The sequence below is a fragment of the Pristiophorus japonicus genome, chromosome 1 (genome assembly GCF_044704955.1).
Source record: "Pristiophorus japonicus isolate sPriJap1 chromosome 1, sPriJap1.hap1, whole genome shotgun sequence".
Taxonomy (NCBI): Eukaryota; Metazoa; Chordata; class Chondrichthyes; family Pristiophoridae; genus Pristiophorus; species Pristiophorus japonicus.
Window position 1 is genome coordinate 160,752,440 of NC_091977.1, and position 288,358 is coordinate 161,040,797.

The 288,358-nt window shown below is 46.4% G+C and overlaps 1 protein-coding gene across 5 annotated transcripts; it reads left to right on the forward strand.

Annotated features, from left to right (window-relative positions):
- Positions 1-24,898: 24,898 nt before the first annotated feature.
- On the forward strand, positions 24,899-227,870 carry LOC139266719 (solute carrier organic anion transporter family member 4C1-like). 5 transcript variants are annotated; one of them, XM_070884320.1, is made up of 14 exons: positions 24,899-25,051; positions 26,779-27,035; positions 78,442-78,705; positions 98,743-98,937; positions 104,843-104,939; positions 111,974-112,095; positions 126,260-126,375; positions 181,327-181,471; positions 188,484-188,679; positions 192,558-192,711; positions 203,822-203,988; positions 211,377-211,441; positions 213,718-213,855; positions 225,500-227,870. In XM_070884320.1, the coding sequence occupies exons 2-14, from the start codon at positions 26,807-26,809 to the stop codon at positions 225,685-225,687; spliced, it is 2,076 nt and encodes a 691-aa protein (XP_070740421.1). In that variant the 5' UTR covers positions 24,899-25,051; positions 26,779-26,806; the 3' UTR covers positions 225,688-227,870. The 5 variants fall into 5 exon arrangements, with proteins under 5 accessions (XP_070740421.1, XP_070740430.1, XP_070740416.1 ...); XM_070884329.1 differs by lacking the exon at positions 24,899-25,051 and adding an exon at positions 25,134-26,035; XM_070884315.1 differs by lacking the exon at positions 24,899-25,051 and adding an exon at positions 25,134-26,025.
- The last annotated feature ends 60,488 nt before the right edge of the window (positions 227,871-288,358 follow it).

The following is a 288,358-nucleotide window of genomic DNA, read 5'->3' on the forward strand; positions in this document are numbered from 1 at the left end:
GACAACAACATGAAAGAACAGGAAACAGAAAATAGAGTTAAACAAAACAAACTGAAAGGGAAAGCCAAAAATGTAAAGAAAAGTGGTTACAGAATTTGGGGTGCATGGTTGCTTTATTAAAGATTTGGGGCTAGACTCCCCCGAACCAGACTTTGGTTGACCAGCCACAGTGCATGCTGCTGGAAACACGATTGTCTAGGCAGGAGGCCTAGTTTATTTTCCTGTCCAAGCATCATTAGCATTTGGCCAGCAGGCTACAGGCGGAAAACTAGTGGTCTCAAGCAGCCAGCCAACATCAGGTCAGCATAAAATTGGCCGGCCCAGCTGGACTCCAGCACACACTCTATCCAGTACCATCCTAAAATGGCAAACATGGTCCTATGTATGTCATAAGACCCCGATTGGTATTTTAAATGGGCCTACTGCTCGACTCAGGTGGGCGCTGCAACCATCTAGCATTAGGCCCAAGGGAATTTTGTGGGAATGGGACGGTATATATTCCCACCATTTTTGGAGCACTTCCTTTTTCCGCCAAGCAGGTGGTCTTAGAATCATAGAATGGTTACAGTAATGAAGGAGGCCATTTGGCCTGTCGAGCCCGTGCCGGCTCTTTGCAAGAGCACTTCAGCTAGTCCCGCTCCCCGGCTCTTTCCCTGTAGCCTTGCAATTTTTTTCTTTCAGGTACTTATGCAACTCCCTTTTGAAAGCCGTTATTGCGTCTGCCTCTACCACCCTTCCAGGCAGTGCAATCCAGATCCTAACCGCTGTGTAACAAGGTTTTTTTTTTATGTTGCCTTTGGTTCTTTTGGCCAATCACCTTAAATTGCTGTCCTCTGGTTCTCAACCCTTCTGCCAATGGGAACAGTTTCTCTCTATCTACTTTGTCCAAATCCCTCATGATTTTGAACACATCTATTCTCTCAATCTTCTCTGCTCTAAGGAGAACAACCCCAGTTTTCGAATCTCTCCACATAACTGAAGTCCTTCATCCCTAGAATCATTCACGCTTTTGTACCCTATACCTCTCTTCATGAAGCCCAGGATCCTATAAGCATTCTTAAGTGCTTTCTCAACCTACCCTGCCACCTCCACGATTTGTGCACATATACCCCTATGTTCATGAACCTCTTTAGGATTGTATCCCTTTGTTTATATTTCCTCTCCTCATTCTTTCTACCAAAATGTATCACTTCACACTTTTCTGCATTAAATTTCATCTGCCATGTGTCCACCGATTCCACCAGCCTATCTATGTCCTCTTGAAGTCTATCACTATCCTCCTCACTCTTCACTATATTTCCAAGTTTTGTGTCATCTGAAAATGATCAAATTGTGCCCTGTACGCCCAAGTCCATGTCATCAATCTATATCAAGAAAAGCAGTGGTTCTAGTACCGACCACTATATACCTTCCTCCAGTCCAAAAAATAACTGTTCACCACTACTCTCTGTTTTCTGTCACTTAGCCAATTTTGAAGCTATGCTACCATTGTCCCTTTTATTCCATGGATTTCAATTTTGCTGGCAAGCCTATTATGTGGCACTTTGTTGAAAATCCATGCACACCATGTCAACCACATTGCCCTCATCAATCTCTCTGTTTCCTCATCAAAAACTTGATCAAGTTGGTTAAATACAATTTGCCTTTAAGAAATACGTGCTGGTTTTCCTTAATTAATCCACACTTGTCCAAATGACTGTTAATTTTATCCCTGATTATTGTTTTTAAAAGCTTCCCCACTATCGAGGTTAAACTGTGTGGGTTTTAGTTGCTGGGTTTATCTTTACACGCTTTTTTAAACAAAGGTATAACATTTGCAATTCTCCAGTCCTCTGGCACCACCCCCGTTTCATAGGAGGATTGGAAGATTATGGCCAGTACCTCCGCGATTTCTACCTTCACTTCCCTCAGCATCCTAGGATGCATCCCATCTGGTCCTGGTGACTTATCTACTTTAAGTACAGCCATCCTTTCTAGTACCTCATCTTTATCAATTCTTATCCCATCCAGTTTCTCCTCTACCTCCTCCTTTACTATGTCTATGGCAACATCCTCTTACTTGGTGAAGACAGATGCACAGTACTCATTTAGTACCTCAGCCATACCCTCTGCCTTCATGCATAGCTTTCATTTTTTGTCCCTAGTTGGCCCCACTCCTCCTCTTACTACCCATTTACTATTTATATGCCAATAGAAGAATTTTGGATTACCTTTTATGTTAGCTGCCATTCTATTCTCATACCCTTTCTTTGCCCCTCTTATTTTCTTTTCCACTTCTCCTATGAACTTTCTATATCTAGCCTGAAAACTACCCCATTATGTCTACGCTTACACCCTGTCTGCACAACTTGATTTTCTGTTGTCTTTATTTGCTACATTTTTGTGTCAACATTTTCCTTTTAAAAAATTCTAATATCTGCATTGATAATAGTGTTTTTACTGTGCATACTTGGCAGACCCTCTCCTACTAGTTGCTCTCCCCATCATTGGTATCCCTGCAACATTTTCTGTCCTGTCATCCAAATCGAGTGCCAGTAGTGGTAGCTTCTTATGAGCTGCTTCTAACAAATTGTAACCTTTTGATTACTTTACTTTTGAGGACTTTATAATAAATATATATTTAATATTGTTATTTATTCACTTGTTGAATAAACTTAACTGATATTGTGGCCCACCACCACTTAGTGTAGTCAGGTGAAGACTCCCTGTAGAGGCACTGATTAATTCCAGTAGTCAAAATAATTATCAGAAGTAATTTCCTGTCTGTTATCCGAGGCAAATTACTTAAAGCCAACTCAGATATCAAGATTAATGAAGGCATCATAGGGAGTTCTGCCTCACCAAAATATAGATACCATAAAATCTAGAAAATAAATGGCAGAAAAGCCCCAAAAATGTAACAGAGGAGGCTTTTAAGCAGAGTATAACAAGGCAGCGGGATTTATGCAGGGAGTTTTAGAAGGCTGGGAGAGTGGGAGAGCTATAGTGGGAGGGGATTCTATTGTAAGGGGAATAGATAGACGTTTCTGTGGCCGCAACCGAGACTCCAGGATGGTATGTTGCCTCCCTGGTGCAAGGGTCAGGATGTCTTGGAGCGGGTGCAGGATATTTTGAAAAGGGAAGGTGAACAGCCAGTTGTCGTGATGCATATAGGTACCAACGATATAGGTAAAAAAAACGGGATGAGGTCCTACGAGACGAATTTAGGGACCTAGGGGCTAAATTAAAAAGTAGGACCTCAAACGTAGTAATCTCGGGATTGCTACCAGTGCCACGTGCTAGTCAGAGTAGGAATCGCAGGATAGCTCAGATGAATACGTGACTTGAGCAGTGGTGCAGCAGGGAGGGATTCAAATTCCTGGGGCATTGGAACCGGTTCTGGGGGAGGTGGGATCAGTACAAACCGGACGGTCTACACCTGGGCAGGACCGGAACCAATGTCCGAGGGGGAGTGTTTTCCAGTGCTGTTGGGGAGGAGTTAGACTAATATGGCAGGGGAATGGGAACCTATGCAGGGAGACAGAGGGAAGTAGAATGGGGGCAGAAGCAAAAGATAGAAAGAAGAAAAGTAAAAGTAGAGGGCAGAGAAACCTAAGGCAAACAGCAAAAAAGGGCCATATTACAGCAAAATTCTAAAGGGGCAAAGTGTGTTAGAAAGACAAGCCTGAAGGCTCTGTGCCTCAATGCGAAGAATATTCGGAATAAGGTGGACGAATTAACTGCGCAGATAGCAGTTAACGGGTACGATGTAATTGGCATCACGAAGACATGGCTCCAGGGTGACCAAGGCTGGGAACTCAACATCCAGGGGTATTCAACATTTAGGAAGGATAGACAGAAAGGAAAAGGAAGCGGGATGGCATTGGTGGTTAAAGAGGAAATTAATGCAATAGTAAGGAAGGACATTAGCCTGGATGATGTGGAATCGGTATGGGTGGAGCTACGGAATACCCCAGGGCAGAAAACGCTAGTGGGAGTTGTGTACAGACCACCAAACAGTAGTAGTGAGGTTGGGGACAGCATCAAACAAGAAATAAGGGATCCGTGCAATAAAGGTACAGCAGTTATCATGGGCAACTTTAATCTACATATTGATTGGGCTAACCAAACTGGTAGCAATGCGGTGCAGGAGGATTTCTTGGAGTGTATTAGGGATGGTTTTCTGGACCAATATGTCGAAGAACCAACTAGAGAGCTGGCCATCCTAGGCTGGGTGATGTGTAATGAGAAAGGACTAATTAGCAATCTTGTTGTGCCAGACCCCTTGGGGAAGAGTGAACATAATATGGTAGAATTCTTTATTAAGATGGAGAGTGACACAGTTAATTCAGAAACGAGGGTCCTGAACTTAAGGAAAGGTATCTTTGATGGTATGAGGCGTGAATTGGCTAGAATTGACTGACAAATGATACTTAAAACATAAAAGGTTGACGGTGGATAGGCAATGGCAAACATTTAAAGATCACATGGATGAACTTCAACAATTGTACATCCCTGTCCAGTGTAAAAATAAAATGGGGAAGGTGGCTCAAACGCGGCTGACAAGGGAAATTAAGGATGGTGTTAAATCCAAGGAAGAGGCATATAAATTGGCCAGAAAAAGCAGCAAACCTGAGGACTGGGAGAAATTTAGAATTCAACAGAGGAGGACAAAGAGTTAATTAAGAGGGGGAAAATAGAGTACGAGAGAAAGCTTGCCGGGAACATAAAAACGAACTGCAAAAGCTTGTATAAATATGTGAAGAGAAAACGATTAGTGAAGACAAACGTAGACCCCCTGCAGTCGGATTCAGGTGAATTTATAATGGGGAACAAAGAAATGGCAGACCAACTGAACAAATACTTTGGTTCTGTCTTCACGAAGGAAGACACAAATAATCTTCCAGAAATACTAGGGGACCGAGGGTCTAGTGAGAAGGAAGAACTGAAGGATATCCTTATTAGGCGGGAAATTGTGTTCGGGAAATTGATGGGATTGAAGGCCGATAAATCCCCGGGGCCTGATAGTCTGCATCCCAGAGTACTTAAGGAAGTGGCCATAGAAATAGTGGATGCATTGGTGATCATTTTCCAACAGTCTATTGACTCTGAATCAGTTCCTATGGACTGGAGGGTAGCTAATGTAACACTACTTTTTAAAAAGGGAGGGAGAGAGAAAACGGGTCATTATAGACCGGTTAGCCTGACATCAGTAGTGGGGAAAATGTTGGAATCAATTATTAAGGATGAAATAGCAGCGCATTTGGAAAGCAGTGACAGGATTGGTCCAAGTCAGCATGGATTTATAAAAGGGAAACCATGCTTGACAAGTCTTCTAGAATTTTTTGAGGATGTAACTAGTAGAGTGGACAAGAGAGAACCAGTGGATGTGGTGTATTTGGACTTTCAAAAAGCTTTTGACAAGATCCCACACAAGAGATTGGTGTGCAAAATCAAAGCACATGGTATTGGGGGTAATGTACTGACGTGGATAGAGAACTGGTTGGCAGACAGGAAGCAGAGAGTAGGGATAAACGGGTCCTTTTCAGAATGGCAGGCAGTGACTAATGGAGTGCCGCAAGGCTCAGTGCTGAGACCCCAGCTCTTTACAATATACATTAATGATTTAGATGAAGGAATTGAGTGTAATATCTCCAAGTTTGCAGATGACACTAAACTGGGTGGCGGTGTGAGCTGTAAGGAGGATGCTAAGAGGCTGCAGGGTGACTTGGATAGGTTAGGTGAGTGGCAACTGCATGGCAGATGCAGTATAATGTGGATAAATGTGAGGTTATCCAATTTGGGGGCAAAAACACGAAGACAGAACATTATCTGAATGGCGACAGATTAAGAAAAGGGGAGGTGCAACGAAACCCGGGTGTCATGGTTCATCAATCATTGAAAGTTGGCATGCAGGTACAGCAGGCGGTGAAGAATGCAAATGGTATATTAGCCTTCACAGCTAGGGGATTTGAGTATACGAGCAGGGAGGTCTTACTGCAGTTTGTACAGGGCCTTGGTGAGGCCTCACCTGGAATATTGTATCAGTTTTGGTCTCCTTATCTGAGGAAGGGCGTTCTTGCTATTGAGGGAGTGCAGCGAAGGTTCACCAGACTGATTCCAGGGATGGCTGGACTGACATATGAGGAGAGACTGGATCAACTGGGCCTTTATACACTGGAGTTTAGAAGGATGAGAGGGGATCTCACAAAAACATACAAGTTTCTGACGGGACTGGACAACTTAGACGCGGGAAGAATGTTCCCGATGTTGGGGAAGTCCAGAACCAGGGGACCACCTCTTAGGTAAGGGGTAGGCCATTTATGACTGAGATGAGGGGAAACTTCCTCACTCAGAACGTTGTTAACCTGTGGAATTCCTGCCGCAGAGAGTTGTTGATGCCAGTTCATTGGATATATTCAAGAGGGAGTTAGATATGGCCCTTACGTCTAAAGGAATCAAGGGTTATGGAGAGAAAGCAGGAAAGGGAAACTTAGGGAACGATCAGCCATGATCTTATTGAATGATGGTGCAGGCTCAAAGGGCCGAATGGCCTACTCCTGCATCTATTTTCTATGTTTCTATGATGTAATGGCATGAAAGAGCAACCACCAATGGTGAAATAGAGGATAAGATCAGTGTTTGCGTGGGGATGTCCATCTGGAGCGTGGAGATATTTAGTGAAGGCAGGATCTTAATATCAATCAATCACAGGAGCCAGTGATAATTGATGAAGACAAAGATCAAGGTAATGTGGGGCTTTGATAATGAATTTGAGAACACACCCTGCAGAATTATGGATGTTGTAATTTGTCAATGGTGGCAATGGGAAGGTCAAAGGCTGAAGAATCCAATATAAAGACAATAAAAATGTGGATTAGGGTTTTGGCAACAATGGAGAAGAGGTAGGGGGTAATTGGTCATGTATCCTGGTGATGGAACAAATGTCGGAATGAAACTCATCTGTCATCACGAAGATTCTACGACTGTGGTGGCAGCCAGGGATGTTGATGTCGTAAAATCTAGAGGTACATACATGCTAGTACGATAGAAAGAGAATTTGTTTGGTTTTTCTGTCAATGAGCAAGAAAAAATTCATCAATGGCTTGATCAGTAATCTAGCACAGGTTGGGGGAAGGAGGGAGGAATTTCAAGAGTAAATTACAGGATCCTCTAAATATTCTTCTACAAAAGGAATAATCAGCATAGATTTCGAAGAAATAGGATTTGTTTCATTCACTGGGATTTTGAGCAGGAAACTAAATTGGTTGACAAAGGAAATCCAGTGTATAGACTGTATTTGGATTTTCAAAATCTGAGGCTCTTGAGACATAAAGAAGATGATGGAATTCATATGAAATCAACTACTTGAATTGAAGATTAGCTTGGCAATAAAAAGTAAATTATAAAGTGCTGGATTTAGGAATCTATTGAAGTTTTGCAGAAATCTGTTCTGCTGTTGGTACTATTCAAAAATGATACAGGAGTGACGATGACTATAAGAGAAATTATTGGACTGTTCAATCATCTAAGAACTCACTTTTAGAGTGGAAGCAAGTCTTCCTCGATTTTGACGGACTGCCTATGATGATGAAGAGAAATTGGTAACATTTAAATGGATTTTAATGTTGATAAAAGTAAAGTTATGCACATAGGAAGAAAAACGTGTACATACTGATAGATGTACATTCGTAAAGGTGGAAAAGCAAAAATGTTTGGGGCTGATTACTATTAAAATTACAAAACTGTGAAGGATACAAAATTCACGAGAACCCCCGCAGTGTTTGGGCTCATTCAAAAGGAAATTTAATTTGGGACTATCTATCAGAAAGTTTGAAATCCTAAAGTGCTTATGGAAGAAACTACAAACTTTAATTGAATTTTGGACTTTTAAAAGACAAATTCAAGGCTGTGGGCGGGCCTAAAGTACTAACAGGAGACAACTTGATTACTGAGGCTGTCTGGGTGTTGGGACTAACGTAACTCGTCTGGAGAAATGGGTATTCGAGAATCCTTCTCCACTAGAGACATTAACATTACAACAAATAACCCAGAGATAGCCAACCATCAACCTGAATCTGGAAAACTGTTTCAGCTCATACATCACAAAGAGGCCCAATCCAGCCTGTATGTAAAAAACCAAGCACAAAAGGACATTGTGATTACCAAGCTAATATTTCCATCAGGGAACAGTTTTCGAAGATCAACCCACCCAAAACATATTAGCTTTTAACGAGCCCGCCAAAATATTACAAAGGGAAGTCAAGCCTGCCAAATTTAAACAAAGAATCCTGGACTGATTTGGCGTGAAGATTTGAACAACTCAAACCGTATAACTGCCCCCCTGTTCTAACAGAGGGTATGACATACTATGCCATACTACACCAGGTGATATACTGAGAGTATGCCATCAAGACAAGGAGAGAAACCAACGCGACAGTTGTAAACTAACTTCTCCAGCCTCGAAGTCCTGAAGGAAGGAAGAACATCACCATCGTGGCAGCAACCGACCACAGCCAATGTGGTCCCAAAGAAAAACCACCGCGATCGACCAAACTTGAAACAAAACACCAATAGGAAGAAACCGAAGAATTGAAAGTTTCCACTCTACACTCTAAGGCCTGACTACCAACAGGTGAAAACATTACCTAAAAAGACTTTGAACCTATTTCTAACGAAGAAAACTGGGTACTTACCCCATAGATCCAAAACGCGTCTTACTGCATCAGCGGACTCAACCCAACTGAAGATTGCGCAGTAAGAAGTCTTCTCCAACGCTCGGGGTACGGCAAGCAGAACCTACAGAATTCAACGAACACTGAAATCGTGAACTACCGCTAACTGACCAGAAAGGATTGGTAAGCATAGTCCCTGCCTGCCCTGGAGTCTAACCTAGCTAGGATTAGGTATTGGGAGATGAGAGGTATAATTTTTACTGTAACCCCATTTGAATGTGTAATGTATTGTTCTTTATTAGAGTGATAAGAAGTTTGACATTGTATTTTCTTGACTGTAATAAAATCAAAGTTCTTTTGCATCAAACCAGTTGTCCTCTGCACTTTGTCACATCCCCCAAATAAATCCAAAGTCCAGAACCCAAGGGATTGGAGCGATTTGAACCGTTCAAGTTGGTCAGAGGTGAACCTGACCCCCGGGACCACCCCCCTTACAACTATAATGTGCAAGATTAATTGCATCCCAAGGGCAATTGCATAGAAATTATAACAGGGAAATAGGCTGTTTGGTTCAATCAGTCATTGTTAGTGTTTATCCTCTGCACGAGCAGTAGTCCTAATCCCATATGGCTGCATCTTGTACAGATCACTCATGAAGTCACATTGGAATACATTGTATTGTGATGGATTAAAGATCTTTCTTGTTTTCATATCATAAGAAAATCTAGCCCAAAAATCCATGGGCGTAATCCCAGCAGTTACATAGAAATATAGAAACATAGAAAATAGGTGCAGGAGTAGGCCATTCGGCCCTTCGAGCCTGCACCACCATTCAATATGATCATGTCTGATCATTCAACCTCAGTACCTCACCCCAGCCTTCTCTCCATACCCACTGATTGACTTTAGTCGTAAGGGCCACATCTAACTCCCTTTTGAATATGTCCAACGAACTGGACTCAACAACTTTCTGTGGCAGAGAATTCCACAGGTTCACGGGCCCAAGTTTCGTTTTTTTCACGCTCGAAAGTGTGCTGAAAAAAAACTCCGATATTCTCCGGCTGCTCGCAGGTCTTGAGCAGCTTGGTGCGGCGCGCACAGAACAGCGGGGGGCGGAGCCAGACACTTGCGACGATTCTACAAGCAGTGGGAGGTGGGCCGAATTTAAATAAGGCAACGTCGTGCCGGCAAACCTGCGCGTGCGCGTTGGAGCGCGTGCGCACGCGCAGTGGGAAATAAACATTGGCACTCGGCCATTTTTAAAGGGACGAGAGGAAAAGTGAAGATTTGTCTCGTGGATCCCTGGAAAGGCTTGTGATTTAATTTTAGTGATTTTTTTTGTGTTTGAAGGAGTGCTTTTTGCAGCACTGTTGTATAAATCACCTGCTGAAATCAGTGAGTGCAGCTTTTCGCTGCTAAACTTGCAGAACAGGTGCTGCATTGGTGCATGCAAATTAAGGACTGTGTGTTTGGAGAAATAAGAGTGTCAATTCAACTTTGCAATGGATCAACATCCACCAAGAACAAAGAATTTCTTGCATGAGGAAGTGGAGATATTAGTCAATGTAATTGAGCAGAGATGGCAGGAGCTAGATACCAGCAACAGAGATCGCATAAAAGTGCCACCAAAAGAAATGAAGAAACGCTGGAACCAAGTTGCAGAAGATTACTGCGCAGTGGTGCATACCATGAGATCTGGAAGCCAGTGTAAAAAGAAATGGCACGACCTTGGTCAAGTAGTTAATGAAAGTAATATTTTCCATTTTTAATGTAATCGTAATTGTAACATGACTATCTGTATGTCCCACCCTGCAGAAAGACATACTCTGTAAAAAGTTATATTTTACTCTTTGCAGAATAAATTGGCCCACAACAAAAGGGAAGCAACTCGAACAGGAGGAGGCGTGCCCAATCTGCATCCACTGACACCCTTGGAACAGTCATACATGGAGAAAAGCAATCAGTACAGCACAAGCTGTACGCGAGGAAGAGGGTAAGTCCTGAAAATGCATTGTGGCCCTTTAAATCAACCTGCTGCCTGGCCTGCTATGTGTGAGAGTACTCATGCCACCCACCCGGCCCCCTCCCTTGCTGTTAAACATTTGACTGTTCTGATGTATTTTGCAGAACATGATGATGATGATGATGATGTTGATGATGATGATGATGCTGCTGCTGCCAACCCTGAGGATCCTGAGGGTACAGAACAAGAACCAGTACAACCAGCTGCGGACGATCCAGACTGGATGATGGCAGCAATTACTGAAATGTCTGCAGGGGAGAGCTTCCAAATTAATGTTTATGAGCCCCCATCAAGGGGCATCAGAGTTTCAACCCCTAGCATATGTTTTGGTTCCACCTTCCATTGTTTTGATTCCGATGTTGTGGGTCCCAGTGGTGCTGCTGGTGTAATGCAGCAGTCTACAGTCAGTGCACTACCGTCCGAGCCTGCGCCTCCCACTCGCATAGGTTCTGGTTCCACCTTCTATGGTTTTGATTCCGACGTTGCGAGTCCCAGTGCTGCTGGTGATATCATGGAGCAGTTTACACCCATTCACCCACCATCCCAGCCCACAGCTCGCACTCGAGTGTTGTCGTCTGGAAAACCGAGCGTCCCACCTTCCCAGCCCGCGCCTCGCTCTCTCGTACTGCCGTCTGCAACACAGAGCATCCCACCGTCCCAGCCCGAGCCTCTCTCTCCAGTTCTGCCATCTGGAACACAGAGCGTCCCACAGTCTCAGCCCATGCCTCTCTGTGTAGTGGTGCCGCTTGTAACACCGAGTGTCCCACCGTCCGTGCCCGCGCCTCCCAGTGCAGTGGTGCCACAAGGCAGACCCAGGCAGAGGAGAAGGAGATTGGAGACACGCTCTCCTGAGATTCAGCGTGCAACAGATGTGGCTCAGGTTGTGGCATTGGGTATGGAGACCAATGAGCTTACCCGATCACTCATCGGTGACGTCAGTGCAGTGGGTGAAGAGTTGGCGGTCCCGACGGGAGAAATAGCAGTAATGACACAGGAAGTTAGGGAGGGAATGTCCGAGGGAGTGCAATCGATGGCACATGCTGTCAGGGAGGGCATGCAAGTGTCGGCACAGGCCATCAGGGAGGGCCTGGGTGAGGTAGCTGCTGCAATAATAAGGGCACACAGCCCGGCCAATCAAATGACACCCCCATGAAGAAGTGAACATTCACTGAGATGTGGATGAGACATGGTTGCAGCCTTTCTTTGCTGCTTTTGTTCTTGTTCTTGATGTAGCTGTAGTAGCGTTTTTCAAATTGAAATTGTTTTGTAAGTTTTGTAACTTTACAACTTATAAGTGATCTCAGGGTTTTTAAGTGATCTTATAGTCCCTTGCGCAGCTCGAAGGCTGCTTGTTGTTTCTTCAGCTGCCGTCCAGCCACTGACGCCACCCCTATCGCGTGGCCGAATGGCCTTAGTCCCCTTCGCAGCTCGAAGGCTGCTTGCTGTATCTTCGGCTGCCGTTCAGCCACTGATGCCGCCCCTATCCCGTGGCCGAATGGCCTTAGTCCCCTTCACAGCTTGAAGGCTGCTTGTTGTTTCTTCGGCTGCCGTCCAGCCACTGATGGAAGGAAGGCCTGCCTGAAGCACCGCAGCTCGAAGGCTGCTTGCTGCTGCTGTTGGGCTGCCATCGAGACACTGACGCCACCCCTGTCTCCAACATGGAAGGCTTGCCTGAAGCACCGCAGCTCGAAGGCTGCTGCTGGTTCACACAGGGAGAAACATGGATTATTTAATCTTTTCTTTGTTTATAAATTTTTATTCAGGTTGGATCTTTATTTGTATAAGTATGACTGTTGAATGATTGTAGAATTTAATTACTTCCCTTCCCCCCCTCCCTCTCTCCCCCCCTCGTTCCCTGCGCCTAATTTGTAACCTACGCCTGATTTGTAAAGTGTAGGCAAGGTTTTTTCGAGCGTACAAAAATCTACACTTACTCCATTCTAAGTTAGTTTGGAGTAAGTTTTCATTGCCGAAACTTTGAAAACAGGCGTAAGTGGCTGGACATGCCCCCTTTTGAAAGAAAAATTCTGTTCCAAAGTGAAACTGTTCTAACTGACTAGAACTGGAGCAAATTAAATGCCGAGAATTGCAATTTCTAAGATATTCCATTCTAAACCAGTTGCTCCAAAAATACAGGAGCAACTCAGGCCGAAACTTGGGCCCCACAACTCACTGGGTGAAAAAGTTTCTCCTCATCTTGGTCCTAAATGGCTTACCCCTTATCCTTAGACTGTGCCCCCTGGTTCTGGACTTCCCCAACATCTGGAACATTCTTCCTGCATCTAACCTGTCCAGTCCCATCAGAATTTTATATGTTTCTATGAGATCCCCTCTCATTCTTCTAAATTTCAGTGAATATAAGCCTACTCGATCCAGTCTTTCTTCATATGTCAGTCCTGCCATCCCGGAAATCAGTCTGGTGAACCTTCGCTGCACTCCCTCAATAGCAAGAACGTCCTTCCTCAGATTAGGAGACCAAAACTGCACACAATACTCAAGGTGTGGTCTCAGCAATGCCCCGTATAACTGCAGCAAGACCTCCCTGCTCCTATGCTCAAATCCCCTCGCTATGAAGGCCAGCATGCCATTTGCTTTCTTTACCACCTGCTGTACCTGCATGCCTACCTTCAATGACTGATGTACCATGACACCCAGGTCTCGTTGCACCTCCCCTCTTACTAATCTTACCATTCAGATAATAATCTGCCTTCCTATTTTTGCCACCAAAGTGAATAACCTCACATTTATCCACATTATGCTGCATCTGCCATGCATTTGCCCATTCACCTAACCTGTCCAAGTCACCCTGCAGCCTCTTAGCATCCTCCTCGCAGCTCGCACTGCCACCCAGCTTAGTGTCATCTGCAAACTTGGAGATATTACATCAATTCCTTCATCTAAATCATTAATGTATATTGTAAATAGCTGGAGTCCCAGCACTGAACCCTGCGGCACCCCACTTGTCACTGCCTGCCATTCTGAAAAGGACCTGTTTATTCCTACTCTGCAGGGCATCAGCGGGTGAGATACTAGGGGTATGGTAGCATAGTGGTTATGTTACTGGACTAGTAATCCAGATGTCTGGACTAATGATCCAGAGACATGAGTTCAAATCCCACCAGCTGGGGAATTTAAATTCAATTAACTAAATCTGAATAAATAGCTAGTATCAGTAATGGTGACCATGAAACTACCGAATTGTTGTAAAATAACTATCTGGTTCACTAGTGTCCTCTATGGATATCAATCATCAGCAAAGTGATAAAAGGTGTTGTCGACAGTGCTATCGGGCACCACTTACTCACCAATGACCTGCTCATCGAACTAGCCGCACCTCTAGCCCAGCTGTTCCAGTACAGCTACAACACTGGCATCTATCCGACAATGTGGAAAATTGCCCAGGTATGTCCTGTCCACAAAAAGCAGGACAAATCCAATCCAGCCAATTACCACCCCATCATTCTACTCTCATTCATCAGCAAAGTAATGGAGGGTACCATTGACAGTGCTATCAAGTGGCACTTACTCACCAATAACCTGCTCACCGAGGCCCAGTTTGGGTTTCGCCAGGACCACTCAGCTCCAGACCACATTGCAGCTTTGGTCCAAGCATGGGCGCAAGAGCTGAATTCCACAGGTGAGGTGAGAGTGACTGCCCTTGATATCAAGGCAGAATTTGACCGAGTGTAGCATCAAGGAGCCCTAGTAAAACTGAAGTCAAAGGGAATCAAGGGGAAAGCTCTCCACTGGCTGGAGTCATACCTAGCACAAAGGAAGATGGTTGCTGTTGGAAGCCAATCATTTCAGCCCCAGGACATCGCTGCAAGAGTTCCTCAGGGCAGTGTCCTAGACCCAATCATCTTCAGCTGCTTCATCAATGGCCTTCCCTCCATCATAAGGTCAGAAGTGGGGATGTTTGCTGATGATTGCACTGTGTTCAGTGCCATTGTCAAATTTCTCCATTATGATAAATATTACTAGATTTATAAAAAGATATATATTTTAAATGAAAACACAAAATGTTGGAAATGCTCAGCAGGTCAGGCATCATCTGTGGAGAGAGAAACAAAGTTAATGTTTCAGATCGAAGACTCTGTTCCATTCTCCCAGTTTCTCCGTCTCATCTGCTCTGACGATGTCACCTTCCATACTAATGCTTCCGATATGTCTTCCCTTTTCCTCAACCGAGGATTCCCCTCTACTGTGGTTGACATGGCCCTCGACCGTGTCCATTCTATTTCCTGCACTTCTGTTCTCACCCCTTCCCCTCTCTCCCAGAACCACGATAGGGTTTCCCTTGTCCTCACCTTTCACCCCACCAGTATTTATTCGCAACTATGTTGTATTTATGGCCCCTAGTTTTGGATTCTTCCACAAGTGGAAACATTCTCTCCATATCAATCCTGCCCAACTCATTCATAATTTTAAAGACATCTATCCGGTTACCTCTAAATCTTCACTTTTCTAAAGAAAAAAGCCCTAATTTGTCCAATCTTTCCCGATAGCTGTAATGTCTCAGATCTAGTACCATCCTGTAAATTGTGTTTGTACTTTCTCCACTGCTTTTATGTCCTTTTTATAGCATGGAGACCAGAACTGAGCACAGGGCAGCTTGACCAGGGTCCTAAAAAAGTTTTACATAACTTCACTACTTTTGAATTCTCTACCCCTAGAAATTCTTTGCAAACCTGCGATTCTGCTTTAATGATTACTTCACCTGTATTCCTAGAGCCCTTTGCTCTTCTACCCCATTCAGTTTCTTATTTTTTATTTTTTATACCAAAATGATTCACCTCACATTGATCTAAAGTTCATTTGCCACTTAACTGCCCAGTCTGCAAGTTTTCCAATGGCCCTGAAATTCGGGTCGGAGGCTTCCTTCGGATGAATGCCTCCGACCTGAGAATATTTTAAGAAAGTACCTGGTAGTCCCGGAGGCGCCCGAGATTTCAGTGGAAAGCCTTCTCTTCCTGCACTTCGGAGCGCGCCCCCGTCCTCCAGGTTCGCACGTAGAAGGTGGAGTCACGTGTGACTGGACAACCAATCACGGTACAGTATTCTCATTGATAGCGATGAGAACCCCGTATCTCCGAGTTCTTATTGCTATTAATGAGAAAAAAAACCACATTAAACACAACATAAAAAATAAAAAAAACACCTCACATATTTAAAATTAATTGAAATTAGTTAACTAAATGTTTAAGAGAAAAAATATATTTTGGGGATTTTTTTGGGTACCGATTTTCAGCAAGCCTGCCCAAAGTGCCGCCGAGGTACCGGACGGTACTTTCGACGGGATATTCATGAAGAAGGTCCCTCGAAGGTCAGCGGGTGACAAATGGAAGACGTACGCTGCCAATCTGGGCGGCAGCGGGCGGGAGGTTGCATTGTGCCGCCGAGGATGGAGTCGGACCCATGGAGGGTCGAAGACCTGAAAAAAAATATCACAACTAAAAAATATAAAAACTTGACAGATCGGGAAAGCCGGTTTTCAGCGCATGAGCATTGCGCGCCGAAAACTGGATTTTGCGGGGCCTCGCCGGGTCCATACGTATTCCGTACGGACCCGGTGAGGCCGGAATTTTAGCCCCAATGTCTTGTTGCATTCTTCCTCAGTGAATCTATTTGAATCGAGTTTGGCCAGTCTCTACCTAAGCATGCCAGTGACCAAAATGCCTGCGAGCATGATTGGAGCAGGCCGGGGAGCAGAAGGAGCAGCGAGCGGCCTGGCCCAGCAGGCTGAGCGGCCCCCGGCCTGCGAGCACCATCGGAGCAGGCCGGGGAGCGGAAGGAGCAGCGTGGTGGCATACCACTCCAGGGAGCAGCACGTGCTGGAGCAGGAGAGCAACGGCAGTGAAAAGTGATGTCACCAAGATCCAGGTCAGTGATTGGAGCGTGGGCAGGTACTGCAGGAGCGGTGAGGCCAAGGCGAAGAAGCGGTGAGAAATTGTAGAGGGACGTGATCGGGGCCCAGGAGAGGCGTGCGTTCGGGGCCCAGAAGAGGCGAGGGCCCAGGGTCAGCACAGGCCAGCCCACACTGCGATATGTGTGCGCACTAGATCCGTGCAGCAGAGCTGGTCTCCAGTCGTCTTGGTTAGTCCTTGCCACTGGACCAAGACCTAGCTCTGTCAAGCCTGTATGGTGGCTGGTGTGCAATGGTCACCACATGTTCAAAAAATCCAAGCACAGGCATCTTCCACCCTTCAAGATTTAGTTCGGGACCTGGAATGTCAGGTCCTTCATTGAAACACCTGTGAACTTTTTGACGTGGAAGCAAGTCATCCTCGATTCGAGGGACTGCCTATGATGATGATGACTCAGCTGAATATAAATATTTGTTTGGCTAAGAGGGCTGGTGAATAGCATGTTGATAGCAAGACTCACGTTTATACCTGGAAGTTTCATCATAGGCAGAGAAGGAAAATCAAAGCGCAAGTTACCCTGGGCTACTGTTCCACATTTCTGGTACCAATTTACAAAGCGGCATTGGCAGTGACCTTCTCGCAGATTTCTACTGAATAATGAGAAGTGAACTGGAAAAAAATTTAAAAATCGTAAAATGTATCAAAAACTGGGAGAATAATAAAATATTGTTGTCATACTGGCTGTGAGAATGCTCCTTTAAAAACTTATCATTATACGCAGTCCCTCAGAATCGAGGAAGACTTGCTTCCACTCCTAAAGTGAGTTCTTTGGTGGCTGAACAGTCCAACACGAGAGCTACAGATCCTGTCACAGGTGGGACAGAAATTCTTTGGGGGAAGGTGGGACTGATTTACCACACGCTCCTTCCGCTGCCTGCGCCTGACCTCTTCACGTGCGCAGCGTTGAGGTTCGAGGAGCTCAACGCCCTCCCGGATGCACTTTCTCCACCTAGGACGGTCTTCGGCCAGGGTCTCCCAGGTGTCAGTGGTGATGTTGCACTTCACCAGGGAGGCTTTGAGGGTGTCCTTGCAACATTTACATTGCCCACCTTTGGTTCGTTTGCCATGAAGGAGCTCCGCGTAGAGCAATTGCTTAGGGAGTCTCGTGTCTGGCATGCGAACTTAGTGGCCTGCCCAGCGAAGCTGATCGAGTGTGATTAGTGCTTTAATGCTGGGGATGTGAGCCTGGGGCGAGGACACTGATGTTGTTGCGTCTATCCTCCCAGGGGATTTGCAGGATCTTACGGAGACATCGTTGGTGATGTATCTCCAGCAACTTGATGTGTCTTCTGTACATCGTCCATGCCTCTGATCCATACAGGAGGGTGGGTATTACTACAGCCCTGTAGACCATGAGCTTGGTGGTAGGTTTGAGGGCCTGGTCTTTGAACACTCTTTTCCTCAGGCGGCCGAAGGCTGCACTGGCATACTGGAGGCGATGTTGAATCTCCGCATCAATGTCTGCCTTTGTTGACAAGAGGCTCCCGAGGTACGGGAAGTGGTCCACGTTGTCGTGGGCCACGCCGTGAATCTTGATGACTGGGGGGCAATGCTGTGTGACAAGGACAGGCTGGTGGAGGACCTTTGTCTTACGGATGTTAAGCGTAAGGCCCATGCTTTCATATGCTGCGGTGAATACATTGACTATGTCCTGGAGTTCAGCCTCAGAATGTGCTCAGATGCAAGCGTCATCCGCATACTGCAGTTCAACGACAGCGGTTTGGGTGATCTCCGACCTGGCCTGGAGGCGGCGTAGGTTAAACAGCTTCCCACTGGTTCTGTAGTTTAGTTCCACTCCAGCGGGGAGCTTGTTGAGAGTGAGGTGTAGCACGGCAGTGAGCAATATTGAAAAGAGTTTTAAAAACTATTCTACATCCAACAACAGGTTGTATTTATAAGGCACCTTTAATGTAGAAAAATGTCCCACGACGCTTCACAGATGGTGACAGATTAGGAAAAGGGGAGGTGCAACGAGACCTGGGTGTCATGGTACATCAGTCATTGAAAGTTGGCATGCAGGTACAGCAGGTGGTGAAGAAGGCAAATGACATGTTGGCCTTCATAGTGAGAGGATTTGAGTATAGGAGCAGGGAGGTCTTACTGCAGTTGTACAGAACCTTGGTGAGGCCACACCTTAAATATTGTGTACAGTTTTGGTCTCGTAATCTAAGGAAGGACATTCTTGCTATTGAGGGAGTGCAGCGAAGGTTCACCGGAATAATTCCCGGAATGCAGGACTGACATATGAAGAAAGCAGCTATTAACGAATATGATATAATTGGGATTACGGAGACATGGCTCCAGGGTGACCAAGGCTGGGAACTCAACATCCAGGGGTATTCAACATTCAGGAAGGATAGACAGAAAGGAAAAGGAGGTGGGGTAGCGTTGCTGGTTAAAGAGGAAATTAACGCAATAGTAAGGAAGGACATTAGCCTGGATGATGTGGAATCTGTATGGGTATAGCTGCAGAATACAAAAGGGCAGAAAACACTCGTGGGAGTTGTGTGCAGACCACCAAACAGTAGTAGTGAGGTTGGGGACAGCATCAGACAAGAAATTAGGGATGTGTGCAATAAAGGTATAGCAGTTACTATGGGCGACTTTAATCTACATATAAATTGGGCTAACCAAACTGGTAGCAATGCGGTGGAGGAGGATTTCCTGGAGTGTATTAGGGATGGTTTTCTAGATCAATATGTCGAGGAACCAACTGGAGGGCTGGCCATCCTAGACTGGGTGACATGTAATGAGAAAGGACTAATTAGAAATCTTGTTGCGCGAGGCCCCTTGGGGAAGAAAGACCATAATATGGTAGACTTCTTTATTAAGATGGAGAGTGACACAGTTCATTCAGAAACTAGGGTCCTGAACTTAAGGAAAGGTAACCGATGGTATGAGGCGTGAATTGGCTAGGATAGACTGGCGAATGATAATTAAAGGGTTGATGGTGGATAGGCAATGGCAAACATTTAAAGATCACATGGATGAACTTCAACAATTGTACATCTCTGTCTGGAGTAAAAACAAAACAGGGAAGGTGGCTCAACTGTGGCTAACAAGGGAAATTAGGGATAGTGTTAAATCCAAGGAAGAGGCATATAAATTGGCCAGAAAAAGCAGCAAACCTGAGGACTGGGAGAAATTTAGAATTCAGCAGAGGAGGACAAAGGGTTTAATTAGGATGGGGAAAATAGAGTATGAGAGGAAGCTTGCTGGGAACATAAAAACTGACTGCATAAGCTTCTATAGATATGTGAAGAGAAAAAGATTGGTGAAGACAAACATAGGTCCCTTGCAGTCAGAATCAGGTGAATTTATAATGGGGAACAAAGAAATGGCAGACCAATTGAACAAATACTTTGGTTCTGACTTCACGAAGGAAGACACATATAACCTTCCGGAAATACTAGGGGACCAAGGGTCTAGCGAGAAGGAGAAACTGAAGGAAATCCTTATTAGTCAGGAAATTGTGTTAGGGAAATTGATGGGATTAACGGCCGATAATTCCCCAGGGCCTGATAGTCTGCATCCCAGAGTACTTAAGGAAGTGGCTCTTGAAATAGTGGATGCATTGGTGATCATTTTCCAATAGTCTATTGACTCTGGATCAGTTCCTATGGACTGGAGCGTAGCTAAAAAAGGAGGGAGAGAGAAAATGGGGAATTATAGACCGGTTAGCCTGACATCAATAGTGGGGAAAATGTTGGAATCAATTATTAAAGATGAAATAGCAGCGCATTTGGAAAGCAGTGACAGGATCGGTCCAAGTCAGCATGGATTTATGAAAGGGAAATCATGCTTGACAAATCTTCTAGAATTTTTTGAGGATGTAATGCTTTTGACAAGGTCCCACACAAGAGATTAGTGTGCAAAATTAAAGCACATGTTATTGGGGGTAATGTATTGACGTGGATAGAGAACTGGTTGGCAGACAGGAAGCAGAGAGTAGGGATAAATGGGTCCTTCTCATAATGGCAAGCAGTGACTAGTGGGGTGCTGCAGGGCTCAGTGCTGGGACCCCAGCTATTTACAATATACATCAATGATTTAGATGAAGGAATTGAGTGTAATATCTTCAAGTTTGCAGACGACACTAAGCTGGGTGGCAGTGTGAGCTGTGAGCAGGATGCTAAAAGGCTGCAGGGTGACTTGGACAGGTCAGGTGAGTGGGCAAATGCATGGCAGATGCAGTATAATGTGGATAAATATGAGGTTATCCACTTTGGTAGCAAAAACATGAAGGCAGAATATTATCTGAATGACGGCAGCTTAGGAAAAGGGGAGGTGCAACGAGACATGGGTGTCATGGTACATCAGTCATTGAAAGTTGGCATGCAGGTACAGCAGGCGGTGAAGGTGGCAAATGGCATGTTGGCCTTCATAGCTAGGGGATTTGAGTATAGGAGCAGGGAGGTCTTACTGCAGTTGTACAGGGCCTTGGTGAGGCCTCATCTGGAATATTATGTTCAGTTTTGGTCTCCTAATCTGAGGAAGGACATTCTTGCTATTGAGAAGATTCACCAGGCTGATTCCCGGGATGGCAGGACTGACATATGAGGAGAGATTGGATCGACTGGGCCCCTAGTCACTGGAGTCTGGAAGAATGAGCGGGGATCTCATAGAAACATGTAAAATTCTGACGGAACTGGACAGGTTAGATGTGGGAAGAATGTTCCCGATGTTGGGAAGGCCAGAACCAGGGGTCACAGTCTAAGGATAAGGGGTGGGCCATTTAGGTCCAAGATGAGGAGAAACTTCTTCACTCAGAGAGTTGTTAACCTCTGTAATTCTCTACCGCAGAGAGTTGTTGATGCCAGTTCATTAGATATATTCAAGAGGGAGTTAGATATGGCCCTGAAGGCTAAAGGAATGAAGGGGTATGGAGAGAAAGCAGGAAACGGGTACTGAAGTGAATGATCAACCATGATCTTATTGAATGGTGGTGCAGGCTCGAACAGCCGAATGGCCTACTCCTGCACCTATTTTCTATATTTGTATGTAAATTGGCTAAGCTTATATTCACTCGAATTTAGAAGAATGAGAGGGGATCTCATCGAAGGATATAAAATTCTGACGGGATTGGACAGGTTAGATGCAGGAAGAATGTTCCCGATGTTGGGGAAGTCCAGAACCAGAGGTCACAGTCTAAGGATAAGGGGTAAGCCATTTAGGACCGAGATGAGGAGAAACTTCTTCACTCAGAGAATTGTGAATCTGTGGAATTCTCTACCACAGAAAGTTGTTGAGGCCAGTTCATTAGATATATTCAAAAGGGAGTTAGATGTGGTCCTTATGGCTAAAGGGATCAAGAGGTATGGAGAGAAAGCAGGAATGGGGTACTGAAGTTGCATGATCAGCCATGATCTTATTGAATGGTGGTGCAGGTTCGAAGGGCTGAATGGCCTACTGCTGCACCTATTTTCTATGTTTCTTTGTTTCTTTAATTTAAAAAAAAGACATTGAGCCAAAGAGGAGATATAGGAGAGGTGACTGAAAGTTTGGTCAGAGACATGGGTTTTAAGGAGGGTTTTAAAGGAGAAGGTGGTGACAGAGGGGTTTAGTGAGGGAATTCTAGAACCTGAAGTCTAGGTGGCTGAAGGCACGGCCGCCAATCATGGGCCGAAAAGAATGGAAGATGCGTAAGAGGCCAGAGTTAAAACCTACAGCTCTGACCAAACTTTTTGTGATCTCCACCCCTCCCCTCCAATATCACCTTCTTTGCCTCTGTGACAATTTTTGTCTTTTGTTTGGTAGTGCAGCCACGTTGTCACCACAGTGCTGTTGGCATTAACTCTATCAGCCACCTTCTCTTCCAACTACAGCCTTGGGCACCTTCTAACCCTGGCGAGGAGGTAAGACTTTTCCTCTTCGTCCTGAACTTCCAGCAGCAACATGTCTTATCGCCTACTCATCAATACATGGCGCCATGCATCTTCCTGTAATGATGCCAGTTATAATGGGTTTTTGAAACAAAAATATAGTTTATTACAGTATGTCCAGGGAGGAAAATAGGTCTTTATATTTATAAACTATTGAACCGCCTACAACACTGCTCGCAGGCTGAGCATGAATAGAATAAGCCAGCGAGTTAGTTCAAATCTGTAATATGACATTGGTAATAAACTTCTCATGGTTTTTGACATTAGTTGAATTCCTCAGATTATTTCTTATAATCATTCCTAGATATCCACTGTCCTTTATCTCAGTACATGCATGTTATTTGGCAAAGAATGGTTGTAATAATGTGAGCAACGAATAAAACATTAATTTGAAAAAGTTGCACAAATAACATTCCTTAACCAGGGCTAAGGTGTACATTGAAGAAAAAGTAAAGGAATTTGGGAGTGGAAGAGATTGGAAAGAATAGATTTTCTGGAGGCTTTTAAGGCCAGGGAAATTTTAAGGAGGCTATTAAGGCCAGGAAATAGGTAGTAAGGCAAAGAAGTTTTGGAAGAGAGTTCCAGAGGATATAATGGCCTGAAGATCAGTCTCTGATGGTGGAATGGAGCCCAGCACTAATCTGGATGCAGAGGAATGGAGAATGTGGGCTGTACACATGACTGAAGAAGATTAAAAAGAAAAAATTACACCAAAAGGTGGAAACAAAGTCTTAGGGCTAGAATTTCGCCACCCTAACGTGCATTTTAACACGATTTTTTCGCATTAAAACAATTTTTTTGTCCTTAAAATAAAGTGCTTAAAATTCCACAAATCTTAAGGATGGCGTTGTCAAAATATCGCCATTTTCAGTAACGCCATATCTAAAAAGACATACTGCCTAAGTTTGATCGTTTTGCACCGCCATACTCACTTCACAAAACACCGTTTTGAAAACCTTGCATCGCAGCTTCAAGAACATCGGTAAGTAAGAAGTCCTACAAAAAAGGTAAGTTGAATTAAAAAAATTTTTTTTTTCAGCGATTCTATTGTTAATGCTTTTGTGAATGTTTTCTCAATTTTTATTTTTGAATTTTTTTGGTGTTTTTTCCCCTGTATTTTTCGTGATATTGGCCTTGCCGTAAAGTTGGAGAGGACGGTGTTTTCCAACATGATTCCTCCAGCAATGCCGTTTTTTAACGACGGGTGTATTTTTTGGCCAAACTTATCCCATTAAAAATTGTCAACATTTTTCTTCTTATTTTTTCACGAAAATGGCGTTATTTGTCAAACAACGATAGTCTGCCGAAATTCTAGCCCTTAGAGTGTGCTGAAAAGTATGAGGATTTTGAATTAAATTCGCTCGGATCCAGTGAAGTTGAGGAAGGACAGGGATGATAGAAACATAGAGAATAGGAGCAGTAGTAGGGCATTCGGCCCTTCGAGTCTGCACCGCCATTCAATATGATCATGGCTGATCCTCTATCTCAACACCATATTCCCGCTTTTTCCCCATACCCCTTGATGCCTTTTGTTTCTAGAAATCTATCCATCTCCCTCTTAAATATATTCAGTGACTTGGCCTCCACTACCTTCTGTAGTAGAGTATTCCACAGGTTCACCATCCTCATCTCGGTCCTAAATTTCTTACCCCGTATCCTGAGACTGTGCCCTCTTGTTCTAGGCTTTCCAGCCAGGGGAAACATCCTCCCTGCATCCAGTCTATCCAACCCAGTCAGAATTTTATACATTTCAATGAGATCCCCTCTCATTCTTCTAAACTCTCGTGAATACAGGCCTAGTCAACCCAATCTCTCCTCATACGACAGTCCTGCCATAACTGGTAAGATTGACAATGTCAGTGAAGATAGAGACAGGACGGGAAAACTGCACTTGGGAACTGGTTGAGGAAGTAGGCAATGGATTTCATGGAAGAAATTAGTTTGATGAAGGCTAAGTTAGGTAGATTGGCAGGGAAACTGCAATTTGGGAGTTTCGGGATTGACTTGGGGTGCACAGATGGGTAGGAGCGATGAGGAAGATTTGGAGTAGGAGAGACAGGGGAGGAATCTGAGGTTACCAAGAAGTCCATAAGTTTCTTTTTTCTAAATTTAAGAGTGAGGACAGAGAGCGTGGAAGAGTGGAACACGCAGTTTGTGATGTAGAAAAGGAGTGTGGAGACATCCTTTCCTTCTGGATGATCCTGGATTAACTAGAAGGAATTATTTTTGAAACTGGATTTTCTGTAATTGACAACTATTTCACTTCTCCTGTAAAAAATAAAGTTGAATTTACAAACGTACAATTTAGGCCAATTTTGAATTTGCTAATTCAGTGTTGATGCTTGGTGATAGCTAACCACGCTACAAACTTAGCCCTTCCCTTCATTTCCTGTCCCTTGTTCTGAATTGTGTTCTTTATGTGGCTGCTCCCTGACCTTCCTGAGCTGGCAGAAGGTAACATTAAGAATTGAATTTCACGATTAGAAGACAGCAGCAGAAATCATTGCCCGATTCTGCAACAATAACATCGGGGCTCGTGTTTACGAGGCGTGAGCAGCGCTGCTGCGGGTGAGTCTGCCGCCACTCCCGGCACAGGGCCACGCCCCCGGCTTGCTGTTCCTCCCTCTCTCCTTCACCGGCCCGACGGCGCTGGGCGTTGCCTCACTCCGCTTGTATCCTGTCAGCTTCCTCCAGGCCCCCCGCCCTGTACTCCTCACCCTGGGCCCCTCGCCCTGTGCCTCCTTATCCTGTGCCTCCTCATCCTGGGCCCCCAGCCCCCAGCCCTGTGCCCCCCTCGCCCATTCCTGTACCCCCTCACCCTGGGCCCCCAGCCCTGTGCCCCCTCGCCCATTGCCCCCTCACCCTGTACCTCTCGCCCTGTGCCCCTCGACCTGTGTCCCCTCACCCCGTGCCCCTTCACTCTGTGCCCCCTCGCCCATTGCCCCCTCACCTCGTGCCCCCTCACCCTGTGCCCTCTCGCCCTGTGCCCCCTCGCCCATTGCCCCCTCACCCTGTGCCCCCTCACCTTGTACCCTTCGCCCTGTGCCCCCTCACCCTGTGCCCCATCACCCTGTACCCCTCGCCCTGTGCCCCCTCACCCTGTACCCCTCACCCTGTGCCCCATCACCCTGTACCCCTTGCCCTGTGCCCCCTCACCTTGTACCCCTCGCCTTGTGTCCCCTCACCCTGTACCCCTCACCCTGTTCCCCCTCTCCCTGTGCCCCTCACCCTCTGCCCCACCATTCTGTGCTCCCTCACCCTCTCTCCAGCCAGGCCCGCTGTTGCTGCCCTTGGACCTCAGCTTGGCTGACTCGGTTTCTTCAATAGCTGAAAGCCTAACTCGACAACTTAGTTTTATTTCATTATTTCAGTTTTTAGTTCCTTTTCTTTCTCTCGCTCCCGTACCTCTCACTAAATTCTGAGATTATTTATGATTAGCCCCTTCTTTCATATAGTTGGTAACTCAATGAAGTGTGAATTTTCCAATATATGTCTCATGCGGGTTAGGGGACGATTAATCCTTTGAAACAGATAATATGTATGTAAGTACAGGTATATATTTTTTCTTTTGTAATTTTCCTATTATTTTGTCCTGCTCACCATCCTGCATCTGCTGTTTCCTTCCCTCACTAGCACCAATCCATATTTTTGATTTTCTACCACTTAATTTCGCTATGATGCCAGTGAATTTTTGAATGCTGCAAAGCTCTTTCAGTGCTGAATGGGTTAAACGAAAGTAGCAGGACTTCAAGTTAGCAATGCACAATGGACTTCCTGCTTTTGTCGAGGTTTAAGTGCAAAAATGCATGAACCTGAGCTCAGAATTTGACATTCGGTTGGAATATCAGATCCCATTTGTATGAAAATGGATGTACAGTGAACGATTTATTGGAAAAATACCTCTCATATACAGAACATTTTGTAAAACAGATATTAGCTGGCACGTGTATTATTTAGATAAATGCAAATATCGGCATGCTGATTGGGTTAACTTGAACTCTTGTTCTGCCTCGAGTTAATAGAAATGCAATAGAGTACTGCTTGTCACTTCTGGGCAGAGATGAACTGAATTTACAACTGGATGGTTTGCAAACAAGCCAACTTCTATGTCAGGTATAGAAAATAATTTTTATTCTGCATTCAGCTGGCAGACCTGGAATTTAGTGTTTTGAAATAAAGCAATGTCCTGAAACAGGAATCAATGATATGACAGAATTATGTTATATGAGAGGACTTTAGGTTATAAAACTTGTTCACCGTGCTCTGACTGCTGTGAATTTTTAACTGCCTGACAGTATTGCTTTAACAAAGCCGATTAAGAAAATGGACAAAGGCTTGGATAACCCAGCGTTCATCGTTGATGGCACGCTAAATGGAGAACAAAACTCAAAATCTATAAGGGAAAACCTTGAGATCAGAGAAGTGAAAACATCTGAGCAAGAATTTGAGGAAGGACCGTGTGGCTGGGGATTATTTACACCAAACTTCATTCAGTGCTGCAACAACCCAAAAGGATATTTAGCCTTTTACAGTCTGCTAGGTATCACGCAAGGTAATTTTAACAATTTTCTTTCATATTTTATGTTACTTTTTACTTCCTGTTAGATTCTCGCTAAATCATTATTCAGTCTATCATTGGGAAAAAAGAAAAGGATTTATATAGCGCCTTTCACGACCACTGGACATCTCAAAGCGCTTTACAATCAATTAAGTACTTTTGGAGTGTTGTCACTGTTGTAATGTGGGAAATACAGCAGCCAATTTATGCACAAGCAAGCTCCCACAAACAGCAATGTGATAATGACCAGATAATCTTTTTTTGTTATGTTGAGGGTTAATATTGGCAAGGACACTGGGGATAACTCCCCTGCTCTTCTTTGAAATAGTGCCATGCGATCTTTTGATCTTTTACATTCACTTGAGAGAGCAGACAGGGCCTTGGTCTGAAAGATAATACCTCTGACAGTGCAGCGCTCCCTCAGCACTGCACTGGAATGTCAGCCTAGATTTTATTCATGTGCTCAAATCCCTGGAGTGGGACGTGATCCCACAACCTTCTGACTCTGAGGTGAGAGTGCTTCCCACTGAGCCAATGCTGACCCGAGAGGGAGACAAGCAGACAAATCTTATTCTTAAATACTCTTGAACCAGCAGAAAGTCATCATCATCATAGGCAGTACCTCGAAGTGAGGATGACTTGCTTCCACTCCAAAAAGGGATGAGTTCACAGGTGTTTCAATGAAGGACCTAATACTTGAGATCCCGAACTACATCTTGAAGGGTGGAAGATGCCTGTGCATAGAATTTTTAACGTGTGGTGGCCGATACACACCAGCCACCACACGGGCTTGACAGAGCTAGGTCTTGGTCCAGTGGCAAGGATTACCCAAGGCGACCGGAGACCAGCTCTGCTGCACGGACCTAGTGTGCACACATATCACAGTGTGGGCTGGCCCATGCTGCCCCTAGGCCCTTGCCTCTTCTGGGCCCCGAACTCACGCCTCTCCTGGGCCCCGGTCACTTCCCTCTACAAACACTTGCCGCTCCTTCACCCCTCCTGCTGTGCCTGCCCGCACTGCAATCAGAGACCTGGCTTCGCAGCCGACGCCCTCCTGCAGCAGCACTTGCTGCTCCCTGCAGTGGTATGCCGCCGCACGCTGATCCCTCCAATGGCCCCGGCCTACTGATGGTCTTGCAGGCTGGGACCTCGCCGATTTTCGGGTCAGGCCGCCGCACGCTGCCCCCTCCAATGGCCCCCGCCTGCTGATGGAATAGCACATGTTGACGATGCTTCAGCAAATCCCTTCATACCGGAGGAGGCAGTTTGGATTGTATCAAAGCAAGCTATTGTGGAAGCTAGAGATCTGAAATAAAAAAAGAGAAAATGCTTGAAATACAGCAGAATTTGTTTGGCGAGAAACAAAGTTAACATTTCAGGTCAATGACCTTGCCTCAGAACTGGAACAAGTTAGAGATATAACAGGTTTTAAGCAAATGCAGAGGCAGAGAAAAGGGGGAGGGGAGGAAAGAACAAAAAGGAAGGTCTGTGATCACCCTTTCCCCCCCCCTTTCCCTGCCTCCACACTTGCATAAAACCTGTTATATCTCTTACTTCTTCCAGTTCTGACGAAAGATCATCGACCTGAAATGTTAACTCTGTTTCTTTCTTCACTGATGCTGCCTGACCTGCTGAGTATTTACAGCATTTTCTGTTTTTATTTTGGATTGGATTGTACATGTTTCTACAGTTAGGATCAGCGATATGGCATAATTTAAGTGGGTGTGTTGAAATCACCTAGTTTTTCGCTTTACCAAGATCATTGCCACAGCCCAACCACCCCACTTACTCAACCAAAGCAAATGCATTGAAGTGACCTGAATCTGAAGCTACTTTTATTTAGTATGAATTAACTATGAATCAATGGGTCAAATAAATTCAGGTGTAAAATAGGATTCACATTTGATATGTGATCTGAGTATTATCACTTATTTTGCAGACCTGAATAACACATTTTAAAATTGTGCTAAGAAGATTAAGAAGTTGTTTTAAAAAAGGTGGCAAAATGCGATTTAGATTTTGCTACTGTAATAGTTCTTTCCCTCTGGCACTTAGGTGTTAGGAATTAGAATCTCTGGGGTGGTGGGATTTTAACGTGGGTGAGCATGTGGGGTTGGAGGTGGGTGGTATAAAGTCCTGTCCCCTCAGTACAGATTCACACGAGGCATGTAGTGAAGTCAAGGTCACTCTGGACCTGCACCTTTCTTTCACAGCTCTGGAATGCTGCACTTGCCTGAGTCCTGTCCTTATATACGTGTCTCTTGCAAGTGCACCCCTGGTGGTAAGATATGTTGGTGGTTACAGGTCATATCTTATTACAGTCATGTATAGCATGTTAGGATACAGTTATATATAATAATGTAAGATACATGACATCACCCTCCCCCAAGGTCTTATTGTCTTTATAGGTTCAGTCTCTCAGGTGGTTTACGCTCTCGCGTGGAGCGTCTGAGTTGTGGTTCAGTTGTTTGCCTTGGTGTCTGTTTTTCTTTGGGTGTGGTTGCTGGTATCTCGCCTGGGCTGTCTGTTTTGATTGGTGTGATTGTTGTTGACTCGCCTGGGCTGTCTGTTGGGATTGCCCTTTCCTCAGGTTGTTCTCTCTGTCTGTCCACCAGGTGTGGTGCGAGTTCCACATTGTAGTCTGCCTCTGGTTCCGCAGTGTTGTTGGTAAATCTGCTTTTGACTTGGTCTACATGCCTCCGGCAGGTTTTGCCATTGTCCATTTGTACTACCAGTAGCCTGTTTCCTTCCTTGCCCGTTACTGTCCCTGCAAGCCATTTGGGACCCCTGCCATAGTTTAGTACAAACACTTTGTCCGCTATCTCATTCCATCTCCCCCTCGAATTTCTGTCATGGTACTCAGTCAGCTTACGGCGCTTTGCCTCAACGATTTCATGCATGTCTGGGAGGATTAATAAGAGCCTTGTTTTTAAAGTCCTTTTCATCAACAGTTGCGCAGGGGGGGATCCCAGTCAGTGAGTGCAGACGAGCTCTGTATGCCAGCAGCAGTCGCGACAGGCGACCCTGCAGCGTGGGACCTTGGATTTTAAGTATGCCTTGTTTAATGATTTGCACTGCTCTCTCTGCCTGGCTGTTGGAGGCCGACTTGAACGGTGCCGTCTTGACGTGATTTATCCGTGGTCAATTATAAAGAACTGGAATTCTGCGCTGGTGAAGCACGGACCATTGTCACTGACCAATATGTCAGGGATTCCGTGCGTTGCAAACATGGTTGCGAGGCTCTCCACAGTGGTGGAGGTTGTGCTCGAGTTTAAAATGGTGCATTTGATCCACTTTGAAAATGCATCTACAACAACGAGGAACATTTTGCCCATGAATGGGCCCGCATAGTCTATGTGCACCCGCGACCACGGTTTGGTAGGCCAGGGCCAGGGGCTTAGTGGAGCCTTCCTGGGGGCATTGCTGAGTTGGGCACAAATGGTGCACCTTCGAACGCAGAGCTCCAAGTCCGCGTCAATACCAGGCCACCAGACGTGGGATCTGGCTATGGCCTTCATGAGAACGATCCCCGGGTGCTCGCGATGGAGCTCCCGGACAAATGCCTCTCTGCCTCACAGAGGCATGACTACTCGACTGCCCCACATCAGGCAGTCTGCTTGTAGTGATAGCTCATGCATGCGCCTGTGAAAGGGTTTTATTTCCTTGGGGCAGGCATCGCGAGCCTCTGCCCAGTCACCGGTGTTAGGACACATCTTTTTATTAAAGATAACGTGGTGTCGCTGTCCGTCCCAGCTGCAAACACCATTCCCTAGCCAATGACTCCACTCTCCCTGGCCACTGTCTGAAACTGAACCAGACTGTTAGCAATCTCGGTGTCGTGATTTACCCCGAGGTAAGCTTCCAAACACATTATCTACTCTGCCTACTTCCACCTCCGTAACATAGCCTGTCTCCGCCTCTGCTTCAGATCACCCACTTCTGATTCCCTCATCCATACCTTTGATACTTCTAGACTTGACTATTCCAATGCTCTCCTGACTGGCCTCCCATCTTTCACTTTCCATAAACTTAAGCTCATCCAAAACTTCTCATCCATGCTTCCTGTATCCTAATGCGCACCAAGTCCCATTCACCTATCATCCCTGTGCTCGCTAACTACTTTGGCTCCTGGTCCGGCAACGCCGCAATTTTAAAATTCTCATCCTTGGTTTCAAATCCCTCTGTAGGGTGTTTGTTTTCCACTCGACAGTACTTTGATTCATAGACCTCGGGAATTACAGGAAGGACTCTACATAACGTAAAGTTTAGGCTTAAACCCAACTGTTAGTTTATTATACACAAAACAACTAAAAATTACAGAACAAGACTTCTTAGAGATTGATCGAAGACATACAATCACCCATCCAGCCAGTTGCTGCTGTTGTCGATTGTAGGCTTGTGGAGCTGGGGAAGATGTTGGGTCCCGGCTGCTTGCTTCGTGGTCGTTGTTCCTTTTGACTTGTTGTTCTGAGGTGTTTCTTCGACCTGTTGGTCTACGCTGTTGTTCTGCACTGTTCCTCTGAGTTGTTGTTCCTATATCCATTTGATTATACAAATCTGTTCCTGGGCTGCTTTCAGTTAATGCGTCTGGATGAGTCTCGATGGCTGTGATCATGGGTCTGGATATGTTTGGAAGGCCACAATTTGCACTATGTTCTGTGCACAGAATCGACAGGGCAAAAGTCTTTTGCGCCCTGTTATCCAAAAATGCCTGCCTTGTGGGATCCTTTGTTGTCCTGGGTTTTCGCAGACTTGTAGTCTCCATAGGGAACTGTTTTTTCCCCTCCGGCCAATTAATCCACCTGCTTGATTGTATCAAAACCCTTCGTCTCGATGTTAATCGGGTCTTGCTCCTGATCGCAAACATTGCACTAATCAGTTATGAGTCACCCTCTGCCTCAGGCTGGCGCTCTTTTTCCCTCTCAACAGTCCCACAGGTTTTATTTTAAACCATTTTAGTACGTGGCCTCTTGCTGTGCCTTGATCGCGAAATGTGTAACCCTAACACCTCCATGACCTCGCCCTTTCCTACCTCTGTAACCTCCTCCAGCCCTTAATCGTCTGCGATCTCTCCATTCCTCCCATTTTGGTCTCTTGTACAGTCCAGCCTTGGCAGCCATGCCTTAAGCTGCCTCAGTCTTAAGCTCTAGAATTACCTCCCTGTGCCTCTCCATCTCTCTTTCCCCCTTTAAGACGCTTCTTAAATATTAGCTCTTTGAGCAAGCTGTTGGTTATCTGTCCCACGATATCCTTATGGGACTTGGTGTCAAATTTTGTTTGCTAACGCTCCAGTGAAGTGCCTTGGGACATTTTACCATGTTAAAGGCACTATATAAGTGCAAGTTGCTTTAGTTGGTGCTGTCTTTACTTCTTTTGGGGTTCTTTTCCTTCCCTCACATCAATATACTGTCTACATTTTGTGGAACACAACTACACAAATAGAAGGCTGACATTTTTCACACAGGCACCACTTTTTAAAAAAGGAGGGAGAGAGAAGACGGGTAATTATAGACCGGTTAGCCTGACATCAGTAGTGGGGAAAATGTTGGAATCAATTATTAAAGATGAAATAGCAACGCATTTGGAAAGCAGTGACAGGATCGGTCCAAGTCAGCATGGATTTATGAAAGGGAAATCATGCTTGACAAATCTTCTGGAATTTTTTGAGGATGTAACTGGTAGAGTGGACAAGGGAGAACCAGTGGATGTGGTGTATTTGGACTTTCAAAAGGCTTTTGACAAGGTCCCACACAAGAGATTGGTGTGCAAAATCAAAGCGCATGGTATTGGGGGTAATGTACTGACGTGGATAGAGAGCTGGTTGGCAGACAGGAAGCAGAGAGTCGGGATAAACGGGTCCTTTTCAGAATGGCAGGCAGTGACTAGTGGAGTGCCGCAGGGCTCAGTGCTGGGACCCCAGCTCTTTACAATATACATTAATGATTTAGATGAAGGAATTGAGTGCAATATCTCCAATTTTGCAGATGACACTAAACTGGGTGGCGGTGTGAGCTGTGAGGAGGACTCTTATGAGGCTGCAGGGTGACTTGGACAGGTTAGGTGAGTGGGCAACTGCATGGCAGATGCAGTATAATGTGGATAAATGTGAGGTTATCCATTTTGGGGGCAAAAACACGAAGGCAGAATATTATCTGAATGGCGGCAGATTAGGAAAAGGGGAGGTGCAACGAGATCTGGGTGTCATGGTTCATCAGTCATTGAAAGTTGGCATGCAGGTGCAGCAGGCGGTGAAGAAGGCAAATGGTATGTTGGCCTTCATAGCTAGTGGATTTGAGTATAGGAGCAGGGAGGTCTTACTGCAGTTGTACAGGGCCTTAGTGAGGCCTCAGCTGAAATATTGTGTTCAGTTTTGGTCTCCTAATCTGAGGAAAGACATTCTTGCTATTGAGAGAGTGCAGCAAAGGTTCGCCAGACTGATTCCAGGGATGGCTGGACTGTCATATGAGGAGAGACTGGGTCAACTGGGCCTTTATTCACTGGAGTTTAGAAGGATGAGAGGTGATCTCATAGAAACGCACAAGATTCTGACGGGACTGGACAGGTTAGATGCAGGAAGAATGTTCCCGATGTTGGGGAAGTCCAGAACCAGCGGACCTGAGGCCACACCTGGAGTATTGTGTACAGTTTTGGTCTCCTGACTTGAGGAAGGACATTCTTGCTATTGAGAGAGTGCAGCGAAGATTCACCAGACTGATTCCTGGGATGATGGGACTGACCTATCAAGAAAGACTGGATCAACTGGGCTTGTATTCACTGGAGTTCAGAAGAATGAGAGGGGACCTCATAGAAACGTTTAAAATTCTGACGGGTTTAGACAGGTTAGATGCAGGAAGAATGTTCCCAATGTTGGGGAAGTCCAGAACCAGGGGTCACAGTCTAAGGATAAGGGGTAAGCCATTTAGGACCGAGATAAGGAGAAACTTCTTCACCCAGAGAGTGGTGAACCTGTGGAATTCTCTACCACAGAAAGTAGTTGAGGCCAATTCACTAAATATATTCAAAAGGGAGTTAGATGAAGTCCTTACTACTCGGGGGATCAAGGGGTATGGCGAGAAAGCAGGAAGGGGATACTGAAGTTTCATGTTCAGCCATGAACTCATTGAATGGCGGTGCAGGCTAGAAGGGCTGAATGGCCTGCTCCTGCACCTATTTTCTATGTTCTACATAGTCTTAGGATAAGGGGTAGGCTATTTAAGATTAGATGAGGAGAAACTTCTTCACTCAGAGAGTTGTGAACCTCTGGCCCGAGGGGCGGCAAACCCGTCAAAAGGTTGGTAAAATTGTAAGTGCTGCTTTTAACCCTTTTACCTAGCATTTAAGCACCTTTTAATGATGTTAATTACCTTTCCCGCCGCTTGCTATTGGGTCTGCTATCCGAACGCATTTATGACAGCTGAGAAAATCACATGGAGGCGGTTCAGAGCGGGATCCCAACTCGCTCCCCGCGGGCCCACTTCCAAACCTGTACTCACAAGGGCAGTCCTGTTTGTGCATCTTGGGAAGGAGGTAGAAGTGGGCTGTGCAGGGTTGGGAGACTATGAGGTTGGGGGCTGTGGAGGGAAGATCTCTTGAGGAGATGAGGTCAGTGACAGTCTGGGAAACAACGGTTTGATGTTCGGTGGTGAGGTCATGGTCCAGGGGATGTTAGGAGGAGGTCTCGGAGAGTTAGCGTTGCCCCTCTGCAAGGTAGGGATCGGGTTTACCAAACAACAAATTAGTCAAAAGGTGGTTTGAGTTGTACGTGCACAAAATTTTTTGAATAAAATTGGTGAAGTCGAGGCAAAAATTGCTTTGAGGTAATGATGTAATAGGGGATATTTTCCTGTGTCGGTGCCCAGACACACTGCAGTTTGACTGAAGCCACTGAATCTGCGATTCTACAGAAGATCAAATTTGGAACAAAAGGATGAATGAGGAAATCTTATGCAGAATGAAGAAATGGCAGAGTACTCATTATCCTTGGTTTTCGTGACCCTGCCAGACTTGTGGAGGGAGTCTGGCGGAATGGCTGCACCATTTGGGGGCCTTTGTTTATTGAGATTTCTCTGATGTCTCCTTTTCAGTTGGGGTTGGGGTTGTGTGGAAAATATAGCCCTCAGCAGTTCCCTTCCCTTCTCCTCCCCCAAATATTGGTGCTTCCCCACCTCCTCCCTCCCACCATGTCCCTCACCCCTTCACCTTCCCATTCCCCTTCCTGCTGACCCCTCTCTCCCTCGCTACCTCTACACATTCCCCTTTGAAGCATCCATGCAACCCCTGTATCTTCTCTCCCATTTGCTCTTCTGTCGTTCACCTAACCTTGAACCCTCATCCACTCGTCCCATTCCCGTTCACTTCACCCAGGGGCCATTTCACACTCAATTTGTTTTACTCCTCTTCCTCCCCTTTGAAGGGCAAAAGCTCAAGTTAAAGGAGCGTAAGTCCCTCAAGGCAATGAAAACATTTGGCTGAAATGGCTTGGTAGATGCTCAAATTAAGGCAGCTGGCATGTGAATTGCTTTGGAGAAAAATAGGTGGCCAAAGGCATGTCCTCTTCCTACTTCAGCGCATGAAGTGATCTTCTCATCACTCCATGTACAAGTTTCACATACTCTATTCAGTCCTTACATGGAGTCAGCAGTACAGTGGCGGGATGACAGGTTCCCTAGTCCAGCTCGCGGATTTTATTTAAATACAAATAGGTGGTCAAGTGGCAGATGGCTCTCTGCTTGAGGGGTGGAGAAAAATTTCCAATTGTATTTTCAGGATTGGGGATCCTGCTGTAGGCTTCTTCACTGGTGCTGAAAACAGTCCTTTGTCAGCCTGCAGTGAGGACAACTGTCGAAGCGGTTTAATTGAAGATCACTTTAGCATATCTATATACTGTGTTATCTGGAGAAGGACGAGGGAGTTAGCATGGTCTTTTTTGGATGCTAGGGTAGTAAGGCAGCATCAGAGGAGGAGAGACGTGCTTGCAAGGTGACCAAGATTTGGAACTAAGTGTTCCAGGGTACTTGAATTTTCAAAAAGACAGGCTGAAAGGTAAAGGATGTGGGGTAGTCCTGATAATAAAGGATGACATAAAGACAGTAGAGAGAAAGGATCCTGGCTCGGAAGATCAGGAAGTAGAATCAGCATAGGTGGAGATAGGAATAACAAGGGGCATAAAACACTGGTGGGAGTAGTATATAGCCCCCTAACAGTGGCTATACCATTGGATAGAATATTAATCAAGAAATAGTAGGAGCTTATAACAAAGGTAATGCAACAATTGTGGGGGACTTTAATCTTCATATAGACTGGACAAATCAAATTGGTAAAGGTAGTCTGGAGGACGAGTTCATGGAATGAATTCGGGACAGTTTCCTGGAACAATATGTCATGGCATTTAAAGAAATATTTCATAATTCTCAACAAAGATACATTGCATTGAGAAACAAAAACTCCACAGGAAAAGCGATCCATCCATGGCTAACTAAAGAAGTTAAGGATAGCATTAATTTGAAAGAAGCTTATACTATTGCAAAGAATAGTAGTAAGCCTGATGATTGGGAGAGTTTCAGAAACCAGCAAAGGATGACCAAAAAATTGATCAAAAGGGAAAAAATAGACTGAGGGGAAACTAGCAAGAAATATAAAAACAGATTCGAAGAGTTTCTACAAGTTTGTAAAAAGGAAGAGAGCAGCAAAAGTAAAGTAAACCTTAGAGACGGAGGCAGGAGAAATTATTATGGCGATTAAAGAAATGGCAGAAATGTTAAACACATATTTTGTATCTGTCTTCACAGTCGAAGTCACAAAAAGCATACCTCAAATGGTGGGGAACTAAGGGTCTAATGAGGGTGAGGAACTTAAAGTAATTCATGTAAATAGAGAAAAAGTACTAGAGAAACTAATGCGACGGAAAATTGACAAATCCCCTGGACCTGACGGCCTACACCCTAGGGTTCTAAAAGAGGTGGCTGCAGAGATCGTGAATGTCGTGTATGGAGAAAGATTCAGACTGAACACTGTGAGCTCAAAGTAAAGTGTGACCTTCGTCTTTTGTTGCAGGTCTCTAGAGTGCCTGTGAAGCCTTCTTAAATACCTATGCTCCCAAGGGATTATGGGATCCCTTGGGACTCCGGGGAATGAGCCCTCTGCTGTACAGAGTAAATACAAGTCCACATATATAACAACATTCCTCCCCAAAGTCAGTAGTGTAACTAATTACAATGTGAGTCGATCTGGGGCCCTTCTTACCCTGTTTGATCGTCTCGGTGTGAAAGCTGGTGTTGTTGAATCATTTGTTGGGCCCTCGCTGGGCTGCTGTGCAGCTGGTCTTGCTGAGCTGCCTGGTGTGTTGGGCCCTGCAGGGCTGCTGTGGATGATGGGTTCTGCTCCGTGGTCAACCGTGGTGTCGGTTGCCACTGGTGTGTGTGTTGGGGGATCAAAAAAGGTAGGGTCCAAGGTGGGTTGCTCAGGGTTGTCCATGAATCTGAGTTTGACTTGGTCCAAGTGTTTCCGGTGAATTAATCCATTTGAAAGTTTGACCCGAAACACCCTGCTCCCCTCTTTGGCCACAGCAGTGCCGGGAAGCCACTTGGGACCTTGTCCATAATTTAATACAAATACAGGATCATTGACTTCAATCTTGCGTGATATATTTGCGCTATCATGGTATGCACTTTGTTGAAGCCGCCTGCTCTCTATCTGTTTATGTAGATCAGGGTGAACTAACGAGAGCCTTGTCTTAAGTGCTCTTTTCATGAGCAGTTCAGCAGGTGGGATCCCAGTGAGTGACTGTGGTCGTGTGCGGTAGCTAGGCAGGACTCGGGATAAGCGAGTCTGCAGTGAGCCTTCAAGCCTTGCTCGATGGTTTGCACTGCTCTCTCTGCCTGACCATTGGACGCTGGTTTAAATGGGGCAGATGTGACATGTTTGATCCCATTACGGGTCATGAATTCTTTGAACTCAGCACTGGTAAAACATGGTCCGTTGTCGCTCACCAGGGCATCGGGTAAGCCGCGTGTGGCAAACATGGCCTGCAGGCTTTCAGTAGTGGCAGCGGACGTGCTAGCCAATATTATCTCACATTCAATCCACTTGAAGTACACGTCTACAACGACAAGGAACATTTTACCCAAGAACGGGCCTGCATAGTTGACGTGTACCCTAGACCATAGGGCCAAGACCATAAACTTAGCGGCGCCTCCCTGGGTACATTGCTTAACTGTGAGCATGTATTACATCTGTGAACGCAGGATTCTAAGTCCGCATCGATACCGGGCCACCACACATGAGATCTGGCTATTGCTTTCATCATTACGATGCCTTTCATCATTATGGGTACTGTGGAGGTCATTGATGAAAGTGTCTCTGCCCTTCTTGGGGACCACTATTCGATTGCCCCACAGAAGGCAGTCTGCCTGTATAGTCATTTCATCTTTGCGCCACTGGAACGGCTTTATCTCTTTCCTGCATTTCCAGTGGGACACTGGACCAGCTCCCGTGAAGCACACAGCTTTTGACTAGAGATAATAAGGGGTCCTGGCTTGTCCAGGTTTTGATCTGTTGGGCAGTGACGGGTGATTGCTCACGCTCAAATGCTTCCATAACTATGGCTAGATCTGCGGGCTGCGCCATTTCCACCCCCGTGGTGGGCAATGGCAGCCGACGGAGAGCATCGGCGCAGTTTTCTGTGCCTGGCCTGTGGCGGATGGTGTAGTTGTATGCGGACAACGTGAGCGCCCATCTCTCGATGCGTTGATATTTATCTCTTTACTCTCGGAAAACAGGGATATAAGTGGCTTATGATCAGTTTCCAATTCGAATTTTAGCCCAAACGGGTATTGATGCATTTTCTTTATCCCATAGACACATGCTAACGCTTCTTTTTCAATCATGCTGTAGGCTCTCTCGGCCTGAGACAGACTCCTGGATGCATAAGCAACCGGTTGCAGTTTCCCGAAATCAATAGATTGTTGCAATACACACCCTTCGCCATATGACGACGCATCACATGCTAGTACCAAACGCTTACATAGATCATATGACACAAGCAATTTGTTTGAGCATAACAATTTTCTCACTTTTACAAAGGCATTTTCTTGGCTTTTGCCCCAAACCCATTTGCCCCTTTTCGTAGTAAGACATCTAGTGGTTCTAGCAGGGTGCTGAGGCCTGGTAAGAAGTTACCAAAGTAATTCAAGAGTCCCAGAAACAACCGCAGTTCCGTCATGTTCTGTGGCCTCGGTGCGTTCTCGATTACCTCTGTCTTCGCGTTGGTGGGCCTGATGTCATCCGCCGTAATCCTCCTCCCCAGGAACTCCACTTCAGGCACCAGGAAAACGCACTTCGAATGTTTTAACCTGAGCCCCACGCGGTTGAGTCGACTAAGAAACTCCTCCAGGTTCTGCAGGTGCTCGACTGCGTTCCGACCTGTGACCAAGATGTCGTCACAGTGTGCGGGACCGACTTCAGTAAACTTTCCATGTTTCTCTGGAATATCGCTGCCGCTGATCGGATTCCAAACGGGCATCTGTTATAAACAAAAAGACCTTTGTGCGTGTTGATGCAGGTGAGGGCGTTCGATGACTCCTCCAGTTCCTGTGTCATGAAGGCTGAAGTCAGATCCAGCTTCGTGAACGTCTTTCCTCCCGCCACGTTGCAAAGAGGTCGTCAGCTTTTGGTAGTGGATATTGGTCCTGCAGGGAGAAACGATTTATAGTTACTTTGTAATCACCACAGTTACTGACGGTGCCATCTCCCTTGAGGACTGGGACAATAGGACTGGCCCACTCGCTGAACTCAATCGGTGAGGTGATGCCCTCTCTTTGCAGCCGGTCTAGCTCGATCTCTACCCTTTCATCATGTATGGTACTGCTCTCGACTTGTGATGGATGGGTCGCGCCCCCGGAATTAGGTGGATCTGCACTTTTGCTCTTTGGAATTTCCCGATGCCTGGTTCGAACAGCGAAGGAAATTTGTTTAAGACCTGGGCACACGAAGTGTCATCAGAGTGCGATAGCGCTCGGACGTCGTCCCAGTTCCAGCATATCTTTCCCAGCCAGCTCCTGCCGAGCAGTGTGGGACCATCGCCCGGTACCACCCAGAGTGGTAGCTTGTACACTGCTCCATCATAGGAGACCTTTACGGTAGCACTGCCAATTACAGGAATCAGTTCTTTAGTGTAAGTTCTTAGCCTCGTGCAAATTGGAGTTAAGATTGGCCTTGAGGCCTTGTTGCACCACAACCTTTCGAAAGTCTTTTTACCCATGGTGGACTGGCTCGCACCCATGTCCAGCTCCATTGATACCGGGACTCCAGTTAGTTTAACATTCAGCATTATCGGGGACAATTTGTGGTGAATGTGTGCACCCATGTACCTCTACCTCCTCTATCTGAGGCTCTGGTTCGTAGTGATCCTCCGTGGATCTGTCATCCTCTGCACCATGGTGGTTTGCAGATTTAACAGGCTTAGCAGCTTGCCTGCACACGCGTTGGAGGTGTCCCATTATTCCACAGCCCTTGCAAACGTACTCTTTGAATCGGCATGAATGAAAAGTATGATCACCCCCGCAGTGCCAAAAAGATGTTAATGGCCTTTCATTCATCACCCTTGATGGTGGACTCTGAGACATCTATGGACGTGTAACTGCAGGTATGTGTGACGATTCGTAAACAACATCACTTTGTTCACAGTACTTGTAGCAGCACTTGTGTGCTGAGAGATTTGCTTCGTATTGTTACTGGTGGCAATGAATGCCTGGGCTATCGCTGTGGCCTTACTCAAGGTTGGGGTCTCTACAGTGTAAAGCTTGCGAAGTATGGTTTTGTGGCCAATGCCAAGTACGAAAATGTCTCTGAGCATGTGCTCCAAACGTCCTTCAAATTCACAATGTCCTGCAAGGCGTCTCTGCTTGGCGACATAACTCGCCACTTCATGGCCTTCAGACCTTTTTGTAGGTGTAGAACTGGTACCTAGCCATCAGAATGCTTTCCTTCGGGTTCAAATGCTCTCGGACCAGTGTGCAGAAATCGTCGTACGATTTCTCCGTGGGTTTCGCTGGAGTGAGCAGATTCTTCATGAGGCCATACGTTGGTGCCCCACAGACTGTGAGGAGGATCGCTCTATGTTTGGCAGCGCTCTCTTCCCCATCTAGCTTGTTGGCCATGAAGTATTGGTCGAGTTGCTCCACAAAAGTTTCCCAATCATCTCCCTCTGAAAATTTCTCCTGGATGCCCACTGTTCTCTGCATCTTTGGGTTCGCTATCTGTATCTCGTCGCCAGTTGTAGTGTATGGAGAAAGAGTCAGACTGAACACTGTGAGCGCAAAGTAAAGTGTTGTAGTCTATGGAGAAAGAGTCAGACTGAACACTCTGAGCTCAAAGTAAAGTGTGACCTTAGTATTTTATTGCAGGTCTCCAGAGTGCCTCTCCAACCTGTGAAGCCTTCTTAAATACCTGTGCTCCCAAGCGATTATGGGATCCCTTGGGACTCTGGGGAATGAGCCCTCTGATGTCTGTACAGAGTAAATACAAGTCCACAAATATAACAGTGGATGTATTGGTTTTGATCTTTCAAAATTGCCTAGATTGTAGAACGGTCCCAGCGGATTGGAAACAAATGTAACTGCTATTCAAGAAAGGAGGGAGAGAGAAAACAGCGAACTATAGGCCAGTAAGCCTCACATCAGTTGTCGGGAAAATGCTGGAATCCATTGTTAAGGAAGTGGTATCTGGGCACTTATATGATCATAACATGATTAGGCAGAGTCAACATGGTTTTATGAAAGGGAAATCGTGTTTAACAAATTTATTAGAGTTTTTTGAGAATGTGACTAGCAGGATGGATAAAAGGAAAACAGTGGATGTAGTATACTTGGATTTCCAAAAGGCATTCAATAAGGTGCCACATGAAAGGTTATTACACAAGATAAGGGTTCATGGGATTGGAGGTAATGTATTAGCATGGTTAGAGAATTAGTTAACAGAGAGAAAACAAAGAACAGGGATAAATGGGTCTTTTTCAGGTTAGCAGGTTGTAACCAGTGGGGTGCCGCAAGAGTCAGTGCTGGGGCCTCAGTTGTTTACAATCTATATTAATGACCTAGATGAAGGGACCGAGTGTAACGTATCCAAGTTTGCTGACAATACAAAGCTAGGTGCGACAATATGATGTGAGGAGAACACAAAGCATCTGCAAAGGGATATAGATAGACTAAGTGTGTGGACAGTAAGGTGACTGATGGAGCATAATGTGGGGAAATGTGAGGTCATTCACTTTGTTGGAAGAATAGAAAAACAGAATATTTTTTAAATGGTGAGAAATTTTTAAAAGGTTGGTGTTTCTGTGAGATGTGGGTGTCCTTGTGTAAGAAACACACAAAGCTAGCATGCAGGTACAGCAAGCAATAAGGAAGGCAAATGGCATGTTTTCCTTTATTGCAAGGGGGTTGGAGTATAAGAGTAAGGAAGTCTTGCTACAATTGTACAGAGCCTTGGTGAGACCACACCTGGAGTACTGTGCACAGTTTTGGTCTCTTTATCTAAGGAAGGATATACTTGCCTTGGAGACGGTACAACGAAGGTTCACTAGATTGATTCCTGGGATAAGAGGGCTATCTTATGATGAGAGATTGTGTAGAATGGGCCTATACTCTCTGGAGTTTAGAAGAATGAAAGGTGATCTCATTGAAACATACAAGATTCTGAAGGGGATTGACAGGGTAGATGCTGAGAGGTTGTTTCCCCTGGATGGAGTGTCTAGAACTAGGGGGCATAGTCTCAAGATACGGGGTAGGCCATTTAAGACTAGAGATGAAGAGTAATTTCTTCACTGAGGGTTGTGAATCTTTGGAATTCTCTGCCCCAGAGGGCTGTGGATGCTGAGTCTCTGAATATATTTAAGGCTGAGATAGATTTTTGGAGTCCAGGGGAATCAAGGGATATGGAGATTGAGCAGGAAAGTGGAGTTGAGGTCGATGATCAACCACAATCTTATTGAATGGTGGAGCAGGCTCAAGGGGCAGTAGGGCCTACTCCTGCTCCTATTTCTTATGTTCTTATGAGAGCATTAACTCGGAGGTACCCAGTCAATTGGGTTTATAGACCCCAATGGACATTGTGGAGCTTATAGAAGTGATGACTCTGGAGGAACAGGTTTAATAGGGAGGCATCAGAGAGTTGTGTCACCTGCTGGGAGAGGACCTTGAAAAATTATCCCCAATCTTCACAGCACTCTCTGTGCCAGTGAAGATCACCATGGCACTCAATTGCTATATCATTGGGAATGTAACTTAAATAAGCCAGTTTGTAGTGCAAAGTTGCATGGATGCCTTGTTTGCCAGTGCTAATCAGTATATTATGTTCTCCATTGATGCCAAGGAGCAGCAAACATATTCACTGGCTTCTTCTGCCATGATAGCTTGACCAGAATGCATCATCATCATCATCATAGGCAGTCCCTCGGAATCGAGGAAGACTTGCTTCTACTCTCAGTCCTTTGGTGGCTGAATAGTCCAACACCAGAGCTACAGACCCTGTCACAGGTGGGACAGACATTCATCGGGGGAAGTGGGGGGGGGGTTGGACTGATTTTCCGCACGCTCCTTCCGCTGCCTGCGCTTGGCCTCTTCATGCTCGCAGCGTTGAGATTCGAAGAGCTCAACACCCTCCCGGATGCACTTTCTCCACCACGGGCGGTCTTCAGCCAGGGTCTCCCAGGTGTCAGTGGTGATGTTGCACTTTACCAGGGAGGCTTTGAGGGTGTCCTTGTAACGTTTCCGCTGACCGCCTTTGGCTCATTTACTGTGAAGGAGCTTCGCGGAGAGCAATTGCTTAGGGAGCCTCATGTCTGACATGCGAACTATGTGGCCTGCCCAGCGAAGCTGATCGAGTGTGGTCAGTGCTTCAATGCTGTGGATGTTAGCCTGGTCGAGGACACTGATGTTGGTGCGCCTGTCCTCCCAGGGGATTTGCAGGATCCTGTGGAGATATCGTTGGTGATATATCTCCAGCGACTTGAGGTGTCTTCTGTACACCATCCATGCCTCTGATCCATACAGGAGGACGGGTATTACTACAGCCCTGTAGATCATGAGCTTGGTGGTAGATTTGAGGGCCTGGTCTTCAAACACTGTTTTCCTCAGACGGCCAAAGGCTGTACTGGCGCACTGGAGGCGATGTTGTATCTCCGCATCAATGTCTGCCTTTGTTGATAAAAGGCTCCCAAGGTGTGGGAAGTGGTCCAGGTTGTCGAGGGCCACACCGTGAATCTTGATGACTGGGGGGCAGTGCTGTGCGGCAAGGTACAGGCTAGTGGAGGACCTTTGTCATACGGATGTTAAGCGTAAGGCCCATGCTTTCATATGCCTCGATGAATACATCGTCTATATCCTGGAGTTCAGCCTCAGAATGTGCACAAACACAGGCATCGTCCGCGTACTGCAGCTCAACGACAGAGGTTGGATGATCTTGGATCTGGCCTGGAGGCGGCGTAGGTTAAACAGCTTCCCACTGGTTCTGTAGTTTAGTTCCACTCCAGCGGGAAGCTTGTTGATTGTGAGGTGGAGCATGGCAGCGAGGAAGATTGAGAAGAGGGTTGGAGCGATGACGCAGCCCTGTTTGACCCCGGTCCGGATGTGGAATGGATCTGTAACGGAACCGCTGGTAAGGATCACGGCCTGAATGTCGTCGTGGAGCAGGCGAAGGATGTTGACAAACTTTTGGGGGGATCCAAAATAACAGAGGAGGACGCTCCATAAGCCCTCACGGTTGACAGTGTTAAAGGCCTTTGTAAGATCGAAAAAGGCCATGTATAAGGGCTGGCGCTGCTCCCTGCATTTTTCCTGCAGCTGTCGCGCTGCAAAGATCATGTCTGTTGTGCCTCATCGGGGACAAAATCCGCACTGTGATTCCGGGAGGAGCTCCTCGGCCACAGGGAGAAGACGGTTGAGGAGAACTCTAGCAACAATCTTCCCAGTGGCTGATAGCAGGGAGATTCCCCTCTAGTTGCCGCAGTCGGACTTGTCCCCCTTTTTAAAGATGGTCACAATCACTGCATCTCTGAGATCTCCCGGCATGCTCTCCTCCCTCCAGATGAGAGAGATGAGGTCATGTATTCGTGCCAACAGCGCCTCTCTGCCATACTTTAGCACCTCAGCAGGAATTCCATCTACACCTGTAGCCTTGTTATTTTTGAGCTGTTTTATGGCTTTGCCTACCTCGTGCAGGGTTAGGGTTTCACTGAGGTGGTGGCAGATTGCATGCTGCGGGATGGAGTCAAGAACATTCGAGTCAAAGGCAGAGTCTCGATTAAGGATGTTAAGTCTTTAATATGCTTATGAATGACTCCACGAGGTCTAGTATTGTACTTGAGCTGTTGTGACCTTAGTCCCATTTATTGTAACTCCAGAATGAGGTACAAGCATGGTGGGCAGCCTTTTATTCTGGGCCCTGCACATCTATGCAGGTGACCCTCAGGTGGCACACCTTATGTGACTATGCAGTTAGTATACATGGTCTACATACATGACATCACTTCCCCCCAAGTATTTAATGCAAATTGACTCGTACATTGACGGTGACCTGGGCTTTGCTCTTCCTGGTTGACCATTGGAGCGTCGCTTCTAGCTTGGGTGGGTTGGTAGTGAGATTTGTTGCCAGTGGTTTCTGGTTGTGTGTCCATGACTACTCCATTCTCCCCCCACACAGAGACCATGTTAATGGCCCGTTACATGCATGTTGCATTCAAGTTCATCACATGGGTTTTACATTTACATCTTGGTATATTTATTGGATGGATTACAGTTGCGTTTCTTTTTGTGTGGTATATTTACATGATCAGTACAGGTATATCAGTATAGGTACACAAGGACAGTTTAGTTCCAGCACGGCCGGATGAGATCCGCGTCTTCTGGTGGCGGCGCAGCGCCCCATGCTAGTGGCTCTGTGGGCGAGGTGAGCTCATTTTGCTCGAGTTGCCGGAGCTCAGGGCTCCTGCCGTTACTCCTAGTGTCAGGCAGGCCCAAAGACAGCTGATATGTTTGTGACCTCCCTGTCCTTTTCGTTTGCATAGTGTCGCTGCTGCTCCCTGGTAAGCGGTCTGAACAAGTGAGCGTTTCGTCTAAGCAATGGTGGGGCTGCCTCGTCTTGTCTAGCAGTTCACAGGGAACTGCTGACTCGCTTTCCTTGAGGGCACCGTTGTGAGCATTCTCTAGTTTGGGATCCTGGCTGGTCCAGATCCCGTTCGGAGGAGACGTTTCGGGTGACCCTTCGCTCTTGGACATTGCCGTGGTGGTAAGTGGGTTTGTGGGCTGTGCCTTTTCCACCCGGGTGGTGGGCAACGGTAGCCGACTGTGACATAGGCACAGTTTACTGTTTCTGGCCCGTGGCGGTTCATGTCATCGGGTGCCTGCAATGTTAAACCGATCTGAGTCAGGGTATCGCGACCCGTGCCTCTGCTCTCCCGGGATCATTTACTCCGCGGCTCGTCTACTTCTGTCAGCTGTGGGGACACTTTATGATACATCGTTCTTATTGTGTTCCTAACACAGATGAGACTGCACACAGGGAGGTTAAAGTAACAGTGACCTCAGTCTTTATTAAGACACTCCAGAGTGAGGAACCGGCCTTAGGGGCCGGCTTATATACAGTGCTCCCAAGGGATGCTGGGATCCCTTGGGACTTCAGGGGATGCACTCCCTGGTGGCGGAACATGGGAGTGCATGCTTTACAGATACACAACATCACTCCCCACCCCACGAAAGTCAAAGTGAAAACTATTGACAAGGTGAGGCGGTCGGGAGCCTTTCTTTCCCTGGTGGACCACCTCGGTACAAATGTCTGTTCTGGTGTGTTGGCTATGCCCTCGCTGGGCTGGCGTGTTGTTGGCCCTGCAGGGCTGCTGGGTGAGCCTGGCCTTCAGGGGCTGTTAGGCGTGATGGGTTCGATTTCCTGGTCCGGGGTGGTGTCATTGATCCTTTGGGTGTGTGTTGTGGGCTCGAAAAAGGTGGTGTCTGCTGTGGGTTGTTCAGGGCAGTCTGTGAACCGCAGCCTCGTTTGATCCAGGTGCTTTCTGCAAACTTGTCCATTGTCTAGTTTGACTACAAACACCCTACTCCCTTCTTTAGCTATCACCGTGCCCGCGATCCACTTGGGACCATGTCCATAGTTTAGCACATACACAGGGTCATTCAGATCAATTTCCCGTGACACAGTGGTGCGACATTTTGTTGCTGCCGCCTGCTCTCTACGAGATCATGCAGGTTGGTGTGAACCAGCGAGAGTCTGGTTTTAAGTGTCCTTTTCATGAGTAGCTCAGCCGGGGGCACCCCTGTGAGCAAGTGGGGTCTCATGCGGTAGCTGAGCAGTACTTGGGACAGGCGGGTTTGGAGTGAGCCTTCTGTGACTCGTTTAAGGCTCTGTTTGATTGTTTGTATTGCCCGCTCTGCCTGCCCATTGGAGGCTGGTTTAAATGGGGCCGAGGTGACATGTTTGATCCCATTGCGGGTCATGAGTTCTTTAAATTCGGCACTGGTGAAACATGGCCCGTTGTCACTGACCAGTATGTCAGGCAGGCCGTGGGTGGCAAACATGGCCCTCAGGCTTTCAATGGTGGCGGTGGCGGTGCTTCCCGACATTATTTCACATTCAATCCATTTTGAAAAAGCATCCACCAACACCAGGAACATTTTACCGAGAAATGGTTGAGGGGCAGGCATCAGGAAGGTCAGCTGCCCACTGGGGTAGTTGTTTTAAAAGTTTAAGAGTTTAAAAGTATTTCCAAATTATTTTTTAAAAAAGTTACGCAGGTTGATTGAAGGTTTAATAAATAGATTAAGAGTTGATTAAAAGTTATAGAAAAAAAAAGTTCTCCAAGTTGATTAAAAATTGAAGTTTTCCCGAATTGTTTAAGAAGTTTAGAAGTTGATAAGTTTAAAAATTGAGTCTCTTCGGACGGTTCAGCGCTGGCCCCGGAGTCCCTTCGGCCTGTTTGATGCCGGCCCCGGAGTCCCTTCATGATTGATGAGACCCATGTAGACTCCTTCAGAGAGGAGTGCCTCTTACATAAATGGGTTCTACTGCATTAATGTCCAGCTTGTGTACACTAACAGGCACAAGTTATGTAGGCGAATGCTAGATTTCCTGGCAGCTTGCACAATGTCTTCATCCAAAGATAATCCACCATTCCACCCTTGTTTGAAAGAAGGCAAGGACTGAATGCTAGGCTGCTCGAGAGCCTTGGTTACCATTGTTGCAATGTTAGTGATGTGGAGCAGATGTACATGAAGTCTATGCTTCCACTAGAATGACCATTGAGACATTCTGATGCCTGGATTGTTCTAAGGATATCCTGCAATATAATCGAGGAAAGATCTCAAGTGTCATAATGTGCGCTCCATACCTGACCATTGACAGGGATACCCACCTGGAGCAGCAAGAAGTGAAGCAGGCAGAGTAGAAGCAGGAGGATTCAGCAGATGAGAAAGGCAAGGCTCTACACGTACAGCAGGACAGGCAGGCTGGTCCTGACTGAAGCATGTGGAGAAATCTCATCCTGAAAACCTTCTCCTGATCATGTTATTCAGTACGTTCCTTATTTACATTCCTTCCTTTTGCCCTTCCTCTGCGCTATAGATATCCCTGGAAAACCTACTCTGAATCCTTCCATCGTCACTCTTGTCATCATCTAACTTGCTACAAAAAGCTCTATACCTAGTAACATCAAGAGGACTTTGCCTGCAGCAAATACATTTATTGCATAAACATCTAATTGCGATTGCCAACCTAATTCTTTCCTCCATGGCACTGCTCCTTTCTCACAGTGGCTACCTTTGTGCACAGTTGGCTCATCTTGTGCTTCATCTCAATGGCTCCCATGAGATAGTAACAGGGCAGGAGAATAGGACCGTGTGTATCACTGTGAGGTCCTCGATCCCACGATAGCTCTTGAACTTTGCGAGATTGCACACCGATGGGTCACCTGCTGCTGCAGGGATGGCTTGGATCTTCCTACTTTCAGGGTCCTGTGTAGTCAATGGGGGTAGACCGAGACCAATGAAAATGGAGCCTTCTGGAGAGAGAGCAGCAAAATCCAGTCTATTTCAACCTTCCCCTTCCAGTCTTTCTGCCACTCTGCCTGTAGGTCTGAGAGTTGTCAGATCCAATGTCAGGACTGGCAGGGTGCATGCCGGACACTATTTCCCTCCTTGTTTCAGCTACCTCTTCTGCGAGCCTGTCACTGTCACACTACAGCTGTGGGCCTGTACTGCAACAGGCTGAACATTTATGAAGGAACCCAAGACTGGCACCAAGGCCTCAACTGTGGCTTTCCCACCAGGCCAACCTACTGGGAAGAGGCCCAAAACAGTAAGTATTTTTTTCTTATTATTTAAACTTTCCTTTTGGGGCCAGGAGAAGCAGGAGTAGGTGTCAGGTTGACGAAGTCAGGATGGTTTTCTCCCTGCCTCAGTCTACGCCCAATTCCGGCCCCCAGTTAAAATGGGGGCTGTTATGTTACAGATATCTTTGGGGAGCGCAAGATGGAAGGGAAGGTGTGATGACATTTCCACCTTGGTGGATTAGCCATTCCCAAGCTGTGTGACTGTGAAGATGGTTCTTTTAGTGTTTAAATATGCTCAGAGTTACATCATCATAATATTATTTATATTTCCTTTCTGCTGTTGAAACCATACCATAGCTAAAACAATGTAAGACAGTCATTGTGACCTTGCAACTTTTTAGAACGATGTAACAGAGAGATATATGGCTTGTATTTGGTGACACTTTTGTTAATCAAAACTTGCAGAACCACTCATTGTATGTGTGTAACCCTAGGCAACCTGTATCATACCACCACCATCAGAGGGCCTACCTGTTGGAGTCCCAAGGGATCCTGGGATCCCTTGGGAGCACTGTATATAAGCAGGCCTTCCATGCTGTACCAGCACTCTGGAGTTTAAATAAAGGAGCTAAGGTCACACTTACACATTGTCTACAGTACTCAGTTACATTACTTTATTATGAGCAGAACACATGGAATATAAACAGCAAAGAAACAGGTCATTCAGTCCAACCATGCCACGTTTATGCTCCACGCGAGCCTCCTCCCATCTTTCCTCATCTAATTTCAGCATAACCCTCTGTTCTTTTCTCACTCGTGCTTATGTAGCTCCCTCTTAAATGCATCGATACTATTTGCTTCAACCACTCCCTGTGGGAGCGAGTTCCACATTCTAATCACTCCCTGGATAAAGACATTTCTTCTGAATTAATGATCAAACAACCTATCTGTTACTGAGTTTCCTAGCTCAGATTTTTTTTGAATATATTTTAAAGATAAATAAACTTCTATGAACATATATTTTTCCCAGTAGGTGCCCAATCTCTCTCTTATTTTACGCAGTTTGATTTTCTGAGTTTTGGACTGCTCCTTAGCTATCACCAGTGCTGCAGTAGTATTTTTCATCTTTTTCTCAACTTAACCATTTCTTCACCCAACTGAAAATCAGCAACTGCCCATCTCTAATTGTCCTTGAGTAGGTGGTGGTGAGCCACTTTCTTGAACCGCTGCAGTTGTTATGAAGGTACTCCCACAGTGCTGTTACGGGGGGTATTCCAGGACTTTGACCCAGTGACGATGAAGGAACGGCGATATATTTCCAAGTCAGGATGGTGTGTAACTTAGAAGGGAACTTGAGGTGATGCTCCCATGCACCTGCTGCCCTTGTCCTTCTAGGTGGTAGAGGTCGCAGGTTTGAGAGGTGCTGCCGAAGAAGCCTTGGCGAGTTGCTGCAGTGCATCTTGTACATGGTACACACTGCAGTGATGGTGCGCAGTGGAGGGAGTGAATGTTTGTGGTGGATGCGGTGCCAATCAAGTGGGCTGCTTTATCCTGGATGGTGTCGAGTTTCATGAGTGTTGTTGGAGCTGCACTTATCCAGGCAAGTGGAGAGTATTCCATCACACTCCTGACTTGTGCCTTGTAGATGGTGGAAAGGCTTTGGGGAGTCAGGAGATGAGACACTAGCCACAGAATACCCAGCCTCTGACCTGCACTTGTTACCACAGTATTTATGGTCCAGTTAAGTTTCTGGTCAGTGGTGACCCCCAGGATGTTGATGGAGGGGGATTTGAAGATGGTAATGCCGTTGAATATCAAAGGGAGGTGGCTAGACTCTTGCTTGTTGGAGATGGTCAATGCCTGGCACTTGTGTGCCCAAATGGTACTTGCCACTTATCAGCCCAAACCTGAATGCCATCCAGGTCCCCACTTCTGACCTTATGATGGAGGGAAGGCCATTGATGAAGCAGCTGATGATGGTTGGGCCTAGGACACTGCCCTGAGGATCTCTTGCAGCGATGTCCTGGGGCTGAGATGATTGACCTCCAACAACCCCAACTCATTTGTGTTAGGTATGACTCCAGCCAGTGGAGAGTTTTCCCCCACACCAGTTAGAGTGTTGTATCAGGGATTAAGGGCTGAACAAATCTCGTTGGATAATTTGAATTTAGAATGTGGAATTTTCTGCTGCAAACAGTTATTGAAAAAAGGAATATTGAAGGGAACAAACAAGAAGTTGGGAGTATATGGCTCACGTTGCTGCAGACTTCATGGACCAAATGGTCAGTTTCTGTGCTGTAATATTTTACTATTCCATAATAATTTGTCTCTTGCTTTCCTCACCTGCAATTATGTTAACTGCTGTGCATTTAATAACATTGCTGAATACACCAAATCCTGCTCACCCATCACTGCTGTGCTCGCTGATCTATGTTGGATCAACACCAACAGCAACTTGTGAATAATCTCAGGATTGCTACCAGTGCCATGTGCTAGTCAGAGTAGGAATCGCAGGATAGCTCAGATGAATACATGGCTTGAGGAGTGGTGCAGAAGGGAGGGATTCAAATTCCTGGGACATTGGAATCGGTTCTGGGGGAGGTGGGACCAGTACAAACTGGACGGTCTGCACCTGGGCAGGACTGGAACCAATGTCCGAGGGGGAGTGTTTGCTAGTGCTGTTGGGGAGGGGTTAAACTAATATGGAAGGGGAATGGGAACCTATGCAGGGAGACAGAGGGAAGTAGAATGGGGGCAGAAGCAAAAGATAGAAAGAAAAAGAGTAAACGTGGAGGGCAGAGAAACCTAAGGCAAACAGCAAAAAGGGCCACATTACAGCAAAATTCTAAAGGGGCAAAGTGAGTTAAAAAGACAAGCCTGAAGGCTCTGTGCCTCAATGCGAGGAGTATTCAGAATAAGGTGGACGAATTAATTGCGCAGATAGCAGTTAACGGATATGAAGTAGTTGGCATCATGGAGACATGGCTCCAGGGTGACGAAGGCTGGGAATTCAACATCCAGGGGTATTCAACATTTAGGAAGGATAGACAGAAAGGAAAAGGAGGTGGGGGTAAAGAGGAAATTAACGCAATAGTAAGGAAGGACATTAGCTTGGATAATGTGGAATCGGTATGTGTGAAGGTACAGAATATCAAAGGGCAGAAAACGCTAGTGGGAGTTGTGTACAGACCACAAAACAGTAGTAGTGAGGTTGGGGACAGCATCAAACAAGAAATTAGGGATGTGTGCAATAAAGGTACAGCAGTTATCATGGACGACTTTAATCTACATATTGATTGGGCTAACCAAACTGGTAGCAATGCGCTGAAGGAGGATTTCCTGGAGTGTATTAGGGATGGTTTTCTAGACCAATATGTCAAGGAATCAACTAGAGGGCTGGCCCTCCTAGACTGGGTGATATGTAATGAGAAAGGACTAATTAGCAATCTTGTTGTCTGAGACCCCTTAGGGAAGAGTGACCATAATATGGCAGAATTCTTTATGAAGATGGAGAGTGACACAGTTAATTCAGAGACTAGGGTCCTGAACTTAAGGAAAGGTAACTTCGATGGTGTGAGATGTTAATTGGCTAGAATAGACTGGCGAGTGATACTTAAAGGATTGACGGTGTATAGGCAATGGCAAACATTTAAAGATCACATGGATGAACTTCAACAATTGTACATCTCTGTCTGGAGTAAAAACAAAATGGGGAAGGCGGCTCAACCGTGGCTAACAAGGGAAATTAAGGATAGTGTTAAATCCAAGGAAGAGGCATATGAATTGGACAGGAAAAGCAGCAAATCTGAGGACTGGGAGAATTTTATCATACTGCAGAGGAGGACAAAAGTTTTAATTAGGAGGAGGAAAATAGAGTACGAGAGGAAGCTTGCTGGGAAAAAAACTGACTGCAAAAGCTTCTATAGCTATGTGAAGAGAAAAAGATTAGTGAAGACAAACGTAGGTCCCTTGCAGTCAGATTCAGGTGAATTTATAATGGGGGACAAAGAAATGGCGGACCAGTTAAACAAATACTTTGGTTCTGTCTTCACGAAGGAAGACACAAATAACCTTCTGGAAATATTAGGGGACCGAGGGTCTAGTGAGAAGTAGGAACTGAAGGAAATCCTTATTAGGTGGAAATTGTATTAGGGAAATTGATGGGATTGAAGACCGATAAATCCCTGGGGCCTGATAGTCTGCATCCCAGAGTTCGTAATGAAGTAGCCCTAGAAATATTGGATGCATTGGTGATCATTTTCCAACAGTCTATCGACTCTGGATCAGTTCCTATGGACTGGAGGGTAGCTAATGTAACACCACTTTTTAAGAAAGGAGGGAGAGAGAAAACGGGTAATTATAGACCGGTTAGCCTGACATCAGTAGTGGGGAAAATGTTGGAATCAATTATTAAAGATGAAATAGCAGCGCATTTGGAAAGTAGTGACAGGATCAGTCCAAGTCAGCATGGATTTATGAAAGGGAAATCATGCTTGACAAATTTTCTAGAATTGTTTGAGGATGTAACTGGTAGAGTGGACAAGGGAGAACCAGTGGATGTGGTGTATTTGGACTTTCAAAAGGCTTTTGACAAGGTCCCACACAAGAGATTGGTGTGCAAAATTAAAGCACATGGTATTGGGGGTAATGTACTGATGTGGATCGAGAACTGGTTGGCAGATAGGAAGCAGAGAGTCAGGATAAATGGGCCTTTTTCAGAATGGCAGGCAGTGACTAGTGGGGTGCCGCAGGGCTCAATGGCGGGATCCCAGCTATTTACAATATACGTTAATGATTTAGATGAAGGAATTGAGTGTAATATCTCCAAGTTTGCAGATGATACTAAGCTGGGTGGCGGTGTGAGCTGTGAGGAGGACGCTAAGAGGCTGCAGGGTGACTTGGACAGGTTAGGTGAGTGTGCAAAAGCATGGCAGATGCAGTATTATGTGGATAAATGTGAGGTTATCCACTTTGGTGGCAAAAACACGAAGGCAGAATATTATCTGAATGGCGGTAGATTAGGAAAAGGGGAGGTGCAACGAGATCTGGGTGTCATGGAACATCAGTCATTGAAAGTTAGCATGCAGGTACAGCAAGCGGTGAAGAAGCAAATGGTATGTTGCCCTTCATAGCTAGGGGATTTGAGTTTCGGAGCAGGGAGGTCTTACTGCAGTTGTACAGGGCCTTAGTGAGGCCTCACCTTGAATATTGTGTTCTGTTTTGGTCTCCTAATCTGAGAAAGGACATCTTGCTATTGAGGGAGTGCAGCGAAGGTTCACCAGACTGATTCCAGGGATGGCAGGACTGACATATGAGGAGAGACTGGATTGACTGGGCCTGTATTCACTGGAGTTTAGAAGGATGCGAGGGGATCTCATAGAAACATATAAAATTCTGACGGGATTGGACAGGTTAGATGCAGGAAAAATGTTCCCGATGTTAGTGAAGTCCAGAACCAGGGGACATAGTCTAAGGATAAGGGGTAACATAGAAACATAGAAAATAGGTTCAGGAGTAGGCCATTCGGCCCTTCGAGCCTGCACCGCCATTCAATGAGTTCATGGCTGAACATGCAACCTCAGTACCCCATTCCTGCTTTCTCGCCATACCCCTTGACCCCCCCTAGTAGTAAGGACTACATCTAACTCCTTTTTGAATATATTTAGTGAATTGGCCTCAACAACTTTTCTGTGGTAGAGAATTCCACAGATTCACCACTCTCTGGGTGAAGAAGTTTATCCTCATCTCGGTCCTAAATGGCTTACCCCTTATCCTTAGACTGTGACCCCTGGTTCTGGACTTCCCCAACATTGGGAACATTCTTCTTGCATCTAACCTGTCTAAACCCGTCAGATCCTCAGGGCAGTGTCCTAGGCCCAACCATCATCAGCTGCTTCATCAATGGCCTTCCCTCCATCATAAGGTCAGAAGTGGGGACCTGGCTGACATTCCGGTTTGGGCTGATAAGTGGCAAGTACCATTTGGGCACACAAGTGCTAGGCATTGACCATCTCCAACAAGCAAGAGTCTAACCACCTCCCCTTGATATTCAATGGCATTCTGTCCCCATTCTACTTCCCTCTGTCTCCCTGCATAGGTTCCCATTCCCCTTCCATATTAGTTTAACCCCTCCCCAACAGCACTAGCAAACACTCCCCCTCGGACATTGGTTCCAGTCCTGCCCAGGTGCCGACCGTCCAGTTTGTACTGGTCCCACCTCCCCCAGAACCGATTCCAATGTCCCAGGAATTTGAATCCCTCCCTTCTGCACCACTCCTCAAGCCATGTATTCATCTGAGCTATCCTGCGATTCCTACTCTGACTAGCACATGGCACTGGTAGCAATCCTGAGATTATTCACAAGTTGCTGTTGGTGTTGATCCAACATAGATCAGCGAGCACAGCAGTGATGGGTGAGCAGGATTTGGTGTATTCAGCAATGTTATTAAATGCACAGCAGTTAACATAATTGCAGGTGAGGAAAGCAAGAGACAAATTATTATGGAATAGTAAAATATTACAGCACAGAAACTGACCATTTGGTCCATGAAGTCTGTAGCAACGTGAGCCATATACTCCCAACTTCTTGTTTGTTCCCTTCAATATTCCTTTTTTCAATAACTGTTTGCAGCAGAAAATTCCACATTCTAAATTCAAATTATCCAACGAGATTTGTTCAGCCCTTAATCCCTGATACAACACTCTAACTGGTGTGGGGGAAAACTCTCCACTGGCTGGAGTCATACCTAGCACAAATGAGTTGGGGTTGTTGGAGGTCAATCATCTCAGCCCCAGGACATCGCTGCAAGAACACCGTGTACTTCTGTACCAGGTTATCTCAACTTGATTCATTATATGAGCAAAGATCATACTGTTGGGAGGAATGGCCACACCTCCCTATATAAGTATTTCAAGGAGCTAAATCACTCCTCTCTCTCTAATCTAGAAAATTATACATAGATGGAAAATACATTGGGAGTCCTGAAAATGCCACAGTAGCTAATCAGACTCCTCCATGGAGATAGAAATCCTCTGGATGTTTATTTTAATATTATCAACAAATTTTGCAGACATTAGGATCACCAGTAAGTTAGAATTGACAATATTGCTAGGCTTAATTCCTTACAATGCTAAAGTGAAACTGAATGCAATTGAATATATTGCATTAATGTAGATTTCACTATCCTTTCCCCTTGTGTTTCCCCTAACTCTCGCCATTTGTGCATCCCTCATTCTCCATCTCACTATTGCCAGTCTGCCTTTAGCCATTGAGGCCAATCTGGAAGTCCCTCCCTAAACCTGGCTTTGCACCTCACTTTTCCTTTAAGATCCTACTTGAAACGTTCCTCTTTGACGAAGATATCTCATTTTATGGCTTGGCATCCATTTTTGCCTAATTACACAGCTGTGAAGCATTTTGCGAATTTTTCCTACATTAAAGGTGCTATATAAATGCAATTTGCTGCTGTTGAGTGCTTCCAGACCAGTAGCAGCCAATGTAAATTACAGAGTACTGCGTTAGCACTGTGAATGCGACATTCTGAATTATCAATGCACTTCGTGTCGACTGCAATTTTGCTATAGTAACTTGCAAGCAAATAGAGCTCTTGGTTATTTTGTTCAAAGGATGAAAACAGGCGCTAATTGGGTGTTGTGCTAATAAGGCACAACTGTTTGAAAGTCTGGTTTTAGCACGCAATTTTGGTCCTAATTGCTGATTATCATAATTTGAACTTGCCTGGAGATGCTAAACCAGAAACCTGCAGGTTTAGCACTCAAGCGCTGATTTCCGTGGAGCAGCATATATGGATTCCACACACCCACTTCCATTGAAGCTGTGGAGTGTGCTGGCTGACACACAGCAACAGGTTTCAAGATGGTTCAGGGACTGATTGAGAGGGTGCACAGGTTCTCACGTGCACAACTCAAGGTCCGAGTGGAGGAGATCCATAGCAGGAGGGATGTCCTGTACCTGCAGTGGGAGTAAGGAGCCCACCTCGCCCTCCTGTCCCTCTCTCCTACAGCAGCTGCTGCTGCTCTGCCTGGCCTCATGTCTTCCTCTTCATGCAGACCAAGGGGGACCCCTAGCAAGATGCCCATGATCAAGCACTCCCTTTCTCCTGGTGACTCCTAAAAGGTGTCCAATAAGGTAAAGTAGCACAGCACTCTCACTTTTTAGGTGAACTCCTCAGAAAATTTCTGGAATAAATGTTTATGTTGGTGAAGTCTTGACAAAGTATCCCAGAAAGTCTCCCGATGTCTTTCAAAGTCCTCTTCAAGCCTCCAGCAGCAAGTGAATAGTAAAAGGTGATATACATTTAACTCGCGCTTGAAATCTCTGCAACGACTAGTTTACTCCTGATCAGCTGGTCACCGTTAGCAGAGGGCGCTGGGTCAAGTGCCAGCCACCAAATGCCGTACAGCCTCGTTAATGAGCGCTAGCAGATAATTTAATTGTCAATCAGCTACTTAACGATCCTCTGGATAACTGTTCCTAGCGCGCACATCAACGCGTATACCAAGATGGCATTTCGCTCTAAACACGGGCTAAACCAGCGTTGCAGCTTAAGACCTCATCTTGGTCACCTCGGATGTCTTTTAGTGCCCAAAATATCCGGGGATAACCGTCCCCTTGTGTTTTTTCTGCAACAGAATAAACATTGTAGAAGTACAGAGGTGTTTCTGTCTTAAATCTATCTCTGTACAGCTCTAACCAGGCTGCTAACTGGTTAAACACTGAGCTGTACACTGTCTTTCTGCAAGCATTAACATTTTTAAAAACATATTTTTTTTAACCATATCCACTCCCTCCACCACTGACGTATTGTGGCTGCAGTGTGTACTAGCTACAGGATACAATACAGCAAGTTGCTATGGCTTTTTTGGCAGCACCTCCCAAATGATGACAGACTAGGAAAAGGGGAGGTGCAACGAGACCTGGGTGTCATGGTACATCAGTCATTGAAGTTTGGTATGCAGGTACAGCAGGCGGTGAAGAAGGCAAATGGCGTGTTGGCCTTCATAGCTAGAGGATTAGAGTATAGGAGCAGGAAGGTCTTACTGTAATTGTACAGAGCCTTGGTGAGGCCACACCTGGAATATTGTGTTCAGTTTTGGTCTCCTAATCTGAGGAAGGACGTTCTTGCTATTGAGGGAGTACAGCTGGGCTTGTATCCACTGGAGCTTAGAAGAATGAGAGGGGATCTTATAGAAACGTATAAAATTCTGACGGGATTGGACAGGTTAGAGGCAGGAAGAATGTTCCCGTTGCTGGGGAGTTCCAGAACCAGGGGTCACAGTCTAAGAATAAGGGGTAAGCCATTTAGGACTGAGATGAGGAGAAATCTCTTCACTCAGAGAGTGGTTAACCTGTGGAATTCTCTACCGCAGAAAGTTGTTGAGGACAGTTCGTTAGATATATTCAAAAGGGAGTTAGATATGGCCCTTATGGCCAAAGGGATCAATGGGGTATGGAGATAAAGCAGGAAAGGGGTACGGAGGTTGAATGATCAGCCGTGATCTTATTGAATGGCGGTGCAGGCTCGAAGGGCCAAATGGCCTGCTCCTGCACCTAATTTCCATATTTCCATGTTTCTAAACCCATGACCTCCACCACCTTGAAGGACAAGGGCAGCAGGTGCATAGGAGCATTATTACTTCCAAGTTCTCTTCCTAGTCACACACCATCCTGACTTGAACGTGTAACGCCGTTCCTTCATCATTGTTGGGTCAAATTCCTAGAATTCCTTATCTAACAGCATTCACTACATGGACTGCAGCGGTTCAAGAAGCAGCCTCACCATCACCTTCTCAAGGCCAACTAGGGATGGGTATTAAATGCCAAATTTGCCAGTGACGTCCATATCCTGAAAATGATTTTTTTTTAAAGAATCTAACTTCTGTAGAAAGTTCGGCTTCTGTTTCGCAATTTACACATGTATGCCTTCAGGAATTTTCTAAATTATATTCAACAATGTGCATTTATTAGCACCTTTAATGTAGTAAAACATCCCAAAGTGCTTCACAGGAGCGTAATCAAACAAAATTGACACCAAGCCACAAAAGGAAGTATGAGGACAGATGACCAAAAGACTTCATTTTCTGTGGGAAATCATTTGGAACATGCACATTTGTTACCTGGCAAAAAAGATACATTTCTTTCTGTGGGACTGTTAGGGGGCAATTTTAAATGCGTGGATTGGGAACAGGTGGGGGTAAATATTTTTGATTTTTAGAGCAGGAGTGTAACCTGGCTCCAATGAGCCCCACTTCCAGGAGGTGCCTGGATGTTGATGAGAAACCTACTTGCCAGAGTCAGGGATTTCTTCATTGGATGCAGGCAGGTACTTATTGGCACAATTAATGTCCTGAGGTATTTTTTTATTGTTTTTAAGTTAGCTCCAATCTTTACTTGAGAAGTGCGGGGTTCCTGGGGCTTGGGAAACTGACCAGGGAAATGGAGGCGAGTTTCAGCAGCAGTTCAGGTGGGTATTTAAACTTCTCATTGTCCAATTCGAATAAAATCTCATTTATTGCAACTGTTGTCTCAGTTCCCTCTGGCAAATGTTTGGCAGAGAATAGTTGTGTGGATACAGCCTTTTTCAACCTTTGAGGATTTCAAATTGACAAGATCAAGATGGGAGGTGCCTTGGATATGTTTGACAGCACATCAGAAAAGGAAGACCATCACCATCCACGGCAGCAACAACGTGCTGTGTTGGGATCAGCACGTCCACAGGAGAGAGGTACACAAACGGGAGGTGCACAGGAGCGAGTTACACAGGAGTGAGATCCACAGGAGAGGGGGGAGGTCGCAGGAGACGCTACCCATGTCACCGGGTTTAGAAATAAAGGCTCGGTTTTCTTGACCTCTCAGAAGCGCAGTGCTTCCTTAGGCTGAGGTAGTCACATCAGGTGGTGGTAGACATCTCCAGCTTCCTACAGGATGACCTGCTGCTCACACATCACCAGTGGCTGTGAAAGTGATCACTGCCCTCAACTTTTTCTCCTGCTTATCCTTCCCGAGCACTACCGATGACATATCCAGGATCCAGTCAGCTGCACATAAATGTGGCAGGCCACTGATGGCTTGTTTGCCAGGGCCGACAATAATACCAATTTCCCGTGATTGACAATAGCCTGAATGAGAGGGCACTTGGATTTGCCTCCCTGGCTAGATTCCCCCAGGTATAGGGTGCCATCGACTGTGCACACTTGGCAATCTGAGCACCACTACAGCAACCAGGAATTTATTTTATAAACACAAGGGATATTTTTTAAGTATCGAATAACTCCACGAGGCTAAGTACGGTGAGCTAGTTCAGGCATGATCTTAATCCAGTTTATTTAGTCTCAAAGTGAGGATTCAACATGGCTGCCAACATTATATACACGGCTTGCACGTGTCTGCCAGTGATCATTAGGACTCCGACAGTCGCGCCCTCCGGTGGTAGGTAAAACCCAGTTAACATATATAACATCATTTCCCCCAAAGTCCTTGGTACAGGTTGTATTTACAAGTTAAGATGGTCCGGGGCCTTCCGCTCCCTGGTTGATCTTCTCAGTTCGAACCCAAGCTTGGGTGAGTTAGTAGGACCATTGCTGCATTGCAGAGCAGTCGGTCTGACAGGACTGACGGGGATGGTAGGTTTGTCTTCAAGAATGACACAAGAGTCAACTGATGGTTGGATGTGTGTTGGTTGGTCGATGATGATGTAATCTTCAATTTGTTCTGGGTTGTCTGTGAATCGCAGTTTGGTTTGGTCGATGTGCCTCTTGCACGTTTGGCCATTTAACAGTTTGACTACAAACACCCTGTTCCCCTCCTTGGCCAAAACTGTACCAGCAACCCACTTTGGACCATGACCATAATTCAGGACAAACATAGGGTCATGAACAGCAATGTCACGTGATACGACCGCACGATCGTCGTACCATTGCTGCCATTGCCTTCTGGTTTCGACATGATCATTGAGATCCGGGTGTACAAGGGAGAGCTTGGTTTTGAGGCCTCTCTTCATTAACAGCTCAGCAGGAGGGACCCTGGTGAGTGAGTGGGGTCTTGGTCTTGTCCAGTAACTGAGCAGAATGCAGGACAAGTGGGTCTGTAGGGAGCCGTGAGTCATGCATTTTAGGCTCTGCTTAATGGTTTGGACAGCCCGCTCCGCTTGACCGTTAGACGCGTGTTTGAAAGGGGCAGACCTGACATGCTTGATGCCATTACGGGTCATAAACTCGTGGAACTCCGAACTGGTGAAACACGGTCCGTTGTCGCTGACAAGGACGTCGGGCAGGCCATGGGTGGCGAACATGGCCTGGAGACTTTCAATAGTGGCTGTGGACGTGCTGGATGACATGATTACGCATTCAATCCATTTGGAGTAAGCGTCCACTACCACTAAAAACATTTTGCCGCAAAGGGGCCGGCAAAGTCTAATGTGGATCCTTGATCATGGTTTGCATGGCCATGACCACAGACTCAGCGAAGCCTCCACAGGTGCGTTACTCAATTGCATGCAAGTGTTGCACTGATGCACGCATAACTCCAAGTCCGAGTCAATGCCGGGCCACTAAACATGAGACTTGGCAATGGCATTCATCATGACAATGCCTGGGTGGGTACTGTGTAAATCTCGCACAAAAGGTTCCCTGCCTTTTTTTTGGCATAACAACACGATTACCCCATAACAGACAATCAGACTGAATGGACAATTCATCATTGCGGCGGCTATAAGGCTTAATTTCATCCTGCATTTCCCTGGGGATGGCAGACCAATTTCCATTTAGGACACACCTTTTTACGCTTGACAGCACAGGATCCTGGCTGATCCAGGTTCTAATTTGGCGAGATGACACGGGTGACCCCTCGCTTTCGAAGGCATCCATGACCAGCAGCAAGTCTGCGGGTTGCAGCATTTCCACCCCGGTTGTGGGCAATAGTAGCCGGCTAAGCGCTTCAGTACAGTTTTCAGTGCCTGGTCTGTGGTGGATGACATAATCATAAGTGGATAATGTCACTGCCCATCTTTGGATGCGGGACGAGGCATTGGTGTTTATACCTTTGCTCTCAGAAAACAATGAAATGAGCGGCTTGTGGTTTGTTTCAAGCTCAAACTGAAGTCCAAATAGGTATAGGTGTATTTTCCTAACCCCATATATGCATGCTAAAGCCTCTTTCTCTACCATACTATCGGCTCTTTCAGCCTTAGACAGAATTGTGGATGCGTATGCAACTGGTTGGAGTTTGCCTGATACATTGGCTTGCTGGAGCACACAACCGACCCCATATGATGAGGCGTTGCAGGCCAACACTAACCGCTTACACGGGTCATAGTGTACCAGTAATTTATTGGAACATAGCAGGTTCCTGGCCTTCTCAAAGGCTCTGTCTTGAGATTTACCCCAAACCCAGTCGTTACCCTTTCTCTGCAGCATGTGCAAGGGCTCTAGCAATGTGCTCAAACTAGGTAGAAAGTTACCAAAATAGTTGAGAAGACCCAGGAACGAACACAGCTCCGTCACCCTCTGGGGTCTGGGTGCATTCTTGATGGCCTCTGTCTTCGACTCCGCAGGCCTGATGCCGTCTGCTGCAATCTTTCTCCCCAGGAATTCGACTTCTGGTGCCATGAAAACGCACTTGGAGCGTTTTAGCCTGAGTCTCACTCTGTCCATATGATGTAGCACCTCTTCCAGGTTGTGCAGGTGTTCACGATGGGGTCGCGACCGTTGGTCAGGATGTCATCTTGGAACACGACGGTTCTCGGGACGGACTTCTGCAAACTCTCCATGTTTCTCTGAAATATGGCTGCCGCCGAGCGAATTCTGAAAGGGTATCTGTGGTATATAAACAGCCCTTTGTGCGTGTTGATGCACGTCAGTTTTTTTTAAGATTCGACCAGCTCCTGTGTCATGAAAGTGGAGCTCAGGTCCAATTTGGTGAACGACTAACCCCCCCGCCCCGCTAGCGTTGCAAACAGGTCGGCCTTCGTAGCGAGGGGATTTGAGTATAGCAGCAGGGAGGTCTTACTGCAGTTGTACAAGGCCTTGGTGAGACCATACCTTGAATATTGTGTACAGTTTTGGTCTCCTAATCTGAGGAAGGACATTCTTACTATTGAGGAAGTGCAGCGAAGGTTCACCAGACTGATTCCCGGGATGGCAGGACTGACATATGAAGAAAGACTGGATCGACTAGGCTTATATTCACTGGAATTTAGAAGAATGAGAGGGGATCTCATAGAAACGTATCAAATTCTGACGGGATTGGACAGGTTAGATGCAGGAAGAATGTTCCCGATGTTGGGGAAATCCAGAACCAGGAGTCACAGTCTCAGTATAAGGGGTAAGCCATTTAGGACAAAAGGCAGGTAACTATAGGCCGGTTAGTTTAACATCTGTAGTGGGGAAAATGCTTGAAGCTATCATTAAGGAAGAAATAGCAGGACATCTAGATAGGAATAGTGCAATCAAGCAGACACAACATGGATTCATGAAGGGGAAATCATGTTTAACTAATTTACTGGAATTCTTTGAGGATACAACGAGCATGGTGGATAGAGGTGTACCGATGGATGCCTTTTGTCTGCCTTTTGTCTGCCCCCTTTTTTTAAACAGAGGCGTTACATTGGCTGCTTTCCAATCCAAAAGGGAGGGGAGGCAGTCAGTGGGAGTGGATCGCAGGGTTTCATTTATTATGTTTCACAGTAAGGGCTGCCAGGGATGCCTTTACACTATTAGGGCATCCCTGGTAGCAATGTAAGCGGCTGGTCTGGCGATGGTTGCACCATCTTCATCCCCCTCCTCCTACATGCACTCCTCATTCAAAGATGAAACATAGAAACATAGAAATTTAGGTGCAGGAGCAGGTCATTCGGCCCTTCGAGCCTGCACCACCATTCAATATGATCATGGCTGATCATGCAACTTCAGTACCCCATTCCTGCTTTCTCTCCATACCTCTTGATCCCTTTAGCCGTAAGGGCCACATCTAACTCCCTTTTGAATATATCGAACGAACTGGCCTCAACAACTTTCTGTGTTAGAGAATTCCACAGATTTCCAAAAGGCATTTGATAAGGTGCCACACAAAAGGTTACTGCAGAAGATAAAGGTACGCAGAATCATAGGAAATGTATTAGCATGGATCGAGAATTGGCTGGCTAACAGAAAGCAGAGAGTCGAGATAAATGGATCCTTTTCGGGTTGGAAATCGGTGGTTAGTGGTGTGCTACAGGGATCGGTGTTGGGACCACAACTGTTTACAATATACATAGATGACCTGGAAGAGGGGACAGAGTGCAGTGTAACAAAATTTACAGATGATACAAAGGTTAGTGGGAAAGCGGGTTATGTAGAGGACACAGAGAGGCTGCAAAGAGATTTAGATAGGTTAAGCGAATGGGCTAAGGTTTGGCAGATGGAATACAATGTCGGAAAATGTGAGGTCATCCACCTTGGAAAAAAAAACAGTAAAAGGGAATATTATTTGAATGGGGAGAAATTACAACATGCTGAGGTACAGAGGGACCTGGGGGTCCTTGTGCATGAATCCCAAAAAGTTAGTTTGCAGGTGCAGCAGGTAATCAGGAAGGCGAATGGAATGTTGGCCTTCATTGCGAGAGGGATGGAGTACAAAAGCAGGGAGGTCCTGCTGCAACTGTACAGGGTATTGGTGAGGCCGCACCTGGAGTACTGCGTGCAGTTTTGGTCACCTTACTTAAGGAAGGATATACTAGCCTTGGAGGGGGTACAGAGACGATTCACTAGGCTGATTCCGGAGATGAGAGGGTTACCTTATGATGATAGATTGAGTAGACTGGGTCTTTACTCGTTGGAGTTCAGAAGGATGAGGGGTGATCTTATAGAAACATTTAAAATCATGAAAGGGATAGACAAGATAGAGGCAGAGAGGTTGTTTCCATTGGTCGGGGAGACTAGAACTAGGGGGCACAGCCTCAAAATATGGGGGAGCCAATTTAAAACAGAGTTGAGAAGGAATTTCTTCTCCCAGAGGGTTGTGAATCTGTGGAATTCTCTGCCCAGGGAAGCAGTTGAGGCTAGCTCATTGAATGTATTCAAATCACAGATAGATAGATTTTTAACCAATAAGGGAATTAAGGGTTATGGGGAGCGGGCGGGTAAGTGGAGCTGAGTCCACGGCCAGATCAGCCATGATCTTGTTGAATGGCGGAGCAGGCACGAGGGGCTAGATGGCCTACTCCTGTTCCTAATTCTTATGTTCTTTTCACTAAACAATCCTTCAATCGCTCATCCACCCAATGGGTCCCATCATGTATTGACATTTATCTTTACATAGGGCTAAACTTTCCTATCATTTTCGGCACGTTCTCGGCGATTTTCTCGGTGGTACAGCCCGGCGAAAGTTTCTCCCTAGTTTTTTAATGGTATCGCCTACATCTGAATACACCTGCCGGGACCAAACCGTTGACATGCAACGCCGATAAAATCGGCAGGGCATAAGTTTAACCTCAACGGAAGCCTGTCTAGATCGCCGAGGGAACCGCCCTGTAAAAGCTGCTTAAATAGGGCGGTAGGTGAGTACTCTGCAAAGAAAGTGCGTCTGCTTGATTGCACTGTTCCTATCTAGATGTCCCGCTATTTCTTCCTTAATGATAGCTTCAAGCATTTTCCCCACTACAGATGAGATCGACGATCTCATCTGAGTCCTGTGCAGCCCACTCATGCCCGGTGCATCACCCAGTGCAGATCCCGCCTCTACTCTAGCCTCTAAAATTCACATAATGCCATTTTCTGAGCTGATGTCTGTGAGTGAGAGACGCGGTGTCTTCTTCCTTCTCCACCTCTTCTCCCCATCGCTCTTAACAGTGGACAGGCTACTTGGCTGCTTGTTGCTTATCTGAAAGTACAAAGAGGGCGGGGCATGTGGAGGTCTGGGCGGAGATGGAGGAGGGGGGGCGGTGGGGTGGCGGGGAGCCAGAAATGCATGCATACAGCATGAGTAGCTTGAAAGTGGGAAAAAATTATGGGCTGTTGGAAAAGTGGGATGTAAGAAGAAGGATTAGGAATAACCATAACGTTGTTGTCCCCGACGGTTTGAACCTCGCTGGTGGCCAGGATCTCTACCACGTGGCTCCCAATGATCTCAAACATTCGCTCCTCAAGCTGGCTTAGGTGTTAAAGGTCCACCTGGATCCCTCTTGTCTGCTCCTGATCCGGCTGCTATGTACGATCTTAGCCTGCAAGGGAAAGAAAAGTGTTGAGTGAGTATTGTGCAATGTTGTTGGGTGCAAGATGCAAGCAGTTAAGTTTGTGGAAGCAGATGGTGGTATGTGGCATTTTGCTGAAGACTTCACTCACCGTGACTGCACGTGAGGTCATTAAACTTCTTCCTACATTGGGTGTGGGTTCTGGGGACAACAGTGATGGCCGTGATGTGGTCCACTATATCATGCCATATTGACCTGGATGTGTGTGGCGAGGGCCCCCTGCCAGTTTGAGGGTATAGCATCACTGCGGAGACCAATGCCTCGAGAGCTTGGTTGGATAACCTTCGAGTTCTCTCCCTCTGTCTCTGTTCTGCCATTACTACTTGTAAGTGTTGCTTCTCCACTCACCTTTTTACTATGCTGTTGGGGCAGCTGAACAGTCAAGCAGACTGACAATGCGGTGCTGCAGCATTAGTGGAAAAAGCCGATGGCAATCATGACTGTGAATTAGACCGTCCCCAATATTGGTCCACCTGTTCAGAGAACACCAATGAGCAGCAGTTTTAGCGCTGAAATCATGACTAAAATCACATTAATGAAGAGTGAGGGCGCATTTTGCATCTTAACGAGACCATTTTCAGGTGGTGTTGCTTAACCTCATTTAGACTTAACACTGCCATTTTCTTGGCTGTGTCCAATTTTAAGCCCATAGATTTAACTGATCTCATCGAGGTTTATAAGATGATTAAGAGAGTAGATTGTGTTTGAGTTGACAGTTTGTGCCAAATAAATAGATAAGGGAGGACCAGTGGTCACAATTTTTATTTGTATAAGGTCAGATCTAGGTTAGATGTCAGGAAGTGGTTCTTTTCCCAGGGAATAGTGGACCTCTGGAGCAGGCTGCTGACTCGTGTGGTGGACCCCGATTCGCTGAATTCCATCAAGCAAAAGCTGGACTTGTTTCTGGCTGAGGTAGAGATCACTGCTTACAAAAGATAGGTACTGCATAAAATGATCAGGGCCGGATTGATCTCCTAGATTAGTTTCGATCACCTGGGGCAATCGGAGAAGAATCTCCCACATTTTTATTCTCCCAAAATTGCCTGGATTTTAATGTTTTTTTTCACTTCTCCTAGGAGATCACATGGTTTTGGGTGGGGTAGTGAGTATATATTGTGATACACAGGTATCACAATTGTGTAGGACAGGTTGGATGGAGAAGAGGGTCTTTTTCTGTCCATCATTGTTCGTTTATACACCCACCTTAATCCTACCAACAGATTCATTCAAACAAGCTGTAGTTGGGGAGTCAGAATGCTAGGCTACAAGGACTTCTCTGTGACAGATAATATCAGTGTGACAGTCACCCTAAGCTCAGTTGACAGGGAGTATGTTTTGAAATGGATAGCACAGTATGAAAAACCTCAAATGTCAGTTAGCTGAGTATCTTACATACTATTTAATGATCTGAAATCTTGAACCAATCATCAAGTGTTGAAGCAATGATGTTATTCTTGCACAATAAGTTGGAAAAGTAGAAAGCTTACAGTTGAGTTTGCCTTTGAGGCAAAAATAAATGTTCCTTTTTTACAATATTAAAACAATACAATTTGTAGGATATTATAAAATAATATTATTCAAAAAATTGTTTGCAATTTGGTAAAATGCAAATGAAGATGTGTGAAGTCCAGAAAGTTGTCTTTTTTAATGTGGATAATTAATATTGTAATCTCACTTAATAACCATATTACTGAAAGTTGAACGCGGTATCATGCCATGGACTGGTAGTTGTTTAATAACTAAGCATTCATTTATTTTTTTAAATGCTAATTATATTTGAAATTTGAAAATATTTAACTTTTTGTTGAATATTTCTGCATTTACCAAGTGAGGGACTTCAGTGCTCAGAATCTATACTAAGCTCTTCCACATTGTATAAATGTTTCCATTTCTCGCACCAGTTCGTCATTTGTTTGTCCTGAGTGAGATTGCCAATTTGGGCAGAATTCTGGACAGTTGTTATGCAGTGGCCTCTATACACTATGAACTGTGTGGAGACTGCAAGTTAATTCCGTGTAAAATCCTTACAGCCCCAGGGAAAAGAGAAGACTGTCATTTCATCAGTATGGGCTGGATTAGAATTCAGTTCAGAGGTGAAAGGCTAGTGCCAACTCATTGTGCCACTTGGGCACTATAATCCAATTTCCCTTTAAGATTCTTTTCTTACCTTTCCTATTCTGAAGGTGAAATATAATCTTGTTGTCCCTTCCATGATATAATTGGGTGGAACTTCATGATATTACAAGAGGGTGGAGGCACTCTTTGGTTCCAAGTTTCGGGCTGCGGCTAGAACGGCGCAGCCCCGACCTGGACGCCCGTTTTTCGCGCCACAAAGTGCGCCTAAAAAAAACTTCCGTATTCTCCGGCTCCCTGCGGGTCCTCTTGGGCCGGGCGCGGCGCAGCATGAGCAGTTGGGGGCGGAGCTAGGTCCCTGCGCTGAAAACAGTGCCGGGACCTCTGCACATGCACGCTACAATGGGCGCGCATGTGCAGTAGCTCTAGGCGCCCAAAACTGTGTGGGAGGGGCCCGAAGCACGCAGCCCCTAGCCCTGGCCGAATGGCCTCACTGGGGCTGCGTGCATAAGGCTCCTCCCACGCCCAGCTCCTGCTTCCTCCCGACCCGACTCGACTCCTCCTCCCCCCCGCCCCAGGACCGGACCAGACCCCGACACCGACCCGACCCTCGCTTCCCCCCCCACCCCCGGACCGGACCCGACCCCGACCCGCGCTCTCCCCGACCCCGACCCGTGCTCCCGACCTCGGACCCCGGGCCCGACCCGACCCAACGTCACCTACCTGTAAATCTGGTGCTGGGGACGGGCCCTGCCCGAAGTCTTGGGCCCGGCCCGTTCAGCCTCCCCCCCGCCTTCTCCTTCCCCCCCCTTCCCCCCCCCTTTCCCCCCCCCTTCCCCCCCCCCTCCCCCCCCCCTTCCCCCCCCCCCTTCCCCCCCCCCCTTCCCCCCTTCCCCCCCTTCCCCCTTTCTCCTCCCCCTCCCCCCCTTCTCCTCCCCCTCCCCCCCTACTCCTCCCCCTCCCCCCCTACTCCTCCCCCTCCCCCCCTTCTCCTCCCCCCTTCTCCTCCCCCCTTCTCCTCCCCCCTTCTCCTCCCCCCTTCTCCTCCCCCCTCCTCCCCCCCTCTTCTCCCTTCTTCTCCCTCCCTTCCCTTTCTTCTCCCCCCTTCCCCTTCTCCTCCCCCTTCTCTCCCTCTTTCCCCTTCTCTCCCCCCTTCCCTTTCTCTCCCCCCTTCTCTCCCCCCTTCTCTCCCCCCCTTCCCCTTCTCCCCTTCCCTCCCCCTTCTCCCCCATCCCTCCCTCCCCATCCCTCCCCCTTCCCCCCCCCTCTCCCTCTATCCCCCTCCTCCCCCTCCCCTCGCTGTCAGAAACACACACACTGACAGGCAGAGAGTGAGAGACACACACAGACAGACAGACAGAGAGATAGAGACACTGACAGAGACACACTGGGGGGCATCCCAGCACACTGTTGGAGGGCTCCCAGTGCTGCAGTCAGTAAGTAGAAAATGATTTAAAAAAAAATTATTTTTATTAATTTTTTTTGATTGATTTATTGGTTAATTTATTTTTATCATTTATTATTGATGATGGCTCTTTATTTAATAAAACTGAAGTGTTTAATGTTTGTAAACTTCCCTTTAAACCCCCCTCCCACCTATTCCCTATGCCTGATTTGTAACCTACGCCTGATTTTCTAAAGTGTAGACAAGGTTTTCTCGAGTGTACAAAAATCTTCACTTACTCCATTCTAAGTTAGTTTGGAGTAAATTTTCACTGCTGAAACTTTGAAAATAGGTGGAAGTGGCCGGACACGCCCCCTTTTGAAAAAAAATTCTGTTCCAAAGTGAAACTGTTCTAACTGACTAGAACTGGAGCAAACTAAATGCCGAGAATTTGAATTTCTAAGATACTCTGTTCTACACCAGTTGCTCCAAAAAATCAGGAGCAACTGAGGCCGAAACTTGGGCCCTTTGTGTTTTCAACTTGTCTCTAAGCAATAGTTCTAAAGCTTAAAATAGGGTAAGAAGTAACTGTGAGATGCCAAGGAGTGTGCAGATATAGGCCGTGAAATTGGAGCCTTTAGCGCAGGCCATTAAGGCCGGTTTGCAAGAAAAGATGGCAGCTGCCTCGCTTCCGTCCACTAGCGGGTCCTGCAGCAGCCACCATTTTGAGTAGGTCAGCAGCACTGCCATTGCCTGCGCTCGCTGCAGATTGTGATGCTAATTTGATGCCGATCTGCCATTTGTGACGTTGCCACTCCATTTAACGCCCTCTTCTAATCACGACCAGCTGTCCAGGCGTTCAGCAGCAGGAAAGACTGCCCAGAACTCTGCCTTTTCCTGCAACCAGAGCTGCAGCCTCATCATCATCATAGGCAGTCCCTCAGAATCGAGGTGGACTTGATGCCACTTCCAAAGTGAGTTCTTTGATGGCTGAACAGTCCGAGAGCCACAGACCCTATTACAGGTGGGACAGACATTCGTCGAGGGAAGGGGTCGGTGGGGCTGGTTTGCTGTGCGCTCCTTCCGCTGTCTGCGCCTGGCCTCTTCATGCTCTTTGCGTTGTGACTCGAAGAGCTCATTGACCTCCTGGATGTACTTTCTCCACCTCGGGCGGTCTTCGGCCAGGTGTCAGTGGTGATGTCACACTTCACCAGAGAGGCTTTGAGGGTGTCCTTATAACGTTTCCGCTGTCCTCTTTTGGCTCGTTTACCAGGAAGGAGCTCCGCATAAAGCATTTGCTTCGGGAGTCTTGTATCTGGCATGCGAACTATGTGGCCTGCCCAGTGAAGCTGATCGAGTGTGGTCAGTGCTTCAATACTGGGGATGTTAGCCTGGTCGAGGACACTGATGTTGGTACGCCTGTCCTCCCAGGGGATTTGCAGGATCTTGCGGAGACATTGTTGGTGATATATCTCCAGCGACTTGAGGTGCCTTCTATACATCGTCCATGCCTCAGATCCATACAGGAGGGCAGGTATTACTACAGCCCTGTAGACCATGAGCTTGGCGGTAGATTTGAGGGCCTGGTCTTCAAACACTCTTTTCCTCAGACGGCCGAAGGCTGTGCTGGTGCACTGGAGGCGATGCTGAATCTCCGCATCAATGTCTGCCTTTGTTGATAGGAGGCTCCCGAGATATGGGAAATGATCCATGTTGTCCAGGGCCACGCCGTGGATCTTGATGATTGGAGGGCAGTGCTGTGCGGCGGGGACAGGCTGGTGGAGGACCTTTGTCTTACGGATGTTATGTGTAAGGCCCATGCTTTCATATGCTTCAGTGAATACATTGACTATATCCTGGAGTTCAGCCTCTGAATGTGCACAGACGCAGTCGTCCGCATACTGCAGCTCAATGAAGAGGTTGGGGTGATCTTGGACCTGGCCTGGAGGTGACATAGGTTAAACAGTTTCCCACTGGTTCTGTAGTTTAGTTTCACTCCAGCGGGGAGCTTGTTGATTGTGAGGTGGAGCATGACAACGAGAAAGATTGAGAAGAGGGTGAGAGCGATGACGCAGCCCTGTTTGACCCCGGTCCAGACGTGGATTGGGTCTGTAATAGATCTGTTGATAAGGATCACGGCCTGCATGTCATCATGAAGCAGGAGAAGGATGTTGACAAACTTTTGGTGGCATCCAAAACGGTGGAGGACACTCCATAGACTCTCACGGTTGACAGTGTCAAAGGTCTTTGTAAGATCGAAAAAGGCCATGTATAAGGGCTGGCGCCGCTCCCTGCATTTTTCCTGCAACTGTCGTGCTGCAAAGATCATGTCTGTTGTGCACCGTAGAGGATGAAATCCACATTGTGATTCCGGGAGGAGCTCTTCGGCCACAGGGAGAAGACGATTGAGGAGAACTCGAGCGACAACTTTCCCAGTGGCTGATAGCAGGGAGATTCCCCTGTAGTTGCCACAGTTGGACTTATCCCCTTTTTAAAAATGGTCACAATCACTGCATCTCTCAGATCTCCCAGCATGCTCTCCTCCCTCCAAATGAGAGAGATGAGGTCATGTATCCATACAAACAGCGCCTCTCCGCCATACTTTAGTGCCTCAGCAGGGATTCCATCTGCACCCGTAGCTTTGTTATTCTTGAGCTGTTTTATGGCTTTGCCTACTGAGCTACAGCCTCAGAGCAGGGCGACAGTGCCTCTCCCAGTGGCCCTCAAGGTCACCATTCCCCTCAATTTTTTCGCCACTGGATCTTTCCAGTCTGGAACAGGCAATATAACTAACATTTCCCAGTTTGCCATCCATCGCTGCATCTGGGAGGTCACAGAGGCTCTGAACTCCAGGTGAAGGAACATCATTGTCTTCTCAGAAAGAAGCAGGAGGAGCGCGCATGTGACTTTCCAGGATAATCGGGCTTCCCCATAGCGCAGGGCACCATCGACTGCACACAAGTGGCTTTGCAGGTGCTGCATAGCAATCCTGAGATGTTGTGTGACCGCAACGGCTACCACTCTCTTAATGTGCAGTTGTTGTGTTACCATGCCCAATGCGTCATGATGTAAATGCCCGCTATCCTGACAACAGTCATGGAGCCTTCATCCTGCTCCAGTCTGGTGTGCCAGCAATCTTCCAGTCATCATATCAAACCCAGGTTTGGCTGTTTGGTACCAAGGGCTATCTGCTCTACCCCTGGCTGATGACTCCCCTCCACAACCCCACCACTCGTGGCCAGTAATAATCTAATGACAGCCATGCCACCACGAGGAATGTCATCAAGCAGATCATCGGGATGCTAAAGCAGCTTTGACCGCTCGGGAAGAGCCCTACAGTACACGCCCGAACGGGTATTCCATTTAATGGTGGTCTGTTGCATGCTCCACAACTTGGCCATAATGAGGGTGCAGCCCTTGCCACCACTGGTTCCGGGATCACCTCAGGAGGAGGGGGAGGAATAGGAGGAGGAAAAAGGAAGAAGACAAGCAGCAGTACCCGGTTCTGGACGGACTGTCCATAAGCGCCTCATCAGACTCTGGTTCCAGTGAATGAAACCCCAGATCCCGTTGCTTACCACTTCCCCATCTTACCATCCCTCTGTCAAAGAACATCACAGTGTCCTCCTGGGCACAAGGCTGAAATGAAAGCCACCACAAAACAAATGTTCGAAACATAATTCATAAATATATCAAATTTAAATCAAAAGAACAAAATCAACTAATCACCCTTGTGCATTCCGTTAGTGTCTGTCTTTTGTGTGCCTTTTCTTACTCCAGTGTTTCCCCATTGGCTGAAGCATGGCTGGTGATTTTTTAGTGGGGGAGACTTCAGATGGCCTTGCAGGATGACCTCAAACAGTTCTGGGCCGAGAATGCCCGACTATAGACTCCATCGCTTTGGCACAGGCAGCAGCAGCAAAGGCACTGGCGGAGTGGCAATGGTGGGAGTAGGAATGCTGTAATTCTGCAGGAGCAGGTTCTTGCTCCATGGAGCCACTGCCATTCTCCTGGAGCAGCACCTCAGCATTCCGAGCCATCTGTTGGGGACAGATTGCTGGAATGCTGTGAGACCCTGCCAGCCCCTTTCCACACTTGTAAACCCAGCCATGATGTCAGCAATCTGAACTTGTGTGGCAGCAAGCTGAGCCTGCAGGAGAGCAATCTGCGATTCCTCTGCAGCACTGAGGCATTGGGACGCACCTGCCTGTGCTGCAATGGGAGCTGCGACATGCCCCATCCCCTTCAGCATCATGGTTGGATCCACAAGGTCTCTTGTGGAGTTGCCCATCATTTCCATCCTGGAAATCACAGGCTCCAAGCTCCGCACAAAGGGTTCACCACAGCTTCTTCGGCAGCACCTCCAAAACCCGTGACCTTTACCACGTAGAAGGACAAGGGCAGCAGGTGCATAGGAACACCACCACCTGCAAGTTCCCCTCCAAGATACGCACCATCCTGAATTGGAAATATATCGGCATTCCTTCATCGTCGCTGGGTCAAAACCCTGGAACGCCCCCCGCTAACAGCACTGTCAGAGTTCCTTCACCACAAGGACTGCAGTGGTTCAAGAAGGCGATTCATCACCACCTTCTCAAGAACAATTTGTGATAGGCAATAAATGCTGGCCTTGCCAGCGATGCCCACATCCCGGAATGAATAAAAAGAAGCTCCGTGTATTGTTAGAGCCAGACTCCTCCATGCTCCTTGATACTGACAAGAGGCTCTCTGGTAGCTTTGCACAAAGCAGTTCTTTGTGCGCTGCCCATCACCTTTCTTCTGAAGGCCGCCCCATTGAGGTCAACATCTGAGTCCTCTGCAGCAGAACGTGTGCACAAACTCATCCTCCAGGGAGCTGGCACCAAAGTCACCTTTCCCCCTGGCCTGGCTGCAGCCCATTCGTGCCCGGTGACTCACCACATGCAGATCCTGCCTCTATACTACCCTCATAAGTTCACGCAGTGCCATTGTCAGGAGTGTCAGATGCAGTGACGGTATGTCTTCTCCTCTATCACTGTCCTCCTCAATTACTTCGGGGACTGGCTGGCCAGATTGGAGCTCTTGTGTATTTGAAAGGAGAAAGACACAAGAGTCGGGTTGTGGTGAGGAGAGGGGTCGGGGGGAAAACAAGATATCCATGCATCAGCAACTTGTAAGTGAGAAGAGAATGTGGGATGTGCGAAGAAGGATCAGGTATGAGCATACAGTCACCATCAGCAATGTTTTCACTTGCTCCACTTGCCACGAACTCTGTGACTGACCCTCCAACTATGTTGAGGATTGCTTCCTCCAGCTCCATCAGGTTCTGAAGTCCGGCTTCCCCTCCACTCTGGTGCTCCTGGCAGTTGTGTGCCACCTTTGGCTGCAAGAGAAAGGAAAGTGTGTCATACGTTTGGACCATGTGCCTGCAATGTTTGAATAGCTGACAGTGTGCAAGGTATGAGATGTGGGTGTGAGTTTTGCAGCAGTGGTAAGTGTGTGAGGGTGAAGTGAAGCTATGACTGTGAGGGATTGTTGGTAGGTGAGTGATGGGGGCGTGGTGCATTGAGCACGGTGTGAGGCTTGTAGTGCAAATAGTGGGATATGACATTTGATGATGCATTTACTCACCTTGAACACTTGTGTGAGGTCATTAAACTTTTTGCGGCATTGGATCCAGGTACTAGGAACAACACTCGTTACAATGATGGCTTGAGTGATCTCCTTCCATAGCCTCTTGGTGTTCAGCCTTAAAGGCCTCTTGTCCCCTGTGGGTAGAGGAACTCCACAGCTGGGACCCCAGCTATTTACCATATATATTAATGATTTAGACAAAAGAATTGAATGTAATATCTCCAAGTTTGCAGATGACACTAAGCTGGGTGGCAGTGTGAGCTGTGAGGGGGATACTAAGAGGCTGCAGGGTGACTTGAACAGGTTAGGTGAGTGGGCAAATGCATGGCAGATGCAGTATAATGTAGATAAATGTGAGGTTATCCACTTTGGTGGTAAAAACAGGAAGGTAGATTATTATCTGAATGGTGACAAATTAGGAAAAGGGGAGGTGCAACGAGACCTGGGTGTCATGGTACATCAGTAATTGAAAGTTGGCATACAGGTACAGCAGGCGGTGAAGAAGGCAAATAGCATGTTGGCCTTCATAGCGAGAGGATTTGAGTATAGGAGCAGGGAGGTCTTACTACAGTTGTACAGGGCCTTGGTGAGGCCACACCTTGAATATTGTGTACAGTTTTGGTCTCCTAATCTGGGGAAGGACATTCTTGCTATTGAGGGAGTGCAGCGAACGTTCACCAGATTGGCACCCTGGATGACAGGACTGACATATGAAGAAAGACTGGATCGACTGGGCTTATATTCAATGGAATTTAGAAGAATGTGAGAGGATCTCATAGAAACATATAAAATTCTGACGGGATTGGACAGGTTAGACGCAGGAAGAATGTTCCCAATGTTGGGGAAGTCCAGAACCAGGGGTCACAGTCTAAGGATAAGGGGTAAGCCATTTAGGACCGAGATGAGGAGAAACTTCTTCACTCAGAGAATTGTGAACCTATGGAATTCTCTACCACAGAAAGTTGTTGAGGCCAGTTCGTTAGATATATTCAAAAGGGAGTTAGATGTGGCCCTTATGGCTAAAGGGACCAAGGGGTATGGAGAGAAAGCAGGAATGGGGTACTGAAGTTGCATGATCAGCCATGATCATATTGAATGGTGGTGCAGGCTCGAAGGGCCGAATGGCCTACTCCTGCACCTATTTTCTATGTTTCTATACTTGTACCCCCAGAACCAAGACCACCATTGCTGCGTCAGCCGCGTCCGTAAACCTTCTTGCCCTTTCCCTTGGGAGGCTGTTGGGCCGTGTCTCTGCTCCTAATGATAATGAGGTCCTTCTGCAACAAAACCTAAGCCAACCTTTATTGGTTAGTAGACTGCAGCCAATATTAGCCGCCGTGTTGAGTGTTAAGCCAATCAGCAGTGTGCTGAGATCAGCACTGCAATAATTATAATGAGCAGGCAGTACGGATTTTGCGTGTTGCCTGCACCACTTTGAATGGGCGCAGGCACATTGTGCTGCATGATGCCCGCACATATTTTTGAGACGTATCCAATTTCTATGCCACCGTTTTTTTTATAAAACTTGGATTTAGGCAGTTCAGTAAATATGTTCCCCTTCAGTGTTGCACATATTTCCTAGTGGTCATCAACAGGATCAAATTTCAACTCTCAGTAATTTTCAGAATGAAATTGATGCGATAGGAAATCTCATTTTGATTGTAGAGGTAGCAGCAAAAATAGTGATTGAACCGTTGTTAACTTGCATTCTTATTGCTATGGTCCACAAGCAATGTAATGGCCCGGATTTTGCAGGACCAATGATGGCGTATGCACTGCGTACGCGTTGTAAGCCTTGTAAAAGGCCCCACAAGTTCCAGATTCCCAAATGCACTTTGCATTCGTAAACCCGGAACTTGTGGATCTGCCGAACCGACCCAAAATTCACTTTCGCTGGCGCAGAGTTGTGCTATTTGCCCAACTACTGCCCGGCAAATGCCCACAAAACCCTCACGACTAGTAAAGGTTAATATAAATGTTAAATTAAAAATGTAAAAATAAAAAATCATCCACAAACATTTAAAACTAGTTTATGTAAATTTTTGCCCGGATTAACATGTTTAAAATGATTTTACAAAAATTTTAATTTGTATTGTAAATGCTTCATTAAAGGGATTTTTTTAGTTAAATTTGAAAATTGAAGCCTTTGTTTTTATTCCAGTTGTGTGAATTAGTTAAGTATTTGGGGATTGGGTTTATGCTTATGGGGATTCTGTTCGTAAATGGAATCCCCACAGTGTATGAGGAATTCTCCTTTCTGATTGGAGGACCTGGCTCACCTGATCTCAGGGATGCATCCGAACCACCTGTATCCCTGGGATCCGTGGCCCTTTACGCAGGCATACACCTGCAGGCCCAGGAGCCAAAGTCTCTAAAACCCTGGAGCCAGCAGGTAGGTGCATCTTTTTTTTTCGTGTTGACCACAAATTCCAGCCCATTATATCTTTCTTTTGTTTTTTATTTGTTTTGGGGATATGGATGATGTTAACAATGCAGTGCTGATTACTTATTCTTGAACTACTGTAGTCATTGTGATGATGGTGCTGTCATGAAGATGTTATATTAGGAATTCCAGGATTTTGACCCAGAAAAGATGAAGAAATAACAATCTATTTACAATGTGCGTGACATGGAGGAGAAGTTGAGGTGATAATGTTCTTTTGATGATGCTGCTCTTGTCATGCTCGGTACTATTATTGTTGGGATATAGTCCCTGCTTTTATATCTTTAAAATAACAAACATTCTTTATGTTGCAGGTGCTTTGGTGAATGGTTTGGTGAACATCAACATATCTACGATTGAGAAGCGATACAATTTGAGCAGTGTAATCGCAGGAGTGATTTCTACAGGCTATGATATGTCCTTCTGTGCCTTATCCCTCTTTGTCTCTTACTATGGACAAAAGGGACACAAGCCACGGTGGCTGGCTTTCTCAGCTTTTATGCTTGGATTGGGATCCCTTGTGTTTTGTCTTCCTCATTTCACCGGTGGCTTGTATAATTATGGTGCTGAAATAAGTGGTAAGCTTTTTTATCTTTTGTTTAGAAAAATACTGGACCAGAATTTGCGGTGTTTGCCATTACTACTCCTTTGAAATTGACCGCAACTTCAGGATGTAGCGCATGTGCATCTAAACGTACAAATCCTGGTGTTGCGGTCAATCATTCACTGTTCCAACAATGGCTGCACTGTGCCCACCCCCCCCATAGCCGACAATCAGTGAAACTGGTGAAAACGTGGGCTTTTCACGGTAATATTGCTGTTAATTACCCCTTTAAATCTTAAACCTTGTTGGATTAGGTGCAGCTGGGGTTTTAACAGTGTATTGACTGCTAAACAAATGTTGTGGAGATGAAAAACTAATTTTAATTATGTGGAGCGTCAAATTTTTCCATTATGATAAAAATTACAATTTTTAAGAAACTTAAATACATTTTTCTTGTATTTTTTAGAAGTTTGCTCATGATATTTCAGGTTCTACATTAACCCCATGTGATAACGCCAATCTTTGTTTTGCTGTCTGTAACAGTTTTTAAAATGTCAGGATAAAAGCAGGTTCTCATTTACTGCTTAGAATCATAGAATCATAGAATGGTTACAGCATGGAAGAAGGCAATTCGGCCCGTCGAACCCGTGCCGGCTCTCTGCAAGAGCACCTCAGCTAGACCCACTCTCCCACCCTTTTCCCATAGCCCGACAGGTTTTTTCCTTTCAGGTACTTATCCAGCTCCCTTTTGAAAGCTAGGATTGAGTCTGCTTCCACCACCCTTTCAGGCAGTGCATTCCAGATCCTAACCACTCACTGTGTAAAAAAGATTTCCTTATGTCGCCTTTGGTTTTTTTACCAATCACCTTACATCTTTGTCCTCTGGTTCTTGACCCTTCTGCCAATGGGAACTGTTTCTCTCTATCTACTCTGTCCAGACTCCCCATGATTTTGAACACCTCTATCAAATCTGCTCGCAATCTTCTTTGCTCTAAGGAGAACAATCCCAGCTTCTCCAGTCTATCCACGTAACTGAAATTCCTCATCCCTGGAATCATTCTCGTAAATCTTTTCTGCATCCTCTCTAAAGCCTTCACATCTTTCCTCAAGTGCGGTGCACAGACTTGGACACAATACTCCAGTTGAGGCCGAACCAGTGTTTTATACAGGTGCCTCATAATATCCACGCGCTTGTACTCTATACCTCTATTTATGAAGCCCAGGATCCCGCAAACTTTTTTAACTGTTTTCTCAACCTGTCCTGCCACCTTCAACGATTTATGCACACATACCCATATGTCTGTCTGTAAATGCACACCCTTTAGGATGGTACTCTTTAGTTTAGATTTCCTCTTCTCATTCTACCAAAATGTATCACTTCTCACTTTTCTGCATTAAATTTCATCTGTCACGTATCTGCCCATTCCACCAGCCTGTCTATGTCCTCTTGAAGTCTATCACTTTCCTCTTCACTGTTCACTATACTTCCAAGTTTTATGTCATCTGCAAATTTTGAAATTGTGCCCTGTACACCCAAGTCCAAGTCATTAATATATATTTCCCTGTCTGCGGGAATTCTGCAATGTGATTGGCTGCTTAGCCAGCTTGTTGACGTCACAGCAGATAGTGTTAGGGATTCCCCATTATATTGCACTGAATTCACTTATGCATCGAAAAAGGCAAACTTCTCGTGATCTCTGTGAGCAGCTTTCTTCGGGGCCAATGCCGAAATGCCTTTGCTTCACCGTTGACTGCAAATTCTGGGCCATTATTTTGTTCACTATTCTGTTGAATTCCGTTTTGTACATTACGGTAGTTTCAAGAAGATAATGCAACCTAGTTTCAAGTTTGGGTCTTAGAAATGAAAATGAAGTCTGCTTCAGTCGGTGAACGTATCACATAGTGTGGCACTGAGCTATACAAACCAAGATGTCATAAGTTTGATCCTTAGTCAATATTTATGGCCCGGATTTTGCAGTAAAAAAAATGGTGATGTTATTAGCACTCACCGTTATTAAAGAGTAAATCAGATAGCAACTTCCGGTGACCGCACATGCACAGTTAAATGTGGAAATTGGGAAGTTGCTGTCTAAGTTGACCTGCCCGTCGGAACCTTCGCTATAACAGTATCTCGCGCAGAGACTTGGCATTGAAACACATGGAAAGGAGTGAAGTTGGGGTATTTACTCACCAGTTACACACTAAACACACCAGAAAAGTGAAGCTTGTCCAAATATAAATGATTTGTTAATGGCATGTGAAGTTTTAATTACTGCCAAGCAACCGTTCTGGCACTAAAAAATAACTTTTACAAGTGCGAAGTCTCATTCCTTCAGATTTAATTGTTGGCGATTTAAATTTTTTTTTAAATTAAATAATTTTTAAAACTTTCTTTCTGTCTCATCTCTTTTTTAATCCCATCTTTCTTTCCCTCTGTTTCACTTTCTGTACATGATTTGGCATTGAATTAACTATTCTAACTCACATTTCCTGGTTTAGACTCTTTGGTTAAGAAGATACACAGTTGCGGTGCTGAAATGGATTTCTAATCACTGCAAGTTCCAGTGCAGAAGCCCATAGAAAGTCTGTGGGCAAGTATAAGTGTAATGAATGGCTAGTGCTGTTCGTTTGTTAAACTCATCGCAGCCGGATTTGTGATGGCAGTACGAATATTGGTGTCAGTATCCATGAATTTGTGAAGCAGAAAATCAGCTGATAATGTTCCTTCTCCTGATCGCTATTCGGTGACCTACACTGGAGAGACTCAATACATAGGCTCATACATAAAGACTGGCTGAGGTAATAGATGCTGCCAAATCCATGGAACTCTGTGCTCAGGTGAGTCAACGCCTTCACAAAAGGAGCAAGAAAATTAAGTGGGGGGGGGAGAACAACTGAAACTTTTTTGAAAAAAAGTTATTTATGTATACTCTACTCTATTTTGCATCATATTAGATTTATTAATGCCAAAAGTATTCTTAGCTGGCATGGACTTAAAATGGCAGCACAACCAAGCCTCAGTATATTGAACACAATTGGATATGAATGTTAATGTGAATATCTTCTGACCATGCCTATGCTAGCACACCAATAACACACTATTGAGTTGACACTTCACATTTGTTCCTTGAAAATATTGCTAATTTCTCTAAATACCAATATGTAGGTTATTTTGTTAGAATATTTCATTTACTCTTGTGAAAATAGCATTATTTTGTTCTTGAAAGAAGTCCAAAGAAAACATTTAGGGCTAGAAATTGCGTAGTGCCCCGTTTGCTGCGATAACTTTTGCGGGAGTGCAAAAGTATCGCTGAGCGCTAAAGATTTGAATCTGCCGGGAACTTCTGCTTTAGCGCTCCAAGAGGGAAGTAAGTGCTAAATCAAGCGCTACCATCTCCCTTAGAGATAGAGGGCGGTATCAGCAGAGCGCTGCACAATGTTCTGTGCAACGCTGCCAATTCCCTCGCTTAAAGGGAAGGGCCAATGCTGGGGTGACTGAGTTTTACTGCTGTCTATGTTGGGCCACGGCACCTGCGCTATGTCCATAGCAGCCCCAAGCAGTCTAAAAGAGTGCAGGGCTGAGCAATTGCGGGCTTGAAAAAAATCAAAATACAGCTCACTGGGGACCTAATTAAATTTTGGCCTACCTGACCACCATTGTCTTTAATTAGCACTCCCCAAATGACCAGCCAAGTGACAACGCCTCCTGCAGCTGCCGTTGTTGACACCTGGCGATGCTGCAAGGGACGGAAGCAAATTTTACATCCGGGGCAATTAGGGGGCTCTGCGCACCGGATGACATCACGATCTCAGGGGTACAATAGATCGCGGCGGCAAGTTTTCGCGCCACGCAAACCTGCCAGGGAGATCACCGATGCCTGGTCGGTAACCCCTTAATGCCTCGCTATCGCCCCCCGGAAATGCTAACGGGAGATGCAAACCAGGCCAATTTCTCCCCTTCAATATGTTAAGGATATTCAAGAAGGGACATAGAAAATTCCAACCTTTCTCTAATGTTAGCGCCTGGTTAATAAATGGATCAATGATAAAAAAGGCTCCGCTATACTAGAAACCTTCCTCCAGATGCAGCTACAGATACATGTAACTTTGCCGCAGGCCCTACATGAAATGATTAGCAGGCAGCTTCAACAAACTGATTTACTGGGACTTACTGAAAACTTCTTCATTTTTATATTTTTGTAACTTTAAGGTTTTCAAGTACATCATTGAAGTAAGCTAGTAAATTGAGCAAAATACTACGATGGTTATTATGATTCCAAAGGTTTCAATAGCTTACATAATATTTACAGCACAGCTTACTACTCTAATAATCTGAAGACTCAAAGTTCGACATCTGTAATGATTTGTCTTGATTCATTGGAAATGAGAAAGCAGTGTAAGTGGGAAATAAAAACAGAAGATGCTGGAAACCTCAGCAGGTCAGGCAGCATCTGTGGGGAGGAAGCAGAGTTAAAGTTTCGGGTCAATGACCCTTCGTAAGTGGGGAACTGTGCAGGTTCACCAAACTCATGTCCACAAGGGAGGTTTGACATATAGCTCACCAATCTTTCAAGGATGTAAACTTAATAGATGGTCAAGAAAGTGGAGGAGGCATGGAATGGTTTGAGAAGTATAAGAAAGGATGCCAATTCAGTTGTTTGTGACGAGATAAAATTTTGTGAACTATGAACAAGCTATATATTAATTTATGAATATCTCTCTGCCTGGTACTGCTGTAATTATCATTGAGTGTTGGCTTAGGTACGAGATAAATGGGAAGAGTTATCGCATTTTGGGTGCAAGGTCAGTTAAGTTTCATCTAACAGGAAATAGAATATGCTAATGGCTGTGTATAAGCTTGAACGCTTATCTGTATGATGAGTGAGTGAGTTTTCAAGAGGGTTATTACAAGGACTGGAGGCTGTGGCAAAACAGCTTGGGCTTATCAGCATTATAATGCTGGCAATTGGCACGTGCCAGTCTTGTGTGCTTATTTAGATTGTTAATTAGTCATGAAATTTTTTTGATTTGTGTATAGCAATTGCTCTGTATATTCAGGAAGGTGATTTTGATATTCAAGGGGGGAGGAATTAACCCCTTTATTGCCATGGTCTCTGGGAATAGGCAGTCCACTGCCGTCTATTACAATCCCACTGACTCCGAGAACTACTTGGAATATACTACTTTCCGCCTGCCTCATGTAAAGACTCTATTACCTTCTCCCAGTTTCTATGTCTCCGTGCATCTTGGGGGTTGGTTGGGCAGGGGGGGGGTCGGTCGGATCACCAGAGGTCGGGCTGCAGGAAGTCGGGAGGGGAGGTTGGGCTGCCGGAGGTTGGGGGAGGAGGTCGGTCAGAGGCGGGGGAAGGTCGGGGGGAAGTCAGGCCGAGGTCGGGGGGAGGTCGGGCTGAGACGGGGGGGATGTCGGGCCGAGGCTGGGGGATGTCGGGCCGAGGCTGGGGGATGTCGGGCCGAGGCTGGGGGATGTCGGGCCGAGGCGGGGGGATGTCGGGCCGAGGCTGGGGGATGTCGGGCCGAGGCGGGGGGGATGTCGGGCCGAGGCTGGGGGATGTCGGGCCGAGGCTGGGGGATGTCGGGCCGAGGCTGGGGGATGTCGGGCCGAGGCGGGGGGAGGTCTGGGGGATGTCGGGCCGAGGTGGGGGGATTTCGGGCCGAGGCGGGGGTGATGTCGGGCCGAGGCGGGGGGAGGTCTGGGGGATGTCGGGCCGAGGCGGGGGGAGGTCTGGGGGATGTCGGGCCGAGGCGGGGGGGATGTCGGGCCGAGACGGGAGGGATGTCGGGCCGAGGTGGGGGGAGGTCTGGGGGATGTCGGGCCGAGGCGGGGGGGATGTCGGGCCGAGGCGGGAGGGATGTCGGGCCGAGGCGGGAGGGATGTCGGGCCGAGGTGGGGGGAGGTCTGGGGGAGGTCATGCCAAGACGGGAGGAGGTCTGGGGGAGGTTGGGGCGAGGCGGGGGGTGGTCTGGGGGAGGTCATGCCAAGACGGAAGGAGGTCTGGGGGAGGTTGGGGCGAGGCGGGGGGTGGTCTGGGGGATGTTGGGCCGAGGTGGGGGATGTCGGGCCGAGGCGGGGGGATGTCGGGCTGAGGCGGGGGGAGGTCGTGCCGAGGTGTGGGGAGGTCATGCCGAGGTGGGGCGAGGTCGGGCTGAGGCGGGGAGAGGTCGGGCTGAGGTGGGGGGGATGTCGGGCCGAGGCGAGGGGGATGTCGGGCCGAGGCAGGAGGGATGTCGGGCCGAGGCGGGGGGGGATGTCGGGCCGAGGCGAGGGGGATGTCGGGCCGAGGCAGGAGGGATGTCGGGCCGAGGCGGGGGGAGGTCTGGGGGATGTCGGGCCGAGGCGGGGGGCTGTCGGGCCGAGGCGGGGGGAGGTCTGAGGGATGTCGGGCCGAGGCGGGGGGCTGTCGGGCCGAGGCGGGGGGAGGTCTGAGGGATGTCGGGCCGAGGTGGGGGGGATGTCGGGCCGAGGCTGGGGGATGTCGGGCCGAGGTGGGGGGTTGTCGGGCCGAGGCGGGGGGAGGTCTGGGGGAGGTCGTGCCAAGATGGGAGGAGGTCTGGGGGAGGTCGGGCCGAGGCTGGGGGATGTCGGGCCGAGGTGGGGGGTTGTCGGGCCGAGGCGGGGGTGATGCCGGGCCGAGGCGGGAGGCTGTCGGGCCGAGGCGGGGGGAGGTCTGAGGGATGTCGGGCCGAGGCTGGGGGATGTCGGGCCGAGGTGGGGGGTTGTCGGGCCGAGGCGGGGGGAGGTCTGGGGGAGGTAGTGCCAAGATGGGAGGAGGTCTGGGGGAGGTCGGGCCGAGGCGGTGGATGTCGGGCCGAGGCGGGGGGATGTCGGGCTGAGGCGGGGGGAGGTCGGGGGGAGGTAGTGCCGAGGTGTGGGGAGGTCATGCCGAGGCGGGGGGAGGTCGGGCTGAGGCGGGGGGAGGTCGGGCCGAGGCGGGGGGATGTCGGGCCGAGGCGGGGGGATGTCGGGCCGAGGCGTGGGGAGGTCGGGCCGAGGCGGGGGGAGGTCGGGGGGAGGTAGTGCCGAGGTGTGGGGAGGTCATGCCGAGGCGGGGGGAGGTCGGGCTGAGGCGGGGGGAGGTCGGGCCGAGGCGGGGGGATGTCGGGCCGAGGCGGGGGGATGTCGGGCCGAGGCGTGGGGAGGTCGGGCCGAGGCGGTGGATGTCGGGCCGAGGCGGGGGGATGTCGGGCCGAGGCGGGGGGATGTCGGGCTGAGGCGTGGGGAGGTCGGGCTGAGGCGGGGGGAGGTCGGGCCGAGGCGGGGGGGATGTCGGGGGGAGGTCGGGCCGAGGCGGTGGATGTCGGGCCGAGGCGGGGGGATGTCGGGCCGAGGCGGGGGGATGTCGGGCTGAGGCGGGGGGAGGTCGGGGGGAGGTAGTGCCAAGGTGTGGGGAGGTCATGCCGAGGCGGGGGGGAGGTCGGGCTGAGGCGGGGGGAGGTCGGGCCGAGGCGGGGGGATGTCGGGGGGAGGTCGTGCCGAGGCGGGGGGGATGTCGGGGGGAGGTCGGGCCGAGGCGGGGGGGATGTCGGGGGGAGGTCGGGCCGAGACGGGGGGTGGTCGGGCTGAGGCGTGGGGAGGTCGGGCCGAGGCGGGGGGATGTCGGGGGGAGGTCGTGCTGAAGCGGGGGGAGGTCTGGGGGAGGTCGGGCCGAGGCGGGGGGATGTCGGGCCGAGGCGGGGGGATGTCGGGCCGAGGCGGGGGGATGTCGGGCCGAGGCGGGGGGATGTCGGGCCGAGGCGGGGGGATGTCGGGCTGAGGCGTGGGGAGGTCGGGCTGAGGCGGGGGGAGGTCGGGCTGAGGCGTGGGGAGGTCGGGCCGAGGCGGGGGGGATGTCGGGCTGAGGCGGGGGGGATGTCTGGGGGAGGTCGGGCTGAGGCGGGGGGATGTCTGGGGGAGGTCGGGCTGAGGCGGGGGGAGGTCGGGCTGAGGCGTGGGGAGGTCGGGCCGAGGCGGGGGGGATGTTGGGCCGAGGCGGGGGGATGTTGGGCCGAGGCGGGGGGAAATCAGGGGGAGGTCGTGCCGAAGCGGGGGGAGGTCTGGGGGAGGTCGGGCCGAGGCGGGGGGAGGTCGGGGGGGAAGTTGGGCCCGTTGTACATGCATGCCTGTTTACTGTATGATGTCTGTAACGCTGTTATGCAACACTGAACGTACCCTTACACTGTACACACCTTAACGGTACACCAGAGGATGCTGTTGTTGGAGACCTAAGGGTTACCTGCACAGGTAACCCTCTATATAAAGGAGCTCACAGCTTGGTGTCCTCACTCGAGGAGCTGCAAATAAAGGACTACAGGTCTACACAGTTTCAGTATCATATCCTCCCTCGTGGAGTCATTTGCTAAAGGTATCTACATACATTACAATTGGCGACGAGGATACGAGGTCATGAACTACACGCTCAACATGTCTAACCTCAGCAACTTTCAGCAATTTACAGAGGGGGAAGATTGGAACGCTTTTGTGGAAAGATTGGAACATTTCTTTATCGCCAACGACCTGGGTGGGAACACACCGGCTACACGACCGAACAAGCGCAGGGCCATCCTGCTTAGCAGTTGTGGGCCCACCATCCATTGTCTCGTCAGGGACTTGCTAGCCCCAGCGAAGACAACCACCAAAAGCTATGAGGAACTTGTAACACTCATACAGGAACAACTAAAACCGAAAGAAAGCAACCTCACAGCTCGGCACCGGTTCGACACTTACTGGCGACCTGAGGGTCAAGAAATTGCTAAGTATGCTGCACACCTAAGAAGACGAGCTGCTCCGTGTGATTTTGGAGACCGCCTAAATGAAGCCCTAAGGGACATATTCATCATTGGAATCGGCCACAAGGGCCTCCTGCACAAGTTGCTCTCTGCTGACATCACGGTCACCCTGCAGAAAGCAATCCAAGTGAGCCAGGTCTCCATGGTTTCGGCCGGCAGCTCCAAGTGAATACTGACCAGGACTCTAAACCGGCGAGCGCAGTGCACCGCATGGATACTTCGAAAGGCAGGAAGACTGCCCCGAGTCCAGCAACGCTGAGTCCGCCACATGGGGCAAAGCGGATGGCCCCGTGCTGGCGCTGTGGAGGAAACCACAGGGTCCACCAGTGCCGCTACAAAGATTATGCATACAAAGGCTGCAAAGAGAAAGGGCACCTCCAAAGAATGTGCAGTAAAAGCTGTACTCACCGCATCTCTGATGAGTTGGCTGATCACCCGGGTTCCAACACAGATGAAGGTCAAGTTGCTCAAACCCTGGAAGAAGAGTATGGAATCGATACCTGCTCCACCCGAAAGTTCTCCATGGATGAAGGAAGTGGACATCGACGGGGTCCCAGTCTCCATGGACATCGACACAGGGCCGAGCCAGTATGTGATGAGCCAAACGACCTTTGGAAAACTTTGGATAAGTCTTGCCACTCGACTGAAACTGTCTCCTGTCCAGGCACAGCTCCTCACCTACAACAAAGGTAAAATCTAAATCGTTGGCAGTGCGGACGTCCAGGTCTCCCAGGGCGGCGTGTTGAACAAACTCCCCCTGTGGATTGTAGCTGGCGATTGTCCCACGCTGCTGGGCAGGAATTGGATGAACCCGGTCCACATCAGGGGAAGTGGCGACGGCCTCTGGTCCCCGGGAAATCGACCTCAAACATGGATCCATTGCTGCATCCGGAGGTTCCACTGTCCAGCCCGACAGCGCAGCGACAACTCCACAGCATCCCGGCGAAATCTCCAGGACCGAGGATCCAAACTCCACTTTCCGGGCTGGGGCAGCACTCCAAGAGGTGAACATCGATGAAAGAAATGGAATCCCGATGTCCAGGGCCGAACCTGTGGAGGAAAAGACCACCACAGCCTACCTGAGGGAGAGCCAGAAGATAGCAGCTGAACCACGAGGAGCAGAACCTGTAATCAAAATGGCCACGGCCATACCACGAGGGGTAGCGTTGGAGGAGCGACACGTGGCACCAAGCGGCCAATCAGATTGGAAGGCTCCCTTAAAGGAGACCGGCAATCAAAGAAATTTAAAGGGTTAGTTTCAACTATTTGAGTACAAGGACTTTAAAGCTAAAGATGCAATTAAAGGGTGCAATTATGAAAATGAGGGTGCAAGTATGAAAATGTATGCAATGTAACCATGAATTGTGATGCTGTTTAACTAATGTGACTAATGAGATGAATGCAGGTGTCAGTAAGGTTAAGAACAAGTTTGATACGCTTAACAATAATGATAGAGAATGTGAAATGCCTAATGTAACCATGTCTGTTGAAATGAGAACACCCAAAAGTGATGCAAATGATAGAATGTACAATTCAGGCTCAACTGTGATCAGAGCCAAGGTGTCATGTATGCTGGTAGGACACTGCCAAAGGACATTGGGTCCTACAGGGACCATGCTGATGCCAGTGGAATCCCCCTGTGGGAGACCCACGGGTCCAGCAGGTTACCTGACCATGTAGCCTGGACCTTTGGAACAAATGTGATGCCCCTTGCAGGACACACACACACACACCCAGTGGGAGCAGACCCACTACAGGGACAGTGGTCAGTGGGCAGCCCAGCCAGACCAGCTCTACAACCCCTGGCCACCAGGGCCAACACCAGGAGCATGAGGCCAATACCCTCCAGCTTCCCTGGCAAACCCTGGGATGACCTGACCCTCATCCCAATTGGTGGACAAGGAGCCCACTTAGTCCTGTGGCCCCTGCCCACCACCACACAATTACCCACATCACAGTGCATACACACCACCCACTGTTGCCATGGTTACCCCCCTGAGGGATCTCACAACAGTGACACCCACTTGGTCTGTATGTGAGGGAGAGGAAACGTATGAGGCCAGCCTCAAGCACAGGGGTTACACCTGGCAACCACACAACCCTCACCACAACCTCCCATAGCCCACCACTGATCACCTCTCCAAGTCATGACAATAAGGAGATAAAAAATGCTTAGGGGGGAGTGTTGTTGTATATGCATGCCTGTTTACTGTGATGTCTGCAACACTGTTATGCAACACTGAATGTACCCTTACACTGTACACACCTTACCTGTACACCAGAGGGTGCTGCTGTTGGAGACCTAACAGCTCTCCAACAGCAGCTTGGTGTCCTCACTCAAGGAGCTGCAAATAAAGGACTACAGGTCTACACAGTTTCAATATCATACCCTGTCTCGTGGAGTCATTTGCTAAAGGTATCTACATATACTACAGGGCCGAGGCCGGGGGGAGGTCGGGCCGAGGCAGGGGGAGGTCGGGCGGCTGAGGAAGGGGGCTGAGGTGGAGGAGTCAGGATTTTGGAACATTTTCCGGTTTCCGGACGACCCCACCACGGTGTCCGGATTCCGGAACATTCTAGCAGCTCAAAACAGTTCAGAACAGATCTAGCAGTTCAAAGCTAGGCATCCATGAGGCACTGTGGGCCATCAGCAGCATCAGAATTATATCCCACCACTAACGATAACCTCATGGCCTGGTGTTTCCCTCACTCTACCATTACCATCAAGCCAGGGGACCAACCCTGGTTCAATGAGGAGTGTAGAAGAGCATGCTAGGAGCAGCACCAGGTGTACCTAAAAATGAGGTGCCAACCTGGGGAAGCTGCAGCACAGGACTACAATAGGGTGACCATGTTTCCTCATTTCCTGGGAACAGTCCCCGGCTGAAGTACTGTGTTCCCATGCAAACAATGTCCCCGGAATAGTCATTGGTTCACAAAACTCATCCCGAAGTGTTACCTCTGGGTAGTGAGTGTACCCCCCTGAGCTCTTAGTTTGCAATTCCAAGGCTAAATAAACAACAATTTATATAATGGCCAGTGTGACTCACTGCGCATGCACGACTGGGTAGTTTTTCTGCGCATGTGCCGGTGGTTGTTTCTGAGTTGCCAGCTGGGCTCGTGCTATTGTATTGTCAGCGCTGGAAATGCCCGGTAGCACGGCAATTGGAGCGGATGAGGGACGGCTCAGTATAAGTCACCAGGGGAAAGGGGCAGGCTAATCCTAGACATTGTGGAGCCGTCAGTTGTGACCTCAATCACGGAGGGGCGGTCAGGTGTGACTGAAAATTTTGCCATGCTACACTATGCAACCTACATTTTCTGTCCTGGCTACTTTGCTGTGCTCCCACCCTGTGTATCTCTGGATTTGGTTTAGAAAATGTAACCACAGCCTACATACATACGAAACAGCGGAAGCAGCATGCTATAGACAGAGCTAAGCGATTTCACAACCAATGGATCAGATCAAAGCTCTGTAGTCCTGTCAAATCCAGTCATGAATGGTGGTGGACAATTAAAACAACTACTATGTACGCGAGTGCAAAAGACAAGACTGAAGCATCTGTAATTATCTTCAGCCAGAAGTGCTGAGTGGATGATTCATATTGGCATCCTCCTGAGATCTCCATCATCATAGAAGCTATTCTTCAGTCAATTCGAATTCCACGTGATATCAAGAAACGGCTGAGCGCACTGAATACAGCAAAGGTTATGGGCCTCAATAATATCCCGGCTGTTGTGCTGAAGACTTGTGCTCCAGAAATAGCCATGCCTCTAGCCAAGCTGTTTCAGTACAGCTACAACACTGGCATTTACCCAACAAAGTGGAAAATTGCCTAGTTATGTCTGTCCACAAAAAGCAGGACAAATCCAATCTGGCCGATTACCGCCTCATCAATTTACTCTCAATCATCAGCAAAGTGATGGAAGGTTTCGTCGACAGTGCTATCAAGCGGCACTTACTCACCAATAACCTGCTCACTGATGTTCAGTTTGGATTCCGCCAGGACGACTCAGGTCCAGACATCATTACAGCCTTGGTCCAAACATGGACAGAAGAGCTAAATTCCAGAGGTGAAATGAGAGTGACTGCCCTTGACATCAAGGCAGCATTTGTTTGAGTGTACCTAGCACAAAGGAAGAGGGTTGTGGTTGTTGGAGGCCAATCATCTCAGCCGCAGGGCATCGCTGCAGGAGTTCCTCAGGTCAGTATCCTAGGCCCAACCATCTTCAGCTGCTTCATCAATGACCCTCCCTCAATCATAAGGTCAGAAGTGAGTATGTTCGCTGATGATTGCATAGTATTCAGTTCCATTTTCAATTCCTCAGCTAATGAAGCAGTCCGTGCCTGCATGCAGCAAGACTTGGACAATATTCAGGTTTGGGCTGATAAGTGGCAAGTAACATTTGATTGGGAACACCACCACATCCAAGTTCCCATCCAAGTCATACACCATCCTGACTTGGATACATTGCCGTTCCATTATCATCTCTTGGATGAAATTCTGGAACAGCACTATGGGAGTACCTTCACCACACGCCATACAATGGTTCAAGAAGGTATCCCAACACCACATTCTCAAGGGCAATAAATGCTGGCCTTGTCAGAGATGCCCACATCCCATGAATGCAAATAAAATATCTTCTTCCACCATATTTTCACATCAAAATCACAAATGACATTCTTTGTTATTGTGACAAAGGTAAACTATCACTCCTTGTCCTTCACGACCTGTCTACAACCTTTGACATGGTTGACCACTCCATCCTGCTTCAACACTCCAATCGTTCAGCTGGGTGGGACTGCACTTGCCTGGTTCCATTCTTACCTATCTAATCGTAGTCAGAAAATCACCTGCAATGGCTTCTCTTCCCACTCCCATATCGTTACCTCTGGGGTCCCCCAAGGAGCTATCCTTGGCCCCCTCCCATTTTTCATCTACAAGCTGCCCCTTGGCGGCATCATCCGAAATGACTGCACCAGTTTCCACATGTACGCTGGTGACACCCAGCTCTACTTCACCGCCACTTCTCTTGACCCCTCCATGGTCTCTGAATTGTCAGACTGCTTGTCCTAACTGCCGTGTCCTAACTCACGCCAAGTCCCGCTCACCCATCACCCCTGTGCTCGCTCACCTCCATTGGCTCCTGTTTAAGCAATGCCTCAATTTCAAAATTCTCATCCTTGTTTTCAATCCCTCCATGGCCTCATCCCTCCCTATCTCTGTAATCTCCTTCAACCACACAACCCCCGAGATATCTGCGCTCCTCTAATTCTGCCCTCTTGAGCATCCCTGACTAATCGCTCAACCATTGATGGCCGTGCCTTCAGTTGCCTAGGCCCTAAACTCTGGTATTCCCTCCCTAAACCTCTCCGCCTCGCTTTCCTCCTTTAAGACTCTCCTTAAATCCTACCTCTTTGGCCAAGATTTTGGTTATCTGCCTTAATTTCTTCTAATGTTGCTCGGTGGCAATTTTTGTCTCGTAACACTCCAGTGAAGTGCCTTGGGACGTTTTACTACGGTAAAGGCGCTATATAAATACAAGTAGTTGTTATTGTTGGAACACAATCCCACCACCAAACTTATCTTCCCCTCCCCTTCCCTCTCAGCATTCTGAAGGAACGGATCCTCTCGTCACAACATGGTTCACTCTTTTATCACTCCTACTCCATTCAAATACTGGAGATGCAACCCCAGCCCATTCACCTCCTCGCACATCATTATCCAGCGGTTCAAATTCTCCTGCTTTCGGTGCACATGGTGTGACCTCCTCCATGTCGTGGAAGTCACATGCAGCTTATGCTCTGAAGAGGGGGTGGAGGATAAGGACATCGAAGCGGCTCTTAAAATCAGGCATCACAGAAGGTGTCTCTTACATATCTCTTCACAGACCTTTTTGTAGAATTGCTTTTTTGTGTTGAAATCAATGAATTTTTTCAATTAAGATGTTGGGTCTGGTCTTTTTAACTGGGTGAAATATTTTAATGCATTTCAACCTGACAGTTTCAGCTCTTGCTAATATCTTGTCTAATCGCTAGAGAATAGGTAAAATGGGCTTCTGGAAAGTATTTTGTTTTTTTCCTGTATTACCCTCTGGGAAATCATCAAAACAAAAGATAATTTGCATGTGATCTATTTTCAAGATCCTCATTGCTGACCTCTAGTCTTTGATCTTTCTTCCTATCTGAAAGACAGCTTTTCAAAAACAGCATTACTACTTTTTTTTCAGTGAGCTGGTCCTCTACAGCAGCTACATTCTGGTGTCTTTGATGTCAATTTCCAATGTCAAGGGATTTAGAGAGCAGTAAATTTCAAAAGACAGGAGCTCAGCAGAAGCATGCATGCAAGATAATGTATCAGATGACACATGTTGGTTATATTATATATATTTTATATATACTAGCGTACATCTAGTATTCAATATTTTCTATCATCCATCCTTTTGTTATTTGTAGTTTTATCCATTTGTGGGGCTGGCGGATTTCTGTGCAGATGATTGCTTGCCCAGAACCATTGATTTTTATTCTTTATGAATTATTGTATTTATTATTTATTCTGTTTACCTCCTGTTTTTGTTTTATGCCATCCCGATAGTACAGAACTATAGACCCGATAATAACTACAGGGCGCAAAGGGAGTGGGGCTTGGGTGGAGATTTTGCGGCCAGAGGTCCTGCCGAATTTAACATCAGGGCCTGATTCAAGTTTCCCGACTGCAGCAAGCCAGATTGAGAAGCAGTCGCGTGGGTGGGCAGAGGGGGAGCGAAGGTGAGTTGATATGGGGTGGGTGGGAGTTTGACATTGGAGGTCGGGAGGTGAGTTGGACATTGGAGATTGGACATCAGGGGTCAAGTATTAGGAAGGGCAGATATCAGGTATCCGATCGTGGGATGGGGGTGGGGCAGTGACGGCTGATTGAGGGGTGATTCACAGAGTAGCTTGGGACGACGGGGTAGCATTTCTGCTCCTCGCCATAAGCAGTGTTGGAAAAGCCAGTTCTCACCTCCCTTCAGCTGCCGGGTTTCTTGAGACCCGAAAAACCCAGGCCCCAGGAGTTCAATGTGAAACAGAGGTTGAGTTTGTGACAAGCAGCCTTATTAAAATATCCGGAGAGCAGGCTAGTTGTCCACTCCCTAACCCATTTCCGATATAAATGGAAGCAGGTTGGGGTCGGGTTAGCCATTTCTTTTATTTTTAACATCCCAACTACCTTCCCTCTGCCCATCCTGAGGTTTAAATTCCCCCATAGTGTCCCTTGTTGTTACAGGAAACAATTTCTGATTTTCTTTCCATCTATTTTTATAAAATCCTTCATGGTTAGAGAGTCAGAAGCAGTTTACCCTGGGAGGACATGCGTACCAACATCAGCATCCTCATCTAGGCCAACGTCCCCAGCACTGAAGCATTGAACACTCGATCAGCTCCGCTGGACAAGCCACGTTGCTCGCATGCCAGAGACTCCCAAAGCAAGTGCTCTACTCGGAGCTCCTTCACGGCAAACGAGCCAAAGGTGGGCAGCGGAAATGTTATAAGGACACCCTCAAAGCCTCCCTGATAAAGTGCAACATCCCTACTGACACCTGGGAGTCCCTGGCCCAAGACCGCCCTAAGTGGAGGAAGTGCATCCGAGAGGGCGTTGAGCACCTCGAGTCTCAATGCCGAGAGCATGCAGAAATAAAGCACCAGTCCCACCCACCCCTTCCCTCAACGACTATCTGTCCCACCTGTGACAGAGTCTATGGCTCTCGTATTGGATGGAGCAGCCATCTAAGAACTCACTTCAGGAGTGGAAGCAAATCTTCCTCGATTCCGAGGGACTACCTATGATGATGATGAGATTATTCAAGTTTTCTGCCAGGCACCCAGCCACACTGTGCCAGAACCATCTGGTTGCAAAGAATCAGTACTTGTCCATGCTGAATACCATTTGGACGAAGCACTGAGGGAAGCAAGGCACAGAGCAGCATTGTAGTACTACTACTGATTGAGATGGTTGAATCCTGAGGGACATAGCTGCTAGGCTTGGCTTGCTTCAGGTAGTGAAGGAATAAACATGGGGAATTAAACCTACTTGGACTCCTGCCAATTATATCATAACATAGTCTGTCCATGATAGCATTAGCAGAGGTCGCCACCACACTGTCCTTGTGAAGTCAAAGTCTCAACTTCACCTGGAGCACAGCCTCCATTGTGGAGCGCGACAGTACCACAGTGCTAACTGGGACAGACTAAGGACAGATTTATCACCCCAGGAGCAACAGTAGACAAACCTCAGAATGAGGCACCAATCTAGTGAAGCTACAACGGCTACCTGTATGCTAAATACAAGAAGCAGCAGACAACAATCAGAGCTAAGTGAATCGAAAACCTCTCAGTTTAAAGTACTGTAGCCCTGCCACTTCCAGTTGAGAATGTTGATGGACTTTCAGACAACTTACAGGAAGAAGAGACTCATGAATATGAATGGCGGCAGATTAGGAAAAGGGGAGGTGCAGCGAGACCTGGGTGCCATGGTTCATCAGTCATTGAAAGCTGGCATACAGGTACAGCAGGCGGTGAAGAAGGCAAATGGTATGTTGGCCTTAATAGTAAGGGGATTTGAGTATAGGAGCAGGGAAGTCTTACTGCAGTTGTACAGGGCCTTGGTGAGGCCCCACCAGGAATATTGTGTTCAGTTTTGGTCTCCTAATCTGAGGAAGGACATTCTTGCTATTGAGGGAGTGCAGCGAAGGTTCACCAGACTGATTCCAGGGATGGCTGGACTGACATATGAGGAGAGACTGGATCGACTGGGCCTGTATTCACTGGAGTTTAGAAGGATGAGAGGGAATCTCATAGAAATCTATAAAATTCTGACGGGACTGGACAGGTTAGATGCAGGAAGAATGTTCCCGATGTTAGGGAAGTCCAGAACCAGGGGACATAGTATTAGGATAAGGGGTAAGCCATTTAGGACTGAGATGTGGAGGAACTTCTTCACTCAGAGAGTTGTTAACCTGTGGAATTCTCTACCGCAGAGAGTTGTTGATGCCAGTTCATTGGATATATTCAAGAGGGAGTTAGATATGGCCCTTGCAGCTTAAGGGATCAAGGGGTATGGAGAGAAAGCAGGAATGGGGTACTGAAGGAATGATTAGCCATGATCTTATTGAATGGTGGTGCAGGCTCGAAGGGCCAAATGGCCTACTCCTGCACCTATTTTCTATGTTTCTATGTTTCTATCACCATTCTAAACCATGGCAAAGCCTGACACGTGAATGCAAGGAGCAAAGCTGAAATGTTTTCAAACATCTTCAGCGAAAAGTGCCAATTAGACAATTCCACCCGGCTTCCTCCCAAAGTTCCCATCATCATAGACAATATTCTCGCTGTAGTGCTGAACACCTATGTACCAGAATTATCTGCTCCCCTAGCTATGACACTGGCATCTACCTGACAATGTGGAAAATTGCCCAGGTATGTCCTATCCACAAAAAGCAGGACAAATCTATCCAAGCAAATTATTGCCTTATCAGCTACCTCCAAATCATTCGCAAAGTGATAGAATAAGTCATCAATCGGTCATCAGCAACACCTACTCACAAATAACCTGCTGATGCTCAGTTCAGGTTCTGTCAGAACTATTCAGCTCCAGACTTCACACAACCTTGACAAAGCATAGCACCAAGGACCCAAGCAACACTGATTTTAGGGGAGTGAAGGGAGAACCCTCCAAAGGCTGAAGTCATACCTGATAGAAAGTAGGCTGTTTGTTGTTCAAGGCCAATCATCATAGCCCCAGGACATCACTGCAGAAGTTCCTCAGGGAAATGTCCTTAGCCTAACCATCTACAGCTGCTTCATCAATGACCTTTCCTCTATAATAAGGTCAGGATTAGGACTTTTCCTAGTCTTCAAGTCCATTCACAACTTTTCTGAAAATGAAGCACCCGACAGCAGGACCTGGATAATATCCAGGCTTGAGTTGACAAGTGACAGTACCCTTAAAATATAAATATAAATACCAAGTCATTGTCACCTCCAATAAGAGAAAGGTCAACCAGCTCTCCCAATTTTCAAATTGCCCACCATCAGCTTCCTGAGCATCAGCATAAGATTAACTGGATAAGCCATAGCAACAATGTGGTACTTTGCGATGAGTGGCACACCTCCTGACTCTTCAAAGCTTCTTCACCATCTATAAGATTTAAATCAGGAATGCGATGGAATACTCACCATTTGCCCGGATGTGTCCAGCTGCGATAACACTCAAATAATTCAACACTATCCAAGACAGAACAATCTGTTTTATTGTCATCCCTGCCACTGGACTCAGTATCCACCTCTTCATCACTGACGCTCTGTGGCTGTAATATGCAATATCTACAGGGTGCACAACAACAACTCGGTTGGCTTTCTTTGGGAGAACTTTCCAGCACTGCGACCTCTAATGACACTGAAAAGGACAAGAAGAACTAGATCATGGGAACACCATCAACCCCAATATTTGACATGTGACGTTGATTTTCACTGTGCATTTTACAGCAATACAGAGTGTTGAATTGTGTTGGATCCACAAGCATCTGGTTTTGTAGTTGGGAGGGAGACTTGTTAATAAAAAAATAACACAATTAAACATCGACAGATAATAGAAATTAGATCAAATAAGGAATGCAAAATGCATTTTAATTTGTGCCCAAACATATAGGGACAAATTGCAATTCTAACAATTCATTGTGGATCATAAATTGGTGAAAATATTGTAAATGTTCAATGAGTGTAAGTACAGCAACTTCACGCTGTATTTGAATGCCGAGTATCTTGAGATACCTGTACAGCACAGATTCTGGAGGAGTGGGGCAACTCTGATAGCAACTTCCTGATTTCCGCATTAGCTGCGCATTTGTGGTCATCGAAAGTTGCTGTCCCATTTTATGCTTTAATAACAATGAGATAGATAGCTTCACCATTATTTCTACCGCAAAATCCAGGCTGAAGTTTTCATATTGTCAGATCATCTGCAGCCTCCGAGGAAATTATTTATTTCATCTAACATTGATCTCCTGATGACTCATATTCCATCTATGCTCAGTCGCTCTTTTTCACTCCACTATTGTGCTGCACCAAATAAGCTTCACCTATGTGGCGAAGTATGGGTGAAAACTAATGGCATTATGACTTACACAGCATCATCCGCACTGGGATCAACAAGACCAAAAAAAAAACACGATCAGTATTAAAAAGGTAAGGAATTCTCCTGAGAGCTAGCTTTCAAAATATTCTAACAGTTTTCCCTTTTTTTTCCAGAGACCTGCACTCTTCCTAACAGTAATTCCAGCACACCGGAATGCAATCCTTCCACTATGCTTACATCCTCCAATTTTATATTTGTGTTTCTTCTGGGCCAGTTGCTACATGGGGTTGGAGGAACGCCTTTGTACACACTGGGGATGGTCTACATCGATGACTCTGTCTCTACTGTTAAAAGTTCCCTCTATATAGGTATGCTTATATGATGGCTTGACCTTTCACCTGGAATTGTGTTACATTACTGTCTAAGTGTAGATTACCAATTTTTAGAAAAAATGTAGTATTCTGGAATAGGGATGTTATGATAATCCTGTATGTATATCACATTAATTGTTGAAAAACAAAATCACAGTTATTCGACATTATTATTAAATAGCCAGTTGAAGGGGTGCCTTATTCTGGTTGGCAGGGGGTAATTTTCACCATGATCACAGTGAGTAATGTGATGGTGCATTGTCATACAATTGTGTTTCTAATCTGATAAAGAAAAACATTTTGGCAAGAACTTTTTTTTTGAAGACCATATGGGGCTAGAAATTCCGTTGCACCCCTTTTGGGGCGATAACTTTTGAGAAGTGAGAAAAGTATCGCCAGATGATAATCCTTTTTTCATCCTGGGAATTTCAGCTTTAGCACTGCAAGAGGGAAGTGGAGTGCTAAATCAGGCACTACCACTTCTCTTGGAGCGCTAAAGTGTGTGAGAGCGGCGGTAGTGGCAGAGCACTGAAATATGCTTGCTTAAATGGAAGAGCCAGTGCTGGGTTGTAAGGTTCTTCCTCTTATTTCTGTGGGACCACGGGACCTGTGCGACTTCCATTACAGCCCCAAGCACTGTAAGAGAATGGAGGGCTGAGGAATCGCGCAGCAATGCACCATCAGAAACAATCCGTAGGCACCAGACTGGTGCGAAGAATAACGTTTTCCCTACCTGACCACCACTACCATTAAATATTGCTCTCCAGGCAGCCAGCCGAGACACCAGGCGACAACACCTCTTGTTGCTGCATTGTTGATGGCTGGCGATGCAGCAGGGGGCGGGAGCAAATATCACATCCGGGGCGGTAACGGGGCGCTGCGCACCGGATGACGACACGATCTACGGGGCGCAAGAGAGCGAGGTGGTAAGTGTTAGCGCCAGCGCAAAACTGCCAGGAAAGCTCGCGGGCATCGGTGAATTTGCCGTGCCCGATCAGTAACCCCTTTAGTGCCCCGTTACCACCTCCCGCAGGAGGCACAAAGCAGCCAAATTTCTCCCACCCTCCCCATGTCTTTTGAAATAGTTATGTTTTCTCCTGAAGTAGCAGTGGCTGAAGATTTATTCTGTGCACCATGTGAAGCAATATTGTAAATGTGCTTATAAAGAATTAAATACAATCTTGTTACACCTCACGCACAGAGGAAATCATCATCTATGACTCTAAGGGACCGAAATTGCCCCTTCCCTTAAGGCCTGTTACCGCTGGAAATCGGTGGTCACGCTACGGATTGCAATGACCACCGATTTTTCGTGTAGTGGCCGCCATTTTGAAAATACCGCTCCTGTGGTATCCCGGCGGTGACTCGCTCCCCCCACTACCGCTCCACTGCTGCCGATCCGTCCTAAGTGCATCATCAGTGCACGCATTGCAGATGTTCCCCCCACCAATGGCGAAATTCCGCCGAAAAAAATCTTGCTCCTGACGCTTGGTGCCACGAGCAGCTTTTTCTGCCCGTGCACTGAGCTTGAAGTCCTTCTAAAATGCGGCTGCCATTAAAGGGGAGGGCGCACTGTCGCTGGCACCATGCTTTTTTTTTAATAAGAATGGTGGCTTTTGGGAAGCACATCTCAGTCACTGGAAATATCACTGGAATGAAGGTTCATGTTGTCACCTCTAAGGGGAATTTTGCACATTATGGGCTGGATTTTAGGCTTTTCTGTTTTTGGGGTGAATACAGAGGTGGAGCGGGAAAGTTACTGGCCGGGAATAGTCTGCACTTTGGTAAGGAATTTTCGCCATCTGCGCCCTGCGTCAGGGGACGCAGAATGAAGGGAGACGTTGTACACTTTGAGGTGCAAAAATGGGAAATTCACAAACTAAAGTGCCGGGCCATTAGCGCTCCGAGAGAGACCTGGGGAGGGTGGAAAACCTTTTAAAAAAACCCCACAAAAACATTCCCAAAACAATTGCCCACGCCATCACAACACAAATCGCTGAAAAATTAAAAGGACAGACACTCGAACTTGCCTTCAGAGTACTTTACCGTCCTCACTGTCACCGGCATGGTTGGACCGTACTGATTTCCCAGGTGGTCATTGTGGGAGTACTTCCGGGCGGACGGATCGGGCAAGTGGCCAAACTACTGCTGGTGTTACAACTTGAGGCGATACACACCCGGCGCAGCTCTTCCCGGCGGTGCTGCTGAACGCCGCCGCAAAAACGGACCGGAGGATCGCGAAGAGGCGCAGGAGACCTGTACGCCACCTTTCATGCCGCTCTGGGGTGAAACCTGCAGCACAAAGAGCCGGAAAATCCAGCATAATATCTGTTCCCGGTTGCCTCAAATGAGCAGACTTGCATTAAAATATGATTGGGGAGCTGAAAGATATCGACAAGTGTTTAGGATTTTGACCCTTTGAGCACCACTCCCCTACAGAATCATCTCCGACAGGCTTGATTTCCCAAGTTGTCGGTGAGGTGTCTCGCCCATGACCGTGCAATAATGTACTGTCCATGAATTTCCACCCATTAACTTTAGTGGACAGAAAATTAAGGGCATGCTATTACGATTTTCTGTTTTGGCGGCTGGTGTACAAGGCTGGTGGCTGGTGCGAACAGCACAAGCTTGGAAAATCAAGTCCTGTATCTTAACACACAGCAATCATTTCTGTTTAGACTCCAGCACCTTGTTTGGCTGTTCTCATTATTTCTCAGCATTCAAAAAAGTATTTTCTTGCTGGTGGAAATCAAGCATTAGGTTAAAATGGTTCTTTAGTTTATTTCTGCATGTTAACATAAGAACATAAGAATTAGGAACAGGAGTAGGCCATCCAGCCCCTCGAGCCTGCTCTGCCATTCAACAAGATCATGGCTGATCTGGCCGTGGACTCAGTTCCACTTACCCGCCCGCTCCCCATAACCCTTAATTCCCTTATTGGTTAAAAATCTGTCGATCTGTGATTTGAATACATTCAATGAGCTAGCCTCAACTGATTCCTTGGGCAGAGAATTCCACAGATTCACAACTCTCTGGGAGAAGAAATTCCTTCTCAACTCGGTTTTAAATTGGCTCCCCCGTATTTTGAAGCTGTACCCCCTAGTTCTAGTCTCTCCGACCAGTGGAAACAACCTCTCTGCCTCTATCTTGTCTATCCCTTTCATTATTTAAAATGTTTCTATAAGATCACCCCTCATCCTTCTGAACTCCAACGAGTAAAGACCCAGTCTACTCAATCTATCATCATAAGGTAACCCCCTCATCTCTGGTATCAGCCTAGTGAATCGTCTCTGTACCCCCTCCAAAGCTAGTATATCCTTCCTTAAGTAAGGTGACCAAAACTGCACACAGTACTCCAGGTGCGGCCTCACCAATACCCTGTACAGTTGCAGCAGGACCTCCCTGCTTCTGTACTCCATCCCTCTCGCAATGAAGGCCAACATTCCATTCGCCTTCCTGATTATCTGCTGCACCTGCAAACTAACTTTTTGGGATTCATGCACAAGGACCTCCAGGTCCCTCTGCACCGCAGCATGTTGTAATTTCTCCCCATTCAAATAATATTCCCTTTTACTGTTTTTTTTCCCAAGGTGGATGACCTCATATTTTCCGACATTGTATTCCCTCTGCCAAATCTTAGTCCATTCGCTTAACCTATCTAAATCTCTTTGCAGCCTCTCTGTGTCCTCTACACAACCCGCTTTCCCACTAATCTTTGTATCATCTGCAAATTTTGTTGCACTACACTCTGTCCCCTCTTCCTGGTCATCTATGTATATTGTAAACAGTTGTGGTCCCAGCACTGATCCCTGTGGCACACCACTAACCACCGGTTTCCAATCCGAAAAGGACCTATTTATCCCGACTCTCTGCTTTCTGTTAGCCAGCCAATTCTCTATCCATGCTAATACATTTCCTCTGACTCAGCGTACCTTTATCTTCTGCAGTAACCTTTTATGTGGCACCTTATCGAATGCCTTTTGGAAATCTAAATACACCACATCCATCGGTACACCTCTATCCACCATGCGCGTTATATCCTCAAAGAATTCCAGTAAATGAGTTGAACATGATTTCCCCTTCATGAATCCATGTTGCGTCTGCTTGATTGCACTATTCCTATCTAGATGTCCCGCTATTTCTTCCTTAATGATAGCTTCAAGCATTTTCCCCACTATAGATGTTAAACTAACCGGCCTATAGTTACCTGCCTTTTGTCTTTTTTAAACAGAGGCGTTACTTTAGCTGCTTACCAATCCGCTGGTACCTCCCCAGAGTCCAGAGAATTTTGGTAGATTATAACGAATGCATCTGCTATAACTTCCGTCATCTATTTTAATTCCCTGGGATGCATTTCATCAGGACCAGGGGACTTGTCTACCTTGAGTCCCATTAGCCTGTCCAGCACTACCCCCCTAGTGATAGTGATTATCTCAAGGTCCTCCCTTCCCACATTCCTGTGACCAGCAATTTTTGGCATGGTTTTTGTGTCTTCCACTGTGAAGACTGAAGCAAAATAATTGTTTAAGGTCTCAGCCATTTCCACATTTCCCATTATTAAATCCCCCTTCTCATCTTCTAAGGGACCAACATTTACTTTAGTCACTCTTTTCCGTTTTATATATCGATAAAAGCTTTTACTATCTGTTTTTATGTTTTGTGCAAGTTTACTTTTGTAATCTATCTTTCCTTTCTTTATTGCTTTCTTAGTCATTCTTTGCTGTCGTTTAAAATTTTCCCAATCTTCTAGTTTCCCACTAACCTTGGCCACCTTATACGCATTGGTTTTTAATTTGATACTCTCCTTTATTTCCTTGGTTATCCACGGCTGGTTTTCCCTTCTCTTACCGCCTTTCTTTTTCACTGGAATATATTTTTGTTGAGCACTATGAAAGAGCTCCTTAAAAGTCCTCCACTGTTCCTCAATTGTGCCACCGTTTAGTCTGTGTTCCCAGTCTACTTCAGCCAACTCTGCCCTCATCCCACTGTAGTCCCCTTTGTTTAAGCATAGTGCGCTCGTTTGAGACACTACTTCCTCACCCTCAATCAGTATTACAAATTCAGCAATACTGTGATCACTCATTCCGAGAGGATCTTTTATTAGGAGATCGTTTATTATTCCTGACTCATTACACAGAACCAGATCTAAGATAGCTTGCTCCCTTGTAGGTTCTGTAACCTGCTGTTCTAAGAAACAATCCCGATGAGTTCTATGAATTCCTCCTCAAGGCTACCCCGTGTGATTTGATTTGACCAATCGATATGTAGGTTAAAATTCCCCATGATTACTGCCGTTCCTTCTTCACATGCCTCCATTATTCCCTTGATTATTGTCCCCCCCACCATCAAGTTATTATTTGGGGGCCTATAAACTACGCCCACCAGTGACTTTTTCCCCTTACTATCTCTAATCTCCACCCACAATGATTCAACATTTTGTTCATGAGAGCCAATATCGTTACAATGGAACTTTGAACAATACCTGCTTATATATCATTTAAAAATTTTAATTTTCAGATTTAGATGTGGACCACGTTTGCACTCAAACCAATCAAAATGCAAGTTGTAATTACATCCACAATAAGAACAACTTGCATTTATAAAATGCTTTTAATGTCAAAAAATACTCAAGGGTGCTTCAAGGGAGCGTTATCGAACCCTGAGCCACATAAGAGGATATTAAGACAGGTGTAGTAGGTTTTAAGGAGCGTCCTCAAGGTGGAGTGAAAGGTAGAGAGGTGGAGAGGTTTAGGGAGGGAAGTCCAGTGCTTAGGGTCAAGGCAGCTCAAGGCAGGTCTGCCAATGGTGGAGCAATTCAAATTCCAACTATCATAAGACATTTTTAACTTATTATTGTATCTTCAATCCTAATTAAATAAACACCTGCTCTGATAATCCACAGGTATTGGAAATGGTATGTCAGTTCTGGGCCCTGCCGTTGGATATATTTTAGGTGGTCAGCTGCTTGACATTTATATTGATGTCAATGAAGTTTCCACGTAAGTTGTTTTTAATCCTTCGATTCTTCTGTGCTATGTTTTCTCAGTCTAATTGGTAATATTCATGTTGAGCCAGATGACTGATAAATGCTTAATAAAAGAAATCAGCAGCCAAGATATTCCCTGTAATATCCCTATAGTTATATTCACAAAAGCCCCAGGGGCTGAAATTGGTGGACATACCACCACATACCGCCTGCGGACCGCTGACATACCGCCCAAAATCGCAAAATTGATCAAAAAATACCGACATACCGCCCACATACCGCCCGGCGGGAAATTCATCAGTGCCATACCGGCGGGCGGTATGCATACCGTCTACCCACACGGAGGACCCTACAGACTGCCCAAAAGTCCGACATTGGTAGCATACTGCCGATGTACCACCAGAGCTGCACACCATCTGAAAAAATGTGGTTTTATGCCGATGGTGTGTCGGCAGTATGTAAACTGCAATGTTCCTCCTCCCCAGCGATCTATTCCTCCCCTCAGCAATCTATTTCTCTCCCTCCCCCTCCCCCTCCCCCCAGCAGTCTAGTCCTCCACCAGCCCCCCCCCCCCCGCCAGAGATCTAATCCCCCCCAGAGAGATCTAATCCCCCACCCCCCCGGAGAGCTAATCCCCTTCCCGGAGATCTAATCCCCTTCCCAGAGATCTAATCTCCCCAGAGAGCTAATCCCCCCCCAGAGATCTCATTTCCCCCCCCCACCAGAGATCTAATCCCCTCCCAAAGATCTAATATCCTCCCCAAAGATCTAATATCCTCCCCAAAGATCTAATATCCTCCCCAAAGATCTAATCCCTTCCCCAGAGATCTAATCCCCTCCTCAGAGATCTAATCCCCCCCACCCCCCCCCGAGATCTATTCCGCCCCCCCCAAAAAAACCGCGAAATAAATAAATAATTAAATAACAATATATTATAAATAAATCAAAAACACTGCACAAAACAATTAAAAATCTAAACTTAAATGGAGACACTTACCTGCGATCCGACGTCGGTAGCCTCTGGCCTCCGGACTGCTCTTCTCGGGCCGAGAGGGGATGACAGCAGTCAATGGAAGAGCGCGCGTGCGCAGAACTTAGGACCCGACGAGTCCCGAGTCCCAGACAACTTACCCTGCACCGTCGGAGCAGACCGTCCGTCGTACTCCGCTGACGCACTGCTCAGGACTGCCCGGACCAATGTTGCCAGCACTCTACCCCAGCAGTACCGGGCGGTGAAAATTGACCGACCACCACGAGACCACCGAGAATTCGGCATTCCACCAAAATCGGGCCCTTAGACTCAGCTTTTTTGAAGTAAATAACATAAATAAGTTGATCTCCTGTGATATTGCTCAGCGAAAAAAGATATCTCTCTCTCTCACTGTAACTATCTCTCATTGATTCCCACTCTTAAATCATTTGTCTCCCTCCTTATTTCTCTTCTATTTTATCCCCCTCCCCTGTTTTCTCTGGGCTAGAATTCCCATCCATTTGGGCATTGTAATAAATTTGCTTCATTGCTTAAGAGTTCTTTGCTTAAGAGTTCATAGCAATGCAGTACTATTAAGATCTAGTTGGTTTATTAGCAAAAGGTTTAACAATCATGCTACACAACCAGTTCATCCACCAGGCTCACAAGCACATGCTACATCGTAGATTCCCTGAACCCAACTGGCTGGGTTTTTATTGAGTCTTGTGAACATCACATGACTGGCTAAGCCACTCCCAACTCAACAGCTCTACAACTATTTTAATTAAACGATAAAGCTGAGTGCCCCCTTATTAAAGGGGTACTAGAACTGACAAATTAACAAATAAAACTTTGTGAATCTTAAATGGTCAAATTAAAATTTGGTTGCCGGGGTGATGATGCACTCCAGTCCCTCCGGCGCCCACCTCATGCGGAAGGCCGTGAGCGTACCAGTAGACACCGCGTGCTCCATTTCCAGGGACATCCTGGCGCGAATGTAGTCGTGGAAGAGAGGCAGGCAGTCAGGCTGAAGGTCCCCCTCGATCGCCCGCTGCCTGGACCTGTTAATGGCCATCTTAGCCAGGCCCAGGAGCAGTCCTATGAGGAGGCCCTCCAACCTGCCCGCTCCCCTCCACACCGGATGCCCAAAGATCAGAAGCATGGGACTGAAGTGCAGCCAAAAATTGAGGAGCAGCCACTTCAAATAATGGAAGAGGTGCTGCAACCTCACAGAACGTACATACACATGGAACACGGACTCCTCCAGATTGCAGAAATTGCAGGAGCCTGGGAGTCCGTGAACCGACTTAAAAATTTATTGCACGGGACTTCCCCGTGTCTTCCATTGGCGACCCCCGCCTCCTCCGGACGGCAAGATGATGCGCTATGGCGTGTCCGGGCGGCAGACGAGGATGGCAAAATGGAGAGTGTGCAGGAGCAGCCCATACAGTGAACCCCTCTGCGCAGAACTGGAAGGCACGGAGGGGATTTCCCGGAGGTGGCTCAAGTTGTAAGGCGCCGGCTCCCGAGGGAGGTTTCGGGGCTTGGCATCGATGAAGAATTCCGTCTGGACGGGGGTCAGTTCGGATGGGATCGCCCCACGTGCTTGAGCATCCTCGACACACCTAACGGAGTCAGGGCCCTGTGCCATTTTTAGCGACTCGATGACTTTGGCCGTGTGCCGGACGTCGGTCCAGGATAGGCGCCGTGCCAGCTCCTCTGGCTCCATCCAACCCGCTCCTCCGCCATCCAGTAGGTACCTGACCCTGGTCACCTCGCCAGACACAGCCCTCTTCTCCGCCTGCCACTTAAAATCGCGCTCGTGGAGGAATGGATTCCTGAGCAGCGGTTCCCGAAGGGCAGCCGCCACTCCAGATGGGGGAGAACTGCATTTGCAGGCGACCTTGTTCCAGACCCTTATGAGTTCCTGGAAAAAGACAGGCAGCCCCCGCATGGAGGCCTGGACGCCTCCCAGGTTCAATAGCTCTGCAACTATTTTATAGTTGAAACATTAATACAAGTGCCCCCTTATTAAAGGGGGAGCACTAAAACCGACACAATAAACAAATTAAACTTTTGACAGTAAACTAATTCAAATTAAAACTTAGTTGCCGGGGGTGATGATGCACTCAATCACTCCAGCGTCCACCTCTCGCAGAAGGCCGCAAGTGTACCGGTGGACACTGCGTGCTCCATCTCCAGGGGCACCCTGTAACCACGGAAGAGAGGCAGTCAGTCGGGCTGAACGACCCCTTCAACCGTCCACTGTCTGGATCGGTTGATGGCCCCCTTGGCCATGCCCAGGAGCAGTCCTATGAGGAAGCTTTCCGACCTGCCTGCTCCCCTCTGCACAGGGTGCTCAAAGATCAGGAGTGTGGGACTGAAGTGCAACCAGAATTTGAGGAGCAGCCCCTTCAAATATTGGAAGATGGGCTGCAATCTCACACATACAACATAGATGTGGAACACGGACTCTTCCAGACTGCAGAAATTACAGGTGGCCAGGGAGTCCGTGAACCGACTTAAAAACTTATTGCATGGGACTGCTCCGTGCAACACTCTCCAGGCCAAATCCACAATAAATAAAGGGAGGACTCCCACGTAGAGAGCACTCCATTGGGGACTCTCGCCTCCTTCATACGGCAAGATGGTGCGCCATGGCGTTTCCGAACAGCAGGCGAGGATGGCAAAATGGAGAGTATGCAAGAGCAGCCCGTACAGGAATACCCTTCATGCACAACTGAAAGGCAAGGAGGGGATTTCCCGGAGGAGGCTCAAGTTGTGAGGCACCACCTCCCGAGGGAGGTTTCGGGGCTGCGCGCTGATGAGGAATTCCGTCCGGATGGGGGTCAGTTCGGACGAGATCGCCCCACGTGCTTGAGCATCCTCGACACACCTAATGGAGTCAGGGCCCAGTGCTGTTTTTAGCGACTTGATGGCATTGGCAGTGTGCCGGACATCAGCCCAGGATAGGCGCCGTGCCAGCTCCTCAGGCGCCATCCAGCCCGCTCCTCCGCCATCCAGTAGGTCCCTGACCCTGGTCACCTTGCCAAACACAGCCCTCTTGTCCGCCTGCCACTTAAAACCGCGCTCGTGGAGGTACGGATTCCTGAGCAGCGGCTCCCGAAGGACATTTGCAGGCGACCTTGTTCCAGACCTTGATGAGTTCCTGGCAAAAGACAGACAGCCTCCGCATGGAGGCCCGGACGCCTCCCAGGTTCAATAGCTCTAGAAACCTATGAGCATCCTGACAGATGCATACATTACAGGCATGAAAAGGCAGAAAACCTATCTTTCTTTATGCCTCTCACACATTTCTCTTGTTATGATCTCTGTATCTCTCTGACTCTACACTGCCTACCATGCTTTCTATCTTTGTGTCATCGTTTAATTTGGATATATGACTTTCTATGCCATCATCTAAGTCGTTAATAAATATTGTGAATAGTTGAGGCCCTACCACAGAAGCCTGCGGGACACCAGTAGTCACAACCTGCCATCTTGAGTTTCTTCCTATTATCCCTACTCTCTGTCTCCTGCTGCTCAGCCAATTTCCTTTCCTGGTCAATAATTTGCCCTCAATTCCATGGGCTTCTACCTTGGATAACAGTCTCTTATGTGGGACTTTGTCAAATGCCTTCTGGAAGTCCATATAAATAACATGCGTAGACATTCCCCTGTCCAATACTTAGTCACCTCTTCAAAAAATTCAGTCAGGTTTGTCAGGCATGACCTACCTTTAACCAATCCATGCTGGCTCTCTCTGATCAACTGAAAAATTTCAAGGAGTTCAGTCAGCCTATCCTTAATTATAGACTCGCAATTTCCCAACTACAGATGTTAGGCTAACTGGTCTATAATTCCCTAGTTTCCCTCTCTCGCCATTCTTAAATAGCGGAGTGATAAGGCGCTATTTTGCAATCTAAAGGAATGGTTCCTGAATCTAGAGAACTTTGGAAGGTTATAATTGGGGCATCTGAAATGTGCTCACCTACTTCCTTTAAAACCCTGCGATGGAAACCATTTGTTCTTGGAGATTTGTCACTCTTTAGTGCCATTATTTTTTTTATTACTGTTATTTTACTTACGTTAATTTTATTGAGCCCCTGTCCCAGATTCAATATTAGTTTCCTTGGGATTTTCAGCATACTATCCTCTTCTTCTACTGTAAATACTGACACAAAGTAATTGTTCAACATGTCCGCCATTTCCTTTTTATCATTGATAATATCACCGCTTTCAGTTTTTAAGGGGCTAACATTGATCCTGACTACGCTCTTTTTCCTAATATAATTTTAAATATTCTTCGTATTGATTTTGATATCCCTTGCAAGTTTTATTTATACTCCCTTTTTGTAACTCTTACTATCTGTTTTGTGACCCTTTGCTGTTCTTTGTATCTTTCCCATTCGCCAGGATCTGTGATATTTTTTTCATTTTTGTGTGATTTTTCTTTTAGTTTTATGCTGTCCTTTACCTCTTTAGTCGTCCATGGCTGTATTTTTGGCAAGTAGTACTCTTGACCCTCATGGGTATGAACTGTCTCACTTTAAATTATTTTTTAAACATCTCCCACTGGTCTCCTGTCATTTTACCCCTTAACAGATTTGTCCAGTTTACTGTGGTCAGTCTCTATCTCGTCCGGTTGAAGTCGGCCTTACCTAAATCTAGAACCTTAGTAGCTGTTTTGTATTTCTCTCTTTCAAACGCTACGTTGAAGTTGATCATGTTATGCACAGTCAAGGGCAATGAGGATTGGGCAATAAATGCTGGCCTTGTCAGTGACGCCCACACCTGTGAATGAATAAAAAGAAATGATGATCTATTGATGATGCTAACCTTTGTTTTTCTAAAATATAAAATGCTGGAAATGCTCAGCAGGTCAGGCAGCATTTGTGGAGAGTTAACGTTTCAAGTCGATGACCTTTTGTCAGAACTGAAAAAGTTAGAGATATAACAGGTTTACAGCAAGTGTAGAAGTCAGGAAAAGTAGGAGGGGAAGAAAGAACAAAAGGGAAGGCCTTTGATGGAGCAGAAGGCAGGAGAGATTAAATGACAAAAGGGATGATGATGTAAGGCAAAAGGAGATGATAATGGGACAAGGAAAGAAACAAAAGATGGGTCTAGATGAGGTGTAAATGGGAATAGCAAAATCACCAACAGCTGCCGTCCGAAAATATGGGGGTAGAGGTTATGACCTGAAATTGTTGAACTCAGTTTTGAGTCTGGACTCAATTATGCTTTTTTAAGGATGATTTTAGTAATTATTGTCCAAATTATACCTAACATTGACATTAATCCCAGTGCAACTGCTGAAATGAAGTATTGACCACAGTCATTAAGTAAACTGGATTTTCGGCTTTGATGTTTTTGGGGCAATAATGGCGGCGGGGCGGGAAAGTTAGGGCCTGGGAATAGTTTGCTCCTCAGTAAGTACGTTTGGGCAGCTGGGCCCTGTGTCAGGGAGCGCAGCGCTAAAGGAGGCGTTGTACACCTCTCGTAGGGTGTTTGGATGGGAAACTCCCGAGCTAAGGAGCTGGGCCGGGAGCTGAGAGACTCCGAGAGACACCTAGCGGGGGAGGGGGGGAACTTTAAAAAATACCACAAAAACATTCCTAAAACATTGCCCATGCCACCAAAGCACAAATTGCAAAAAAAAATTAAAAGAAAAAACAATCACACTTACCTTAGAGTCCATTATTTACCTCGTCGCTATAGGGATCATTGGAACGCCTGATTTCGTTGCACACCTGGCGCAGCCCCTCCGGGCGGTGCTGCTCAGCGTCACCGCTAAACTGGACCAGAGGATCACTGCGGGGCGTTGGAGGCTGACCGCCCGGCCAAAACACCTCACTGCTGCCATTGCTGCCGCTCCAGGGTGAAAAATGGAGAGGAGAAGACCTGAAGCTCCAGCCCTAAAATCCCTCAGCAGGACAAGAGAAAGCTAATGTAACCAGAATTTGAAAAAAATAGCTGATATTGAAAATGACACGGTTTTGGTTTTGTGTGGTTCTAGGATGTAAGTATGTGATATTGTAAAGAAGTTGTGACGTTAAGATATTATTTTTACTTTTTAGAATTCCTTTGCTGCAAAAAGACCCTCGATGGCTTGGTGCCTGGTGGATTGGGTTTATTTTGTGCTGGATACTGGCTTGGTGTCTGATTCTTCCTCTGACTTGCTTTCCAAAACATCTACCAGGTAAATCACATGACTAATTTGATTCAGATATGAAAAAGACTTGTTGATTTCAAGATAAACCAATTCTAACGTTCTGCCCTCCTAATATCCAGAGCTATAATATGAGGGACGTTTAGGTAGGTAATTGAAATAGCATAAAAGAACATTTATGGAAAAAGTAATCAAAATGATCTGAAACCTGAGTAATTTTGAGTTTAAAACGATATTATTCCCTTACATGAGTCACTGAAAGTTAACATGCAGGTACATCAAGCAATTAAGAAAGCAAATGGTATGTTGGCCTTAATTATAAGAGGTATTGAGTATAAGAGTAAAGACATCTTACTGCAATTATATAGGGTCCTGGTGAGACCGCACCTGGAATATTGTGTACAGTTTTGGTCCCCTTACCTAAGAAAGGATCTACTTGCCATAGAGGGAGTGCAATGAAGGTTCACCAGACTGATTCCTGGGAAGGGGGATCTGTCCTATGAGGAGAAATTGAGTAGACTAGGCTTATATTCTCTAGAGTTTAGAAGAATGAGAGGTGATCTCATTGAAACATACAAAATTCTTACAGGGCTTGACAGGGTAGATGCAGAGAGGATGTTTCCTTTGGCTGAGGAGTCTAGAACCAGGGGTCACAGTCTCAGAATAAGGGGTCAGCCATTTCGAACTGAGATGAGGAGAAACTTCTTCACTCAGAGGGTGGTGGATCTTTGGAATTCTCTACCCCAGAGGACTGTGGAGGCTCAGTCTTTGAGTATATTCAAGACAGAGATCGATAGATTTTTGCATATTAAGGGAATCAAGGGATATAGGGATAGTGCAGGAAAGTGGAGTTGAGGTAAAAGATCAGCTATGATCTTATTGAATGGCGGAGCAGGCTCCAGGAGCCGAATGGCCTACACCTGCTCTTAATTCTTATGTTCTTATATTTGTGTGTGTGCTTATTCAGTTTTATAAAATAAGATGTACTTCATCCAACTGAAATGACTGGAAATATGAAAACTGAAATAATTAAGTTTGCTTAACTACTTGTAATTGTAGGTTTAAAATTGATTTGTAGACAGTACTTTTGTTAATTTTTTAATGTTTAAAAATGTTATTCTCTAAATAAAATGCTCAACGTAGCATGGGCTGGATTTTACGCTCCTGGCTGCCTCTGTTTTTGCCCCAGAGGGGCGGCAATGGCGGCAGTGAGCTCTTCTGGGCAGGCAGCCAGTTTCCAGCGCCCTGCCGCGGTTTTCGGTGCCGGTTTCGGCGGGGCGTGGAGTATTACTGCCCGGTAGAGGCGAGCCGGTGTGCAACACCCCTGGTTGCAACACCGGCTCGATTTTTGACTGTCGCCCGACCCGGAGCACTGCGTAGCGCGCCCTGCTGGGAACGTCTGTTAAAGCAGGTGTTCCAAGCTGTAGCGACTGAAGTGAGGTAAGTCATTTCGACCTCAGGTAAGTGTGATTGTTTTTTCTTTTATTGTTTTTGCGATTTGTGTTGTGGTGACGTGGGCTATGTTTATGTCATCAGTCTGCTATATCTTCATGTTTCTTAGGAACATAGGACTTTGGAGTAGGACATTCAGCTGTTTGAGCCAGCTCCGCCATTCAATGAGATCATGGCTCATCTGCGATCTAACCCCATTCACCTGCATTTGGTCCATATCCCTTAATACCTTTGGTTAACAGAAAGCTATCAATCTCAGATTTTAAATTACCAATTGATATAGCATCAGTTGCCGTTTGAGGAAGAGAGTTCCAAACCTTTATCACCCTTTGTGTGTCGTAGTGTTTCCTAATTTCACTCCTGAAAGGGCTTGCTCTAATTTTTAGACTATGCCTAGAAGCCCCAGCCAGTGGAAATAGTGGGGCTGAAATGGCCTTAAGGCCTCTTAACGCCGGAAAGCGGCGGCCATGCTGCGGAGTGTAATGGCCACTGACATTTTGTGGAATGGCTGCCATTATCAAAATTCCACTTCTGTGCTATCCCGTCGGTGATTCGCCATCCCCTCCACCACTCCGCTGCTGCCGATCTGTGCTAAGTGCATCATCACAGTGCGCACTGCCAATCTACCCCCACACCCGACAGCGAAATTCTGCCGTTAAAATCTTCTGCCCACCCGGCGCTGCCAAAACAAGGTTTTTTGTGGCGGTCCAGTGAGGTTGAGGCCATCTGTAATGGCGGCGTGGCTCCCCTTAAAGGGGGCAGACCTACTGCCAAATATGGCAGGATTCGATATTATCACCGCGCCCGGTCGGAACCCGGTTAGCACCCCGTTACCGCCCTGGAGGCGATAATGGGAGGTGCTAAGGAGGCCAATTTTTAGGCCATTATGCACCCGGACCCCCAAGTCTCTTTCGACCTCAACTATTTTTAGACTTTCACCATTTAGAAAGTACCATGTTCTATCCTTTTTAGTTCCAAAGTAGATGACCTCACATTTGCCTACATTGAAATCCATTTGGCACAGTTCTGCCCATTCACTTAATCTGTCGATATCCTTTTGTAATTTTATGCTTCCATCCACACTGCCCACAATTCCACCTATCTTTGTGTAATTGGCAATATATATGTTTTTCTGTGCCATCATCAAATTTGTTAATAAATACTGTGAATAGTTGAGGCCCCACCATTAGTCATCTCCTGCCAATTTGAGTACCTTCCCATTATCCCTACTGACTGTCTACTGCGCTCAGCCAATTTCCTAACCAGGTTAATAATTTGCCCTCAATTCTGTGGGCTTCTACCTTAGTTAACAGTCTCTTATGTGGGACTTTATCAAATGCCTTCTGGAAGTCCTACAATCTAAAGGAATGATTCCTGAATCAAGAGAAATTTGGAAGATTATAGTTAGGGCATCTGCAACGTTCTCACCTACTTCCTTTAAAATCCTGGGATGGAAACCATCTGGTTCTGGGGATTTGTCACTCTTTAGTCCCATTATTTTCTTCATTACTGTTATTTTACTTACATTAATTTTATTAAGACCTTGTGCCTAATTTAGTCTCCTTGGGATTTCTGGTATCTCTACCTCTACTGTAAATACTGGCAGCGGAAGGAGCGTACAACAAACCAGAAGCCCCACCCACTCTTTCCTTCAATGACTATCTGTCCCACCTGTGACAGAGACTATAGTTCCCGTATTGAACTGTTCAGTCACCTGAGAACTCACTTTTAGAGTGGAAGCAAGTCTTCCTCGATTTCGAGGGACTGCCTATGATGACGAAATACTGACGCAAAGTAATTATTCAATATGTCAACCATTTCCTTATTATCATTGATAATATCACCGCTTTCAGTTTTTAAGGGCCAACATTGCTCCTGACTACCTCATTTTCCTAATATAATGGTTAAAACATTTTATTTGGTATCTCTTGCAAGTTTCCTTTCATACTCCCTTTTTTCTAGCTCTTACCATCTGTTTTGTGACCCTTTGTTGTTCTTTGTATCTTTCCCATTTGCCAGAATCTATGCCATATTTAGCATTTTTGTATGCATTGGGGGTGAAATTCCATTGCGCCCCTGTTTGAGGGCAGTAACATCCGGGAGGCGGGACATTTTGCGCTAGGCACGGGCTTCACTTCCTTTCTGTAGCAGTAGTGGGGCGGACGTGTCGGGAGCGGGGCGCAGTGCTATGCACTGGGCCTCGTAGTGCTGCTGTGTAGGAGGGCCTCTTCTCTTCATTAAAGGGAAGGGCCCAAGTTGCAAACTCTGCAGTGGAGAAATAGGCCTCCCTGGACCACCAGGGAGTGGGGATGCCATGCCAACAACCCGGCACTCAAGCAGAGTGGCAGGCTGACCGATCGTGGCACGGACCCTATGATCGAAGTGCCAACAGGGCGCAGAAGAAAGGCGTGAGATTTATTTTTTCAATGGCTGCCACCTCCCCTTTAAGTATCACCCCGCTAGCGGCCTGCCACCCAGTTCACGTCCCCTGATGCTGTCGCTGGCATCGCTCAGCACAGTTTCAGGAGGCGATACCCAAGTTAGGGTCCGGGGTGATAACAGGCTGCTGTGCACGGTGATGGCGTTGTCATCGCCGGCGCAACTGAGCAGGGCGCTATATGTTACCGCTGCCGCTAAACTCCTGCGAAACTGAGTGGGAGCCGTTAGCGATGCCGTGCCCTGCCAAAAAGTCATTTGCACCGCGGGCGCTAACGGGAGGCGCAAATTACTCCAATTTCTAGGCCTTGATCTTCTTGTTTTATTCTGTCCCTTACATGCGTGCAACCAATGAACAGCACAGGTATCACTGGCTTCACGCAGCAATCATTTAAAATATTCATGCTGTCTGCATCGCAGTCAATGGGTGTGGGTTAAGCGCGCATCCTGATCCCGCCCCCCATTTGGTGCCTTATCCAATTTAACCCCCCACTATCTTAATGTGTATTCAGCTTTCATTATCTAAGCTTGACCCAATGTCCTAGATCCTCTGTTGATAATAAACATCTCTCCGTGATCAGTTTATTTATTCCCTTTAACATCTTAAATAGCTTAATACAGTCATCCCTAAATATTTTTGAGGCTGTGCTGATGAAGCTCATTATACATGCTAATTTTATTTAAGTTTTACCCTCGTTTGATCTTGCCATTAATGGTGAAGAATCTTGCCCCTAATGTTAATAATTAATGACCTCGTGGGAGGTATTAGAACCAAAAAGCCTAAGGCTATGTGAGAAAATAGAATGCTCTTAGGAGCTGGATCTTGTTCAAAGACTTGCAGTTACTTAGCAACTTAACAAATGCATGACGCACTGTACCACAATTAAGAATTTAGAAAAGACATGAAGAAGCAATATTAATCAGTTAAGCATTGATAGAAAAGCATTCTCCTGTGGCATAACAGCAATAGCTAAAATAAATACCTTGAGGTCAGTAAGTAAATTAAGTGGATGTCTCCCCTGTGTCTCGGTGACCAGAATTGGATATAGCATGCAAAGTGCTGTCTGATCAAAGCACTGTAAAGTTTCATTATGACTTCCTCTGAATTGTGTTCTACTGTCTTGGCTACATAGTTCAATATTCTGTTGGCCTTGATGATTGCATTGCTGCATTGGTTGGACATGTTGAGTGTGGAGTATGCTTAGATCTTCGGTGTCTTTCAGCTTCATCCTTAGCCATTCTCCATTTATCCATTATTTGCTGGCTATTGTGTTTAAAACAAACTGATTTATTTGACACATATACAGCATATTAAAATCCATTTATAGGGCTTATTAACATCAGTATAAACAAACCCCAACGGCCATAATTAACATGCTGGATGTGATTAACAGCAACAATAGAAGCAGAATATAGATGAACAACCTTTTCCCAATATGACTTTGCTGGTGTTTCAGCAGGTTGGATGACTGAGTGAATTACTTCCCCACATGCAGCAGTGTGAACATGCTGGTATGTTCTCTTCCCAGTGTGAACATGCTGATATGTGACCAGTTCAACCAGGTAAACCTTTTCCCATAGTGAAAGCATCATAAAATGCAAAAAAAAGGATGAGTACACCAAATTGTAGTTGGTGTTTTCTGCACAAGATGCCTGATTATAAATTCTTAAGAATAAACCCTGAAGCTTCTAGACAGCTTTGTAAAGTTTACCAATATTGGGCTACACAGTATTGTTAGCGTGGAGTATTTGGGGGACAAGGCAGAACAGTCGAAAGAAAGTTGTATTCTTCATTTCATTTTTGTTATGCAAGAGCTGCTAACCTCAGAGCTTAATATAGCCAACACGGCAAAGGGAATCTGACTCTAGAGTTTGGCTTGACCATTGGACCACTGTTATTAGACTGGACATCAGGATGCATGGCTATGATGACACCTAACAAGTCGCATCAAAGTTCTTTTTCCAGAGTCAGGATATCACACTTTCCTGAGATGTGCACCTATTCACAGACTAATAAAAGTCTTCCAGACTGCAACAGATGGATTCAAGCGACAAAGGCCCTGAAAATCCAAGCCAAGTTTCTCTCATTTCTGGGAATTTCTGCCCAAAGTGTGGTCTCCCTGTGCCTGAAGTTCTCCCTTTTCCGGCTCAGTAGGAACCAAGCGTAGTCATCATCATAGGCAGTCCCTTGGAGTCGAGGAAGACTTGCTTCCACTCTTAGCTTGAGTTCTTAGGTGGCTGTACAGTCCAATACGAGAACCACAGTCCCTGTCACAGGTGGGACAAACATGGTTGAAGGGAAGGGTGGACGGGGGGCCTGGTTTGTCACATGCTCCTTCTGCTGCCTGCTCTTGATTTCTGCATGCTCTCGGCGATGATACTCGAGGAGCCCTCCCGGATGCACTTCCTCCACTTAGGGCGGTCTTTGGCCAAGGACTCCCAGGTGTCGGTGAGGCGTGAGTCTAGGGTCGGCGAGAGGCCTATAAAGACCGCGAGTTCAGCAGTCGCGGGGTGCGTCGCTGAGGCGTGAGTCCGGGGTCGGCCCCGCGAGTTCAGCAGTCGGGAGGTGCGTCGCTGAGACGTGAGTCCGGGGTCGGCGAGAGGCCTATAAAGGCCACGAGTTCAGCAGTCGGGAGGTGCATCGTTGAGGCGTGAGTCCGGGGTCGGTGAGAGGCCTATAAAGGCCGCGAGTTCAGCAGTCGGGAGGTGCGTCGCTGAGGCGTGAGTCCGGGGTCGGTGAGAGGCCTATAAAGGCCGCGAGTTCAGCAGTCGGGAGGTGCGTCGTTGAGGCGTGAGTCCGGGGTCGGCGAGAGGCCTATAAAGGCCCAGCTTGTGCAGCTACAGGGAGAAGGCAAAAAGAAGTAGAAAGAAATAGAAAGGTGACTTCACAGCCAAGGGGGTAAGTGATTGGCTGGTGATTGGTGAGTAGTTTTCCTTTTTTCTCTTCTATATCAGTGAGTAACTTTTAGCATTATTGTTGCCATTTTAAGTTAATCTAAGGGTTAAGTCATGGCAGGAGAGCTCGGACATGTGTTATGCTCCTCCTGTACTATATGGGAAATCAGGGATGCCTCCGGTGTCCCTGACGACTACGTGTGCGGGAAGTGTATCCGCCTCCAGCTCCTGACGGACTGGGTTGCGGAATTGGAGCTGAAGGTGGATTCACTCTGGAGCATCCACAATGTTGAGAATGACGTGAATAGCATGTTTAGTGAGTTGGTCGTACCGCAGATAAAGGGTCCATAGCCAGATAGGGAATGGAAGACCAACAGGAAGAGCAGTGCAAGGAAGGTAGTGCAGAGATCCCCTGCGGTCATCCCCTGAAAAACAGATACACCGCTTTGAGTACTGTTGAGGGGGATGACTCATCAGGGGAGGGCAGCAGCAGCCAAATTCATGGCACCGTGGCTGGCTCTGCTGCACAGGAGGGCAGGAAAAAGTGTGGGAGAGCGATATTGATAGGGGATTCAATTGTAAGGGGAATAGATAGGCATTTCTGCGGCCGCAACCGAGACTCCAGAATGGTATGTTGCCTCCCTGGTGCAAGGGTCAAGGATGTCTCGGAGAAGGTGCAGAACATTCTGAAAAGGGAGAGTGAACAGCCAGTTGTCGTGGTGCATATAGGTACCAATGACATAGGTAAAAAACGGGATGAGGTCCTACGAGGCGAATTTAGGGAGCTAGGAGCTAAATTAAAAAGTAGGACCTCAAAAGTAGTAATCTCGGGATTGCTACCAGTGCCACGTGCTAGTCAGAGTAGGAATCGCAGGATAGCTCAGATGAATACGTGGCTTGAGGAGTGGTGCAGAAGGGAGGGATTCAAATTCCTGGGACATTGGAACCGGTTCTGGGGGAGGTGGGACCAGTACAAACCGGACGGTCTCCACCCGGGCAGGACTGGAACCAATATCCTAGGGGGAATGTTTGCTAGTGCTGTTGGGGAGGAGTTAAACTAATATAGCAGGGGGATGGGAACCTATGCAGGGAGACAGAGGGAAATAAAAAGGAGGCAGAAGCAAAATATAGAAAGGAGAATCGTAAAAGTGGAGGGCAGGGAAACCCAAGGCAAAAAACAAAAAGGACCACATTACAGCAAAATTCTAAAGGGGCAAAGTGTGTTAAAAAAACAAGCCTGAAGGCTCTGTGCCTCAATGCGAGGAGTATTCGGAACAAGGTGGATGAATTAACTGCGCAGATAGCAGTTAACGGATATGATGTGATTGGCATCACGGAGACATGGCTCCAGGGGGACCAAGGCTGGGAACTCAACATCCAGGGGTATTCAGCATTTAGGAAATATAGACAGAAAGGAAAAAGAGACGGGGTGGCATTGCTGGTTAAAGATGAAATCAATGCAATTGTAAGGAAGGACATTAGCATGGATGATGTGGAATCGGTATGGGTGGAGCTGCGGAATACCAAAGGGCAGTAAACGCTAGTGGTTGTTGTGTATAGACCACCAAATAGTAGTAGTGAGGTTGGGGACAGCATCAAGCAAGAAATAAGGGATGTGTGCAATAAAGGTACAGCAGTAATCATGGGCAACTTTAATCTACACATTGATTGGGCTAACCTAACTGGTAGCAATGCGGTGGAGGAGGATTTCCTGGAGTGTATTAGGGATGGTTTTCTAGACCAATATGTCGAGGAACCAACCAGCGAGCTGGCCATCCTAGACTGGGTATTGTGTAATGAGAAGGGACTAATTAGCAATCTTGTTTTGCAAGGCCCCTTGGGGAAAAGTGACCATAATATGGTAGAATTCCTTATTAAGATGGAGAGTGACAAAGTTAATTCGGAAACTAGGGTCCTGAACTTAAGGAAAGGTAACTTCGATGGTATGAGGCGTGAATTGGCTAGAATAGACTGGCAAAGGATACTTAAAGGGTTGACGGTGGATAAGCAATGGCAAACATTTAAAGATCACATGGATGAACTTCAGCAAATGTACATCCATGTCTGGAGTAAAAATAAAACTGGGAAGGTGGCTCAACCATGGCTAACAAAGGAAAATTAAGGATAGTGTTAAAGCCAAGGAAGAAGCATATAAATTGGCTAGAAAAAGCAACAAACCTGAGGACTGTGAGAAATTTAGAATTCAACAAAGGAGGACAAAGGGTTTAATTAAGAGGGGGAAAATAGAGTATGAGTGGAAGCTTGCAGGGAATATAAAAACTGACTGCAAAAGCTTCTATAAATATGTGAAGAGAAAAAGATTAGTGAAGACAAATGTCGGTCCCTTGCAGTCGGATTCAGGTGAAATTATAATGGGGAACAAAGAAATGGCAGACCAACTGAACCAATACTTCGGTTCTGTCTTCACGAAGGAAGATACAAATAACCTTCCGAAGATACTAAGGGACAGTGGGTCTAGTGAGAAGGAGGAACTGAAGGATATCCTTATTAGGCGGGAAATTGTGTTCGGGAAATTGATGGGATTGAAGGCCGATAAATCCCCGGGGGCTGATAGTGTGCATCCCAGAGTGCTCAAGGAAGTGGCCCTAGAAATAGTGAATGCATTGGTGATCATTTTCCAACAGTCTATCGACTCTGGATCAGTTCCCATGGACTGGAGGGTAGCTAATGTAACACCACTTTTGAAAAAAGGAGGGAGAGAGAAAACGGATAATTATAGACCGGTTAGCTTGACATCGGTGGTGGTGAAGGTGTTAGAATTGATCATGAAGGACAAAATAGCAACGCATTTGGAAAGCGGTGACAGGTTCGGATCAAGTCAGCATGGATTTATGAAAGGGAAATCATGCTTGACGAATCTACTGGAATTTTTTGAGGATGTAACTAGTAGAGTGGACAAGGGAGAACCAGTGGATGTGGTGTATTTGGACTTTCAGAAGGTTTTTGACAAGATACCGCACAAGAGATTGTTGTGCAAAGTCAAAGCACATGGTATTGGGGGTAATGTGCTGACGTGGATAGAGAACTGGTTGGCAGACAGTAAGCAGAGAGTCGGGATAAACGGGTCCTTTTCAGAATGGCAGGCAGTGACTAGTGGAGTGCCGCAGGGCTCAGTGCTGGGACCTCAGCTCTTTACAATATACATTAACGATTTGGATGAAGGAATAGAGTGTAATATCTCCAAGTTTGCAGATGACATTAAACTGGGTGGCAGTGTGAGCTGTGAGGAGGACACTAAGAGGCTGCAGGGTGACTTGGACAGGTTAGGTGAGTGGGCAACTGCATGGCAGATGCAGTATAATGTGGATAAATGTGAGGTTATCCATTTTGGGGGCAAAAACACGAAGGCAGAATATTATCTGAATGGCGGCAGATTAGGAAAAGGGGAGGTGCAACGAGACCTGGGTGTCATGGTTCATCAGTCACTGAAAGTGAGCACGCAGGTACGGCAGGCGGTGAAGAAGGCAAATGGAATGTTGGCCTTCATAGCTAGGAGATTTGAGTATAGGAGCAGGGAGGTATTACTGCAGTTGTACAGGGCCATAGTGAGGCCTCACCTAGAATATTGTGTTCAGTTTTGGTCTCCTAGTCCGAGGAAGGACGTTCTTGCTATTGAGGGAGTGCAGCGAAGGTTCACCAGACTGATTCCAGGGATGGCTGGGCTGTCATATGAGGAGAGACTGGATCAACTGGGCCTTTATTCACTGGAGTTTAGAAGGATGAGAGGGGATCTCATAGAAACATATTAGATTCTGACGGGACTGGACAGGTTAGATGCGGGAAGAATGTTCCCGATGTTGGGGAAGTCCAGAACCAGGAGACATAGTCTTAGGATAAGGGGTTGGCCATTTTGGACTGAGATGAGGAGAAACATCTTCACTGAGAGAGTTGTTGACCTGTGGAATTCCCTGCCGCAGAGAGTTGTTGATGCCAGTTCATTGGATATATTCAAGAGGGAGTTAGATATGGCTCTTACGGTGAAGGGGATCAAGGGGTATGGAGAGAAAGCAGGAAAGGGGCACTGAAGGAATGATCAGCCATGATCTTATTGAATGGCGGTGCAGGCTCGAAGGGCCGAATGGCCTACTCCTGCACCTATTTTTCTATGTTTTTATGTTTCTATGTCAGTGGGGATGTCGCACTTTATCAGGGAGGCTTTGAGGGTGTCCTTGTAATGTTTCCGCTGCCCACTTTTGGCTCGTTTGCCCTGGATGAGTTCCGAGTAGAGCGCTTGCTTTGGGAGTCTTGTGTCTGGCATGCAAACTATGTGGCTTGCCCAGCGGGGCTGACCAAGTGTGGTCAATGCTTCAATGCTGGGGATGTTGGCCTGGATGAGGGCGCTAATGTTAGTGCATCTGTCTTCCCTGGCAATTTGTAGGATCTTGCGGAGACATTGCTGGTGGTATTTCTCCAGCGACTTGAGGTGTCTACTGTACATGGTTCACGTTTCTGAGCCATATAGGAGGGCGGGTATTACTACAGCTCTGTAAACCATGAGCTTGGTGACAGTTTTGAGGGCCTGGTCTTCAAACACTCTTTTCCTCAGGCGGTCGAAGGCTGCACTGGCGCACTGGAGGCGGTGTTGGATCTTGTCGTCAATGCCTGCTCTTGTTGATAGGAGGTTCCCGAGATAAGGGAAGTGGTCTACCTTGTCCAGGGCCACGCCGTGGATTTTAATGTCTGGGGGGAAGTGCTGTGCGGTGAGGACAGGCTGATGGAGGACCTTTGTCTTACTGATGTTTAGCGTAAGGCCCATGCTTTCGTACGCCTCGGTAAATACGTCGACTATGTCCTGGAGTTCAGCCTCTGTGTGTGCACAGACACAGGCATCATCCGCGTACTGTAGCTCAACGACAGAGGTTGGAATGCTCTTGGACCTGTCCTGGAGACAGCAAAGGTTGAACAGCTTCCCACTGGTTCTGTAATTTAGTTCCACTCCAGCAGGGAGCTTGTCAACTGTGAGGTGGAGCATGGCAGTGAGGAAGATTGAGAATAGGGTTGGGGTGATGATGCAGCCCTGCTTGACCCCGGTCTGGATGTGGATTGGGTCTGTGATGGATCCGTTGTTAAGGATCATGGCCTGCATGTCGTCGTGGAGCAGGCGTAGGATGGTGACGTACTTTTGGGGGCATCCAAAACAGAGGAGGCGTAGTACTGGAGTATAGAATGCCCAATGAGATGTGATGCCTCCGGATGGGCGGAAAGGCTCCAATCGGGGAGAGTGGGGGAGGCCTGGGCCCCCAAAGACTGGAAAGTTTTTTTCTTCAAAATTCTTAATTGGGACCCTTATACATGGTGCCAAAGAGGACTTGGCAGGGATCTGGGATCTCAGCAACCTCCCCACACCCCCACAGGATACCAACTGGCAGAACTTCATCTGGCAGTTCTGCCCACTGACCTAGTGCAAGTGGGGTGCCCTCCCACTGATTCCTCACATCTTTGAGGTGCGATTCCAGAATTTCACAGGCACAACCATTGAGTTTGTGTATTTATTTGTTTGTAAGTTACGTGATCTTTGAGTTTTCTAATTCCATTTATTAAGGTTCCACATGGTACAGCGTCAAGTGACTATTCTTCTGATTTCTAAGAACACTACATTTAACATTATTGATATTCAGAATAAGAATCTGGAAGGCCAAGGTAAAGCAAATAGCCATCTTCAGCATTGCTAAGAGTATTTATAAGTATAAGAACATAAGAACATAAGAAATAGGAACACCTGTTGATGTGGTGTATAAACTCTTTCGTGTGTTAGGTTTTTATGATTAGGAACTAAACCAGTGGTTTTCAAGCAGGGTGTCACAAAGTTCCTCGCTGTCACATGTCTTAATCACAAGCATAGTAATAAAAGTGGGCTGTGGTGGCTTGCCCTTTGATTTCCCACTTTTCTTCGGATGACTAGCCTGGCCTTTAGTCACTGCCTTCCTTCATGACAAGAATAAAGTTGCCAAATTGCCTAATTCTGCCACAAAAATGTGAACTATGGGAGGGATGCTCTATGATCTAGTGGCAGGAAGCTTGATTCCTGACCAATCCCTCCCTACATAAACTCTTTAGAAAAGGTGCAACTAGTCTATTGGAGGGAGTATGTAAGTCCAAATGGCAGATGTTCTTGCCATTTTCTTTGGCACAAATAAAAGCACAGCATGAAGAATTATTTCCAAACTTAACTCCCTTTAAAATAAGTTCGGAACACCAAGTCTGTGTGTATCTGAACACTTATTTGCATGACTGTAGTGTAGAAAATTCTGTCCAAAACAGGGTATCACCACTTCTACTCATAGCAAAAAGCATGGGAAGAGAAAAAAAGCTATTTAGCCAGGTCATTTCCATCACTATCCCAACATTTAATCTCCTGAGGAAATGCCTTATAGGATGGTTGGTATCCAACTCACAGTGGTGGTGGTGGGTGTGTGATTCTCAGGGCACCTGCCGGGCTGAAAATCACAGTGCAGCACTTATTACCCTGTTCTCACTGTCATCATTTGTGACCCGTCATGGAACTTGGTGACCTGAGTATCTACCTCTTTCAGGTGGGAGGCAACTTTTAATATGCTAATCAAAGTCCGATGCCATTTGTAGGATCTTGAAACAATTTAAAATTTACCTGATCCGTTGGTTGTGGGATCGCTTGGCTTGGTCTGCAGTGTGCTGCTTCTGTTTTTTAACATGCAAGTTGCCCTGTGTTGTGGCTTCCCCAAGTTGGCATCTCATTTTTAGGAACACCTAGTGCTGCTTCCGGTATTCTCTTCTACATTCCTCTTTTAACCATGGTTGGTCGTCTGGCTTGATGGTGATGGAGTAGTAAGGGATATGCTGGTCCATGAGGTTACAGATTGTGGTGGAACACAATTCTTCTGTTGTGGATGGCCCACAGCATTTCATGGTGCCCCAGTTTTGAGCTGCTTGATCTGCAGTTCTTAATTTATTCCACTTAGCACAATGGTAGTGCCACAGGACACGATGGAGTGTATCCTCAGTGTAAAGACAGAATGGTCTACACAAGGACTGTGTGATGGCCACTCCTAACAATGCTGTCATGGACAAACAAATCTGCGACAGTAGACTTGTGAAGACAAGGTCAAGCAGTTTAGTCCTCTGTGTTGGTTTTCTCTGCACCTGCTGCAAGTATGATCACTGGAAAGATAACGCAGCTGATCTTAGTCTTTCCACGATCAAACATTCAGAACACTAAATGCTCTCTAAGTAAATACATTGCATTTGAATAAATCATTAGTTTCCATTTCAGACTACATAGCTGTTACTCTATATACTGATTTGATTAATGGCGCTTTGATGCAAGGACAAGCACTATACAGCCTTAGTAGCACCAAGCATGGCTATAGCAACAATACTTCAGCTATTCTGCACAATTTTGTTTTCTTTACAGGTACAGCGGAAGTCCAACTTCAAAAGGTTTCTCAGGCCCATCGTTATGAAAGTGCAGGAGTTTTCAAACAGGATCATTTTGGAGAGACTTTTTCGGATTTCTTTGCGGTTCTGTGGGTAAGATTCCTGAACAAATTATTATTTTAAAGAGATGTCACCTAGTATGATGTTATACTATAATAAAAACAGAAAACGCTGGAAACACTCAGCAGGTCAGGCAGCATCTGTGGAGAGAGAAACAGAGTTAAGGTTTCAGGTCGATGATCCTTCATCAGAACTGGAAAAAGTTAGTGATATAACAGGTTTTAAGCAAGTGTAGGGGTTGGGAAAGTGGAAGGGGAGGAAAGAACAAAAGGGAAGTTCTGTGATAGGGTGGAAGGCAGAATAGATTAAGAAACAAAAGGGATGATGGTGCAAGGCGAAAGGAGATGGTAATTGGACAAGATATAAAACAAAAGATGACTCTAGATAGGGTGTAAATGGAGATGGCAGAATCATCAACAGTTGCCATGGGAAAGAGAAAAAAAACAGAAAAAAAGAAAGATAAATAGGGGCAAAGGTTATGATTTGAAATTGTTGAACTCGATGTTGAGTCCAGAAGTTCGTAAAGTGCCTAAATGAAAGATGAGGTGTTGTTCCTTGAGCTTACGTTGAGCTTTGTTGGAACAGTGTAAGAGGTCGAGGACGGAGAGATCAGAGTGGGAGTGGAGCGGAGAATTAAAGTGACAGGCAACCGGAAGCTCAGGGTCAAGCTTATGGACTTAACAGAGATGTTCTGCAAACTGGTCACCCAATCTGTATTTTGTTTCCCCAGTGTAGAGGAGACTGTTATGTCTCTAATAAAGTAATGTAACTGAGTACTGTCAACGTGAGTAAGTGTGACCTTAGTTCCTTTATTCTAACTCCAGAGTGTTGGTACAGCATGGGAGGCCTGCTTATATACAGTGCTCCCAAGGGATGCTGGGATCCCTTGGGACTCCAACAGGTATGCCCTTTGGTGGTGGTATAATACTGGTTACATAGGGTTGCATACATAACATCACTCTCTCCCCAAGTCAATAGTACACTTATTTACAAGGTGTCACGTTCTGGGGCCTTTCGCTCCCTAGTCGATTGTCTCGGTACAAATGCAGGTGTAAGTGAGTTGGTTGGTTCTTCGCTGGGCTGCTGTGCAGCTGGCCTTGCTGGGCTGCTGGGGATAGTGAGTTCAGCTTTGTGGTCAACCGTGATGTCGGTTGCCACTTGCATGTGTGTCGGAGGGTCGAAGTTGGTGGTGTCCTCTTCGGATTGCTCGTAGTTGTCTGTGAATCGCAGTTTGGTTTGGTCCAAATGCTTTCTGCAAGTTAGTCCATTTGTGAGTTTGACCTGAAACACCCTACTCCCTTCTTTGGCTATGACAGTGCCAGCAAGCCATTTGGGACTATATCCATAGTTGAGTACAAACACAGGGTCATTGACTTCAGTATCATGTGACAAATTTGTGCGATCATGGTACATGCTTTGTTGATGCTGCCTGTCCTTGACATGATCATGAAGATCAGGGTGGACAAGAGAGAGCCTTGTTTTGAGTGCCATTTTCATGAGCAGTTCGGCTGGGGGAACCCCGGTGAACTAGTGGGGTTTGGTGTGGTAGCTGAGTAGGACTTGGGACAGGCGGGTCTGTAGGGAGCTTTCTGATACACGTTTCAAGCTTTGCTTGATGGTTTGGACTGCCCGTTCTGCCTGGCCGTTGCACGCGGGCTTGAATGGGGCAGATGTGACGTGCTTGATCCCATTGCGGGTCATGAATTCCTTGAATTCAGCGCTGGCGAAGCATGGCCCATTGTCGCTGACAAGGACATCAGGCAGGCCGTGCTTGGCAAACATGGCTCGTAGGCTTTCGATGGTGGCAGTGAACATGCGGACAGACATTATTACACACTCAATCCATTTTGAATAAGCATCCACAACAACCAAAAACATTTTGCCTAGAAATGGGCCATCAAAGTCAACGTGGATCCTAGACCACGGTTTGGAGGGCCACGACCACAAACTTAGCGGTGCCTCCCTGCGTGTATTGCTCAGTTGAGAGCAAGTGTTGCATTGGCGCACGCAAGACTCCAAATCTGAGTCGATGCCGAGCCACCACACATGGGATCTGGCTATAGCTTTCATCATTACTATGCCTGGGTGGGTACTGTGTAGGTCGCATATGAGCGTTTCCCTGCCTTTCTTGGGCAAAACCACGCGCTTACCCCAAAAAGACAGTCTGCCTGTATGGACATTTCGTCTTTGCGCCGCTGGAATGGCTTGATCTCTTCATGCATCTCCGCTGGGACGCTGGACCAGGTCCCAAAGAGGACACAGTTTTTTTACAAGGGAGAGTAAAGGATCCTGGCTGGTCCAGGTCCTGATCTGGCGGGCCGTAACGGGTGACTTTTAATTTTCAAATGCATCCATCACTAAGAGCAAGTCTGCAGGCTGTGCCATTTCCACCCCGGTGGTGGGCAATGGTTGCCCACTGAGAGCATCAACGCAGTTCTCTGTGCCTGGCCTGTGGCGGATTACATAGTTATATGCAGACAACATGAGCGCCCATATTTGGATGCGAGCTGAGGCATTGGTATTAATCCCTTTGCTCTCTGAGAATAGCGATATGAGCGGCTTATGATCAGTTTCTAACTTAAACTTAAGACCAAACAGATACTGGTGCATTTTTTTTACCCCATAAACGCATGCCAGAGCTGCTTTTTCAATCATGCTGTTGGCCCTTTTGGCCTTGGACAAACTCCTGGACGCATAGGTGACCAGTTGCAATGTTCCCGATTCGCTTGCTTGTTGTAACACACACCCGACCCCGTACGAAGACGCATTGCAAGCTAGCACTAAACGTTTACATGGGTCATACAGAACAAACAGTTTGTTGGAACATAACAGATTTCTAGATTTCTCAAAAGCAGCCTCTTGTGATTTTCCCTATACCCAGTCATCTCCTTTGTGTAGCAACACATGTAGAGGTTCTAGCAAGGTGCTTAATCCGGGTAGGAAATTACCAAAATAATTGAGGAGTCCCAGGAATGGCCGCAGCTCCGTCACGTTCTGTGGTCTCGGTGCGTTCTTGATGGCCACCGTCTTGGCGTCGGTGGGTCTGATGCCGTATGCCGCGACCTCTGGCGGCAGGAAAACACACTTTGAGCGTTTCAGCCTGAGTCACATATGATCTAGCCAACTTAGAACCTCTTCCAGATTCTTCAAGTGTTCAATGGTGTCCCGACCTGTGATCAATATGCCGTCCTGGAACACCACGGAGCGTGGAACCGACTTTAGCAGGCTCTCCATGTTCCTTTGAAAAATTGCCGCGGCCGATCGAATCCCAAACGGGCCTCTATTGTAGATGAACAGACCTTTGTGCGTGTTGATGCAGGTGAGGCCTTTCGAAGATTCCGCCAGTTCCTGCGTCATGTAGGCCGAGGTCAGGTCCAACTTGGTGAACGTCTTTCCTCCAGCCAGGGTCACAAATAGGTTGTCTGCCTTGGGTAGCGGGTACTGGTCCTGTAGCGAAAAACGGTTAATCATTACTTTATAATCCCCACAAATTCTGACCATACCATCGCCCTTGAGGACCGGAACAACCGGACTGGCCCACTCGTTGAACTCCACCGGCGCGATGATGCCTTCTCGTTGCAGCCTGTCCAGCTCAATCTCCACTTTCTCTCGCATCATATGTGGCACCGCCCGTGCCTTGTGGTGAATGGGTCGTGTACCGGGAACCAGGTGGATCTGCACCTTCGCCCCCGAGAAACTGTCGATGCTTGGCTCAAATAACGACGGGAACTTGCTCAGAACCTGGCCACATGCAGCGTCGTTGACAGACGAAAGCGCTCGGATATCGTCCCAGTTCCAGCGGATTTTTCCCAACCAGCTTCTGCCGAACAGTGTGGGGCCATCTCCTGGTACAATCCATAGTGGGAGTTCATGCACTGCTCCATTATAGGAGACTTTTACTGCTGTGCTGCCAATTACAGGGATCAGCTCTTTAGTGTAAGTTCTCAGCTTGATATGAATAGGGCTCAGCTTGGGCCTGTATGCCTTGTTGCACCACAGCCTGTCGAAGGCCTTTTTGCTCATGAGAGACTGACTCGCACCCGTGTCCAGTTCCATGGATACTGAAATTCAACAGTCAATAGTTTGCGAAGGATAACCTCATGGCCAATGCCAAACACGAAAAAGTCTGTTAGCATTTTCTCCAGGAATCCATCGAATTCGCAATGTCCTGCAAAGCGCCTTAGTTCAGCAACGTAGCTCGCCACTTCCTGGCCTTCAGACCGTTGACATGTGTAAAATTGATTCCTTGACATCAGAACGCTCTCCTTCGGATTTAGGTGCTCCAGAACCAGCGTATACGGTTCTTCTTATGATTTGGCTGTTGGTTTCACCGGAGCGAGAAGATTCTTCATGAGGCCATAGATTGTTGCCCCGCAGACGGTGAGGAGGATCGCCCTTCGTTTGGCAGCTTTCGCACTCCCTTCCAGCTCATTGGCCATGAAGTATTAGTCGAGTCGCTTCATGAAGGCCTCCTAATCGTCCCCTTCTGAGAATTTCTCCAGGATGCCAACAGTTCTCTGCATTTTCGCATGGTGGTTCGTTATCTCGTCCCCAGTTGTTATGTCTCTAATAAAGTAATGTAACTGAATACTGTAGTCGTGAGTAAGTGTGACCTTAGTTCCTTTATTTTAACTCCAGAGTACTGCTACAGCATGGGAGGCCTGCTTATATACAGTGCTCCCAAGGGATGCTGGGATCCCTTGGGACTCCAACAGGTACACCCTCTGGTGGCAGTATAATACTGGTTACACAGGGTTGCATACATAACAGAGACCACATCGTGAGCTGTGAATACAGTATACTAAATTGAAAGAAGTACAAGTAAATCGCTGTTTCACAATGTTTTGCTAGATAGCTTTTCATGTTTATATACACGGCAACACACAAAATCATGACAGGGAGCTGTTTTGACATCGCAGGGGCGATTTTCATCTTTTGGTGTAAAACGGGTTGTATTCTATTTTGCACTTAAGATCCAAGCCCTGATTTCAACCGAATCCGTCTAGTGGGAATGGGGAAGAGTCAGGTCGGATGCCTGGTTTACATGCCATTCGATATTACTCCTCATTGACTTCAGTTGAGAGGTGCTAACGCTGAAGACAAATTACAGCCAGGTCAATCCAACAGTTAGAGGGCTGAGGCCAGGCACATAGGACACAGGCTGTCGACAGGAAGAGGTCTGCAAAAAAAGGCTAAACACGAGGAGAAAAGCTAAAACACAGTAAAAGAGTGAGGACCGGAAGAGTTCCGGTCAAAAGGTGAGGGAACACACAATAGTGTAACACAGAAAACCCAATGTCACTCTACTGGACCTGACCCCATGTAACGAAGCCAAACTGAGAGCACTGTGGCTTAGCATTCCTATTATAATACAGATTATGGGACCTGAAGCAACTTCTCTCGAGATGATCTTAAAGCACACCAAATGTGTGAGACCTTCATCATTTCTGCAAGAGAGTAGTAATTGTGGACCTTCCATTTTCTGTACTTTAGGTAGAAATGCCACGCAGTGCTAATGCTGCCCATTTAAATTGGACATTGTCGGCCAGCAGCAATGTCACCTGGTCAGAAAGTCTTTTTTTTTCTTATACTACATCCTCATTTATTTGTTAGTGTATTGTAAACTATGAGGCTCGTAATTGGTGATCATCCCGCATTAGATTTGATAGACGAGGACCAGAGGAAGACCAAAGAAAGCATGCAATGGACTGCGATTACACCAGAGGCAGACTGCTCTGCAGGCCCAGTTAACGTCACCTGGAAGTGACAGAAGAGAACTGCTTTGCAGGTTACCCTTCAGCAGAGAGGCAGTTAGAGAGCTGTGTCATATGTTGCAGAGACCAGTAGCCAACTTCCACCATAGAGACAGCATTGACAGCATTACAAAAAGCATGCAGGATCACCACCTCCCTTAATGCTTCCGGTTTCTCCCAGTCTATGCAGAGAGCATCTGCCATGTCGTTCAATTTTTAATATTTTTCCTACTGCAAAGCGACAGGAACATGATGGGGCAGTGCAGTTTCATAAAATACAGGAGTATCATTGCTGGCATCCACTTGGCCATCTGGGGCTGTCTGAGCAATGTCATGGCCAACATGACCAGAAAGGCTTCACTCTATCAATGTGCAGCTGGTCAATGTGCCAGGACGCATTAGTGACCAACCCATTACAAATAACTGGCTCTCTAGTGTACTGGTGCATTATCCACTGTTCCCTCTATCCTCCCATCAGATCTGATCCCATCGAAGGTGAAGATGAATTCACCTGTCCAGACTATATATCAGCTCTTACTCAGCGGTAGCATGCTACCCTCTGAATCAAAAGGTTGTGGGTTCAAACCCCATGCTGGAGACGTAAGCATTTAATGTAGACCAATGCTTCAGTGCAGTACTGAGTGAGTGCTGCACTGTCGGATGTGACGTATTACTGTGTGGCGCTTGATTGTATGCCTGCATGAGAGTGAGTAAGTAAGGGGAGAATACAACAAATAAAGGATGGGATTAGCTTTCAGCCTTGGGGAGATTTCCTGCTTCACCTTCTACCAATAAAGTTAAAATAAAAAGAGGGGATATATTAAATAAACGAAGAGGATAAAACCCCTTGATTGCATCCACACATTTTAAAAGAATCTAGGGAGCAGAGGCATTACAACACATATTTAATAATTCGTTGAAAAAAAATTTAATGCCAGAGAACTGGCGAATAGCTAACACAATAAGTATATTTAAGAAGGGGGATAGACCATATCCAGGAAATTATAGACCAGTCAGCATAACATCAGTGGTAAGAGAAATAATGGAATCCCCATTAAAGGAGAAAATAGAAGAACATCTAGAAACCAAAAATATAATAATGAATAGTCAGCATGGATTTCAAAAGAGAAAGACTTGCTTGATCAACCTCATTAAGTTTTTTGAAGAGGTAAGAGAGAGAGTAGACATTGGTAATACAGTAAATGTAATTTATCTAGATTTTCAAAAGGCCTTCGATAAGGTACCCCACAATAGACTGATGAACAAGGTCAGAGAATGCGGAGTCAGGGGACAAGTAGCAGAATGGATAGCTAGCTGGCCTCAAGACAGAAAGCAGAGAGTAGAGGTAAAATGTAACTATTCACAGTGGCAGAAGGTGGGTAGTGGTTTTATACAAGGATCAGTGCTGGGACCACTGTTGTTCACAATTTATATAAACGATTTAGGCTGAGGAATCAAAAACACAATTTCTAAATTTGCGGAAAACACCAATTTTTGTTTTTTTTTGGGGGGAGGGGGGCTTAGTCAATACTGAGGAGGACTGCAACAAATTACAGGAGGACATTAATAAACTTGCAGAATGGGCATGTAATTGGCAAATGAAGTTCACCAAATAAATGTGAGGTATTACATTTTGGTAGGAAGAATAGGAGGTACTTATTACTTGGAGGATGTGAGTCTAGGTGGGGTAGAGGAACAAAGGTCTTGGAGTATAAATACACAAATCACTAAAAGTTGCGCCACAGGTTAGCAAGGCCATTAAAAAAGCAAACCAAGCACTAGGGTTTATTTCTAGAGATATAGAATTGAAAAATAGGGAAGTTATGATAAACTTGTATCGAACCATGGTTAGACCACACTGAGAGTACTGTATACAGTTCTGGTCGCCATATTATGAAAAAGATATAGAGGCATTGGAGAGGGTGCAGAGAAGGTTGATACCAGAAATGCGAGTGTATACATATCAGGAAAGAATAAACAGATTGGGTCTCTTTTCTCTTGAAAAAAGAAGGCTGAGGGTTGACCTAATAGAGGTCTTTAAAATTATGAAATGTTTTGAGTGGATACAGAGAGAATGTTTTCACTTGTGGGGAAGAGCATAACTAGAGGCCATCAATATAAGATAGTCATCAAGAAATCCAATAGGGAATTCAGAAGAAACTTCTTTACCCAGAGAGTGGTGAGAATGTGGAAATCGCTACCACAGGGAGTGGTTGAAGCGAATAGTATAGATGCATTTAAGGGGAGGCTAGACAAGCATATGAGGGAGAAGGGAATAGAGGGTTCTGCTGATAAATTTAGATGAGGAAAGACGGGAGGAGGCTCGAGTGGAGCTATTGGGTTGACTGGCCTGTTTCTGTGTCATATATTCGATGTAATCCTTTGTATTCTATGGTTTTGTTCAGCATGACCTCCTTGAATGATATCAGTGTCCTGAATTTTTGGGATCTCCTCCTCGTCGCATTTGTTCCTTTCTGTTATGAGCCAACTTGTTCCTGAAGGAAAGAAATTGTGTTGTTTTTTTGACATTTCAGGAGCATGGCAATTCCCTCGTGATGAACCTGCAGCTCAGGGAGAGTAAATGAATATGCATCATGCAGCCAGGTTGTGCTAGATGGTTTGTTGGTGTGAAGCCCTTTGAAGATAGCAGTGTAATGAGAGTTCCAGCTGTAAGTTGTGGTCATAATGGCCATGCATGGTAAAGAGTTGAAGAGCTGCAAGGTTGTCTGCTATTCATAATGCAGCATTAAATGGATTATAGGTTGACAAGCAACATTTTGTGGCATGCATATTTGAACCATCTACCTGCTTTATGGGTATTCTTTCCTTGGCATCTTTCTTCAGGTCTGCAATCTTCTTATGCTGTGCAGCTTCCAGTAGCTGCAAACAATTATCTATCGCTCTTCTGGAAGAGGATTCAATAAAAAATGAAAAAAGTGTTAATAGTTTGCACATAGGCACGTGACATTTTTATTTACTTATAATCACTGAAAGATCTCACAGAGCAATTACTTTGGCTGTTCAGCTCAGGAGACAGCAAAGTATTACCATTTATAGTAAGAACTAGTAACTAGTATTCCGACTAAATACTGTGAATTCTAACAAGAAATAGATGAAGTCTGAATATCATTTGCCATCCCTGGCTTTTGTAAAGCAATGTTACAGCATGTTCTTATTTTTGGCATCCGAGATGATTTGGCACTCAATGACTGATTACTCTCTGTCTATTTTGTCTTCCTCCTCCATCACCTGTGATTATCTCCCACCTGCTTGCCATTGAAATTTACAGGCCAATGGAGACTGATGTGCTGGGATTGCTACAACTGTAATCCTAATTAGTCTGACTTTCATTTGCTTCATTTTCCCCAGTAGCATTATTTCCTTTCTTTGCCTTAATGGGAGTGGATTGTCAAAGAGTAGCTCCTTCTCAGAAGGAGGAGGAGCAAGATATGAAGTTGTGATGTAGCAGCAGGGGTATTCCAAATGGACACAGTCGCCCTGTGCGTAAGAGGGGGGGAAATCAGCCCGGGTTCCTGCTCCTGTTCAGTATGCAATGGCATGTGCTGGAAAATGCAGATGACTGGATGTCCAGTGAGGATAAGATCAGGCTCACGTGTCAAACAGCTTGGCTAGCACTCACTGTCAAGGTTCACACGCATGTGAGCTGCTAAAGGGCTGTGAGTCATTTGGAATCATAGCTCGGTGAGAGTTCTCGCCTTCAAGAAAGGAGTGGAAAGAAGAAACCGTGTGAATAGTGGGGAGAAAATATTCTGCATACTGCATAAGTATGGACAGGTAGTGTATGGAGGAAAAACACCCTTTGTGCTTAGCACCACTCATTGGCATCTGTTGGTAACGCCACTATGTCTTCTGGATGCATTCTGTATTTATAGGGCTAGAAATTCGGTATCACCTGCTTGGAGGCGGTGACGCCGCCGTACGCTACCTTTAACGGCAGGCGATGTCTACCACCTCAAAGTGAGATATTCAGTTGTATCACCCCAAGAGGCGAGTGGAGCACTAAGGGAAGCGTCGCACTAAAGGCCCATCGTGGGGCGGTAGCGCTTCTCAACATGAGGCGCTACGATACTGGCATCCTAGTGCCTAAAGAGGTGAGGTCGACCATGTGAGAAGTGGAAAAAAATGGAAAGGAGGCTAACAACAACCTTCCACAGGTAAGAGAAATAAGCAATTGTTAAAAGTTTGACTCTCAACACTTAGCTCTTCATTCCCTGTGATATCGCCCCGGGATCATCTGCTTCCCCTGTTGGAAGTAGCGGCAGGTGCCACGGCAGGTGAAAGCAGTCAATTTCGGAAACGCATCTCAAAGCAGGCATTGCACACTCTTGACATCACCAAGTGGGTGACGCTACAATGCGTAGCGCTAAATAACAGTGCCGCCGCTAAACCACCAGTGAAGTTTGCGGCTAGCTGTCATAGCGCAGAGCTCGGGTAGCACCTCTCTGGCGCTAATGGTGGCGCTAAACAACCGAATTTCTCCCCCATAATAGAGTTAACACCAGTTTGTTTCAGAAAGACGTCATGGAACTGTCAACAAATCATCCATTACATAATTGATAGGCCTCTTAATTAAACTTCACTTGAAATAATTAATAGTTTTAGATTTCAAACTCAAAAATAAATAGTGTCATTCGAAAGCAGTTTTACTGATTTGGCACTTTTATGATTAGCGTTTTACATGCATATTGGTTCGATGAAAAACTTAAATTTCACAGTCCCCTACTTTTTCTCTCTTTATCTATTCTATTAAAAATTATGGACTTTAATCTGGAAATTGCTGTCAACGTTAAGCCCAATAGCTGCAGTGCAGATCAGTAACTTAGAAAGTGTCAGTTTTGCCTCATTTTCCTTTTGATTCTTAAATACCAAAAATTGCTCTGGACTGAAAGTTAATTCTGAGTGCTACAACGGTGAACAAGCGCGTTATAGTAATTGGTTTACAAATTGTATATAGCCTAGAAATGGGCAGTGTTAAGTCTTAAATGAGGTTAAGCTGCTCCAGATGAAAATGGTCTCGGTAGCACACAAAATTTGTGCTCATTCTTCGTTAACATGATTGTAGTCATGATTTCAGTGCTAAAACTGATGCTCATTGGCTTTACACTGAACTGCTGCACCAATATCGGGGCCAGTTTAATTCAGTCATGATTGCCACAGGTGTTTTCGACTACTTAAAGGGGAGGTGCATTAATGTGTTGCAGCACCACATTGTCAGGGTAGTTGCATGTTCAGCTGCGCCAACAGCAAAGTAAAGAAGCGTCAGGACAAGGAACAGACAGTTACCAGTCGTCATGGTAGAACCAAGATGGAGGGAGACAGCCCGTAGGTTCTCCGATGAAGCTCTTTAGGCATTGGTATTCATGGTGGAGAGGAAATGGGCTATCCTATACCCTCAGACTGGCAGGAGGCCCTCACAGCACACATCCTGGATCATGTGGTGTGAGATCATGGATCTCGTGAAGGCCAGCACTGAGGTCCCCAGGACTCACACCCAGTGCAGGAAGAATAATAATGATCTCACGTGTGTAGTCAAGGTGAGTGAAGGCTTTAGCAAATGCCATATCTCACCATCTGCACCACAAGCTTCACACACTGTTCAATGCACCACACCCCTAGCATTCATAAAGCAACAATCTCTACCTATCAACTTGCACACAATGGCAGCTTTTCAACTATGGCAAGTCATTACCCAAAACACTTTGCACACTTCTCTTTCTATTGCAGGCCAAAGTTGCACATAATTGGAGGGAGCAGGAGCAAACAGGCGGGGGCCAAGCAGCTCCACAACAGCTAAACCAGCTTGTGGAGAGAGTACTGCAGATTATTGGGCTCCTCGTGGTAGAGGCGCCCAACCTCTACAACAATGGTATGTTCATCCCTAATCCTTCTCACATTCCACTTCCATCTCCACTCACAATCTATTCTCAATTTCAAGCTACTCATGCTGTATGCTTACATTTCTGGCTTTCTCCCACCCTTGCCATAACCTGACTATTGTGCCTTTCTGCTTTCAGATAATCAACAAACAGTCAAGCAGCCTGTCCCCGAGGGCACCGCTGAGGGGGGAGAAAAAGAGGAGGCAGAAGACACCGCATCACTGCATTTCTCACTCGCAGACATCAGCTCAGAAACTGACACTATGCGAACTTTAGTTAGTGTAGAAGCAGGATCTGCACAAGGTGAGGCACTGGGCACGAGTGGGCTGCAGCAAGGCCAGGGAGAAAGGGTAGCTCGGGTGCCAGCTCCCCGAGGGCGAGTTTGTGCGCGAGTTCTGCTGCACAGGGCTCGGATGAGGATGTCGATGGGGAGGCCTTCAGAAGAAGGATGATAGCCATACACACACAAATACTTGGTACAATGGCAAGGCTGCCAGATAGCCTCCTTGGCAATGTCAAGGAGCATGGAGGAGTCCGCCTACAGCATTGCTCGGGTCTCTACACAGAGCATGGAGCCGAGGATTTCCAGCCTGGAAATGATGGTACATTCCCAGGGAGACTGTGACAACCCAGACATGGCGCACATGATGGGTGATGTCGCAGTTTCCATTGCAGCACTGGAGGAAACAACCCAAAGTCTTAGTGCTGCAACGGAAGCTCTGACAGCTCTCAAGAAATCTCAGCATGTTGCCTCCCAAGCTCTGACTGCTGCCATTGTGGCTGAGTTTACCAGCACGACCGGGACTTGTAGGGTGTCGCAGCAGCCTGCTCCAACAGATTGCTAGGAATGCTGAGGCACCGCCCCGGGGGTGTGACAGTGGGTCAGTGAAGCATGATTCTGCTGTCCTATCTCAGGATGACAATATTCTTGTTCACACCACTGCCACTCTGCCATTGCCCTTGCCGCTACCTGTGAGCCAGCCAGGCCAGACTGCTGCCACCCATGCTGAAGTGGTGCAGTCTACAGCCAGGTCTTCTAGGTCTACAGCTGCTCAAGGTCATCCTGCAATGCAAGCTGAAGTCTCCCACACGGAAACTCAGCGCCTTCCACCATCATAGGCAGTCCCTCGGAGTCGAGGATGACTTGTTTCCATACTAAAAATGAGTTCTCAGGTGACTGAAGAGTCCAATGCGGGACCCACAGTCTCTGTCACAGGTGGGGCAGACTGTGGTTGAAGGAATGGGTGGGTGGGGGGGCCTGGTTTGCCATGTGCTCCTTCCTCTGTCGACGCTTGGCTTCAGCTTGTTCTTGGCCAAGAGATTCGAGGTGTTCAGCGCCTGCCCGGATGTATTTCCTCCACTTTGGGCGGCTTTGGGCCAGGGATTCCCAAGTGTCGGTGGGGATGTTGCACATTTTCAAGAAGGCTTTGAGGGTGTCCTTGAAGCATTTCCTCTGCCTACCTGGGGCTCGTTTGCCATGTCAGAGTTCCGAGTAGAGCGCTTGTTTTGGGAGTCTCGTGTCAGGCGTGCAGACGATGTGGCCCGTCCAGCAGAACTGATCAAGCGTGGTCAATGCTTCGATGCTGGGGATGTTGGCCTGAGCAAGAACACTGATGGTGGTGTGCCTATCCTGCCAATGAATTTGTAGGATCTTGCGAGGCAACATTGGTGGTACTTCTCCAATGTTTTGAGGTGTCTGCTGTACATAGTCAATGTCTCTCAGCCATATAGGAGGGCGTTGTTCTGTAGACTGAGCTTGGTGCTGGGTTTCAGGTCCTGGTCTTCAAACCCTCTTCCTCAGGTGACTGAAGGCTGCACTGTCACACTGAAGGTGGTGTTGGACCTCGTCATCGATGTCTGCCATTGTTGACAGTAGGCTCCCGAGGTATGGAAAATGGTCCACGTTGCTCAAGATCTCGTGGATTTTGATAACCGGGGGGCAGTGCTGTGTGGCGGGTCCAGAACTTCATCTTAAAGTGTGGAAGATGCCTGTGTGTGAATTCGTTTAAGGTGTAGTGGTCGTTGCACACCAGCTACCACACGGGCTTGACAGAGCAAAGTCTTGGTCCAGTGGCATGGGGATCCAAGACGACTGGAGACCAGGCTCTGCCATATGGGCTTAGTTCATACACACATGCATACTCCTACTGTCCTCCTTCCTCCTTCCTGCAGGTCCTCTCTCCTTGGGTTTCATAGGATGCAATGGTGGCCTCACGAACTCGCAGTTGGCCTGTGCTGCTCCGCTCCTGGGCCACAACTGCACTGCTCGTCGCTTCCGACCTTCGGGCCTCGTCAACAGCAAGGTCTCCCTCTGATCTCTGACCTCTGGGCCTCCCGCTGTCCTCCGACTTCCCGATGCCCTCCGACCTCTTCTGGGCCCTGACCCCGTCGCTGGGCTTGACCTCGCACCAAGAGACACCAACCAATCAGCTACCTGGGATGTCGTGATGTCCTCTTTGCCTTCGTCACACACCCTGGCTGGCTCGCGCTGCTCCCTGCGGTGGCTGGCTGCTGCTGCTGCTCCTCTGTTCCCACCCAGGTCGGATCGGGATGGCCGCCAAAGTTGATCCACCAGTGGTGATGCAGCTACTTGGGGAGCACTTTGTAGGAAAATAGGAAAAGTCATGCAAATGACAGACACCAAGGGATTGCACCAGGGTGATTAATTAATAGTATTATTGTAAATATGTCACGTGAATATTGATAAATTTATTAATTTTGTTTAGAATCTTTTGTGCTGTCTCAATTCAGCTTTGTTCCCAGGAGAAGCATGTGATATTCCATGAGACAGGAATAGTATGTTGAGGATGTGATGAACAAGGGGGATTGGAGTCTAATGAGCTGTTCACGGACAGCCTGTCCCGATGGATGATTGGGCGCCTACCTCCTCCCTCCCTCTTCCTCTTGCTTCTCGTCCTCATCATCTCCCTCCTCTCCCTTGTCCTCCTGAAGTGGTGGCACAATCCCTGCTGGCAAGAGCTGTGCCCTCATGATAGCCAAGTTGTGAAGCATACAACAGACCACCATGAAATGGAACACCTGCTCCGCCGGGTACTGGAGGGCTCTTCCCACTTGGTCAAGTGAGCAGAACCTTTGCTTCAGTACCCCGATTCTGATGGTCTGCTTAATGATTTTCCTGGTGGAGGCATGGCTCATTATTATACAAGTGTTGGGTTTGCGGGATGGAGTCATGAGCCAGGTGTAGAGCGGATAGCCCCTGTCTCTGAGCAGTGACCGTCGAGCTTGCTGTGGTGCCTGGAAGATTGCTGGCACACTGGACTGGTGCAGGATGAAGGCATTGTGACTGCTGCCAGGATAGCGAGCATTGACATTGAGGATTCGCTATGCATGGTCGTACACCAAGTGCACATTAAGTGATTTCTTCACTTGCAACCACACTCCGTTACCATATAATCTTGAAATAAGTAAAGAAAGCTGTTGGAGTTGCAGAAAGTAGCACAGATCCTATGTGGTTACGGAAGATCTCAGGATTGTTATACAGTGCCCGCAAAGCCACTTGTGTGCCGTTGATGGCACCTTACACCATGGGGAAGCCCGCTATCCTGACAAAGCCACATGCGCGCTTGTCCTGTTTCCGCTGAGAGAGAAGCAAGTGTAGCCTCTTTTGCTGGTGTACAGAGCCTCAGTGACCTCCTGGATGCAATGATGTTTGGCGAACTGAGATTTTAGCTATGTCTCCTGCTGCAGATTGGAAGAAATTGAGGGCCACGGTGACCTTGACTGGCACTGGGAGAGCCGTGTTCATCCTGCTCTAAGGCTGCAGGTCTGGTTGCAGGAGGTGGCAGAGTTCTTTGACCAACTCCTTGGTGAAGCAAAGCCTCCTAAGATACTACTCTTCGTTTAATTGGAGGTAGGAGAAGTGCTGTTGGCGGACACTAGGTGGTAAGGCTTCCTGTTGCTAGGAATCCCTCCTCCTCCTCCCACTGCACACACGTTCCAGCCTTCCTTGCTGCCTCTGCTCCCTCTGCTGCAGATCCTGCCGTGCAAAGTCGACTGCCCAGACAGGCCCTATGACTGTGAGCAAGTGTTGTGAGCAGAAGTCTTTAAAACATAATGATGGAGTTCTTCACTTGCAACAAATAAGTAAAGAAAGCTGATGGAGTTGCAGGAAATGGCACAGAGCCACTCAAACTGTAGAACCATGTCTGGTGCAACTGATTGCTGGAGCCTCCTTCCTGTGGCTGAACGCCTGCTCTCTATCGTTTAGATATGCTGGTAAGTTCAACGGCGAGAATAAATACTGCAGATCTTGCGTCAAGGAAACATTGCACACTCCCCGACATCACGATTTCAACTGCACAGGAGTGAGGGAGGGAGGGAGGGGAGATGTATAATACAGTACAACAACTAAATTTTATCTGCTGTGCATGCTCCATAATTTTGTCTTGCAAAGAGGCCTCAAGAACAGAATGCTTAAGCAATATTGGAGCAAGTTGTTGAAATATAAGTGGTTTGCCTTAGGTGTTTTCGATGCACCCCCACTTTACACAAGTTCTAGACCTGGGAGTGATTACTGTACTGAACAGATGGCTGAGTCACGGACAAATAGCTTGATCTCAACCGTCAATGCTTTATTAAAGCTACCTCAATACAGCAAAACTACAAGTAAATACAGTGCAGTCCAATACCCTGGCATGCCAAAACCGCCTCTATCGCAAATTACCCAACGTCTAAACCCTCTGCTCGGATCCACAGTGTACTACTGAATCTGTAACAATGGGTTGGGCGTACCTCTATGGTCCTTGTAGCAAAACCTCCCCACTAAAACCCTTCTAAGGCTTGGTTGGGAGAACACACGACGACACCTCCTCACACAGTGACTGAGATCTTAAAGATACGTGGGCAGGGATGATGCTCACTGATTCGATGGCTTACTCGCTGCTTCTTCTGGTGAAAACATGTCTCTTCTGGTTCTGTACTGTCTATAGTATCCAAGTCCCAGTCTCAAGATTGGCTTCACAGTTGAATAGCGAGGCTCTGGTTGCTCGTTGGTGGTTTCTTCTCTCCGTCCCAGATGGAGTGCTCAGTCCTTGTAGAGGTGAAGCAAGAGAGAGAGCGATGGCCACACAGCCACCTTTTAAATCCAAAGTCTATTTGCTTCTTCTGGCCAAATAAAGTTTTTCCTTGTTTCAAGGCTTCTGTCTGAGTGGCCCATGTGTATTCCATTGATGGCTGGTGATGGGTTTTCACTTCCAACCAGTCTGGGGCTTAATGGCTTTCTTTTGTTCTGGTTTCCCACCTCCTCTGGGTTATCTCATCCAGGTAATGGCTTGATCACTGACCAGTTTACATCTGATCTATCTCTGAGTTCACATTGCTTAACAATGGACGCTCCATCTTTACCCAATACCTGTGATAAGTTGCCTTCTGGCCATTGTAACTTGTCACAGACCACCCCTGCCCATCAGATGTACATTCTGTGTACAAGATGGAAAAATACCTGGGCCCCTCCCACAACAGGCTGCCAGCTCTTGCTGCAGTGAGAAATATTAAAACGCAATGTCCAGATAATGCCCAACAATCCTTGGGGAGCCGATGCTTACAGAAATTGACAGGAAAGAATTGAGGGCTGAGCCAACAGTGCACCAAGGAAGGCTGGAGCACAAGACACTAATACAAGATGCCTTCCAAAGGGTGCTCGAACTACATAATTTCTTAAAACTGCAATCTACAACTGTGCCCAAATGATCTTCTGCTGCACTGTCCTGCAGCTTCTGAAAGGCTATGGGCTAGATTTTCCATTTATTTTGCATGCTTAACGTCCATTTTAACGCTGAAATGATGTGTAACGCCCAGGTATCGGCCATTTAGCCACAAAATGGAAACTGATGCCCATTTCTCGGTCACTTATCGCTGAGCGTTACTTTCTGCATGTGCGTAATGTCGAGGAAAAAATAATTCTGTCCGCCCACTTTTTTGGGGCGGAATCATCAGAATGGGCGATCCTAACGCCCATAATATCGGCCAGCGTTATTTCCGGCATGTAATTAACGCCTAGATTTTATAATACCGCCCATCCACTGTTTTTTGTCATAAAGATCACATTTGCAGAAACTGACGCCCAGTATATCGCCCATCGTTACTTTCGGCACCTCGCACACATCTCGCTCACAGTATTATTCGCCGAAACAACTGCTGGGTAAAAGTGGAACTAACGAACTACTCGCAGCGGTATGGACGCCATGTTCTAAATCACATGTTGCATCATTTAAAAGGCTGCTCTGCTTCAACCTCGGGATGTACTCTGGAGATGTTTGGAGGTGATGTGAACATCTGAACAAAGATCTTATCATACTGTGGACGATTGGAATTTACTAGGTGTCTTAGTGGGGGCATTCATTCTTTGTGACCAATCGGTGGAAAACAGATAACGATTGAAATGGGCCCTGTCCTTTCTCACCCTCTCTTGATGACCATTCACGTTGCAGACTCGAGATGGCAGAAGGTGCACTCGACAGCATCGTGTGCCCAATGTAAGACGTGACGGTCTGATGAGGAGGACCAGACGTTACACCCTCCCGCAAGTACAGGGAAAAGCAGTTTTAACTCAACTTGTGCGACACCACCTGCCTTCGGAGACTGCGCTTCCACAAAGAGGTTATCAGTGAGATATGCCAGCTCATAAGGGGAGATCTGCAGCCTGCCAACGCCATCAGGACTGCACTGTCCATCCAGCTCAAAGTCACCGCGGCACTGTCGTTCTACGCATCGGGTTCTTTTCAGGCCTCAGCTGCCGACATTTGCGCCATATCTCAGCATGCCACACATTGCTGCATTAGACAAAGTCCATCCTGCGTGACCTATCAGCTTCCCTATGACCAGGGAGGCTCAGACTGAGAGAGCTTTAGGATTCTACCGAATTGCTAACTTCCCCAAGGTGCAGGGAGCAACAGACTGTATACACATCGCGAGGCGGGCACCTTTTCAGAATGCAGAGGTTTTCAGGAACCACAAGGGGTTCCACTCCCTGAATGTGCAACTCAGTGTCGATCACCAGCAAATTATTATGGCAGTGAATGCTAAATTTCCGGGCAGCATCCATGATGCTTACATCCTGCGTGAGAGCACTGTGTTAAACAAGTCAGATAATCAGCCATAAGGTCAATGCTGGATGCTTGGTGACAAAGGATATGGCCTCGCCACCTGGCTGATGACCACCCTGCGTGACACCCACACCGAAGCCGAGAAGCGATACAACGAAAGCCACAGGTCCACTCACAATATCGTCGAGAAAACCATTGGCGTGCTTATGCAGCGCTTTAGATGCCTGGACCACTCAGGAGACGAGCTCCAATACCACCCTGAGCAGGTAGCTCAATTCATGGTGGTGTGCTCCATGCTGCACAACGTGGCTATCAGGAGGGGACAAGAATTGTGAGAAGGGTCTGATGGTCCACCCCAGGAGAGAGAGGAAGAGCAGGACGAGGAGGTGGACGCTGACCTCGGGCCAGACAATCAGGCTGACGCTAAAGCCATGCCTCCGTCCCCCTGTAGACCGCAGGAAAGGGCCCAGGGTGGCATGATAGCTGCAAGACTCTTGAGTCAGGAGCTCATAAATGAGCGCTTTGCCTGATAGAACGTTGGTGGTATTTACAAGGCTGACACTGCTGGGTGTGCAGGTCATACATCAATGGTGTGCACCACCTTGATGACAGTTACATTTTAAGTTGATTTGAAGTTAAGTGTAATTATACCCATTGATATTAAGGAATCACCAGTGAGTAATGGTGCAGCTATCTGAACCAATGCGCAACAAGATTATGTTAAATAAAAAACGTTTAAACTGACCATTTGTCTGAAATCATAAGTATATCTGTGAAAAGCAGCTCTTCACCCACCTCTTTCCCCCGCCCCCCCCCCCCCGCCCCTACTTCCCCTCCTGGCTCCAAGCCATCTGGCCGAGGAGTTCCTCAGGTGCTGTTTCATTGAGGGGGGGGGGGGGGTGTGGGGGGATGACGGCAGAACCTCTGCTTGGACGGATACGGGAGAGGACGGTCCTGAGGTGGGAACGTGCTCCAAGCCAGAAGCAAGATGTTACTCCTGCCCTCATGTGTCTTTGGCAATGGGAGTGCGGCACCTTTGGGTGCAGTGCCATGCTCCGGGACCACTGGGAGCTCTCTGCCACCAGTGTTCCTGGCTAACAGCTGCAGGGCCTCATTCATCCCTTCCATTTTATGCATTATTTGTTGGACAAAAACTCGGTGGCAAACTATGTTCTTGGTGCTTAGGCTTTTTGCTGCTGGTGAATCTCCCTCATGCCTCCCACAACAGCCAGACAAGCACACACCGCAGCCACACACGCTTTCAGTGCCTCTCTGCTCCCTCTCTGTCTCCTCTTCTACGCATGTAATTGTAAAGTCCTGTCTCCTCAGTACAGATTCACACGAGGCATGTAGTGAAGTCAAAGTCACTCTGGACCTGCACCTTTATTTCACAGCTCTGGAATGCTGCACTTGCCTGAGACCTGTCTTTATATATCTGTCTCTTGCAAGTGCACCCCTGATGGTAAGGTATGCTGGTGGTTACAGGTCATATCTTATTACAGTTACGTATAGCATGTGAGGATACAGTTATATATAATAATGTAAGATACATGACATCACCCTCCCCCAAGGTCTTATTGTCTTCATAGGTTCAGTCTCTCAGGTGGTCTACGCTCTCGCGTGGAGCGTCTGAGTTGTGGTTCACTTGTTTGCCTTGGTGACTGTTTTTCTTTGGGTGTGGTTGCTGGTATCTCGCCTGGGCTGTCTGTTTCGATTGGTGTGATTGTTGTTGACTCGTCTGGGCTGTCTGTTGGGATTGCCCCTTTCCTCAGGTTGTTCCCTCTGTCTGTCCACCAGGTGTGGTGCGAGTTCCACATTGTAGTCTGCCTCTGGTTCCGCAGTGTTGTTGATAAATCTGCTTTTGACTTGGTCTACATGCCTCCGGCAGGTTTTGCCATTTCCATTTGTACTACCAGTAGCCTGTTTCCTTCCTTGCCTGTTACTGTCCCTGCAAGCCATTTGGGACCCCTGCCATAGTTTAGTACAAACACTTTGTCCCCCTCTAATTTTTGTCATGGTACTCAACTTACGGCGCTTTGCCTCAATGATTTCGTGCATGTCTGGGAGGATTAATGAGAGCCTTGCTTTTAAAGTCCTTTTCATCAACAGTTGCGCGGGGGGGATCCCAGTCAATGAGTGCGGACGAGATCTGTATGTCAGCAGCAGTCGCGACAGGCGACCCTGCAGCGTGGGACCTTGGATTTTAAGCATGCCTTGTTTAATGATTTGCACTGCTCTCTCCGTCTGGCCGTTGGAGGCCAGCTTGAACGGTGCCGTCTTGACGTGATTCATGCCGTGGTCAATGATAAAATCTTGGAATTCTGCGCTGGTGAAGCATGGACCATTGTCACTGACCAATATGGCAGGGATTCCGTGCATTGCAAACATGATTGCGAGGCTCTCCACAGTAGTGGAGGTTGTGCTCGAGTTTAAAATGGTGCATTCGATCCACTTTGAAAATGCATCTACAACTACGAGGAACATTTTGCCCGTGAATGGGCCCGCATAGTCTACATGCACCTGCGACTACGGTTTGGTAGGCCAGGGCCAGGAGCTCAGTGGAGCCTCCCTGGGGGCATTGCTGAGTTGGGCACAAATGGTGCACCTTCGGACGCAGAGCTCCAAGTCCGCGTCAATACTAGGCCACCAGACGTGGGATCTGGCTATGGCCTTCATGAGAACGATCCCCGGATGCTCGCGGTGGAGCTCCCGGACAAATGCCTCTCTGCCACGCAGAGGCATGACTACTCAGCTGCCCCACATCAGGCAGTCTGCTTGTAGTGATAGCTCATGCATGTGCCTGTGAAAGGGTTTTAATTCCTCGGGGCAGGCATCGCCAGCCTCTGCCCAGTCACCAGTTAGGACACATCTTTTTACTAAGGATAACGTGGGTCGCTGGCCGTCCAGGCTCTGATTTGGCGAGCCGTCATGGACGAACCTGTGGACTCAAAGTCTGTACCTGGTCTGTGCCTTATGGTATAGTCGTAGGACGCCAGCATGAGTGCCCACCATTGAATTCGCGCCGAGGCGTTGGCATTTATTGCCTTGCTCTCGGATAGGAGGGACGTGAGGGGCTTGTGGTCAGTTTCTAACACGAACTTGGCCCCGAAAAGATATTGGTGTATCTTTTTGACACGTACACGCACGCCAGCGCCTCCTTCTCTACCATTCCGTACCCGCGCTCCGCCCGTGAAAGTGACCTGGAGGCATAAGCTATGGGTTGTAATTTGCCCGCACTATTGACATGTTGCAAAACGCACCCGACCCCATATGCTGACGCATTGCATGTGAGAACTAGCTTTTTACCTGGGTCAAAGAAAGTCAAAACACTGTTGGAACACAGAAGGTTGCGTGCCTTATTGAAGGCGCGTTCCTGGGCGTCCCCCCAAAACCAATCGCACCCCTTCCTGAGTAGCACGTGGAGAGGCTCCAGCAGCGTGCTTAAGTTCTGCATAAAGTTCCCAAAGTAATTGAGTAGCCCGAGAAAGGCGCGCAGTTCTGAGACATTCCGGGGCTTGGGTGCCAGGCGAATTGCTTCTGTTTTGGATTCTGTTGGGCGGATTCCATCAGCGGCAATCCTTCTGCCCAAAAATTCAACCTCGGGTGCGAGAAACAGGCACTTGGATTTCTTGACTCGTAGGCCTACCCGATCCAACCGCTTTAGTACTTCCTCCAAATTACGGAGATGGGAGTCGGTGTCCCTGCTCGTGATAAGTATGTCGTCTTGAAATACAACCGTCCCCGGAATGGACTTGAGCAGACTCTCCATGTTGCGCTGGAATATGGCAGCTGCCGACCTGATGCCGAATGGGCATCGATTGTACATGAAAAGGCCTCGATGTGTGTTGATGATGTTGAGCGCCCATGAGAGATTGACTCGCTCCCGTATCCAGCTCCATGTTGACAGATATCCCGTTGAGTAGGACCCTCATCATTATAGGAGGCATCCTGTTGTAGGAACAGCGGGCATTGATCGTGTTGACCCACTGTACATCGGTGTCCCGGGTACTGTCCCCACCATCTTCTGGTCCGCTTTCCGACCCATCCGATTTATATACCAGCTGAGCTGTCATTTTTTTGCACATGCGGGCCAAATGCCCTGTATATTCACAATTTCTGCAAACAGCCTGCTGAAATCGACATCCCCTTGACGAGTACCCACCCCCACACCTGCAGCATAGACTTGTTCAATTGTTCAAAGTGTTCCCAAAGAATGAGCTGCGTCTGGCTGATCTCTCTTGAGCTTCTCTCAGTTTGTAGTTGATTGCTCGTATTGTGGGTTGATGAGGTGTGAACGGCCGTTCCTGTGGCCCTTGATGGCTTCTGCCTGCTGTCGAGAGCCTGTTCTCCCGGTTTTGTCTGTGTGTGGGGGTAGCAGCTTGTTTAGTGCTGTGAACTTCTTGTTCCGATATTTCGTTAGTTGTCGTACCTGCATTGTAAATCAATCTCGTTTCTTCTTCCCCTACCAAGAATGTCTGTGCAACCAGTGCTGCTGCCTCTAAGGTCAGGTTCTTGGTCTCTATGAGCTTTTGGAATATGCCTGCGTGGCCTATTCCTTCAATGAAAAAATCTCTCAGTAGTTCTCTCCTCAGTTCATCGGAGAACTCACATAAACTAGCCAACGTCCGAAGTTCCGCCACGAAGTCGGGTATGCTCTGGCCCACACAGCATCTGTAGTTGTAGAACCTGTGTCTGGCCATATGTAGGCTGCTCGCTGGCTTCAGATGGTCTCTCACCAGTGTGCTCAATTCTTCAAATGACTTGCTTGCTGGTTTCTCGGGTGCCAACAGATCCTTCATTAAAGCGTATGTTTTCGAGCCACAGTTGGTCAAGAGATGGGCTCTTCTCTTGTCTGCCTTATCGTCACCTAACCAGTGTTTGGTTACAAAGCTTTGCTGGAGCCTTTCTATAAAGTCCTCCCAATTGTCTCCCGCATTGTACTTTTCATCTGATCCGTTGTTCGCCATTCTGTGGATTCTGTAATCCCGTAACTCGTCGCCACTGTAAAGTCCTGTCCCCTCAGTACAGATTCACACGAGGCAAGTAGTGAAGTCAAGGTCACTCTGGACCTGCACCTTTATTTCACAGCTCTGGAATCCTGCACTTGCCTGGGACCTGTCCTTATATACCTCTCTCTTGCTGGTAAGGTATGCTGGTAATTACAGGTCATATCTTATTACAGTCATGTATAGCATGTTAGGATACAGTTATATATAATAATGTAAGATACATGACAGTAATGATGACCCCTGACCACCTGAATCGCGGGAAATGAGCGTTACCATGCCATTGCTAACGACGGCGACACTTTACGGCAGAAGGTCAGAGAGATTTAACGCTAACGTCCATTTCAGATCGCTCGTGGTGACGCCCAATTTTTAAAATGGAGACTAGGGGCTTTGAAAATGGGCGACAAGCTGGCGATCTGAAAACCCATTTTTACCACCCACGCCGGAAATAACGCCCATTTTTGGGCGATCTGCCCAAAAGTGTAAAATCTAGCCCGCATGTATTCCTGTCTTTTACTGAGCCCTTGTCATTTCAAACAATTACAAATAAATACACAGAACAATGTTCAGATCAAGGCAGTGTATTTATTTAATACATTGTGTGATGTATGAACATTTCTGGCTTCTTTTAAGGGATTCCCCTGTGGAATGTGTGTTGGCTGTCTGTGGGGTTGCACTGACAGCCTGTGTGGTATCTGGTGACTCTGAATTTCTCCGTGATGTGTGAGGTCCTGCCTTTGAGTCAACCACATTTCATGCTGTTGTAGCTGTTAGGTCCTGATGCTTTCTAGCATCCCTGTTATTACTTGGACAGGGATGTGTAATGTATTTGCTTCATGGGCTCTTTACTTAAGAATTCATAGCAACACATTGCTTTTGAGAACTAGTTGGTTTATTAAGAGGTTTAACAATCACACTACAGATTATCAGTTCATCCACTAGGCTCACAACTGCATACCTCATCGTGGATGACCTCGACCCAACTGACTGGGGTTTTATTGAGTCTTGTGAACATCACCTGACTGGCTAAGCCACTCACAATGCAATAGCTCTACAACTATTTTGTTGTATACGTTAATCAAGTGGCCCCTAATTAAAGGGGGGTAGGGGGGGAGCGGGCGGTCATACTCCAAAACCTTTTCAGGAGCCTCCTTGTTTTTTTTTTCTGAGGGCACCAAAGCACAAATTATACAAGTGTCCCCTGGCTAAAAGGTCGGGTGGGGGGCACTAAAACCGACAAACATAGACAAATTAACCTTTAGACAAGTGGTTCAAATTAAAATTTGGTTGCCGGGGGTGATGTTGCACTCCAGTCCCTCCGGCGCCCACCTGTCGCGGAAGGCCGCGAGTGTACCGGTGGACACTGCATGCTCCATCCCAAGGGACACCCTGGCTTGGATGTAACCGCGGAAGAGAGGCAGGCAGTCGGGCTGGACCACCCCCTTGAACGCCCGCTGCCTGGACCGGCTGATGGCCCCCTTGGCCATGCCCAGGAGCAGTCCTATGAGGAGGCCTTCTGATCTGCCTGCTCCCCTCCGCACAGGGTGACCAAAGATCAGGAGTTTGAGACTGAAGTGCAATCAGAATTTGAGGAGCAGCCCCTTCAAATATTGGAAGAGAGGCTGCAAACTCGCACACTCAACATATACGTGAAACACGGACTCCTCTAGACCGCAGAAATTACACGTGGTCTGGGAGCCCGTGAACTGACTTAAAAACTTATTGTACAGAACTGCTCCATGCAATACTCTCCAGGCCAAGTCCCCAGTAAATAGAGGGAGGACTCCCGCGCAGAGAGCACTCCATTGGGAACCCCCACCTCCTCCGGACGGGCAACAGCTCTACAACTCTTTTTGGGGACAAAAATAAACATTAAATCATGTCTCCTGACACTCCAAACATTTTTCAAGGCCTTTTTTGTGTTATTTTTTTGTTTTTTTTGTATTTTTTTTTGGGCACTAAAATCATACTTTTTACAAGTGACCCTATAAAAGGGGAGGGGGACACTAAAACCAGCAATTAAAACAAATTAAACTTTAAAACATATAAAATCAAATTAAAATTTGGTTGCCGGGGATAACAATGCACTCCAGTCCCTCCGGCGCCCACCTCTCGCGGAAGGCCGCCAGCGTACCGGTGGACACCGCGTGCTCCATCTCTCGGGACACCCTGGCTCGGATGTAAGCGCGGAAGAGAGGCAGGCAGTCGGGCTGAACGACCCCCTCGACTGCCCACTGCCTGGACCGGCTGATGGCCCCCTTGGCCGTGCCCAGGAGCAGTCCTACGAGGAGGCCCTCGGACCTACCCGCTCCCCTCCGCACAGGGTGCCCAAAGATCAGGAGTGTGGGACTGAAGTGCAACCAGAATTTGAGGAGCAACCCCTTCAAATATTGGAAGAGAGGCTGCAACCTCGTACACTCAACATATACGTGGAACACGGACTCCTCTAGACTGCAGAAATTACAGGTGGCCTAGGAGCCCGTGAACTGATTTAAAAACTTATTGCACGGAACTGCTCCGTGCAACACTCTCCAGGACAAGTCCCCAGTAAATAGAGGGAGGACTCCCGCGTAGAGAGCACTCCATTGGGAACCACCACCTCCTCCGGACGAGCAACAGCTCTACAAAATCTGTGAGCATACTCACAGGTGCATACGTTACATGATGCTTGCTAACTTGCAAGTAGCACTGGATTGAGAGCCACCCATCTGTCCCATGAATGCTATGGTTATGCTGCTGCTGCTAAGTACTTCTTCAGCATGTCTGCAGATTTGTCAGAGAGCAGAAATGTAGACACCAATGAGATGTGCAGATTCCTATCTCAAGGTTGACTTTATTCAATTTTCATACTCCTCCTCAGACCTCGCAGTGTAGTACACATGAACAGAAATATACCATGTAAACAGCAATCTACATTTGTAAACACGCTCCGTGAGGTCTGAATCCCTAAGTATTGCAGCAGCAGCAGGAAGCATAATGGCCCTCCATCCAACAGGTGCCTAAATTGAACAGCCAGTATCACAACTTCTTCATCGAGGCATGCCTCTCGATTTCCTCAACCTCTACAGTTTAATTGACGGAAATATCCCACTACAGTTCTGTTGTGTATCTGTAAAGAATGCACTCCCATGTTCCGCCACCAGGGAGTGCATCCCCTGAAGTCCCAAGGAATCCCAGCATCCCTTGGGAGCACTGTATATAAGCCAGCCCCTAAGGCCTGTTCCTCACTCTGGAGTGTCTTAATAAAGCCAGAGGTCACTGTTACTTTAACCTCCCTGTGTGCAGTCTCATCTGTGTTAGGAACACAATAACTAGCGACGAGTATACGAATCCAACGCAAAGATGCAGCAAACTGTGGGCATCCTGGAGAAGTTCTCGGAGGGTAAGGACTGGGAAGACAATGTCGAACGGCTAGACCAGTACTTTGTAGCCAACGAGCTAGACGGAGAAGGAAGCGCTGCAAAAAGGAGAGCGGTCCTCCTTACGGTCTGCGGGGCACCGACCTTCAGCCTCATGAAGAATCTTCTGGCTCCAGTGAAACCCACAGATAAGTCATATGAGGAGCTGTGTACACTGGTTCGGGAGCATCTTAACCCGAGGGAGAGCGTGCTGATGGCGAGGTATCGGTTCTACACGTGCCAGCGATCTGAAGGTCAGGAAGTGGCTAGCTACGTCGCCGAGCTAAGGCGACTTGCAGGACATTGTGAGTTTGATGGCTACCTGGAGCAAATGCTCAGAGACTTTTTTGTACTGGGCATTGGCCACGAGACTATCCCACGAAAGCTTTTGACTGTAGAGACACTGACCCTCAGTAAGGCCATTGCAATAGCATAAGCATTTATGTCCACCAGTGATAACACCAAACAAATTTCTCAGCACACAAGTGCTAGCAATGTTCATAAATTAACTGGAACTGTGTTTGCGAGCAGAAATGTACAGGGTAGAAACCACGAGTCTGCAACTGTCAGCAGGCCTCAGGTGACCCAGATGACTCAGAGTCCGCAACAAAGGATGAATGCAAGGCAGTTCACACCTTGTTGGCGTTGTGGAGGATTCCATTCAGCCTATTCATGCCTCTTCAAAGAGTATGTTTGCAAGAGCTGTGGAACAATGGGGCTCCTCCAACGAGCTTGCAGATGAGCTGCAAGCTCTGCAAAACCTGCTAACCACCACGTGGCAGAGGAAGATCAGTCCATGGTGGATCAAAGCAATTTCGAGCCTCAGAGAGAGGAGGCAGATGCTGAAGTACACGGGGTGCACACATTTTCGACGAAATGTCCACCTATAATGCTAAATGTAAAATTGAATGGCTTACCTGTAGCCATGGAACTGGACACTGGCGTTAACCAATCCATCATGAGTAAAAAGATGTTTGAGAGACTGTGGTACAATAACGCTCTCAGACCAGCCCTGAGCCCCCTCCACACGAAACTGAGAACGTACACCAGAGAGCTTATCACTGTCCTGGACTGTGCCATGGTCAAGGTCACCTACGAGGGCATGGTGCACGAACTGCCACTCTGGATTGTCCCGGGCGATGGCCCCACACTGCTTGGAAGGAACTGGCTGGGTAAAATCCGCTGGAACTGGGATGACATCCGAGCGCTATCACATGTCATGAGGCCTCATGTACCCAGGTTCTTAACAAATTTCCTTCCCTTTTTGAGCCAGACATTAGAAACTTTTCCGGGGTGAAGGTGCGGATCCACTTGGTCCCAGAGGCACGACCCATTCACCACAAGGCGCGAGCGGTACCTCACATGATGAGGGAGAGAGTGGAAATCGAGCTGGACAGGCTGCAACGCGAGGGCATCATCTTCCCAGTGGAATTCAGTAAGAGGGCCAGCCCAATTGTTCCATATTCAAAAGTGATGGCACGGTCAGGATTTGCAGCGATCATAAAGTAACTATTAATTGTTTCTCACTACAGGACCAATACCCGCTACCTAAGGCAGACAACCTATATTTGCAACGCTGGCAGGAGGCAAGACGTTCACCAAGCTCGACCTGACTTCGGCCTACATGACGCAGGAGCTGGAGGAGTCTTCGAAGGGCCTCCCCTGCATCAACATGCAAAAGGGACTGTTCATCTACAACAGATGCCCGTTTGGAATTCGGTCGGCTGCAGCGATCTTCCAGAGAAACACGGAGAGCCTACTCATGTCGGTACCACACATGGTGATCTTTCTGGACAATATATTGGTCACGGGTCGGGACATCGTCGAGCACCTACAAAACCTGGAGGAGGTTCTCCAGCGACTAGATCGCGTAGGGCTGCGGCTGAAATGCATCTTCATGGCAACAGAAGTGGAGTTTTTGGGGAGAAAGATCGCGGCGGACGGCATTCGGCCCACAGACGCCAAGACAGAGGCTATCAGGAATTTGCCCAGGCCACAGAACGTCACGGAGCTGCGGTCGTTCCTGGGACTCCTCAACTATTTTGGTAACATCCTACCAGGGTTAAGCACCCTCTTAGACCCCTACATGTGTTATTGCTTAAAGGTGAGAACTGGGTATGGGGAAAAAAACAAGTAATTGCTTTTGAGAAAGCCAGAAACATTTTATGCTCCAACAAGCTGCTTGTATTGTATAACCCGTGTAAAAGACTTGTGGTAGCATATAATGCGTCGTTGTATGGAGTCGGGTGTATATTACAACAAGCTAACGTTGCGGGGAAGTTGCAACCTGTCGCCTATACCTCCAGGAGCTTGTCTAAGGCCGAGAGGGCCTACAGCATGATTGAGAAAGAGGCATTCATTAGCGTATGTGTTCAGGGTAAAGAATATGCATCAGTACCTGTTTGGCCTCAGATTTGACCTGGAAATCGATCACAAGCCTCTCATATCCCTGTTCGCTGAAAACAAGGGGATAAATACTAATACCTCAGCCCGCATACAAAGGTGGGCACTCACGCTATCAGCGTATAACGATACCATCCGCCACAGGCCAGGCACTGAGAACTGTGCGGATGCTCTGTCAGCTACCATTGCCCACCACGGGGGTGGAAATGGTGCAGCCTGCAAACTTGTTTTGGTGGCGCAGCCCACAGACTTGTTGATGGTCATGGAAACATTTGAAAATGATAAATCACCTGTCATGGCCTGCCAGATTAAGACTTGACCAGCCAAGATCCTCTGCTGTCCCTAGTAAAAAAACTGTGTACTGCATGGGAGCTGGGCCAGCATCCCCGTTGAAATGCAAGAGCTAATCAAGCCGTTCCAGCAGCGAAAGGACGAGCTGTCCATTCAGGCAGACTGACTGTTGTGGGGTAACCACGTAGTGCTACCCAAAAAGGGCAGGGAGATGTTCATCTCGGACCTCCACAGCTCACACCTGGGTATAGTAATGATGAAAGCGATAGCTAGATCCCACGTGTGGTGGCCCGGTATCGACTCTGACATAGAGTCCTGTGTACGGCAATGCAGCTTGTGTGCTCAGTTGAGCAATGCGCCCAGAGAGGCACCACTAAGTTTGTGGTCCTGGCCCTCCAGACCATGGTCGAGGATCCATGTCAACTATGCAGGCCCATTTCTCGGTAAAATGTTCCTGGTGGTGGTGGATGCTTTTTCAAAATGGATTGAATGTGAAATAATGACGGGAAACACCGCCACCGCCACCATTGAAAGCCTGAGGGCCATGTTTGCCACCCATGGCCTACCTGACATACTGGTCCATGTTTCACTCGTGCCGAATTTGAAGAATGCATGACCCGCAATGGGATCAAACATGTCACCTCGGCCCCGTTTAAACCAGCCTCCAATGGGCAGGCAGAGCGGGCAGTACAAACAATCAAACAGAGCCTTAAAGAAGTCACAGAAGGCTCACTCCAAACCCGCCTGTCCCGAGTACTGCTCAGCTACCCACTCGCTCACAGGGGTGCCCCTGGCTGAGCTACTCATGAAAAGGACACTTAAAACCAGACTCTCGCTGGTACACCCCAACCTGCATGATCAGGTAGAGAGCAGGCGGCAGCAACAAAATGTAAACACTGGGCGCGCCACTGTGTCACGGGAAATTGATCTGAATGACCCTGTGTATGTGCTAAACTATGGATATGGTCCCAAGTGGATCGCGGCCACGGTGATAGCTAAAGAAGGGAGTAGGGTGTTTGTAGTCAAACTAGACAATGGACAAATTTGCAGAAAGCACCTGGACCAAACGAGGCTGCGGTTCACAGACTGCCCTGAACAACCCACAGCAGACACCACCTTTTTTGAGCCCACAATGCACACCCAAAGGATCAATGACACCACCCCGGACCAGGAAATCGAACCCATCACGCCCAACAGCCCAGCAAGGCCAGGGTCACCCAGCAGCCCTGCAGGGCCAACAACACGCCAGCCCAGCAAGGGCACAGCCAACACACCAGAACAGACATTTGTACCAAGGCGGTCCACCAGGGAAAGAAAGGCTCCCGACCGCCTCACCTTGTAAATAGTTTTCACTTTGACTTTGCGGGGGAGTGATGTTGTATATCTGTAAAGCATTCACTCCCATGTTCTGCCACCAGGGAGTGCATTCCCATGAAGTCCCAAGGGATCCCAGCATCCCTTAGGAACACTATATATAAGCCAGCCCCTAAGGCCTGTTCCTCACTCTGGAGTGTCTTAATAAAGACTGAGGTCACTGTTACTTTAACCTCCCTGTGTGCAGTCTCCTATGTTTTAGGAACACAATAAGTTCAGTTACTTGAACATTGTCATGTTGTATTGAAGGGCATTGCATATCCTTTAATAGGATAAGTCATGAAGTAAGTGGATGTTTCTGGCTTTGCTGTTTTCCATTCCCTCAGTGTTCTCACCAATTATTTTAAGGGTGACATCCTCTAATGGAATCAATGGCTTAAATTGCATATATCTGTTCTGGTCTAGTTCTGCCACATTAAAAGCAAACCCTGTCCTGCAAGCAGAAGATTAATACACAGATTTTGAAAGTACATCAAGCAGTGGCAATGTCATACAGTTTCAAGGGCATACTGAATGCTACAAATTGATACAGATTACTTAGATGAAGCCCTTTTAAGAATTATTGCTGTGCTCACAAGTTGTCATATACACTTTATAATTATAATTGTATCAAATAACATAAATGTCCTCATTCAAACAAAGTGGCCCTCATTTTGTATTTTGCTTTTGTAAAAGTATTCCTCACCCTGTTCTTATGGCGGTTCCAGGTAGCCTCATCTCATGGAATAGCATCTTCCAGCTAGCACACAGGACTTTATTTCATGTGTACTTGGAGCAGTATTGTTGGCTTACCCCAGCAGACTCGCTGAGGATTGACATAATTTTCCTGATATCTTTCCAGCTACTTGAGTTGCAAGCACTGCATTCACATCTTCTGCCACCTCCTCCAATGCCTGTTAAATCAGGCACTTCTGAGTGAGAAAGGATGAACAATCGTCCCACATACTGTATCCTACCACTCCCTGACTCCTTCCAATTATGCCTCCAGCAACTGGTTCTTCAACCTGGCTTTCCTCACTCTTCTGTACTCTATTCCACAACAGTTTTAGTGGGTTTCCATTTTCCCTGGTCTCCCCATTGTTACTTCAGCTGTGTAAATGCCTCCAAATTACAATTGCCAGATGATTATAAGGATCATTGCTACTCTTCTTCATTAACTGGTGTGCATATGCATGTTTTCACATTTTAGTGTACCTACTGAAAGCAGTAAATCCAGATGTTAAGGAGCTTTCTTTGTAACTTTCAAAAGTCCAAACTAATGCTCAGCTAACTTTTCATATGTATCGATAGCAATTTCTACACCATCACTACTAATAGTAATATTGGCATTATGAGTGATAGTCTCACTGTAACTGGGTAAGAGTAGTTCAAATTAGCAGAACAGTTGTTAGAGGATGGAATAGAGACAGTAGCTGAGTTTTCATTGCACACCTAGACATATATGTTGGGAAATGTCTTGGGGTGCTCCCAATTGGCTGCTGTAACTTTGAATGTTTATGCAGTGTATAGAGGGTATCCACCAATCTTCTGCCACATTTACGACGCTGATTGGGTGAACCTCCAAGGAAATTCTCGTTATTCCAGCAAAACCTGCATTTAGTTAAAAATAATAAATTAAAAAGGGGTAAATTTATTCTAAATTATCCAGATTTTGGATTTTTATAGTCAATAATGGTAATCAGCTACCCAAAATTATTTTGAGAACTCTGCTCCCATTTGCCACTATACAACAACAATTGAAGCTCAGTCCTGAGTGGAAAAGGTACCGAGGATGCAAATAGTCTGATTCAGCCTGAGATAGTGGCCAGGCAAATGTATGAAGTCAGTGGCCGGGGAGTGGAGTTTGTGATAGGGCTGAAGACAATGGGCTGGATTTTCGGTTGTCTGTCGCCTCAGTTAGCGGCCAAATGGGGCGTTAATGCGAGTGGTAGAGCTTAACGACTGGGCACACAGCTTTTAGCGCCCCAACGGAAAATTCATTAGAGGTTCACCGAGCCGCAAACCATTAGCTCCCCATTGGACTGATGGGGCCCCAGACACGATGGCAGCAGTTAGTGCTTGCGTGGCATCAATTTGAGCCTGCATCAGAACACACAGAGCATTGATGTCAGCGCGCACTGATGACATGGCAGAATGCAGGTGCAGAGTGGTCTTGGCCTTCCGCTCAATGGCTACTGCCATGTCAGCCATGCCCGCGCCATCATGTTTGGGACCCCATGGTCACTTGTGGTCCCCATCATCCATTGGTATCTACCAAGGATGGGCTCGATGGACCCTGAGACGCAAATGCCAAGGTTGAGGTGGCCTCCACCACACTTAAAGCAAGTGCCTCCACGCTCTGCAGGATCCTCGCCAATGCACCCATGAGCTCGTGGTACATCTGCATTGACTCCCTAGTCACAGCCTCCAAGTTCAGGTGCTCATCTGCCTGTGTGTGCGCAGGACACATAGGCCGACGTACACACCGGAGAGCTGGCCCCTGAGCTTCCCCTCACGCTGGGTGTTGCTGCAGGCCACTGGGGCCAGGAGCCTCAGCTTCATGCAACCCCGGAAAGACAGCCTGTTCCACCGAGGTGCTCTCCCCACTCGCTCCCAATGAGGACGTGTCGCCCTGTGCCAGCACACTGCTCTCCACCTGATCATCTTCCCCGTTGTCTGAAGACGTAGGCTGACGGGCAAGCTGGCGCTGTTCTGGCTCATCAGCTGTAAGCACAAAGCAACAGCAGTGCTGTTATCAGCTGGGGAGGGGGCAGGAAGGCAAGAAGTGGGGGGGGAGGATCGTTGTTTTGGTGGCAACATCTTACAAGGCATGTGGCCTCGAGGCTAAGGGGGCTCACACAAAATGCCCTTCTCATTCATATACCATCACTGTCGAGCGAGGACTCTGCCTCCCCACCCTCCATCGCCACGACTGCAGCACCCATGGGGGCGGACACTCACTCCTCCACATCGGTCAGGTCCTGGAGGTGGGGCTCACCTCCACCCCTACGATGCAACTTGCGCATATTGTGCGCAAGTTTGATCTGCAATGACAAAAACAAAAAGTCGTTAGTGACTGTGTAGGTGCTGGTGTGCCACATGTGTCTGTAGTAGGGTACTCGCGAGTAATATGATGAAGTGTGCACATCTGCATTTCATCCTGCATGGGCATCGCACAGTGGATGTGTGAACGGTGGGTCTCGGGCAAAAGCAACTACCAGTAAGTATGAGGCTTAGGCCTGTGACCGTATATGGAGAGTTGAAAGATGCTGCTCGGTTGGTTCAGGCTGAGTAAGAAGCAAGAAGGTGAGAGACGCTTGGATGGGGAGGGCATGTCTGATGAGATGATGGAGAGATTTCAGGCTGACTTTAGCAAGGAGGAGCATGGCCTGGTAGACATCGAGAAGGGATAGGCACTGCAAAGTCTTTACGTTGTGTGAGACAGTGAGGTTCACATGAAGGCATTGGAAGGTGAATGGAAAGGGTACTCACCCTGACGACCTTAGTAAGGTCGTTGAATTTATTGCGGCATTGCGAAATATGGCCGGAGTCTTATATCTGTGTCCTCTGGTTAACGACCTTTCTGCCACAGTTTCTCCTTATTTACTCTACCAAAACCATTCATGATTTTGAACAAATCTATCAAATCTCCTTTTAATCTTCTCTGCTCTAAAGAGAATAACCCCAGCTTCTCCAGTCTCTCCACATAGCTGACATCCCTCATCCCTCGTACCATTCTAGTAAATCTCTTCTGCACCCTCTCTATGGGCTCAATTTTGGCCAGGAGTTGCTCCCTTTTTTTTTAGAGTAGGCTGCTTTTTCTGGCCTAACTTAAAAATTCCCAGTTTCCCCAATCAATTTGCACCAGCGTAACTCACTTAGTTACGTTTTTTTTAGGTTAGTTTTTTTTTTCTCAAAAGGGGGCATTACCAGCCACCTAAGCCAATTCTGACCATTTAGGCAACTTTGGCCAGCTAATAGTTACTCCATTTCTACTTAGGCCAGCGTATGTGGCTACTTGAGAAAACCCTTGCGGAGAATTAAAGAAATCGGCGCAGGTAAGTACATCGGCCTGGGATAGGGGCGGGAAGCGGAGAGGACCTGGACCTGAACCAACCAAGCCTTAGGGAACAGACTTGCAAAACCATCCTTCCTTCGCACAATTAAAATAAGAAGAAATAAAAAATTATAGTCCTACCTTCAGCATCAAACTGCAATTCACCTTTCTGCACTCGGCCTGGGAATCACAGAACGCACGCAGGAGAACTCTCAGAACTCACCGGCAGGCAGGAGAACTCAGAGATCGCACTGGGAGACCACTCGGCCTCGGCTTGGGGTGGGAGAATGAACAGGGAGGCCACTGGGCCTGGGCTAGGGGCGGGAGTGATTGGAAGTAAAAATAGGAAACACGTAAACCCACTCCATTGGGACTTGTAATTACTCCGAGATTGCATTTGAATTTCAAATCTCCCAAGATCCCTGTCATATTATTTTTAGAATAAAAGGTTTCCTAGTTCCAGAAAATAATTTATTTCTTATAGCAATAAAATGTCAGGTAAAACTTATAGAGCTTTCTTATTAACGACGCTATATAATGTATTTGACCTTGATGTCATTTGGCAGCGGAAGAATTGCAGGGTAAAGACAAAACTCATTTCATCCGACCTCTCCTTATTAAAAGTCTTTATCTGTCTCTGTTCAGTGCTGTGCCTCAGTAACCTTCCTCAGTGCCCGATCTGTAATGGCCGATTGCCAACTTGCAGCGCTACTGCGTATGCGCAGACATCACTATTCTCCACTGTGCATGTGCAGACGTCCCGGCACATTTTCCAGCGCAAAACGCAGGCTCCACCCCCCGAGGCAACTGGCCACACTGCGCGGCTGCAGTGAAGAGGCCAGACTGCAGCCAAAGTTGGAACATTTCTTTCCGGAGCATCTCCGGACGTACTTAAGCGGCGCAACTCGGGTAAGTACGCTGAAAAACAGGCTCAGCCAAAATTGAGCCCAATGGCCCTAACATTCTTCCTGAAGTGTGGTGCCTAGAACTGAACACAATGTTTCAACTGAGGCCTAACCAGTGTTTTATAAAGGTTTTGCGTAACTTTCTTGCTTTTGTGCTCTTTGGGCGAGAAATTTGTGGCCTTAGCGCCACTCTGTATCTCCATTAAATGGAGCTAAAATGGCGGCCGCCGCTCTTTCGCCAGCTGGTGGCCGCCATTTGGTCTCTACCTTTGCGTTGCTGGTAACTGACAGCACCATCCCGACCAAATTGATGGTGTTGTAACGTTGTAACGTCAATCGGCGTGCAAACGCAAATTTCGACCCGAACGCTGAATTCAACGCAGGCCCCTAAGCATGCCAGGTTATCCTGCGTGCAAGCAGGCTGACAGTGGCGAAGACAGTATCTCTTAAAGGGACAAATCCATCATTCAGTTAAGTTTGCATTTAAGCATTTGGACTGCGTTTTTTGATTTTATTGAGGTGGTAGCTTGCTGCAATAGATTTGAAAAGTGTTTTAAGCGTGTAGGAGTGCTGCAGGATGTTTGTTAGGGCTCAAGTGGTAAATGAAGGCCTTTGAGAGGACAGAAATGCTGCAAATACTCAGCAGGTCAGCCAACATCCATGGAAAAAAAACAGTTCACGTCTCGGGTCAAGATGCTGCCTGACGACCTGAATATTTCCAGCATTTTATGCTGTAATTTCACATTTACAGCATCAGCTTACAGAGGGAAGAAGAAGAAGCAGATGATGAGGAAGCCGAAGAGGAGGAAGCAGAAGAAAGGATGCATCCCAGACAGACACTTTGTGGCCAGGATATCAATAATGGAATCATCCGCCTGCGATTCCAGTGACCACAACCTTAATTCCCCTTTGAACATTAGCCCCACACCTTACCTTCTATCTGTTACTGACCATCACAATATCCTTTTGGCCACAATGCTGAAATAAAATCCACCACAAAGCAAACTTTCCAATCCACCTATCTACGGCTATCCATCTAATGTGACATCAAAAAATCAACTCATCACCCGTATGCATTCTCTTAGTGACTGTCTTGTGTGTGCCTTTACCTATCCTACTGATGTCACGCAGTGGCTGCAGCATGGCAGGAGGAAGGCTGCCGACTTTCAGTGGGGGACTCTGCAAATGGCCTTGTTGGTTGACTTTGAGGAGCAGGTAGCTGGGAGTGTCAAATTAATCTTATTCTTCTTGCTTTTCTTGATCACCTACTGGCTGGGCAGGCTGCATTTCTTGGATGTGCAAAATGAGGAAGGCACAAGGGTGTAGTTATGCTGACGGGAGGGCGGGAAAGCAAGAGGTGCATGCCAGAAGGAAGATAACATGTGAGGATACCAGCATCTTGTATCCTTTCAGCCCTGCCGCTGAACAAGGGCTCAGTCATGCCTCTGCCAAGAATGGCCTGCACCGTCTCCTCCAAAGGGGTGAGGTGAGGCTAGAAATGGGAGATGTGCCTCATAATTGATGCACATTGTTGGTAAGTGAGTGATTGGGGGTCATGCATTGAGCAGTGTGTGAGGCTAGTGGTGCAGTTGGTAGGAGACAGCTTTTGAAGATGCATCCACTGAGCATGACCAGTGGTCTGAGGTTATGAAGCTTCTTTGGGCACTGGAACCAGGAGGTAGGGGTGACAATGCTGGCAGTGATGGCCTGGATGATGCACTCCCACATCGTTCTTTCTGGAGGGTCACCTGGCCCCTGTGGGTAGAAGGCCTGTCTTGCAGTGTTGACACCCCTGCACAAAGCTGGATTGTTGCGTGCGAGACCCTGGGTGCCCCTTCCCTGGCTCGGTAAGCCATTTGTGTTAGTGCATAGGCAGTTTTCACATATTTGAGGGTTAGGAAGGTAATTTAGCTTTAAGAGCTGAATATTCATATTTGGGACTTTTTTAACGTGACATTTTTTTTTAAAGGCTGAAAGGACTAGATTTGAATTTGTATTACTTCAGAGTGCATGACCCCTGTAATTCACAAACCTTTTCTTTGCCACAATTCCTTGCGAGCTCCATAGCCTGGCTTACAGATTCTGTCCGAAGCTCGGATGCCGATCATGGATAGGAACTTTGCATCGGATGCACCTCCAGTCCCCCAGTCGAATTTTGCCCTAATCATCTCATATGCCTTTTTAACAGGTGCCTCAACTTGTCCTGCCATCTTCAAAGATTTACATACACTCCCTGGTCTCCCTGTTCCTGCATCCCCTTTAAAATTGTATCAGTGAGTTTATATTGCCTCACCTCATTCTTTCTTTCAAAACGTATCACTTCTCTGCATTAAATTTCATCTGCCACGTTTCTTCCCATTTCACCAATCTGTCTATTGTTCCTGAAGTCTGTTACGATTGTCCTCATTGTTTACTACATTTCCGAGTTTTGTGTCATTTGCATACTTTGAAATTATCCCCTGTCTGCCCAAGTCCAGGTCTTTAATATATATTAAAAAGAACAGTCTCCTTTAAGAGGGCCTTGCAACCTTTACCCCAATCCGGTTCGCTGCTCGGCATCATGTGTTGCTCCCTCAACGCTGCCCCTCGTGGTCTGGTTGCGGCCATCTTGACTTCAGGCGCTTCACCGCGTGCTGCGGACGCCATCTTCTTTCTCTCCGCGAGGTAGGCTGCGGTGATCCTTTTCTCCCCAGGTTCTGCCATGGAAACAGGGAAGTTACCTTCTGCGCCGATCTTCTTCCTCCGGAGTCCTGTCACTGGAGCCTGGAAGGTGAGGTCTGGTCATTTGGGTTGGATCATCTCGCCATTGGGTTGTGCGGTCTGTTTCGTTGCCGCGCAGTCGAGTTGGACGGTCGGATCTTCAGGCGCTGTGATGATCCAAATTTGGGGCGGCATAGGACGTCGATCGCCGGGGCCTGGAGGCTTTCCCAGCTCCAACAGATTTGGATTTGTTTCATCCATCATCTTCCTAGCAGCGTTGGACCATCACCAGCAACGATCCACAAAGGTAACTTGTGCATCACGCCACCATGGGACACCTGGACATCCACGCTGCCAAAACTGGGATGGTCTCGTTTGTGTAAATGAGCAGCTTCGCCTGGATCAGGATCATTTTAGGTCGTTCGATTGGACTGTCCCAGAGTTTCTCAAAGGCCGCCTGATTCATCAGCGATTGGCTCGCCCCTGTGTTGACTTCCATCCAGACTGGGACACCGTTGATTTCAACTTCCATTTTCAACGGAGAACTCTCGGTGGAACAGGTAAACACTCCGTACACCTCTTCCTGGGGCTGAGCTGCCTCCTGGACTCTCTCTTCATCTTCAGTAGCACTGGAGCCCGGGTGATCGGCCAACTCTTCAGCAACTCGATGAGTAAAATTTCTCTTACACATTCACTGGAGATGGCCTTTCGCGTTGCAGCCTTTGCAAGTATAGTTTTTGTAGCAGCACTGGTGGGCCCTGTGATATCCTCCACAGCGCCAGCATGGGGCTGGCCGGTTGGCCCCATGTGGCGGACTCAGGGTTGCGGGACTCGGGGTAGCAATCTTGCCTCTAAAGAGCGCCAGTCGGTTCACGGTATTTGCCGGGTTAGAGTCCTGGGGGTGAGTTATCATCCTCTTGGAATCGCAGGCCGAGGCCATGAACGCCTGGCTGATGTTAATTGCCTTCTGCAGGGTGACGGTGGTGTCTGCAGAGAGCAGCCTCGTGGTCAATTCCAATAACAAAGATGTCCCTCAGTGCTTCGGTGAGGTGGTTACAAAAATCACATGGTGCAGCCAATCATCTAAGGTCTGCAGCATATTTTGCGATTTTTTGGCCTTCAGGCCGCCGGTGTGTGTAGAACTGGTATCTGGCTGTAAGGATGCTCTCTTTAGGTTTCAGCTGTTCCTGTATGATTGTTATTAGCTTCGCATACGTTTTGGTTGTTGTCTTCTCTGGGGCTAGCAAGTCCCTGACAAGGCCATAGACAGTGGGTCCACAACTGCTGAGCAGGATGGCTCGGCGCTTATCAGCCAGCGAGGTCGGTGTGTTCCCAGCCAGGTCGTTCGCGATGAAGTAGTGTTCGAGCCTTTCCACAAAGGCATGCCAATCTTCCCCATCAGAGAATTGTTGAAAGTTGCCAAGGTTAGCCATTTTTCGCGTGGAAATTCATAATCTCGTCGCCAGTTATCTGTGAGCACTCTGGTAATGACTCCACGAGGTACGGTATTGTACTTGAACTGTTTTAGTCCATTTATTGCAGCTCCTGAGTGAGGTTACAGTAAGATGAGCTCCCTTTTATACTTGGTTACCTGCAGTGTTAAGGTGACCCCTAGGTCTGCACCCTCTGGTGGTGCAGGTATAGTGTATACAGTGTGAAGATATTGGTCTTATGTAACTGTACATTGAGTGTACAGGGTATATACTTATTTTATACATACACAACACACTCTCTGTGAAATGGTGGCGTGGCCGTCCTTAAAGGGGAGGGTGCACTGCTGCGGCTGCCATGTTTTTTTTTGTCGGCCGACTGCCAGGTTGGGCCGACAATTATGCCCCTAGGTTCGGTTGCGCTGCCAACAGGCAGCCTGGCACCCCCTCATGTGTCAGGCCGCTGGCCCAGCCGAGACCCTCCCTGCTGGCCCAGTGTATCGAACTAAAATGACTGCAGAGTTGGCAGCGGTATCCCCTTTGACTGAAGCGTGCCGCTGATGACTGACAGCTGCGGACACTCTGTCCTGCCCCCATTTCCTCGCTGCTAGTGACAGACACTGCGCTCCGCTCCCAATTCCGCCCCCATGATGATCCACTTCCTCCCCACTGGAAAAAAACCCCCCAGAGGAGCTGAATTTCGCTGGATAGGCCGCCGCATCCATTGCAGTGGCCAGAACACTTCAAAAACAGTAGGTGTGCCCCTTTTCCGGTGGAGGGCAATTTCTACCCCTTTTACTCTTATATTCTAATCCTTGTGCAATTCCAAATTGCTTGCTGTGTCTGCATGTTACCTTTCAGTGGTTTATGTACAAGGACACCCAGGTTCCTCTGAGTACCAATATTTCCCAATCGCTCACCATTTAAAAATATTCTGCTTTTCTATTTTTGTACCAAAGTGGATAACTTCACATTTCTCCCCATTATATTCCATCTGCCATCTTCTTGCCCAATTACTTAATCCCTTTGCAGCCTCTTTTCTACTTTGAGGACTGCCAACTTTTTAAGTACATCCTCTTTATCTAATTTTATGCTCTCCAATATCACTACTGCCTCCTCCTTTACTGCTACACTGTCAGCATTCTCGTCTCTAGTGAAGACAGACACCTCAGCCCTCTGCGTCCACAAAAAAGATCTCCTTTTTGGTCGCTAATTGGCCCCACCCTTCATTTAACTACTCTTTTACTATTTAAATGTTTATAACCAACTTTTGAGTTCTCTTTTATGTTAGCTGCTAATCTCAGCAATTCCCAGTCACCCTTCACCAATGTTCCCAGTCGTACATGGCTCTGCCTGTCCCGCACTGCCCGGTTCTGGCTTTTTCAGTGTAAAGTTTTGCATGCGCGAAACTGTGCATGGACTGTGTAGCCACTTTAAAGGCATGCCAAAAAAAACCAAGAAGGATCATTGCCCATCACCGCTGTGCATGCTGACCTACCGAATGCGGGTGTGGCAAAGCCGAGATATTAAAATATGATCAATGTGAACAAACCTAACCTGTCCATTATCAAACATCTTGACCAAATATGTGCGAGGACCACATATTTTCACCACTCTGCCTGGTAACCACTTTACCCATTTATAGTAACGGTTCTTCATTCTCACCTTCTGATTTAATTTCACACTTTTCTCTTTTGCTCTACCTCTATCATGATTCTCTTTCTGTCTTAATTGTGTCTCTTCTACGGACTGTGCTAAGTTTGGTTTTAACAACGAGAAACTGGTTCATGGCTGTTGTTTGAGAAATAACTCTGCTGGTGTTCTACCAGTAGTTGTGTGAGGAGTATTACGATACACTATTAGAAAATTAGCCAATTTGTGATCCAATGACAACTGTCGTTTCTTTGGATTTGGATCCAACATTTGTTTGATGAGGGCACGTTTTACAATTTGTACAGTGAGCTCTGCTGCACCATTCGAAGCAGGATGGTACGGTGGAACCTTGGTATGTTTCACACCATTTTTGCTTGTGAACTGTGCAAATTCTTCTGAATGAAATTGTGGTCCATTATCTGAAACAATTTCTTCTGGGAGGCCAAATGAAGAAAATAATCTTCGCAAAATGTCTAATGTTTTACTTGTTATTTTCCACATTGGAAATACCTCGACCCACTTCGAATGACTATCAATCACAATGAACAATTGTTGTCCTTCTAGCTCAGCAAAATCGATATGTAACCTTTGCCACACCCTGGGAAGCCATTTCCATGGCTGTAATGGTACTGATGGTGGTTTCTTGCTTACTGATTGACATGTCGCACACTGCCTGACGATGTACTCTATATCTTTATCAAAACCTGGCCAAGCACATTCCCAGATGCTGGTCATGGAGGTCTCCTAATAATTTGGACCTGAATTTATTTGGTATAACCACTCTTGCACCCCACACGATACAATCTTTATCGACTGATAATTCATTCCTACGAATAAAGAACGGATGAATATCTTTGTCTGTTACCTGGTTTGGCCATCCGTTTGCAATATAATCATACACCTTTGACATAACTGGGTCACGTTTGGTTGCCCTCCCAATCTCTTCAGCTGTGACTGGCAGTTCATCGATGTATGAAAAATAGAACACCTCTTCCCTATAGGGTGTAACTTGTGATGGGGAAGGCAATCTAGACATAGCATCAGCTTTACTGTGATCAGCTGATCGTCTGTATTCAATATCATATGTGTATGCTGACAAAATCAAAGCCCATCTCTGCATAAGGGCTGCAGCTAATGTTGGAACTGGGGACTTTACATGGAGGATTGCTGTCAGGGGCTTATGGTCCATAACGAGAGTAAACTTACGACCATACAAGTATTTGTGGAACTTCTTGACCCCAAAAATTAATGCCAAAGCTTTCCTTTCGATTTGCGCATAATTACACTCACTGGCACTGAGAGTGCGTGAAGCAAAAGCAATTGGTCTCTCCTCCCCACTCCTTAATACATGAGAGATTACTGCCCCAACTCCATACGGAGAGGCATCACATGCTAGCTTGATGTCCTGAGATACGTCATAGTGAACTAACATGGTGCTCTTTACCAAGTTGCTTTTACACTCCTAGAATGCTGTATCGCATTCGTTTGACCACTTCCAATGGACCTGTTTTTTCAATAGGTCATTCAGTGGATGTAATACTGTAGCCAAATTTGGTAGGAACTTCCCATAATAGTTCAAAAGACCCCAAAATGATCGAAGTTCAGTGACATTCTTGGGAGTGGGTGCATTTCTGATTGCATCCAGTTTTTCCTTGGTTGGATGTAAACCATCTTTGTCTACTCTGTACCCTAAATACTCCACTGAGTTTTGAAATAACTCACACTTGCGAACAACCACTAGTACTAGCCGTTTGAGGACTTCATTCAATATGTTATTATAAATTTGCCTATTTGGTGCTGAAATTAGTGTGCCATATAAATAACAAACTACCCCTTCAATACCTTGGAATATGGCAGTGGCGGAAGATACTCCAAATGGTAGCCTGTTAAATTGATATAGGCCTAGATGAGTATTTATAGTCAAGCATGACTTGGATTCCTCATCTAGTTCAAGCTGTAAGTAGGCATTCGTAAGATCCAACTTCGAGAAAATCTGACCCCCTGTGTCAGTGTTGTGAACAAATTGCCAATCAATGAGTTCATGACTGAACATGCAACTTCAGTACCCCATTCCTGCTTTCTCGCCATACCCCTTGATCCCCCTAGTAGTAAGGACTACATCTAACTCCTTTTTGAATATATTTAGTGAATTGGCCTCAACAACTTTCTGTGGTAGAGAATTCCACAGGTTCACCACTCTCTGGGTGAAGAAGTTTCTCCTCATCTCGATCCTAAATGGCTTACCCCTTATCCTTAGACTGTGACCCCTGGTTCTGGACTTCCCCAACATTGGGAACATTCTTCCTGCATCTAACCTGTCTAAACCCGTCAGAATTTTCAACGTTTCTATGAGATCCCCTCTCATTCTTCTGAACTCCAGTGAATACAAGCCCAGTTGATCCAGTCTTTCTTGATATGCCAATTCTGCCATCCCGGGAATCAGTCTGGTGAACCTTCGCTGCACTTCCTCAATAGCAAGAATGTCCTTCCTCAAATTAGGAGACCAAAACTGTACACAATACTCCAGGTGTGGCATCACCAAGGCACTGTACAACTGTAGTAACACCTCCCTGCCCCTGTACTCAAATCCCCTTGCTATGAAGGCCAACATGCCATTTGCTTTTTTAACCGCCTGCTGTACCTGCATGCCAACCTTCAATGACTGATGTACCATGAACCCAGGTCTCGTTGCGCCTCCTCTTTTCCTAATCTGTCACCGTTCAGATAATAGTCTGTCTCTCTCTTTTTACCACCAAAGTGGATAACCTCACATTTATCCACATTATACTTCATCTGCCATGCATTTGCCCCCTCCCTAACCTATCCAAGTCACTCTGCAGCCTCATAGCATCCTCCTAGCAGCTCACACTGCCACCCAACTTAGTGTCATCCGCAAATTTGGAGATACTACATTTAATCCCCTCGTCTAAATCATTAATGTACAATGTAAACAGCTGGGACCCCAGCACAGAACCTTGCGGTACCCCACTAGTCACTGCCTGCCATTCTGAAAAGTAGCCATTTACTCCTACTCTTTGCTTCCTGTCTGCCAACCAGTTCTCAATCCACGTCAGCACACTACCCCCAATCCCACATGCTTTAACTTTGCACATTCATCTCTTGTGTGGGACCTTGTCGAAAGCCTTCAGAAAGTCCAAATACACCATATCAACTGGTTCTCCCTTGTCCACTCTACTGGAAACATCCTCACAAAATTCCAGAAGATTTGTCAAGCATGATTTCCCTTCACAAATCCATGCTGACTTGGACCTATCATGTCACCTCTTTCCAAATGCGCTGCTATGACATCCTTAATAATTGATTCCATCATTTTACCCACTACCGATGTCAGGCTGACCGGTCTATAATTCCCTGTTTTCTCTCTCCCTCCTTTTTTTAAAAGTGGTGTTACATTGGCTATCCTTCACTCCATAGGAACTGATCCAGAGTCTATGGAATGTTGGAAAATGACTGTCAATGCATCCGCTATTTCCAAGGCCACCTCTTTAAGTACTCTGGGATGCAAACCATCAGGCCCTGGGGATTTATCGGCCTTCAATCCCATCAATTTCCCCAACACAATTTCCCGACTAATAAGGATTTCCCTCAGTTCCTCCTTCTTACTAGACCCTCTGACCCCTTTTATATCCGGAAGGTTGTTTGTGTCCTCCTTAGTGAATACCGAACCAAAGTACTTGTTCAATTGGTCTGCCATTTCTTTGTTCCCCGTTATGACTTCCCCTGATTCTGACTGCAGGGGACCTATGTTTGTCTTTACTAACCTTTTTCTCTTTCCATGTCTATAGAAGCTTTTGAAGTCCGTTTTAATGTTCCCTGCAAGCTTCCTCTCGTACTCTATTTTCCCTGCTCTAATCAAACCCTTTGTCCTCCTCTGCTGCTTCTCTCTACCCAGCAAGAAGAGAATGAAGTCCCTTCTGGTGTAGAGAGCCTCGATGTTTCCCGGATGCAGCGATGGATGGCAAACTGGGAGATGTTCGATATGTCTCCTACTGCAGAATGGAAGGATCCGCTGGCGAATAAATTGAGGGCCACAGTGACCTTGAGGGCCACTAGAAGAGCCCTGTTTGCCCTGCTCCTGTCATGTATGTAACCATCATGCAACGGTAATCTTCATGTAACTGTAACCTTCATGCAATTCCTGTACACTGTACTTATACCCTAGAAATGCACACCCTGACCACAGGGGGCGAACTTGTGGGAGACACTCCTCACCTGGGTTTCAAGGTATAAAAGGGGAGGTCCCACCCAGGGTCAGCACTCCTTGGTCCTGGGAATAAAGGTTAAGGTCACGTGGTGACCGTGTCTGCAGTACATGCCTCGTGTGAGTTTGTAGTATGGTGCAGGGACACAACATCTGGCGACTAGAAACGGGAATCACCGAACCATAAGGATGGCCACCGGTAGCACAGAGGAACGTTACTGTGTGGGTGAGGACTGGGACGACTTCGTGGAAAGACTCCAACAGAAGGACTGGCTGGGAGCGACAGCGGCTAACAAACGGAGGGCGCATCTACTGACTAGCTGCGGACCACAAACGTATGCGCTGATGAAAGACCTACTCGCACCCCAAAAGCCAGCGGACAAGTCCTTTGAAGAGCTCAGCCAGCTGATCAGTGAGCATCTCAAGCCGGCGAGTAGCGTACACATGGCCTGGCACCGGTTCTACACACACCGGCGTCGGGCGGGACAATACATCTCGGACTTCGTTGCGGACCTGCGGCACTTGGCCAGTCTCTGTAAGTTCACAGACGCCTGCAGGGGGGAGATGTTAAGGGACTTTTTCATTGAGGACATTAATCATGCCGCGATTTTCAGGAAGCTCATAGAGGCCAAGGACTTGACTTTAGAAGGGGCGGCATTGATAGCTCAGACCTTCATGGCAGGGGAAGAGGAGACCAAGCTAATTTACGCGCGCAGACCTGGTCCCAACGTGGCGATGGACCAGGGATTAATATTGTGAACATGGCTAGGGACCCCGCAGGCAGGCAAGGGCATTTCAAACCCACCCAGGCAGCAACAGACTCTAGGGTGGGTCCGCAACAGGGACAGTGGAAAGGGGATCGGCAATTCACGCCATCACGAGGATCAATGCATCCCGCGATGGGACCATTAACACCCACCATCAGGGTGCTTAGAAACAACCAAATGGGCAATCAGAGAGGTATGTCTGGTAACAGTCTCTTTGTTAACAACAATCTCAGCTCATGCTGGAGATGCAGGGGTAGACATACTGCGAAAAGCTGCAGGTTCCAGCAATATACCTGTAGGATTTGTTACGTCAGTGGACACTTGGCCAGGATGTGCAAAAAGACTGTGGCGAGGTTAATCTGTGAGACAGAGGAACCAGACGAGAGGTCTGCAATGCAGGATGATGCCTGGGGAAAAGCCATGGATGCTGAAGTTCAGCGGCTTCACGTGGCTGACGTCCACAGCTCATACACTAAAACGCCACCCATGATGATGAAAATTTTATTGAATGGCATCCTCGTGCGCATGGAGCTGGATACAGGAGCTAGCCAGTCACTTATGAGCGCCCAACAATTTGAGAGACTATGGCCACACAGAGCTAGCAGGTCCAAGCTGGAACGCATTGACACGCAGCTACGGACGTACACTAAAGAGATCATCCCAGTGCTGGGCAGTGCAAACCTGGTGGTAACACATAATGGATCACAGAACCGGCTGCCACTCTGGATCGTCCCGGGAAATGGCCCCGCGCTCTTGGGGAGGAGTTGGCTAGCCGAGATGAATTGGAAATGGGAGGATGTGCACGCCATTTCATCTGTGGAGCGAAGTTCATGCTCGCAGGTCCTACAAAAATTCGGGTCACTGTTTCAACCCGGTTGTCGGAACGTTCAAGGACACTAAAGTAGTGATACACATCACTCCGGACGCCAAACCAGTGCACCACAAAGCCAGAGCGGTGCCGTATGTGATGCGTGAGAAAATTCAAAGTGAATTGAACAGGCTGCTCAGAGAGGGCATACTTTCGGCCGTTGAATTCAGCGACTGGGCAAGTCCCATCGTTCCTGTCCTTAAAGCAGATGGCTCGGCCAGGATTTGTGTTGACTACAAAGCCACCATCAACCAATTGTCGCTGCAAGACCAATACCCGCTCCCGAGAGCAGAGGACCTTTTTGCCACGCTGGCAGGTGGCAAGCTGTTCACTTCGGCCTACATGACTCAGGAACTGGCTGAAAAATCCAAGCTTCTGACCACCATCACGACGCACAAAGGATTATTTATCTGCAACAGGTGTCCGTTTGGCATTCGTTCGGCGGCAGCTATCTTTCAGCGGAACATTGAAAGCTTGCTCAAATCCATTCCTGGAACAATCATTTCCAAGGCGACATCCTTATAACGGGTTGAGACACCGAGGAACACCTCCACAACCTGGAGGAGGTGCTACTCCGACTGGACCGGGAAGGCTTGCGGTTGAAAAAGGCCAAGTGTGTGTTTTTGGCCCCAGAGGTCAAGTTTTTAGGCAGGAGGGTTGCCGCAGACGGGATCCGGCCCACTGAATCAAAAACGGAGGCGATCCGTCGGGCGCCCAGGCCCGGCAACACGTCAGAGTTGCGATCATTCCTGGAACTTTTGAACTATTTCGGGAACTTTCTGCCGAACTTAAGCACATTGTTGGAGCCGTTACACATGCTCCTGTGTAAAGGTTGTGAATGGCTTTGGGGGGACTGTCAAGAACGGGCTTTCAATAAGGTGAGGAACCTGCTGTGTGCTAACAAACTGTTAACTTTGTATAACCCCTGTAAAAAACTGGTTTTAACGTGCGATGCATCGTCCTACAGGGTTGGGTGTGTGTTGCAGCAGGGTAATGACGACGGCCGACTCCAACCGGTGGCTTATGCCTCCAGGTCGCTCTCCCAGGCAGAGCGTGGATACGGCATGGTCGAAAAGGAAGCACTCGCGTGTGTGTACGGTGTGAAAAAGATGCACCAGTATCTTTTCGGTAGACGGTTCGAGCTAGAGTCGGACCACAAGCCGTTAACATCCCTGTTGTCCGACAGCAAGGCTGTCAATGCCAATGCGTCAGCTCGCATACAGCGATGGGCTCTCATGCTGGCTGCGTGTGACTACACCATACGGCACCGGCCAGGCACCGAAAATTGCGCTGACGCACTCAGCAGGCTCCCACTGGCCACTACCGAGGGGGCAGCGGAGCAAAGCACTGAGATGGTCATGGCCGTTGAGGCTTTTGACACCACAGCCCGCCAGATCAAACTCTGGACCAATAGAGACCCCCTCCTATCTATGATAAAGAAATGTGTCCTGACTGGGGATTGGGCGCCCGCACACAGGGCGTGCCCCGAGGAAGTCAGGCCATTTCAGAGACGGATGGATGAACTCTCCATCCAAGCCGACTGCCTGCTATGGGGCAGAAAGGAAGGGAAGCGTTCATCAGGGAACTCCAGAGCGAGCACCCTGGCATCGTGTTATTGAAGGCCATTGCCCGGTCATGTGTATGATGGCCGGGGATTGACTCAGACCTGGAACACTCGGTTTACAGGTGCACGACGTGTGCCCAGCTGGGCAATGCCCCCAGGGAGGCCCCACTCAGCCCGTCGCCCTGGCCCACCAGGCCATGGTCACGTATTCACGTAGACTATGCGGGCCCGTTCATGGGGAAAATGTTCCTGATCGTTGTCGATGCATACTTGAAATGGATCGAGTGCATCATATTAAACTCGTGCACGACATGCATCACTGTGGAGAGTCTGCGTACGGTTTTCGCGACCCACGGCTTGCCGGACATCCTGGTCAGCGGCAATGGCCTGTGTTTCACCAGCCATGAATTCTAGGAGTTTATGTCGGGCAATAGCATGAAACACGTCCGGACAGCGCCGTTCAAGCCGGCTTACAATGGCCAGGCGGAACGTGCGGTCCAAGTCATAAAGCAGGGCATGCTACGGATCCAAGGACCCTCCCTTCAGTACCGCCTATCGCACCTCCTGCTGGCCTACAGGTCCCGCCCGCCTCGCTCACGGGAGTCCCGCCAGTGGAACTCCTCATGAAACGCACGCTTAAAATGCGGCTGTCCCTCATTCACCCAGCCCTGGCAGACATTGTTGAGGGCAAGTACCAGTCCCAAACCGAGTTCCATGATCGAAACTCAAGGGGAAGGTGTATAGAAATGGATGACTCGGTAATTGTTCTTAACCATGCTTTGGGACCCAAGTAGTTTGAGGGCACCGTAATTGGCAAAGAAGGGAATAGGGTCATAGTGGTCAGACTAAACAATGGGCAGATATGCCGCAAACACTTGGACCAAGTAAAGAAAAGGTTCAGCATAGACATGGAGGAACCTGAAGAAGAGCATGAGATGTCACCCACACCACTGCCAGTGGACAAAGCAATGAGGACAGTTCACAGCATGCACAGTCCCTGCGGCCAGCCCGGACAGGCCGGAATCACCTCAGGTGACAGAGACGCATGCCGAGGCTCAGTTACCAGAGCCACAACTCCACGAGAGTGCGTCGACCACCTGAAAGACTTAACCTTTGACACAAAAAGACGTAAGGGGGGAGGTGATGTCATGTATGTAACCATCATGCAACGGTAATCTTCATGTAACTGTAACCTTCATGCACCTCCTGTACACTGTACTTATACCCTAGAAATGCACATCCTGACCACAGCGGGTGAACTTGTGGGAGACACTCCTCACTTGGGTTTCCAGGTATAAAAGGGGAGGTCCCACCCAGGGTCAGCACTCCTTGGTCCTGGGAATAAAGGTTAAGATCATGTAGTGACCGTGTCTGCAGTACATGCCTCGTGTGAGTTTGTAGTACGGTGCAGGGACACCACAGCTCCAAGGCTGCAGGTCTGGTTGCAGGAGGTGGCAGAGTTCTGTGATCACCCCCTTGGTGAAACGGGGTCTCCTAATATACTGCTCTACGATTAAGTGGATAAGAGAAGTGCTCTCTGAAGACTCTAGTGGTTAAGACCTCCTGTTGAGAGCCCTTTGGCCCTCCTTCTCTCTCTGTGTGCATCTTCTCCCCTTCTTCGCTGCCTCTGCTCCCTCTCCCGAAGATTCTCAAGTGCAAGAAGAACTCCAAGTATAGTCCCCATGACTGTGAGCAAGTGGTGTGAGTTGAAGCCTTTAAATAAGAATGAAGGTGTTCTCCACTTGCAACTCTGCTCTATCTGTCCCCCTTAATATCTTGGTCTGCTGGTCATAATTAACACAGGCCGGTAAGTTGAGCAGTGAACTCCAAACTGGCAGTTCAGTTGTCAAGGGAGCGTTGCACAGTCACTGACATCACGATCTGCATAATCTACATATCCCCAGCGATTGCGAACATCGGCAGCGCTGCTGCCCAGCCGAAAATGGCGGCCACCATGGAACCCACCGGCAGCGGGCAGAAATGAGGCAGCTGCCATTTATTTCCCCAAAAGGCATCATAACGGCCAGCGTTAACACCTCCAATTTCTAGGTATAAGGGAATGCACAAGGATAATTAGTTGACTTTGTTTTGATTTGCATTTGATAAATTTATAAATTATGTTTGGAATATTTGTTTTGTGGTGGCTCTCATTTCAGTTTTGTGCCCAGGAGGATGCTGTGATGTTCTGTGACGGAGGGATGGTAAGATGGGGAAGTGGTGAGCAACAGGGATCTGGGCTTTCAGAGTTGCAGAAACTTACACAGAGCCAGTAGAACTGAAAAAGCATGACCGCTGCAAGTTGTTGATGATCCCTTTAAATAATGCTTCTGGGAGTCACTTCCAGCTACTGAACGCTTCTTCAGCTGTTCGTGATTAGGAGAGGACATTAAAAGGAATGGTGATCTTCAAAATGGCAGATCTAGCGTCAAATCAGCATTGCACACTCATTGATGTCACAATATGGCTAATTTAAATATCTGAAGTGAGCACTGCCAACGGCCGTGCTACCAACCTGCCCAAAATGCGGCCATCGCGGGACCCACCGGAAGCAGGCAGAAGCAAGTCGGTCGCCATTTTTTCCTTTAAAACGAACCTTAATGGCCAGCGATAAACCCCCAAATTTCTAGGCCAAAACATCAGAAATAGACAGCAGGTCCATTTAAAAGAGGAAAACCACGTTAAACTTTTGGATGGAGGCCATTTATCAGAACTGAATTTCTGGATTTTCTTGTTCACTTATGCAGAGGTACAAGATAGTATTTTCAGCAGCTCAGTATGGAAATAAGATGGAAATCCATCGTAACAGTGTATTGCATAATGTAGGAAGTGATCACATGTAACACCAGCTAAAACCTTTGGCTATCCACAACTCCCAATTATTTTTTTAAAAGAGGGAACGTATGCATTCTAACAAGGATTGGGGTAATTTTTCAATGACTTACTCAAACTGTATCATATTGCTTCAGTGGATTTCATCAACCACATCTGATAAGCAGAGTCAGAACAGGAAATAGTGACATGAGTAGTGACACAATCCCCTACAGCAAGGTCCATACCCAAATACTAACAATATTAAGGGTAACAAAACTTAACTGTTCAAAGGTTCTTCCACAGCTACACAGGATAAAGAACACACTTTATTTTGGGCCAGGGCAATCATTACCGCTAGAAATTAACATAGAAACATAGAAAATAGGTGCAGGAGTAGGCCATTTGGCCCTTCAAGCCTGCACCACCATTCAATAAGATCATGGCTGATCATTCACCTCAGTAGCCCTTTCCTGCTTTCTCTGCATACCACTTGATCCCTTTAGCCATAAGGGCCATATCTAACTCCCTCTTGAATATATCCAATGAACTGGCATCAACAAGTCTCTGCGGCAGGGAATTCCACAGGTTAACAACTCTCTGAGTGAAGAAGTTTCTCCTCATCTCAGTCCTAAATGGCCTACCATTTATCCTAAGACTGTGTCCCCTGGTTCTGGACTTCCCCAACATCGGGAACATTCTTCCCACATCTAACCTGTCCTGTCCCGTCAGAATTTTAGACGTTTCTATGAGATCCCCTCTCATCCTTCTGAACTCAAGTGTATAAAGGCCCAGTTGATCCAGTCTCTCCTCATATGTCAGTCCAGCCATCCCTGGAATTAATCTGGTGAACCTTTGCTGCACTCCCTCAATAGCAAGAACGTCCTTCCTCAGATTGGGAGACCAAAACTGAACACAATATTCCAGGTGAGGCCTCACCAAGGCCCTGTACAATTGCAGTAAGACCTCCCTACTCCTATACTCAAATCCCCTAGCTATGAAGACCAACATGCCATTTGCCTTCTTCACCGCCTGCTATACCTGCATGCCAACTTTCTGATGAACCATGACACCCAGGTCTCGTTGCACCTCCCCTTTTCCTAATCTGCCGCCATTCAGATAATATTCTGTCTTCATGTTTTTGCCCCCAAAGTGGATAACCTCACATTTATGCACATTATACTGCATCTGCCATGCATTTTCCCACTCACCTAACCTGTCCAAATCACTCTGCAGCCTCTTAGCATCCTCCTCACAGCTCACACTGCTATCCAGTTTAGTGTCTTCTGCAAACTTGGAGATATTACACTCAATTCCTTCATCTAAATCATTGATGTATATTGTAAATAGCTGGGGTCCCAGCACTGAGCCCTGCGGCACTCCACTAGTCACTGCCTCCCATTCCGAAAAGGACCCGTTTATCCCGACACTCTGCTTCCTGTCTGCCAACCAATTCTCTGTCCACACCAGTATATTACCCCCAATACCATGTGCTTTGATTTTGCACACCAATCTCTTATGTGGGACTTTGTCAAAGGCCTTTTGAAAGTCCAAATACACCACATCCACTGGTTCTCCCTTGTCCACTCTACTAGTTACATCCTCAAAAAATTCCAGAAGATTTGTCAAGCATGATTTCCCTTTCATAAATCCATGCTGACTTGGACCGATCCTGTCACTGCTTTCCAAATGCGCTGCTATTTCATCCTTAATAATTGATTCCAACATTTTCCCCACTACTGATGTCAGGCTAACCGGTCTATAATTACTCGTTTTCTCTCTCCCTCCTTTTTTAAAAAGCGGTGTTATATTAGCTACCCTCCAGTCCATAGGAACTGATCCAGAGTCGATAGACTGTTGGAAAACGATCACCAATGCATCCACTATTTCTAGGGCCACTTCCTTAAGTACTCTGGGATGCAGACAATCAGGCCCCGGGGATTTATCGGCCTTCAATCCCATCAATTTCCCAAACACAATTTCTCGCCTAATAAGGATATCCTTCAGTTCCTCCTTCTCACTAGACCCTCGGTCCCCTAGTACATCCGGAAGGTTATTTGTGTCTTTCTTCGTGAAGACAGAATCAAAGTATTTGTTCAATTGGTCTGCCATTTCTTTGTTCCCCATTATAAATTCACCTTAGTCCGACTGCAAGGGACCTACGTTTGTCTTTACTAATCTTTTTCTCTTCACACATCTATCGAAACTTTTGCAGTCAGTTTTTATGTTCCCGGCAAGCTTCCTCTCGTACTCTTTTTACCCCCTCCTAATTAAACCCTTTGTCCTCCTCTGCTGAATTCTAAATTTCTCCCAGTCCTCAGATTTGCTGCTTGTGTTAATGGAGCCAGTATTTTGCTTTTGGTGGCAGTTGCTTTGTGTTTAATCCTGTATTTCTTCTCCCTTCTACAAACTTTCTCCCTTCTTCACTTAATGACCTAGGCCTGTGTTGGGGTCTAGTTCCACAGCCATTAGCTGCCTTTCAGTACCTCATTCAAGTGGACTTTGCTCATATGTGACAAGTGTGATAAGTGTTGATGGGCTATTTAATCATGGGAGAATCATAGCTGAGCCCAATTCTATCCTTGCCTGAAGTCCACACAGCAATTTGTCCAGCAGGGTGTCACAATCTGGTTATCAGGCTGATTTCACCCCCTCTCTAGCCAAGGGTGCTGAAGCCAATTGTAGCATCTTTTGTAACTGAGCTTAGCTAACTCAAAGACCAGGGGTTGAACCTGGGATCTTTCTGATCTCTATAGTTCAGTTTGACACTTGGAATTATACCAACCTACTGAACCATCAGAGGTCTATGTTCACTAATTGTCAAACATATCTTTTCTTATAGATGTTGTTGAAGAATAGTGTTTTCGTTTTCTTAGCAATAGCAAGCATCGCTGAAGGACTAGTCATCACTGGCTTTGTGACATTTATGCCTAAATACATTGAAAATCAGTTTGGCCAAACTGCTAGCCTGGCAGCAACCTTGGGAGGTAAGCAGTTAAATTAACTTCCTTAACAGATAATATTTTAATAATTCATTTTTTAAAAACTGGCTTGGTATAATTGATTTAAAGACATATTGGGCCAGAATTTGCTGAAAAAAATAACGGTGTATGAACGACGCACACTATTATTAATGTGCAAATGGATCAGCAACTTGTAGCAAGGAAGAGAAGTATCCCGAATTGCGAATCGCCACAAGTTGCTGGACAATTTGCACTGTTAGCTTTGTGAAAACGACATTTCGCCCTCAACCTCCCTGTGATTTTCATGAAGTTGTATTTGTATTTTCAAAAGGTCTTCAATAAGGTACCGCATAGTAGACTCATGACTCAGGTCAGTACATTTGGAGTTAGGGGACAAGGAGCAAAATAAATAGCAAGCTGGCTACAAAACCGACAACAGAGAGTAGGGGACAAGGTACTTACTCATACTGACAAAAGGTGGGAAATGGTGTTTTACAAGGATCAGTGCTGGCACCGCTGTTGTTCACCATGTACATAAATAATTTGGACTTTGGAATCGGAAGCACAGTTCCAAAATTTGCGGGCACCACAAATTGGGGTTATAGTTAATAGAGGAGGACTACGACAAAATACAGGAAGAAATTAATAAACTTGCAGAATTGGCGTATAATTGGCAAATGAACTTCAATATAGATCATCATCATAGGCAGTCCTTTGGAATCGAGGAAGACTTGCTTCCACTCTAAAAATGAGTTCTTAGGGATCAAGGGATATGGAGAGGAAGCAGGAATGGGGTACTGAAATGCATGATCAGTCATGATCATATTGAATGGTGGTGCAGGCTCGAAGGACCAAATGGCCTACTCCTGCACCTATTTTCTATGTTTCTATGTTAGGTGACTGAACAGTCCAATACGAGAACCATAGTCCCTGTCACAGGTGGGACAGACAGTCGTTGAGGAAAAGGATGGGTGGGATTGGTTTGCCGTAGGCTCTTTCCGCTGCCTGCGCTTGGTTTCTGCATGGTCTCGGCGATGAGACTTGAGGTGCTCAGTGCCCTCCCGGATGCACTTCCGCCACTTAGTGCGGTCTTTGGCCAGGGACTCCCAGTTGTCGGTGGGGATATTGCACCTTATCAAGGAGGCTTTGAGGGTGTCCTTGAAACGTTTCCTCTGCCCATCTTTGGCTTGTTTGTCGTGAAGGAGTTCCGAGTAGAGCACTTGCTTTGGGAGTCTCGTGTCAGGCATGTGGACAATGTGGCCTGCCCAGTGGAGCTGATCGAGTGTGGTCAGTGTTTCAATACTGAGGATGTTGGCCTGGTCGAGGACGCTAACGTTGGTGCCTCTGTCCTCCCAGGGGATTTGCAGGATCTTGCGGAGACATCGGTGGTATTTCTCCAGCGACTTGAGGTGTCTACTGTACATGGTCCATGTCTCTGAGCCATACAGGAGGGCGGGTATTACTACAGCCTTGTAGACTATGAGCTTGGTGTCAGATTTGAGGACCTGATCTTCGAACACTCTTTTCCTCAAGTGTCTGAAGGCTGACTGGCGCACTGGAGGCAGTGTTGAATCTCGTCATCAATGCCTGCCCTTGTTGATAAGAGGCTCCCGAGGTGATCCTTACCAATCCACGTGGACCGAGGTCAAACAGGGCTGCGCTATCGTGCCAACCCTCTTGTCAATCTTCCTCGCTGCCAAGCTCCACCTCACAGTCAACAAGCTCCCCGCTGGAGTGGAACTAAACTACAGAACCAGTGGGAACCTGTTTAACCTTCGCCACCTCCAGGCCAGGTCCAAGACCACCCCAACTTCTGTCGTCAAGCTACAGTACGCGGACAATGCCTGCGTCTGTGCACATACAGAGGCTGAACTCCAGGATATAGTTGACGTATTTACTGAGGCATACGAAAGCATAGGCCTTACGCTAAACATCCGTAAGACAAAGGTCCTCCACCACCTTGTCCTCACCGCACAGCACTGTCCCCCAGTCATCAAGATCCACGGCGCGGCCCTGGACAATGTGGACCATTTCTCATACCTCGGGAGTTCTAACCAACAAAAGCAGACATTGATGAGGAGATTCAACACTGCCTCCAGTGCACCAGCGCAGCCTTCGGCCACCTGAGGAAAAGAGTGTTCGAAGACCAGGCCTTCAAATCTACCACCAAGCACATGGTGTACAGGGCTGCAGTAACACTTGCCCTCCTGTATGGCTCAGAGGCATGGACCATGTACAGTAGACACCTCAAGTCGCTGGAGAAATACCATCAACGATGCCTCCGCAAGATCCTGCAAATCCCCTGGGAGGACAGACGCACCAACATTAGCGTCCTTGACCAGGCCAACATCCCCAGCATTGGGCGATAAGCCCAAAAGTGGAGGTTCTAGCCCCCAGTCCCTTGCAATTATTAAGGTCGCTGAGTCAGGGGCATTTGATCTAATGGGCTTGTTAAGAGGAGGGAATATTATTTTTCCATTTAACCGTAATAATAATGATCATCATTTGGAGAAACAATCTGGGCAGTGAAAGCAGCGATAAAGACACTAAATGTTACTATCTGTATTAATCCTTTAAACATCAGGCCATAAATTGTGGCCTCTCCAGGTGCGTATGATGTGTGCATGCACCCGAAGAGGACTTACAAGTGTTGGTTCTTGGCGCGCAATGAGCATGCGCCGAGAACCAGCATTTACGAATTGTCAAAATTTCTTTTGACAGATCGCACGCATCGCTGGGAGAAGGGCCTTCTTGTGCAGAATTTGGGCTATTTGCCCAATTCCTGGCCAGTGAATGTCCTTCAAACTCTTACAGCCTGCTTTTACCAGCGTCAGAGTTTTAAAAGATAGAAAAATTAAATTTTATTACTAATTGTTATATTAAAAACCCTGTCCATTAAGGTAAGTATATTTTTACTCCTATTAAAACATATTTAAAAAAATTCAAAAAAATAATCTTTTGTCTAAAACATTTAATTAAATTCAATTTCAATTAATTTTAAATATGCGACATGTTTTTTAATTTATTGTGTTGTGTTTCTGTGTTTTTAGGGGTATTCTCATTGATAGTAATGAGAGCCCATACAAACGGAACTCACCATTATTATGAATAAGAATACCCCATGTTCATTGGTGGTCCAGGCCCACGTGATCCCAGGTTGTGCTTATGTTCCTGGGACGCATGAGCCCATACGCTGGACTGCGAATGGAGGCCTCGAACCGCAATTCTATATTCCTCCGGGATCATCAGGTACTTTCGTAAAAAGATTTTTGGTCGGAGGTGCCCACCCACAGGAAGCCTCCAACTACAATTTCTGGACCACTACCAATAATGTTTGATTTAGAATTCCGAAAAGTCTTAATTAATGGTGGCTCAAATGGAGGATTGTATGGCAAGGTTTTGCATTGTGAAGTGATAGGAGCAGTTTTACAACTCCAGCTCCTCATATGTTGAATTCTCAATTTCAGTGAGTATGCGGGATGAGGAGGTGAGGAACTTATGTGAAAAGAATAGTAATTAGAGGCCATGTCCTGGTGCTCAAGTACATAATAGCAGTAATAGGGGAATAGATAATCGTCCATTGCCATGGTAGAAGAATGATGTGGGAGAAACTAAACAATGAATTGTTTAATTTAATTTTTAAAATGTATCTTCATGCAGAAAGCAGCATGAGGCAACTAGAAACCTATAAGGTGAGAGCGTTCAATCCCTGAAAGGAGTCTCAACTAATATTAGCAATTAGGTTTCCCTTGTAGGGTTTTTCACCATTCCTAATGCTGTCTTGATGGAAAGCTGACTGGGGATGTCCTGCATCACTCAAGCTTGTGGTATCTCAGTCCAAGAATAGTATAGATGCCACCATGAAAGTCTCTGTTGGTTAAACATTATTAAAGTATATAGAGAGGGGGCAACATAGAGGTGAAAAGGAAAGGTTGAAAAAGAGAAGAACAAGCAAAATGAAAATAAAATTGGTAACTATCCTCATTTATGCATTCACTAGATGGCTCAGACTGTGCTTCAGTGTCAATATAGCTTGTACCGCATGCACTTTGAATAGTTCAAATGAAAAAAAATGCAAATAAATGAAATAATGCACAAGGTGGCAGTGCAGTGGCAATGTAATGGGAATGTACAATATATCTAAAACTTTAAAAACAATAATAATTTCTCTTACCGCTCCAAGATTTTGAATTGAATTTTCCTTTAGCTGTAAGTCCCCAGCCACCTGTCTGACAGATGGAACAGGTAATAAGTGTGACAGTGATAGACTCAATGTGGTTCTTGTCAAGCTAAATGTCCCTCACTCCTGTAAAATTCATTACTAGCTACTTGGTTTTGTATGTAGGAACAAAGGAACAGGAGTAGGCCATTTATCCCCTCAAGCCTGTTCTGCCATTCAGTGAGATTATGGCTGATCTGCAACCTAACTCCATATACCCGCCTTTGGCCCATATCCCTTAATACTTTTGATTCGCGAAACCAATCTGAGATTTAAAATTAAAAATTGATCTAGCATTAATTGCTGTTTGAAGGAGAGTTCCAAACTTCTACAACCCTTTGTATGTAGAAGTGTTTCCTAATTTCACTCCTGAAAGGCCTGGCTCTAATTTCTAGACTAAGGGCTGGAGTTTCTTAACAACCCGCCAGCGCCCGATTGCAACCCAAAAGACCGCTAAGATTCCTAAGATTATTGCCGACAAAAACCTACCCCAAAAAAAGAAAAAAATCCACCCAGCAAAAAAAATGGGCGTTGCACCCCAATTCTCGACGAAAAAGGTGAATTTTGGGTCGATTGGGTAGTTCTTAAAGAAAATGGGCGATAATTAATAAATTTACTAAAAATTTACCCCGAGGCTGCGGGTTGGGCCTAGGAGGAGAAAAACACTAAAAATATTTTTTCAAAAAACATAACATAAAAAATCATAAAAACATTCTCAGGACCCTTTTAACTTAAATCACTACAACAGAATTTTAAAATAATGAGTAAAAAAACAATTACCTTTTTCTTGCAGGGCTACTCACCTACCGCTCAGTTCTGCTGATTCTCGTGGGTGTTTTTTTTTATACTTACCTACGGGTCACCACTGAGCCAAATATCGCGCCATGGCGATCTGTGAACGGTGCACGCCGGTTGTCCGCTCCCCAGCGGTACTTCGAAACCACCGGCGTAAATCAGCTGGGGAATTTCTCGCTGACCTGGTTATTGCCCAAAAGGGCCAATACTGCTGAGAAACCAGGCCCTATGTCCCCTAGTCCTAGACTCCCCAACCAGTGGAAGAAGTTTCTCTCTACCCTATCTTCCCCTTCTCCTTAATGGTCCCAAGTTTGCCCCCAGGGTTAGAACGGCGCATCTCCGTGTGGTGTGCCGACTTTTTAGAACAGAAACGATGCCTATTATTTACCTTGGTATTCTCCCCTCCGTCTGGTCGATCCAGGCCCTTGGCGCAGTGCAGCAGAACGCATGGAGGGCGGAGCCAGGTCCCGGCGCTGAAAACAGTACCTGCAGTAGCTCCAGGCCCCCGAAGCTGTGTGGGAGGGGCCCGAAGCACGCCGCCCCTAGCCCTGGCCGAATGGGCTGCCAGGGCAAAGATCGGACTCTGGCCTCCTTCCCTCCCTCCCGTTTAGCTCCAGCTCCCCCCCCCATCCCTCCCTCCCGTTTAGCTCCTGCTCCCCCCCCACACTCCCTCCCTCCCGTTTAGCTCCCGCTCCTTCCTCCCTACCTCCCGTTTAGCTCCCGCTCCCCCCCCCACCTCTACGTCCCCTCCATGTCGTTGTTGGCAGGGCCCGCCCGCCTGCCCCGCATCTTACTGGGGGCGGGCCCCGCCCGGTCTTCGGCACGGCCCGTTCAGCCTCCCTCTCCCCCCTCTCCTCTCCCCCACCCCCTCGCCCCTCCTCTCCGCGCTCTCTCCCTCCCCCTCCTTTTCCTCTTCTCCCCCTCTCCCTCCCTCCTCTCTCCCTCTCTCCCTCCCTCCCTCCCCCCTCGCTCCCTCCCTCCCCTCTCTCCCTCCCTCACCCCTCCTCCTCCTCCCTCTCCCTCCCCCCTCCCTCCTCTCCCTTCCTCCTCTCGCTCCCTCCCCCCTCCACCTCCTCCCTCCCCCTCCTCCCTCCCCCTTGCTGTCAGAAACACAGAGAGACACTGAGAGAAAGAGAGAGAGAGACACTGAGAGAAAGAGAGAGAGAGACACTGAGAGAAAGAGAGAGACACTGACAGAGAGAGAGACACTGACACTGACACTGACAGAGAGAGTGACACTGACACTGACAGAGAGAGAGACAGAGAGAAAGACACTGCGGGGGCCCCATCCCAGCATGCTGTTGGAGGGCTCCCGGTGCTGCAGTCGGTGAGTAGAAACTTAATTTTTTATTTATTGATTGATTTTTTATTTTTTTAAATTTTATTGGTTGATTTATTGATTTACTTATCATTTATTATTGATGATGGCTCTTTATTTGTAAAAGTGAAGTGTTTAATGTTTGTAAACCCCCCTTCCCCGCCCCCGCCATCTCTCGTTCTCTACGCCTGATCTCTACGTGTAGGCAAGGTTTTTCTGAGCGTAAGAATCAAAAATCTACACTTACTCCATTCTAAGTTAGTTTGCAGTAAGTTTTCGCTGCCTAAACTTGCAAAACAGGCGTCAGTGGCTGGACACGCCCCCTTTGAAAAAAAAATCTGTTCTACAATGAAACTATTCTAACTCACTGGAAATGGAGCAAACTAAATGCCGAGAATTGCAATTTCTATGATGCTCCATTCTAAACTAGTTGCTCCAAAAAAATAGGAGCAACTCAGGCCGAAACTTGAGTCTATTATCTTGAACATTTCGATAAATGGCAAGACCGTTCTTTAAAATATACTTTTATAACTGTTATATGGCAGGTGTGCTATGAGTGGCTTTGTAAATGAAATTATATGACTGGTATTATAGTATTATAGGTCTTTTGGTCTGGCAGCAGATCATCCAGAAAATACACAGAAATCTTCAGTGAAACATGTGACATAACAATTATATAATTGGTTCTAATCTTTACTTTCAAGGAGTAGTACTTATCCCCGGAGCTTTTCTTGGCCAAATTGCTGGTGGGATCATAATTTCCAAGTTGAAGCTCCATTGTCGAGATATGATCAAAATGGCTGCAGTTACAAGCATGTTATCACTGCTTTTCAGCTTCATTTTCATTTTTGCTAAATGCTCAAATCACCCATTTGCTGGAGTCAACCAGGACTATAATCTGTAAGTAATTGTTAAATTACATTAATTTTGTCACATTGCTTTCCTGAATGCTTTAAACATCACCTGCGTGATTATCACAAGGTGTACATTTCTGTTGCAGTATGTGGGACTGTTCAAATATTTTCAGCACTTATTATAAATAACTTAACTAGTCGGCCTCCTGTGGTGTTGCACATAGAGAGTCAGGATTAAGCATAGTGTTCAGGTGAAGCAGAGTTGGAGAATACTAATTGACTCAGGACATGCATAGGTAAGACTTTTTATAAAATCGTGGATCATCAGTGGCTTTGCTCATTGTGAGTCCTCTGTTGTCCTGATGTTTGTGCATTCCACATCATATTGTGAGCACTGTATCTGTGGCCGGAATTTTTACCTGCAGGCCTGCTGGGAGTGGTGGGGGGGGGTGGGCAGCGGGGTCCGGTACCGTGCGGGAAAACATGGAAGTCTGGGTTTCCCCACATGCTGTGGAGATTTAACTGCGCAGCGTCCGTCTGACATCATTGATAGGTTCCCTGCCCAGAATTGACAGGCTTGGCTTCCAGTCGGGTGGGAAGCACACTAGAGGAGGCTGCAGAACCAGGTAGGTCCAGTCCCTGATCACGAGGGTATACAATTGCAAATCCCAGGGGTGGTCCAATCCCAACGGGATTCCGATCCAGGGGGAGGGTGGTATATATGTAGCGGAGGGGGGGGCAGGGTTTGTATGGGGGGGTTGATGGTGGGGGGGTTGATGGTGGGGGAGCTTGGGGAACCGGAAGGAAGCAGTTCTAGCCCACAAAAGAGTGCTCCCTGAGGCTGTCCTGGTCTCGCTGCAGCTGCAATGATTCCTGAGGCCCGGGAACCTCGGCCAGCAACGGTACAACCTGAACAGCAGGTTAAATCCAAGGCCTCCAGCGTCATTAACATATTTAAAGTGCCAACCCGCCTCCTGGGAGCGGTTTGGCTGCCTGCCCCTTGTCCCGCCTCTTGTAAAACCCGGAAGTCGGCGGGTTGGAGCCGGCTTCCCGACATGATTCTAATTTTTCCCCATTAACCCTCTACCTGCACCCGCTCCCACCCATTCACCTATGTTGAAATTTCCCCCAGTGTTTCCTTGCCTTCAAAGATGTGTGTTTTGTCGAAGAAATCGTTGTCTTTTTTGATGTATGAATCTCTCCTGATCTCCTGCGTCTTTCCCTCTGTTGCAGTCTTTTTCCTTTTGCGTTTCTGTGACTTGATCTTTGTCTGAGTGTCCATAGATTTTTGTGTCATTGTGCCCTGATTTCTCTGCCTGCGTTACATGATTTTCTATAATTTCTGGATGTTTGTTTCTGTATCTCCCTGATATTTTCATTTATGTGTCTTGATTGCAGTGTCTTCCTAGACTGTTTGAATCTGTGGCCCCTGCAACCTTTCTGTCTGTGCCCAGGTGGGTTTTTACGACAATCTAGTAGTTTCATGTTCACCATTACTGACACTAGCTTTTTATTCCAGATTTATTTAATTAACTGAATTTAAATTACCCAGTTGCCATGGTGGGATTTAAACCCATGTCTCCGGATCATTACTCCAGCCCTCTGGATTACTAGTCCAATAACATAACCACTAAGCTACTGTACTGTTCACAGTACTCCAGCTGTGGTCTACCCAGGCTTTGTTAAGCTGCAGCATAACTTCTACCCCTTGTACTCTAGTCCCCTAGCTATAAAGCACAGCATTCCCTTTGTCTTTTTGGTAATTTTGATTATTTTCTGACGTTTTAATGATCTATGTGCCTGGACCCCCAAGTCCCTTTGGACCTCTACTGTTTTTAACTTTTCACCATTTACCCTGTTCTATCATTTTTAGGTTCAAAGTGGATGACCTCACATTTGCCTGCATTGAAATCCATTTGCCACATTGTCGCCCATTTACTTAATCTATCAATATCTGTTTGTAATTTTATCTACACTGCCTACAATGCAGTGTCATTGGCAAATTTGGATATGTGGCTTTCTATCCTATTATCTAAGTCGTTAATCATTACATTCAATGGTTGAGGCCCCAACACAGATCCCTGTGAGACACCACTAGTCACATCCTGCCAATTAGAGTACCTGTCCATTATCACTCAGTCAATTTCCTAACCAGGTCAATAATTTGCCTTCATTTCTCAGTTAACAATCTCTTATGAGGGGCTTTATCAAATGCCTTCTGGAAGTTCATATAAATAACATCCGTAGATAGTCCCCTGTCCACTACTTTAGTCACCTCTTGATATTGGGCCACAGATCTTATTTAAATGCAGACACCTGCTGAGTGTCCCCAGGCAGCACGCAGGTGAACAGGTTTCAAATTTGGATTCCGGTATTGGCTCTGTTTTTGCATAGGGGGCCTCTAACAGGCATTCGTCACCTTATTTTCACATGCAAAAGCCTAAAGCTTGTTTCAGGTGTGGGCCTTGGATGCCTATTACCAATGAGGAGTTCAGTGCACTTCTGACTTGTAATGAGCATGCACTCCTGCAATATTGGAGTCTTAGGCGCACGTTTAATGCCTGAAAAATGGGCATGCCCTTCATCAAATTTCTAGGCCTCTTTCTCTCATTACAATCACTCTATTTGTCTCCATCTCTCTGTGTCTATGTGCCCTGAATCTTTGTTTATTCTCCCAATCTTTTTTGATCTTTTAACCCCAAACACTGTCTTTATCTGTTTCCCAATATAAGCTCCTTTGTTCCCCCAATCATTCTATTTCTCTGTAGCCCCAATAGCTATCTATCCCTGTCCCGTAACCTGTTTCTTATTCCACAACCTCTCGCTCTACCTTCAATACCTGTCTATCTCTGACTCCCAATCTCAGTTTCCCTATTCTCCAATCTCTGTATGATCCCAATATCTTTGTCTTTCTATATTCCTATTGTGTCATTTGCTGGACCATTTTTAAATTGATTACAACTTTACTCAACTAGTCTCCCACAAACAGGCTGCAGATCAGACAGCATCACTAGCTGACCTATCATTTCTCAGGCGAATGGAGACTGCTGGTGGTGACTGTAATGTAGTTGCTTCATGGGTTCTTTGCTTAAGAATTCATTGCATCACATTTTATTAAGAACTAGTTGGTTTATTAACAAAGGTTTAACAATAACCAGTTCATCCACTAGACTTACAACTGCATACTGCACACCGCATAAATTACAGTGACAAACCACCTGAGAACAGGTTGCAGATAGGCCAACTGGCGGGACTAGAGCACAGGTGTTTATATAAAACTAACACCTTGCCAGCTGATCTGATACTTACCTGGAAAAACGGAAAACCAAAATGGCTACAATTGATTTTCTCCAAAAAAGCTCGACAGTGTTGCCCAGTGGCCAGTGTTGGAACTGCAATCAGACTGAGAGGTTTTTTAAGCATACTTTCACTCTAAAATAGCAGCTATAGTGTGACACCAGGCATGTGACAGAAGCTGTGATGTCATTTAACACTGTCATGACAGGCTATTAGTCCTTCATACTCAGTGCAGGTAATTACATTTACAGATCCCTAATTTCCAAATCTCTACATTATAATTTTTGTTTCAGGTGGGGATGGGAGGTGTGTTCTGGAAAGGACGTTTCCTCACTGGTGCTCAAGGATAATTTTAAGGCATCCTGATACAAAAATAGGACAGTTGTACATAGTAATTTAGCAGTAACCTAAAACAACTAAACAATGTTGATTGTTTATTTTGGAGTGTGCACTTTAAGTCAGCAGCAAAACCAATGTTAATAGCATGAAGATCACCCTAAAGACTGTAATACTTGCATAATTAACCCATCACTGAAGGAACAGAACTTCATGCATCAGTGTTAATCTGTGATTTTATACGGGCTGAAAGGAGCATTATCTGATTTCTTTCTGCATATTATCTCACAGTAGCAGAACTGCAGAGAAATTCAATTTGGATGCACCCTGCAATGATGAATGTCATTGCATCCGTTCATACTACAACCCAGTCTGTGGTGCAGATGATGTCCAGTATTTTTCTGCATGCTATGCAGGTTGTACTAATGCAACAGATAACTCACAGGTAGGTTCCTCTAACTGAAAGTTAGTTTACCAGTATTTTTGATTAGCTGATTCATCAAACTTAAATTGTTTCATAATTACACAAATGATATGTTGCAAAGTAACAAAATAACTGTTTAGAAATTTTAATTTCCACTCTTGGGCAAGAAGAAAAAAATATTTGGTGGAGTAATTGATGAACAATTCATCCTAAATAAATTCTACTGTCATGCAGGGGAGATACTTAGTTACTCAAATACAGAGCATAAAAGCCACAGGTACAAATGTTAACTGATGTGCTGCGGTATACAGTAAGTAAAACATAATGGCCTGGATTAACCATGATAGGCTGGTAATAGGTTCCACACAGTTGCTGCCAGCAGAAAATCCGCTCACACAGGGATTTGTACTTTTACACGCTAATGGTAATCATCAAATTTAAATATGCAAATATGTCATCGGGCAGACTTGACCATATAATATAAAAGAAATTACCATTTAAAAAGTGTGCCTTAGTCAGTAAATACACCACATCTTGTGGTATTAAGCTGTACAGATTAGAATATACAGACCAGGATATACTTGCCTTGGAGGGGTTGCAATGAAGATTCACTAGATTGATTCCTGGGATGAGGATGTCCTATGAGGAGAGATTGAGTAGAATGGGCCCATACTCTCTAGAGTTTAGAAGAATGAGGAGTGATCTCATTGAAACATATAAGATTCTGAGAGGGCTTGACACAGTAGATGCTAGGAGGCATCTTCTCAGGATAATGGGTCGGCCATTTAGGACTGAGATGAGGAGAAGCTTCTTCATTCAGGGGGTTGTAAATCTTTGAAAATCTCTACCCTAGGGAGCTGTGGATGCTCAGTCTTTGAGTATAATCAAGGCTGAGATTGATAAGAGTTTTGCACTCTAAGGGAATCAAGGGATATGGAGATTGGGTGGGAAAGTGGAGTTGAGGTCAAAGATCATATTGAATAGTGGAGCAGGCTCGAGGGATTGTATGGCCTACTCCTGTTCCTAATTCTTATGATCTTATAGAAGGTCTCGGGTTTCATCCCTACCTTGTGGTGAACTATGTGATTTTGGCTGGGACAGCTGGGACAACATCAAGGTTCTACAGATGTATCACTTGGCTAGGGAGAGAAAAATCAGCCAAGGATCCCACTCCAGATTGTTATCCAGTAACACCTGCTGAAAGTGCAAGATTTCGAATGCCATTTGGTAACAGGATTAGACTTTAATGTGAAGCTTTGGCAAAAAAGAAATAGGGGAGAGAGTTTTTTTGAAACATGATGTGAAGAGACCTGGTAACATCTGGATATATATCTGTATCAACATGGTATGATGGTAAAAATCAGATCATCAGGTGGTTATTCTCTTCCATTTAGACTGATTCTTTCCCACGTCTCACCATTAGCTTCCTTTGCCAGTTCCAGAGAGAGGGAAACATGTAAAACATGATGTAGCTTTATACTTTTTCACTACTGCAGCATAAAATGTACATAAATGACATTATTGCAAGACAAGAAGAAACAGACAATGATGAAATGCATCCCAGGGTATTAAAAGAGATGGCGGAAGTTATAGCAGATGTATTCGTTATAATCTACCAAAATTCTCTGGACTCTGGGGAGGTACCAGTGGATTAGAAAGCAGCTAATGTAACGCCTCTGTTTAAAAAAGGGGGCAGACAAAAGGCAGGTAACTATAGGCCGGTTAGTTTAACATCTGTAGTGGGGAAAATGCTTGAAGCTATCATTAAGGAAGAAATAGCGGGACATCTGGATAGGAATAGTGCAATCAAGCAGACGCAACATGGATTCATGAAGGGGAAATCATGTTTAACTAATTTACTGGAATTCTTTGAGGATATAACGAGCATGGTGGATAGAGGTGTACCGATGGATGTGGTATATTTAGATTTCCAAAAGGCATTCAATAAGGTGCCACACAAAAGGTTACTGCAGAAGATAAAGGTACGCAGAGTCAGAGGAAATGTATTAGCATGGATAGAGAATTGGCTGGCTAACAGAAAGCAGAGAGTCGGGATAAATGGGTCCTTTTCGGGTTGGAAATCGATGGTTAGTGGTGTGCCACAGGGATCGGTGCTGGGACTACAACTGTTTACAATATAAATAGATGACCTGGAAGAGGGGACAGAGTGTAGTGTAACAAAATTTGCAGATGACTCAAAGATTAGTGGGAAAGCAGGTTGTGTAGAGGACACAGAGAGGCTGCAAAGAGATTTAGATAGGTTAAGCGAATGGGCTAAGGTTTGGCAGATGGAATACAATGTCGGAAAGTGTGAGGTCATTCACCTTGGGAAAAAAAAACAGTAAAAGGGAATATTATTTGAATGGGGAGAAATTACTACATGCTGCGGTGCAGAGGGACCTGGGGGTCCTTGTGCATGAATCCCCAAAATTTAGTTTGCAGGTGCAGCAGGTAATCAGGAAGGCGAATGGAATGTTGGCCTTCATTGTGAGAGGGATGGAGTACAAAAGCAGGGAGGTCCTGCCGCAACTGTACAGGGTATTGGTGAGGCCGTACCTGGAGTACTGCGTGCAGTTTTGGTCACCTTACTTAAGGAAGGATATACTAGCTTTGGAGGGGGTACAGAGACGATTCACTAGGCTGATTCCGGAGATGAGGGGGTTACCTTATGATGATAGATTGAGTAGACTGGGTCTTTACTCGTTGGAGTTCAGAAGGATGAGGGGTGATCTTATAGAAACATTTAAAATAATGAAAGGGATAGACAAGATAGAGGCAGAGAGGTTGTTTCCACTGGTCGGGGAGACTAGAACTAGGGGGCACAGCCTTAAAATATGGGGAGCCAATTTAAAACCGAGTGGAGAAGGAATTTCTTCTCCCAGAGGGTTGTGAATCTGTGAAATTCTCTGCCCAAGGAAGCAGTTGAGGCTAGCTCATTGAATGTATTCAAATCACAGATAGATAGATTTTTAACCAATAAGGGAATTAAGGGTTACGGGGAGCGGGCGGGTAAGTGGAGCTGAGTCCACGGCCAGATCAGCCATGATCTTGTTGAATGGTGGAGCAGGCTCGAGGGGCTAGATGGCCTACTCCTGTTCCTAATTCTTATGTTCTTATGTTCTTATGAGTATGCAGGGGGAAAAAACATAATACATTTGAAGTTGGAAAATTAGCAAGATTCAGAGAGGCAGTGAAATTTAGAAATGTAAAGGCCAACCAAGGCAACAGAAAGTTGAGGTAGGGACTGAAAGAACATATTGGGAACAAGAGAAAACTGTTAATCCTGAACCAGGATGGGACCCGTGTCCGAGCGGAAAGGGTAAATAGGGAGGTGGCAAAGGCTTTAAATTAGTAAGATGGGGAGCGGGACCTATAAAAAAGTAACAGCTGAAATTTAAACAAAACAGGAAAAGAGAGCATAAGAAACAATTAAGTAAGGGAGGACATTGATGGCAAGGGAATAAATAGATTTATAGAACAGGAGTCTAAAAAGATGGTTAAACATAAAAAGTGAGAGGCAATCCTATTAAAATGAGTTAAACTGTCTGTACAGCAATGCACACAGTGTCCGTAATAAAACAGGGGAGCTGGAAGCAATCATGTGTTGCAAGGAACCAGACATAGTAGGGATTACTGAGAAATGGCTACAGAAAAATTAGGACTGGGAATTACACATTGCAGGGTATAACATATTTAGAAAAGATAGAGAGGGAAACGGGGGAGGTGGAGTAGCTGTACTTATTAGAGATAACATAATGGCAGTAGAAAATAGTGACACAGCTGTCCGCAAGGCAAAAATAGAATCTATATGGATAGAGATGAAGGATAATAAAGGATAAATTTCATTAATAGGTGTAGTCTACAGACCACCTAATAATGGAAGGGAGGTGAAGGAAGAAATATGCAGACAAATTTGGGAAATGAGTAAAAAACTCATAGAATAATAATCATGAGGGAATTCAACGACCCGATATTAATTAGACAGAAGAGGTAAAAGGGATAAGGGAATGGAGTTTTTGCAATATGTACAGGACTCCATTCTAACCCAACATGTAAAAAGCCCAACAAGGGAGGATTCACTATTGGATCTAGTAATGGGGAATGAATCAGAGCAGATAAGAGAAGTAAAAGTAGGGAAGCATCTAGGCAATAGTGACCATAATATAATACGCTTTAATACAATAATTGAGAAGGACATAAGTGTAATGAAAACCAGGTTATTAGATTGGAGAACAACTGATTTTGAGAGGCTGAAAATAGAACTTGGGAAAATAAAATGGGCAACAATATTGGCAACCAACGATGTGGAAACAACAGTGGGAAACATTTAAAATGGTGTTCAACAGAGTGCAGGAACAATATATTCCGCTAAACGGAAAGAACAAACGAAACACTAATGAGACTCCATGGATGAATAAAGCCATAAGGGAACAATTGAGGGTAAGGAAAGAGGCATACATTAAGTACATAGACAGCAGGGGAGATTCAAGAACTAATAGATCGCAAGCGCAGGGCATTTCTGAGCCTTAAATAGCAACCCAACTCGGGAGCAGCAAAGCAGCATTACAGATAGTTCAAGGCTGAGGTCCAACAAAAAACCCGGGGCCTAAAGAACAGGTGGTGGATGGAGAAAACACAGGAGATACAGCAGCTGGCCGACAACCACGATATGCGAGGATTCTTCACTGCAGTCAACGCCACATACGGACCAAACTCCCAAGGCCCCACCCCACTCCTGGCCAAGAACAGGGAAACACTCATCAAGGACACCGAGGCTGTTAGGGCCCGCTGGAAGGAACGCTTCGAAGATCTCCTCAACCGAGACTCTGCCTTTGACTCGAGTGTTCTCGACTCCATCCCGCAGCATGCTACCCGCCACCACCTCAGAGTGAGACACCAACACTGCATGAGGTAGAAAAGGCCATAAGACAGCTAAAAAACAACAAGGCTACGGAAGCGGATGGAATCCCTGCTGAGGCACTCAAGTATGGCGGAGAGGCACTACTGATGCGAAACGACCTCATCTCTCTCATCTGGAGGGAGGAGAGCATGCCGGGAGATCTTAGAGATGCAGTGATCGTGACCATCTTTAAAAAAGGGGACAAGTCCGACTGTGGCAACTACAGAGGAATCTCCCTGCTATCAACCACTGGGAAAGTCGTCGCTAGAGTCCTCCTCAATCGTCTTCTCGCCGTGGCCGAGGAGCTCCTCCCGGAGTCGCAGTGCGGATTTCGTCCCCTCCGGGGCACAATGGACATGATTTTTGCAGCACGACAGCTGCAGGAAAAATGCAGGGAACAGCGCCAGCCCTTATACATGGCCTTCTTTGACCTTACAAAGGCCTTTGACACTGTCAACCGCGAGGGTCTATGGAGCGTCCTCCTCCGTTTCGGATGACCCCAAAAGTACATCACCAACCTCTGCCTGCTCCACGACGACATGCAGGCCATGATCCTTACTAACGGATCCATCACAGACCCAATTCATGTCCGGACCGGGGTCAAGCAGGGCTGCGTCATCGCCCCAACCCTCTTCTCAATCTTCCTCGCTGCAATGCTCCACCTCACAGTTGATAAGCTCCCCACTGCAGTGGAGCTAAACTACAGAACCAGTGGGAAGCTGTTCAACCTTCGCCATCTCCAGGCCAGGTCCAAGACCACTCCAACCTCTGTCGTCGAGTTACAGTACGCGGACGACGCCCGCGTCTGTGCACACACAGAGGCTGAACTCCAGGACATAGTCAACGTATTTACCGAGGCATATGAAAGCATGGGCCTTAGGCTAAACATTAGTAAGACAAAGGTCCTACACCAGCCTGTCCGCGCCGCACAGCACTGCCCCCCCAGTCATCAAGATCCACGGCGTGGCCCTGGACAAAGTGGACCACTTCGCCTATCTTGGGAGCCTCCTATCAACAAGAGCAGGCATTGATGATGAGATCCAATACCGCCTCCAGTGCCTTTGGCCGCCTGAGGAAAAGAGTGTTTGACGATCAGTCCCTCAAAACTGTCACCAAGCTCATGGTCTACAGGGCCGTAGTAATACCCGCCCTCCTCTTTGGCTCAGAGACGTGGACCATGTACAATAGACACCTCAAGTCGCTGGAGAAATACCACCAGCGATGTCTCCGCAAGATCCTGAAAATCCCCTGGGAGGACAGATGCACCAACATTAGCGTCCTCGTCCAGGCCAACATCCCCAGCATTGAAGCACTGACCACACTTGTTCAGCTCCGCTGGGCAGGCCACATTGTTCGCATGCCAGACACGAGACTCCCAAAGCAAGCGCTCTACTCGGAACTCGTCCACGGCAAGCGAGCCAAAGATGGGCAGAGGAAATGTTACAAGGACACCCTCAAAGACCCCCTGATAAAGCGCGACATCCCCACTGACACCTGGGAGTCCTTGGCCATAGACCGCCCTAAGTGGAGGAAGTGTATTCGGGAGGGCGCTGAGCTCCTTGAGTATCGCCGCCGAGAGCATGCAGAAATCAAGCACAGGCAGCGGTAGGAGCATGCGGCAAACCAGGCTCCCTGCCCACCCTTTTCCTCAACGACTATCTGTGACAGAAAATGTGGTTCTTGTATTGGACTGTACAACCACTTAAGAACTTATGCTAAGAGTGGAAGCAAGTCTTCCTCGATCCTGAGGGACTGCCTATGATGATGAGACAGCAGGGGAGTGCATGATGAGGGATAATACAAAGAGATTAGGAGAGAAGTCAAAAACAATTAGGAAGGCAAAGAGAAACTTTGAAATTCAATTATCAAGGAACAGGGACCCCAACGATGTACAAACTATATTAACGACTTGGATGAAGGGACTGAGTGTAACGTAGCCAAATTTGCTGACGATACAAAGAGGTGTGGAAAAGCAATGTGTGAAGAGGAGACAAAAAACCTGCAAAAGAACAGAGACAGGCTAAGTGAGTGGGCAAAAATTTGGCAGATAGAGTATAATGTTGGAAAGTGTGAGGTTATGCACTTTGGCAGAAAAAATTGAAGAGCAAGTTATTATGTAAATGGAGAAAAATTGCAAAGTGTGCAGTACAGAGGGACGTGGAGGTCCTGGTGCATGAAACACAAAAGGTTAGTGTGCAGGTACAGCAAGTGATCAAGAAGGCCAGTGGAATCTTGGCCTTTATTGCAAAGGGGATGACGTATAAAAGCAGGGAAGTCTTGCTACAGTTATACAGCTGAGGCCACTCCTGGAATACTGCGTACAGTTTTGGTTTCCATATTTAAGAAAGGATATACTTGCTTTGGAGGCAGTTCAGAGAAGGTTCACTAGGTTGATTCCGGAGAATGAGGGGTTTGACTTCTGAGAAAAGGTTGAGTAGGTTGGTTCTCTACTCATTGGAATTCATAAGAATGAGAGGTGATCTTATCGAAACGTATAAGATTATGAGGGGGCTTGACAAGGTGGATGCAGAGAGGATGTTTCCACTGATAGGGGAGACTAGAACTAGGGGGCATAATCTTAGAATAAGGGGCCGCCCATTTAAAACTGAGATGAGGAGGAATTTCTTCTCTCAGAGGGTTGTAAATCTGTGGAATTCGCTGCCTCAGAGAGCTGTGGAAGCTGGATCATTGAATACATTTAAGACAGAGATAGACAGTTTCTTAACCGATAAGGGAATAAGGAATTATGGGGAGCGGGCAGGGAATTGGATCTGAGTCCATGACTTGATCAGCCATGATCGTATTAATTGGCGGAGTAGGCTCGAGGGGCCAAATGGCCTACTCCTGCTCCTATTTCTTATGTTCTTATGTAAGGAACATAAAAACAAAATAGTATTATATTTTATAAGCCCATCAATAAAAAAAGGAAGGTTGGAATGGGAATAGGGCCATTAAGGGATAGACAGGATAATACCACAGGTAACGATAGAGAGATGGCAGAAATATTAAAGAATTATTTTGCTTCAGTATTTACCAGGGAGATAGAACAGGTGGACATGACATTGGATGATGATATTAGTAATGACATAAGTGCATTTAAAGTAAAAAGAGAGATATATTAATAAACTAATCAAATTCAAAGAGGACAAAACCCCGGGTCCAGATGGATTGCATCCACGTATTTTAAAAGAATCCAGGAAAGAGATAGCAGAGGCATTCCTACACATGTTTAATAATTCATTAGAAAAAGATGTAGTGCCAGAGGACTGGTGGATAGCTAACATAATACCTATAAGAAGAGGGATAGAACATGTCCAAGGAATTATAGACCAGTCATAACATCGGTAGTAGGAAAAATAATGGGATACTACTGAAGGAGAAAATAGAAGAACATCTAGAAACCAAAAATATAATAATGAATAGTCAACATGGATTTCAAAAGGGAAAGTCTTGCTTGGCCAACCTAATTGAATTGTTTGAAGAGGTAACAGAGAGAGTAGATAATGGTAATGCAGTAGATGTAATTTATCTAGATTTTCAAAAGGCCTTCGATAAGGTACCCCATAATAGACTGATGAACAAGGTCAGAGAATGCGGAGTCAGGGGACAAGTAGCAGAATGGATAGCTAGCTGGCTTCAAGACAGAAAGCAGAGTAGAGGTAAAATGTAACTATTCACAGTGGCAGAAGGTGGATAGTGGTGTTCCACAAGGATCAGTGCTGGGATCACTGTTATTCACAATTTATATTAACGATTTAAACTTTGGAATCATAAACACAATTTCTAAATTTGCGGATGACACCAAATTGGGGGGGGAATAGTCAAAACTGAGGAGGACTGCAACAAATTATAGGAGGACATTAATAAACTTGTGAACTGGGCATATAATTGGCAAATGAAGTTCAACACAGACAAATGTGAGGTAGTACATTTTGGTATGAAGAATAGGGAGGTCACTTATTACTTTGAGGGTGTGAGTCTAGGTGGGGTAGAGGAACAAAGGGATCTCGGAATACAAATACACAAATCACTAAAAGTTGCGACACAGGTGAGCAAGGCTATAAAAAACAAGCAAACCAAGCACTAGGGTTTATTTCTAGAGGTATAGAATTGAAAAGTAGAGAGGTACCTGTATCGAACCTTGGTTAGACCACACTTAGAGCTAGAAATTCGGCGACTTTGCGACCGAGTTTTCACCGCAATTTGACCCTCCACGGCGAAAACCCGATTGGTGGGATCTTTGGTGACCTTTTTGTGGTGGCCCTTCCACGTGCCGCCGGGGAGAGGAGCGCCGACGTGCAACACCCGAAATAGCATTTGCGATCGATTTTTGACTCTCTCGGGACCCATATTCTGCACCCAGAATACCGACAGGGTAAAACCTATGATGCAGCCCTGCCAGCAGCGGTAAATATGAGGAGCTGCAAATAAGGTAAGTTAAAGTTTTTATTTTAAAATCTTTTTCAATGATTTAGTAGCTAAGGGTATTGTGAATGTTCTGTGAATGGGTTTTTTTTGCATTTTTTTTTTGTTCCCTGCCCCCCACAAGTCCTCTCTTGCAGCGCTATTGGCCCCGGACTAAAGTTGCTGAAATTCGCAGTTTGCGCCGCGAATCCTCGTGCAACGCTGATTTTTATCGCTGCGCAAATTAAAGGCCAAAAAGTGGGCCTAAAAATGGAAACGAAGCAAAAACGGTAATTTTGGCGTAAAACTACCAATTTCGCTGAAAACCGAAATTCTAGCTCTTAGAGTACTGCGTACAGTTCTGATCGCCATATTATAAAAAGGTTATAGAGGCACTGGAAAGGGTGCAGAGAAGATTAACAAGAATGATACCAGAAACGCAAGAATATATATATCAGGAAAGGATGAACAGGCTGGTCTCTTTTCTCTCGAAAAAAGAAGGCTGAGGGGAGACCTAATAGAGATCTTTAAAATTAAGAAATGTTTTGATAGAGTGGATACAGAGAGAATGTTTCCACTTGTGGGGAAGAGCATAACTAGAGGCTATCAATATAAGATAGTCACCAAGAAATCCAATAGGGATTTCAGAAGAAACTTCTTTACCCAAAGAGTGATGAAAATGTGGAATTCACTACCACAGGGAGGGGTTGAAGCACACAGTATAGATGCATTTAAGGGGAGGTTAGACAAGCATATGAGGAGGAAGGGAACATCGGGTTATGCTGACAGATTTAGATGAGGAAAGATGAGAGGAGGCTTGAGTGAAGCATAAACATCGGCATGGATTGGTTGGGCCCAATTGGGCGTGCTTTGGACATGGGGAGTATTGGATGTCCCTTGGACATGGGGAGTATTAGGTGTCCACTGGTCATGGGGAGTATTGGGTGTCCCTTGGTCAGGGAGAGTATTGGACGTGTCTTGGATGTGGGGAGTATTGGGTGTCCCTTGGTCAGGGAGATTATTGGACATGTCTTGGACGTGGGGAGTATTGGGTGTCCCTTGGTCATGGGGAGTATTGGGTGTCCCTTGGTCATGGGGAGTATTGGGTGTCCCTTGGTCATGGGGAGTATTAGGTGTCCCTTGGTCATGGGGAGTATTGGGTGTCCCTTGGTCATGGGGAGTATTAGGTGTCCCTTGGTCATGGGGAGTATTGGGTGTTCCTTGGTCATGGGGAGTATTGGGTGTCCCTTGATCATGGGGAGTATTGGGTGTCCCTTGGTCATGAGGAGTATTGGGTGTCCCTTGGTCATGGGGAGTATTGGGTGTCCCTTGATCATGGGGAGTATTGGGTGTCCCTTGGTCATGGGGAGTATTGGACGTGCCTTGGTCATGGAGAGTATAATAGCAAATAAGGTTAAGTTTATATGAATTATACGGAATAGTAGACTCGGGAGTGCATTTCAAGCCAGATACACATTTCAGAATTTGCTGTCATTGTTTATGATGTTGTCTTTCCCTCTCTGTGCCACAGCCTTGTAATGCATCTCAGACTTGGTCACTTATTGAAATATCTTTATTAACAAAATGAAAATACAGCTGTCAAGTACATAGCAAAATAATGGTATGCAAACTAAAAAATTAACGTCATCAGTGACCCATTGGCTTGGAATTTTCTCCGAGCTGCTCCTATTCCATCACTGTAACTTTGCCAGGAAGTGTGTTGGAAACAGGTTTCTGCCGCACTTCCGACAAAGTTACAGCAGCTGAGTGGGAGCAGCTCTGAGGCAAATTTGAGGGTATTAATTGTGTTTGCCTTTTGTATTGCAGGTTTATCAGGACTGTTCTTGTATCCAGACTGTTGCTGATGCTCATGTTGCACATGAAGGAAAATGTGGCTCAAGTTGTAACAACCTGCCCATATTTCTGGGATTTTTTTTGATTGCTGTCATTTTAACATTCATGACTAGCACACCAATCACAATAGCTGTTCTCAGGTATGCTGTATGTTCAGTATCCACATAACAAATAACAACAACGTCGAGTCCATCTTCCACCCCTACTCTCTGCTACCAGTTCCTTATATAGGGTTACATAGGATATTCGGTACAGAAACAGGACTCAACATCAAGTTCAACAATTTCAGAACATAACCTCTGCCCATATTTGTTTTCCCTTTCCTCCGTTCTTTTTTTTTTACAAACCCGCCGACCCTTTTTTACTTCTCTTTCCCATCGCAGCTGGAGATGATTCTGCCATTCACACCCCATCTAGACTCATCTTTAGTTTCTTAACTTGTGCCATTACCATCTCATTTTTGCTCATCATCCCTTTTGTCTCTTAAATCACTCCTGCCTTCCACCCCATCACAGACCTTCCCTTTTGTTCTTTCCTCCCCTCCCCCTTTCAGTGCTCCTGCACTTCCTTAAGCATCTGTTACATCTTGACCTTTTTCAGTTCTGACGAAGGGTCTCAGACTCAAAACCTTAACTCTGTTTCTCTCCACAGATGCTGCATGACCTGCTGAGATTTCCAGTATTTTCTGTTTTTATAACAACAGCCATTCTATTTTGAAGCTAATTCTTCCTGTAAAGTGCTTCAAGATATGTCAATGTGATAAGGTGTTACATGTGCAAATACTATTTATATATTTATTTTTTATCCAATCTGAATTGAACACAGTATACTTGATGTTGACCAGTCCTACAAGACCAGTATTGTACATTGCTCTTAGAAGGTGCAGCACAACATAAAAGCACATTTTAAAATAACTCATACCTTGATACTTTCCATGAACACATTCATCCAGCATATGGTGCCTTTTAAGCTCAGTCCCTAAGGTGAGAGCTGAGCTTTCTGTCTGCCTTTCATTGAGCCCTTGGGCTTGGTTGGCCAGCTGCACATGCTCCAGACCTCGCAGGTTGTACTATCCACATTTCCCTGAGCTGCGAAACCCCTAGGGCCATTTGGCTTGATGCCACCACACTTGCCTATGCTGTGCTTGGAACTGATCCAGCAAGCTCTCCACCTGCAATCACCTTTGTCCTCTGAGTTTCCTACATTGTGGGAGCCCTAAATGTTGTGCAACTCAATGGCAACTTCTGTAGCTAGACCATTGAGATGGATCCAACACTGTGTCCCCCAGACATCCTCTTCCCTGATCTAGTTGTCTATAACTAAAACACCTCGGATACTTCTGCGGTCATGCACAGCCACCTGACTTGTAAATATGTCGCTGTTCCTTCATAGTTGCCGGGTCAAAATCCTGGAACTCCCAAACACCACTATGGGAGTACCATCACCACACAGACTGCAGTGGTTCAAGAAGGCAGCTCACCACCACCTTCTGAAGGGCAATTCGGGATGGGCAATAAATGCCGGCCTTGCCAGCAATAGCCACATCCCATGAACGAATAAAAACAATTTCCCTTCACATAATGGCAGTCCTTCATCTGACTGCTATGTACAATTGTGAACAAGTAGCTCTGCAATCCATTCGCCGTGACTGGGTGAAGGTAAGGAGTCAATCTGTCTACTTCACCTGTCACCACATAATGAGCTGCCTCATGCCTTACGAGCTCACGCCATTTTCCTGTTTGCATCACAGAATTTCTGAGAGAGCAGCATTGGTTTGCCTTGTGACCTGCATTCAGTCCTCTGGCTTCTGCTTGTCCATTCTAACTTCGACCTGGGCAGGTTGAATGGCAGTATGGGGTCGCCCATTTAAAACAGAAATGAGGAGGAGTTTCTTCTCTCAGAGGGTCGTAAATCTATGGAATTCTCTACCCCAGAGAGCTGTGGAGGCTGGGTCATTGAATATATTTAAGGTGGAGATGGACAGATTTTTGAACGATAAGGGAGTGAAGGGTTATGGGGAGCGGGCAGGGAAGTGGAGTTGAGGCCAAGATTAGATCAGCCATGATCTTATTGAATGGAAGAGCAGGCTCGAGAGGCCAAAGGGCCTACTCCTGCTCCTATTTCTTATGTTCTCACAGAATGGTTCATCCATGGGTCGCCGTGAGGCATCTGACCTCTCCCACCCGTATTGTAACTTAGCTGTGTCTGCGGGGCCATAAAATGATCAGCATGTTCATTTCATCATGTTCATAAGCCTAGTTGTTCAAGAGTTTTACACTTCTGATAAAGTAATCAGATTTTTAAATTACCTGGGACTATCTCCAGAAATCTATTCCATAGCATTAAATAGCAAAGACCTTTGTAGTTTGTTACACCTAAGCTTTCCAACCACCTCTCTTTGAGCTGGATAACCATTTCTTTATATTTAATGTTTGAATTTTTTCTCAGTTGCTTAAATCTCTGCTGAATACTTCAGACGTCAAATCATAAGATTTGAGAATAACATGCTTTATTGTAGTCCAGTCAGCAGGTTTGGCATGAGAAAATGCTGCAAGCGCTTTTCCATTTAGTGACATCACAAATCGGTTGGCACATCAATGTTTGCCCCCGTGATGATTGACAAATGGATTAAAGGCCTGAATAAAACTATTAATATCATCCAAAAGCAAAAGCAAAATACTGTGGATGCTGGAATCTGAAATAAAAACAGAAAATGCTGGAAATCTCAGCAGGTCAAGCAGCATCTGTGGAGAGAAAGAGTTAACATTTCAGGTCAGGTTCTGATGAAGGGTCACAGACCTGAAACATTAACTCTGTTCTCTCCAGAGATGCTGCTTGACCTGCTGAGATTTTCCATTTTTATTAATATCATCCTCCTCTTCAAAATTTGAAGTAGTATTTGATGTAATAAAACAGTGGTCCCTGAGTTACCCAACCTTATTTACCAGACTTGCTGCTGAAAAAGTGTTTCTCAGCCAATTCAAGTGGAGTTCAATATGAGCAAGTATGAGGTCATCCACTCTGAACCTAAGAAAGATAAATCGAATATTTTCTAAGTGGTGAGAAAGTAGAAACTACAGAGGAGCAGAGAAATTTGGGAGTCCCATTTAATGATAGTAGACAAGTACAAAAGCAATCAGAAAGGCTATTGAAATGTTGGCCTTTATCTCAAGGGGGCTGGAAAAAAAAGAGAAGGAAGCTCTGAAACAGAATCACATAGCACAGAAGAAGGTCATTCAGCTTCAATTGTACAGAGCCTTGGTCAGATCCCACCTGTCATTTATGAGTCTGTGTTTGTTTTTAAAGTTCTGGTTATTTTTTGTCAAAACTGACACCCTTCCCCTACACCCTGGAGCAGAGTCCTCCAGTCTAACCTGGCAATGACCCCCGCCGAGTTCAATGAATAAGATTGTCACTCCAACACTGGGTGTGATCGAGGTTGCTGGAATGTCAAATTATTTTTCATTGTCTCCATGATGCCATTTCAAATACTCCATCTGAAACTGAATACGCACTAGCCAACCCTGCTGCTCAAAAATAACTCCTACTTGGATCCTTTTTGTGAAAAAATGGTCAAAATTTCCAGAAATGTGACAAACACTATACTGTACAAAGTTCTTGGGGTCTGGTTTCAGACATCAAGCTTGGCTCTTTAAATTATGAAAGATTTTTGATCTTTAAAAGTCAATTTTGAAGCTTATTGAAATACTTTCTGCAAAACAATATTTGCTGTTGGGATATTTTATGGCCAAAAGTTGTTTTCATACATATTTTGTTTTTGAGATTTGAATGGGATAACTATCTCCACTCTGCAAGATGTAACTGTTTGAGGCAGTTTCTAATGGGTATAACTTCATAACTCAGGTTACACAATTTATACAACACAAATAACTTGCATTTATATTGACTGTAAGAAAAAGACCAAGTTCTTTGTTTAACTGCATCTCCATGTTCCATTTGATCTTTGGTTTAGGACACTAGGGGGGAATAATTCAGATCGGGGATGCTAACAGGGCGCAAACGGCTTTTCACCCAGGTGTAGAGCCCCAGCTACCAGTAGCACCCCAGGCTGATGTGCCGGTGATAACTATGTCATAAGTGCACGCAGCAACCCATTTTCGCCTGGTTCCAGAATTCGGTAGTGCCCTGTGAAGCTGCCGCAGGCAATGCCTGTGACAGCTTCGTGGTGTCGTGCCGGGCTTTAGACCACTCGCGGGGTGAAAATTAAAGGGGAAGTGCGGTGCTGAAAATTGTAAAAATGGCCGACTTACCAGTCGCGGCCTTCTCATCTTCATATTGCGGGATCTGTGCCGTGATGTTACAGCCCGGCACTCCGCTTCTTTGTCGGGCTGCTGCCACGGCACTCCGCTTCCTGGTAGTCTTGCGGTGGCCGCTTCTCTCTAATGCAGAGTTTGCAGTGTGCCCTCCCGTTTAATGGAAGGAGAAGGTGCCTCTCCGCGTAGCTCTGGAAAATTCGCATTGGTTAGTGCCCGGATCCGCCCCCAAGAGGAAGTGGAGAATGAGATTTTGCGCTCCACTTCCTCTCGGGGCAGTAAACCCAATTTATCCGGTGGCGCGGGACTTCTGTGCCTGGTGCAGGAAGTCCCGTCTCGCAGCTGTTACTGTCCCCAACCACGGCGGAACGCAATTTTGTACTCTTGATTTCTAAAATAATAAATAAGATGTGCAAAAAACTGAATCTATGGCTGGGAATTTCCTCAATGTTGCTCCCACTCCACAGCCATAACTGCACCACAGATCATGGTATGGTTTTATCCTCACAATTCCTCACACAATAAGTTCCTGATCGCAGTGAAACTGTTGTAAAAGGAAGATAAGATATTGTCCCTGAAATTCCGGCCTCACTGGATCCATACAGAATACGTACGGACCCGCGAGGCCTCGCAAAAGCCGTGTTTTGGCGCACAATGTGCATACGTCAAAAACCGGCTTTTCCGATCTGTCAAGATATCTCTTGACAGATCTTTCACATCCCCGGGAGAAGGACATCTGCGTGGGTGAGATTGGGCTATTTGCCCATCTCTTGCCCAGCGAATGTCCTTCAAACTCTTACGCCTGATAAAAGCAGGGGCATAGCTTACCTTTACCAATGTAAGAGTTTTAAAACATATAAAAATAACATTTAAATACACATTTTTATAGTAAAAACCTTGTCCACTAAGGTAAGTTTATTTTAAACCCTATTAAAACACATTATTTTTTAAATCCAAGAAATATTTTTTTTTCGGAAACATTTAATTAACTTTAATTTCAATTAATTTTAAATATGTGTGGTGTTTTTTTATTTATTATGTTGCGTTTGGGTGTTTTAGGGGGTTATTCTCATTGATAGTAATGGGAACTAGGAGAAACGGAGTTCCCATTACTATCAATGAGAATATTGTACGATGATTGGTTGTCCAGGCCCACGTAACTCCAGCTTCTCCATCCGTATCTCGGAGATGGGGACACGCTGCGAAGCACGTGGAAAGATGGCCTCCGATCGGAATCCAAGGTGCCTCTGGGACCACCAGTTACATTCGTAGAGAAATTTCAGGTCAGAGACGTTTGTATGAAGGAAGCCGCCGACCAGAATTTCAGGGCCGATGAGTCGATCCATGCTTTCATGCTTTCATGTCCTTCCTATCAGTCAGATACAACTTGTAACGTTGTAATAGCACCCTCTCGTGTTGCAGTGCCACCACTGGTCAGAGGATGAAATTACACCGTGATGCGTTTACATTATAAATGTGGGCAGAGGAATTTATGCGGGAAATATCAAGGACAGAATGCACACCTTTAAAATGGGGACTGAATGACATCTGCGTGCCCCTGGACCAGTTATTCCCCCAGACTCTTCACCCCGTTTCACCTGAAACCACACTTGGTTTTGACACTCCATTTCCAACATCACAGGACATCATTGTCTCCCATAAGCCGCGCGGCCTGCCTCCCTCGTTGTGCGGTCCATTCAAATCTTTGCGCCTGCGTAGTATCTACAATTTAAAAGCCAGTGAGCGGCCTGTGCGGGACTTTGCAGATGACTGCGCGGCTGCACAGCTTAGCGGGAACATGGGAGGACATTAATTAGTATACATTACCAAGCTCTTGGGTTAGCCAGATGGGTGGAGTTTGAATTCAGTGTTGCTCAAGTGGAGGTGACAGATTTAACCCATTCCTTATTTTTAGGGATTCATTTCCTGTTAATTTTTGGGGGGCATTTTAAATTTTAGAATTTACCCTTGCAAAATTTGACTGCAGAATTGGCTTTGCTCACACGCAGCATTGCGCAAACTTCCCCCATGTGTTCAGACACTCAGTTGAAAGTGTGGCACTTTTTTTTTAGCCTTTCTGTTTTGTAAACTTGCGTCAAACGCTTTTTTTTCCACTGGTTCCCCATCAGTTTTCCCACAAGTTTCAGTTTACAGTTCAGTTTCCATTTTGCAATCTGGTAGGGGCAACTTGCTAGATTCCCTTCCCTGCCGCATCAGTTCATTTGCCCATCTGAGACGACTTGGTTTGAAAGCGGCTAAACCAGTAGGTGCCTTGGCTGGTCAACACTTGGTGATTGCTGAGGATTCACAGGGTTAGATTTAACTGACGACCATTCGGCAGCCGACCCGACTCGCGTCAGAAGCACTTCTTTACAAAGGAATAACAATCAGGTCCCAATTTGTGGCGTGAACACCACAAGCTGCCTTGCAATTCAGTTGGAGAATTAATTGGATGAATTGAAATGTAAACGGCGATGAGTCTGACTTGGGAGTATTCGCATTGGTTTCAGGAAGACATCTTTACCACAGCTGCGCAAAGCAGATGCACCTCAAACACCATGCCATTACGCAACATGTCAAGACAAAACAGACCCAACACAACTTGTGGCTAACCTAGGAGGCTGACCTATTTGCTGGTGGGTTTATTTGCCTATGGTGCAGCTAACATCTCGTTAGCTTACTGAGGGGGCTCAACAAGGTGTGGCGGAGGAGCAGCGAGAGATCGTGGCGGAGGTGCTGCGAATGAGGGTACGGGACCCAGAAGAGCCGAGGGCCCAGGGGCAGCACGGGTCAGCCCACACTGCAATATGTGTGCGCACTAGGTCCGTGCAGCAGAGCAGGTCTCCAGTCGTCCTGGTTAACACTTGCCACTGGATAAAGGCCGAGCTCTGTCAAGCCCGTGAGATGGCTGATGTGCAACAGTCGCCACACGTTAAAAAAATCCACGCACAGGCATCTTCCACCCAATTCAATTGGAATTCAGGACTGGAATACCGGGTCCTCCATTGAAACATCTGTGAACCCATGTGGAAGCACGTCATTCTCGTTCGAGGGACCGCCTATGATCAGTCAGAGAAAGGTTGCCGACCTGCTTACTGGGCTGGGTAATAGTGCTTGGCATGGAACGGTCTAAATGGAGGGAGGAAAGGGGTGGCAATAAATACTTTTTTGACAAATCTTAGTTTCTAGTTTACTTTTTTTATTCAGGTTGCCTAAAAATCAACTAGAATTACCTTTTTTATTTTTGTTTACAGGTGTGTCCCTGACAACCAACGCTCTTTTTCATTGGGTATTCAGTGGGTCTTTGTCCGGCTCTTAGGTGAGAAGCTACCATGATACCATTGATATTCTAAATGAACCCACAGAATAAAACAAATATTGTCTTAAAATCTCATTTGCAAACAGAGGAATATCACACAGGTCTATGTGTTGTATGGCATTCATGCAGTGAGTAGAACTAACTGCTTAACACAATGGTCCCAAATTTCCTTGAATTGCTGTTGGACTGAGGCTCTAATTCCAGTGGGAATCCATGGAACTCACATTAAAGCGGCAAGGTCCCTGTTTCGGGTTGACCGTTACAAGGACGATGAATCAGGGAATGGAGCCTGAGTGCACTCCCTTTGTCATAACTTGCCATGTCCCCAGCTCAATTGGGACCTGGTGTAGGACTGAAAACCAATATGCTGAGAGAGATGAGGCATACTGACCTCAGATGGGCACAACGGGACCAAACCAGGGATACGGCCTGAGCTCATTAACACCGGCAATTTGTCTTTTAAAAAAAATCAGCTGGTTCTCTTCCACAGGCGGCTGAAGAGGTGCTCACTGGCTCTAGGTGGGGCCTGGGCAATGCCAGTCCTGTGATGGACAGGTGCTAGAGGTGTGCCTGTAGTGGCATGGGTACCTGCTGGCCCCATACAAATTTGGTGCTCTCCTCCTAGTCACGCAAGCTCTGGCAGTGCCAGAGGGCACTGATGGGTGAAAGCCCAGCGTAACCACTGGGATGGTGGTCCATGGATTTTCTGGGCCAGTTTGTACAATGTCAGTCTGTTTATACGATAGATGAATGTTGGACAGGGAGCAAATTGGTGCTGTTTTGGGTGAACATGTTCCAGTAGCTCTTGACTTTAGGATGAATTTCCTTGCAGACATACGAGATGCAATTCTCCTCTCTTCTGGCAATAAGAACCCTGCATGGAATGTTTATGGCAGTCTTAAATCAGTTTAAAGTGGGTATGAACAAAACTGACCACAATTTAGTTCAAATTGGTAACCGTACTTGGAATTTGAGAATAGCTGGCATTGGAAATAGGAAAATATCGCACAGATGGAGATGGCAGAGCTGTTTTGAGGCTGAGATTCATTGCTGGGACAGAGAAGAGAAAGATTTATTCTATCTGAGAGTGCTTAATGATGAAACTGGATGACAAAAGTGTTCCATTCTCCAGAATTGATCTCCTCACCTTGGCGAGCAGAAAGAAGTTTTTGAAAAAGTATTACAGAATATTGATTGGAGTCCATGCTAAAGCAAAAAAACAGGTGTGCGAGAAATCCAGGCTACCTCACTAGCCATTTTAAAAAAGTTTTCAACTTATATACTGTGACTCTGCAACAGTCACTGAAGTTACAGCCATGAAGATGTTCAGATGTTAAGAATAACTTTGTATGATATTAATATTAATTCTATACTGCTAAAATAAACTGTTAAAAACAAATTAAAATAAAAATTAAAAAGAAGCATTAATTTTCTGCCTTTCCCCATTCTCTCTTTCCTGTTTTTCTTTTACATCTATTTTCTTTAGCTTAATTTGACTTTTACTTTTTATATCTAATGTAATCTATCTGTTCTAACTTTTCCATTAAAATCATTTAAAAACCTTTTACTTCGCTCAATTCTTTCTCCTCTTGCCTGTCGCCCACTGTTTAGTTTGGAATGAGAGCAAATTCCAGATAAATTGTTTTATGACTGGATTCTAGCTTAAAAGGATTATTTGAAATACAAAAAAAACATATTAATGCTGCCACAGTATAGTGTGATAGTTTGAAAGTGTCAATGACAATAGATAATGGTATACCCGTACTGAAAAAGTAACTGTGCAAAACAGCGACATTGCAGCCAGAGCAATAAGCTCTTATGTTAAAAATATAGATAGCTACCCCAGTGGTGGCATGGAATTTTAAATGGGCCACACAACCCATTAAAGGGGCTGTGCAGCCCCCCAAAAATTAGAGAGAACATTGAGCTACCCCAATGGCTTAGTTGGTTAAGGCAGTGAATAGTTAAGCTGTACTGATTAGAAAGATCCAAGGTTTGATACCTGACCTATGATGAACTAAGTGATGTTAGCCAGGGTGGTCGTAGGTTTGCTCTAAAAGACTTTAGTGCCCTGGGTTAGAAAGCAGCTGGAAGTCCACATTCGTGGGCATCAGATGAGGACAGAACGGAGCTTAATTGTTTGGAAAACATCTATAGAAAGAACAGAGGGATTGTTACCATCTGAATAGATTGTTTTTGTTATCATACATACGTTTCATAAAACTTGACAACACTCCTATTACTGTTGTTTTAACTTTTCATTTATTGACTTACAGGCACTATTCCAGGACCAATTCTCTTTGGCACAGTGATTGATCTATCTTGTGTCCTTTGGAATGAAGATGATTGTGGCCATCGTGGTGCATGCTGGATATATGACAATGCAAAAATGGCTTACATGCTTACAGCCATTGGTAAGTGTTCCATTCAGTTTTTATTGAGCAGAAGGATATGAACAGATGTAAATGAATTCTAAACTTGAATACATAGACAAATTTCTTGATGGCTCATTGAGTTAAAAACTGAGAGCCATACATATTAGGAAGTACCCAAGCTAATTCCAGCCACGGGAGCAGTAGGGATTGCTATAGTTGGACTTGGAGGGATGCTCAAACCAGTGTACACTGGGTTACGGAGGAAAAAATGAACCTGACTACCATCCAGGGCCTCATGGTGAAAAGTATTATGTGCAGCAGATGAGGACAGGATGGGCTTACCTTTAAACATTCACTTTCAAGGGTGATACTTCAAGAATGGTAACATCACTGAGGTACTGGGCAACTGACAATACCTGGGAAATTGTCCCAGCATTACTCATTGCCTTTCAGAAAGTAAAGGGAGATAAGCTGGGAAAGGGCTATATATGTTAAAAAAAAACAGTGCAGAAATCACAGTCGCGAACCCGGCCGACATCCGCTCGCGGGGCGGAAATTAAAGGGGAGGTCGGGAGCATCGCGCCGCCATTTTTGTTTCCAGCCGACTCACCGGTTGGCTCCTTCTGTGTTTCTTTGGCGTGGTCCGGGCTGCCATCGTGCAGCCCGGCACTCTGTTTGAGTGAAGGGTTTCGGCCTCGGCACCACGCTGCCCTGGTGGCCTAGTGAAGGCCATCAGAGGCTGTGCAGAGTGTGCAGCAGCCCTTCCCTTTAATGGAAAGGGAAGGGGCATTGAAACGTGTCAGCGCTGACGAACACACACAAGTAGCGCCCCTGAACCCACCCCAATAGGAAGTAGAGCGCGCGACATTGCACTCTACTTCCCGTGAGGGGCGGTAACTGCAATTTCGTGGCCGGGGCGGGACTTACGTACCAGGTGCAGGAAGTCCCGCCCCGAGTCAGTTACTGCCCCCAAACGGGATGCTGGGGAATTTCACTCCCACAATTTATTATGTCCAAGTTTTGCTACTCTTTTGGAGACTGGATATTTGCCGGTTTAAAAACTCCTTCACCTCTGGAACATGGGTGAAAAAATTTGTGGCCGCCACAAGAGTTCCGGGTGTCACCGTGGCCACAGGGTAACAGCCACTGAAAATGGCCGAAGCACTATCAGGGAAAAATTCACATTGGGGGCTAAAGATTTTTAGCCCAATGCTAACTTACTGTATAACACCCTCCTGGTGGAGTTAGCGCAGGCGTCCAAGTCAAAGTTCCCGTCCTGAAGCAACGTTCCAGCTTCTAGTAACCTCTGGAAGCGAGGCAATAAAGTTTACTAGGCATTGTGGGAAATTAAAAGGGCAATGTATTAAAAGGGCAATGCCTTCAGGACTAATGAAGTGAAAAAATGTAGTTATTGCCTTTAAAAAAAAAACCTTAAAAGGAAGTCCCAAATGGCAGTCCAGCACTTAAAGCTGAATTCCTTCCGAACCTCAAAAAATGGGACAAGTACTGCAGCACTAGCACAAATGCCTCAGCAAGTCAGGGAAGGGGTACCCAGGGTCTGGCATGCATTACTCCAGCTTTGTGCAGGGGTCAACACTGCAAGAGAGGTCCTCTACTCAGGGGCCAGGTGGCACTCCAGAAAGAACGATGTGGGACCACATCACCGAGGCCGTCATTGGGGAGGTGGATGGGACTGGACAGGTTAGATGCAGGAAGAATGTTCCCGATGTTGGGGAAGTCCAGAACCAGGGAACATAGTCTAAGGATAAGGGGTAAACCATTTAGGACTGAGATGAGGAGAAACTTCTTCACCCAGAGAGTTGTTAACCTGTGGAATTCCCTGCCGCAGAGAGTTGTTGATGCCAGTTCATTGGATATATTCAAGAGGGAGTTGTTTATCGCCCTTACGGCTAAGGGGATCAAGGGGTATGGAGAGAAAGCAGGAAAGGGTACTGAGGTGAATGGTGAGCCATGATCTTATTGAATGGTGGTGTAGGCTCGAGGGGTTGAATGGCCTACTCCTGCACCTATTTTCTATGTTTCTATGTGTGAAGTGAAGTAAAGGTGGCCATGGTGAGGCCATCATAGTCAGGTGGTTGGATGCTGGAGGGGGGAGAAGGAAAGGTAAAGCCCTCTTTTAGACCCGTGGGAAGGTGACCACATATGCTCACTTTGTGAAGATATGAGCTTTGAAAACTAGTTTCACTTGTATGACCCACCAAACACTTGTTTGATAGTCAACAGAGATGGCTAGGTTGTTGCAATGTGAGCTAATGTAAATAGTTGCATTTGGATGAATGATGCAACAATTTTTTGGTATTCGCCAGGGATGGCTACTGTTATGTATTGAATAAAGAGTCTGACCAGATGCTATAAGCTCAAAGTAGTGTGTGACCGTAGTCCTTTATTGCAGGTCTCCAGAGTGCTTCTTCAGCCTGTGAGGCCTCCTTATGTATCTGTGCTCCCAAGGGATTCTGGTGGTTAAACTTTGTATTTATACCTTTACATATATAACAACACTCCCCGCGCCCCCAAAGTCAACAATGTAACTATTTGCAATGTGAGTCGATCCTTTCCCTGGTTGATCGTCTCGGTGCAAATACTGGTTTTGGTGAGTCGTTTGTTGGGCTCTCGTTGGGCTGCTGGGTGTGGTGAGTCCTGCTGGGCTGCTGCAGGTGATGGGTTCTGCTTCGTGGTCAGCCGCTGAGTCGGTTGCCTCTTTTGTTTGTTGGGGGGTCAAAAAAGGTAGTGTCTGTTGTGGGTTGTTCTGGATAGTCCATGAATCTTAGTTTGGTTTGGTCCAAGTGTTTCCTGCAGGTGAGTCCATTTGAAAGTTTGACCTGAAACACCCTACACCCGTCTTAGGCCACGACAGTGCCGGGAAGCCACTTGGGACCTTGTCCATAGTTTAACACAAATACAGGATCATTAATCTCAATTTCGTGTGACTCATTTGCGCGATCATGATACGTATTCTGTTGAAGCCACCTGCTCTCTACCTGTTCGTGTAGATCAGGGTGAACGAACAAAAGTCTTGTCTTTAGTGCCCTTTTCATGAGCAGTTCAGCAGGGGGAACCCCAGTGAGTGAGTGAGGTCTTGTGCAGTAACTAAGCAGAACTTGGGGTAGGCGAGTCTGCAGTGAGCCTTCAGTTACCCTATTCAAGCTCTGCTTGATTGTTTGCACTGCTCGCTCTGCCTGACCACTGGACGCTAGTTTGAACAGGGGTGAAGTGACATGTTTGATCCCCTTGCGGGTCATGAGCTCTTTGAACTCTGCGCTGGTGAAGCACGGCCCATTGTCACTTACAAGGACATCAGGCAGGCCGTGCGTGGCAAACATGGCCCGCAGGCTTTCAATGGTGGCAGCGGATGTGCTAGCCGACATTATCTCACATTCAATCCATTTGGAATATGCATCTACAACCACAAGGAACATTTTTCCCAAGAATGGACCTGCGTAGTCGACATGAACCCTAGACCACGGTTTTGAGGGCCAGGGCCATAAACTTAGTGGCGCCTCCCTGGGTGCATTGTTTAACTGGGAACATGTGGTACATTTGTGCACGCAGGACTCTAAGTCTGCATCGATACCGGGCCACCATACATGGGATCTGGCTATCGCTTTCATCATTACAATGCCTGGGTGGGTACTGTGGAGATCACTGATGAAAGTGTCCCTGCCCTTTTTTGGCACCACTACCCAATTACCCCACAGGAGGCAGTCTGCCTGTTTGGACATTTCATCTCTGCGCTGCTGGTGCGGCTTTATTTCTTCCTGCATCTCTAACAGGACACTAGACCAACTCCCGTGGAGCACACAGTTTTTTTTACTAAGGACACTAAGGGGTCCTGGCTAGTCCAGGTTCTAATCTGTCGGGCGGTAACAGGTGATTGCTCACTTTTGAATGCTTCCATTACCATAACTAAGTCTGCGGGCTGCACCATCTCCCCCCCTGTGGTGGGCAATGGCAGCCTATTGAGAGCGTCGGCACAGTTTTCTGTGTCTGGCCTGTGGCGGATGGCGTAGTTGTATGCGGACAATGTGAGCGCCCATCTCTGGATGCAGGCCGCTGCATTCGTGTTTATCCCCTTACTTTCAGAGAGGAGGGATGTAAGTGGCTTATGGTCGGTTTCCAATTCAAATTTGAGTTCAAACTGATATTGATGCATTTTCTTTATCCCATAAACACACGCTAACACTTCTTTTTCGATCATGCTGTAGGCCCTCTCAGCCTTAGACAGACTTCTGGATGCATAAGCAACTGGTTGCAATTTCCCAGATTCATTAGCTTGTTGCAAAACACACCCGACACCATATGACGACGCATCACATGCTAGTACCAAACGCTTACATGGATCATACAACACGAGGAATTTGTTTGAGCATAACAATTTCCTAGCTTTTACAAAGGCATTTACTTGGCATTTACCCCATACCCATTAATCTCCTTTACGCAATAAAGAGTGCAGTGGTTCTAACAATGTGCTTCGGCCCGGTAAAAAGTTACCAAAGTAGTTCAGGAGTCCAAGAAATGACCGCAGCTCCGTCATGTTCTGTGGTCTCGGTGCGTTCTTGATTGCCAAATGAGTGGGCAAAAGTTTGGCAGATGAAGTATAATGTTGGAAAGTGTGAGGTCATGCACTTTGGCAGAAAAAAATCAAAGAGCAAGTTATTATTTAAATGGAGAAAGATTGCAAAGTGCTGCAGTAAAGCAGGACCTGGGGGTACTTGTGCATGAAACACAAAAGGATAGTATGCAGGTACAGCGAGTGATCAGAAAGACCAATGGTATCTTGGCCTTTATTGCAAAGGGGATGAGGTATAAAAGCAGGGAAGTCTTGCTACAGCTATTCAGGATATTGGTGAGGCCACACCTGGAATACTGCAGTTTTGGTTTCCATATTTATGAAAGGATATACTTGCTTTGGAGGCAATTCAGAGAAGGTTCACTAGGTTGATTCCGGAGATGAGGGGTTGACTTATGAGGAAAGGTTGAGTAGGTTGGGCCTCTGCTCATTGGAATTCAGAAGAATGGGAGGTGATCTTATCGAAACGTATAAGATTATGAGGGGGCTTGACAAGGTGGATGCAGAGAGGATGTTTCCACTGATGGGAGAGACTAGAACTAGAGAGCATGATCTTAGAATAAGGGGCCGTCCATTTAAAACAGAAATTAGGAGAAATTTCTTCTCTCAGAAGGTTGTAAATCTGTGGAATTCGCTGCCTCAGAGAGCTGTGGAAGCTGGGATATTGAATAAATGTAAGACATTTCTTAAACAATAAGGGGATAAGGGGTTATGGGGAGCAGGCGGGGAAGTGGAGCTGAGTCCATGATCAGATCAGCCATGATCTTATTGAATGGCGGAGCAGGCTCGAAGGGCCATATGGCCTACTCCTGTTCCTATTTCTTATGTTCTTATATACGCCTCCGTCTTTGAATCGGTGGGCCTGATGCCACCCGCCGCGATTCTTCTCCCCAGAAACTCCACTTCAAGCACCAGGAAAATGCACTTCGAGCGTTTTAACCTGAGCCCCATACGATTAAGCTGACTAAGAACCTCCTCGAGGTTCTGCAGATGCTCGATGGTGTCCCGGCCTGTAACCAAGATGTTATCCTGGAAGACCACGGTGCACGACTTCAGCAAGCTTTCCATGTTCCTCTGGAATATCGCCGCGGCTGATCGAATCCCAAACGGGCATCTGTTGTAAATGAAGAGACCTTTGTGCGTGTTGATGCAGGTGAGGCCCTTCGATGATTCCTCCAGCTCCTGCGTCATGTAGGCCGAGGTCAAGTCCAGTTTTGTGAACGTTTTTCCTCCCGCCAGCGTCGCAAATAGGTCGTCTGCCTTTGGTAGCGGGTATTGATCCTGCAGGGAGAAACAATTGATAGTTACTTTGTAATCGCCACAGATTCTGACGGTGCCGTCTTCCTTGAGGACTGGAACAATTGGACTGGCCCACTCGTTGAATTCGAACAGCGAAATGACGCCCTCTCGTTGCAGCTGGTCCAGCTTGATCTCCATCCTCTCTATCATCATGTATGGTACCACTCTCGCCTTGTGATGGATGGGTCGTGCCGTGCCCCCAGAATCAAATGGATCTGCACTTTTGCTCCTTGGAACTTCCCGATGCTTGGTTCGAACAGCGAGGGAAACTTGTTTAAGCCCTGGGCATATGAAGTGTCGTCGACGGACGAGAGCGCTCGGACGTCATCGCAGTTCCAGCGTATCTTTCCCAGCCAGTTCCTGCTCAACAGCATGGGGCCATTGCCCGGTACCACCCAGAGTGGTAATTTGTGCACCGCTCCATTGTAGGAGACCTTTACAGTAGCACTGCGAATTATGGGAATCCGTTCCTTTGTATATGTTCTTAGTTTAGTACGCATTGGAGTCAGGACTGACCTTGAGGCCTTGCTGCACCACAGTTTATCGAAAGTCTTTTTGCTCATTATGGACTGGCTCGCGCCTATGTCCGGCTCCATTGACACCAGGAGTCCTTTTAATTCAACCTTCAGCATTATCGGGGGACACTTTGTGGAAATGTGTGCACCCTATATACCTCTGCCTCCTCGACCTGAGGCTCTGGTTTGTCGTGATCCACCGTGGATCTGTCCTCCTCTGCAACATGGTGGTTTGCAGGATTAGCAGTGTTTGCAGCTCGCCTGCACATACGTTAGAGATGTCCCATTGTTCCACAACCCTTGCAAACGTATCCTTTGAAGCGGCATGAATGGAAACGATGATCACCCCCGCAGCGCCAACAAGGTGTTAATGGCCTTGCATTCACCACCCTTGATGGTGGACTCTGAGACATCTGTGGACGTGCAGCTGCAGGCATGTGAGCCCTGCCCTGTACGTTACGATTCAAAAACAACATTACTTTGTTCACAGTACTTGCAACAGCACTCGTGTGCTGAGAGATTTGTTTGGTATTGTCACTGGTGGCGATAAACACCTGGGCTATCGCTATGGCTTTACTCAAGGTTGGTGTCTCTACAGCCAAAAGTTTTTGAAGTATTACTTCATGGCCAGTGCCAAGTACAAAGAAGTCCCTGAGCATGTGCTCCAAGTGTCCTTTAAATTCGCAATGTCCTGCAAGGTGCCTTAGCTCGGCGATGTAGCTCGCCACTTCCTGGCCTTCAGACCTCTTGTACGTGTAGAACCGGTACCTCACCATCAGAATGCTTTCCTTCGAGTTTAGATGCTCCCAGACCAGTGTGCACAACTCATCATCCGACTTCTCTGTGGGTTTCACTGGAGCAAGCAGATTTTTCATGAGGCCGTACGTTGGTACCCCGCAGACGGTGAGGAGAATCGCCCTTCGTTTGGCAGCATTCGCTTCTCCTTCCAGCTCGTTGGCCACGAAGTATTGGTCGAGTCGCTCCATGCAGATTTCCCAATCATCTCTCTCCGAAAATTACTCCAGGATGCACACGGTTCTCTGCATTGTTGTGGTGGGGTTCGACATCTGTATCTCATCGCCAATTGTTATGTATTGAATAAAGAGTCTGACCAGATACTGTAAGCTGTATCTGTAGTGTGTGACTGTAGTCCTTTATTGCAGGTCTCCAGAGTGCCTCTCCTGTGAGGCCTCCTTATGTACCTGTGTTCCCAAGGGATTGTGGGATCACTTGGGACTCCAGGGGATGAGCCCTCTGGTGGTTAAACATTGTAGTTACAGATTTACATATATAACAGCTACCTTGTTACAAAGTGAACTGATGGCAATAGTAAGACTTGGATGCCTAAGAGAATGTTTGAAGAGGTTTTGTGGGTATGTTGATGTGTTGGGATGAAGTTGTTATCTTGTGCTTGTTTTCAGCACACATGAGTTATGTTTGCAATAAACCAAGTTCGGATTGTTCACATGATGATGCAGTGATTATTAGAGACGGAGGGCTGCAGGGTGTGTAGCGATGTGTTGAGTTGATGACCAGGTGTATAGGCTGGCCATTTGGCATGACAAGAGTCATTCATTGGAATCGATGAGCGATGAGTCTCTGATGAGAAGTCCTTCCAGCCGCAGCAGTGTCATGCTGCCTCCTCCTTGGCTGAGGCTCCTCCTCTTCCTCCTCATCGTTGTCTTCCTCCTGAGATGGATCATCCATTCCTGGTGGTAATGGCTGGCGCCTCATAATGGCCAGGTTGTGCAGCATGCAGCACACAATGGTGAATATGGAGACTCTATCAGGTGAGTACTGGTCAAGGCAGTGGAAACGCTGCTTCAGAACCCCGATAGTTTGCTTGATAATGGCCCAGGTTGTGGTATGGCTGGTGTTGTAGTGCTACTCGGCAGGGATAGTGAGATTGCGGAGGGATGTCGACAGGGGTAGTGGGATTGTGGAGGGGTGTCATCAACCAGGGGGCCACACCATATCCTTTGTTGCCCAGGAGCCAGCCACGGCCTTCACGCGGTGACTTGAAGAGTCGTGGCACAGTGGTCTCCCGCAGGATGAAGGTATCGTGGCAGCTTCCAGGATATCGTGCATTGACATCGCGGATCATCTGCCTGTGATCGCAGACCAGCTGTACGTTGAGGGAGTGGAATCCCTTACGATTCCGAAAGATATCTCCATTGTTGGGCAGGACCCTCAATGTGACATGCGTACAATCAATGGCTCCTTGAACCCTGTGGAAGCCCGCAATCCTGGCAAAGCTACGGATGCGCTCATCCTGGTCTTCCCTTGACATGCTAGATTTGATGTAATCCATTCGTTTGCCATCGAGAGCATCGGTCACCTGGCAAATGCAGCAATGTACACAAACTGCGAGATGTTGCATACATCGCCTATAGGAGACTGGAAGTAGCCGGTAGCATTGAGGTTCAGTGCCACTGTCACTTTCACTGCCACTGACAGCGAGGTCCTGGTGCCAGTGTCACCTGCCCAGTATGTCTGCAGAAGGTTGCAAAGCCCCGTGACCACCTCCTTGTGGAACCTCAGCCTTCTTAAGCACTGCTCCTCAGACATCTCAAGATGAGAGTAATGCGTACGGTAAACCCTGTGTATGCACGGTCTCCTGCCCTGTGTCTGAGGTGTCTCCTCTGGGGAGGAGCCACATTTAGCCTTTCAAGTCGGCGCCATAGGACAATGTAATGTGCGACCACTGCCCCCATCACTTGGCAGAGATCACAGCGAAATGTAACTTTCAAATGTTCCCGGTATGGAATCCAAGAATGTCTCTGAGATACTAGTAGTCAATCTGACGAGTCAACAGCAGTACGACGCCAACACCCTACTCCCTGTGCGAGCATTAAACGCAGCACTGACCAAGACCTCTGAGCCCTGGCTGCAACTCCCTTTAAATAACGCCCCGGATTAGTTTGCCCGCCTTGTGCAGTCCAACTTTTTCAGGCATCATTGACGCCAGCCGACCGGTGAGGTGGCAAAAGTGAATGTGGCGAGAAGGGTGCCAATGAGGCATTGCACGTGTACTGAGGTCATGATTTCCACGCCATTAGCCGTCGGGACATAATGTTTTACCTCCTTTAAAAAATGACCATCGAATTTCATGTCAGGCATGAACAGCACCCAGCGCCACTCCCAACCGCCTAACTCTCAGTTAACACCTAACACCGGCATTATCAGCAAGCATGAGCAACCGAATTTCGACCCTAGATACTCATGGCAGACTGTCTACCTTTGATGCCTGCTCAATGTACACAGTGTTATATGGATGTATGTAGCCATGGACACGCACATGATTCACACCCAGAACCCACTGGAACCTCCACTGCATCATCGAACCATCCAAACTGGTAACCACTACCCAACGTTGTGGCAAAAGGACTTGGGGGTTAACAGGGAGAGAATCAAGCTAAAGCACAGCCAAGGTGCAAGGGCTACTGGCACTTAAGTCTGGGGAGAGCTAAGCCAGAGCACATAGTGCAAAGGTAATTGGCACAAAGGACTTGGGGGAGAGTGATGTTATATATGCAGTCACTGCATTGGAAGGGAAGAAGACCTCCGAGTTGTCACAGCACGCAAGGAGGTCCTCTTCCCTTCCAATGGGTGGAAGAGACCTCCCCAGGAGACCAACACAGCCTGGTTGCACATTGCATAGGAGGACACAAACAGGGATGTTGTCAGGAGGCTCAGGCTGCAAACCTTTCAATGATCTCAGTGGATCACAATGTTACTGCAAAGCCACACTCAACCTCATCCTGCTGTGCCACTCATCACATCCCCATCACTCTGACTTCCCTACCCTACTCCTGCTCATCCTTACTCACACCAACTTACCTTGAACCTCCACCCATCCTTATGGAGGGAGTCATAGGCGAACTTGGGTGTAGCCGTGCACCTCTGTGCAGTGCTTTTCAATGTTTGCAGCACCTCAATGCTGCAGAACACTGACAGCACAACTGTCAAGTAATTTGGACATGGTCCCTTTAAGGAAACTGGCTGATGACGTGTCATCAAGTGACATCATCAGACCGCTTCCTTCAATTGGCCGGGAAATGTGCTGGGGGGGCTTAACAAGCCCGATCAGCGTAAAATCATTTCTACACAGCAGGCTGGAGCCAGCAGCGGAGTCAGGACCCAGCACCAACCCCGGCCACACCAGACCCGCTGAGGTAGGCGAAATCGCGTTCTTACTGTTGTAATGTAGGAATCATGGCAGCCAATTTGTACACAGCAAGCTCTCACAAACAGCAATGCGATAATAACCAGATAATTAGTGATGTTAATTGAGGGATAACTATTGACCAGGAAAGTGGGGATAACTCCCCTGCTCTTCTTCGAAATAATACAATGGGATCTTTTACATTCATTTCAGAGAGTAGATGGTCCTCGGTTTTAACATACTATCCGAAAGATGCCACCTCCAACAGTGCAGCAGTCCCTCAGGACTGGACTGGAGTGTGAGCCTAGCTTTTTGTGCTAAAGTCTCTGGAGTGAGACTTGCACCCACAACCTTCTGACTCAGAGGCATGTAGAATTATAGCATCCTAGAAATGTACAGCACAGAAGGGGGCCATTTGGCCCATGGTGTCTGTGCTGGATGAAAAAGAGCTCTCCAGCCTAATCCCACTTTCCAGCTCTTGGTCCATAGCCTTGAAGGTTACGGCACTTCAGATGCAGATCCAAGTACTTTTTAAAAGTGATGAGGGTTTCTGCCACTACCATCCTTTCAAGCAGTGAATTCCAGACCCCCACCACCCTCTAGGTAAAAAAAAGTTCTCCTCAACTCCACTCTAATCCTTCTAAACATTACTTTAAATCTATGCCCCCTGGTTATTGACCTCTCTACTAAGTGTGCTACCAACTGAGCCATGGCTGACACTGAGAGGTGTTCAAAATTATGAAGGGTTTTGATAGAGTAAATAAGGAGAAACTGTTTCCACTAGCAGGGGGGTCAGTAACCAGAGCACACAGATTTAAGATAATTGGCAAAAGAACCAGAGGCGGGGATGAGAAGAATTATTTTTTAGGTCACTAGTTGTTATGATCTGGAATGCAGTGCCTGAAAGGGTGGTGGAAATAGATTCAGTAGTAAATTTCAAAAGGGAATTGGATAACTACTTGAAAATGATAAATTTGCAAGGCTATGGGGAAAGAGCAGGGGAGTGGATCTAATTGGATAGCTCTTTTAAAGAACCGCATGATGAGCTAAATGGCATTCGTCTCTGCTGTATTATTCTATGTCAACATAACCTAAATCTGCATGTTTTGTTTCTAGGTACATCTTGCAAACTGATCTCCTTCCTCGCAACTATTGCAGCTTATTTTCAATATAGGCCTCCACAGGTTGCTGAAGTTACAGAACAGATAGCTAATGGACCAAGTAGTCTGTGGGGATTCAATAACGAGGACCAGGACCAGGATTTAACTGTGACTGATAGGGAAAATGTGCATACTGCCCATTAGGTCTGTGCAATAATGAACATATAACAACATACTGAGGGACAAAAAATTAATTTTCTATATTTTTCTTTCTTGAATATAACACGATTTCACATTTCTCTCTTGGATGGCATATACATGAAAATGTATGTCTTTCATTATATTGATTTTGGTGTGAATTTGGTCAATTGTTCGAATCTGATTTGGGGGGCCATCTTGTTTTTTTAAACCTTGTCCACGTTCTAATTTTACTGGTGGAAATTGGGTTTAAAAAAAGCATGTGAAATGCACAAATTGCTATTGTAGGTACTGGACATGCTCTGTGACTATGTACAGAGCAGTCCCCCTAATGTTTCATGTGTGAAATAGGTGGTATTTAGCTTCTATATGGGCATCCTCCAAAAATAGTCATGAATAAAATATATATGGTAAATAAATTGCCACATGGAATACACCTTGGCGTCCTTCAACAAATTAAGAGTATAGTACTATAGAAGTTGCATTTATAATAAATTTAATTGCTCACATTGCATTTCTGCTTCAAATATGACTTTTAAATCAGCTCTGACCCTAATTTTCTCTTAAAGCCCACTTTAATACATATTAATTAATTGTCTCCTATAGCCTACATACTTTTATAACCCAAGCTTGGCAACACCTAATCACTACTAATACAAAAGCAAAATACTGTGGATGCTGGAATCTGAAATAAAAACAGAAAGTGCTGGAAATCTCAGCGGGTCAGGCAGCATCTGTGGAGAGAAAAACAGAGTTAACCTTTCGGACGAAGGGTTGTTAACCCGAAACATTAACTCTGCTTTTCTCTCCACAGATGCTGCCTGACCCACTGAGATTTCCAGCATTTTCTGATTCTGTACCTATTTACCACTTTTTGGTTTACCTTACTAATATTCTTTTCAAAGTATGTGGTGCCTTGCACTGAGTGCTGTGCCCTTTCACATTGCTGCCTTGGTAATCATTTTTGTTAATTGGCCAAACACCAAAGAAGTCCCAGATTTGAATCTTAAACTGTGCTCAACTGATCTGTGCTAGGGCATGGCAGGAGTGTTACACTCGGCATCAAGATCCCTGGGCTGGGGATAGGGAGGGAAGAGAAATTGTCCCAATTCTGACCACTATCTTGTCAGCCAGTGTGCATGTGTGGCTGTTTGTGGAGAAGTTTTCCAAACTCATCTGTATGCTCACACATGGAGAATGGCAAGTTGGATAAGGTACTGGGGAGCCACCAGTACACCTGGAGCTGTAACTGGCATGAGATACATCCTTCACAAGAAGATGGGAGAGAGATTTAGAAAATAAAAGGGAAAAGTGTTGGATGCTGCAGCAAGTTAGAATCCCAATGAGCACTGCCAGAGTGCTGAGTTGCAGGTTTAATTTGCCCATAATACTGAATATGAGATCCCAAGCAAGTCGCTTGTGGCGAGGTACTGAACATTGGTCAAGCAATTTAACCTGGAAGGGAGACAAAATTGGAGGAAAAGTTGTCCCTTGTTTTCTCTCCCTCACCTTCAAATAGCCAATTGAGAGTAGTATTATTGGAAGACCTGGGAGTGAATCAGCTGCCCAGACTCTCATTTACAGTTAGCACAGAAGTGGCAAGACCACAAGAATACAAGGGAGTACGCCCCAAAATAATATTAAACATGAGGATTGTTCACCGTTAGGAACCTCCTTTAACTGGGAGGGGTAGTTTGTTTCATTCTGTGGAGTGTGAATAGAGTCCAGTACCAATCCAGAAGCACTTAATAGAAGGCATACTTGTACTAGGCCAAGATGATCACTGCAGTTATTTTCTGCTACACAAAATGTGAGAAATCACTGCAACCATCAAAAGTGTAGACGTCAGATTGTGAAGTCAGGAATATTACTTTTAGGTTCCTGAATTGCCCATGTTAAACCTCTCCACAGCATAACCTATTTATGCCAACTAATTAAAATAATAAGGAATGTCCTAGTCACAACAACAATTACTTTTATGCAGAAAATCAATCTGAATATTCTAAGCAAAATCTTTGAAAAGCAGCTAGATCTGAGTGTGCCATCGTTGATTATTTCTGTTTTCACTTCTGTGTATTCTTGAATTTTTAAAAAACGAGAGCATGGACGTATTTGTAAATAGAACTATTCGGGTAAAATGTAAATTAAAGACTTTTGAACTGCTCTCAATTGCTATTTTGGTGAAAGATTTGACAAACCAAATGTTTAAATGGTTTTTGTAATTTGATCATTTTAAGCAATAAAGTTTATTGGATTACTAGCACTTTGGAGTATTTTTGTGTGTGTACATTAAGCAAAAGATAGTTTTAATAACCAGTGTGAGAAATAGCTGACACAGTTAAAACAGAGTCGATGTGGAGTCCACACCAAAAAATTACTATTCAGTGAACAAAATCTGCATTCATAAATGGCGCTACCTTGATAACATTGTCACCCATCTCTAAATCAGAAAATTGTAGGTTTAAAGCCTCACTCCAGGATTTAGGTACATAATCTAGGCTGGCTTCAATGCAGTAATATATTGTTAAATTGGCTGTTATGTATGTCGACAAGGCTTCAACCGAATGATTAATTAGCTGTGATGCGCTTTGGTACATTCATTGTGCAGAGTCTCAGCCACCTGGAGCACCTTTGTGAAATTACATGTGGACCCCCACAATTGTCTCGATGCATCTTAAAATAGAAAATTAAGGTAGTCTGTTATGTACTGTTGGCTGGAAGGCATTGTGCCAGGAAAATGAATTTGTAAAATTAACCCTTCTATTCTTTGTACTTATTGTTATCTAATGTTATCTCTGATTTTTTCCCCCCTATTGCTACACCTTGCCTGAAGGTGCTGGGCTGTGGTTCCATAGGTGGCAGCAGTCCACAGTACCTTATCCAAGAGAAGGGAGAGCTGTTCTTTAAGTGTAAGCTTCAAAAGTGAGTAGCAGAATGCAGGAGTGTAAACTGTGCCGGGTTTTTCTCTTCCTTCCAACACGATTGTTACAATCCCACCACTGCCCCAGTTGAAATCAGAAAGCTCTACACAGACATAGGTTAAGCCTGGGACCTTCTAGGTCTGTGTAGTTTAGCACTACACCATGCAACGTACTTTCCCACTGGAGGAATTTAGGGTGAGTATACTATGCTTATGCTATTATCAAATGGATTGGAGCAGCAAAATTAATTTCCCCATACATTTATTGGCATCTTTCCATCTTTAGCCCCCTGCCTCATTCCACAATCCATTTCTTGGTTAGATTGATGTCATGGGACCTTTCTCTCCTTCACTGGCTGCTGGCAGATGAGTCAGTTTAGTCCTCACTCCTTACTTGTAAGAATATAAGAAAGCATAGAATGGGAACAAGACATTTGGGCTGGATTTTCGCTATGTTACTGCTTCTGGGGTACGGAGGTGAATGATCAGTTATGATCTTATTGAATAGTGGTGCAGGCTCGAAGGGCCAACTATGTTTCAATGTTTCTGGTCCCACCCCGGAGGGGCGGTAATGGAGGAGCAATGGTTTCCGGGCAGCCGGCCAGCTCCCAGCGCCCCGCCAGGGAATTAGTTACCGGTTATGCGGGGGCGCAGAGCAGCACTGCCCAGGAGCATCGAGCCAGCCGGTGGTTTCGACTGTGTGTTGAAATTTGTTGTGCGCTGATCCTATAGCGCCCCATAGTGTGCCATGTTGGAACTGCCTGGAAAACCAGGCAGTCAGAGCTGTCCCGTTGGCGGTGAGTGATGGAATTGGTAAATGAGGTAAGTTTGATTGTTTTGTTTAGTTTTATTTTTGCGATGTAGCTTATTGTTGCGTGTTTAAAGTATTGAGGAATATTTCCTGTGTTTTTAGGTGCGATTTTTTTATTTGCCACAGAATCCTCTCTCAGGGCACTCCGAGGCTGGCTCTTTAGCAACGGATTTTCAGTTGCTCAGCTGGCACCCTAAAAGAGATGTGTAATGCCTCCCTTAGCGCTCCACCCCACACTCAGAGCCCAGCTGATGAATTTTGCTGACTGAGGCACAAACTGTTCCCGGGCGCAAACTTTACCGCAATGCCGCTATTAGCATCCGAAATGAGAAGAACTGAAAATCCAGCCCTTGATCTTAGTGTTCCATGCCCATCACAATTCGATGTGCAATCTACCCTATCATTTCCTCAAGTCTCCATTGTTAACCAAGCAAAATTCTGGAATATCAATCCAACGGCACTATTTAACTCTGGCTGGTTGACTTTCATAGATGAGAGTTTCTTTGTCATAGCAACAGAGAAACAGTTGTGTTCCATCTCTGTTCAAACATGTCCCTATAACCTTCAACACTATTCCTAATCTACGAACATATGAACATACAAACAGTTACGGACAGGTAAAGACCCTCTGGTCCATCGAGCCTGTCCCACACAATTGCGATACCTTGTGTATCACAACATATGCACTTCACCCCACTCGAAACCATGTGATCACCTGGGAGAGGCAAAAAACAGATTAAAAAAACCCAGGCCACTTTGGGGGGAAAAAACCTGGGAAAATCCTCTCTGACCTATCTAGGCGATCAAAACTAGTCCAGGAGATCATTCTGGCCCTGAACTCCCCGAAGTACCTACCTTCTGTGAGAGGTGAGCTCCACCCAGCCAGAAACAAATCCAGCTCTTGCTTGAAGGAATTCAGCGAGTCTGCATCCACTGCACGAGATGGCAACTTGTTCCAGAGGTCCACTATTCTCTGGGAAAAGAAGCACCTCCTGACATCTAACCTAGATCAAGCCTTAACAACTTAAATTTGTGACCCCATGTCCTACCTAATCTATTTAATTGAAATAAACTGTCAGCTGGAACACTATCTATTCTCGTCATTATCTATAAATCTCAATCAGATCATCTCTAAGTCTACACTTCTCGAAGGTATGGGGTCCCAACTCTTTTAGCCTACCTTGACAACTAAGATGCTTTAGACTGGGAATTAGTGTAGTGGCCCTCCTCTGATAGGGAAGCACTTTAATTTTGCTCTATGCTTCTCAATGTCTAACCAACAATAAAGCATTTGATGTGGCTGTGAACCCACTCTGCTCGACATGCTTAACATTACTATTAATATGGTCAGTGTGGAAATGTCATTTAATGTGCTCTCACATTAAACTCTTCAAGCTGTTGCTATTCTGGCTGTGAGATATTGGCACTCCTGAATGCTGAACCTTACCTTATTGTAAACTATCATGTAGCAATGAGATCTCTTTTACAAATATAGCAGATCGCAACAGTCAGCTCTGGAGCTAATGCCAAGCCTTTCACCCAAGGTGACTCATTCAGTGTATACTGAGGCAAAAACTGATGACAGCATGCATAATACTGTTTGATTGCATATAAACTCAACAAAAACAATTTACTTGTTCTATAAATTTATAATGGACATTAGTTTGCAGGCTCCCCAGGGAGACAGAAGAATTTTATCCAACGATCAGGTGGGTCACATAGACCAGGAAAGTCTCATGTTCAATCCCAGTCTATGTTGAGGTAAGTGATCTCAACAGGGTCTACAGTAGAGGCACTACAACTAGCCACAGGACTCATGAGTTAGGGAGTGCAGGATCAACCAGATACATCATTCTTGAAGGCTATCTGACTATTGCTGGAAATGTTCATGAGCAAATATAGGTTGAGGCCATGATCGGGCATAGCTGCATGCCGCCGGGCCTGAAATTCACTGCTCACTACCGCCCACTTACCGCCAAAAAATACAAGTTTTGTCAAAAAACAGATACATACTGCCAACATAATGCTCGGTGGAAGATTCATCATTGACATACCGCCGAGCAGTATGCACACCGTCCGCCATGTAGAACTGCCCGCATACCACTCAAAAAGTGCAAGTTTCATGACATACCACCGGATCTGCACACCGTCCTGGAGAAGATGGTTTTACTCGATCGTAAGTGGGCGGGAATGGGCGATAGTGCTCGGAGCCGCCATTTTGAAATCGGGAACAGTTAGTAAAAGCAGCAGCTCAGTATTCAGAGGTGAACAGTGACCTTACAGCGCGATTTACAGTGGGAAAGGTATTTTTATTGGTACTAAATACATTATTAAGATAGAAGTCATTTGAGTTAATATTTTTTTCATTGAAAAATCATTTGAGTTTATCCCAGGATATTTGAGGAGATTCTGGAGATTTAAAAAAAATGGGGTCTGTATTATCTCAGCCTGTATTGCTGACTACCTGTCTAATGCAGGATCCAGATTGGAAAAGGTTTATTGAGCAGAATTATTAGGATAATGCAGGAGGTCGCAGACTGATGAGGAAGAGGAGGCTTTACCCCAAAGGATTTTCAGGCAGAAGCGCTCATACTTGGACCTGACCGATTGACAGTGCGTTCAAAGGCTGCGCTTCCGAAAAAAGGTGATCAATGAGATTTACCAGCTCATTATCGCAGAACCGCAGCCCAGTACCACCATTACTGCACTCTCTGTCGAGGTGAAGGTAACTGTGGCACTTTCCTTTTATGCATCCGGCTCTTTTCAGGCATCAGCTGGGGACATATGCTGCATTTCTCAGTACGCTACTCATCGCTGCATTCAACAGGTAACCGAAGCACTATATGCATGCCGGATGGAATTTATAAACTTCCCAAAGACCAGGGAGGCACAGAGTGAGAGGGCTTTGGGATTTACACGCATTGCCGGCTTCCTCAAGGGGCAGGGTGCTGTTGACTGTACCCATAGTGCCCTGAGAGCACCATTACAGGAGGCAGAGGTGTACTGAGATTGTAAGGGATTCCACTCTCTCAACGTGCAACTCATCTGCGACCATACACAGCGCATAATGTCAGTGAATACCTACTTTTCAGGGAGCATCCATGATGCGCACATCTTGCGTCAAAGCACTGTGTCCGACCTGTTGACGTCTGAGCCACAAGGTAAATGCTGGATGCTGGGGCACAAAGGGTACAGCCTCGCCACCTGGCTCTTGACCCCCCCCCCCCCCCCCCGCAGAACCCTCAGACAGAAGCCGAGCAATGATATAATAACAGCCAAATATAGCCACATGTAATATTATCGAAAAGACAATTGGAGTGTTGAAGCAGTGCTTTCGATGCTTGGACCACTCGGGAGGCAGGCTGCAATACCACCCTGTGCAGGTTGCTCAGTTCACAGTGGTGTGCTGCATGTTGTATAATTTAGCCATCATGCGGGGACAGGAATTGCCACAGGGGACTGCGGGACCATCTGAGGAGAGAGTGCAGGAGACGGAGGAGGAAGAAGAGGAAAATGAGGGGGTGGAGGATGAGGAGGAGTTTCCAGATGAACCCATGGCACCACCCCACCCCTCCCACTGCCCTCCCACACAACACCACAGCAGAGGGCACATGGAGCATATGCCACTGCAAAATTATTACGTCAGCAGCTCATAAATGAACGCATTGCTTGAATGTGGAGAGCTTGAAAAGATTGACACTGTGCTTAAATTCAATTGAAATGTTTATGTAAAACTGTAAAACCTATACAACAATTGTAAAACTTTGTAAAACTTAGAACTATAACTTTGACCAACTGTAAACATAGAAACATAGAAACATAGAAAATAGGTGCAGGAGTAGGCCATTCGGCCCTTCGAGCCTGCACCACCATTCGATAAGATCATGGCTGATCATTCCCTCAGTACCCCTTTCCTGCTTTCTCTCCATACCCCTTGATCCCTTCAACCGTAAGGGCCATATCTAACTCCCTCTTGAATATATCCAATGAACTGAAATCAACAACTCTCTGCGGTAGGAAATTCTACAGGTTAACAACTCTGAGTGAAGAAATTTCTCCTCATCTCAGTCCTAAATGGCCTACCCCTTATCCTAAGACTGTGTCCCCTGGTTCTGGACTTCCCCAACATCGGGAACATTCTTCTCGCATCTAACCTGTCCCGTCCCGTCAGAATCTTATATGTTTCTATGAGATCCCCTCTCATCCTTCTAAACTCCAATGTATAAAGGCCCAGTTGATCCAGTCTCTCCTCATATATCAGTCCTGCCATCCCTGGAATCAGTCTGGTGAACCTTCGCTGCACTCTCTCAATAGCAAGAACATCCTTCCTCAGATTAGGAGACCAAAACTGAACACAATATTCCAGGTGAGGCCTCACCAAGGCTCTGTACAACTGCAGTAAGACCTCCCTGCTCCTATACTCAAATCCCTTAGCTATGAAGGCCAACATGCCATTTGCCTTCTTCACCGCCTGCTGTACCTGTATGCCAACTTTCAATGACTGATGTACCATGACACCCAGATCTTGTTGCACCTCCCCTTTTCCTAATCTGCCGCCATTCAGATAATATTCTGTCTTCGCGTTTTTGCCCCCAAAGTAGATAACTTCACATTTATCCACATTATACTGCATCTGCCATGCATTTTCCCACTCACCTAACCTGTCCAAGTCACCTTGCAGCCTCTTAGCGTCCCCCTCACAGCTCACACCGCCACCCAGTTTAGTGTCATCTGCAAACTTGGAGATATTACACTCAATTCCTTCATCTAAATCATTGATATATATTGTAAAGAGCTGAGGTCCCAGCACTGAGCCCTGCGGCACTCCACCAGTCACTGCCTGCCAATCTGAAAAGGACTCGTTTATCCCGACTCTCTGCTTCCTGTCTGCCAACCAGTTCTCTATCCATGTCAGTACATTACCCCCCAATACCATGTGCTTTGATTTTGCACACCAATCTCTTGTGTGGGACCTTTTCAAAAGCCTTTTGAAATTCCAAATACACCACATCCACTGTAACTACTTTAACAACTTGAAATAAACTTTAAAAAATCAAACTTCAACTATTTTAAATTAACAATGTACACTTGGCTACAACAAAGCACCCTTTACTGTCCTCGATCTCGACCGCGTACTCCCCCACCCTTCGGACTCACCCCCTCTTTTCTTATTCCCACCCTTCTCTTTCCCATTGCCCCTGAGCCCAGACCTCCAAGTGGTGATACCAAGCTGTCATGCTGCATTGTACCCCAAGCGCTGTTACTGTCGTTGGGGGTCAGACATTGCAGGCGCAATGAATGGGGCCTCAGGAAAAGCTTGTGATCCAGAAGGCACGGCTTCAGGGCTGGAAGCTACTGGCAGCTCCCCACCCTCCGGTGCTATCGACCTGACTACTATGGCACGGGGGGATTCTGTGTCATGTCCCGACCCATCGATTGCCGAATGGCATCGACGGAGTCGGTGGTTCGCTCCATCGCTGTGATCAGACGCGACATATCCTCCGACTGTCATTCTGATAGCGCTGCGATGTTTCCAGCGATTGTAGCCGTGGCCTCGACCTATGTCGATGCTGGCCTGTGACAGATGCACCATGTCCTGGTATGCGTCTATCTGTCTTGCAGCAATGAACCTTTTCTGCACCAACCTCCATCGCTGCGGCAAAGGCACTGCAACTCTGGGGGTGCGTTGCTTTGCACCGCTTGGTCCCGCAGAATCAGAGGAAGCATGGGAGAATCCCCTGAATATAGAGTCGGTGGTGGAGGTTGTTCCAACTGGCCCAGATGGAACTGTTATATCCTCCTCCATCTCCACTCCCACCTCCACCTCCACTGGCTCCAGGATGAGCTGCTTTTCCTCTTCCTTTTCCTCTTCATCATCTCCGGCAGGGGTGAAGTCGGGAGAGGGCTGGGTGATGCCAGAGGTGGAGGCGGTGGGTCTGTCGTCTGTTCTCTCTGCAGAGGTCTGGTCTGAATTCTCCGAGTTTGAAAGTACAAAACCACATTTAAAAGTGCTTGGCACCAGGGGAGGGGTTAGGGTTACATGAGTACATGAGTACAGTAACGTAGCGCAGTCTTACTTAAATGTCCACCACTGCTGCATGACTGCATTACATATCGCAGACAGACAATACATATATAAATATACATGTGCATTGCGTGACATGTCCCCAACTTTGCAGTACATCACATGAGTGCAACATTACAGTGCAATAAACTTACATTACATTACAGGAGGCCAACATTACCATTACAGTTACATTACATGACACTACACGACCGCAACACAGACTGGAGATTGTATTGAACTGACTATCCTGTGTGGTGGGTCAGCTCCAATGCCGGTGGTGGCATGGTTCGCATCCCTGATCAGCGACAGGGCACGGATCTCAATCTCCATCAAGGGTTCTTTCGTTGATGGTCCTCCCCCCCGTACACTGCTGATCGGCTGCTATTGCAGATGTCTTCTTCTGCAGAAAGTAAAGTAAATGAAAGTAAAAATCTTCAATCCATTTAACAGACACACAGGTTCACACACACACACACACACACACACACACACACACACACATCAAAACACTGCATTGATCCTCTTGTCATTGCCTGAAAGCATAAATACATCGCCGTAACCTTGGGATAAATAACATCATCCATGTGACACTGAACCTACATTTACATGGTACATGGCATATGGGGGGTGCATAAATAAAATCATTACTTTTGCTACCCTCACCAGGTCGTTCCACCTCTTACGACCCATTTTCCAAAGCATACCATTGTTCTTGTGGAGAAGACAGCCTCCCAGATTTCGGCCCATATTCTGTTGTACTCCTTTGGGGGAGGAGGGGCGGAGCTTTCCATGACCACCCTTCGTTAAGTCGGACTATCTCTCCGTGACATTCTCCAGCAGGGCAGGTAACTCCGTCTCGTCGAAGGTGGGCGGCCTCAACCTCCCGTCCTTCTCGATGTTCCTGCACTTCGACTTCTTTTTCAGCATTTCCATTATATTTATATTTATTATATGATTTTTTATTTATAAAATATGTATTATTATTAATAATATTGTATAATTATTATTTGTTGGTAATATTATTTGTCTCTGGAATCTCTGATGAACACAACTGATCCTCGAATACTTTGCTGCTCCTTCTCACTCTCTCTCCCTCGATTTCAACTCTCTCCGCATGCGCAGATGACCCCTGACCCCCGAAATCGTGGGGAAAAAGCATCTGTGAAAAAAAAGCAAAAAAAAAATTTCCACATGCGTAGTGCAGTGCCACACCATCCATCGACAAGAAAATCGATCTTGATAATGCTGCATACCATCCGCTACACATTGCTTGCATACCGCTGAAAAAAACTTTCACCAAACTAGCGCTCTTAGGTCTTGGAGATATTCCAGCGGTTTTAAATGATGTACTGCCGAGAAATGGGCCGACCTTACGTTTTGATGAATTTTGGGCCCATAGAGTAATAGCCTCAGTATCAAGGCTCACATATGTCCATTCCAAGAATGTCCATTTGAGTAACCACACCCCAGCAGTGGCAGCGGCGGAGGATTAAGAGCGGCCCGAGAGCGGACTTGAACTAAAACAGTGGCGAGGCTCCAATCCAAAAACAACACACGGAATCAAATAGTGACATCACAGGAGAGCAGATAGGTGATTGGTGAGTATTACAGCTTATTTCATTCTCCAAGTTAGGGAAGGGGGTTAAATTAAGAGCTGAGAAACTATAACTTGCTAGTACTTATTAAATGAATAATTCAATAAAGTAATCAAACAATAAAATGAAAATATCGATTGAATAAAAGCTTTAACTAATTAATTAATGAATAAAACAAGGTTGGAGATGGCAAGGCAGATGGTGTGTCATGACTGTAGCATGTGGGAGTTGGTGGTAAACATTGCGATCTCGAGCAACCACATCTGCAATAAAGATGGGAGGAAAAGCAATGTGTGAGGAGGACACAAAAAATCTGCAAAAAGACACAGACGAGCTAAGTGAGTGGGCAAAAATTTGGCAGATGGAGTATAATGTTGGAAAGTGTGAGGTCATGCACTTTGGCAGAAAAAATCAAAGAGTAAGTTATTATTTAAATAGAGAAAGATTGCAGAGTGCTGATGTACAGCAGGACCTGGGGATACTTGTGCATGAAACACAAAAGCTTAGTATGTAGGTACAGCAAGTGATCAGGAAGGCCAATGGAATCTTGGCTTTTATTGCAAAGGGGATGGAGTATAAAAGCAGGGAAGTCTTGCAACAGTTATACAGGGTATTGGTGAGACCACACCTGGAATACTGCGCGCAGTTTTGGTTTCCATATTTACGAAAGGATATACTTGCTTTGGAGGCAGTTCAGAGAAGGTTCACGCGGTTGATTCCGGAGATGAGGGGTTGACTTATGAGGAAAGGTCAGAAGATTGAGAGGTGATCTTATCGAAACGTATAAGATTATGAGGTGGCTTTACAAGGTGGATGCAGAGAGAATGTTTCCACTGATGGGGGAGACTAGAACTAGGGGGCATAATCTTAGAATAAGGGGCTGCCCATTTAAAACTGAGGAGGAGAAATTTATTTTCTCAGAGGGTTGTGGATCTGTGGAATTTGCTGCCTCAGAGAGCTGTGGACATTGAATAAATTAAAACAGAGATAGACAGTTTCTTAACCGATAAGGGAATGAGGGGTTATGGGGGAGTGGGCAGGAAAGTGAACCTGAGTCCATGATCGGATCAGCCAAGATTGTATGAAATGGCGCAGCAGGCCCGAGGGGCCATGTGGCCTACTCCTGCTCCTATTTCTTAGTTCTTATGTAAATGTCTGCAACTGGGGGAACTTTGGCTCAGAGTTGTTGAGCTGGAGTACGAGCTGCAGGCATTGTGATGCATCAGGGAGGGGGAGAGTTACCTGGACACTTTGTTCCAGGAGTCAGTCACATCCTTTAGGTTAAGTAGTACTTTAGGATCCATCAGTAGTCAGGGACAGGAGGGTGTGACTGCAAGTCAGGCAGGTGTGGGGACCCAGGACGTAGTGATGGAGGAACCTTGTCCAAATAGGAGGTACTTGCTACCTGTATGAATGAGGAAAAGGACTGCATGGAGGGTGGGCAAAATGACCACAGCACCATAGTACAGGGGCCATCTAAGTCGAGGGAGAAGGAAGGAATGTGGTAGTGGTAGGGGACAGTATAATCAGGAGGATAGATACTGTTGTCTGCAGCCATGAAAGAAAGTCCTGAAGGCAGTGTTGCCTGCCCAGTGCCAGGGTTAAGGATATTTCCTCACGGCTGGGGAAGAACTTGGAGTGGGAAAGGAAGGATGCAGTTGTCGTGGTCCATGTAGGAACCGCAACATAAGTAAAACTAAGAATGAGATTCTGCTGAGGGAGTTTAAGGAGCTAGGTCTAAATTAATAAGCAGAACCTCAAGAGTAATAATCTCTGGATTACTACCTGAGCCACAAATTGGCATAGGGTCAAGCAGATCAGAGGATTAAATGCATGGCTCAAAAAGTGGCATGGGAAGAAGGGGTTTCAATTCATGGGGCACTGGCACCAGTAATGGGGAAAGAGGGAGTTGTTCCATCAGACGGGCTTCACATAAACTGGGCTGGGACCAGCGTCCTGGCAAATCGAATAACTAGGGCTGTAGATAGGGCTTTAAATTAAAATAGTCTGCGGGGGGGGGGGGGGGGGGGGTGGGGAGAGATCATGTGAGGGAAAATTTAGAAATCTAAAGAGAAAGGTCAAGGCAATAGAGCAGTGTAGTGATTTGGGGAAAAATAAACAGAGTCTGACAGGAAGGGACAGAGAGTTTAATGGTTGGAGTGCAGCAGAGAATATGGTCAAAGCAGGGAATAATAGTAATTTTTAAAATTAAAGGCTCTTTATCTGAATGCACAAAGCATTTGTAACAAGGTAGATGAACTAGTGGCACAAATAGATATAAATGGGTTTGATCTAATACCCATTACAGAGATGTGGTTGCAAGGTGACTAAGGTTGGGAACTAAATGTTCCAGGTACTTGATGTTTCAAAAATACAGGCAGAATGGAAAAGAAAGGAGCTAGCCCTGATAATAAAGGATGACATAAGGACAGTAGAGAGAAACGATCTCAGCTCAGAAGATCAGGAAGTAGAATCAGAATGGGTGCATATAAGAAAACACTGGTGGGAGTAGTATATAGGTCCCCTAACAGTAGCTATACCATTGGACTGAATATTAATCAAGAAAAAGTAAGATCTTGTAACAAAGGTAATACAATGATTATGGGGGGCTTTAATCTTCATATAGCCTGGACAAATCAAATTGGCAAAGGTAGTCTGGAGTACGAGTTCATGGAATGCATTCATGGATAGTTTCCGAGAACAATAACTTACCTACAGGTTACTGCTGAGCCAAAAATCTGGTGATGGCAGTCTATGGATGGTGCACGCTGGCGGTCCACTCCCCAGCGGTACTTTGAAACTGCTATGGAAAATTTCGCCAACCCAGTTCTCGTCCAAAACGGCCAATACCGCCAAGAAACCGGGCAGCGAAGCAATCGAACTTCTAGCCCCATGGCACCAACCATGGAACAGGCTATTTTAAATCTTGCATTATGTAATGAGACAAGGTTAATTAGTAATCTCATAGTAAAGGATTCTCTGGGGCAGAGTGATCATAATATGTAGGAATTTCACATTAAGTTTGAGAATGACTTGCCTAAGTCAAAACTAAAGTCTTAAACTTAAATAAAGCCAGTTACATAGCTTTGAAGGATGAGTTGGCTAAGGTAAATTGGAAAAACAGATTAAAAGCATTGGTGGTAGATATTTAATTGGTATTTAAAGAACTATTTCATAATTCTAAAAAAAAATACATTCAATTGAGAAAAAAAAAAACTCCATGGGAAAAGTGATCCATCCATGGCTAACTAAAGAAGTTAAGGATAGCATTAGATTGAAAGAAGCTTATAATGTTGTGAAGAATAATAGTAAGCCTAAGGATTGGGAGAGTTTCAAAAACCACCAAAAATTGATAAAAGGGGAAAAAATAGAATGAGAGAAAACTAGCAAAAAATATAAAAATAGATTGTAAGAGCTTCGACAAGTATGTAAAAAGCGAAGAGAGAAGCAAAAGTGAATGATGGTTCCTTAGAGGCTGAGACAGGAGAAATTTTTATGGGGAATAAGGAAATGGCAGAAACATGAACCAAATATTTTGTATCTATCTTCACAGCATAAGACACAAAAAGTGTACCAAAAATGGTGGGGAACCAAGGGTGTAATGAGGATGAGGAACTTAACGTAATTAATATAAGTAGAGAAAAAGTACTAGAGAAACTAACAGGACTAAAACCGACAAATCCCCTGGATCTGACGGCCTGTATCCTAGGGTTCTAAAAGAGGTGGCTGCAGAGATAGTGGATACATTGGTTTTGATCTTTCAAAATTCCTTAGATTGTAGAACTGTCCCAGCGGATTGGAAGGTAGCAAAGGTAACACCGCTATTCACGAAAGGAGGGAGAGAGAAAACCGGGAATTACAGGTCTGTTAGAAAATTCTGGAATCTATTTTTAAGGATGTGGTATCAAGGCACTTAGAAAATCATAACATGATTAGGCAGAGTCAACATGGTTATATGAAAGGGAAATTGTGTTTGATAAATTTATTAGAATTTTCCTCCTTCCCAAAGGTCCTCTCTCCCTTGGTTTCATAGGATACCGTGTAGGCTTCCTGACCTCGCTGTTGGTCCACAAACTCATTTCTCTTATGTGGAAGAAGGAAAGCATGCCAGGGGATCTCAGAGATGCTGTAATCGTGACCATCTTCAAGAAAGGTGACAAGTCCAATTGCGGTAATTACAGAGGAGTTTCCCTGCTGTATGCCACAGGGAAAGTCTTCGCAAGAATCCTCATTACTTGCTTTCTCCCAGTGGCTGAAGAACTCCTCCCAGAGTCGCAATGTGGATTCCGCCCACTAAGGGGCACAATGGACATGATCTTCACTGTGCATTAAATTCAAGAAAAATGCAGGGATTAGCACTAGCCTCTGTACATGGCCTTCTTTGACCTCACAAAGGCCTTTGACACTGTCAACTGGGAGGGATTATGGAGCGTCCTCCTCAAACTCGGCTGCCCTTAAAAGTTCATCACGATCCTCCGCCTGCTTCACAATGACATGCAAGCCATGATCCTGACCAACAGATCCACCACAGACCCAACACATATGCGGACCGGGGTCAAGCAAGACTGTGTCATTGCACAAATGCTCTTCTCAATCTTCCTTGCGGCAATGCTCCATCTCACCCTCGACAAGCTCCCCACTGGAGTTGAGCTAAATTACAGGACAAATGGGAATCTGTTCAACCTCCGCCGCCTCCAGTCCAGATCCAAAGCCATCCCATCCTCTGTCATTGAATTACAGTATGCAGACAATGCTTGTGTCTGCGCACACTCGGAGGTCGAACTCCAAACCAGCGTCAACACCTTCACCGAAGCGTATGAGAATATGGGCCTTACATTAAACATCCGTAAGATAAAGGTTCTCTACCAACCTGCCCCCGCCACACAGCACTGCCCCCCGATTATCAAGATCCATGATGAGGCCTTGGACAACATGGACCATTTTCCATACCTCGGGAGCCTGCTGTCAACAAAGAATGACTAAGAAAGCAATAAAGGAAGGAAAGATAGATTACGAAAGTAAACTTGCGCAAAACATAAAAACAGATAGTAAAAGCTTTTAACGATATATAAAACGGAAAAGAGTGACTAAAGTAAATGTTGGTCCCTTAGAAGATGAGAAGGGGGATTTAATAATGGGAAATGTGGAAATGGCTGAGACCTTAAACAATTATTTTGCTTCGGTCTTCACAGTGGAAGACACAAAAACCATGCCAAAAATTGCTGGTCACGGGAATGTGAGAAGGGAGGACCTTGAGATAATCACTATTACTAGGGGGATAGTGCTGGACAGGCTAATGGGACTCAAGGTAGACAAGTCCCCTGGTCCTGATGAAATGCATCCCAGGGTATTAAAAGAGATGGCGGATGTTATAGCAGATGCATTGGTTCTAATCTACCAAAATTCTCTGGACTCTGGGGAGGTACCAGCGGATTGGAAAGCAGCTAATGTAACGCCTCTATTTAAAAAAGGGGGCAGACAAAAGGCAGGTAACTATAGGCCGGTTAGTTTAACATCTGTAGTGGGGAAAATGCTTGAAGCTATCATTAAGGAAGAAATAGCAGGACATCTGGATAGGAATAGTGCAATCAAGCAGACGCAACATGGATTCATGAAGGGGAAATCATGTTTAACTAATTTACTGGAATTCTTTGAGGATATAACGAGTATGGTGGATAGAGGTATACTGATGGATGTGGTGTATTTAGATTTCCAAAAGGCATTCGATAAGGTGCCACACAAAAGGTTACTGCAGAAGATAAAGGTACGCGGAGTCAGAGGAAATGTATTAACATGGATCGAGAATTGGCTGGCTAACAGAAAGCAGAGAGTCGGAATAAATGGGTCCTTTTCAGGTTGGAAATTGGTGGTTAGTGGTGTGCCACAGGGATCGGTGCTGGGACCACAACTGTTTACAATATACATAGATGACCTGGAAGATGGGACAGAGTGTAGTGTAACAAAATTTGCAGATGACACAAAGATTAGTGGGAAAGCGGGTTGTGTAGAGGACACAGAGAGGCTGCAAAGAGATTTAGATAGGTTAAGCGAATGGGCTAAGGTTTGGCAGATGGAATACAATGTCGGAAAGTGTGAGGTCATCCACCTTGGAAAAAAAAACAGTAAAAGGGAATATTATTTGAATGGGGAGAAATTACAACATGCTGCGGTGCAGAGGGACCTGGGGGTCCTTTTGCATGAATCCCAAAAAGTTAGTTTGCAGGTGCAGCAGGTAATCAGGAAGGCGAATGGAATGTTGGCCTTCATTGCGAGAGGGATGGAGTACAAAAGCAGGGAGGTCCTGCTGCAACTGTATAGGATATTGGTGAGGCCGCATCTGGAGTACTGCGTGCAGTTTTGGTCACCTTACTTAAGGAAGGATATACTAGCTTTGGAGGGGGTACAGAGACGATTCACTAGGCTGATTCCGGAGATGAGAGGGTTACCTTATGATGATAGATTGAGTAGACTGGGTCTTTACTCGTTGGAGTTCAGAAGGATGAGGGGTGATCTGATAGAAACATTTAAAATAATGAAAGGGATAGACAAGATAGAGGCAGAGAGGTTGTTTCCACTGGTCAGGGAGACTAGAACTAGGGGGCACAGCCTCAAAATATGGGGGAGCCAATTTAAAACCGAGTTGAGAAGGAATTTCTTCTCCCAGAGGGTTGTGAATCTGTGGAATTCTCTGCCCAAGGAAGCAGTTGTGGCTAGCTCATTGAATGCATTCAAATCACAGATAGATAGATTTTTAACCAATAAGGGAATTAAAGGTTACGGGGAGAAGGCGGGTATGTGGAGCTGAATCCACGGCCAGATCAGCCATGATCTTGTTGAATGGCAGAGCAGGCTCGAGGGGCTAGATGGCCTACTCCTATTCCTAATTCTTATGTATGTTTTTATAACAAGGGCAGACGTCGATGCCGAAGTCCAACACCGCCTTCAGTGTGCCAGTGCAGCCTTCGGCTGCCTGTGGAAGAGGGTGTTTGAAGACCAGGACCTCAAACCTGGCACCAAGCTCATGGTCTACAGAGCAGTAGTGATACCCGCCCTCCTATATGCTACAGAGACATGGACAATGTTCAGTAGGCACCTCAAAGCACTGGAGAAGTACCACCAACACTGCCTCCACAAGATCCTGCAAATTAATTGGCAGGATAGGCACACCAACATCAGTGTTCTCGCTTAGGCCAACATCCCCAACATCAAAGCATTGACCACGCTCAATCAACTCCGATGGACGGGCCACATTGTCCGCATGCCCGATACTAGACTTCCCAAAACAAGCGCTCTACTCCGAGCTCCAGCACGGCAAGCGAACCCCAGGAATAGCTTCAAAGACACCCTCAAAGCCTCCTTGAAAAAGTGCAACATCCCCACCAATACCTGGGAATCCTTGGCCCAAGACCGCTCAAAGTGGAGGAGAAGCATCCGGTAAGGCGCCGAACACCTCGAGTCTCTTCGGTGGGAGCATGTGGAAGCCAAGCGCAAACAGCAGAAGGAGCGCATGACAACCCAAGCACCCCACCCACCTGGCCATCCAGCCACCGTTTGCCCCACCTGTGACAGAGACTGTAATTCCCGCTTTGGACTCATCAGTTACCTGACAACTCATATTAGTATGGAAACAAGTCATCTTCGACTCCGAGAGACTGCCTATGAAGAGAAGAGTTTTTGGAGGTTATAACTAGTAGGGTAGATAAAGGAGAACCAGTGGATGTAGTATATTTGGATAGGGGCTCATGGGATTGAAGGTAATGTATGGATAGAGGATTGGTTAATGGACATAAAACAAAGAGTAGAGATAAACGAGTCATTTTACGGTTGGCAGGCTGTAACTAGTGGGGTGCCACAAAGATCAGTGCTGAGGCCTCTAACAATCTATGTTAATTACCTAGATGAAAGGACCGAGTGTAATGTATCCAACTTTGCTGATGATACAAAACTAGGTGGAACAGTAAGCTGTCAGTAGAACACAAAGTTTGAAATCTTACCAGCTCTCCGAGTGTGGGTTTGGAGATGGGCCATGATTGACAGCAGGGCATGATTCCCGCTCTGAACCCGCCTCCTTGTCAATTTCCAAAATGTCGGGTCTGCCAATTTAGATATTACAATCTTGTTAAAAGGTAGTTAAGCAGGATTTTACCATGTACTTATCATATTACCAGGTTTTTAATGAGTTTTCCGGAGTGCGGTTATCACGTCAGATAGTCGGTAAAGTGTTATGTCAGCATTGAATGATTTACTAACCTGACAGCTGCAAATGGTCTATGAAAGCTCCCATTTCATTGGTCTTCACTTTCCAAGGTTAGAAGCAGTTGCTGACTGCATTTAGAAGACAGATTGACCTTTGTGCAGCTAGCAGATGTTTGGAGCAATCTTTCTATCCAGTGTCACCTCCCATCAGCCGGTCCAGGCAGCGGGCGGTCGAGGGGGTCGTTCAACCTGACTGCCCGCCTCTCGTCCGCTCTTACATCCGGTCCAGGGTGTCCTTGGAGATGGAGCACGCGGTGTCCACCGGTACGCTCGCGGCCTTCCGCGAGAGGTGGGCACCGGAGGGACTGGAGTGCATCATCACGCCCGGCAACCAAATTTTAATTTGATTTTACGTTTTAAAGTTTAATTTGTTTTAATTGCCAGTGCTTTTAGTGTCCCCGTCCCCTTTTATAAGGGGCACTGGAGGAAAAAATGTGATTTTAGTGCCCAAAAAAACCCCCAAAAAAAAGAAAAAAAAAGAAAAACACAAAAAAAAAACAACAAAAAAGAAAAAAAAAGGGGCCTTGTAAATGTCTGGTGTGTCATCCAGGTCGGGTGGCACCGATTAATGTTTATGTTTTACAGGTAAACTCCAAAAGAGTTTCCAGTGTCACCTCATTGGAACAACCCCTCTCACCATTGACAAATCGCTTCTGTCATCTCAACCTCACCCACCATTTATTCTATCAACATCATCAGATGATATCATCAGACCGGCTTCTTTTTAATTGGCCAGGAACCTCGCAGGGTGGGCTTAACAAGCCCTATCAATGGAAGATTGTTCATGTAGTGCGGGCTGGAGCCAGGAGCGGCTTCCCCACCCATCACGTACCCTAGCTGTCCCAGTCTCACAATGGTTGGCAAGATAGTGACCAAAGAGTCTGCAAAGGGATATAGACAGACTAAGTGATTGAGCAATAAGGTGGCAGATGGAGTATAATGTAGGGAAATGTGAGGTTATTTACTTTGCTGGGAAGAGTAGAAAATCTGAATATTTTTTAAATGGTGAGAAACTTTTAAATGTTGATATTCAGAGAGATGTGGGTGTCCTTGTGCAAGAAACACAGAAAGCCAACATGCAAGTACAGCAAGCAATAAGAAAGGCAAATGGCATGTTGACCTTTATTGCAAGGGGGTTGGAGTATAAGAGTAAGGAAGTCTTGCTATAATTGTACAGGGCCTTGGTGAGACCACATCTGGAGTACTGTGCACAGTTTTGGTCTCCTTATTTAAGGAGGGATATACTTGCCTTGGAGGCGGTGCAATGAAGGTTTACTAGATTGATTCCTGGACTGAGAGGACTGTCTTATGATGAAAGATTGTGTAGATGGGCCTATACTCTCTGGAGTTTAGAAGAATGAGAGGCGATCTCATTGAAACATACAAGATTCTGAAGTGGATTGACAGGTTAGATGCTGAGAGGTTGTTTCCCCTGGATGGAGTCTCTAGAACTAGGGGGCATAGTCTCAGGATAAGGTGTAGGCCATTTAAGAGTGAGATGAGGAAGAATTGCTTCACTTCAGAGAGTTGTGAATCTTTGGAATTTGCTGCCCCAGAGATCAGTGGATGCTGAGTCATTTGAATATATTCAAGGCTGAGATAAATAGATTTTTAGACTCCAGAGGAACCAAGGGATATGGAGGTAGGGCGGGATGATCAGCCATTAACTTATTGAATGGCGGAGCAGGTTCGAGGGGCTGTAGGGCCTACTCCTGCTCCTCATTCTTTTGTTCTTATGTTCTTAAGGAGTCATCACCTTCAGGATCACAAAATACATTCTGGTGAGGGATGCCATCCAAAAAACCTTATAGTCCTCCCATCATCTTGGACTGGACCTTGAATGCATCTACAGTTTGCATCTTAACTGCTGTACCTGGAAGAGCATTCCAAGCATTGAGCACCTTTAGAATGAAAAAGTTTCTCCTGACATCTGTCCTATATTGCTCTTTCACCAATTTTAGCCAATGACCCATGTTCTGCAATATTGGCTTCCCTTAAAATAGTGTTCTGAATGTAACTTATTTATAACATTTAACAAAGGTAATGTACCTTTATACTCTCAGTTGTCTTCACTGTATGTTTTTAAAACGGGTGAAGCATGATCCAGTTTCTAGACCCTTGTTTTTCCACATAACTCATTTCTCTTATGCTAATGAACATCCACATCGCTTTCTCTGATCTGAATGTTTACCATCCATCAAAATGCCCAAAACTGGACACAGTACTTAAGTTGTTTTCTGACCAGTGCACTATACAGTTTGAACACAATGTTCTATAATTTCTTCTATAGTAATTTAGCAATATCGTTTATCATTCTATTTGCTCTGCTGGTCCTGCTCCACAATGACTGACATCTTCAGTGGTAAATTTGGTGGTGTGGAAAAACAAGGGCCTAGAAACTGGATCATGCTTCACCCATTTTACAGATGTAGCAGTGGAGGCAACTGAGAGAGGAACTGAACAAGGCTTTGGTGAGACCACCCGTGGAGTACTGTGCACAGTTTTGGTGCCCTTAGCTGAGAAAGGACATACTTGCCTTAGAGGCGGTGCAATAAAGGTTTACCAGAGGGTTGTCCAAGAGGAGAAATTGAGAAGATTGCGCCTATACTAGAAGAATGAGAAGAGATCTCATTGAAACCTATAAGATTCTGAGGGGCAAATGACAGGGTATATGCTGAGAAGTTTTTTCCCCTGCTGGACAGTCGAGTGGATAAGGCGTCGGCCATTTACAGAGAAACATAGAAACATAGAAAATAGGTGCAGGAGTAGGCCATTCGGCCCTTCGAGCCTGCACCACTATTCAATAAGATCAGAGCTGATCATTCACCTCAGTACCCCTTTCCTGCTTTCTCTCCATACCCCTTGATCCCTTTAGCCATAAGGGCCATATCTAACTCCCTCTTAAATATATCTAACGAACTGGCCTGAACAACTTTTTGTGGTAGAGAATTCCACAGGTTAACCACTCTCTGAGTGAAGAAGTTTCTCCTCATCTCGGTCCTAAATAGCTTACCCCTTATCCTTAGACTGTGACCCCTGGTTCTGGATTTCCCCAACATCGGAAACATTCTTCCTACCTCTAACCTGTCCAATCTTGTCAGAATTTTATATGTTTTTATGAGATCCCCTCTCATCCTTCTAAACTCCAGTGAATACAGGCCCAGTCGATCCAGTCTCTCCTCATATGTCAATCCTGCCATCCCGGGAATCAGTCTGGTGAACCTTCGTTGCACTCCCTCAATAGCAAGAACGTCTTTCCTCAGATTAGGAGACCAAAACTGAACACAATATTCCAGGTGAGGCCTCACCAAGGCCCTGTACAACTGCAGTAAGACCTCCCTGCTCCTATACTCAAATCCCCTAGCTATGAAGGCCAGCATGCCATTTGGCTTCTTCAATGACTGATGTACCATGACACCCAGATCTCGTTGCGCCTCCCCTTTTCCTAATCTGTCGCCATTCAGATAATATTCGGCCTTCCTGTTTTTGCCATCAAAGTGGATAACCTCACATTTATCCACATTATACTGCATCTGCCATGCATTTGCCTACTCACCTAACCTGTCCAAGTCATCCTGCAGCCTTTTAGCATCCTCCTCACAGCTCACACCGCCACCCAGCTTAGTGTCATCTGCAAACTTGGAGATATTACACTCAATTCCTTCATCTAAATCATTGATGTATATTGTAAATAGCTGGGGTCCCAGCACTGAACCCTGCAGCATTCCACGAGTCACTGCCTGCCATTCTGAAAAGGACCCATTTATCCTGACTCTCTGCTTCCTGTCTGCCAACCAGTTCTCGATCCACGTCAATACATTATCCCCAATACCATGTGCTTTAATTTTGCACACTAATCTCTTGTGTGGGACCTTGTCAAAAGCCTTTTGAAAGCCCAAATACACCACATCCACTGGTTCTTCCTTGTCCACTCTACTAGTTACATCCTCAAAAATTTTTCGAAGATTTGTCAAGCATGATTTCCCTTTCATAAATCCACGCTGACTTGTACCAATATTTTCACTGCTTTTCAGGTGCGCTGCTATTTCATCTTTAATAATTGATTCCAACATTTTCCCCATGACCGTTGTCAGGCTAACTGGTCTATAATTTCCCGTTTTCTCTCTCCCTTCTTTTTTAAAAAGTGGTGTTACATTAGCTACCCTCCAGTCCATGGGAACTGATCCAGAGTTGATAGACTGTTGGAAAATGATCACCAATGCACCCACTATTTTTAGGGCCACTTCCTTAAGTACTCTGGGATGCAGACTATCAGCCCCTGGTGATTTATCGGCTTTCAATCCCATCAATTTCCCAAACATAATTTCCTGACTAATAAGGATTTCCTTCAGTTCGTCCTTCTCACTAGACCCTCGGTCCCCTAGTATTTCCGGAAGGTTATTTGTGTCTTCCTTCCGGTTCCAATGTCCCAGGAATTTGAATTTGAATCCCTCCCTCCTACACCACTCCTCAAGCCACGTATTTATCTTAGCTATCCTGCTATTTCTACTCTGACTAGCACGTGGCACTGGCAGCAATGCTGAGATTACTATCTTTGAGGTCCTACTTTTTAATTTAACTTGGAGCTCCCTAAATTCAGCTTGTAGGACCTCATCCCGTTTTTTACCTATATCGTTGGTACCTATATGCACCACGACAACTGGCTGTTCACCCTTCCCCTCCAGAATGCCCTGCAGCCGCTCCGAGACATCCTTGCATCAGGGAGGCAACATACCATCTTGGAGTCTTGGTTGCGACCGCAGAAACACCTCTCTATTCCCCTTAAAATAGAATCCCCTACCACTATAGCTCTCCCATTCTTTTTCCTGCCCTCCTGTGCAGCAGAGCCACCCACGATGCCATGAACTTGGATGATGCTGCCTTCCCCTGATGAGCCATCTCTCCCAGCAGTACCCAAAACGGTGTATCTGTTTTGGAAGGAGATGACCGCATGGGACTCCTGCACTGCCTTCCACTGCCTTCCTATTCCTGTTCTGCTTGATGGTCACCCATTCCCTTTCTGCCTTTGTAACCTTTAAAACTGCAGTGTGACCAACTCACTAAATGTGCTATTCATAACATCCTCAGCGTCGCGGATGCTCCAGAGTGAATCCATGCACAGCTCCAGTGCCACAATGCGGTCTGTCAGGAGCTGCAGCTGGATACACTTCCTGCATACATAGTCGTCAGAGACACTGTCCCTGATTTCCCACATAGCACAGGAGGAGCATGACATGGGATTGGGCTCTCCTGCCATGACTTAACCCTTAAATTAATTTAATTTGGCAACTATGCCAAAGATTACTGACTGATAAGAAAAAGAAAAAGATAAAGATAAGGAAAAACTACTCACCAATCACCAGCCAATCACTTATCCCCTTGGCTGTGATGTCACCTTTCGATTTCTTTTTACTTCTGTTTTGCCCTTTCTCCCTGCAGTAGCTTGCTGCTGGGCCTTTAGTAGGCCGCTCTCTGCACTGCCTCCCGACTGCTGCTCCCGACGCTGTGGGGCCTTTAGTAGCCCTCTCGCTGCTTGCCGCTTGCTGCTCCACCTCCCGAGTGCTACTCCCAACGCTGCTGGGCCTTTAATAGGCCTCTTGCTGCTCGCCACTCGCTGCTCCGCCTCCTGACTGCTGTTCCCGACGCTGCTGGGCCTTTAGTACGTCTCTCGCCGCTCGCTGCGCCGTCTCCCGACTGCTGCTCCCGACGCTGCTGGGCCTTTAGTAGGCCTCTCGCCACTCGCAGCTCGCTGCTCCTCCTCCTGACTGAAATGGGGAAGAATTTTTTCACAAGGAGGTTTGTGAAACTTTGGCGGAGCCATTTGGCCTACTCCTAATACTTATGTTCTTATGTTCTTATGTTCTTACGAAATACGCCCAAAACCATGTTGGCATTGGAAAATTGTCAGGGGTCCCAAGCGGCTAACTTAAACAGGTATTAAGCCCCTCGCGAATGTGTGGTCTAATACCTATCTACATATGCCCCAGCAAAATTCGTCAGTGCTGAGTGCAAGTGTCGGCCTGTTCTGTTCAGGTTTTGCTGGGATTGCTGCGGCCCAACAAGTAGCTGCCTAAAACTGTTCCTCCTGACTCCATAACTGCCTCTCCCGTTCATCTTTCCCCCTTCCCTTCAGAACTTATCTTAGGGCCATATCCCGAGAAGCAAGTAGCCCAAATTGGATCGAGCTACAGTGGTGAACAGCCTCTGGAAGCACAGCAGGTGCAAGCAGTTCACACCCATTAATTAAAATGAGGCCTAAGACCCAATCTTGGGCCAACTTTGATCCTCCCAGCTCTGGTGCATGCTGGAGGATTGCCACCAGTAATATGCCCCAAAACAGGCCGTAACAACATTTTAACCCCTATCCCTTCTACCAGTGTTGAATACCAGAGACATGTCTGCATTACATTTCATCTGCCATTGATCTGTCCATTTACAGATTTTACCTAAATCCTTTTGTTGGTCTTTGGAAGCTTCTTCAGATTTGACTGTTCCCCCTGTTCCTGTTTAGTATCATTTCGGAATTTAACCAATTTCTGTCGAGCTTCTGACTCTAATAAGAAGGGGGAAGATTAGTAGGAACCTCCCCTTCAATCATTATACATAGGCTCGTACCAAGTGAAGACAAGAGGAACATTTGTCCTGGATGGTGGTAAGACAGCAGTAGTTCTACAGTATTACATTGCAACTATGCTTAAAATAATGCCTGGGTAAAAATACTGCATCATTCAGTCAAATATCCTTATTTCGAGAGCTGTGAATTATCCCAAACGGTAAATCATAATATTGTAAAAAGGTTAACAGTTCAATCATTTTATTACAGTGTACTGAAGATACTTTCAATTTAAACTTGTCAGTCAATCATGATGTAAAGGATTGAAGGAAATAAGTTCTTACCTAACTAATTAAAGCACTTAGGGAAAATATGCACTGAATCTGCTCAGGTGAATGGTTTTTGAAGCATTTATTTAGTCCTATCTGGCTATTGCTTATGCTTGTGTGCAAGCTGCTTTATGCATGGTGCAATGCAGCACCTCACCCTCACGGCACCCCTTAGAAACATAGAAACATAGAAAATAGGTGCAGGAGTAGGCCATTCGGCCCTTCTAGCCTGCACCGCCATTCAATGAGTTCATGGCTGAACATGCAACTTCAGTACCCCATTCCTGCTTTCTCACCATACCCCTTGATTCCCCTAGTAGTAAGGACTTCATCTAACTCCTTTTTGAATATATTTAGTGAATTGGCCTCAACAATTTTCTGTGGTAGAGAATTCCACAGGTTCACCACTCTCTGGGTGAAGAAATTCCTCCTCATCTCGGTCCTAAATGGCTTCCCCCTTATCCTTAGACTGTGTCCCCTGGTTCTGGACTTCCCCAACATTGGGAACATTCTTCCTGCATCTAACCTGTCTAACCCCGTCAGAATTTTAAACGTTTCTATGAGGTCCCCTCTCATTCTTCTGAACTCCAGTGAATACAAGCCCAGTTGATCCAGTCTTTCTTGATAGGTCAGTCCCACCATCCCGGGAATCAGTCTGGTGAACCTTCGCTGCACTCCCTCAATAGCAAGAATGTCCTTCCTCAGGTTAGGAGACCAAAACTGTACACAATACTCCAGGTGTGGCCTCACCAAGGCCCTATACAATTGTCGCAACACCTCCCTGCCCTTGTACTCAAATCCCCTCGCTATGAAGGCCAACATGCCATTTGCTTTCTTAACCGCCTGCTGTACCTGCATGCCAACCTTCAATGACTGATGTACCATGACACCCAGGTCTCGTTGCACCTTCCCTTTTCCTAATCTGTCACCATTCAGATAATAGTCTGTCTCTCTGTTTTTACCACCAAAGTGGATAACCTCACATTTATCCACATTATACTTCATCTGCCATGCATTTGCCCACTCACCTAACCTATCCAAGTCGCTCTGCAGCCTCATAGCATCCTCCTTGCAGCTCACACTGCCACCCAACTTAGTGTCATCCGCAAATTTGGAGATACTACATTTAATCCCCTCGTCTAAATCATTCTCCCTTTTATGATTCCAGATGAGACCCCGAGTGTCATCATGACGCGACTGGCAGCCACAGTCAGGAGGAGACACTTGACGCCCTGAATGATCTTGGCGGCATGTCAGATGAGGGAGATGGAGAGGGGGAGAGCTCTGCCAGCAACAATGCCGCACTGCTTCATACAGTCCCATGCACCAGCTCAGATACTGGGAGTCCGTGGTCGGGTAACATAGATTTAGGAGAGGGGTCTGCACTGGGTGAAGCACCAGGGCTTAGTGGCCTGCAGCATGGTGCAGGACCAAGGGAACCTCGGGTGCCATCTCTCCGGGGGGCGCAGCCAAGTCCTGCTGAGGAGAACTCAGATGAACGCATCGATGTTGGGGCTTATGAGCAAAGGGTGGAGGCTATGCAATCGGAGCTCTTGCCGGTAATGCAAGGAGTGGCCGAGACCCTGTCGCAACTGGGGAATGTGGAGGAGTCCGTCTCCCGCATTGTGGGCAGCTTCGTGCACACCATGGGGACCATCATTGCCAGTGTGCATACAATGGTGGACTCCCAGAGTGACCGTGTGGATCCAGCTGCGATGATGCATCTCTTGGCCAAGGTGACAGCTGCCATTGCAGGACAGGCGCTAGGAAGCGAGCATGGCTGTGCTTCTTTGGACAGGATGGCCGCTGCCCTGGAAGCTCAGAATGCTCTCATGCACTCTGGGCAAAAGGGCATGGAGCATCTGACTGCTGCCATCTTTGATGGCTTCCAGAGTGTGGCTGCTCTCATGCGGTCGCAGCTGGAGACTATCCAATAGTGGATGCATTGGTGATCATTTTTCAACAGTCTATCGACTCTGAATCAGTTCCTATGGACTGGAGGGTAGCTAATGTAACACCACTTTTTCAAAAAGGAGGGAGAGTGAAAACGGGTAATTATAGACCGGTTATCCTGACATCAGTAGTGGGGAAAATGTTGGAATCAATTATTAAGGATGAAATAGCAGCGCATTTGGAAAGCAGTGACAGGATCGGTCCAAGTCAGCATGGATTTATGAAAGGGAAATCATGCTTGACAAATCTTCGAAAATTTTTTGAGGATGTAACTAGTAGAGTGGACAAGGAAGAACCAGTGGATGTGGTGTATTTGGACTTTCAAAAGACCTTTGACAAGGTCCCACATGAGAGATTGGTGTGCAAAATCAAAGCACATGGTATTGGGGGTAATGTACTGGCGTGGATAGAGAACTGGTTGGCAGACAGGAAGCAGAGAGTCGGGATAAACTCGTCCTTTTCGGAATGGGAGGCAGTGACTAGTGGAGTGCCGCAGAGCTCAGTGCTGGGACCCCAGCTCTTTACAATATACATTAATGATTTGGATGAAGGAATTGAGAGTAATATCTCCAAGTTTGCAGATGACACTAAACTGGGTGGCGGTGTGAGCTGTGAGGAGGATGCTAAGAGGTTACAGGGTGGTTTAGACAGGTTAGGTGAGTGGGCAAATGCATGGCAGATGCAGTATAATGTGCATAAATGTGAGGTTATCCACTTTGGTGGCAAAAAACCGAAGGCAGAATATTATCTGAATGGTGGAAGATTAGGAAAAGGGGAGGTGCAACGAGACCTAGGTATCATGGTTGATCAGTCATTGAAAGTTGGCATGCAGGTACAGCAGGCGGTGAAGAAGGCAAATGGCATGTTGGCCTTCACAGCTAGGGGATTTTAGTATAGGAACAGGGGGTCTTACTGCAATTGTACAGGGCCTTGGTGAGGCCTCACTTGGAATATTGTGTTCAGTTTTGGTCTCCTAATCTGAGGAAGGACATTCTTGCTATTGAGGGAGTGCAGCGAAGGTTCACCAGACTGATTCCAGGGATGGCTGGACTGACATTTGAGGAGAGACTGGATCAACTGGGCCTTTATACACTGGAGTTGAGGAGAATGAGAGGGGATCTCATAGAAACGTATAAGATTCTGACGGGACGGGACAGGTTACATGCGGGAAGAATGTTCCCGATGTTGGGGAAGTCCAGAACCAGGGGACACAGTCTTAGGATAAGGGATAGGCCATTTAGGAATGAGATGAGGAGAAACTTCTTCACTCAGAGTATTGTTAACCTGTGGAATTCCCTGCCGCAGAGAGTTGTTGATGCCAGTTCATTGGATATATTCAAGAGGGAGTTAGATATGGCCCTTACGGCTAAAGAGATGAAGGGATATGGAGAGAAAGCAGGAAAGGGGTACTGAGGTCAATGATCAGCCATGATCTTATTGAATGGTGGTGCAGGCTCGAAGGGCCGAATGGCCTACTCCTGCACCTATTTTCTATGTTTCTATGTTTCGATGAGATCTGACTGCTGTCATTGCTTCTGGGTCCACCACGGTCCACCGGGGGCCTAATGGTGCCACCCAACCCACCGGCCTGTGCTCCAACAGCTGGGTGGGGGCGATGGGGTGCTGTCCCGGGGAGTGGCGCTGGCTCCTCGGACCAGGATACTGATGTGGGCTCTCCGGTTCACACCAACCCTGAGCCGAGACCTGCCATTCCGCAATTGCTGCCAACCATGACACCACCCCAGCCATTTCCGACTGAAGGTGCAGAGGAGGATGTGGCCCAGTCTGCAGCCAGCCTTTCCAGGCGTCCGAGAAGAACATCTGTAGCTTCCTCTACAGACACACAGCAGCCTTCCCAAAGCCATGAGGCAGCCACAGGGGAGATACTATGGTGTAGTGTAAGGATGGGGCTGCGTAAGAGGGGTAATAAGGAGTTGCACAAGGGTGATAATTAATTATGTGAATGTTTTGGAAACCCATTGTTTGGGTTCTAATAAATCTTTATTTTGTGTTTGGAATTTCTGATGAGATCTCTCATTTGACTTTCCAGGGAAATAGCCAGATTCAGGCTCAACTGGGCATTCAGTTATGTGAATCGTGCAGCTATGTGACAGCTTTGTGCTTCCCTTGCAGGGTCACGATGGCAACACCGCCTCCTGCGTGGCTGGCCACCTGCATCCTGCTCCTTCTCCTATGCCTCCTCCTCCCCTTGCGTCTCCTCCTCCTCCCCCTCCTCCTCCTCCCCATGCGTTTCCTCCTCCTCCTCCTCCTCCTCCTCCTCCACAGGTGCCACTGCAGCCTCGTCCTCCAATGGCTGTGCCCTCATGATGGCCAGATTGTGGGGCATGCAGCACAGCACTACGAATATGGAGATACGCTCAGGCGATTGATATGTTGTACACTGACTGATGATGTATTCTATATTTTTATCTAAACCTGGCCACCATAAGTAACTGTGTGCAAAACTCTTGATCAAGCACAATCCCAGGTGGTGGTTATGAAGATCTCCTAACAATTTGGACCTGAACTTATTTAGGATAACTATTTTTGCACCCCACATGATACAATCTTTATCCACTGACAATTCATTCCTATGAAAGAAGTATGAATGAATATCGTCCTTTGATACCTGGTTTGTCCGGCTATTTGCTATGTAATCATATATCTTTGACACAACTGGGTCACGTTTGGTTGCTCTACCAATTTCTTCAGCTATGACTGGCAGTTCATCAATGTATTAAAAATAGAACACTTCTTCTATATTGGGTGTAACTTGTGATGGGGGTGGCAACCTGGATATAGCATCAGCATTACCATCGGACTTGGGTACAACAACAATGGGTGTAGCCCAATTACATCGATCTATCTCAGAAATAATGTTCTCAATCTCTAGTCTTTTGAGTTCTTGCACAACTTTCTCCTTGAATGCGTATGGAATGGGACGTGGCTTGCAGTAAACTGGTCTTGCATCCTTCTGCACTCTGATACTCACCTTGAAGTCTTGGATCGGACTGTCTGTTTCACAGAACACCTTTGGATACTGCTTGATGACATCATCTTTCGATGCAAATTTTGTTTCCACATGAAAAATCTTATTCCAATCCAGCTTCATTGATCCCATCCAATTTCTATCTATCAAGACAGGCTTGTCTCCTGCCATAACTATGAGTGGCAAGCTCTGAAACTGATCCTTGTATTTTACCAGTATGGTAATACTTTCTACAACAGGGATTTGCTCTCCTGAGTAACCTCGCAGCTCTCTCTTCAATTTTTCCAGCTGAAATCACTCAACTTGTCGAGATATAGCGATTCCGGTACCATGCTCATGGATGCACCAGTGTCGATTTTCACAGGTATCTTGGTTCCTGCAACATCTACTTGGATGGTGATACTTTGCGACTCGTTGTTAGATACCCTCGTGCTCTTGGTGATGTGTATCTTCAAAACTTCTTCATCCTGTTCCTTCTCTTTAATGCTATGTAGTGTTTGGCGATTTCTACTGATAGCATTAAACATTGGTTTACTCTTCAGTCAGCATACCTTTGCAAGATTCTTAATTTTCTTGCAGTAGAAACACTCTGCCTTCACATATGGACAGCTTTGAGCAATGTGTTGTCCAGGCACCAATAGCAGGACTTCAATGTATTGTTACCTTAACCAGTTGCTGAGGCCTTGGGGCCCAACTGCTTGTTACTTTTAACCTGCAGCCAATTCACCTCGGTTGTCTGATGACTGGAAATGGCGCAAAATTCTCGGGGGTATTGGTTGGCCATATCCATCGACATAGCTGTCTGACAAGCTAAATCAAAAGTCAAGTTAGGGGTTGTCAACAACTTTCTTCTTATTGCTTTATTTTACATCCCACAACCAAAGCGGTCACCCAATGCTTGGTCCTGAAAGTTTCCGAAATGACAGTGAATGGATAGCTTTTTATAGCTAGAATGTACTCACTGATACTCTCATCATGTAATTGGTCTCGTATTCCAAAATGATAACTTTCAGAAATTTCCAGGTGCTCAGGTCTGTAGTGTTGTTAGAATCTCCATCAGTGCCGTGTCCTTTGGCTTGACAGGAACAAGCACATTTTTCAGGGTTTCATTAACCTCGGGGCCTGCTTCAGTCAAGAAAATAGCCCATTTCCTTTCTAAAACCACCTGGTTACAGTTTTCATCATCGGGGACTTCGACGATACTACTCGCAGTGAAAAATATTTCCAGCTACTCCACATACACTCCGAAAGTTTCTCGGTCATGATGGAACTTACCCATGCACTGTATTATTCCCATAGGCGTGGCTATCTCGTAGACAGTTCAGCCAAGTGTGCTTGAAATTTACCTTGGATTTTTTTAGCTGTTCTGCAAAACAAGGAACCCCTCAAAGTCTCTCCATCAGTTGGTTGGATTATCCACCAACAAAAATTTCAGCTAGAGAATCCGATTATCCAATTCATCGTGGCCAATGTGATATATCCTTATGACATCATCAACAAACACACTGCACAAGATGGCTCCAACAGAATCTGTCATCATGTGACTTTGCCGCATGACCCTTTTATTGTATTCACATCAGTAATTGCATTACCACAGTAGTCCACTAGGTGGAACGGTAGTCCACAAGGGGAGCTCTATTACAATTACCATCTCCTTTTGCCTTGTATCATCATCCCTTTTGTCAATGAATCTCTCCTATCCTCCACCCTATCACAGGCCTTCCTTTTTCATTCTTTCCTCTCCGCCCACCTTTCCCTGTCTCTGTATTTGCTTAAAACATGTCACATCTCTAAAATTTTCCAATTTTGATAAAAGGTCATAGAGCTGAACCATTAAATCTATTTCTCTCTCCACAGTCACTGCTGAGTATTTCCAGCATTTTCTGTTTATATTTCAGATTTCCAGTTTTCGCAGTATTTTGCCATTTGTAAACAAATGTAATGGCCTGTTCAACAGATTAAAATAGTCACAGCTGTTCTCATACAATTAGACATGTTAGACTGGCTGATGTTTTTATCACATTGGCTGAGTGCACAAAGAACCAACACAATAGATGCTGAGAACAGCTGAAAATTCCACTCTTCAATCACCCCCTACATCCCCTTTCCTTCCCATGGCACCTTCCACCGCAAGAGTTGCAGTGCCTGCTTTTTTACCTCCTCCCTTCCCACCCTCCAGTGCCCCAAACAGGTGAAACAGCTAGTGACTTGGCCTTTTTTCAATTTAGTACATTATATTCGCTGCTCACAATGCGGTTTCCTCTACATTGGTGAGACCAAACGCAGGTTGGGTGATCATCTCCATTCAGTTGGCGAGAACGACCCTGAGCTTCCGGTTCCTTGGCATGGATTGTTGGTTTGTTGCCGCCTTTGTTCATGCCCCGGAGGGGCGGTAATGGCAGAGGAAATACCTTCTGGGCAGACGGCCAGATTCCAGCGCTCCGCCGGGAAATTTGTTGCTGGTTTTGCGGGGGCGCAGAGCAGCACTGCCTGAGAGCGTCGAGCCAGTGCGCAACGCCACTGGTTTCAAATGTGCATTGAAATTTGGTGTACGCTGACCCTATAGCGCCCCGTAGTGCGCCGTGGTGGGACCACCTGGACAACCAGGCGGTCAAAGCTGTCCTGGCGGTGGTGAGTGATGGAATTGGTGAATGAGGTAAGTTTGATTGTTTGTTAATTTTTATTTTTGCGATTTAGCTTATTGTTGAGTGTTTACGGTATTGGGAATATTTGCTGTGTTTTTAGCTGCGATTTTCTTTTGCCACAGAAACTTCTGTTGGGGCGCCCCGAGGCTGGTTCTTTAGCAATGTATTTTCAGTTTCTCAGCCGCCTTTGTGCCCTAAAAGAGATGTGTAATGCCTCCCTTAGCGTAGGCTCTGCCCCCACACTTAGGACCCAGCTGATGAATCTTGCTGACTGAAGTGCAAACTTTTCTCAGGCGCTATAATTACTGCCCCGCCATGATTAACCTCAAGTGAAAATCCAGCCCCTTGTCACTTTAATTCTCTGTTCCACTCCCAGTCTGACCTGTCTGTCCTCAGCCTCCTACCAATGAAGATCAATGGAAGCTCAAAGAACAGTAAATTGGGCTGGATTTTCCGCTATGAACTAGATGAACTTTTGTGCCGATGGGGTAACTGGTAGGCTCTCATGCTCCGCTGGAGCAGTCTCCTCCAATCCCTCGTCGTCTGCAGCATGGCCTGAAGTGGAGGCCTCTCTCATAAGAACATAAGAACATAAGAACATCAGAAATAGGAACAGGAGTAGGCCATACTACCCCTCGAGCCTGCTCCGCTATTCAATAAGATCATGACTGATCTGATCAAGGACTCAGCTCCACTTCCCTGCCCATTCCCCATAACCCCTTATCCCCTTATCGTTTAAGAAACTGTCTATTTCTGTCTTAAATTTATTCAATGTCCCAGCTTCCACAGCTCTCTGAGGCAGTGAATTCCATAGATTTACAACCCTCTGAGAGAAGAAATTTCTCCTCATCTCAGTTTTAAATGGGCGGCCCCTTATTCTAAGATCATGCCCTCTAGTTCTAGTCTCCACCAGTGGAAACATCCTCTCTGCATCTACCTTGTCAAGCCCCCTCATAATATTATACGTTTCAATAAGATCATCTCTCATTCTTCTGAATTACAATGAGTAGAGGCCCAACCTACTCAACCTTTCCTCATAAGTCAACCCCCTCATCTCCGGAATCAATCTAGTGAACCTTCTCTGAACTGCCTCCAAAGCAAGTATATCCTTTGGTAAATATGGAAACCAAAACTGCACACAGTATTCCAGGGATGCTGTGCTTCTGGTTGGTCATCTGGAAGTAGAAAACAACAGATGAGTGGTTAGCAACAGGGGAGGGGGCAGGGTGACATAAGGAAAATGGCAACTCCATAATATCTCTCAATACAGTGCCTTGAGTCGTGCCATCCATTTACAAACCCTCACTACCCGAAGGGGTCTCAGCATTGCCCCCGGCAACTGTCTGAGCTGGGACTCCAATGAGGGCAGAGACCCTCTCCTCCACATCAGTCAATGTGATTGTTTGAGGCAGACGCCCACCTGTCTGCAGCTGCTCCCTTCGATTATGGGAGTGTTTGGACTACAAAGAGAAAAATAGGAAGAGTTCAGACAGGGTCTCTCTGCTGTTGTGGTACATATGCCTACCACAGTAGAATAGGTGATACTATGTGAATGTTCTAGAGGCCTCCGTTCAATCTGTTTGGATCTTGCATGTGCTTCTTCAGTATGTATTCGCAGGTTAGAGGCATCTAACCTGGGGGCTGTAAGTGATCTTTCAAAAAGTGATAGGACCAGTAGGAATGCATTGTGAGGGACGATGTTAATGATACACATAATGTACATAGATCATTAAAAGCCAATGAGTGCCGAAGTTGTTATGTCTGCAAAACCTTGTAACCAGCATTCTACTGCCACCAGAGGGCGCATCTGTTGGAGTCCCAAGGGATCCCAGCATCCCTTGGGAGCACTGCATATAAGCAGGCCTCCAATGCTGTGCAGGCACTCTGGAGTCAGAATAAAGAGACTAAGGTCATACTTACTCAAGTCTACAGTACTCAGTCACATAGCTTTATTTGAGACATAACAACTGGCGATGAGTAATAGATAACGAACCATCACTCGAAAATGCAGAGAACTGTTGGTACCTGGAGAAATTCTGAGAAGGTTTCGATTGGGAAGCCTTCGTGGAGCGACTCGACCAATACTTCGTGGCCAATGAGCTGGAAGGGGATGAGAACGCTGCCAAACGAAGGTCGATCCTTCTCACCGTCTGCAGGGCAACAACCTATGACCTCATGAAGAATCTTCTTGCTCCGGTGAAACCAACAACCAAATCGTATGAAGAACTGTGTACGCTGGTCCGTGAGCACCTAAATCCGAAGGAGAGCGTTCTAAGGGCAAGTTATCGATTTTATACATGTCAACGGTCTGAAGGCCAGGAAGTGGTGAGCTATGTCGCCGAACTAAGGCGCCTTGCAGGACATTGCGAATTCGGTGGAATCCTGGAGCAAATGCTAAGAGACTTTTTTTGTGCTTGGCATTGGCCATGAGGTAATCCTTCGCAAATTATTGACTGTTGAAACACCGAACCTGAGCAAAGCCATATCGATAGCCCAGGCAGTTATGTCCACCAGCGATAACACCAAACAAATTTTGCAGCATAAAGATGCATCGGCAAGTACTGTACAAAAAGTAACGTCATTTTCAGGCAGGAATGTATATGGCAGAACGTACATGCTACCAGCTGCATGACCTCAGATGACTCAGAGTCCGCCATCAAGTGTGAATGCGAGGCAATTAACACCTTTTTGGCGCTGCGGAGGTGATCATTGAGCCCATCAATGCCGTTTCAAACACTATGTGTGCAAAGGCTGTGGAACAATGGGACACCTCCAGCGAATGTGCAGACGAGCTGCAAACCCTGCAAACCACCACTTTGCAGAGGAAGACCGATCCATGGTGGATCAAACTGAACCAGAGACTTGAACGGAGGAGGCAGAAGTGTGCGGGGTACACACCTTCACCACGAAATGTCCACCGATCATGTTAAAAGTTGAACTGAATGGAATTCCGGTATCCATATAATTGGACACGGGTGCGAGTCAGTCTATTATGAGCAAAAAGGCCTTCGACAGGCTGTGGTGCAACAAGGCACAAAGGCCCAAGCTGAGCCCTATTCATACCAAGCTGAGAACTTGCACAAAAGAGCTGATCCCTGTAATTGGTAGTGCAGCAGTAAAAGTCTCCTATGATGGAGCGGTGCATGAACTAGCACTATGGATTGTACCAGGAGATGGCCGCACACTGTTCGGCAGAAGCTGGCTGGGAAAAATCCACTGGAACTGGGACGACATCCGAGCGCTTTCATCCATCGATGATGCCTCATGTGTCTAGTATTTAAGCAAGTTCCCGTCGTTGTTTGAGCCAGGCATCGGAAATTTCTCTGGGGCGAAGGTACAGATCCACTTGGTTCCCGGTACACGACCCATCCACCACAAGGCATGTACGGTGCCATACATGATGCGAGAAAAAGTCGAAATCGATCTGGACAGGATGCACTGAGAGGGCATCATCGTGCCGGTTGAGTTCAGCGAATGAGCCAGTCCAATTGTTCCGGTCCTCAAGGGCGATGGTATGGTCAGAATTTCTGGGGACTATAAAGTAACGATTAACCATTTTTCACTGCAGGACCAGTACCCGCTACCCAAGGCAGACAACCTATTTGCGATGCTGGCAGGAGGAAAGACGTTCACCAAGTTGGACCTGACCTTGGCCTACATGACGCAGGAGCTGGCGGAATCTTCGAAAGACCTCACCTGCATCAACACACACAACGGTCTGTTCATCTACAATAGATGCCGTTTGGGATTCTATCGGCTGCAGCTATTTTTCAAAGGAACATGGAAAGTCTGCTAAAGTCGGTTCCATGCACCGTGGTTTTCCAGGATGACATATTGATCACAGGTCGGGACACCATCGAACACTTGCAGAACTTGGAAGAGGTTCTACGTTGGCTAGATGGTGTGGGACTCAGGTGGAAATGCTCGAAGTGTATTTTCCTGGTGCCAGAGGTCGAGTCCTTCGGGAGAAGTATCGTGGCAGACGGCATCAGATCCACCGACGCCAAGACGGAGGCCATCAAGAATGCGCCGAGACCTCAAAAGGTGATGGAGCTGTGGTCGTTCCTGGGACTCCTCAATTATTTTGGTAATTTCCAACCGGGGTTAAGCACCTTGCTAGAACCTCTATATGTGTTGCTACACAAGGGAGATGACTGGGTATGTGGGAAATCACAAGAGACTGCTTTTGAGAAAGCCAGAAATCTGTTATATTCCAACAAACTGCTTGTTCTGTATGACCCATGTAAACGTTTAGTGCTAGCTTGCAATGCATCTTCGTATGGGGTTGGCTGTGTGTTACAACAAGCAAACAAATCGGGAACATTGTAACCGGTCGCTTATGCGTCCAAAAGTTTGTCCAAGGCCGAAAAGCCCTACAGCATGATTGAAAAAGAAGCTCTGGCATGCGTTTACGGATTGAAAAAAATGCTCAGTTTGGGCTAAAGTTCGAGTTAGAAACTGACCATGAGCTGCTCATATCGCTATTCTCAGAGAGCAGAGGTATTAATACCAATGCCTCTGCTCGCATCCAAAGATGGGCGCTCACACTGTCTGCATATAACTATGTAATTCGCCACAGGTCAGACACAGAGAACTGCACTGATGCTCTCAGTCGGTTACCATTGCCCACCATCGGGGTGGAAATGGCACAGCCTGCAGACTTGCTCTTGGTGATGGATGCATTTGAAAATGAAAAGTCACCCGTTATGGCCCGCCAGATCAGGACCTGGAACAGCCAGGATCCTTTACTGTCCCTGTAAAAAACTGTGTCCTCCATGGGAGCTGGTCTTGCGTCCCAGTGGAGATGCATAAAGAGAGCAAGCCATTCCAGCGGCGCAAAGCCGAAATGTCCATACAGGCAGATTGTCTTTTGTGGGGTAATCGCGTGGTTTTGCCTAAGAAAGGCAGGGAAGCGTTCATACGCGACCTACATAGTATCCACCAAGGCATAGTAATGATGAAAGCTATAGCCAAATCGCATGTGTGGTGGCCCGGCATCGACTCAGATTTGGAGTCTTGTGTGCACCAATGCAACACTTGCTCTCAACTGAGCAATGCACCCAGGGAGGCACCGTTAAGTTTGTAGCCATGGCCCTCCAAACCGTGGTCTAGGATCCACGTTGACTTTGCTGGCCCATTTCTAGGCAAAATGTTTTTGGTTGTTGTGGATGCTTATTAAAAATGGATTGAGTGTGTAATAATGTCTGTACGCACGTCCACTGCCACCATCAAAAGCCTGCAAACAAAGAAATGGCAGACCAATTGAACAAATACTTTGGTTCTGTCTTCATGAAGGAAGACTCAAATAATCTTCCGGAAGTACTAGGGGACCGAGGGTCTAGTGTGAAGGAGGAACTGAAGGATATCCTTATTAGGCGGGAAAGTGTGTTAGGAAAATTGATGGGCTTGAAGGCCGATAAATCCCCGGGGCCTGATAGTCTGCATCCCAGAGTACTTAAGGAAGTGGCCCTAGAAATAGTGGATTCATTGGTGATCATTTTCCAACAGTCTATCGACTCTGGATCAGTTCCTATGTACTGGAGGGTAGCTAATGTAACACCACTTTTTAAAAAGGGAGGGAGAGAAAAAGCGGGTAATTATAGACTGGTTAGCCTGACATCAGTAGTGGGGAAAATGTTGGAATCAATTATAAAGGATGAAATAGCAACGCATTTGGAAAGCAGTGACATGATCGGTCCAAGTCGGCATGGATTTATGAAGGGGAAATCATGCTTGACAAATCTTCTGGAATTTTTTGAGGATGTAACTAGTAGAGTGGACAAGGGAGAACCAGTGGATGTGGTGTATTTGGACTTTCAAAAGGCTTTTGACAAGGTCCCACACAAGAGATTGGTGTGCAAAATCAAAGCACATGGTATTGGGGTTAATATACTGACGTGGACAGGAAGCAGAGGGTTGGGATAAACGGGTCCTTTTCAGAATGGCAGGCAGTGACTAGTGGAGTGCCGCAGGGCTCAGTGCTGGGACGCCAGCTCTTAAAAATATACATCAATGATTTGGATGAAGGAACTAAGTGTAATATCTCCAAGTTTGCAGATGGCACTAAACTGGGTGGCGGTGTGAGCTGTGAGGAGCATGCTAAGAGGCTGCAGGGTGACTTGGACAGGTTAGTTGAGTGTGCAAATGCATGGCAGATGCAGTAAAATGTGGATAAATGTGAGGCTATCCACTTTGGCGGCAAAAACGCGAAGACAGAATATTATCTGAATGGCGGCAGATTAGGAAAAGTGGAGGTGCAATGAGACCTGGGTATCATGGTTCATCAATCATTGAAAGTTGGCATACATAAGACCATAAGAATTAAGAAGTAGGCCATCTAGCCCCTCGAGCCTGCTCCGCCACTCAACAAGATCATGGCTGATCTGGCCGTGGACTCAGCTCCACTTACCCGCCCGCTCCCCATAACCCTTAATTCCCTTATTGGTTAAAAATCTATCTATCTGTGATTTGAATACATTCAATGAGCTAGCCTCAACTGCTTCCCTGGACAGAGAATTTCACAGATTCACAACCCTCTGGGAAAATAAATTCCTTCTCAACTCGGTTTTAAATTGGCTCCCCCGTATTTTGAGGCTGTGCCCCCTAGTTCTAGTCTCCCCGACCAGTGGAAACAACCTCTCTGCCTCTATCTTGTCTATCCCTTTCATTATTTTAAATGTTTCTATAAGATCACCCCTCATCCTTCTGAACTCCAACGAGTAAAGACCCAATCTACTCAATCTATCATCATAAGGTAACCCCCTCATCTCTGGAATCAGCCTAGTGAATCGTCTCTGTACCCCCTCCAAAGCTAGTATATCCTTCCTTAAGTAAGGTGACCAAAACTGCATGCAGTACTCCAGGTGTGGCCTCTCCAATACCCTGTACAGTTGCAGCAGGACCTCCCTGCTTTTGTACTCCATCCCTCTTGCAATGAAGGCCAACATTCCATTTGCCTTCCTGATTACCTGCTGCACCTGCAAACTAACTTTTTGGGATTCATGCAAAAGGACTCAAAAGAGTTTCATGCAAAAGGACCCCCAGGTCCCTCTGCACCGCAGCATGTTGTAATTTCTCCCAATTCAAATAATATTCCCTTTTACTGTTTTTTTTCCAAGGTGGATGACCTCACATTTTCCGACATTGTATTCCATCTGCCAAACCTTAGCCCATTCGCTTAACCTATCTAAATCTCTTTGCAGCCTCTCTGTGTCCTCTACACAACCCGCTTTCCCACTAATCTTTGTGTCAAGTGCAAATTTTGTTGCACTACATTCTGTCCCCTCTTCCAGGTCATCTATGTATATTGTTAACAGTTGTGGTCCCAGCACCGATCCCTGTGGCACACCACTAACCACCGATTTCCAACCCAAAAAGGATCCATTTATTCCGACTCTCTGCTTTTTGTTAGCCAGCCAATTCTTTATCCATGCTAATACATTTCCACTGACTCCGCGTACCTTTATCTTCTGCAGTAACCTTTTGTGTGGCACCTTATCGAATGCCTTTTGGAAATCTAAATACACCACATCCATCGGTACACTTCTATCCACCATGCTCATTATATCCTCAAAGAATTCCAGTAAATTAGTTAAACATGATTTCCCCTTCATGAATCCATATTGCGTCTGCTTGATTGCACTATTCCTATCTAGATGTCCCGCTATTTCTTCCTTAATGATAGCTTCAAGCATTTTCCCCACTACAGATGTTAAACTAACCGGCCTATAGTTACCTGCCTTTTGTCTGCCCCCTTTTTTAAACAGAGGCGTTACATTAGCTGCTTTCCAATCCGCTGGTACCTCCCCAGAGTCCAGAGAATTTTGGTAGATTATAACGAATGCATCTGCTATAACTTCTGCCATCTCTTTTAATACCCTGGGATGCATTTCATCCGGACCAGGGGACTTGTCTACCTTGAGATCCATTAGCCTGTCCAGCACTATCCCGATAGTGATAGTGATTGTCTCAAGGTCCTCCCTTCCCACATTCCCGTGACTGGTACAGGTACAGCAGGCGGTGAAGAAGGCAAATGGTATATTGGCCTTCATAGCTAGGGGATTTGAGTATAGGAACAGGGGAGTCTTGCTGCAGTTGTACAGGGCCTTGGTGAGGCCTCACCTCGAATATTGTGCACAGTTTTGGTCTCCTAATCTGAGGAAGGACGTTCTTGCTATTGAGGGAGTGCTGCGAAGGTTCACCAGACTGATTCCCGGGATGGCAGGACTGACATATGAGGAGAGACTGGATCAACTGGGCCTTTGTACATTGGAGTTTAGAAGGATGAGAGGGGATCTCATAGAAGCATACAAGATTCTGACAGGACGGGACATGTTAGATGCGGGTAGAATGTTCCCGATTTTGGGGAAGTCCAGAACCAGGGAACACAGTCTTAGGTAAGGGATAGGCCATTTAGGACTGAGATGAGGAGAAACTTCTTCACTCAGAGAGTTGTTAACCTGTGGAATTCCCTGCCGCAGAGAGTTGTTGATGCCAGTTCATTGGATATATTCAAGAGGGAGTTAGCTATGGTCCTTACAGCTAAGGGGATCAAGGGGTATGGAGAGAAAGCAGGAAAGGGATACTGAGGGAATGATCAGCCATGATCTTATTGAATGGTGGTGCAGGCTTGAAGGGCTGAATGGCCTACTCCTGCACCTATTTTCCATGCTTCCATGTTTCTATGTTTGCCACGCACGGCCTGCCTGATGTCCTTGTCAGCGACAATGGGCTGTGCTTCACCAGCGCTGAATTCAAGGAATTCATGACCCGTAATGGGATCAAGCACATCACATCTGCCCTGTTCAAGCCCGCATCTAACGGCCAGGTGGAACGGGCAGTCCAAACCATCAAGCAAAGCTTGAAATGTGTGAAGGAAGGCTCCCTGCAGACCTGACTGTCTCGAGTCCTGCTCAGCTACCGCACAAGACCTTACTCGCACACCGGGGTTCCCCCTGCTGAACTGCTCATGAAAAGGGCACTCAAAACAAGCCTCTCTCTAGTCCACCCTGATCTCCATGATCATGTTGAAGACAGGCGGCATAAAGTTTGTCTCGCGATACTGAAGTCAATTACCTTGTATTTGTGCTCAACTATGGACATGGTCCCAAATGGCTTGCTGGCACTGTCGTAGCCAAAGAAGGGTGTAGGGTGTTTGAGGTCAAACTTGCAAATGGACTAACTTGCAGAAAACATTTGGGCCAAACCAAACTGCGATTCACACACAGCCGTGAGCAACCTGAAGAGGACACCACCAACTTTGACCTTCAGATACACACACAAGTGGCAACCGACATCACGGTTGACCACGAAGCTGAACTCATCATCCTCAGCAGCCCAGCAAGGTCAGCTGTGCAGCAGCCCAACGAAGGCCCAACCAACTCACCTGCACCTGTGTTTGTACCGAGACGATTGACTACGGAGCGGAAAGCCCCAGATTGTCTCATCCTGTAAATAAGTGTTCTATTGACTATGGGGGGAGAGTGATGTTATGTATGCAACACCTTGTAGCCAGCATTCTATCACCACCAGGGGGCGCATCTGTTGACGTCCCAAGGGATCCTAGCATCCCATGGGAGGCCTGCTTATCTGCAGTGCTCCCAAGGGATCCCAGCATCCCTTGAGAGCACTGCACATAAGCAGGCCTCCCATGCTGTGCAACCACTCTGGAGTCAGAATAAAGAGACTAAGGTTACATTTACTCATTTTTGTTATGCACATGAAAGCCACCCCACAGAGTGTTGAGGGGGACCAGATGCATGACAAACTTCACATAGTGTGTGAGATTATTGTAAGAAGTCATGGAGGCATGCATCGATGCAAATGGTACTCACCCGGACGAGTAAGGTCATTGAACTTTTTTCTGCACTGTGTGCCAGTCCTGAGCACAGTGTCTGCAGCAGACACCTCCTGTGCAATGCCCCTCCATATGCATTTAAACACAGGAGGAAGTGGTCTGGCTTGCCCCAGCAAGATGGAGTGAGGCCCACCTCCTCGCCACCACGCTCTCCGACACTTCTCTAGCCTCCTGGCTGAAGTGCCTGACACGCTAGCTTCCTTCCTGTTCCTCCACCTCAGCAGAAGTGGCTGAAGTGGGGCAGCTTAAATGTGCATGCCTGCAGGAAGCTGGTGCACCCTGCATTTGCGCTTGCGACCGGAAAAGAAACCAAGAAGAAAAAAAAATCTTCAATGTGCATGTGCAAAATGGCCGCCTCCTTCAATGCCGAAAGTTGCGGCTCGGGCCCACAAAGTCAGGCATGGCATAAAATGCCTGACTTAACGCCAATGCTCCTCCAGATCACATTTTTGCCAAAAATTCCAGACGAGGGCACAAACTATTTTCCGCCGCTAACTTTTGCGCACAGCCGGGAATAGCGCCCCGAAATTAAAAAAGCCACAAATCATGCACTTTACGGCCTTCCAGACTCAACATTGAGTTCAACAATTTCAGATCACAACCACTGCTCCCATTTTTTCAGACAGCAGTTGCTGGCAATAATTCTGCTTTTGTCATTTTCAGCTCCTCTAGAACCATCTTTTGTTTCTTTATTTGTCCCAATGCACCATCATCCCTTTTGTCATTTAATCTCTCTTGCCTTCCACCCTATCATAGACATTCCCTTTTGTTCTTTCCTCCCCTCATCCCTCTCCCTGCCTCTGCACTTGCTTAAAACCTGTTACATATTTAACATTTGTCAGATCTGATGAAGGGTCATCGGCCTGAAACATTAGCTCCGTTTCTCTCTCCACAGATGCTGCCTGACCTGCTGAGTATTTCCAGCATTTTCTTTTTTATTATTGAAAATTCCAGTACTATTAGCAAGGCTGAACAAACAACAGAAGGACTAGGTCCTCCTGAAATTCAACACATTATTCTGCAGTTGTTGAGAGCCATTTTGTGAAGAATCTAATGGCCCGGATCTTGCTGTGACAGTGTACGTCCAGTGTGTGCCTTCATAAGCCTAGTAAAAAGCCCCGCAAGTTCTGAGTTTCCACATGCGCTGCACCTGCGTGAAAACCCGGAACTTGCCATCTGTCAAGATCATTTGACCGACCCAAAAACCAAAAATCACTTTCGCTGGCGCAGACTTGGGCCATTTGTCCAACTACCGCCCGGCAAATGCCCACAAAACCCTTGCACCGGGCGGTCCTCCTCACGGTTTGCGGTCCAACAATCTATGGACTCATAAAGAATCTCCTCTCGCCCTTAAGTCCAACGGACAAGGACTATGAAACATTGTGTGCTCTGGTACATGACCATCTCAAACCAGATGAAGACATCATTATCTCAAGATATCGATTCCATACGCACGTTCGTTCTGAGGGCCAGGATGTATCGGAATTCCTTGCCGACTTAAGACGTCTAGCTGGACCGTGTAAGTTCGAAGCTACGTTGGCAGACATGCTGTGGGACTTCTTTGTAATCGGCATCAACCACGAGGTGATCCTGCGTAAGCTACTGGCAGCGGAGACACTGGATTTGAGCAAGGCCATCACGATTGTCCAATCATGCATGACAACGTATAAAAGCTTAAATCAGATATCATTGAAAAATCGGAACTCGGCAAGTACTGTAAACAAGATAGTATCATTGTTTGGCAGATCTGCATATGGCAGAGCCTACCCGACTGCGTACGCAAAACCTGAGGCTGCTCAAAGTCCGCCAACAGGAATGAATCCGATATCACCATGTTGGCGTTGTGGGGGAAATCATCGGCATCATCAGTGTCGGTTTAAACAATATATTTGTAAAGGCTGTTCAAGAGTGGGGCGTCTCCAGCGCATGTGTCGCAACTGAGCAAGTGTGCTGTGACACACCACGTGGAGAATGATGACCAGTCGAGCGCGGAACCGGATATGCAATCTGAGATACCAGAAGAGGAAGTGTATGGACTGTTTTCGTTCCTAACAAAGAGCCAACCGATAGTGATTAATGTAAAACTTAATGGCGTGCCGGTATCGATGGAATTGGACATGGGTGCGAGTCAATCAAAAATGAGTCAGAGGACATTTGACAGGCTGTGGGATACTAAGGCTGTGAGGCCTAAGCTGAGTCCAGTTAATGCCAAGTTGCGTATGTACACTAAAGAACTCATAACGGTGATTGGCAGTGCAGTAATCAAGGTGTCGTATGATGGTGCGGTTCACGATTTACCACGATGGATTGTTCCAGGCAATGGTCCAATGCTGTTCAGCAGGAACTGGTTAGAAAAAAATCAAATGGAACTGGAACGAGATCAAAGCACTGTCGTCGAAGGAAGATACTCCATGTGTTCAAGTGTTGAGCAAATTCCGCTCGCTGTTTGAACCAGGCATTGGCAATTTCACGAGAGCCAAGGTGCAGATCCTTGTGGACTCGGATGCAACACCTGTTCATCATAAAGCTCGGGCAGTTCCGTACACGATGAGAGAGAAGGTCGAAATCAAACTGGACAGACTCCAGTGTGAAGGCATCATATCACCGATCGAATTTAATGAATGGGCCAGCCCCACTGTTCCCATGTTGTAAAGTGATGGCACTGTCAGGATTTGTGGAGCCTAGTTTTGATCAACCGAGTTTTGAAACAGGATCAATACCCCATTACCGAAGGCTGTTGACCTGTTTGCAACGCTAGCCGGGGGTAAGTGGTGGATCTGATGTCGGCCTACATGACACAGGAGCTGGTCGACACGTCGAAGAAACTTACGTGCATCAACACTCATAAAGGACTGTTTATCTACAACAGGTGCCCTTTTGGAATTTGCTTGGCTGCAGCCATATTTCAGAGGAACATGGAGAGTCTACTGAAGTCCGTCCGTCCCCAGAACCGTCGTGTTCCAAGATGACATACTGGTCACAAGTCGTGACTCCGCCGAACATTTGAACAACCTGGAAGAGGATCTACATCGTCTGGACAAAGTGGGACTCAGACTGAAACACTCTAAGTGAGTCTTCATGGCACTAGAAGTCGAATTTCTGGGGAGGAAAATTGCTGCTGACGGTATCAGGCCGATGGACTCAAAAACCAAGGTCATCAAAAATGCACCTAAGCCTCAGAATGTGATGGAGCTGCATTCATTCCGTGGTCTACTCAAGTACTTCGGTAATTTCTTACTTCGGTTAAGCACCTTATTAGAGCCACTGCACATGCTGCTAAGAAAAGGCGACAACTGGGTTTGGGGTGCGTCTTAAGATAGAGCTTTTGAGAAAGCTACTAATCTACTTTGCTCTAACAAGATGCTGGTACATTATGATCCATGTAAGCATCTAATATTGGCCTATGATGCTTCGTCATATGGAGTTGGTTGCGTGCTCCAACTAACTAATGAGTTGGGCAAATTACAACCTGTTGCATATACTTCAAAAAGTTTGTCAAAGGCGGAAAGAGCCTATAGCATGGTAGAGAAAGAAGCACTGGCCTGTGTTTATGGGGTTAAAAAGATGCATCAATACCTGTTTGGTCTTCGGTTTGACCTGGAAACAGATCACAAGCCACTCATTTCATTGTTTACGGAAAACAAAGATATCAATACCAATGCATCGTCCCGCATCTAGTGGTGGGCGCTGACATTATCTGCCAATGATTGTGTCATTCGCCATAGACCTGGCACTGAGAATTGTGCCAATGCATTGAGCCGTCTGCAGTTGCCCACTCTGGAGGTGGAAACACCACAACCAGCAGACCTACTGTTAGTCATGGATGCTTTTGAAAGTAAAGGAACCCCTGTCACGGCCCAACAAGTTAAGACCTGGATCAGCCAGGACCCGATATTATTGGTTGTGAAATGTTGTATCCTTAGTGGTGATTGGTCTGCCATACCCAAGCAAATGTGTGAGGAGACCATACCTTACATCCGTCACAAAGACGAACTATCCATTCAATCAGATTATATACTGTGGGGTAATCGTGTTGTTATGCCCAAGAAAGACAGAGAGAAATTTGTGCATGATCTACATAGCATACATCCCGGTATTGTTATGATGAAAGCCATTGCCAGATCTCATGTATGGTGGCCTGGAATTGACACTGATCTGGAATCATGTGTGCATTAGTGCAACACTTGTATGCAGCTTAATAAAACACCAGCGGAATTGCCGCTGAGTCTGTGGTCGTGGCCATTTAAACCATGGTCCAGGATCCACATCGACTTTGCAGGTCCCTTCCTGGGAAAGATGTTCTTGTTTGTGGTGGATGCTTATTCCAAGTGGATAGAGTGTACAATCATGTCATCCAGCACATCCACAGCTGAGAGCCTTTGTATAATGCTTGCTACGCATGGTCTACCTGACATCGTTGTAAGCGACAACGGATCTTGCTTCACCATTATGGAGTTTCAAGAGTTCATGAAACTCAATGGTATCAAACATGTAAGGTCAGCACCATTCAAACCCGCATCCAATGGACAAGCAGAGTGTGCGGTCCAAACCATCAAGCAGAGTATGAAACGTGTAATTCAAGGTTCACTGCAAACTCGCTTGTCGCGCATATTGCTTAGTTACAGGAGAAGACCCCATACGCTTACTGGGATCTCCCCTGCTGAATTATTGATGAAGAGAGGTCTCAAGACCAGGGTCTCTCTTGTCTGCCCTGACTTGAATAATCGTGTCGAATACAGATGTCAAAGTCATCAAGGGTATCATGATCGTGCTACTGTGTCACGCGACATTTCTATCAATGATCCTGTGTATGTACTGAATTATGGTCAAGGTCCCAATTGGATCGCCGGTACTGTTACAGCCAAGGAGGGTAACAGAGTGTGTATCGTTAAGCTCAAGAATGGGCAGACATGCAGGAAACATGTCAATCAGATAAAGCTGCGACACACGGATGAACCGGAACAGTCTGAGGAATACACAATCAATGACCAACCAACCTACCCTCAGTCATCGGTGGACTCCGCTGTCATCAATGAATCTGGACTTTCAATCACTGACATGATCAATGAATCTGGACTTTCAATCCCTGACGTGGTCATTGCCACTCCCATTAGATCGGCTCCCCAGCCCCCAGTCATAACAGACTCAGAACACTCGCCCAAGGCTGGAGTTGAACTGAGACGTTCAACTCGGGAGTGGAAAGCCCCAGACCGTCTCAATTTGTAAAAAGACCGTTACTAATATCTTAAAGGGGGATATTGTCATGTATGTACGTATGCTTGGGTTTACTAGCCACCAGGTGACGCCACTGTCGGAGGTCATTGGGCTGTGCGCACATGTGTGCGGCCCAGGTATAAAATGCCAGCCATCTTGTAATGTAATCACTTTGGGCCCTAATAAAGTACAGCCAGGTTTGTACCTGTTCGGAGTTTACAGTATTCAGTCTATTGAGTTATTGCATACACAACAAAAGACTTGCATTTATATAGCACCTTTCACGACCACCGGATGTCCCAAAGCGCTTTACAGCTAATTAAGTATTTTTTGAAGTATAGTCACTGTTGTAATGTCGGACTAGATATTTATTCTGTCAAACTGGGACAATCAGCACAAGAGGAACACAGTGGCCAAGCAATTTGTTGGTGATGTGCTCATTTTACGAGCTAAAATAGGGGCCTAAACAACCAATATGGCAGGCAGCCCACGCCAGAAGTGGATTGGGCTCCACTGCAAGCATCCAGGGCACTTGTGGGAAGTATGTTTAAGGAAAGTTCCGACACTTGACTTGCCACCCAAAGATCTCGTTCAGCTACTCGTGGTGATAACAGGCTGCAAGTACCCTTCAGCATCACTATCTAAACGGCTCATCCACATCTTACACTTTAGTTGCTGGTTTGAACGGTTAGGATGCTGGTGAACCTCTGGGCATTTTCTCACTTGTAAAACTTCTTCTAACAAGCTATTGCTGGTCCTGGACTGTTTTGACTGCTTTCTAAACAGTTTCATTGTAGTCATGTGTCATCTGGTTGGGCTGCCTGCGGTTGGAAGAGGAAAGGGGCAACAAGGAAAACAGAACACAGCAGGAGCGACTCGCAGAAGAGAGTGGAGGAGGACACTGTGCAGGAGGCCATACCCACAGCGATTCTTCAGGAAGCACATCTATATTAACCTTGGAGCATTAATATATCAGATGCCTCTGCTTCATAAAGCAGGTTGTCACTGAGCTATGTCACCTGCTGCAGCAACAACCCGAACCTCATACCAGCCCATGGATTGGACTGCCTGTGGCTGTCGAGGTCACGATGTGCTAGAAATTGGCCTAATTTGCACCTTCCATTCGCACCTCCGGGGGTGCGCGGGTGTGGCGAGAGTACCCCCCACTAAGTAACACCCGTTACATTCCCCTGGAGGTTTGCAGTGGCAGTAACCTCTCGTGCCATGATCTCCTGCGTCCGGAGATCGTGATGTCATCATGCTGTGCATCACCGCGGTCGCACCCCGGACCTGACCTTTGCTTCCGTCTCCTGTAGCATCACTGGCCAACAACACTGACAGTTGCAGGAGGTGTTGTTAGGGAGGCCAGCTGCTTGGGGAGCAGTTCGAGTGCTTGGGGCTGAATGTCGCGGATCTTGATTACCGTCGGCGATGAGGGGCATCATTGAAATGCAGAGCCTGCAGCAATGGCCCTTCCCTTTAAGGGAGGGAAGGAGCCTCCGTTCCCGGCAGCGCTGCCCTCGACATTGGGCAAAGCTGCACCGCTACCATCCTTTAGCGCACTAACGGATGTGGTAGCGCTTGCTTTAGCACTCCACTTCCTTTTTGGAGCGTTAAAGCAGAAGTTCCCGTTGGAGTCCCTTGCATAGCGCCCGCCGATACATTTGCGTTACCACAAAAGTTATCACCCCAAACGGAGCGTTTCGCAATTTCACCCCCTCATGTCCTTTAATTTTTATGTCGCAGGCTCCTTCCAGGCTGTAGCAGGCGATTTCAGTGACATCTCACAACTTGCAGCCCAGCACTGTAGCAGGGAAGTCACCAAGGCTCTCTACACCAGGAGAAAGATCTACAACTCGTTTCCCATGGGCAGAGCGAAGCAGGATAAAGAGGACTGGGCTTTGCACGAATTGCAGGCGCCCGCAAGCTACAAGGTGCCATAGATTTATTTGACTTTGTCTTGTGTGTTCCCCATCACCAGCCTGACATCTTTCTCAATAGAAAGGGATTCCAGTCCCTCAACATCCAGCTTGTTTGTGACCACAGACAGCATATCATGTAGGTTTCTGTCCTGTTTTTTGTAAGCAGTCATGACTCATTCATCATGCGCCAATCCTTTGTGCCACCTTTATTCCAGCTAGACTGTTAGGTTACAGGCTGGCTACTGGGTGACAAGGGCTATCCCCTTCTTACATGGCTCATGACTCCTGCCAGGAACCCGGGCACAGCTGCAAAGCTGGCGTACAACAAGAACCCTGCTGCCATCAGAAACACCATTGAGGAGACAGTCAGCACGCTCAAGCAACACTTCTGCTTCCTTGCCCATTCAGGAGTTTTGTAGTACAGCCCTGATTTGTGGTTATCTGCTTCATGCTGCATAACTTTGCCATCATGAGAGACCACCACCTGGGCAGCAGGAAGTGTAGGAGGAGGAGGAACAGCATGAAGAGGAGAAAGAGCAGGTGCTACATCGACTACCAGTGCCCTTTGCTGCCAGAGCACAGAGAGTAGCTCTTCATGTGAACCATCCCTCCCATCCTCAATTCTTAGCACCACCATCCTTACTACCACCATCCGATTACCTTCCTTCAGATCAACCTTATTTCTCTTGCCCTCCCTTCACCATAAATATAGACGCCAATACCAAATCCAGGAGAAAAAACAAAGTTATCAACTGAATTCCAACTGTATACTGGTTAACAGAATTAATGATGAATCATCCTTGTGCTACCTCTTAATGCCTGTCTTTTGTGCTTGTGTACTTATCCTAGTGCTCCTACGAAGGGTGAACTGAAGTCTCTGTCTATTCTGGCAGTCAGAGCTGACTATGTTAATTTACTGCCTGAGGGTTTGAGATACTTCTTACTGAAGTTGATTACAATATATATGAACCTATTGGTTAGAACATTTTACCATTAATAACTTAAAAGATTTAAAAATGAGAATGATTTAAGCCCCAAAAGTAGAGAAACTAAGTAATGTTGAAGTTGGCAGAAGTTTTTTAGGATCAGAGGTTGTACCAACATTTGCTTTATACACCAATGTATGGTGCTGATTTTGTTTTTAGAATGTATGCCTATTTTCACCAGTTCTTCTCCCCTTCCTCTCCTGAAGGTGTTCACTCTTTGCTGACTGCTATTCACGCATGAGTTTTGACAGTGAATGATGGCAGACTATTTCGCTACGGAGAGAATCACAAGCAGCCCAATCCTATTCTTCCTCAACTATATGCACTTACATCCACATACAGTTCCAGCATTGGGAGAAGAGGACCTGCTAAATAACAATCAGGAGAGGGAACCCCAATAAGCAACAAAACTGATTATAGTGCCAATACAAAAGCAAAATACTGCGGATGCTGGAATGTGAAATAAAAACAGAAAATGCTGGAAATCTCAGCGGGTCAAGCAGCATCTGTGGAGAGAGAAACAGAGTTTCATGAGCACTGAAAGGGGGAGGGGAAGAAAGAACAAAAGGGAAGGTCTGTGATAGGGTGGAAGGCAGAATAGATCTTATGTATTTTTTCTCCCTGTTTTCCATGGCAACTGGTAATTGTTCCGCCATTCACACCTTATCTAGACTAATCTTTTTCTAACTTCTGCCATTACCATCTCAAGTCGGCCCATCATCCCTTTTGTTTCTCAAATCTCTCCTGTCTTCCACCCTATCACAGACCTTCCCTTTTGTTCTTTCCTCTTCTCTCCCTTTCAGTGCTCCTTAAGAATCTGTTAATTTTGAACATTCAACAGTTCTGCAAAGGGTCATCGACCTGAAACGTTAATTGTTTCTCTCTCCACAGATGCTGCCTGACTTGCTGAGATTTACAGCATTTTCTGATTATAGTGCCACTATGACAGCCCTTGCTGAAATTTGCTAAATCAGCACACACCACAATTAGAACTGGGTGCTTTCTGGTGCAAAAGATTTAGCTACTCACTGGATAAACGTACTGACTAATTGGAGGAACAATGCCCAATTATTCTAAGCATCCTGTGTATCATTGTTACTTAGAAAAGTTAAACTCTTGAATGGAAACATGTCATACAAATATTTTGCACTTTATTTAGAAACACTTATGTTGTTGGCTCGTCACTGAGTCATTTTTAACATTTGTGGTAACATTCCTGCAAAACATCCAAAAATAATACAAGATCAGAATTTTCCATTTTCTCAGACAATGCTATAAAAGGAGGCACATTCCATATGCCTAAATGGCACACTGTCTGTTTATTCAGTGTTGTGTTTGAATCAAAACATTTTTAAAGGATAAAAAATGATAGAAAACCTGTGTGCTGAAGAGCTGAGTGATATATATGGAAGAATATTGCAAATAGGCAAAATTTTACACTAGAAGAAAAATCTAGGGAATGTCACAAGGAGTATTCTTACCATGATATATACTGAGATACTTTTATACAGAGTAATAGGGAGTGCTGGTATGCGATGAAAGTGTGCTGCTGATTTAATTTACTGCTATAAATACTCTATTTTAATTCTGATGAAAAATGAAAACCTCTGCTTCTTAAAAGTTCATAATCTTGCCATTGAAACATTTTTCTGAAGTACACTGTAAAATAACAATATTTTCAGAGGAGCTTGCTTGTGGTTACAAACTCCACAATATGGTGACAAAATCTTACAAAACCATCCGTTTTACCTCACGACCATTAATTAGAGCCACTAACAATTCATCCACATTGCAAGTATGTGCCAACAATAACACAAATTCAATTCACCCAAAATACAACACACATAGAAGCAACATTAGAGAAAGAAAGAAAAAAAGACTTGCATTTATATCTCACCTTTCACAACATCAGACATCCAGAAGAGCTTTACAGCTAATGAAGTACTTTTGGAGTGTAGTCACTGTTGTAATGTGGGAAACGAAGCAGTCAACTTGCACACAGCAAGCTCCCACAAATAGCAATGTGATAATGACCAGATAATCTGTTTTTGTTATGATCATTAAGGGGTAAATATTGGCCAGGATACCGGGGATAATTCCTCTGCTCTTCTTCGAAATCATGCCATGGGATCTTTTACATCCACCTGAGAGAACAGACTCAGTTTACCGTCTCATCCGAAAGACGGCTTCTCTGACAATGCAGCGCTCCCTCAGCACTGTGCTCTGGAGTGACAGCCTAGATTTTTGTGCTCAATAGAGGCAACACTCTTTTAGTGAAAAATGTCTATCCTTTTCCATAATTGAATATCACTCGAGTAGTGCTTTGGGATGTATTGAATTCATGAAAGATACTAAATAAATGCAAGTCTTTCTTTTCTTTTATAAACAATGAGAGAGCAGTTTATTATTACCAGTAGGTGTCAGCTTTGGCTGAGTCGTAGCACTCTCAGAAGGTAATCTAGAGTGACCCTTCAGTGTCGTACTGAGGGAGTGTTGTACTGTCAGAGATACCATCTTTTGTATGAGATATTAAATCAAGGCCCCGTCTACCCTCATTAGGTGGATATAAAAGATCCTATAGCTTAATTGGAAGAAGAGTAACAGAGTTCATCCGATGTTCTAACCAACATTTATCCCTCAATCAACACCATTGGAAAACAGATTATTTGGTGTTTTATCTGATTGGTGATGGTGGAATCTTTCTGTGCACACATTGGGTGGGTATTTCTCTATATTTGTAATAGTAATTACATGTCAAAAGTAATTACTTGTTGGTGAAGCACTTTGGGACATCCTGAGGTCATGAAAAGTGTTAAAGAAATGCAAGTTATTTCTTTACAATAAAACCTTGAGTTTAAGTTATTGCCTTAATATCGCTGACAGCTGCTTATTATTCTTTGTAATATACAGTTTGTTGGGTTTTTAATTATCAAATTTACTTTTACCTTTTTATGTTGTATCAGTTGCTCATCATACTGAATGATGTTAGTGTACTGAATGCAGTAGAGGTGACACGATATGGGTAAAAGGATAATAAAGGTGGCGTGGTGGGAACTGAGGGCATACAAACATTGTGTTATAAGCAATACAATATTTTGAGAGTTTTACGATTGTTTTACATGGAAATCAATAATTGTTAATGATTAACAATATAGCATGGCATTCCCTTTGGGTGGACTAATCGACAAAATGGAGCAAGGAAAGAAACATCTGGTGCCCTCCAATGGAATTAATAAGCAACAACATGGACCTGAAGAAAATATAACCAGGTATTGAGAGTCTACAAACATACATTCTGTGGGAGTGGGAGAACTAAATTTGACATAAGTAGTAAATAGAATTAATTATTTATTTATCTTACTAATATTTACTTAACTTGTTTTGAGGAAAAGTTAAAACAAAAAGAAAATAACAACAGCTTGCATGAAATTTGGCTCTGTACCGCACAATTTTTCAGCGCCACAGGTGTCATTTTGTGTTGGAAATGGTGTCCGAGCTGCCCACAAAGTCTTCTGCTGCAGGCCGCACAGGATGCCATTTTGCTGAGAGCGGTATGTGTTAGGACCATGTGCCGGAAGTATGTCGAGTGGGCAGATCATGATGTCAATCAGCGTGCAATGCTGATTTGACGCCAGCGCTGCCATTTCCATCCTCGACGCTGGAGCTAATTCCCTGTGTTAACCTCGCATAGCTGAACATGTGTTCAATAGCAACAAGGATCCCCCATCAGCGATAGTTAAAGGGATCAGCAGTCACTCTAAGATTAGTTGCTGTTTGATTTCTACTGGTTCTATGTAAGTGGTGGAAGTGTTTGAGGCTTTCTAGAGTTGTTTAAAGTTAGTGAGGTGGCAGGGAGTAGTGAAGGCCTTGGTTCTGACTTCAAGGATTCTGGTTAGACCATTTGTTCCCAGTCATGGGTGCTGTAGTTGCTTCCCCCCTTGGCCTACAGCATGACAGAGAGATGGAGCAGAGGTAGCAAAGAAGAGGACAAGCTGCTCGCAGAGGGAGGAGGAATGGACGAGGAGGAAGAGGAAGAGGAAGAGGAGGAGCAGAAGGAAGGAAGCAGGCAACCAGACTCATTTGACTACGGTTCTACTGATTACCCCAAATCCCTACTGTACAACAGCTTTCTTCTGTTCTCGACCATTACAGTGTCATCTTGGCCACAATGCTGAAATACAAGACAATGCAAAAGAAGCATTCCTAACCAAATTTATTAATCAATCCATCCAATACCATATTACAAAGTCAACTAATCACCCTTAGTGTCTTTCTTTGGTCTGACTTTGCCTGTCCTAGTGTTCCTACAAAGTGCGACCACAGTGGCTGCAGCATGGCTGGTGGAAGGCTGCTGACTTTCAGTGGAGGAGACTGAAGATGGCTTTGCAGGGTGACCTTGAGCAGCTCTGGGCCTAGAAGGCCTGGCTTTAGACTGCACCACTTCTGCATGGGCTGCAGCAGTCTGGGCTGACTGGCTGACAGGCAACACAGCAAGGGCACTAGTGGAGTGGCAGGGGTGGGTGGACGAATGCTGTCATCCTGAGAGAGGACAGCATGTCTGTGCTCCACAGAACCACTACCACTCCCCCGGGGCAGCACCCCAGCAATCCTAGTAATCTGTTGGAGGACAGATTGCTGGACTGCTGTGACATACCACAAACCCCTTTCCACACTGGTAAACCCAGCCACGATGGCAGCAGTCTGAGCTTGCATGGCAGCAAGCTGAGCCTGCATGAGAGCAGTTTAAGCTTGCATGACAGAAGTCTGAGCTTTCACTGTAGCTCTCTGTCGTTGGGTGGCTTCTGCTTGTGCTGCAATAGAAGCTGAGACATCAGCCATCAGACACTGTATCATGGTTGGACCCACAAGTGCGCTTGCATCCTGGAAATCATGGGCTCCAAGCTCTGCGCAAAGCCCAGTGCAAGGTTGGTGTCGGACTTGTCAATGCTCCTTGACATTGCACTCAGGATTTCTGGCAGGCCTGCAAATGCATGGAGTTAAAAGATAAAAAAAAGGATAAATATTAAATAAAATAAAAAGAAGAGAAATATTAAATAAACTAATCAAACTCAAAGAGGATAAAACCCCTGCTCCGGATGGATTCCATCCATGTATTTTAATAGAATCTAATAGAAAGATAGCAGAAACACTATTACACATATTTAATAATTTGTTAGAAAAACATGCAGAGCCAGAGGACTAGCAGATAGCTAACATAATACCTATATTTAAGAAAGGAGATAGAACATGTCCAGGGAACTATAGATCCGTCAGCTTAACATCGGTGGTAGGAAAAATAATGGAATCCTTACTAAAGGAGAAAATAGAAGAACCCATCGAGAAACAAAAAATATAATAATGAATAGTCAGCATGAATTTCAAAAGGGAAAATCTTGCTTGACCAACCTCATTCAATTCTTTGAAGAGATAACAGCGAGAATAGACAAGGGTAATGCAGTAGATGTAATTTATCTAGATTTCCAAAAAGCCTTTGGTAAGGTACCAGACAAGTCCGACTGCAGCAACTATAGAGGGATTGCCCTGTTATCAGCCACTGGGAAAGTTGTCGCTAGATGCTCTTCAACCGTCTTCTCCCTGTGGCCGAGGAGCTCCTCCTGGAGTCACAGTGCGAATTTCGTCCCCTACGGGGCACAACAGACATGATCTTTGCAACGCGACAGCTGCTGGAAAAATGCAGGGAACAGCGCCAGCCCTTATACGTGGTCTTCTTCAACCTTACAAAGGCCTTTGACACTGTCAACCGCGAGGGTCTATGGAATGTCCTCCTCCGTTTCGGATGCGCCCAAAAGTTTGTCACCATCCTCTGCCTGCTCCACGACGACATGCAGGCCATGATCCTTACCAACGGGTCCATTACAGATCCAATCCACGCCCGGACCGAGGTCAAACAGGCCTGCGTCATCGCCTCAACCCTCTTCTCAATCTTCCTTGCTGCCATGCTCCACCTCACAGTCAACAAGCACTCCATTGGAGTGAAACTAAATGACAGAACCAGTGGGAACCTGTTCAACATTTGCTGTCTCCAGGCCAGGTCCAAGACCACCCCAACCGCTGTCGTCAAGCTACATACGCGGACGATGCCTACGTCTGCGCACATACAGAGGCTGAACTCCAGGACAAAGTCGATGTTTTTACTGAGGCGTACAAAAGCATGGGCTTTATGCTAAACATCCGTAAGATAAAGGTCTTCCACCAGCCTGTCCCCGTCGCACAGCACTGTCCCCCAGTCATCAAGGTCCACGGTGCGGCCCTGGACAACGTGGACCATTTCCCATATCTCGGGAGCCTCTCATCAACAAGAGCAGGCATTGACAACGAGATTCAACACCGCCTCCAGTGTGCCAGTGCAGCCTTCAGCCGCCTGAGGAAAAGAGTGTTCGAAGACCAGACCCTCAAATCTGCCACCAAGCTCATGGTCTACAGGGCTGTAGTAATACCCGCTCTCCTGTATGGCTCAGAGACATGGACCATGTACAGTAGACACCTCACATCGCTGGAGAAATACTGTCAATAATGTCTCCGCAAGATCCTACAAATCCCCTGGGAGGACAGACGCACCAACATCAGTGCCCTCGGCCAGGCCAACATCATCAGCATTGAAGCACTGACCACACTTGATCAGCTCCACTGGGTAGGCCACATTGTTCGCATGCCTGACACAAGACTCCCAAAGCAAGCGCTCTACTCGGAACTCCTTCACGGCAAATGAGCCAAAGGTGGACAGAGGACACCCTCAAAGCCTCCCTGATAAAGTGCAACATCCCCACTGACACCTGGGAGTACCTGGCCAGAGACGGCCCTAAGTGGAGGAAGTGCATCCGGAAGGGCACTGAGCACCTCGAGTCTCATCGCCGAGAGCATGCAGAAAACAAGTGCAGGCAGCGGAAAGAGTGTGTGGCAGACCAGTCCCACCCACCCCTTCCCTCAACGACTATCTGCCCCACCTGTGACAGAGACTGTGGTTCTCGTATTGGACTGTTCAGCCACCTAAGAACTCATGTTAAGAGTGGAAGCAAGTCTTCCTCGATTCTGAGGGACTGCCTATGATGATGATGACATAATATCTAATGAATAAGGAGTTCACATATTACTTGGAAAATAAGAATCTTAATGGGGTAGCTGAGCAAAAGAATCTGGGAGTACAAATACATAAATCACTGAGAGTAGCGATGCAGGATATCAAAGCCATAAAAAAATAAAACCAAGCACTCGGGTTTATTTCGAGAGATATAGATGTGAAAAGTAGAAAAGTTATGCTAAACCTGTATCGAACCTTGGTTCGACCACAATTGGAGTGCTGTGTACAATTCTGGTTGCCCTATTATAAAAAGATCTAGAAGCACTGGAGATTTACAAGGATGATACCAGAAATACAGTTATACATATCAGGAAAGGATGAACTGGCTGGGCCTCTTTTCTCTTGAAAAGAGAAGGCTGAGGGGGTGATCTAATAGAGATCGTTAAAATAATGAAATGTTTTGAGAGAGTAGATACAGAGAAAGTATTTCTATTTGTGGGGAAGAGAAAAACTGGAGCCATCAATATAAGATAGTCACCAAATTAATCAAATAGGGAATTCAGAAGAAACTTCTTTACCAGAGAATGGTGAGATGTGGAACTCACTACCACAGGGAGTGGTTGAAGCAAATAGTATAGATGCATTTAAGGGGAGGCTTGTGAGGGAGAAGGGAATAGAAGGTTCTGCTGATAAATTTAGATGAGGAAAGATGGGAGGAGGCTCGAATGGAGCTATTGGGTTGACTGGTCTGTTTCTGTGTCATATACTCGATGTAATCCTTTGTATTCTATGGTTTTGTTCAGCATGACCTCCTTGAATGATGTCAGTGTCCTGAAGTTTTGGGATCTCCTTCTCGTCGCATTTATTGGTGCTAGCCTCACACAAACTTGGGCCCCCTGCTGCGCGTACAACCACTCAGCAGCACATTCAGCACTGGGCTGCACGCCACAATCATGCTAATCAGCAGGCATCATGAATTTAACGTGTTGCCTACATTACGTTGAATGGACATGGGTTGATCTCACATCGCAACGCCCATGCCCGTTTTCGGGGGCAAACTAATTTTTAGATGAGCATCTTTAACGCACTAATACCTCCCTAGGCGCTCACAAAATGTAAAAAAAAATTGGAAATACAAATATAACTTATGTTCTTTATATGAAATGTGCTGGGTTGAACATTGCACACATTCCCTTCAGCTCTATACACTTGAGTTCAAATTCAGGCCAGATTGAAGATGGAATTCTCTTCTCTCTTACTCAGTTGCATGGATTTTAAGTGAAATTAATTTTGGCAGTTTCAGTCCAGTAGTTACTGAGTGAAGTTCCACAGTACAAAAACGATCCATAACGTGGCACTAATTAACAATATGAGTCAGATAACCCAAAACTAAGTAAGGTCTTGGCTCAGTTGGTTGCATTCTTGTCTCTGAATCAGACGATTGTGAATTCAAGCCCTGACATTCCTTGGGCCCATTCTGATGTGCAAATGCCTTTCCTCCCATTCCTGTGGTTGCTGACCCCATCCCAAATGGCAGTAATGGGAATACTTACATAGCCAGTGAAGGGCATGGAATCTATAGCCTTAGTCGAGGTATGGTTTAGATTCTTCCAATAAGTCTTAGCAAGACATACCAGTACCCTTGGTGAGAGTTTCACCGGCGTCTTTATAGGTGTAAAGGGGGTGATTCCTGGGGTATCATGGGAACCCCTTCTGACACACCTTTCATGCAGTGGGAGGAGTGAATGGAAAATATGCCCATGGCCCCTCCATCACACTGCAAATAGGGTGGAATCCTGGTGGAACTGGGTTCCGGAAGCAGAAATCATCTATTGTGCCTTCTTTGAGCCCAGGAATTTCAGGGTAATAATCTAACCTGTCAACTAAAAAGAGGAAATAGCAGAGGTCCTCTTTGAATCTGGGCATGATGCCGGAGGATTGGAGGACTGCTAATGTAGTACCCTTGTTTAAGAAGGGAAAAAGGGATAGGCCGAGTAATTACAGGCCTATCAGTCTAATCTCAGTGGTGGGAAAATTATTGGAAAAAATCCTGAAAGACAGGATAAATCTGCATTTGGAAAGGCAGGGATTAATTAGGGACAGTCAGCATGGATTTGTTAAGGGAAGATCGTGTTTGACTAACGTGATTGAATCTTTTGAGGAGGTAACCAAGAAGGTCGATGAGCGTAGTGCGTACGATGTAGTATATATAGACTTTAGCAAGGCTTTTGATAAGGTCCCACATGGTAAACTGGTCATGAAGGTTAAAGCCCATGGGATACAGGGCAAAGTGGCAAGTTGGATCCAAAATTGGCCTGGGGTTAGGAAGCAAAGGGTAATGATTGATGGATGTTTTTGTGACTGGAAGGATGTTTCCAGTGGGGTTCCGCAGGGCTCAGTAGTGGGTCCCTTGCTTTTTGTGGTATATATCAACGATTTAGATTTGAATATAAGGAGTATGATTAAGAAGTTTACAGACGACACTAAAATTGGCTGTGTGGTTGATAATGAAGAAGAAAGTCATGGGCATACACATTAAACCGTAGGCCACATAATAGTGTAGATGAACAAAGGGACCTTGGAGTGCTTGTCCACAGATCCCTGAAAGTAGCAGGCCAGGTGGATAAGGTGGTTAAGAAGACATACAGAATGCTTGCCTTTATTGGCCGAGGCATAGAATATAAGAGCAGTCAGGTTATGCTGAAATTGTATAATACTTTGGTTAGGCCACAGCTGGAGTACTGCGTGCACCGTATTATAGGAAGGACGTGATTTCACGAGTGTCATGTATGTACTTTTGGGATCACTAGCCACTAGATGGTGTCACTGTTGGAGGCCATCTAGTGGTTAGTGATCCCTAAAGTACCTTAATAAAGCAGAGCCAAGGTCATACCTCTTGGCGTTAAACAGTACTCAGTCTAACAGTTATTGCATGCACAACATTTGGCGACGAGGCAACAAGAACCTTTGCATGCAAAAATGAGCATAATTGGATTGTTGGAGCGATTTGTGGAAGGAGCAGATTGGGCAGACTTTGTGAGCCATTTGAGCCAGTTCGTTGTGGCCAACAAACTGGAGGAGGTCGGCGATGCAGATCGGCGCAGGGCGGTGTTCCTCACGGTTTGCAGTCCAAACATTTATGGTCTGATAAAGAATCTACTCCTGCCTGTGAGTCCGACAGAGAAGATGTATGAAGAATTGTGTACACTGGTACAGGACCACCTTAAGCCAGACAAAGCCATCATCATCTTGAGATACAGATCTTACACGCACGTTCGCTCAGAGGGCCAGAATGCGGCGGAATTCGTTGCCGACCTGAAACGTCTAGCGGGACCATGTAAGTTTGGGTCTGTGTTGGCAGACAAGCTGTGGGACTTTTTTGTAATCGGCATCAACCACGAGGTAATCCTCCGTAAACTATTGGCGATGGAGACGTTGGATTTGAACAGGGCCATCACGATCACTCAGTCATGCATGACGACGGATAGAAGTCTAAAGCAGATATCAGTGAAAAATCGAAACTCGGCAATACTGTAAATATG

What these genes read in the sequence shown, in the direction of transcription:
- LOC139266719 (XM_070884307.1), top strand. Translation starts at nt 26,565, where the DNA reads ATGGTTTGCAAACAAGCCAACTTCTATGTCAG. An exon ending in ATGCAACAGATAACTCACAG is followed by an intron (nt 192,712 to 203,821) that starts GTAGGTTCCTCT and finishes TTTGTATTGCAG; the next exon opens with GTTTATCAGGACTGTTCTTG. An exon ending in GGTCTTTGTCCGGCTCTTAG is followed by an intron (nt 211,442 to 213,717) that starts GTGAGAAGCTAC and finishes ATTGACTTACAG; the next exon opens with GCACTATTCCAGGACCAATT.